Source organism: Tamandua tetradactyla, chromosome X (assembly GCF_023851605.1).
Source record: "Tamandua tetradactyla isolate mTamTet1 chromosome X, mTamTet1.pri, whole genome shotgun sequence".
Taxonomy (NCBI): domain Eukaryota; kingdom Metazoa; phylum Chordata; class Mammalia; order Pilosa; family Myrmecophagidae; genus Tamandua; species Tamandua tetradactyla.
In genome coordinates, this window is record NC_135353.1 from 64,476,434 (window position 1) to 64,701,037 (window position 224,604).

At 36.5% G+C, this 224,604-nt stretch overlaps 2 protein-coding genes across 3 annotated transcripts; one reads left to right on the forward strand and one right to left on the reverse strand.

The window, feature by feature from the left end:
• Window positions 1-26,567: 26,567 nt before the first annotated feature.
• Window positions 26,568-92,792, reverse strand: DNAAF6 (dynein axonemal assembly factor 6). 2 transcript variants are annotated; one of them, XM_077145819.1, is made up of 8 exons: window positions 92,358-92,792; window positions 91,711-91,982; window positions 67,235-67,405; window positions 63,304-63,376; window positions 51,470-51,575; window positions 48,650-48,746; window positions 31,232-31,317; window positions 26,568-26,764 (listed from the first exon to the last, which is right to left on the reverse strand). In XM_077145819.1, the coding sequence occupies exons 3-8, from the start codon at window positions 67,400-67,402 to the stop codon at window positions 26,635-26,637; spliced, it is 660 nt and encodes a 219-aa protein (XP_077001934.1). In that variant the 5' UTR covers window positions 67,403-67,405; window positions 91,711-91,982; window positions 92,358-92,792; the 3' UTR covers window positions 26,568-26,634. The 2 variants fall into 2 exon arrangements, with proteins under 2 accessions (XP_077001934.1, XP_077001933.1); XM_077145818.1 differs by lacking the exon at window positions 91,711-91,982 and having other exon boundaries at window positions 92,358-92,791.
• Window positions 92,498-221,178, forward strand: NUP62CL (nucleoporin 62 C-terminal like). Its single transcript, XM_077145817.1, is given in 14 exon segments — window positions 92,498-92,777; window positions 109,883-109,956; window positions 110,247-110,529; window positions 111,566-111,630; window positions 111,633-111,935; window positions 158,571-158,672; window positions 159,245-159,343; window positions 166,401-166,557; window positions 177,308-177,458; window positions 177,715-177,764; window positions 184,592-184,726; window positions 186,486-186,597; window positions 194,453-194,519; window positions 220,262-221,178. Coding segments are annotated over 12 exon segments (1,608 nt in total). The 5' UTR covers window positions 92,498-92,777; window positions 109,883-109,956; window positions 110,247-110,257; the 3' UTR covers window positions 220,357-221,178.
• Window positions 221,179-224,604: the final 3,426 nt, after the last annotated feature.

Genomic DNA, 224,604 nt, shown 5'->3' on the forward strand with positions numbered 1-224,604 from the left:
TCCATTGGTCGATATATCTATCTTTATGCCAATACCATGCTGTTTTGACCACTGTGGCTTCATAATATGCCTTAAAGTCAGGCAGCGCGAGACCTCCAGCTTCGTTTTTTTTCCTCAAGATGTTTTTAGCAATTCGGGGCACCCTGCCCTTCCAGATAAATTTGCTTATTGGTTTTTCTATTTCTGAAAAATAAGTTGTTGGGATTTTGATTGGTATTGCATTGAATCTGTAAATCAATTTAGGTAGGATTGACATCTTAACTATATTTAGTCTTCCAATCCATGAACACGGTGTGCCCTTCCATCTATTTAGGTCTTCTGTGATTTCTTTTAACAGTTTTTTGGAGTTTTCTTTATATAGGTTTTTTGTCTCTTTAGTTAAATTTATTCCTAGGTATTTTATTCTTTTAGTTGCAATTGTAAATGGGATTCGTTTCTTGATTTCCCCCTCCGCTTGTTCATTACTAGTGTATAGAAATGCTACAGATTTTTGAATGTTGATCTTGTAACCTGCTACTTTGCTGTACTCATTTATTAGCTCTAGTAGTTTTGTTGTGGATTTTTCTGGGTTTTCGACATATAGTATCATATCGTCTGCAAACAGTGATAGTTTTACTTCTTCCTTTCCAATTTTGATGCCTTGTATTTCTTTTTCTTGTCTAATTGCTCTGGCTAGAGCCTCCAACACAATGTTGAATAATAGTTGTGATAGTGGACATCCTTGTCTTGTTCCTGATCTTAGGGGGAAAGTTTTCAATTTTTCCCCATTGAGGATGATATTAGCTGTGGGTTTTTCATATATTCCCTCTATCATTTTAAGGAAGTTCCCTTGTATTCCTATCTTTTGAAGTGTTTTCATCAGGAAAGGATGTTGAATCTTGTCAAATGCCTTCTCTGCATCAATTGAGATGATCATGTGATTTTTCTGCTTTGATTTGTTGATATTGTGTATTACATTAATTGATTTTCTTATGTTGAACCATCCTTGCATACCTGGATGAATCCTACTTGGTCATGATGTATAATTCTTTTACTGTGTTGTTGGATATGATTTGCTAGAATTTTATTGAGGTTTTTTGCATCTATATTCATTAGAGAGATTGGTCTGTAGTTTTCTTTTTTTGTAATATCTTTGCCTGGTTTTGGTATGAGGGTGATGTTGGCTTCATAGAATGAATTAGGTAGTTTTCCCTCCACTTCGATTTTTTTGAAGAGTTTGAAGAGAGTTAGTACTAATTCTTTCTGGAACGTTTGATAGAATTCACATGTGAAGCCGTCTGGTCCTGGACTTTTCTTTTTAGGAAGCTTTTGAATGACTAATTCAATTTCTTTACTTGTGATTGGTTTGTTGAGGTCATCTATTTCTTCTTGAGTCAAAGTTGGTTGTTCATGTCTTTCCAGGAACCCGTCCATTTCCTCTAAATTGTTGTATTTATTAGCGTAAAGTTGTTCATAGTATCCTGTTATTACCTCCTTTATTTCTGTGAGGTCAGTAGTTATGTCTCCTCTTCCATTTCTGATCTTATTTGTTTGCATCCCCTCTCTTCTTCTTTTTGTCAATCTTGCTAAGGGCCCATCAATCTTATTGATTTTCTCATAGAACCAACTTCTGGTCTTATTGATTTTCTCTATTGTTTTCATGTTTTCAATTTCATTTATTTGTGCTCTAATCTTTGTTATTTCTTTCCTTTTGCTTGCTTTGGGGTTAGTTTGCTGTTCTTTCTCCAGTTCTTCCAAGTGGACAGTTAATTCCTGCATTTTTGCCTTTTCTTCTTTCCTGATATAGGCATTTAGGGCAATAAATTTCCCTCTTAGCACTGCCTTTGCTGCGTCCCATAAGTTTTGATATGTTGTGTTCTCATTTTCATTCGCCTCGAGGTATTTACTAATTTCTCTTGCAATTTCTTCTTTGACCCACTCGTTGTTTAAGAGTGTGTTGTTGAGTCTCCACGTATTTGTGAATTTTATGGCACTCCATCTATTATTGATTTCCAACTTCATTCCTTTATGATCCGAGAAAGTGTTGTGTATGATTTCAATCTTTTTAAATTTGTTAAGACTTGCTTTGTGACCCAGCGTATGGTCTATCTTTGAGAATGATCCATGAGCACTTGAGAAAAAGGTGTATCCTGCTGTTGTGGGATGTAATGTCCTATAAATGTCTGTTAAGTCTAGCTCATTTATAGTAATATTCAGATTCTCTATTTCTTTATTGATCCTCTGTGTAGATATTCTGTTCATTGATGAGAGTGGTGAATTGAAGTCTCCAACTATTATGGTATATGCGTCTATTTCGCTTTTCAGTGTTTGCAGTGTATTCCTCACGTATTTTGGGGCATTCTGGTTTGGTGCGTAAATATTTATGATTGTTATGTCTTCTTGTTTAATTGTTCCTTTTATTAGTATATAGTGTCCTTCTTTGTCTCTTTTAACTGTCTTACATTTGAAGTCTAATTTGTTGGATATTAGTATAGCCACTCCTACTCTTTTCTGGTTGTTATTTGCATCAAATATCTTTTCTCAACCTTTCACTTTCAACCTATGTTTATCTTTAGGTGTAAGATGTGTTTCCTGTAGACACCATATGGAAGAATCCTGTTTTTTAATCCATTCTGCCAGTCTATGTCTTTTGATTGGGGAATTCAGTCCATTAACATTTAGTGTTATTACTGTTTGGATAATATTTTCCTCTACCATTTTGCCTTTTGTATTATATATATCATATCTGACTTTCCTTCTTTCTACACTCTTCTCCATACCTCTCTCTTCTGTCTTTTCATATCTGACTGTAGTGCTCCCTTTAGTATTTCTTGCAGAGCTGGTCTCTTGGTCACAAATTCTCTCAGTGACTTTTTGTCTGAGAATGTTTTAATTTCTCCCTCATTTTTGAAGGATAATTTTGCTGGTTATAGGAGTCTTGGTTGGCAGTTTTTCTCTTTTAGTAATTTAAATATATCATCCCACTGTCTTCTAGCTTCCATGGTTTCTGCTGAGAAATGTACACATAGTCTTATTGGGTTTCCCTTGTATGTGATGGATTGTTTTTCTCTTGCTGCTTTCAAGATCCTCTCTTTCTCTTTGACCTCTGACATTCTAACTAGTAAGTATCTTGGAGAACGCCTATTTGGGTCTAATCTCTTTGGGGTGCGCTGCACTTCTTGGATCTGTAATTTTAGGTCTTTCAAAAGAGTTGGGAAATTTTCAGTGATAATTTCTTCCATTAGTTTTTCTCCTCCTTTTCCCTTCTCTTCTCCTTCTGGGACACCCACAACACGTATATTTGTGCACTTCATATTGTCCTTGAGTTCCCTGATACCCTGTTCAAATTTTTCCATTCTTTTCCCGATAGTTTCTGTTTCTTTTTGGAATTCAGATGTTCCATCCTCCAAATCACTAATTCTATCTTCTGTCTCTTTAAATCTATCATTGTAGGTATCCATTGTTTTTTCCATCTTTTCCACTTTATCCTTCAGTTCCATAAGTTCTGTGATTTGTTTTTTCAGTTTTTCTATTTCTTCTTTTTGTTCAGCCCATGTCTTCTTCATGTCCTCCCTCAATTTATCAATTTCGCTTTTGAAGAGGTGTTCCATTTCTGTTCGTATATTCAGCATTAGTTGTCTCAGCTCCTGTATCTCATTTTAACTGTTGGTTTTTTCCTTTGACTGGGCCATATTTTCAGTTTTCTGAGCGTGATCCGTTGTCTTCTGCTGGTGTCTGGGCATTTAGTCAGATTTCCCTGGGTGTTGGACCCAACAGGTTGAAAGATTTTTCTGTGAAATTTCTGGGTTCTGTTTTTCTTATCCTGCCCAGTAGGTGGCGCTCGTGGCACATGTTTGTCTGTGGATCCCACCAGTAAATGGTGCTGTGGGTCCTTTAACTTTAGAAAACTCTCCCCATGGGGGAGATTCACCAGCCGAAGCGGCTTGGAAGAGTGCTAGCTGGCCCACGGGTCTGAACGCGGGGAGGGTCGCTGGCCACCACAACCCGTGAGAGTGCCTGTCCGAATTTTCTAGTCAGCCTGGGGAGCCAAGCGTGGCGGGAGGGCGCCAGCTGTCATGGCCCGGGAGAGTGCACCGTTCCCAGCCGGACCGGGGAGTCACGTGTTTGGAAGGGACCCCCCCCCTGGTAACCTTTCTCCACGGTGTGGGGATTTCCAATGCAATTCTCTCAGTTGGTCCGGGGGACCGCGCGTGGTGGGGTCGCCAGTCGCTGCGGCTTGAGTGGACCGCCTGCCCAATTGTCCCAGCTGGCCCGGGAAGGAGGAAGGGAGGGACTCCGGCCGCTTGCCGCCCCGCCTGGGAAAGCCCGCGCCCCTCGGCAATCTCACCAGAGCGGGTTCTCTCAGCCAGTCAGCTGTTCCAGGATGGGGTACGCTGTCTTTTTGATCTCTGTCATGGCTCCGGGAGCTGTTCTGTATTGTTTCTACTCCCCTAGTAGCTGTTCTGGAGGAAGAACTAAGATCCGCACGTCTTACTAAGCCGCCATCTTCTCTGGAAGTCCTGGATTGGCTTTTAATAAAAGGGGATTTATTTTATTAGTTCTTCAGAGGAAAGGCAGCTAACTTTCATCTGAGGTTCTTTCTTATGTGGGAAGGCACAGGACTATCTCTGCTGGCCTTCTCTTCAGGCCTCTGGCTTCCAACAACTTTCCCTGGGGTGATTTCTTTCTGCACCTCCAAAGGCCTGGGCTGAGCTGCAAGTGCTGAGATGAGATATGCTGAACTTCTTGGGCTGTGCTATGCTGAGCTCTCTCATTTAAGCACCAGCCAATTAAATTAACCATCATTCATTGCAGCAGGTATGCATCCTAGCTGACTGCAGATGTAATGAGCAACAGATGAGGTTCACGTACCATTGGCTCATGTCCACAGCAACAGAACTAGGCACCTTCACCTGGCCAAGTTGACACCTGAATCTAACCACCACACCTTGTAATTCTGTATAGCTTAATGTAATACCAGGATACCTCATACCTTGAGGATGTGAAGGAAAACTATATGCACACACACACACACACACACACATTTATGGAAGTATTAAACTTTCCCATCTGGGAAACTCCAGATACATTTTCAACCACTGGGAACTCCCAAGAAAATAGGCCAAGCCCTTGACTTTGAGGTTTTCCCTTAGGAAACTTATTTCTGTAGGGGAGAAGCTAAGACTACCTTTAATGAGGCTTAAGAGTTGCATCCAGTTAACCTCTTATGTTGCTCAGATGTGCCCTCTTTCTATGCCCAACACTGCAAGGAAAATAATTATCCTCTCCCCTATGTGGGATATGGCATTCAGGGGTTAAAGTCTCCCTGACAACATGGGATATGGCTCCGAGGGATGAGTCTGGCCCTGGTACTTTAGGATCAACAATGCCTTCCAGACCAAAAGGGGGAAAAGAAGCGTAATAAAATAAGGCATCATTGGCCAAGAGAGATCAAATGGAGTCAAAAGGGAAGTCTGGAGGCTACTTTTAGGCAAGCTTCAGTTAGATAGTACTAATTGCCATGGTTTGCCAAACCCCAATGAACATCACTTCTGGTGACTCTTAAGAGCATCTAGGGCTCGAATTGAGACTCTACAAAGGTTTCAGGCACTAAGCTTGCTTTCCTGGAACCTGTAATTCCTGGAGAGTTCCTAGGTCAAATAAATATTGAAATCCAGAGGGTTCAACCTTTCAAGGATTATCAATTATCCTTTAATGTCAACACCCCTTCTCAATATGAAAAAGTCAGAACAGCTAGTGCCCAAACATCCTTACAGATTGAGAGAAGGTGCAAATGAGGAGGAGAAAACAGAAAATAGGACCTAACAAACATGGCTGCTGAATAACTATATTAAAATTCCTTCTAGCTGCCACTGTTTTAGAGCAACTAGAAGGAAAAATCTGAGATGATGGAAACATAGCTCATGACAAACTCTGGGATCTGTTCTGTAACTGCTTGTTGAAATGTGCTTTGAAAATTATTGCTTTTTCCTTTCTTTGCTTTGTATATATGTACTAATTTACAATTTAAAAAAAGAATGGCTGCTCTTAAACAAACAGGAAACTACAAATGTTGACCAGGATGTGGAGAAATAGGGACACTTATGAACTGCTGGTGGAAATATATAATGGTATAGCCGCTATGGAAAACAGTTTGGTGGTTCCTTAGGAAACTAAATATTGAATTGCCCTAAGATCTGGCAATAGTACTACTTGGTATATACCCAGAGGAGCTGAAAGCAGTGACCCAAACATGCATTTGCACACCAATGTTCATCACAGTATTATTCACAATCACCAAAAGATGGAAACAATCTAACTGCCCATTAACAGATGAGTGTATTGAGAAAATGGAGTGTATATATATATATGATGGAATATTATGCAGCTTAAGATGAAATGATGTCCTGAAGCATGTGACAAGATGGAGGAGCCTTGAGGACATATTGCTGAGTGAAATAAGTCAGACACAAAAGGATAGATACTGTATGGTTCCACTTTTATGACTATGGTAAAGGTAAAATCAGAGGCTTATAATATAGAATATAGGGGGCCTAGAGATACATGGAAGCTAGAGATGGGTAAATGGTTAGCTAATGAGGTTGAACACAAATGTAAGGGAATAGATAGAAGTGAAGGTAGTTCACTAGCGGGTCTATAAGTAATATTATCATATTGAAGGTGAACATGATTAAAAAGGGTTATATAGACACATGTGTCCCACTGATTAACACTACAAATATAAATAAGTTCTTGAGTGAACTACTGCAAAGGTATGAATTTTGTATAAAGAGTGTGGGCATTTGGGGTATAGGGGAAATCTGCTATTGCATGCTATGGGCTATGTTTAACAGGAAAATATCAAAAGTACCACAGCAACACCAGGGGTAAATAATTGGGGGAGGGACAAGAGTTAAGGGGAGTTTTGAATTTTCTATTTGGTGAGGGTGTTTTTAGTGGTTATCTTTCTTTATTATCTTATTTTATTTTTAGATAATGAAATTATCTAAAATTGAGAGTTGATGGACTGTTGACTTTGGACATCATACATGATGCCCAATGAATGAGGTGGCTGAAGGATGCACTGACTGAGAAGTAGATTGGTGAATGATGGTGTATACATACAATCGAACATTGTGCTGCTACAAAAAGGAACGAAGTTGCGAGGCATGCAACATTGTGAATGAACCTGTGGGATATTTGATGAGGCAAAATAAACCAGAAACAAAAGAGCAAAATTGTATGGTCTCATGTAGCAAATACTTATAAAAAAACAGGGACCTAGATTTTAAGCTCTTATAGCAGTCACATTTAGTCTGGAGTGGTAATTGTTATTTCTGGATTTTGGGAGGCTGCCTTATATATGTATAACCTGGTATTTAGAGATAAGGACAAAACCGATCAGGTCAGGATTAAGGTAATTCAGAATACAGGGGTAAGGAAGAATTGTCTATATTTTAGAACTTCATCTACTCTTTGAGAACAAAGGAAGAAACTTTTATTTTGTCCAGAACCTAAATTTTTTGTGACATAATCTAAATCAACTTGTCTGGATAGCTCATTTGAACAATTGAAACACGGGGAGCCCAGAATGAAAATGAGGACCTTTAATCCTGTATAGCTTAATGTAATGCCTGGATAAATCCCAGAGTATATTAAGCAGATAAACAAAAAGTATTGGCAAAGTCCCTTGAAGGATGGGAGAAAAAATAGGGAACTATTAAACTTTACCACCAGGGAAACCCCAGATACTGTGTCAAACATTAGGGACACCCAAATCAATAGGCCAAGCCCTTGATCTTGAGGTTTGCTCTTGTGAAGCTTATGTATGTAGTGGAGAAGTTTAGCCTTCCAATAAGTATGCCTAAGAGATCCTTCTGGAGGACCTCTTTTGTTGCTCAGATGTGGCATCTCTCTCTCTCTCTCTCTCTCTCTCTCTCTAACTCTGCAAGTGAAATCATTGCCTTCCCCCCATGTGGGTCATGACATCCAGGGGTGAAAGTCTCCCTGGTGTGTGAGAGTTGACTCCCAGGGATGAGCCTAGCCCTGGCACTGTGGGATCAACAATGCCATCCTAACCAAAAGGAGAGAAAGAAGTGAAACAAATAAGGTATCTGGCTGAGAGAGTTCGAATGGTGTCGAGAAGCTACTCTGGAGGTCACTCTTATGCAAGCTTCAGTTAGACGTTGCTACCTATCATAGCTTGCAAGCCCCAACCAAAACCCATTTGTGCCAATCCTAAAGAATACCTAGGGCATTATATAAGATTCTGCAAAGGTTCTGTGCACTAGGGTAACTTTCCAGAAACCTATAACCTCTAAATGGGTCCCTGGACCAGATAAAACCTGAAATGCAGAGGGGCGAGCCTCTCCAGGAAATCAACTAGTTGCATTCCCCTATCCCACAGTACCAACAGCCCCTTCCAATGAAAAAGTTAGAATTGCCATAACTCAAATACCCCTAAAGAGTGGGAGAAAGATCAAAGGTGATGGTGGAGTTATACAGAGAAGATAAGATTTAACAGATGAGTATGATTGTTGAGTCATTATATTGATATTTGTTTTCATCTCCAGTATCTTAGAGCAGCTAGGAGTAAAAACCTAAAATTGTGGAATTGTAACCCATACCAAACTCTGAAATCTGTTCAACTAATTGTTGTGCTGTGCTTTGAAATTTGTTGCTTTTTTGTATATGTTATTTTTCACAAAAAAGAAAAAAAATCAATTGTGATGATAAATGCACAGCTATATGATGATATTGTGAACCACTGACTGAACACTTTGGATGATTACATGGTATGTGAATATATAATATATATCAACAAAAATAGAAAAATACTATATATATGGCAAAAACAAAAACAAACATCAAACAAAAAACAAACACGAAAGTCAGGGAAAGCCCAAAAGAAAAGGAAAGAAAAAAGAAAAGATTCTTGACCCCAGAGTTCTCCAATGTGCCGTTTTATCCTTACAATGGTATTTAATCTATTTGACTCCTCCAAATGTCCTATACATCAGCACTGACTTTTTTGCCATTAATGTCTTCACTTAAATACCTACATCTTTTCACTTATCTACAAAGTGCTACTGTGTGTGGTGTGCATTACTCACAGTGTTTCTTGGTTATCTTCTCTCCTCACCTCAAACACTTATTCTTACCCATAGTGTTTCCTATTGGCCAACCACTTGCCTTTTTATAAATCTGGTGACAAAAGTGAAACAAAACAGTGTCAAAGACTCTGGCCCAGGACCTTGCACTGCAGGTCTACCTCTATATGATCTAGCAGTCTTGCTTAGTCTTCTAGGGGTGGCCTTCCTTCAGCCCTACCACTGTTCCCTTCTTCAGGAAGGTAGTCTAGAAAAGTCTTGCATTTCAGTCATTTTAGAAAATGCTGGTTAAGAGCAAAAACTTTGGAATTAGACAGTCCTAGGTTTGCATCAAGGGTTTGTCATTTATTAGCTGTGTTCTTAGGCTACTGAGTCTGTTTCTTCATCTGTAAAATGGGGATAACTGTGTCTATCTACTAAGCTATTGTGAGAATTAAATGAGACAATGCATGTAAAATGTCTAGCATACAATGTGTCCATTCATTATTAGTCCATTACTCTTAGTCTTTCTGCCCTTAGACCTCACAGCATGTCCAGCTTTGCATTTACAAGTTTTTTTGTGTGTGTGTGTGTATTTAAGACCAGAACCCATTTCTTTCAGTCTTTTACCTCCCAGTGCCCTGTATGCTTTTGTTTCTGAGTACCTTTATAAAGCCAAAACAGATGACAGTGGACAGAGTAGTGGAAGGATGTGGTTAACTGGCCAAAAATTTCTGAAGGTCTGGTCCCACGTTTATTGGAGTTGTAACCCTGGACTCCCTTGAAGTCTTTTTTTGTCTTCTCAGCCCTTGGGTAGGCTTAATAGTATCTCACTGGGGCTACCATAGATGTGGGGCAATTATCAAGGAGCTTTTCCTTTATCCAATAATGCAACATTCCTCAGACCCTAGGGATCAACTGATCTCTCCTATAGGAGTCAGAAATATGGTTGCTTTACTTAGATAATTCTAGATGGATTGGGGGGATAATACTTCCCCTGCAACCTAAGTTAAAATCTTTCAAAGCCAGTTGGAATGAGTAAGCAATACCAACAACATTATCACAAGCTATTTTTCTACACAAGAGGTAATACAGGATTTTCTTAAAGTATGGTATTTGGATCAGCAGCTTGAGAATCACCAGTAAGTTTGTTAGAAATGCAAAATCCTGGACTCCACCCAAGACTTTCTAAAGCAGAATCTCTGGACTTGGACCCAATAATCTGTGGTTAATAATCCTTCCAGGTGACCCTGATGCCCACTAAAATTTGAGCGTGTCTGGCGTAGTAATTAGGGGCACAGACTCTGGAGTCAGATAGCTTGGGTTTAACTCCCTGCTCTACCACTTACTAGCTATGTGAACTTGGGCAATCTACTTAAACTCCTGTGCTTCATTTTTCTTGACAGCAATATAGAAATAATACTTCTGCTTGAAACTCCCTACATTTTTGCCTCAGTGACATTAACTTTACTGGTTATCATATAACACACTCACCCCTCGATCTCTTGGTTCTCTCTCCTCTCCTTGACCTCTAAGTGTTAGAGGGCTCCAGGGATCAGTTCATGCACCTCTACCTTGTTTCTATTTCATTCTTTCCCTAGATAATTTCATTCAATCCCAAGGCTTTGAATATTATCTATGTGCTGTTGACCCTGAAATTAGAATCTCCAACTCTGGCATCATTCCAGAATTTGAGATATGCATACTTAACTATTTGACACTGCAATTTGGAATTTTATTAGGCACCTCAACATTAATATGTCTAAAACTGAACTCTTGGCTGCTGACACTCCCTACAAGCCCCTTCTCCCTGAGTCTTCCCCATTTTAGTAAATGATCCCACCATTCATCTAATTTTGGAAACCTGGAAATACCCTTGAGTCCTCTTTCCTATTACACCCTCCATTCAGCCCATCACTAAAACCTGCTGGGCCTAACTCCAAAATGAATACAGAATTGTCTGTCTTTCCATCTCTGCTCCCTCCCACCCTGTTCCAAGCCACCACCATCTTTCACATTGTCTACTTGCAATGGTCTCTTAACTGATTTCTCTGCTTCTACTCTTGTTCTATTATGGTCTGTTCTCCAAAAGCAACAGGGAAATCTTTAAAAGTGTAAATCTTATCACTTCTCTCCTCTTCTTAAAACCTTCCAATAGCCTCTCTACACATTTAGACTAAAATCCAAGCCCCTAACCCAGGCCCACAAGGTCTCTGTGACCTAAGCCCTACCTGTCTCTCCAATCCGCTCTTGCAACACTCTTAGTGGTTGCTCAAGACACTCCTTTCACACCAGCCTCATCTGTATTTCTTCAAAATGCAAACGTCCTTCCTGTCTTAGGGCTCATATACTAATTAGTCCCTTCACCTGTAAAATTTCTCCCCCAGGTATGTATTCAGAAGGTTTTTATCATTTAGATGTCACCTCCTCATAGAGCTGTTCCCTTACAAACCAATCAAAAGTAGACCATCCATCTCAGCCACATCATCGTGCTTTTATTGTTTTCATAGCACCTAACAAAGTACCTGCCATTATATATTTGTTTGTGTTTATTAAAAAATTATTTTATGTATATATAATATAAAATTTCTCATTTTACCATTTTTAAGTTGTACACTTCAGTGGTATTAATTGCATTTACAATGTTGTGCCACCATCACCACCACCAATTACCAGACTTTTTTATCACCCTAAACAGAAACTCTGTACCCGTTAAACAATAAATTCTTTCCTTCCACCAGCCCCTAGTAACCTCTAATTTACTTTCTGTTTCAATGAATTTGCTTGTTTTAGATATTTCATTTTAGTAGAATCATACAATATTTGCCCTTTTGTGTCTGGCTTATTTCACTCTGCATGTTATTCATCCATGTTGTGGCATGTATAGAAATTATTTCCTTTTTGTGGCTGAATAATATTCAACTATATGTTGCTTGTGTGTTTATTATGTCTTTATGCACTAGAATGCTAAATTCAGTGAGAGCCGGGACCTTGTCTATCTTGCTCAGGGTTATATTCCAGTGCCTAGCATTATACTGACACATAATCAGCCCTCAATAAGTATTTGCTGAATTAATAAATCTTCTCAAATAGTTAGTAGAAACAGCTCTTAAAAATGGGTACTTCATCTTCAAGCTGAAACATGTCAGATGTGTTCCTACATACATGCCTATATTCACATCTAACTTTAGCTTCTTTTGCTCTGAGCACCTTATGGCATATAGAAAGGCACTCAATAAATGCTCATGGAAAGAATAAATGAAGGATTGAACTTCTGTGTACCTCTTTTCTGTCTCTCCTAGCACATAGACACAAGCAACAGTGATGATTTCGATATTTGATTAGCTGTTACATTGCCATAAAGGTACTGCCCTGTGCTAGTCAGGGTCAGGTGTCAACTTGGCTAGGTGAAGGTGCCTAGTTCTATTGCTGTGGATATGAGCCAATGGCATGTGAACCTCATCTGTTGCTGATTACATCTGCAGTTGGCTAGGAGGTATGCCTGCTGCATTGAATGATGTTTGATTTGATTGGCTGGAAGCTTAAATGAGAGAGTGCAATGTAGCACAGCCTAAGCAGCTCAGCATACTCATCTCAGCCCAGGCCTTTGGAGATGCAGAAAGGAATCACCCTGGGGAAAGTTGTTGGAACCTAGAGGCCTGTAAAAAAGACCAGCAGAGATTGCCCTAAGCCTTCCTGTGTAAGAAAGAACCTCAGTTGAAAGTTAGCTGCCTTTTCCTCTGAAGAACTATACTAACTAAATAAATCCTCTTCTATTAAAAGCCAATATATCTTGGGTGTTTTGCATTCCGGCTGCTAGCAAACTAGAACATGCCCTCCAAATGAAGAAAGAGGACTGCCTATATGTAATAATGGAAGAAGTTAACAGTTACAGCAGTTAGAAAATCCAGTGTCAGAGTGATAAAAGACAGTGCCTGCTGCAGGCTGGCAGTAGAGGGAATCAGTGGGAAGTGGAGGAGATGGAGTGTTTTGGCCATTGCTATGGTTCTCAAACTTCAGTATTCTTAAGAAATTCTTTGATACAGTAGGTCTGGGGTAGGGTAACCAACCATCCCAAATTGTTTTGGACTTTCCTGGGTTTAGTAGTAAAAGTCCCATATCCTGGGAAAGCTGCTCAGTTCCAAGCAAACCTGGATTATTTGTTACACTAGTTCTGAGGTGAATTGTTTTAATTCTGGTGCAGTTGGTCCCCAGGCCTCACTGTGAGACATATTGCAACATGGATAGAGGACTTGGGGGCAGCATCTTATCTCACCAACTCTGACCCCCACTCTGATCCCAAATAATATGTTTGGCTCAGCTGCCACTGTTCTCTTTCCAACTTTAGCTAAAAGGAATACTTTAAGGCTTCAATTGATTTAAAAAAATTGAAAATGCAGGGCTAAGTGATTAAACCTCTTATGAAGGAAAAATACTTAAATGCCTAAATTGCCTGAGTACTTTAAAAATAGGGAGAAATGGCCAAAATTGTGTCATCACAAAAAAGTTCTAAAATACTCAACTAAAAGGAATTACTCAGAATTTGAATGGCATAGTGTCATTTCTTCCCAGTTTGCTGACATCTTCACTTCAATGGTTATGGACAGAGTTGTTAAGTGATCTATGAAATGTTAACCTTTCTATCATTGCTTTAGATGTTGTCACTGGAATAAATTTGAATTCAGTCAATGAAAGGTGTCAAAGGATACCACTTGTTCTTTCCTCAATCATCTCTAATTTTTTCAAAGATTTTCTGCTGTTGCCACTGCAGCTTGAAATCCATTCCACTTTCTTCACCTCAGTTTTCATAGTTGAACTGTGTACAATTAAGTATACAATCTTTAGTTTCAAATAAGCCAGAGAGAAGAGAGCCAACTGCCTAAGTAAAGGCGTGGTTTCAACGTAGATGCTATTTATGGTTTTAATCAGGTTAACAACAATGATAACAAGAAGACCACTGATTTTCACACATAGCTTTTATATCACCAGAGCATCTGCATGTGAAGGTTTGGTAATTTAAGAGAAGGTTTTTAAAAAAGATGTGATGACTACAATATAGGTGGGTGGGGAAAGAAAATGTGGAGCCTGATAACTTGAAGGTAATGGTCTGGCAAGCCTGGCAGCTTTGAAGATATGGATTATCTAGGGCATGGAGCATTGTATACAACAAAGATACAAAATGGGGCAACCTTCCCAACCATATGTTTAATAAGCCCCATCAGGTGACTGAAGCAGGTGGTCCTTGGACCACAGTTTCACAAGCTACAGCATATGTGGGTGGGTAAGTGATCAGTACAAGTTTTGGTAAGGGGGAATTTGAGTGAGAAAACAAGTATTTGGGAGCCTAGCACAGTACCTAGTAAGTGCTCTAAAAAATGTGTTGCGTTATTGATTGATGGGAGAAAATGAAGTGTTCAATGGATATTTTTTATTAAATAAATTCATATGTTGTTGCCTCGCCTCTTTTTGAAATGCATTTTTCCTCCATATCTTGGGAAATCCTGCCCCATCTCAAAGTCTGGCATAAATACACCCTCCTCTTTGAAGTCTTCCCAGATTTGATGTCCCCTCCCCCAAAAGTTGCGATCTCTGCCATGACTATAGGAGGTTAAAGAGAGGTATCAGCGCTGGAAATGTCAGGAAGGGTAAAAGTGTTGCATTTTGAGTTTATGCACTGGAATTGAGGTTGCTGCAAGGGAAGGAGGGTCAATAAACATCAAAGTAGGTGAGGCCAAGTCCTCCTGCTTGGTCAGAAAAATGAATCCAAACTTTAAGTTGGAGGGAAACTGGTATACCAATTGAAAAGGTAACCTGGACCTAGCCCCCGATTGGTCTCACTGGCAAATTCAAACCATATAGCAACCTACCTCTTTACCTTTTGTTAATGTCCTTGCCTCCTTTAGAACATCCTTTCTTGGCCTGTGGAAATCCTGCCCCATTCTTCAAGGCCCAGCTTAGATTAAAGTCTCTTCTATGGAAACTTCTCTGATTTCATGTCTGCCATCTCCAACAGGAATATAAGCCCTCTCCTATTGCAGTAGGGCACCAGAACTGGGGTGCCTGGCATTGTTGGGGATGCAAGACAAAAGATATGGGATAGCATTGGAATAAAAGATGTAAGTTTTGTATTAAGTTTTTGCAGCTATATTTGTTCATTTGCATGGAGGTTGCAATAACAAAGTAACCACCCAATCCTCTGATTGTAAGAGCTAAGACAATAAGGCAGGGTAAGAGGGGTAAGGACAGAGGTTGGCAGAGATACCTAAGAAGAAATGGTAGAACTACTAATTGGCAGAGTTAGGATTTGAACCCAGGTTCTGAAAGCCCATGCAATTAACCTCTATATCAGTTCTTCCAGACTTCAGTATGCATTAGAATTACCTTGGAAACTAGTTAAAATACAGAATCTTGGGTCCTACATCTGAGCATTTGATCCAATAGATGGGCCTCAGGAATTGATGTTTTAATAAACTCCCCAACTGATCTTGAACCCAGTGGTCCAAGGACCACATTCTGAGAAACTTCTCTATTTCCTTGATGCCAAACCTATACCCATCTTCATTATTCATGATTAGCAATGTGATAAAGCACTTTATTTCAGAAACTTAGTAACTTAAACTCAAGTATTCCTCTCTCTAATTACAATAACATGTCCTATTTTTACCACTCTGTATTTCAGAGAAAATTTTTCATCCTTATACTCATCATGACATCATGTTCCTTGACTTTACCTCATTCTGGCTCTTTTTGTGTGCCTCTTTTTTGTAGGCATGCAATCACTTAGACCCCATGTTTGCTCTCTTAGTTTGCCAGGATCCTATGACAAATACCCCATAATGGGTTGGCTTAAGCAGTAAACCTTTATTGGCTCAGAGTTTTGAGGTTAGAAGAAGTCCAAAATGAAGATATTGGCAAGGCTTTCTTTCTCCTGGAGTCTGTATGTTCTGGTGCTGGCTGCTGGCTATGCTTGGTGTTCCTTGACTTGTAACACTGCCTTTTGTCACATATCAATATCCTCTGCTTTCTGGCCTCTGTTACTTCTAGCTCTCCTTACAAGACCTTCAGAAATATGGATTCAGACCTACTCTGATTAAGTTGGCCACACCTTAATTAAAAACAAAATCTCCAAAAGGTCCTATTTACAATGGGTTTACATCCACAGGAACACAGATAATTTTTTTTTTTTTTTGCATGGGCAGGCACTGGGAATCAAACCTGGGTCTCTGGCATGGCAGGCAAGAACTCTGCCTGCTGAGCCACTGTGGCCAGGCCCAGATTAATATTAAGAACATATTTTGGCTGGGGTATATAACTCAATCTACCACAGTTGGCATGATAAAATATGCAAATATTCTTTTTAAAAATATTTTTACTGATAAATTTCAACATACAAACATTCCATACATGGTATACAATCAATGGCTCACAATATCATCACATAGTTGTGCATTCATCACCATGATCATTTTTCAGAACACTTGCATCACTCAAGAAAAAGAAATAAAAAGAAAAAATAAAAAACTCATACATACCATATCCAATTAGAAGTACCAAGTAGGATAAATAAAAATAAATCTATATCAACATATTATAGTCAAATTGAAGGACATTAAAGATAAAGAGAAAAATCTTAAAAACTGCCAGAGAGAAAAGACAGATTATCTACAAAGGAACGATAATGAGATAAACAATAAACTTTTAAATTACAATATAAACTAGAACACAGGGAAATAATATCTTCAAGGTTCTGAGGGCAAATAACTGTCAACCTAGATTTATGAATCAAGCCAATCATTCAAGAGTAATGGTAATGAAATTTCCAGAAATGAATGGAATCAAGAACCATTGCTGAAAGCACTACTAAAGCAAATACTTTAGAAGGAAGTATTGATGTACAAAAAAAGAATGGCTAACAAAGATATTTATGAACAAATGGGTAAATCTACAAGCATTGACTGAATAAAATAATACTGATGATGGTAAATTTGTGTGTAAAAAACAAAGTGGGAGGGACATAGTTGTGTTAAAACTTTCTAAGTCCTTGAATTATTTTATAAGATGGTAGAACTATTGAGTAACTTTAATCAATTTAAAACCAGAAACAATATAAAAACTTCAAAACTAGTAGGGGAAGAAAATGTTTAAAAAAATTGATCAATGGGGAGAATAAAGGCAGAAAAGGAAGAAAAAGTAGCAGAAAAAAGGCAGAATAAAAGAGAAATTCCATAATAAGATTATATAAATGAATCTAAATGTCTCATCTATTGCAATAAATTATTGGACTAAAACTTGTGCATTTAAAAACAGAATCTCGGCTGGGTTTCAAAATTCAAAATTTATCCATATGCTGTTCATGAAAATCATATCTAAAACATAAGAGCATGGAAAATGATGGAAAAAGATATTCCAGGCAAACACTATAATTGATGTAGTAAGGTCAATATTAAACACAACTTATTTTAAAGTAAAATATATTAGAGATAAAGAGCTTTACAACATACTGATAAAAGGAATAACTCATGAGGAATACGTAAGAATTTTAAATTTGTCTGTATTTAAAAATATAGCCTCAACATATATGAAGTACCATTGGGAGAGGATTATAAGGAGAAACTGATTAATCTATAATCAGCAATAAATTTTAATATGGCTTTCTCAGTGTTGATAAAACATGACCAAAATGAACAAAAATAGACCAAAAAAATGAACAAGGATATAGAATAGTTGTATAACACAATTAGAAAACTTGAATTAATTAACATGAGGAATTCTATACCCATAAATTACAGAATACACATTCTTTTCAAATCACATTATTAGGGATTGAATCATGTACACCACAAAAGGCCCAACACCTGTCCTGTGCATGTGAAACCATTTGCAAATAGGACATTTTTTTTTTTTTTTTGGAAAAGTCAATTATCACATTTATTTGGAAGGGTAAGAGGCCCCAAATAGCCAAAAACATCTTGAAAAAAATGAATGAAGTTAGAGAACTCACAGCATGGCATTGATACAAGGATAGATATACCAAGCAATGGAATCAGATTGAGAGCTCAGAAATAGACCTTCATAACTACAGCCAATTGATTTTTTTCTTTTTAATATTTTATTGAGAAATCTTCACACACATATAGTCCATACATGGCATACAATCAGTGGTTCATAATATCATCACATAGTTTTGCATTCATCACCATGATCATTTTTAGAACATTTGCATCACTCCAGAAAAAGAAATAAAAAGACAAAAGAACAAACTCATATACCTATATCCCTTACCCCTCCCTCTCATTGACCACCAGTATTTTAATCTACCCAATATATTTTAGTGCTTATCTCCCCTATTATTTACTTTTTATTCATATTTTAACCTTTTTCATTGTATAATAAAACATACATACAAAGCAAAGACAGAAAAAAGGAATAGTTTTCAAAGCACTCTTCAACAAGTAGTTACAGGACAGATCCCAGAGTTTATCATGGGCTACCATACGATCCTCTCAGATTTTTCCTTCTGGTTGCTCCAGAATATAGGAGGCTAGAAGGAATAAATACTTTTTTATCATCACAATCTACTTTTTTTCTTTTTTGTGAAAAATAACATATATACAAAAAAGCAACAAATTTCAAAGCACAGCACCATAATTAGTTGTAGAACAGATTTCAGAGTTTGGCATGGGTTACAATTCCACAATTTTAGGTTTTTACTTCTAGCTGTTCTAAGATACTGGAGACTAAAAGAGATATCAATTTAATGATTTAGCAATCATATTCATTTGTTAAATCCTATCTTCTCTGTATAACTCCACCATCATCTTTGATCTTTCTATCCCTTTCTTTAGGGGTATTTGGGCTATGGTCATTCTAACTTCTTCATGTTAGAAATGGCTGTCAATAATATGGGGTAAGGAGATGGATGTAAATAGGAACTTTGAAGATGTTATTAGCTTATGTCATGGTTAGGTTCATGTGTCAACTTGGCCAAGTGGTGATACCTGTTTGTCTGGTTGGGAAGGTGCTGGCCTGTCTGTTGTGATTAGGACATTTCATAGAATTAAATCATGATCATGTCAGCTACATCCACAGCTGATTACATTTGTAATCAGCCAAATGGGAGTGTCTTCTGCAATGAGTAATGCTTAATCTGATCACTGGAAGCATTTTAAGGAGGATTCAGAAGAGACAGGCCCTTCCTGTTTTGGCTGGTGAGCCTCTCCTGTGGAGTTTGTCCAGACCCTCCATTGAAATCATCAGCTTCACAACCTGCCCTGCGGATTTTGGACACTGTGTTCCCGCAGTCATGTGAGACACTTTTATAAATTTTATATTTGTGAGTGTTCCCTGTTGATTCTGTTTCTCTAGAGAACCCTAACAAATATATCTTGGTAGCAGAAGTGGGGTGATTATGTCCTCAGGGCAAACCATTACAGGGTTATCTAGAGAAGATTCAGCATGACCTAACATTTCAACCTCACCCGTGACATCACCATCAATCCATATGTCACCATCCCATTTTTCAGGGTCCCACTCCTTTCCAATCAATGCCCTCACTTTATCGGCAGACACCACACAACACTGAGATTTCAGTTTACTTTATAAAGTTGCTACTCTAACAATAAGATTCTGAGTCTGATTTTCAGAGATATCAAGTTTACGGCTACAGGAAATAAGATTTTCCTTCAGGATACTCACAGAAAAGCCTACATCTGTCAGACGGAGTTTAAGTTTCTTGTTTGAAGCCTTAAGCCCATCCCTTTCACTCCTTAATGTAGCCAGTGTATCTAACAACAACCAGCGAACATCTCTATACCTCTTATTTCCACAAAACTCTGTAAAGGTGTCAAAAACATTATCCCCCAGAGCCTGGCTTCGTACAAGTGAAGCATTAGGAGAATTGAATGGTGATATTTTGACTACCTCTTTTGCCAGCTCACTCCATGGATTGGGAGTGTCATTCTGATTGTGGAAATCAGAGTCCCTACTGCCTTTGAGTCCAGTCAGAGTAGAAAACCATTCATGAAAACCCATTTTTAAGATTCTGTTTCTTAAGAACCACTTTGGAGCAAAACCTTATCATCTGCTGCAGATAACTACTCTCCTTTTGAGAAACAGCTTTTGGCCTGCTACTGGGCCTTAGTAGAGACTGAACGCTTAACCATGGGCCACCAATTTACCATGAGACCTGAGTTGCCTATCATGAGCTGGGTGTTGTCTGACCCACCAAGCCAGAAAGTTGGGCGTGTGCAGCAGCACTCTATTGTAAAATGGAAATGGTATATACGAGATAGGGCCAAGGCAGGTCCTGAAGGCACAAGTAAGTTACATGAAGAAGTGACCCAAATGCCCATGGTCTCCATTCCTGCCACATTACCTTCTCTTTCCCAGACAAGAGCTATGGCCTTTTGGGGAGTTCTTTACAGTGAAATGACTGAGGAAGAGAAAACTCGGGCCTGGTTTACAGATGGCTCAGCATGATATGCAGGTTCCACCTGAAAGTGGACAGCTGCAGCACTACAACCCCTTTCTTGGGTGCCCTTGAAGGAGAATGGTGAGGGGAAATCCTCCCAGTGGGCAGAACTTTGAGCAGTGCACCTGGTTGTTCATTTTGCTTGGAAGGGAAACTGGCCAGAGGTACTTTTGTATACTGACTCATGGGCTGTTGCTAATGGTTTGGCTGGATGGTCAGGGACTTGGAAAGACCATAATTGGAAAATTGGTGACAAAGAGGTCTGGGGAAGAAGTATGTGGATAGACCTTTCTGAGTGGGCTAAAAACATGAACATATTTGTGTCCCATGTGAATGTGCACCAGAGGGTGACTTCAGCAGAGGAAGGTTTTAATAATCAAGTGGATAAGATGATCCATTCTGTCAGCCTCTTTCCCTAGCAACTCCTGCCATTGCTCAATGGGCTCATGAACAAAGTGGTCATGGTGGTAGGGATGGAGGTTATGCGTGGGTTCAGCAACATGGACTTCCACTCACTAAGGCTGACTTGGTTACAGCCACTTCTGAGTGCCCAATCTGTCAGCAGCAGAGACCTACACTTAGCCCCCAATATGGCACCATTCCCCGAGGTGACCAGCCAGCTGCATGGTGGTAGGTTGATTACATTGGACCACTCCCTTCATGGAAGGGGCAGTGATTTGTTCTAACTGGAATAGACCCATACTCTGGATATGGGTTTGCTTTCCCTACACGCAATGCTTCTGCCAAGACTACCATCTGTGGGCTTACAGAATGCCTTATCCATCATCATGGTATTCCACACAGCATTGCTTCTGATCAAGGAACACACTTCACAGCAAATGAAGTGCAGAAATGGGCACACGCTCATGGAATTCTCTGGTCTTACCATGTTCCCCATCATCCAGAAGCAGCTGGATTGATAGAACGGTGGAATGGCCTTTTGAAAACTCAATTATGGTGCCAACTAGGTGGCAATACCTTGAAAGGTTGGGGTAATGTTCTCCAGGAAGCTGTATATGTTCTGAATCAGCATCCACTGTATGGTGCTGTTTCTCCCATAGCCAGGATCCATGGGTCCAGGAACCAAGGGGTGGAAATGGGAGTGGTACCACTCACTATTACCCTTAGTGATCCACTAGGAAAATTTTTGCTTCCTGTCTCTGCAACCCTGAGCTCTGTTGGTCTACAGGTTTTAGTTCCAAAATGAGGAGTGCTTCCACCAGGAGAAACAACAATGATTCCATTGAACTGGAATCTAAGACTGCCACCTGTTCAGTTAGGGCTACTCATGCCCCTGGATCAACAAGCCAAGAAGGGGATTACATTATTGGCTGGGGTGATTGACCTTGCCTATCAGGGGGAAATAGGACTGCAACTACACAATGGAGGTAAAGAAGAGTTTTCCTGGAATATAGGAGATGTCCTAGGGCGTCTTTTAGTACTATCATGCCCTGTGATTAAAATCAATGGAAAACTGCAACAACCCAATCCAAGCAGGACTACCAAAGGCTCTGAAACTTCAGGAATGAAGGTTTGGGTCACTGCACCAGGCAAAGAACCATGGCCAGCTGAAGTGCTTGCTCAGGGTAAAGGAAACATGGAATGGGTAGTGGAAGAAGGTAGTGATAAATATGAAATACGACCACATGATCAGTTACAGATATGAGGACTGTAATGCTGTTTTGTTCATGTTATATTATTTAAGTTGTAAGATATCAAGTTTAAGAATGAATGTTGCCCAAGCATTTGTGCCCTATTCTGGAGAGATTTAACGTGTTTCCAGTTATATGCAGGACACTTGAGTATTGTTAGGTGAGAAAAAAATATGTCTTTTATTGTTTTCTATTTAGAAATTAGGTATAGTTTAAGGTGGTATGTATAGCTGCCAAGTTGACAAGGGGTGGACTGACATGGTTAGTTTCATGTGTCAACTTGGCCAAGTGGTGGTACCTGTTTGTCTGGTTGGGCAAGTGCTGGCCTGTCTGTTGCGATGAGGACATTTCATAGAATTAAATCATGATCACGTCAGCTATAAAGGGGAGTGTCTTCTGCAATGAATAATGCTTAATCTGATCACTGGAATCCTTTTAAGGAGGATTCAGAAGAGACAGGCCCTTCCTGTTTCAGCTGGTGAGCCTCTCTGGTGGAGTTCCTCCAGACCCTGCATTGGAATCGTAGGCTTCACAGCCTGCCCTGCGGATTTTGGACTCTGGGTTCCTGCAGTCACATGAGACACTTTTATAAATTTTATATTTGTGAGTGTTCCCTGTTGATTCTGTTTCTCTAGAGAACCCTAACTAATACAGTTTAGGTGTGCCCAAACTGAGTGAAGATGATCCTTAATCCAATATGGCTGAAATCCTTATAAGCAAAGGAAATGGGACACAGAATGAAAAGCTACAGGGAGGAGCCAGAGGCTGGAAGTCAACGGAACCTGGGAAGAGAAAGGAGAAGACGCTATAGTGTGTTTTGCCTTGAGGTGGAAAAGCCAAGGAACCTTAAAGATTGCTGGCCAGCCAGTAGATACTGACGCTGGAAAGAAGACGGTCTTCCAGTCTCTGAAACTGTGAGCCACAAATCCCTGTTGTTAAGCCAACCCATTGTATGCTATTTGTTTAGTAGCTAAGAAACTAAAACACACGTGGATCATTTATCATACTCTTTTACCACAGGCAATTAAATTGGAATTAAGAAACAAAAAATAATAAAAAGAACACATTTGGAAACTAAAAAAAAGTAGGGTATAAAATCAGTTTCTGCAATATCATTCCATTTGGGGAAAAATAATATCTATATTATGCATTGGAAAAAACAGCTGGAAAAAGACACTAAAATGTAAACAGTGGCTATTGATAGTTAATTGGCTAACAGGTGTTTTTCGTTCTGTTTTGTTTTATTTTTAAAGACTTTTCTATATTGTTAAAATTTCTTTCTTGTGGTATTTGCTGGTTTGAAACTGTGGTGTACCCCTGAAAAGCCATGTTTTTCAGTACTGATTTAATATTGTAGGGTGGGATCTTTTTGATTAAGTAGTTTTCATGGAAATGTGACCAACCCAGTTGTGGGTGGGACCTTTTGATTAGGTGGCTTCTATTAGGTAGTCTTCACCCATTCAAGGTGGGTCTTAATCTACTTACTGAAGTTCTTTAAGTTTTTTCATTTTTGGAAAAAGCTTCAGAGCTGATACAGACAGAGACATTTGGCAATGCAGAAAGAACATGCCCCCGAGGAAGTTATTTGAACCAAAAGCCAAAAGACCAGCAGACGACAGCTATGTGCTTTCACATGTGACAGACATTGGCCTTTCTTGAGTCAAGGTATCTCTATCTTGATGCCTTAGTTTGAATTTTTTTATGGACTTAGAACTATAAACTTGTATCTTAATAAATCCCCTTTATAAAAGCCTACTCATTTCTGGTACATTGCATTCTGGCAGCATTAGCAGACTATTTTTTCTAATTAGAAAACTGTTTTTTATTTTTTCTAACTAGTAAAAAACACAATGAACTTCAATTTGGCTAACATGTAAAAGAATAATAACTTTCCTAGGTTATTGTAATAGCCTCCCAACTGTTCTCTCCATTTCCATTTTTTCCTTCTAATACATTTTCCTCTAAGAAGCAAGGACTTGGAAAAAATCTGAATTCCTTACCTTGGACTGTAAGATTCTACATGACATTACTCCAGCCTACATTTACAACCTTATCCTGTCACTCTCCCCTATGCTCACTCTATGCCAGCCACACTGGCATTCACTTCCTTGAACCCTCCAAGCTCTTTGCATGCTGGGTTTTACATTTGCTTTCTCTTGCACCTAGAAACCTGACTGGTCCCTTCTCCCCACACCTTTCTTGCCTGGCTAAATCTTAGGCATCCTTTGTGTTTCAGCTGGAATGTTAAATCTATAGACTAAGTTTCGTTCCTCTGATATTCTCAAATCACCCATTCTCTTTCTTCATGGTTATAACAACTTGACTACGTATTTCTGTGCTTGTTGGTTATTGTTTAACTCACTTGTTAAACTATCCACTCCATGAGTGTAGGAACCAACATCTGATTTGCTCATTGCTATATTCCCAGCACCTAACAGAGAGATAGATATGTTGTATGTGCGCACTGGATATTTATTCAATGAATGCATGAATAAGTGAATGAATGAACAAATGAATCCCCCAAAAAGCTACTGGAGATTTATGGAACAGACAAATGAGGTAACGAAGTTCCTGATGTAAAAGTGTATGTAGGCTAATGATCTGCCATAATTGTGGTTTTAATGTCCTGTCCTCCTGGTAATGCCTAAGATTCACTGAAAAATGCTCACAAGATAAATTCCCCTTTGTATTCTTTTTTCTATATTTGTTTTAGTGGAGTATTCCTCTTTAAAGGAAGGAAGTCCTACGAATTAGCTGAAAAACAAAACCACGACAACAAAAAAGACAGTGTAGTTGTTACTTCTGAGGCCAAAGACCGTGAAGTGGAATGATTTGTAGATGGGTATAAATCTCATTTCATTGCTCTTGAAGTTCTGTTGTGTTATATAAATTATACAGAACCACATAAACAAAGCCCAATTCAAGTTGGCTAGATATGCTCTATCTTTACTTCCAGGGATGACTTGTACACATTTAGTCAGCTTGAGTAATAATGGTCTTTGTAATTAAGGCCAGTACATAGGAAAAAGAGATACATTTTTCCACTTACTCACTTTTGCTCTCTAGAGAAGGAAAATATTGGTTACTGCTGAGGCTTGCCCCAGAGTTTACACTCTAGGGTAGAATCTAAAATTCTTAAAATAAAACCTTAAAAAACAAACTCAATCCATAAAGACAGCAAAGTAGCACGATCTTTTGAGCTTATAACATCATGGTTTTAATTACACTTCATTCTGAAATAAACTAGCTTCCTTTCAATTAATCCCATCCGCAACTCAACTCCACAGAAGAAAGTCATGGTGGTAATTTAAAATTTAAATTTTCTCCAAGAGCTTAATGTTTTTACACAGCCATTTCTTCCAAAATCTCAGTCTTTTCCTTCTATGTGATCTGTTCACAGACTAGATACTTGGTTGATATCTTACATAATTCACTCTAGAAAACATCTGCTTGAGTATTTATTCCTTTAATATTTCACAAAGAAGTCATAGACATCTTTTAGCTGTTCATCTCTGCAAAATTTACTCTTGGGTAACTCCATGGGTTCTACAATGATGTGTGAAGCCAAATCACACAAGCTTTAAAATATGGATTATTCCTAAACAATTCTGAAATAAAGTCATGTAATATAGTACATATGAGGCAGGGGGCATTGGCACAATTCACACAAATAGGTATGTGTAATTAAGAACGATAGGAAATGAGAAAGAACAGGATTTGCAAATGCACCACCCTTTTTAAATATTCTTTTTAAATGTCAAGGATTTCAGTTGGCTAAAAAGAAATATAGTACCCAAAAAATGCATTGTTAATCATTATCAGTGCACATAAAGAAAAATAGTTTTAATGTAAATATATCCAAGCATTGAGAGCAGGACTGGAGGCAGCCAAATAATCCTGTATGTGAGAGTATTTCTTATTCAAGTAAAATATGTGGTTAGTATGATATATCAAACTCTTTACAATTTGTTACCTGTATATTCTAGAACAACAGTGATAGAGAACATTATCATTTGATCAAATCAATGAAAAGGGAACCAAATAAATTGTTCTGAAGATAATAATGGTCAGTGCCTATGCCACTGATTGTATCATAGGGTAATTAATTGGCTTTTGTTCTTCAGAATACTGAAATAAATGGCCCAATCACTTCACAGTCATATTTCAATTATTTAATTATAATATAGTAATTTAATTGGTTAACCTGTAAGTATTCTATCCTGATCTCACTCTAAAAAGGGAGTAGCCCATTATTATGAGAAAACAATCTTTCTTAGCAGAGTAATAGAAAGGACTATAAATTATCAGAATATTACTAGAATTGAATTTAGACCCTGTCCAAAATATGCCAGAATAATTGAGATTTTTTGAAAACACTGACAGTTAAAAAAATTTTATTTTTACCAGTGACATTTTACCTCTTTAACTCCTTAGTCATGCAGTTTCAAAAAAAATTAAGAAAATCCAACTCTCTTTTCAAAGCTACAGTGACTTCAAGAGTCTCAGTCTCTATGACATAAAAAGCTTTAGCACTGCTGCATTCCACAGGATGGGGAAGGGTTACCAACAGCTTCCTATAAACACAAAACAAAAACCTGGAATCAGCTTCATAATGAGACATCAAGAACATATTGCTTTGAATAAAGCAATAGAAAGCAAAGTGAATACCGTTAGAAGCACCAAAAAAAATCCCACAACATTTAGACAGCATAAGTATTGTATCAAAAATACACCTGATGACACAAATATACCAGGTTTTTTGCCTTCAAAATCCAAGCAGTTCTTTTGAATTCTCCCCCTCCTTTCTTCTGAATTGACTGAATTTTGCATTATATAAACATAGTCTTATTCTGTGTTTATGGGCATCAAAGTAGAGCAATTGCAATTATAAGTTGATTGGACAGATCTGTTATCAGTCATGCTTATGTGTAGCTGGAATGTGGCTGGCTGATACAAATCTGAAAATTGGAATGGTTCTATATAATATCTCCGCTAATACAACTTTAGTTTGGATCTTTACTACAGGTCTAGTTGTTGAAACTCAGGCCTGGAATGATTTCACTATCAGATCAATAAAAGTGCTTCTTGTCACTTGCAACTGTTTCTTTCTACTATACATTGACAAAAATTCCCTGTAATAGATTGCTGGGCTTATTTTGCAGTTTATGGCTCAGTTGCTGGGTAGTTGTATGCTTAAGATGCATTGCTGGGGATGAGATATCCATAATTCTGTCATAGTGGTATGAATTTGAATTATGTGTGGGGTCGGCACATACTGGTATCTGAAGAAAAATACATTAAACACTTGTGCCCTCTCATTCTCTGTAGAGAAGGCCTGAATATCTATAGAAAAATTGTACAGAAAAGGAAAGCTCTTTTAGAAGGTATAAGATACAAATCAGAAAAAGAATACAATATTTTTAGGGGTGTACTTGAATAGAGAACTAGTATTTGAAAACAACGTCTTGAAAATCAATTCCCTCTTTAACTCATTTGCAAAGACCTAAAGTTCAGGAGACTGGGTTCATTGAAAGTATTTGTTACACATTTCTGGAACCTAAAAGAAATTTTTCGAGGTCCTTGTACCATTCCAGATATTTGGGGTAGTAGAAACTACTCCCTCCACCTAAAGTAATGAAATAGCAAGTATTCTTAATGCAGCCTGTAACATTTGGCATCTCAAAAAAATGTGGGTGCAAAAAAAATGTTAGAATCCCTCTTTTTAAAGCTGTTTATAATATAGGTTGTGCTAAGAGTTAGATCTGTTTTATTTCTTATTCTATAAATGAGAATACATTCACTTTAAAAAGAAAGCAAAGCTTAGTAGTGGTAGCTTCACTGCACTAAAAGACAACTGTAAATCAGCTGAGGAAGGAGTTCCAATGATAATGTGCATTTCTCTGTCCAGAGAGAAATAAATTCAAAAGAGACAGTTAGTGGCTAATGGAATGATCCATCTATCCCTGCATTTCTGTCTAGTCCTTAGTAGTATGACTTCACATACTAAAATTTTGAACAGGAATTGTGCAACCTCTTTAGGCTTTTAGGAGAAGGGAATCATTTTTGTCTAGTCTATTTTACTGTCTGATATCTGAACAGAGATTTACATTTAAACAAAATAAAAATCTACACAAATTTAGCCATGTAAATTCATTGAAGGACAGGACGATAACTTATCTTGGTGTTCTCTCAATGTCTAGCAGAAGACTTTATACATGTTTTTTGAGTAAAACAAGTGAATATGAAGGAAGTGTCCAGGTCATCACAAAATGACATTTGAATAATGTCACTGTAGATTAGTACTATAAAATATGAATAAACATTTAAACCCAATTCCTCTACCTTTACATTGATAGAGTTACAGTTTAGGCATTGACCAAATGTTCATCCTGTGTTAATATTCATTGGAAATTATTTAAATGTAAACATATGAAAATAAAAACAAAAAATGATCTACACAGTGAACTCCAGTTTAGAGACTTAAAGACTTACATTTATATGAGAGAGTTTAAGCTGGTGTTCCTTATAAGAGATTTAAGGAAAGGACAACTTGTTTTATGCATATTCACATAATGTAGTTTTTATTTTATGGGGTCAATAAATATTTTGATTTACATATACGGATTAAAACCAGTTGTTTTTAAAACCTTTTTAAGGTTTCCTGTTGGAGACATGAACTATTTTTGAAGAAAGTGCAAAATAGCTGTTGAGTTGCAATTCACTATTCCATCTAGAAAACTTTTTTTAGGTATTAGTTTCTACAGACATCAGTCATCTTTCAATTATTTGAATTAAAGGAGCATAGTAGAGGCGTGTGTAATCTAAAGCAACACTCAAACAAAAAAAACCTTGTATTTGTCTTCAGAATGTGTTTTTACTTTCACATTCAAGAAACACATTTATGATATTCTTAGAATTTATTTAAAAAATAACGAAAACTTATGTGAAGACAAAAGTCAGGAGATTCTGGGAAATTAACTGATTTTCTCCATCTTTCTTCCTTTCCACCTATTCCATGTAGGGAATCTACAGTTGGGGGACAAATTAATTCAGTCAACTGTTTTATTTCTTTTGGTTATATAATGTTAAATATCAGCATTTTATTGACAGTTCTAATACAATTGACTGGTTTGATATGACGAGTCAATTCAGTTAAAATAATTTCACCTGTTCTGCCTTGTAGATACATGAATAGAATGTCCTCTTTAAATTATTTCTTGGAGTGGAGAGGTAAATAAGAGTAAATATTGTATTAAAGAATATCAAATTTAGGAATTACAGAAATTAGATGTAAATATCAATAAACTTAAGAAATAAGACACATTTCTGGTAATAGAATTTCAAATAGCATGGCTCCAAGGATGCCCAAATGTTTACAAAAAGTTATAAAAACCTTAATTCTATCTTCTGTCTTTTTGTTTTCCATTTTAATTAATGAATTTTTTTAAGAGCCCATACACCTCTACACTGAATCTTTAATATATAGGTATGGTATGATTCAAATGACCTAATGTAGCCCACGTTCTATGTGATAAGGTATCTTTGTATGAGTCAACTAGTCTTTTCTGATAGATAGCTGGAAAGACAGCAGAGGAAGAGCAGCTGCATAAAGATTGATGGAGACAGTGAGAACTGCTGGAGAAATGGAAATTAACTCCATGGTGTGTACATATGTGTGTGTTTTTAACAAATGTGCAAATACCATGGAGAGATTAACTGTTCTTTTAGCCAACTATATTTTTGAAGGTTGTGCAGAATAATTAAATGTATGTATAATATGCAAAAAAAGGTACAATACTCCTCGAAGTGAAAGGTAGGAATAGTGAATGTAATTTTTATAACACATGATAATTTCTGTGGGGATACATTTTTTAATTGTGTAAATAATGAGAAAATGTTTGATATATAAATATTCATCTGTGGATCATTTTAGGTTAAATGCATCTACTATAGAAGTCATATAAGCTATATACAATGGGTTGTTCAAACTCAGCAGTCTTTTGTAGAAGGGATGTACATTTTATTTTCTTGAAGTCCTAAGATCAACAAGGGAGAAATAGAGGTACTGATAATTGAAGGAAGGTAATATGCCAGCAGCTGCCTGCTTTCCCTACCCAGTTTGAAATACACATGAATTAAAAAGAAAGGACCAGTGCAATCAACCAATCTATGCTCATTGCTATCTCCAGATGAAAAGTGAACAAAACAGTCATATATTTAGATATTTTGTCTAACACATACCAGGTTCCATCTATTTCCTCTTTATAGAGTTAGTTGTAAGATACAGGATGGATTTTATCCATATTTCAAGGTAAGCATTTAATATATGAATTTTACTGTATTTGTTATGTTTTGGGAACATGATTTGAAACAATGTAATAACAAAAGTATACTGAAAATATCAAAATATAAAATATTTAACTGAAGTTTTCCATGATCATCTGTATTATTTCCAAATGTATACACACAATCTGAGGACCTAGTGATAAATTAGCTGTTAGAAATTTTGTTAGATAATTGATAAGGCTTTTTGTTGAGGAAACAAAGGCTTTTTTTCAGAAGAACACAACCAAATGTAAACTCACAGCCTGATACTATCCAAAAACTTGAAAGATATTGCTTTTCTTATGCTATCACTGTACAGAAAACCACATGCAAGACATACAATTAAAGGGTTTTTCACCTCTAGCCATTTTTTTCTGACAGATAAACTGCATCTAAATGTCAAGGATTGTGTTTTGACGGTATCAACCCATTCCACACATCTGGATACAAACTAGAAAAATATTTTGGCATTTCCAGATATATTGATATATTATTTACTATACATATGTATAGTATGTGTGTATGTATGTTAATATTATGTATATCAAATACCTGAATGATTATTTGACTTCTTCTACTTTCTTCTTTGTGCTTTGGAACATAAAAAGACAGACTTTATGGGTGATACAAAATAACTATGTATAGTTTTAAAAAGAATATTGACTAAGTACTCATTAATGTTATAATAAACTATTTCAGTCCTAAATTTTACTCACTTATCAGGTGTGCGAAGATCAAGGATTGTTTCCTGGATGTCAATTTTAATTTCAGAAGGGCTTGTATTTGGTAGTTTAATTTTAATCTGAAAGAGAAAATGAAAAGAAAAATAGTATTGTCTTAGTGTACAGAATTCATTTGAAAAGTGTAAGAACATACAAAGAAAGAAGAATTAATATTTATGAAGTGCCAACATGTTCCAGGCTAAATCCTTTCCTCATAACAATCCTAAGAATCAAGTATTATTACCCCAATTTTACATATGGAGAAACTGAGGTAGAGAAGTTTAGTGTGGGTTGGTGATGCCATCTTGTAATTTCCTGGTATAAACTCCCACACCACATTTTCTAGGAAGGAGTAAGAGTTAGCAAAGTTGTTAACATAACAAAACAGAAATAATAATATGAACTTACTCCAAAGGACCATTTATTAGTTTAGTAAGATATCATTTGAAATGTCTCATCTCAATTACTATACGCCCTAGCAATTCCATTCCTGGCTATATACCCAAAATAATTATAAGCAGATGTTCAAACAAAGCTTGTACAAAACGTATTTGTTTTATAAATAGCAGAACTATTCACAATAGCCAAAATAAGGAAACTACCCATGTATTCTCAACTGAAGAATGGTTCAACAATGTGGTCTATCCATACAATGGAATATTATTCAGCCACAAAAAGGAATGAAATATTGTTACATGCTACAACAGAGATGAATCTTGAAAGCATTATGCTAAGTGAAAAAGCCAGATACAAAAGGATATTATAGAATTGAATTTGTATGAAACATCCAAAATAGGCCGAATCCATAGAGACAGAAAGCAGATTAGCAGTTGCCAGGGGCTGAGAAGAGGGGATTTGGGAAGTGACTACTAACTGGAAACAGGGTTATTTCTTCTGGGGTGATGAAAATGTTCTGGAACTAGAGAGTGATGATGGTTGCCCAACATATGAATGTACTAAATATCACTAATGGTAAATTTTATGTTTTGTTCATTTTATCACAATTAAAAAAAATCTCATCTCTCGTTCCAATTTAATTCATTCTCTTTTGAAGGAAATTGACAAGATAAAATTAAGATGACATGGCATATGTTTCCAAAAACAAACAAGTATAAAATACCCTAAGTTTAAGGTAAATTTCTAAGCCTACCCCAAAAGGAGTTCGAAGATTTGACATATTGGACATCTATTGATTTCAGATTAGAATGGCAAGGATGAAAGCAACAGGTTATGAGGAAAATAAATATCAAATAGGTAATGGGACTAGTTAGAATTATTTGTAAGAAGTTGCAAGTAAGCAACAGTATTTTTGAAATATAAAGTATGTGGAACAATATTTTAGTTCATTGAATCTGTATATAAACAAATATTTGTAAATCACACTTGAGAGGTGTAACCATCTAAATATATCCTATCATGAATATTTTCATTAAACAAAGAATTATCTAATTTATATTTTGAAAATTCATATCCTCATAATTGGAGATGCTTTTTATAAGAGAAATTAGAACATTTCTCAAAGAGGCAGTTCTAGGCACTCTACCTCAAAGTAAATGTGCGTTCCATTGGACAAAGAAAGCCCCATTTTAACTAAATAACATTCTGGTCTGCTAGATGAGTTGAGATGTCCTTTATTCACAAGAAGACTCATACCATCTTAATCAAGGGATACAAATTTTTGTTTCTTTCATCTGAAATGTTTCGATCTTTCAAGGTAAAGAATTTTTTTCCACAGGGTTGAAATAACATTTGAGGAAGGAGTAATGAATTATGATTTATGTGAAACTTAGCTAAAACTTTTGGGTAGATCTTTGAAGTGGTTATTAAAATCATTTGCAAATCTAGTGAAGATTTCAAATCTAATTCAGAAACAACTGATTTTACTTCTTGGGGAAATTAAAATTGTATACTAAAATGGTTTCAGAGGAGGGACTGGAGAAGGGACAAATTAAGTGGCATACATTAATACTGCACAAGATAGAAGGTTCAATGAGGACTCATAAGAGAAAATCACTCCTGAAACATAAATCAGGCTTCTTCAGAAATACTTTCAATGAATATTTGTAAAATAGACAGGGCTATTAAATGACCTCGAACTTATTATACCCAGGATTTAACTTGTCCAAAAGTAGTAATACAAGATGTCATTGACCAAATGATTAAAGGGAGTGAGGTACCTCTCTTTACATAGGATGCAAATTAAATTCACTTCACATAAAAAATTATTTAATAAGTAAACTAAGGAAAATGCTAAAAATTTTTATGGGAATCTTTCAGCTATTCGGGAGTTCAACATTTGGAGTCAATCTTGGGGTATGAATTCTGGTTCTATCACTTATTAGTAAATCATTGTTGCATAATGAATTACCCTCCAAATAATGGCTCAAAACAACAATAATCATGATGATTCTGGCTTAGAATCTATCATGAAGGAATAGTCAAGATATCATCTTACTATGAATAAATGGATCTGATTAGGACTAAGGTAAATAAGAATACAGGGTAAAGGATAATACTGTCTGTATTTTAAAATCTCAACCTCTGTGGGAGAACAAAGGAAGAGATGTTTATTCAGTCCAAAATTTAAATTTTTTGTAGCACCCTATCTAATTTAACCCATCTGTTCAGTTTATTTAAAAAAAACCAGTTGCATGGAGCCTAGAATAGGGAATTAGACCTTATTATTCTGGATGGGTTAATGTAATATCCAATACATTCCACAGTATGGTGGGCAGAAAATAACATATTTAAAAAGTCACTTTGAGGGACTGGGGAAAAAGGTGAAACTATTAAACTACCTCACCTGGGGAACTCCTGATATTCTCTTAGCCCCAATTTAGTAAGCCAAACCCTCAATCTTGGGAACTTGCCCTCATGAAACATTTCTGCAATGGTGAAGCTAGGCCTGTATGTAATTATGCCTAAGAGTCACTCTCAGACAACCTCTTTTGTTGCTTATATGTGGCCTCTCTCTTTAAGCCAACTCTGAAAATAAACTCACTACCCTCCCCCTCTACTTGGGACATGACTCCCAGGGGTGTAAGTCTCCCTGGCAATGTTGGACATGACTCCCAGGGATGAGCTTGGCCCTGGCATCATGGGATTGAGCATGACCAAAAGGGGTAAAAATACAACAAAATGAAGTTTCAGAGGCTAAGAGATTTCAAGTAGAGTCAAGAGGTCATTTCTGGAGGTTACTTTTATGCAAGCTTTAGCCAGATATTTCAAACTACCACAGTATGCCATTCCCCAACCAACAGAATTTCTGAAAACCCTAGGGAAGAGCCCTGGCTCTATGTAAGTCTCTATAAAAGTTTTTCAAGGTAAGTTTATTTTCTCAGAATCTTGAGGCCTCCAGATTGAGCCTAAGGTAGATAAGTCCTGAAACACAGAGGTACCAGTTTCTCCAAAAACAACAACCAAGTTCATCCCTCTACCGCAGATGGTTAACACCCCTTTTCAGTATGAAGAAGTTAAAATGGTTATTTCCAGACATCCCTGAAAATTGAGAGAAATATCAAATGAGAGGAAGGAGGTGAAACTGAGAAATTAAGATTTAACAAATGACTGTAACTACTAACTTATTATACAGATATTTCTTTTTAGAGCTAGTGTTTTAGGATAGCCAAAAGGAAATACCTGAAGTTGTTGAACTGTAATCCAGCAGCCTTAATCTTTGATAATGATTATATAAGTATTTCGCAAAAAAAATGTCAGCTGCCTGTATTTGTATAGATCTACTTCTGGATGTTTTGTTTTGTTTCATTTGTAGTTTTACATATATTTTTGAACTATCTCTGTTAATACTATACTGTCTTAGTTAACCTATTCTTATTGTAAGGCTTAAAATTGGGTAGATTACAATATTAGTGGTCAATAAGAAGGAGGGGTAAGGGGAATGGGATGTATGGGATTTTTTCTTTCATCTTTTCATTTCTTCTTCTGGAGTAATGCAAATGTTCTAAAAATTATCATGGTGACAAATATGAGATGACATTGTGAACCACTGACTATATACTTTGGACGGACTGTATGATATATGAAGATATCTCAATAAAAATACATAATTTTTTTTTTTAAAAAAAGATATCATCTTGGGCTGCAGGCTTGACTGGGGCAAGAGGATCTTTATCCAAGATGGCTCATTCACATGGCTGTTGGCAGTAGGCCTCAGTTCTTCAGCTCCATAGGGTGGCTTGAGTGTCTTCATGACACAGCCATTGTCTTCTCTCCAGGATGAATGATCCATAAGAACAAGGCAGAAGTGACATCTTTTTTTTTTTACCTAGCTCATAAATCACACTCATATCTGTAATATATAATTGGTTACACAGGTCAGGCCTATTCATTGTAGGAGGGGACCACAGAAAGGGGAGAATATCAGGAGGTGAGAATCACTGGAGGCCATCTTAGAGGTTGGTTATCCCAGGACCCATCACTAACTATAGATCAAATGCCTGTCATCTGGCTTGTAAATAGAAATGTGATAGGGAATGTCCATTAATCTAAGGTTTATGAAATCCCTGTTTTCCACTTTCGTCTTGTCCTTAGGCAAATAGCCAAAACTACTTGGTTAGTCTCTGTCTGGGAATTCACTTTGGGGTTTTCCTGGAGAAAGATAAAGGAAGGAAAATTGTTTCCAAATTGTTTTCATTGCCCTGTGTTTATTCTCCTATGTGTTGTGAAGGCCTGGCTTAATATATCAAAGTGTATTATTGTGGGATTGTCATTTTGAGTTTTAAACCTCCTCTTTCCTTTCTTGTTCTTATGACAGATTTATAAGACAAGATGGTTACTGAAGAGAGCATATTCCTATAATCTATCTGTAAGTAATTAATACAAGCTCTCTAAATCCTCAGATAAATGTCTATGATCATATTACCAGATGTTTGAGAACTGACATGAGAAGTCCAAATAACATCCTGCATGGATACTTTGTGGCTACCACAAGAGAAGAATAAGTGAAACATATCTTATATGTAATTTGGTCAGTCTACACTATTTACTGAAATTGCCATGAAGCTTACGATATACAGAAGTTTGGGCTGACACTTTGAAGGATATTCTTATTTAATTCTTTTTATTTTAATCATCAGATATAATAATATATATATATATAGGTTTTTTTACAATCTAGGCCCCTGTTTTCTTATAAGCATTTTCTAAAGGTGACCAAACCATTGTTGTTCTTTTGTTTCTGGCTTATTTTGTTTCACTAAATGTCCCACATGTTCATTTACATGTAAAAATACTGTTCTTTGACAGAAATATAGTAACCACACCCAGTATGTATGATTCTTAGGGAAGAAGTTGAGACTATTTGAATTTCCATTTGAAACTTGACAGCATTAGGGAATTTTGATTAACAGAGAAAGTGGAAGTAATTCTCTCTGAATTGCTTCAATGATTTAATTTCCCATTATTTAACTATGGAAACACATGTGAGATTTTTTTTTCCATGGCTGCCATGAGCAATGAAAATGTCTCATGAGCAGTGAAAATCTGTGGGAAAATGAAAAACATAGATAATGGATCCCTACATTGACATTATATATTTACCTCTGAAGAATAAAAATATAGAGGTATGTATTCTACAGAGAGAGGGTACAAAACCAGTAGATCTTTTTAAATTGATGGATAAATTTTCTATAATGTTACAATTTTGAAACATTCCACTGCTATATTTCCATGACTGTTTTATAAGATCACATAAGTATGACTTCCCTCCTTTCAGAGGAGTCAAGGATAAGCTCAGCTCATTGTGGAGTAACAACATTCATCCACAGGCCTCCATATCTCCACTGGCACCTCCAACTCCAAACATTCACAGCCTCACCACCACTAGTTTTAAGATTACCAGAACTAAATTCATTATATTTTTATCTCTATCAATAATCACAAAAAGCCTCAGACTCCCAAGTCATTCCTTATCACCCTCTAATTCCCAAATGATTCTTCATATTTCCTATTCTGTCTCCATTTCTTACCCCTTATTAACTCCTGAAACCCTTCCATTAGGCCCTCTCATTTCAAAGGACATCATCCCTTATACCCTAAGCCTCTTTGAATATTCTCTTCAGCTTCTTAGTCTAACTGAAATCTGATCCAGATTTCATCAAGGGAGATACTGTTTTGCCTACAGTCTCCTCAGTTGTTACCTGTTTTTTCTCCGACCTCCTCCTTCATATAACTGGGCCTGATCCTTCCATTCATCCTTTTTTTTTTAAACCTCACATCCTCACACTTTACCCACTCATTGCAATCATCTACCAATCATGGGTCATTAATTCTTGTGAGGTTTGGGGGCTTTATGGACCCCAGAAAATCATGTTCTTAAAGCTCATCCATTCCTGTGGGTGTAGACCTATTGTGGGTAAGACCTTTTGATTAGGTTATTTCAGTTGATGCATGCCCCAAGTGGGTCTTAATCCTCTTACTGGAGTCCTTTATAAGAGGATAGAAGACACAGAGAAAAGTCTCAGAGAAGCTGAGAGGGAAAAAGCCAAAGAAGCTGGGAGAGAAAAGCAAGAGCAGCTCAGAGAGAAAAAGACACAGAAGCTTAGAAAGAAAGCTACAGATGGAGCAATGAGAAGCTAAAAGCAACAAAATCCAGGAGAAAAGGGAGAGACCAGAAGACATCGTCATGTGCCTGGCCATATGACACAGGAGTCCACATATCACCTGATGATGACTTGATTTGGAGATTTTCATGGGTTCAGAACAGTAAACTTGCAAGTTAGTAAATCCCCCATTGTAAAAGCCAATCCATTTCTGGTATATTGTTTGTGTCAGCTTTAGCGAACTAAAACACCCTGATTTTTCTAAGATAAGTTCCTGGTTCACTACTGATCTTTCTAACATTAATTCCTGTCTTAAATCTTGGTGACTTAAATATCCCCACTTAGATAATCTTTCCAACATTCTAGTTTCACTTCCTTATCTCCTTCAAATCTTTGATCACATAGTGCCATTTCCCTGACCACACAGTTAAAAATTAACTCCACCATCACTAGTACTCCCTATCACTTTCCCTGCTCTTTGTTCCTTCATAGCATTTATCCATTTCAAATGTACAAATGTATCTATTTATTTTGTTTTATTACCTATCTTTCCCACTAGAAAGCATGCTCTGTGAGGGAAGTGAGTTTTTCTGTTTTGTTTACTATGTTATCCTCAGTGCTTAGAACAATGCCTGTCTTATCATGGACCTAATAAATATTTATTGAATGACTGAATGAATGCAAGGATGGTTCAATATTAAGAACTCTCTTAACATAATTTGTGAAATTGATAAGTCAAAAGTGATAAAATGTGATATTCACAAATGTTAAAAAGGCATCTGATTAAATTCATCATCCATTCTTGTTTAGAACTCTTAATGAAATTAGAACATGGAACCCAAAAGACAAGTATCAGCCTGAACAAGAAAGCACTAGAAGCATTTTAATTAAAGGGAAAAATAAGAAATAATGTCCTGTATCCACGATTGTTATATAACATATTTCTGGAGGTACTAATTTGTACAATTAGACAAGAAAAAAATGAGGTATTGGAAATGAGGAGGTAAAATTATCATTTGAGGGAAGAATAATCTAGGTGGAATGAACATCAAAGAGTCAGGAGATACCTTGACATATTAAATAATCAGAAAGAAGGGCAGATAGATTAGAGCATAGTGAACAAAGAAGAAAATGTGGCATTAGATGCAACTGAAAAAGTAAGTAGGGGCCATATCATATAAGGGCTCAGAGTTAAAATAATGAGTTTGCATTTTGTTCTATGTGCAATAGGAAGCCATTGAAAGGTTCTGAGCAAAGAAGTGACGTGATCTGATTTACTTTAAAAATGGATCTCTGTGGCTATTGGGTAGAAGAAGCTGTAGGGAAGCAAGAGTTTAAGCAGGGAAGAGTTAGGAGGGAATCATAATGGCCCAGGTGAGAGATGATGATGGCTTGGATCAGGGTGATAGCTGTGGTGGTAATGAATTTAAAAAATATTTTTACTGCTTTTTATAAATTAGAGAAGTTGTAAGTTTACAAAAAATCGTTCAGAAAATACAGAGTTCTCATATACTAACCCCAACAGTTTTCCCTATTATTAACACTTTGAATTAGTGTGCTAACTTAGTTACAATTGAATAAACAATATTATTATAATTATATATTAACTATAGTTCATCGTATATATGGTTCACTCTTTACGTTGTATAGTTCTATGGTTTAAAAAAATTATTCTAGTAACATATATGCAACCTAAATTTCCTCCTTTTAACCACACTCAAATATAAAATTCAGTGATATTGATTGCATTCACATTGTGTTATCATCACCGTCAGCCATTATCAGATTATTCCATCACCCCAGAAGGAAATTCTGTAATTAAGCATAGTCTCCATAGTCCTACTCCCACCCAGGCCCTTGGTAACCTGTACTCAAATTTCTGACTTCATGAATTTTCTTGTTCTAAATATTTCACTGATCTCATTGATATGAAATAATTAGAATATATTTTGAAGGCAGAGTTAATCAGACTTGCTGATGGTTGAATGTGAGGCATAAAGGAAAGAAGAAGAGGGATGATTTTGGTTTTTAGCTTGAGCCGAAGAGATCACATTCCTATAATCTGTAAGTAATTGGGAGAGTGAATGTTGTTGCTACTTACTGAGATGAAGAAGATGAATGAGATAGAAGTTTGGGGAAAACAACTGAGAGTTCTGTTTCGGACATGTTAGATTTAACTATTAAACAAGTGTGAGATGCCAACTAAGCAGCAGTTGATGATAAGAATCTGAAGCTCATGAGAAAGGTCAAGACTAGAGAGATAAATGGTATTTAAGGCCATGAAACTAGATGGAAAGAAAATAGTTAGAAAGAAAAGGCACAGGTCATATCTGTAGGGAACTCCGGGCAAAAGAAGAGCCAGAGATTTTGGAAAAAGGAGATAATGAATATCCAGTGGTTTTGGAGTAAAACCAGGGTACATGGAATCACTAAAATAAAGAGAAAAAAGTGATTCAAGGAGGAGAGTCAACAGGGTGAAATGTGACTGAGTGGTTACCCTCGTATCTTCATTCCTTTTTCTAACCAGTATTTCTAAGCCAGGGGGTGGGGGGAGCACTACTGGCATTTTGTGCAGGACAATTCTTCATTGTTCATTACTGTCCTTCTTATTGCAGGATTTAGAGCATTCTTGACCCCTGAGTACTAAATGCCAGTAACATCTTGCAATCATTGTGAAAACCAAAATGCCTCTACCCATTTCTAAAAGTCCCCAAAGTGTCTATCACTGTTTGTTCATCAGCCACCAATGACACAGAGTAGACACTCAACAAATATTACATGAATGAATGAGTGGGTCCTTGTCATCAGTTGAAAAGCATACTAAAGTCTTTTATTCAAAACCAAACATTCCCCTAAATCCTGCCTTTTCCTCAACAACTATCTCCTCTCTTCTCCTTCACTGCTAAACTTCCCCAGAGAACAATCTATATTTGCTGACTTCTCTTTCTCACTTCCTATTCACGTCTCAGTTTTCTTCAATTAGCACTGGCCCACACCATACTCCTGATGGTGCCCTCTTCCAAAGATCACCAAAGACTTGATTAATAAATCTAAGATTTTCTTCTATTTGCTAATACCAATTTACTTCTTTATGGCAGTAGATACTATTATGATTTACCCCCATCTCCAAATGTCCTTAGGTTCCTCTTCCTTTACCCATTCCTCAAATATTTGTGTTTTTCAGGGTTAACGTGTGAATCTGCTTGCATGGACTTAGAAGTTCCTGCCAGTTCCAGTTCAAAGATTCCATATCTTGTGATGAAACTTGCTCAAAATGTTATCGGCAAAATGTAAAATTACTGATTTTTATTACCAAATAATATGTATAAGACAACCTTCACCCTTATTCTACCCCTGACCCTTAGCCCATCTCAATGGCAATTTGTCTCTCTTTATTTCTCTCTCTCATTATGAGGGACCTTTGTTTTCAACCTTATTAATTTTGGTATTGCTTAAAATTTTAAATATATATTACTTTCATAATCAGAAATATATTGTCTATACAATTAGATTAGTTCTTAAGGGTGTATTCATTCCCTACTACCATGATCATTATAAAGGAGTATTGTGATATTACCTATAAATGTATGTATATTACTGAGAGAACTATTAGAAATTTAATTGAAGGTTTACTGTGCTGGCTGGAGCTGATAATAAGAAATCATATTAAAGCTCAAATATCCTACTCCCTGCCACACAGTCTGATATATCACCAATCAAATAAGGTTAGTATAATGAGGAAGCCTACCAAAAAACACAGGTATCTATCCTCTAGAATTTTAAATGGAAAAGAGAATCCATTTTCAAGCAGCCCAATCTGTTCATTAAAAGTAAATGAATATGAAAACAAAAAAAAGAAAAAAGTAAATGAATATGACTATTATAACCTTAAAGGAGAAACCAGGATTTGAGAAGTAGACCATTAAAGAAACAAGTGAATTCTCAGAGAATGAGTAGACACTTTGCTCAGAATGATTGATAGTCCTTTCTGAGATGAATGCTTGTGATAAATATGTGACTCCTGGTCGTGTTTTCCAGCTGGTAACTGACTCATCACCCATCCCTGACACTCACTTCATTCTAAGTGAAATATAAGGGATTTAGTGAGGCACAAGGATGAGCTGATGATAAAATAAAACCACAGACTGAATGGCCTGACTTTTAGCCCACACCAAAATGCCCCGGTATCAATATAGAGCCATCAAAGTAGGATTACCGACATATTATGTATCCATTCTTGTTCAAAACGAGTATCAAATGATCTTTAGGCTTCTAGCCTCTCCACCCCAAGCAAATGATGGGACATTTTATAGCATAACAGTAACCCTAGCTCCATCTGTTTTTGGATTTTAGAGATAATCCACTGTTCAACACCCATAGGTGAAAATAAGAATTTGTTTACCAGCTTCCTCACTGCACCCATTCAGTTTTCTACTACAAATCGTCCTAATTGGAAATATTAAACTTCCCCACCTGGGGAATTCCAGATATTCTCACAAGCTTTGGGGTCTACCAATTTAATAGGCCGAGTCCTCAATCTTGGGGCTTGCCCTTATGAAACTTGTTTCTGCAAAGGAGAAGCTAAGCCTACTTATAATTAACCCTAAAAGTCATCCCCAGAGAACCTTTTTTGTTACTCATATGTGGCTTCTCTCTCTAAACCAACTTGGCAGGTTAACTCACTGCCTTCCCCCCTACATGAGACATAACTCCCAGGGGTATAAAGCTCCCTGGCAATGTGGGACATGACTCCTGGGAATGAGCCTGGACCAGGCATCATGGGATTGAGAAAGCCTTCTTGACCTAAAGGGGAAAGAGAAAGGAAACAAAGTTTCGGTGGCTGAGAGATTTCAAATAGAGTGGAGAGGTCATTCTGGAGGTTATTTTTATGCATTATATAGATACCCTTTTTTAGTTTTTCGTTATTAGAATAGCTAGAAGGAAATACCTGAAACTGTTGAACTGTATTAGTAGCCTTGATTCTTGAAAATGATTGTATAACCATATAGCTTTTACAGTGGGACCATGTGATTGTGAAACCTTGTGGCTGACATTCCCTTTATCCAGTTTATGGACAGATGAGTAAAAAATAAGGACAAAAATAAATAAATAATGGAGGGGGGGGATAAGGGGCATAGACTCTTTTGGATATTCTTTTTAAACTTTTTGTTGTTATTCTTATATGTATTTTTTGGAGTAATGAAATGTTAAAACATTGTGGTGATAAATCACTACTATATGATGATACTGTGAACCACTGATTGTACACTTTGGATGATTATTTGATATGCAAATATATCTTAATAAAATTGCATTGAAAAACAGTCCTATGTGAAAGCCAAACTATTTTCCTGCATTCTTTCTACATACCTAGAATTCCTTTTCCACCTTCCCCAACTGGTATCCCAAAGGTTTAGTACTCAGGTCCTGTTTTCTCAGAGATAAGCCAGTTCCAATTCTCACCTACCCTGTTTCTGACAGTCTTGACTTCCCCATCATCTTTGTATCTCTAAAACAAGGCCACAACCCCAACCTCACTTCACTGATTCAACTCCACTTTGTTTTCAATACCTCACCTGGAAGTAGAGTAGGAATCTACAGTGCCTCTGTTTGAACTCTAAATCTGATTGTTAGCCCTATCCCAAGGGCCACCTATTCTGCCCCCAATATTAAGACCATTCCTGAGGTTTCCTGACATCCCTCTCAATCTTCCTCCCTGCACACTGCTTAAAATCAGAGAGAAAACACCATCAACTCTTCAAATCACCATTTCCAGTCCCTTTCTTCCTCTTGAATTCTACATAGATTTGTATTTCTAACAGCCTACTGGAGAATTTCAATAAAATTTCTTATGGGCGCATCAAACTCAATATAGCCAAAAGTTAACATCTTTCTCTTACATCTTTGTCTTCTTCTGTTTGCATTACACCTCCTTCTCCCCCCAAAACATACACATACTACACAAATAAAACCATCCTTTGATTGTTTACTCTCTCTAAAAGTAAAAGATGATAATTGTCAAAAATATGGAAAATTTGCATGAGCCAAAAAAATAGAAGTATATCTAAGTCTACCATCCAGAGATAAAAACACTTTCTATTCCTAAATCTTGATTGATGCCATCACCTTTCATCTAGAGACCCAAGCTTGAAATTTGATTCCTGTTTCTCTCTTTAAATGTCACATTAGACAAGTTCCTAAGTTCTATTAATGCTATCTCCAAAATGTCTACCAAAGCCATTCTCTTCTCCATCCCCATTGCCACAGTTCAGGCTCTTACTTCTCTCACCTGGACTAGTGCAATTTTTTTTTTAAACAGCAGTCTTCCAAACTCACTCCTAAATCTCACCACAATTACACCAAAATCAATCTTCACACTGCCACTAGCGTTGCTGTTCTGACATACACATCTAATCACTCAATTTATGAGCTTTTCAAAAATTTAAACTTTAATACCCACAAAATAAAGTCCAAATTTCATGATATGACATTGAAGAACTTTTACAACTGGCTCTAAGCCACTTATTCTGTTGTATCTACTATAATTTCACTTCAGTGCATTCCAGGCTCCAAAAACATCACAAATAGTTCTCAAAACATACCATACACTCTCATAGGCTTTGCTTATGCTAGACACTCTGTTTGGAAAGCTTTTCCACTCTTTTCTGCCTGATACACTATCATCTGTCCATCAAACGTCCAGATCAAATGACACTTCTATTGTGAAGTCTCCTTAGACTTCCTTTTCTTTGGTTCATATCACTTTGGAATTTATGCTTAATCTTGACATCAAACTTATTGAGAGAAGGAATTAATTTGGAATCAAATTGCAGATCTGCAACATTTTTACTGTATGAGCTTAAGCAAGTTAGTTAACCTCTCTGTGCTTCAGTAACCCCATTGTAAAGTGGGGATAATAATAGCATTTACTTCATAGGGTTGGTATTGGGATGAATGAGTTACTATGCGTAAAGTTCTTAGACAAATGTCTGGCATATAGTAACCAGTATGTAAATATTTGTTTATGATAATGATAAGTGACAACTTATCAGGAAATCATGAAAAAAAAACATATTCATAGAGAGTAAGTGTAGGAAAATGCCCCATCATGGTACTCTGGCGACCTTGCACATATCCACATAGGCAAGGCTCAACTGTACTCTGATGAGGTCTTAGAAGAGCATGATCCTCCTGGAGCATGGGAAGATAGACAGTCTTGTAAGGAGCTATCTCAAGACTGTTTCTTCTCTACCTCTGTAGTTTTTGAGAGGGATTTTTTCTTCTCTATCTCTCTATTTTGTGAGAGGGACTGTTTTTTCTCTCCCTCTCTATTTTGTGAGAGGCTCCCCATCTTGTGGGATGCTGCCATGAGGCAGTTCTGTTTCAACTCCCTGGATACGGTAAGCATAGGTCTTCCCACTTCTCTCCCCTTGGGTACAGATGCAGGCTATAAAGCTGTTTAGCTTCAGTCTAGGGTTTGCTTTTACAACAGAGTACTTCATTGCTTATATTGCCTGCCATCTGGTCTCTCTGGTTCCATGTTGTCCTATGGGCAAAAGGACATAGAGAGCTGATACCATGCTGCTCTTACTTATGCTTCTGTGTAATTAATAAACTGTATCCAGTTGAGCTCATTGTTTCTTTATTGGATGAATATATGAATGCATGCTAAGCCCACCTAAGCAGTTGCCATCATGCTTAATCTTGACATCAAGCTCACTGAGAGAAGGAGAACTTTTCTATTTTCTTCAACACAGCATATCCATTATCTGGTCCATAATGTTTAGCCCATAGTAAGTGCTCAATAAGTATTTGTTGAATTAAAAAATTAGACCAAGCAATGATACATATGTATTCAAGGACATATGTTCAAGGACATTTATCAAACCTATTACAGTGGGAGACTTATGGGAGGGATAGAGCATGATGAAAGAAAATATAAAATCAAAAAAGACTAGGGCCTTATAAACAAGACAGCGGATTTAAAAAAATGTGTGTGTGTGTGGTGTGTGGGGCAACTAGGAGGAAAAAGCCCTCTAGGCTACGTTACTATCCTTCCATTAATTTATATGAGTTTTTGATATCTTGAAAGCCTTGCCTTAGTATCTCAACAATAATATAAAGAGGAGAGGCTAATCAGCATCTTTCAAATTGTGTTCCAAGGAGCCCAAGTATGATTCCTAGGAACTGCCTCATGGGCAGTAGCACTCTTTTAACCAAGGCAGTGACACTTAAATGTTTACACATTGGACTTTTTCATAAAATTGCAGTTAAGAAACATAACTGCAAAGCACTGGCCTAGCACTGGATTCAAAATGCTATGAGATTAAGGTATGAGAAGTTGGTAGCTACAAAGTCAGGAGTAGGACAGCAAAGGGCCATAATAGGACAGGCACAATTTGGGTAATGGGCTCTTTGGGTTTGCAGTTAGGAGGAAAGAATGGAAGGTTTGCTGAAGACATATATATTCCAAACAAAATTTTGTTTAGGACTGTCGTTTTTATTTAGAACTCACAAATCTTGCTTTTTTATTTGGAGTCTAAGGAAGGTAGATAAAAGGAGTGGTCCTTTATGCATTTTAAACTCTAAATCACTCCTTGAACTTAAATAACCCTTTGTACTTTGCACTCATATTATCTTCCTCAGCTTAAGAAAGGGTTTTCTTCTTAAATTTTCTTGTTAGATTGTTATATGTAGACCACGTGTGAGACCCAAATACCAAAGTTTACCAGTTGTAAGGAACAATTTTCCCCTCACTTACCTGTGTTTCTTATATGCATAACACAATCAATATGTACATTTCATATGGCAGTGTACCTATTTTTCCCCTGAAAGGTTGTTATTAAATAAATTGCACATTTACAACTTCATGGTGTCTTAGATTTTATGAAATACCAAATTATAAAATAGGAATAACATGTTTGTAAATTTGAGGAACTAATATAAGAGATGGGGCCAACAGCCTCTTTAGTCTGAGTCGTACTGTTAGGGTTAAACAATGGCAGTAGATGCCATTATTCGTATGCCTACAGGATAAAATTCAAGCTACAAATCAGGCCTGTTTTGAGAGAAACAGAGAGCTAGCTTCCCAGTACACTTCTTACTCTTTATTCATATTATACTCACCACTTACTCAAATATGCCCGGCTATTTCATAACTGGATAGCTTTCCATATATGCTGACCCTTGCTTGGAATGCTCTTCCCTGTTAGATTCCCTGTCCATCCAAATGGATGATCCCTTTCTGTTTTCTGTCACCATGTGTGTGGTATATGCCTCTAATTATGTACTCATCATAGTGAACTGTGTCTTCTTTACTGCAAATTCCTTGAGGGCAATCAACTGTTTCTTATTTATTTTTCTATCTCTAGTACTTAGGACAGTGCTTAGTATGTAGTAGTATTTGCTAAATATTTAATGAATGAATAAACAAAGTAAAGAAAGAGAAAAAGAACATTGTACATGTGGTAAAGTACCATAGCACTAACAAATGTTTCATTTGCTGCTGCCATTCCAGTGGTGACCATGCCTGAGACTGGGGCACTTAGCCAAACTGTCTGACCTCTTGGTAGACTTATATTAATACTGAGTTTAACTGTCAATAATCAAATGAATTCATTTATGTTATGAATTCATAACATTCATTTATGTTATGCTATGAGTTTTAAATAAACTGTACACTCTTGTCCTGACGTGTGATTTAGTTTCCAAGATCCTTCATTCAGGATACTGTTTTTATTAAGACTAATAAAAATTTGTGCGCGTGAAATGGAAAGACTCACAATAGTTTTATATATTTAGCGTCTAGAATTTCTTCAGAGTTTACAACGATCCGCAACATTAGATCTCAAAAATATAATTTAACAGTAATTTAAGAGGGAGGAATTTGAACATTACAGATAAAACCTTGGAGCTAATTACTTCAAGATTACTTGAAACTTTAGCTCATTAGAGTTGGAAAAAAATCTCCTGAGATACTTAAAGTTACTATTTCCGTTACTTGACTTGATTCAATTGATCTTTTTTGCTAAAAAGAGAAAACCTGAAGTTCATACAAAAGAAAGATTCCATTTACTATCTTCTTAAGGAAAATACATTAAGCACCTCTTATGGACACGTCACTGTTTTATAATGTAGATTATTGTAAAAGAAGGGGGGAATGGTGGCTGATAGACCCTGCACTCAAAAACTGAATTTTCAATACAGAATTAGTTGTGTATGCTATCAAATGAGTTGCATTCCACTGTCTGGCTAGGACCAGATTTTTCAACAAGATTTTTATGAGTATGGAAAAAACAAAAGTAAAGTGGTATTATTGATATTGTTAGCACTGATATTATTATTACATAGAAACACCTACTTGGCAAAGATGCTGTATAACATGCTGTCATGTCATTCAGATAAGGGAGCCAAGTAACTAAATAAATAAAAAAGTCAGATAAAAAAATTAAGAATAAAATCCCTTTTTTTAATCCCCCATAGGCTGAATCATTAAAAGAAAAACAGAAATAAGAGATGACAGAGTCAAGAAAGCAAATATTTTATTTTGATTGTCTGTCAACTCATTCAGTCCACATGGATTGGGCAGTTTTAATAGGATTAGAAATGATTCAGTCTATTAAGTTTATTTGTAAATCTTATCCAATGTGTAAACTTCATTTACTACATGTTTTTAGTGTATGATAAAATTTTATCAATTTTAAACTGTCTATCCCATTATTCCTGTAGTACCTGAAACATAGCAATCACTATTTTTAAAGAGTTACAGCATTTCCTTCAGTATTATATTCACAAAAGTTGGCAAATTCAGCTACAATGGTGATACAGAAAATAGGGAGTGTGGGAGGCTTACCACTAGATCTTCACAACACGCTGTCGATGAGTCCTTTCTTGTCAATCCTAGGAATATATCCTCAGTTCCCACCTGCTGTTTGAATATAATTTCATACCTAAAAAAAGTCAATGATAATAGAGATTGACATGAAAGAGCAATTTTCTGTCACAGAGCTGAAAAGTAGGACCTTATGAGGATATGCTATTACAAAAAAATAAAAGGACTAAACAGAGTGCTTGAAATTTTTCAGGTACATAGTAGACATGTCATAAAGGAATAGAAATCTAGAAACAGGTTTTGTTTATTTCATATATGCTAATTTCATAAAAATAAATCTTAGCTATTTAGAGCCATACAAATAAAATGCATTGAGGAAGTTCTAGTAATATTCTACAAGGTTAAAAGTAAAAGAATAAATGAAAGTCCCTTCTTGGGAAACAATGGCTCAGAAAAATGCTGGGCCCATAAACCAGGATTTGATGAATAGAAAGAAACCCCCCTCTCTTAAGTTTAAGCCACAGAGTAGAGTCAGAAAATTCAGATTTAGTAATGTTTCTGTTACTGACTATGTGACCTTGGGCAAGTCATAAACTCATAGGGCCTCAGCTTCCATATTTGTACAATTTATAGGGGAGACTGGGCAGTGTTTGAACTAAATGATCTCTATGGTCCTTTCTACCTCTACACTCTACAACCAACATATTATTAATACAGCCAGCACATCGATATTAGAGTATTCAGAATTTAGTCCTATAGAATTCTTAGTTCAATAGGAGATTTTTCCAGTATTTCACCTCATAAATATGAATTCATAAGCATTTTCTTTCTCCAAAATTTGGGCCCCTAGGAAGAGAATGGTTTCTATAAGCACCCGGCCATAACTTACCCTTATCTTTTTAGATGGAATGAAGTTAGCAAACATTTACAAACCATTTTTCCCTTTGATTCTTCCCTAAACGAATGAGTGATAAATCTCTGGACAGGAAGACTAGAGTACTAGATTGAACTTCTGACCAATTGCAGATAAGAATGCCCAAGGGATTTCTCTGAGTCTGAACAGAACAATAAGTAACTATTTGAAATGGGGTACTTTTCTCTTAATTGGCTATAACATCTACCAAGTATTTACAAAGGTGACGCCAGCTTAGAAGTGAAGAGAAAGGTATTGATCTATATGCCAGTGACTCCCAAATGGATTTTCTCTACCTCTTGCTCTTATCCTGAGCTCCAGATACAATTTTCCAACTGCCTGTTCTATAGGCTTACCTCAATGTCCCAAAGTTTCCTCAGATTCTACATATACAAAATCGAACACACTGCTTCTCCTCCACCGATATACCCTATCATAGTTAATGGCATTGCTGTTCACCCCATCACCCAAGTTAGCAACCTCAGCATAACCTTTGATGTTTTCTTCTTATTCATTACCTCTAATCAAATACTGAATAATCCTTTTTAGCTCAGGCCTTTATTATTTTTTATTTGGCCACTAATAATTCTTCCTTTGTGAACTGCTTGTTCATGTTCTTTACCCATTTTCCTCTTTACCACTTGAGACATTTTGAAATGTATTTACATCAGATAAAAAAAAGATTGAAAAATCTTATGCAACAATTTTCTTCTTAACATGACTGGGGTTATTATTCATTTAAAATTTCATAGATGTTCTATCTATAGAACATCAAACATCAAGAAGAAAAGTGAAGATTTAGTCACATTTGGAGTTTGCCACGTATGGATATTTGGCATTCATTGGACAATATGACAATATAGATATGTGGGCACTGTATAAACATAACCTGAGATTTACTCTCTTCATTCTCAAGATGCAGATAGAAATGTTGTTTTGAAATATTCTTTGATTTTCTTATGAGGTTTACTTTTTTTTATGTTATTTTGGAACCTGGATAATTTTTCCTCCAGTTAATTATCTGCAGTCTCTCATTGCTTCTATTTTCAGAACTGATGCAGAAGACAGAAGCATAGGGGTTTTCTTAAAGTACTGGGCACAATTTTGTAGTGAGAATTAGAAGTACCAGATTACTTGCCATAGATGTCTTCAAGAATTTATAAATTATATTATAATTTAGTAAATATTGACTTTAGTTTTTAATCTATTCTAAATATTCAATTAAGGTTTTATTTTTAAATACATATATTTAAAGCTTAGTCTATTTAACCATTCATTTTCACTATGTATATAAACATATTTTAAGATTCTAAAAAGTATGAGTTTTTTTTATCGGAGTGAGATTGAAAGTATTTTTATTATAATGATTCTAAATTTCATGCTTACAATACCATGGTACTGAAAAGGATACAAAACAAGATTTGAATCATTTTTATAAAATATACTAAATACTAAATATACTCCTAAAAATATCTAATAAGTCTAGGTAAATAATTGATAATTGGAAGGAAAACATAACCTTTCACTGAAATTCTGGAACATTGAGTAATTAAAAGCAAGTCTTTGACACATAAACATAGTATTGTAATTTAGTTTGTATGAGTGATTATAATTTAGGGGGCTGGTTTTCTCCCACTGTTAGTTCCACATTATACAACTAACTGACATTAAATATAAATTTACAATGGAAATAGCTGCATCTTTTATGTTTTGTTAGATAATAACTGAAAGGCAGGTGTTATGTTTTATTATTTGTTTCTGTTCTAAAGGAAAAGTGTCATCAATTACACATGCCTTCTGTGTGTCACTGTGGTTTTATCTTTTCTGTGGTATAAGTTACTTTATGAATCTTGTCAAAATACAGACTCGTATCAGATAATGCATATAACTTCAACCCCCAAACACATTCCTTGCCTCATTTGACTTACTCTGGTATTTCTCTAACATCCCACATGTCATCATGCTCTGCTCCTTCTGGAACTTCTTCTGGCTTCCAGATGTCTTTGCTATTTTCAACACTGGTTTGAGGGATGACTGTGAAGAAAGGGAAGATAAAAATGAAGCTGTTGCCCATGTTCCACCTCCAAACTTCCCTTCTTTGTACACTGGGATAATTCAGGTAAAACCCCTTTTATTTATAATTACTAGATTGTTGGTCAAAACAAGCTAAATTAGTACTGACTGAATTAAAATTTTTTTCACTACAGAACTAATACAAGTTAATTGTAAAAATTTTAGAGAATCTTTAGACATATAAGCAGAAAGAAGAAAGTAAAACAATCTATAATCTAACTATCTGGAGAGAATCAATGTCAGTATCCTGGTGTATATTTTTCCAGCTTTTTTCTGTACATATATAAGCAAATACATATTACACAGTTTTTAGAAACATAAATAGGATTATTATATAAAAATGATTTTATATAAAAGAACAAAGCAAAGATACAAGCAATCTGATTTAGATAGAAATATCTTATTTTGCATTGTGTTTTATTGTATTGTAGCGCGAAAACCAGGAATGAGGCCACAGGCCTCCAGGAATGTTCCACGAAGTTAGAACAGGCTGAGACTAAGGATCCGCAGTTTCGGGAAGCAGGTTTTATTAGCTCGTGCGCACGAGGGCCCAGCTGAGTCACCTCAAAAGTCTGAGCCCCGAACAAAAGGCAACCTTAGCTTTTATAGACTTTTTGACATGATAAAGACAAGGTACACAATTGGCTGATTTAAGCTGAGAATGGCCCAGAGCTGAACCGTTGAGGGGCCCCCACCCCAGGAATGTCTTCTTTGGCCTACGTGCATCTTTACCAATTCCTGAAGGCTGGGGGAGGGGGTTTCTATACCAGGAAATGTGCCTTATCTCACTTGCCTGCAAGGAGAGGGGGTTTGGGGGTTTTCCACAGAGAGCACAGCTAAACCAGAAAGAGGGCAAGGCCTGCCTGCTACAGTATAAAAATCCTTTGAGACCCCTTCCATGCAAGCATGACATAAATATTTTAAAAATAATATCAAAAAGGAAACTGAAGACAATGGATATAATGATAATTTTTTTACAAATTATTTTCCTCATGTAAACATGAGCTTTAAAGAAAATCTCTATCACTTGTCCTTTATGCGTTACTGAGTATGTGCTTCAGTTTCTATATACTAAATTTAAAAACTTAAAAGTAGATAAGCTTGACTACCAGTTGACTAAGATGGCAGTGTAATATACTCTAAGGCACTGCTCCCCCACAGAATCTGGACAACTAGCAAAAACTTGCTCTTCCTCAAAACTCCCCAAAACAGGTAAAGTGTTGCAGTAACTGGGCAAATGCCAAATCAAGAAAACACAGCTTTAAAAATGGGAGGAGAATCTCACAGCACCTTTACTGACCAATCCCCCACCCCCTCCCTGGCACTGTGTGGAGCTGTCCTGTGCTCCCATTGTGGGTTTCTGGTCCTGTTCCACAGGGAGCAGAGTAAGCCCTATGTGCATACTATAGTGCCTTATGTTGGCACCAGTCTATTGGGTGGTAACCTGGAAGACTGAACAAGGACACTTGTCTCTGGCTTAATGTCCCAGAACTTGTCCTGCAGGCAGAAGCAGCTTGCAGAGAGCTAAAGTAGTGTGAAAAACAATTAAGTCAAAGCAACCAAAGGCAAAAGATTACAGGCTTTAAGACACACAATAGAACTCAGGAAGGGGGGACATTCAGATTCTGTAAACAGGGGAATTCAAAAGGCCATGAGTGAGCACAAGTCAAGGACAAAACAAAGGCTCAGAAAAGATGAGAGGACCCTGCATTTCACTTTTACCTCAGGCTGATCTTCCTGATAAGAAGGCTAAACTCTGAAGGAACACCATCCAATGTAGAGCTAATTTGCAAAGAATGGGAAATACATTTTTTTGGCATTGGTTTGTTTGTTTTATCACCTCCTGGCACTCAAGGAAATCTGCCTTATCACTAGCTGGGTACAAATTTAAGGAATGGAGAACTCAGGGACTAAATCCCAGAGTTAATACTTTAAACTATTAAAATACACAGTGTGCAAAAGAAAATTATAAGACAAAGAAAGAAGAAGGAAATGATAGCACAACCAAAGGAACAAGACAGAAATTCAGAAAAGACCAATGAAGAGGACCAGGCACTGGACATACTGGACACAGACTTAAAACAAATAATCTTTAATATACTCAAGAAGATCAAGGAAAACACAGAGAAAGGACAAAAGGATATTGAGAAAATGATGAATAAACAATGTGATAATCACAATAAAGAGAGAAATTTTTAAAAGGAACAAAACAGATGTACTGGAGTTTAAGACCACAATAACTGAAATGAAAAATTCCTGAGAGGGTTTTAAAGCAGTATGGAGCTGGCAGAAGAAAAAATCTGATTCAGACTGAGGAGCAAAAATACCAAAGAATGAAAAAAAGGAAAGAGAGCCTAAGAGACCTGTGGGACACCAAGAAGCATACCAATACACATATTATAGGAGTTCCAGAAGAAGAAAGAGAGAAAAGGGATGAAGGAATATTCAAAGAAATAGGGGCAAATGACTCCCCCAATTTAATGAAAGACACGAATATACACATTGAAGAATCCCAATGTATCTCAAACAGGCTAAACTCAAAGAGAACAATGCCCAGACACATTATAATAAAATTGTTGAATGCCAAAGAAAAAGATAATTCTGAAAACTACAAGAGAAGAGGAGTATGTCCTGTACAAATGAGTCTCAATAAGATTAAGTACAATTTCTCTTCAGAAACTTTGGTGGCAAGAAGGCAGAGAGATAAAATATTTAAAGTGCTGAAAGAAAACAATTGCCAAGGAAGAATTTTATAACTGTCAAGATTGTATTTGAAAATGAGGGGGAAATTAAGACATTTACAGATAAACAAAAGTGTGTTCATCACCATTAGACCTACACTAAAAGCAATGCTAAAGGAAAGGACACTAGACAGTGTCTTACATAAGAATAAAGAAACAAAGATTTCCAGTAAAGGTAATCATATGGGTAATTATATATGCCAGTACTATGCTATTTTATTTTTTGGTATATGACTCTACTTTTTACTGCTTATGGGTTCTTAAAATGCAATTGCATTTAAAGGAATGATAAATCTATGGTTTGGGGACTGTCATGGTCAAGTTCATTTGTCAACTTGGCCAAGTTGTGGTTCCTGTTTGTCTGATTGGGCAAGTGCTGGCCTGTCTGTTGCAATGAGGACATTTCATAGAATTAAATCATGATCATGTCAACTCCATCAACAGCTGATTCCATTTGTAATCAGCCAAGGGGAGTGTCTTCTGCAATGAGTGATGCTTAATCTAATCACTGGAAGCCTTTTAAGGAGGATTCAGAAGAGACAGGCTCTTTTCCTGCTTCAGCCGGCAAGCCTTTCCTGTGGAGTTCATCCAGAACCTCCATCAGGATCATCAGCTTCACAGCCTGCCCTACCGATTTTGGACTCTACGTTCCATGGTTACATAAGACAGTTTTTTAAATTTTATATTTATGAATATTTTCTGTTGATTCTGTTTCTCTAAAGAACCCTAATTAATACAGGGACATATGATGTATAAAGATATAATTTGTGAAAACATCATGTTGAGTGAAATAATCCAAATAAAAAGGGCAAATATTGTATGATCTCACTGATATGAGATAATTAGAATAAGCAAACTCATAGAATCAGAATCTAGAATATAAGTTATCAGGGATGGGGGAGGGGAGAGAGAATGGTAATTAAAATGTCCAGTGTTCCTATTTGGAATGATAGAAATGTTCTGATAATGATAGGATGATGGTAGCAATACACTGTGAACATAATCAACATTATGTTCATTGAAATATATTGCTGAATGTAGTTGTGGGGGAATTCTTCAGTTGTATATATGGTAACAGAATATAAATTTTAAAACATCCATGGAACTGCACTGCACAGTGAACCCTAAGTTAAACCATGGACTATAGTTAATAGCACAATTATGAAGATATGCTTTCATCAAATGTAACAAAGGTACCAGGCCAATGCAAGGTGTGGCATATGGGAATCCTATATTTTATGCATGATTGTTCTGTAAATTCACAACTTCTCTAATAAATGAATGATATAATTTGTAACAAACATAACAAAAAGATGGGGAGATGGAGGGATATAGAAAAGTGTTTGTGTGTACCATTGAAATTAATTGGTATCAAATGAAATTTGATTATTATAAATTTTGAGTGTTAAAATTAAACCCCATGGCAACCACTAAGAAAATTTATGAAAATATATACAGAAGTAAATGAGTAGGGAATCAAAATGGTTCAATACAAAAATATCAAATAAATATGAAAGCAGTCATTAATGAAAGACTTGAGGGACTTAAAAAGGATATAGGACTTAAAAAGACTAAATAGCTAAATGTTAGAAGAAAGTTCTGCATTACCAGTAGTTACTTTAAATGTAAGTGGATTAAACTCTCCAGTCAAAATGCAGAGATTGGCAGAACAGATAAAAAAGCATGACTCAACTATATGCTATTTAGAAAAGACTCACCTTAAATTCAAAGACATAAGTAGGAGAGTGAAAGGATGGAAAAAATATTCCATGTAAATAGAATGCAAAAGAGAGAAGGCATAGCTATACTAATATACTAAAATATTTAAATAGTAATAATAGTAATAAGTCAAAACTGTTGCTAGGGACAAAGAAGGTCACTATATATAAATAAAAGTTTCAGTCCAACCTGAAGACATAACAATTACAAACATATAAGCACTTAACGCAGAGCCCCAAAACATATGAAGCAAATATTGACAAATTGGAAGGGAGAAATAAACAGTTCTACATTAATAGTAGGAGACTTTAATACACCACTTTCAATAACTGATAGAACATCTAGACAGAAGATCAATAAGGAAGTAGAAGACTTGAACAAAACTATAAACCAACTAGACCTAACAACATACATAGAATCCTTCACCGAAGAACAGCAGAATACATATTCTCCTCTAATACACATGGGTCATTCTCCAGAATAGACCACATTTTAGGTGACAAAAAAATTTCCACACATTTAAACTTTTTAAATCATACAATGTAGCTTCTCTGAACACCATATAATGAAACCATATCAGTAAGAGAAGAAAACCTGGAAAATTCACAAATATTAATTAAACAATTAAAATTAACAACATACTCTTCAACAACCAATGGATCAAAGATGAAATCACAGAGGAAAGTTAGGAAATATCTTGAGACAAATGAAAATGACCACACAACATACCAAGATTTATGGGATTCAGCAAAAGCAGTGCTGAGAAGGAAATTTATGGCTCCAAATGCAGCATTAAAAAAGAAGAAAGATCTCAAATCAGAGCCCTAACCTCAAAACTGAAGGATCTAGAAAAGAAAAGCAAACTAAACCCAAAGTGAGCAGACAGGACAATATTGTAATTAGGCCAATTAATAAGCTTACAATGGCCTCTAAGTGTTCAAGTGAAAGGAAGAGTCACATGTCTCTCACTTTAAATTAAAAGCTAGAAATTATTAGGCTTAGTGAGAAAGGCATATTGAAAAGAGAGATAGGCTGAAAGCTAGATCACTTGCACCAGTTAGCCAAGTTGTGAGTGCAAAGGAAAAGTTTTTGAGGGAAATTAAAAAGTGCTACTCCAGTGAAGACATGAATGATAAGAAGTGAAACAGCCTTATTGCTGATATGGAGGAAGTTTTACTTGTCTGGATAGAAGATCAAACCAGTCACAGCATTTCCTTAAGCAACACCTAATCCAGAGAAAGGCCTTAACTCTCTTTAATTCTATGAAGGCTGAGAAAAGTGAGGAACTTGCAGAACTTAAGTTTGAAGCTAGAAATGGTTGGTTATGTTATGAAGAAAATGTCTTCACAACATAAAAGTAACAAGGTGAAGCAGCAAGTGCTGATGTAGAAGCTGCAGTAAGTTATCCAGAAGATCTAGCTAAGATAATTGACAAAGGTGGCTACACTAAACCACAGATTTTCAGTGTAGAAGAAACAGCCTTCTGCTACAAGGTGCCATGTACATCTTTATTAGCTAGAGAGGAGAAATCAATGTCTGGTTTCAAAGCTTCACAGGACAGGTTGATTCTCTTGTTAAGGGCTAATGAAGCTGGTGATTTTAAGTTGAATCCAACACTCATTTACCATTCTGAAAATACTATAGCCCTTAAGAATTACACTAAATCTATTCTGCCTATGCTTTCATAAATAGAAAAACAAAGCCTGGATGACAGCACATCTATTTACAACATGATTTGTAATGGATTATGAATATTTGAAACCCACTGAAGATATCTATTGCTTGGAAATGCAGATTCATTTCAAAATATTAATGCACCTGGTCACCCAAAAGCCCTGATGGAGATGTGAAAAGAGATTAACTAAATTTTCATGCCTGCTAATACAGCATCCATTCTGCAGCCCATCAATGAGTCATTTCAACTTTCAATTCTTATGATTTAAGACATAAGGCTATAGTTGCCATAGAGAGTGATCTCTCTGATGGATCTGGAAGGTAAATTGAAAACCTTCTGGAAAGGACTCACCATTCTAGACACCATTAAGAATATTCATGATTCATGAGAGGAGGTCAAAATATCAACATTAAGAGGAGTTTGGAAGAAGTTGATTCCATTCCTCATAGATGACGTTGAGGGGTTTAAGACTTGAGTGCAGGAAGTAGCTGCAGAAGTGGTGAAATAGCAAGAGACCTAGAATTAGAAGTGAAACCTGAAGATGTGACTGAATTGCTGCAATCTCATGATAAAACTTTAATGGATGTAGAGTTGCTTCTTATGGATGAGCAAAGAAAGTGGTTTCTTCACATGGAATCTATGCCTGGTTAAGATACTGTGAACATTGTTGAAATGACAACAAAGGACCCAGCTACTTATAGCTGATAATGCAGCAACAGGGTTTGAGAGGATTGGCCACAATTTTGGAAGAAGTTCTTCCAATTTTGGAAGAATTTTGGAAGAATACTCATTTAATTTATAAATAACAACTGTATATCAAAAAAATTAGATAAACTACATGACATGGACAAATTCCTAGAAACACACAAACTACCTACACTGACTCAAGAAGAAAGAGAAATTCTCAATAGACAAATAACAAGTAAAGAGATTCAATCAGTAATCACAAACTCCCAACACTGAAGACCTGTGACCAGATGGCTTCATTGGGGAATTTTACTAGAGAATCCAAGAAGAAATAATGTTAATCCTACTCAAAATCTTCCCCAAAATTGAAGAAATGGAACGCTTCCTAACTCATTCTATGAGGCCAACATTACCCTAATACTAAAGTCAGGTAAAGATACAAGAAAAGAAAACGACAAACCAAAAAGCCTCAATAAAATGAGTGAACAAAATTCAACAGCATTAAAAGAATGATACACCAGATCAAATGGGATTTATCCCACATATGCAAGGGTGGTTCAATATAAGAAAATCAATCAATGTAATAGACCACACTAAAGTGGCTACTATTTTAATGAAAAGGAAAATAACTAGTGTTGGAGTGGAGGTGAAGGAGAAACATTCATTGTTGGTTGAAATAAAATGGTGCAGGGCTGTGGAAGACAGTTTGTTGGTTCCTTAGAAAGTTAAATACAGAATTATCATATAATGCAGAAATCCCACTTCTAAGTATGTACCCAAAAGAACAAAGCAGGGTCTTGAACACATATTTGCACACTGATGTTTATAGCAGCATTAATTACCATTGCCAAAAGATGAAGCAACCTAAGTGTGCATCAACAGATCAGATAAATGGATGAATGGAATGTGGTATATTCATACAATGGACTATTACTCAGTCATAAAAAGGAATGAAATTCTGATATATGTGACAACATGGATGAAACCTGAAGTTATCATGTTGAATGAAATAAAACAGACGCAAAAGAAAAAATATTGTATGATCACAGTGATATGAAATAATTAGAATAAGAAAATTCAGAATCGGAAACTAGAGTGTAAGTTATCAGGGGCTGGGGAAATTAAGGAATGGGGAGTCAATGTTAAGTGGTACAGAGTTTCTGTTTGGGGTGATGAAATGTTTTGGTAATGGATGATGGGGATGGTAGCAAAACATTGTGAATATAATTAACAGTACAGAATTATATATTTGAATGTGGTTAAAAGGGGAAAATTTTAGGTTGTATATCTGTTACTAGAATAAATATTTAAAAACAACAATAGGACTGTAAAACACAAATAGTGAATCCTAATGTAATCTCTGGATTATGGTTAATATTATGATAAAATTATTATATCAATTGTAACAAAAGTGTGACACACTACTGTTAAAGTGTTAATATTAGGCAAAACTGCATGTGGAGGGGCAGGCATATGGGTATTCTATATTTTCTGTTTTTTATGTAAACCAAACCTACAAGTTATTAAATAACATAATTTTTAAATGAAAAAGTAGGTTCCAAAAGGCATGCAAAAACCCAGTTGACATCTGTTCTAACTATTGGGGTAGTCAATGGAGACCCAATATTACATGCAGGACATTATTTTGATTGCTTCTGAACATCCTCAGATATGCACCTGATTATCACATTTTCATTTTTTTAAACTTCTTTTTTATTGTGAAATATAATATAGATACAAAAAGGCAATAATATTCCAAGAGCTTTTTTTTTTTTTTTTTTTTTACATGGGCAGGCATCGGGAATCGAACCCAGGCAGGCGAGCATTTTTGCCTGCTGAGCCACCATGGCCCACCCTCCAAGTACATTTTAACAAGTAGTTATACAACAGATTTTAAAGTTTGGTATGGGTTACAGTTACACGATTTTTTGCTTTTTCTTCTAGTTGCTCCAAGACACTGGAAACCAAAAGAAATATCAATATAATGATTCAGCAGTCATACTCATTTTTAAAATCCTATCTTTTCTGTTATACTCCTTCTTGATTTTTTTCCTTTTTGTGAAAAATAACATACATATAAAAAAGCAACAAATTTCAAAGTACATTGCAACAATAAATTGTAGAACAAATTTCAGAGATTGGTATGGGTTACAATTCCACAATTGTAGGTTTTTACTTCTAGTTGCTCTAAGGTACCGGAGACTAAAAGAATTATCAATATAATGATTCAACAATCATACTCATTTGTTAAACCCTACCTTCTCTGTATAACTCCACCTCCACCTTTGATCTTTCTCCCACTCTTTAGGTGTATTTGATCTATGCCCATTCTAACTTTTCGATGTTAGAAGGGGCTGTCAGTAATATGGGATAGGGGAATGGAATTAGTTGACATTCTGGAAAGGCTGGTCTCTGCATTTCAGGGCTTATCTGGTCCAGGGTCCCATCTGGAGGTTGTGGGTTTCCAGAAAGTTACCCTAGTGCATGGAAACTTTGTAGAATCTTATATAATGCCCTAGTTATTCTTTAGGATTGGCAGGAATGGTTTTGTTGGGGTTTGGCAAGTTATGATAGGTAGTAATGTCTAATAAGAAGCTTGCATAAGAGTGACCTCCAAAGTAGACTCTCGACTCTATTTGAACTCTCTCAGCCACTGATACCTTATTTGTTACACTTCTTTTCCCCCTTTTTGTCAGAATGGCATTGTTGATCCCATGGTGCCAGGGCCAAGCTCATCCCTGGGATTCATATCCCATGCTGCCAGGGATACTTTCATCCTTAGTTGTCATGTCCCACATAAGGGGGAGGGCAATGGTTTCACTTGCAGAGTTGGGCTGAGAGAGAGAGAGAGAGAGAGAGAGAGAGAGAGATGCCACATCTGAGCAACAAAAGATGTCTTCTAGAGGTGACTCTTAGGCATACCTATAGGTAGGCTAAGCTTCTCTGCTACATACATAAGCTTCACGAGAGTAAGCCTCAAGATCGAAGGCTTAGCCTATTGATTTGGGTGTCCCTAATGTTTGACACAGTATAACCCTGTTGGTAAAGTTTAATAGCTCCATATTTTTTCTCCCATCCTTCAAGGGACTTTGCCAATACTTTCTGATTATCTGCTTAATATACTCTGGGATGTATCCAGGCATTACATTAAGCTATACAGGATTAAAGTCTCTCATTCTTATTCTAGGTGATCTGTGTTTGTATTGTTTAAATGCTCTATCCAGACAGGTTGAGTTAGATTATGTGCTACAGAAAATTTAGGTTCTAGACAAAATAAACCTTTCTTCCTTTGGTCTCAAAGAATAGGTGAAATTCTAAAATACAGACAATGTCTTTCTTATCCCTGGTCTGAATTACCTTAATCCTGACCTGGTCGGCTTTGTTCTTATCTCTAAATACCAGATTTACGTATATAAAACAGCACCTCAAAGTCCAGAAATAACAATTACCACTCTGGACTAAATGTGATTGCTATAAGAGCTTAGAATCTAGGCCCCAGTTTTCTTATAAATATTTTCTAAATGAGATCATACAATATTTGCTCTTTTGCTTCTGGCTTATTTTGCCTCACCAAATGTCCCACAGGTCCATACACATCGTTTCATACTTCACAACTTTGTTCCTTTTTGCAGCAGCACAATGTTTGATCATTTGTATACACCATTATTATTGTTAGCCAATCTTCTTCTCAGTCAGTGGATCTTTCAGCCACCTCCACCTACTGGGCCTCATGTATAATGTCCCAAGTCAACAGTCCCCATCAACACTCTCAATTTTAGATAATTTCATTGTACCCAATAGAAAGATAGCCATATCAGGTTTTCATTTTTGCCAGTTCTTTTGAAATGATGTGTTTCTACATATCATGGACTTATATATAACTTTTTACATATTACTCAGAATTTAGAGACTGATAGACCCACAGTATCGGGAATACAGGCAGCACAGAAATTCATCCAAATTAGAACCAGTCCTCCATAGAGTTAATATCTCTAGGGCAGGCAAAGAGACTCTTGGTTATATACAGCAATAATAGATGAAAATTTAAAACCACCCTCAGACCTCATTTCAATTATTATTTTAAACATTTTGCCAGATAAAATCTTTTGTAATTAGCTACATTGATGTATGAACTTCACTTCCTCTCCCTGCTCATCCTCTGGTAACCGTGATAAGACCAACAGAGTTAGAGCCTTTTATATTTTAAAGATGTGTTAAATGTTCATTTCTGGGAAAATGTATAGACCAAAATGCTGGGAAGACACCCAAATAATTTATTTATTTTAGTTTATAGGAACTGTGAATTTATATGCAACCCCACAAACATTTATTTATAAACATTTCAATGTAGGATTAAATTGCATACTTATTTGTGTTCTTCCCCAAAGGAATATTTACTCTGAGAAGGCAGGGATCCCTTCTATTGTGATTTCCATCATAGTTTTATAGACAATCATACTGTCTGTACATGATAAATATTTGTTGACTGAATAATGAATTGTGTGGAATTGCCAGAATATAGAGGGGTAGAAGATGAATAAGTTAAGGATCATGGTAACTAGACCCTAAATAATAAAATATTGTCTAACCACATAAGACTTTCTTGGTCTTCCATCTCAAGAATATATGCCAAAGAATGTGGATGATTCAAGGCAAATTAATTTACAGTACTAGATAAACAACTTACCTGAAACAGAAGGGTAAAAATAGCATCTTTATATGTAAAATGATTGTTCATCATTCTTACAATTATTTCAGCTCATCTTTAATAAGTGCTTCTGTTGATTACTATTATACACCCTATAATTTTTCTACCAATAAAAAGATTTTATTATTTTGAATTATACTACTTTGTTAAGTCCATTACCTTTGGGCTCTTCTGTTTTTGGTGGTCCAATATTCCCAGGTCCCATGGCTCCAACAGTGGATGAACTGTTTGTCTAAGGGAGGAGAAAAAGTCCAACATTTTGTAATTATTATTTGTATAACCCATGACTAGTAACAATTTAAATATGATAAGCTTTCCATCTAAAAATCTCATAGAGCTTTCCTGTTTAATTGCCTTTTGTTATGCAAGAGAGAGACAGACAGATGTCAAGTATTATTTTGCACGTTTCCCTTGTCTTTCCAAAAAATATTTGGTTTAACAGAGCCTTAGGAAGACTTGATCTTTGGTCAGGGTAGATCCCTCAATTCTACCCTAGTGAATCATGAATCTCTGGGGACAGGGAAATGAGCCATATTTATTTTTATGAAGGTTAAAAGCAGCAAGTGTCAGTACAAGAGCATCAATACCATTGGGGTATTAAGAGTGTCTGGTCATAGATGGGGGCTAGAAGTATAGTTTTATGAAAATAAAAACTAACCACTAGAGTCTAAATATTTTGACTCCAAATGACCCACTCAAAGGTCCTAATAACTTCTTTTGCTTATTTCCATCATGGGTATGAAATACTTCCCAGTTCTACCACCTCATGACACTGAACGAGTAGACAACATCCCCTAATTTACAGTACCAAATACATGCTGAACCATTTCAGTCTTCATGCAAGTATATATTTATTTTGTCATCTCCTGACTTTCACCTAAGTCCAACACATATTACACCATGAATGTAGTGGCAACCACCTCATTGATCTCTCTCAGGGGTTCTTCGTTGTTTTGAAAATCCCAGTTTCTTAGTAATCTATCTTGCTGATGCCAGACTCTGCAGGTACAATTCACTCCATTTCTGGCAGTCCATTTTTTTTATCTTTCTGGATTCTGGCATACTAGCTCCCTGTACTCTCCCTTTCTCAGGCCCCTGCTCTTATGACCCAAGGCTTCAGACATGTACAAAATTTATAATGTACTACTTCAGCAAGGGGAGTAGTGTCTGTCCTTGAAAGCTGGTTGAAAACTCACCTGGTCTTTATTATGCTAAACTGTTCCAAAAACTATAAATCAGAAATTAGTCTGTAACATTTCAACAGTGTCTGAGACAATAACTATTCTTTTCCAAAAAGGTACTTTAAAAGTGCTATGTCTGCAGTTAAGGTGTTACAGACATTTTTATGTGAAAATCCCAAGACAGTATTCTGGAAAATTTTTTCTTTTTAATGACTAAGGTCATACAAACATGTAGTACTTTTCTTAAATTATTAATCACCAGAATACTAATAGTCAATCAGGGCAAAGAATTTTTGAGAACATGAGGACCTCTTGTTTTGTCAAGTGCCTTCTTCCACAGAAAATTTAAATCAGTAGAAATAAAACCTTGAACATTCCTGAAAAAAGTGCTATGCTCTCCATATATCAGTATATCAGAACAGACAGGAATTTCAATTTACTAACTTAATGAAACAAAATGATTAAAAATAAGTGAAAAGATGGACCGGGATAATGAGAACATTAAAAGCTACCTGGAAATTATTTTCTTTAAGAATATCATTTGAGTCTTTGCTATGAATCCACATCCATTTATCTGAGCAATTTATCATTGCAATTCATGCCACTTTGCAAAATGGAAGAATTAGAACATCCTCATTACAATGTGTATGAAGAGGGGTGAACCTTATTTCTCACAGGCCTAAAGATCCTCTCAGAGGTTTAAAGGGCAGCAATTGTACTCTTTCCCTGTTCTCCCGGATTCTTAACAATTCGTGGGGGAGATGGTGAGGGGATAGTGTAAATGAACCAATGTGTATGCAATAGTTCTCCTGCTGTTTTCAGACAGTGCATTTTAAAAAACACATCACTCTAATACATGTTAAAAAATGAAAAGCAGTTTCTCTCCTGGAAAATTTAATAGTTCATTAGAAACATTTATTATTCTCCCACAGTTCTGATACTCTAATTCTGTGCCCTCTAATGATATCTGTACTGTGGTATCTGAATGACCAATTATATCAAAATCGCTTATAACTGAGATATACAGAATCATATGTTATTATAGTAATTTTCCTTTATATGCTGTGTAATTCAGTAAAATGATCTTAGTCTCTCTGTTCTCAAAAGCACTTGTCCTTCCCTCTACAGACACCTCTAGATGCAAATAAATGTCTTCCTACATAATAGTCCAAAGGGAACAGGTTTTGTATCAGGGTATATCCTTATCTCTGAATCTGTTCCATTTACAAGTTGCCACTTCCCTTTGTTGAAGACCACTGTTTCTCAAATAGTGAATTTAATATACTTTTTCTATATGGCATAACCCTACCTTTCCCAGGATGTAGCCACCAGAAAATGATCATTTTGCTATTTCAGCTAAGGTTGTTATTCTGTGCCCTATTTGTTGTATATATTCAGTGCTGTTAATAATCTCCTGATTTTCTTTATTTGTTCAGCCTCTCCAAAGACTTTTCCCTGACTGAAACTTCTTGGTTACTGATCATGGCTCCAAGCTGACTCATTTCCCCTCTCCTACAATTTTAATTTCCATTTCATATTGTTGGGGATTGAATCATGTTCCCCACAAAAGACATGTTCAAATCTTAATCTATGTTCTTGTGGATGTGAACCCAATTGTAAATAGGGTAAACAGAGAAAAAATTCAGAAACAGTCAGTAAGAAGAGGTCAGAAGCCAGAAGTCAACAGAAGCAAGAAGAGCAGACACAAACAGGGAGAGATTGCCATATGACAGAGGACTGCCATCACCAGAATGCTAATGACCCTGGCAGAAAAAATGGGCATGCCTGACATCCTGATTTTGGACCTCTAGCCTTTGAAACTGTGGGGTAATAAATGCTTATTGTTTAAGCAGACCTATTTTGCAGCTCTGGCAAACTAAGGCACATGACTTATTTGATTCTGCCCTGATTTTCCAAAGCTCTTCCTGGCGAGTGGAAGCCTAATCCAGTGTCCACCTGAGCCACTGAATTTGCTGCCTATTCAGATTATGTTTGTTTTTCTACCCTAAGGCAAAAAAAATTTTTTTGAGGAGTAGATTGATCTGTATATTCATAAGAGATGGTTTATTCAGGGGAAACTGACTATAATAATGAAAAGTTTCATTAAAATAATTTTACAAAATCAATATATTATGCTGTAACAATGAGATTTCTGCACCCAATTTTGTTTGCTTTTTACATAGGAAGCCTGATAGCTAAGGAAGTGGGAGTAGGAGTATAGACAGCAGAGGGTTACTTGAAATTGTTTTGGTCATTCTGGGATATTGGCGGTAACCCTGGAGTGGCCAAGGGTCAGTTCTAGGAACTCTCCTAGCCAAAGTGAAACTTATCTTGCTGCTGCAAGCTCCTCTGGAGTAACCTGTCCTGACCCCAAATGCTTCTTAACTAGTTCGACTCCATGGTTCTATCTGAGCATGTACCTGGAAGCCTATTTCAGTAGGCTATTGCTAGTTTGTGCCATTATTTGGCTCAAAATATTTTCTGTAAACAAACAAAAAAAATCAGGGGATTGGAATTTGGGGCCCAATTAATACTGCATCATTAAAAATATTCATTTTATAGAAAAAGTGCCTAGGCTTTAAAAGTCCTAACTACAATGTTTTGCAATGGTTGTCAAGCCTGCTTTAGCCATAAATATAAATGACAAACATTTTGAATTGTGGCTATTGCTACCATAGTAACAGAAATATTTTCCTATTCAGTGTTCAGGTGGTTTAGAAAAAAATGTAATTATGTTTGCTGGAAATGTACTAGAGGTTATAATCTCATGCATAATCAGCCATGCAACCTCCTGTGTCAGTATCAAATGACATAGTTCTGCTCCCACAGCAAGGCTGGAACAAGTTGTTCAAATACAATTTCACGACTCTGTGTAAACAGAACTAATTGATCTTTAAATATATGACCACCTGTCCAGAGTTAAAATCATCCTCTTCTTCAGGATAAAGTAGCTTAGAGAGGGCTTGAAGAGCAGAAACTGAAGAAACAGTCTCAACTTCCGTGTTTTCAGATGCCATATTTCTAGTTTCCAGGGTTTCATTTTCCATATTTTCTGATTCTATATTTTCAGATTCCATATTCTGAGGAAGAAGATAATCAGAATGACGCATTTTACTTTTCTGTTTTATTTAAGACATGCTTTTTTTTATTTCAACGTTTGTTCTCTCTATTATTTACTTATTTTTAATCCATATGTTTTATTCATCTGTCCATACCATAGATAAAAGGAGCATCAGACACAAAGTTTTCACAATCACACAGTCACATGATGAAAGCTATATCATTATACACTCATCTTCAAGAAACATGGCTATTGGAACACAGCTCTACATTTTCAGGCACTTCTCTCCAGCCTCTCCAATATACCTTAACTAAAAAGGTGATATCTATATAATGCATAAGAATAACCTCCAGGATAACCTCTTGACTCTGTTTGAAATCTCTCAGTCATTGACAGTTTATTTTGTCTCATTTCTCTCTTCCCCCTTTTGTTCATTTTCTCAATCCCTTGAGGCTGAGTCTGAGCTCATTCTAGGATTTCTGTCCCATGTTGCCAGGAAGGTTTACGCCCCTGGGAGTCATGTCCCACATAGATATGGGGAGGGCAGTGAGTTTGCTTGTCATATTGGCTGAGGGAGAGATGCCACCTCTGAGCAACAAAAGAGGTTCTCTGGGGGTGACTCTTAGGCCTAATTTTAAGTAGGCTTAGCCTATCCTTTGCGGGGATAAGTTTCATATGAACAACCCCCAAGATTGAGGTCTTGGCCTGTTGCTTTGGTTGTCCCCACTGCTTATGAGAATATCAGGAATTCTCCAAATGGGGAAGTTGAATTTTCCCCCTCTCATAAGACATGTTTTTAAAATTGTCATATCTCCCTTATTTCCCTGGGTCACTTCCTTGTCTCTTATTCTTCTTTGAAAATCCTTACAGAATATGTATTTTGCTGTTTCACAGACCTGGAGCAGCAAGTAAAGTCAAACATTCATCCTGCTTTCCTAAATTTCATACTCAATCTATCAACCATTTATTGAACATCTACAATAGTGGTTCTCAGGTTTTAGTGTGCTTAAGAGTCATTGGGAAGTTAGTTAGAAATGCAGATTCAAGAGCCCTATCTCTTTAAGAAAGTGTAACGTCAGTGGCAAATAGATTGTACATCATTACTTGAGTACCTACTTTTTAGATTACCGTCCTGTTTCACATGTGCTGTCTAGGCTGTATATTCCGTTAACGAACTGAAAAGTCTGTTTTTTGGGGGGCTATCCCCAAATGAACTTTATTAATTTGACAATTTTTCCTTAAGCAGGCCTGTATTTTCTGCTTCATTTCAATACTCAATTAACCCCTAATCACACCTAGCAATATACTTTCAATACTTAATTAACCTCTAATCACACCTAGCATTATATATGCATTTGAAAACTCAAAAAGGCTAGTTCACTGGCTTTAGTGAAAGTCCATCATACAAAATAAAATGAATGTTTTTATGATTATAACAATAATACTAAATATGTCTTTTGTGGAAATTTTGGGAAATAATATATGAAAGGTATAAATAAGAAAATCACAACTACCTATAATCTTACGATCTTGATAACAGTCTTTTATAGCTATATTTGGAATAGAAATTCAGGATCTCTAAAATCTTGTAGGTGTCAAATTTTACTGAATAACTTGAATAAAGACTGTAGGATTATGCCTATTGTTAGTGGTATGGGCATAAATATAATAGTGATCTTTGCAATCCTTCTGTTGAAATTTATTAAACATTATGTTATAAAATTAACTCACTGACTGGAAACATTTCTTTTTTCTTTTTGTTTGTATTCCATATAGCGGGGTCACATTTCATTCTTTTTCCATGTGAGTATCCCGTTATTGCAGCACCATTTGTTGAATTTTTTGTTGGTTTCTTTGTTTGTTTGTTTGGGAAGTGCATGGACCAGGAATCAAACCCGCCTGCATGACAGGCAAGAATTCTACCACGGAACTACCCTCACAGCCCCACTGGAAACATTTCTTTAGTTGTTTTATTAAATCATCCACTAACATTTTTGCATTGTGCTTAGAACAAGGCATTCTCAAATTTGTGCTGGTAGTCACTGGTCAAAATCAATTTGTATGCAGATGGTATTTTATAAATCTTCTGTTTTATTATTATGTTTTACTATAATTTTGACTTTCATCTTGAAATAAAAAACTGATCTTAATGTTTATTGGAGATGCTGAAGGTGCTACACAAATGTTAAATTGCCCTGTACATCTAGCCTAGAGTCAATGTATTACTGTGGTATCATAGTAAGGGCTGTGGAGTCACACTGCCTGGATTTGTATCCATCATTTACTTGCTAGCTCTTTGACTTTGGGCACATTACTTAAAATCTCTAGACCTCATTTTCCTTATCTGTAAAGAAGGGATAGTAATAGTGCCTATTTCATAAGGTTGTTAGAAAGATTAAGCAGATCAGTAAATGTAAAAGAGCTTGGAACAGTGCCTGCGACATAGTAAGGCATATATGTTACATATGTTATCTATTCTTATTCTTTTAAAAGTTTGATTTCCCTAGTCATGAACATCACTTCTAATAATGATGTTTAATAAGTTTATGTTAAAACTCATTACATTGGAAACGGTGATAAAAAGGTGATAAAACAATCTTCTCACAGTATGGTCTCGTAGCCTGCTATGGAAATGAATAATTGATATGTATTAAACTAAAGAAAGAGGATCCTGTTTACATTTTTAAGTTCCTCGTTGATTGTGTGTTCATTAAATATTTACTTATCACTAAAAGCAAAAAGTTTATTGAAGCATTTTCTATCTTTACCAGTGAAAAGAAAAATGCATTCATATATCAGATGAAGTGACATAATTAGTATTTCAAGTTGAAATTATAAAAACAATGAGATTTTCAAAAAAGTATAGCAGAAACCTTCATTATGCCAATACTACCTATTTTACAAAATTGTTGTGATGGTATGCATCACAGGTGAAACAATTTGCTAAAAGATGAAAATCTGTATCAAACATCATTATTATATGGCACGTACTGCCAGCACCCACAGATACTGGATCATGAGGCTTGTGAGAGCTCAATGGGGGGCTGGTGAGGGGGGAATAAATTCTAACCAGAAAAGCTAACCCATAAGTGTGTTTAGAAATCCCATATATAGTATCTGAGGTAGCAATCAGAATTGATATTCATGGGGTCTCAGCTGCTTGGCAGGTACATGCAGCAGGCATTTCTGGACGTGAACAGTGTTTAAGGGAAAAAAGCTTTAACAGTCATGATTATAAGGAAGTCTACTTCGGGTGAACTTGGACTCTGGCCTATAGTTAGGGGTACAGAAAGTTGGGTCCAGTTCTTGGGGATTGTAAGGGAGTTGGCAGATAGATGAAGGTTCAGAATAGGGTATGGCTCAAAGTTTCAGCTATAAAAGAAAACAAACCAGGCATGCATCAGAAGCTTACTTATGTCACCTTGGCATCCACAGTGGAGGTTATAAAGAAAGTTTATGTTTCAGTGGGTACATTGGGTATTGGATTTAAGGAAAGCAGATTAATTTTAAATCCCTACCAGCTGGAAGAAATTCTGGCCTGGTTCTCATTAGGTGAGAGGCAGAGCTGTGTGGGCAGTTGGAAGCCATACCTGGAGGCTCTATGCCTTCAAAACTGGAACTGGCACATAGCAGTTGATAAATACTGAATGAAGCATGATTAAATTACATTGATATGAATGTTTGATTTCAAGGTAGTCACCTTGGAGGGTTATATACTGATTTAAATTATGCTATTATTGCTAAAAATATTTTAGAATTTTTCTTTTGGATTTGCCTTCATATGTATCACCAAAAAATTCAGTATCATTATGATATCACTCAGTTTGATTACACATCAGAATCATCTCCAAATGATTTCTAAATATATCTAGAGATCACATCTACTTTCAAAATATGAAGAATGTATAACAGGCCTCAAGAAATTCTAAAAGAGTAGTTTCAAAAGTAATTTGAGGGTGGGCCATGGTGGCTCGGTGGCAGCATTCTCGGCTGGCCATGCTGGAGACCTGGGTTCGATTTCCGCTGCCTGCCCATGCAAAAAAATAAAATAAATAAATAACAAAAAATAAAAGAAAATTAAAAAGAAAAAAGTAATTTGAGCGATAGCAATATCATTAGAATAAGCAGATAGCCTCCCAAAGTCACTACTTTGAAGGAGATGCCATTCCTTGGAATGTATATGTTTGAATATGTTTGTTATACAAATTATTCACAATAATTTATAGTAACACTTTATGTATATGAATCATATTAGTAATTTGACCTTTCAAATTTCAAATTATGTTGGCATAAAGTGGCATAGATTCATACTAGAGCTAAATTTGAGTAGAAATTTGAAATAATAAAATAAGTATATTTAGTAAAAACAATTTTTACCTTATTAAATGTAATAATCTTTAAACACAAAAGAATAAATTATGACAAGTATATTGATATTGAATTCTGAAAAATAAAAGTATCATACATTTGTGAATAATTAAATAATTCATAGTATCAAAAGAGAAAAACATATGAATTTTGGAAGAAAGTTATTCTAAATTGAATGAAACTGAAGATTCTACTAGCACTTTTAGGCATGTAATAAATTAAGAATGATTTATTAAATTTTATGAAAACATTTTTTAAAGTTCATTTCACAGATATTTGAAAAATCATGTAAAGCAAAATAACTTTTTATGACTATAAGGTGTTTGTAGGGCAATCCTTTATTTGTAAATTTGATAAATATTAAATACCTATTGAATCTGGCAACCAAGGGCCTTCTAGATAAAGCCCCATCTTAATTTTCTTTCCTGCCCTCCTATTCTCCTACATGTACTCTTTCATTCTGTTCAAAACTGAACTACTCCATAAACAGAACCCAAACTTTCCTACCTTTGTACCGTGAAATGTAGTATACTCAGATAGTGTGGTATAGTGATTAAAAAAAAGATTCTCAAGCCACACAGTCTAGGATTGAATCTGGTGCAGCCACTTAAATAGACTAAGAATAAATTTAAACTAAAGAAAATTTAAGTAAGCATTTCACCAAAAATAAAATACTTAACTATTTTATTCAAGATTTGGTTATTTAGAAAATATATTTTCTAGGCCTCTTTTTTTAGCTCCTCTCACTACCTTTTTTGCTAGGCCAATGGCAGTGGCAGCATTTTCCAGACAGAGCCTTTGATTTTCCCACATCAACCCCAGTTCTTGGAGCCCTGAAAGATAGAGGTGCGCTTGGGGGATCAATTTCAGTAGTAGCTAAAAGGAGCTAAAGAGACAGACACCCCAGAACCGGCTCATTGCAAGAATATTTGAGCCAGATGGGGACCAAACAATTTCAACCAGGATGGCTCCAGCAATACCAGTAAAATCAGAATCAAGCCAGACTCTGATTGTGAAGCTGGGATCATGTTTTCTATTTTACCTGCTTCCATTCACGGTGTCAATAATAATGGCTATTTGATTTTAACTAATTGGGGGGAAGTCTAGTTTAAATTAGTGAAAACTCTGAATTGTAAACTATTTTAAAAGAAATTATTATTAATTCAAGTATATGTAGTAAATAAATAGCCACCAAGTAGTATCCTTTTGGAACTTGTTTCAGTTAACAGGTAAAAACATATTCCTATATAAAATACGTCTGTTTATAGGTAATGATTTCAAACTATTCGATATCCATTTTTTCTTAAATAATTATGGCATTTTCCTTCAGCTTTATTAATATAATGCTTTATTAGCAATCCTTATATTAAAATTCTTCAGAAAATACTAACGTAAACATCTTTGAATTATGTCTGAATTAAATTATAATACACTGGCTGGCTAATTGTTTTCATATTTTTGACAACTACTCTCTTCAATGATTCCTTGCCTATTATAAATAAATTCAATTTGAGAATGTGCTTTACAATACCAAGAACGGTTCCTTTTTTTTTAGGTCTCCAACTTTCCCTTGTATCACATGTACCAAGTCATGAGACACTGACTTCTAGCATGACAGTTCAAGGTGCTGCACTGACCTGCTCCCAGTAAAACTGGTGAAAAATACAAAATAAAGGACAATGATTTAAAGCCTCTGGAAATGGTCCTAAGGGCAAACAGAAAGTAAAGGAACATCTATTCAAGAAAATCTATGATAATTTTGTAAGAAATGCAAGAGTCTATGGTATTTGAAGCAGAAGACTGCTTCTTCCCTCCCACTTTGGGAAGCCAAAAACATAGTGTTCCCTCTTAGCTTAGTTCCCAGCCAGAGCGCTTCTTCCCAGGAAAAGCAAGATTTTAGCATTTCTCAATCTACTCCCCACTGCTTGTTGCTGAGGCTAAATCCTGGGCAAGTGAAGTTGAGGGCTCCCTTCTTCTGCCAACCCCCCAAATGTGGAGGAGAGCTTTTACTTTGGGTGCAGCATACTGAGAATAATAGGATTCTGATAGCCCTTTCCCTGGTTCATGAGATGGTGGTTCCACACAAGGAGAGGCAAGGGGAGAGGAACTCAGATTATTGTATTCCCCTCCACTGAGCATTTAGCAACTAGAGTGAGATGCCACTCAGAGAGAAGATTGCTATTGTACCCACCTCCAGCTCCAAAGCCCTGGTTCAGAGAATTTGCCAGGGCAGAGCAGCAGGCCATAGAACAGATAACTCCGAATCTTTTCCTGAGGGAATTGACTTCATTTGCAACAAAGCATGGAGAAGTTTAAACCTAAGAGTGCTTTCAAAAACTGTGGAAGTTGTGGTGAAAGAAATTGGGAGGAGATTAACGGATCTAATGGAGATAAAGACAAGAAGAAAAAGAAAAATAATAAGTAGGAGATTTTCTTCCCAGTCCTGCCAATCTGGAACACTTCTCCACACTGGGTCCCATGCAGCTTGAGAGTCACATAGAGGCAGCCTAGCTTGGGTCTCTCCTGCCACAGATGCAGACCACAGAGCCTGATCACAGCAGTAAGTTAGAACCCCAAGCGTATCCAGGGATACAAGTCCACAGACACCCAGGGTGGAACACAAGCCACTGAGGAGTGACACATACAAAACGGCCCCAGGGAAAAAAAGAGAGACCACAGCAGAACTGTCTGAAAGAGGTGCATTCATTCAATTCAGTCTCTGTTTGCTGGACCACCTAAACACAAAATGGGCCTTCCTGGATTAACGCTTTTCTGGATTTATCTCACATGGGTCCCTGGGGCGGGATATCGTAACAGGGAAGAAACCAGAGGCAGCAAAGTCTCCCAGAAAGAAAGAGGGGTTGGACTGAGCTGCTGTAAGACAGGACTGGTTGCAGAATTGTAAAGTGTAACAGAAAGGGGGCACTGAAGAATGGCCATAGCCCAAATACCCCTAAAGAGTGAGAGAAAGATCAAAAGAGAAGGCTGGGTTTAACAAATGAATATGAGTGCTGAATCAGTATATATATATATTTAGTATCCAGTACCTTAGAGCAGCTAGAAATAAAAACCTAAAATTGTGGAATTGTAACTCATATCAAACTGTGAAATATGTGCTACAACAAATTGTTGAAATGTACTTTGAAATTTATTGCTTTTTTGTATATATGTTATTTTTCACAAAAAAGAAAAAATAGAGGAGGAATATAAGAAAAAAGATTGGATTTTAAAAATGAGTATGACTGCTGAATCATTATATTGCTATTTCTTTTGGTCTCCAGTGTCTTGGAGCAGCTAGAAGAAAAAGTGAAAAATTGCAGAACTGTAACCCATACCAAACTTTAAAATCTGTTGCATAACTACTTATTAAAACATACTAGGAAATTTACTGCTTTTTTGTATATATGGTATTTTTCACAATTAAATAAAATGTTAAAAAGCAGGGGCACTGAGTGAGAGAGAGAATTTAAAGAAATTTTAGGAGCTGGGGAGAAGATACTGCAAGAAAATGAGCAGAACAGATCAAAACTGTCAGAGAAGGAACAGAGGAAAGGACGCTTTTTCCAAGAAGTGAAACAATTGCATAAAAAGCACAATATTAGAAATATTAATGCATATCCAGGGCACGAAACAGATGAAGAGCGGAAAAAATTTGAACAATTGAACACAGGCTACTCTAAAGGGCCAGAATAATTTGGACCAAACATCAAACCCAACAGACATACAGAACACTGCACTCCAAAACAACAGGATATACATTCTTCTCAAGTGCCCATGTATCATCCTCTAGGATAGACTAAAGTTGGGTCACAAAACACATCTCAAGAAATTTTAAAAGATTACAATTATACAAAGTATCTTCTCTGACGATAATGGAATGAAACTAGAAATCACTAACAGGCAAAGAAGTGGAAAATTCATAAATATATGGAAGTTAAATAACACACTCAATGAATTAGTCAAAGAAGAAATCACAAGGGAAATCAGTAAATATGATGAGACATTAAAATGATAACACAACATATCAAAACTCATGGGATGCCAGAAACTCAATAAAATTGATGGGTCACTAGCAAGTCTGACAAAGAAAAAAAGAGAGAGGATGCAAATAAACAAAATCAGAAATGGGGGCAGGGGATGTCATTATCATAGACCCTGAAGAAATAAAAGAAATCATAAGAGGATACTATGAACAACTATATGCCAACAAACTAGACAACTGAGATGAAATGAACAAATTCCTGGAAACACACAAACACGCTACAATGACTCAGGAAGAAATAGAAGATCTCAACAAATCAGTCACGTAGAGAGATTCAATCAGTCATCAAAAATCATCCTATAAAGAAAAGCCCAGGACCAGATAGCTTCAGAGGGCAATTTTATCAAACATTCCAAAAAAGAACTAATACCAACCCTGCTCAAACTTTTCCAAACAATTGAGAAAAAAGTAACACTACCCAATTCATTTTACGAAACTAACATCATTTTAATACCAAAACTGTATAATGATGCTACAAAAAAGGAAAACTACAGAACAATCTCCCTAATGAACATAGATACAAAAATTCTCCACAAAATATTATCAAATCGAATCCCATAGCCTATTAAAAGAAATGTACACCACAACTAAGTGGGGTTTATGCCAGCAATGTAAGGATAGTTCAACACAAGAAAATCAGTTAATGTAATACATTAACAAATTGAAAGGGAAAAAATCATATAATCATCTTGATTTATGCTGAAAAAGCATTTGACAAAATTCAGCATCCTTTTCTGATAAAAATACTTCAAAAGGTAGGAATCAATGGTAACTACCTCAACATGATAAAAGGCATATATGAAAAACCAATAGCCAGTATCGTATTCAATATTGAGAGGCTGAAAGCTTTCCTCCTAAGAATGGGAACGTGACAAGGATTCCCTCTGTAACCACTATTATTCAACATTGTACTAGAAATTCTAGCTAGAGCAATCGGGCATGAAAAAGAAATAAAAGGCATCCACGTTGGAAAGGAAAGAAGTAAAACTTACATTATTTGCAGATGATATACTATATCTGGAAAGTCCTGAGAAATCAAAAACAAAGTTACTTGAGCTAGTAAACAAATTCAGCAAGGTGACAGGATATAAAATTAATGTGCAAAAATCAGTAGTTTCTATACATAAGCAATGACCTAACCAAACAGTTAATTAAGGAAAAAAATTCTATTCAAAATAGCAACTAAAGGAATCAAGTATCTAGGAATAAATTTAACTAGGGATGAAAAGGACTTGTACACAGAGAACTACATAACATTGCTAAAAGAAATCAAAGAAGATCTAAATAAGTGGAAAGATGTTCCCTGCTCATGGATGGGAAGGTTAAATATAATTAAGATGTCAATGCTACCCAAATTGATCTACAGATTCAACATAGTACCAATCAGAATTCCAACAATGTACTTTGAAAACTTAGAAAAGCTAGTTACCAAATTCATCTGGAAGGGAAAGAGACCTTGAGTAACTAAAGGCATCCTGAAACAGAAGAATGAAGTGGGGGATTAATACTTTCTGACTTTAAAAACTTATTTTAAGCCACAGTGGTCAAAACAGCATGGTACTGGCACAAAGACAGAAGTATTGACCAATGGAATAAAATCGAGAGTGCTGAAATAGGCCACCAAATCTATGGTAAGCTGATCTTCAAGAAGGCCCCCAAATCCACTGAACTGTGACAAAATAGTCTCTTTAATAAATGGCCATGGGAGAACTGGATATAGATAGCCAGAAGAATGAAAGAGGACCCCTACCTTTACACCCTTTACAAAAATTAACTCAAAGTGGCTCAAATATCTAAATATAAGAACCAGTACCATAAAGCTCCTTGAAGAAAATGTAGGGAAACATTTTCAAGACTTAGTAATAGGAGATAGCTTCCTAAACTTTAAACTCAAAGCACAAGCAACAAAAGAAAAAATAGAGAAACAGGAACTCCTCAAAATCAAATGCTTTTGTGCCTCAAAAGATTTTGTCAAAAAAGTGAAGAGGCAGCCAATTCAATGGGAGAAAATATTTGGAAATCACACATCGGATAAAGTTTTGATATCCTGAATACATAAAGAAATCATACAACTCAATAATCAAAGAACAAGCAATCCAATTAAAAAATAGGCTAAACACATGAACAGACATTTTTCTGAAGAGCAAATACAGATAGCTAAAAAGCACATAAAGAGATGCTCATTCTCATTAGCAATTAAAGAAATGCAAATCAAGACTTGTAGTAGTTAGATTCAGTTGTCAACTTGGCCAGGTGAAGGCAGCTAGTTTAGCTGCTGTGGACACGAGCCAATGGTACATGAACCTCATCTGTTGCTGATTACATCTGCAGTCAGCTAGGAGGCGTGCCTGCTGCGATGAATGATGTTTGACTTAATTGGCTGGTGCTTAAATGAGAGCGCACAACATAGCACAGCCTAAGCAGCTCAGTTTACCTCATCTTAGCACTCACAGCTCAGCTTAGGCCTTTGGAGATGCAGAAAGAAATCACCCCGGGGAAAGTTATTGGAACCCAGAGGCCTGGAGAGGCCAGCAGAGATCACCCTGTGCCTTCCCACATAAGAAAGAACCTCAGTTTAAAGTTAGCTGCCTTTCCTCTGAAGAATTAACAAAATAAATTCCCTTTTATTAAAAGCCAATCCATCTCTGGTGTGTTGCATTCCGGCAGCTAGCAAACCAGAACAAGACTACAGTGAGATACCACCTCACACCTAAAAGAATGGCTGCTATTAAACAAACAGGTAATTACAAGTGTTGGAGAGGAAGTGGATGTGGAGAAATTGGGACTTTTTTTCACTGCTGATGGGAAGGTTTAATGGTACAGCTGCTATGGAAGACAGTCTGGCGGTTCCTCAGAAAACTGAATATTGAGTTGTCCTATGACCCGGTAATACAACTACTCAGTATATAAGCAGAAGAGTTGAAAGCCATGACACAAACAGAGATTTGCACACTGATGTTTATAGCAGCACTATTCACAATTGCCAAAAGGTGGAAACAATCCAAGTGCCCATCAACAGACTAGTGGGTTAACAAAATGTAATATATACATATGATGGAATATTATGCAGCAGTAAGATGAAATGACATCTTGAAGCACATGACAAATGGATGAGCCTTGAGGACATAATGCTGAGTGAAATATGTCTGACATAAAAGGATAGCTACTGTATGATTCCAGTTTTATGACCATGGTAAAGGTAAAATCAGAGGCTTTTAATACAGAATATGGGGGACCTAGAGATACATAGAAGCTTGAGATGGGTGAACAGTTAGCTAATGAAGTTGAACTAACTGTAAGGGAATAGATAAAAGTGAAGGCGGTTCACTAGTGGGTCTGTAAGTAATATTGCTAAATTGAAGGTGAACATGATTGAAAGGGGTTGTATAGACCTATGTGTCCCACTGATTAACACTACAAATATAAACAAGTTCTTGCATGAACTACTGCAAAGGTATGAATCTTTCAAAGAGTATAATTTCGGGATATAGAGGGAAAAATGCTATTGCATGCTATGGGCTATATTTAATAGGAAAACACAAAGAATACTGCAGCATGACCAGGCGTACACAATGTGGGGGGTGGGGACAAGAGTTAGAGGAGTTTTGGATTTTCTGTTTGGTGAGGGTGTTTATTGGCTACCTTTCTCTTGGGAGCAATGAAATTATCTAAAATGGAGAGTACTGATGGACTGCTGACTTTGGACATTATACATGAAGCCCAGTAGATGGAGGTGGCTGAAATATCCATTGACTGAGAAGTAGATTGGTGGATGATGGTGTAAACATATTATTGAACACTGTGCTGCTAGAAAGAGAAACGAAGTTGCGAGGCATGCAACTCACATGTGAATGAACCTGTGGGAGATTTGTCGAGTCAAAATAAGCCAGAAGTAAAAGAGCAAACATTGTATGCTCTCATTTAGAAAATACTTATAAGAAAACGGGGACCTTGATTGTAGGCTCTTATAGCGGTCACATTTAGTCTGGAGTGGTAATTCTTATTTCTGAGTTTTGAGACGCTGTTTTATATATGTATAACCTCGTATTTAGAGATAAGAAGAAAGCCGATCAGTTCGGGATTAAGACAACTCAGAATACAGGTGTAAGGAATACATTGCCTATATTTTAGAACCTCATCTACTCTATGAGACCGATGGAATAAAGGTTTATTTTGTCCAGAACCTAAATTTTCTATGGCACATAATCTACCTCAAACTATATGGATATATCATTTAAACAATCCAAACACAGTGAGCCCAGAATAAGAATGAGAGACTTTAATCCTTATAGCTTAATGTAATGTCTGGATACATCCCAGAGTATATGTTCTAGTTTGCTAGCTGCCGGAATGCAACACACCAGAGATGGATTGGCTTTTAATAAAAGGGGATTTATTTTGTTGGTTCTTCAGAGGAAAGGCAGCTAACTTTCCACTGAGGTTCTTTCTTACGTGGAAGGCACAAGATGGTCTCTGCTGGTCTTCTCTCCAGGCCCCTGGGTTCCAACAACTTTCCCCGGGGTGACTTCTTTCTGCATCTCCAAAGGCTTGGGCTGAGCTGCAAGTGCTGAGATGAGGAATGCCGAGCTGCTTGGCTGTGCTACATTGCGTTCTCTCATTTAAGCACCAGCCAATTAAGTCAAACATCACTCATTGCAGCAGACACGCCTCCTAGCTGACTGCAGATGTAATTAGCAACAGATGAGATTCACGTACCATTGGCTTGTGTCCGCAGCAACAGAACTAGGTATGCTCACCTGACCAAGTTGACAACTGAATCTAACACAGTATATTAAGCTGATAATCAAAAAGTATTAGCAAAGTCCCTTGAGGGATGGGAGAAAAACTATGAAGCTATTAAACTTTACCTTCGGGAAAACCCCTGATACTGTCTAACATTAGGGACACCCAAATCAAGGGCCAAGACCTTGATCTTGAGGCTTGCTCCTGTGAAGCTTATGTATGTAGCAGAGAAGCTTAGGCTACTTATAGGTATGCCTAAGAGTTACTTCTGGAGGACCTCTTTTTTACTTTTTAAATTTTTTTGGGGGGGATGGGTGCACAGTCCAGGAATTGAACCCAGGTCTCCCGCATGAAAGGCAAGCATTCTACCCGTGAACCACCCGTGCACCCTTAACTTTTTGTTAAATTGTGAAACATAACATACATACAAAAAAGCAATAAATTTTCAAGTACATTTTAACAAGTAGTTATAGAACAGATTTTAAAGTTTAGTATGGGTTACAGTTTCAAGATTTTTTGTTTTTTCTTATAGCTGCTCCAAGACACTGGAGACCAACAGAAATATCAATGTAATGATTCAGCAGTCATATGCATTTGTTAAATTCCATATTTCTGTTATACTCCACCTTCTCTTTAAATAACACATATACTTAAAAGCAAAAAATTTTGAAGTACATTCCAAAAATTAGTTGCAGATCAGATTTCAGAGTTTGGTATGGGTTATAATTCCACAGTTTTAGGTTTTTATTTCTAGCTGCTCTTAGGTACTAGAGGCTAAAAGAAATATCAGTATAATGATTCAGCACTCATACTCATCTGTTAAGCCTGACCTTCTCTGTATAATTCCACGATCACCTTTGCTCTTTCTCCCACTCTTTAGTGCTATTTGGGCTATGCCAATTCTAACATTTTCATTTTGGAAGGGGCTGTTGATAATACAGGATAGGGGGATGAAACTAACTGATGTTCTGGAAAGGCTGGCCCCTCTGCATTTCAGGACCTATCTGGTCCAGAGGCCCATCTGGAGATTGTAGGTTCTAGAAAACTACCCTAGTGCAGGGAACCTTTTTAGAATCTTATACAATGCCTAGTAATTCATTAGGATTGGCAAGAATGGTCTTGGTTGGTATTTTTTTTTTTTTTATAATGCCCTAGGTATTCTTTAGGATTGACAGGAATGGTCTTGGTTGGGGTTTGGTAAGATGTGATAGATAACAATGTCTAACTGAAACTTGCATAAGCGTGACCTCCAGTGTAGCCTCTCGAATCTATTTGAACTCTCTCAGCCACCGATACCTTATTTGTTACACTCTTTTTCTTCTTTTGGTCAGGATGGCATTGTTGATCCCACAGTGCCAGGGCAATGCTCATTCCTGGGGGTAATCTCCCATGTAGCGAGGGAAACTTTCATCCCTGGATGTCATGTCCCATGTAGGGGGGAGTGCAATGGTTTCACTTGCAGAGTTGGGCTTAGAACCAATTGATTTTTCACAAGGCTGCCATATCCACTCAATTAGAAAAGAATACTCTCCTCAAGAAATGGTGCTAGGGGAGCTTGTTATCCATATTCAAAAGAATGGAAGACTTCTATCTCAGACAATATGCAAAAATTTACTCAAAATGGATCATAGACCTAAATATAAGAAGCAGGAGTATAAAACTCTTAGAAGAATATATAGGGAAGCATCTTTAAGATCTTGTGTTAGGCAATGATTTCTTAGACTTTACACCCGAACACAAGCAATGAAAGAAAAAATAGATAAATGGGACCTCCTCAAAACGGAATACTTTTGTACTTCAAAGGACTTTGTCAAAAAAGTGAAAAGGCAACCCACTCAATGGGAGAAAATATTTGGAAACCACATATCGGATAATGGTTTAATAATAAAGGCAAATGACTTGAATAGACATTACTCCAAAGAGGGTATACAAATGGGTCTAAAGCACATGAAAAGATGCTCAATGTCACTAGCTATTAGGGAAATGCACATCAAAACTACAATGAAGATGTTTCAACAATAATTGTAGAAGACTTCAATACACCACTGTCCTCTATAGATAGAACAGCCAGACAGAAGATCAACAAGGAAATAGAGAAGTTAAATAACTTGATAAATGAATTAGACCTAACAGACATATATAGGTCAGTGCACCCCAAAGCACAAGGTTATACATTCTTCTCTAGTGCTCATGGAACATTCTCCAGGATAGACAGTATGCTGGGGCACAAAACAGATCTTTATAAATTTAAAAATATTGAAATTATTCCAAGCACTTTCTATGACCACAATGGTATGAAGCTGGATCTCAATAACCACCAAAGAATGAGAACATTCACAAATATATGGAGATTAAATAACACACTCTTAAACAACTAGTGGGTCAAAGAAAAAATTGCTAGAGAAATCAGCAGCTATCTGGAGATGAATGAAAATGAGGATACAACTTATCACAACTTATGGGATGTAGCAAAGGCTATGATGAGAGAGAAATTTATTGCCTCAAATGCCTATATTAAAAAACAAAAAAGGGCAAAAATCGAGGACTTAACCACAAACCTGGAGGAACTTGAGAAAGAATAGCAAACTAACCCCAAAGCAAATAGGAGAAGAGAAATAACAACAATTAAAGTCACTATGGAAGACTGTTTGTGATTCCTTAGGAAACTAAACATTGATTTGCCCTATGACCCTGCAATAGCACAACTTGGTATATACCCAGAAGAGCGGAGAGCAATGACACAAACAGACATTTTCACCCTGATGTTCACAGCAGCATTATTCCCAATCGCCAAAAGCTGGGAAAAAACCAAATACCCATCAAGAGACGAGTGGATCAACAAAATGTGGTATATACATACGATGGAATATTATGCAGCAGTAAGACAAAATGATGTCCTGAAGCACATGACAAGATGGATGAGCCTTGAGGACATAATGCTGAGTGAAATCAGCCAGACACAAAAGGACAGATATTGTATGATTCCACTTTTATGATCAGCATAAAGGTATAATCAGAGATTTATAATACAGAATACAGGGGACTTAGAGATACATAGAACCTAGAGATGAGTGAACCATTAGCTAATGAGGTTGAACTCCAATGTAAGGGAATAGATAGGAGTAAAGGTGGTTCTTTAGTGGGTCTAGAAGTAATATTACTATATTGAAGATGAACAAAATTGAAAGGAGTTGTATAGACCTAAGTGTTCCACTGACTCACACTAGAAATATGAATGAGTTCTTATAAGAATTACTTCAAAGATATGATTCTTGTATTAAGAGTGTTTAAGTCCAGGGTACAGGGGAAAACTTCTATTGCATGCTATGAGCTATGTTCAAAAGGAAACCATCAGCACTAGCACAGCAATAGCAGAGGTAAATAATGGGGTGAGGGACAAGAGTTAAGAAGAGGTTTAGATTTACTATTTGGTGAGGATGTATTTATTGGTTTTCTGTCTCCGGGGAATAATGAAATTATCTAAAATTGAGAATGTTGATTGACTATGGACTTTGGGCCCTCTACACAATGCCCGATGAATGCAGGTGGCTGAAGGATGCACTGATGGAGAAATAGAATGGTGAAAGATGGTGTATACTTATGAAGGAAGGATGTGCTGCTACAAAAAGGAAAAATGTCACAAGGCATGCAACGAGGTGAATGAATGTGTGGGAAATTTGGTGAGACAAATAAGCCAGAAAAAAAAAAATGGTATGGTCACCTTCTAAAATGCTTATAAGAAAACAGGGGCCTAGATTGTAAGCTTTTAGAGCAGACACATTAAGTCTGGGGTGGTGATTATTATTTTTGGATTTTGAGAGGTTGTTTTATATATATAACTTGATATTTAGAGATAAGACTGAAGCTGAGCAGGTTGGGGATCAAGTAATTCAGAACATAGGGGTAAGGAAGACAGTGTCTACATTTTAGAACCACACATACTCTATGAGACTGATGAAAGAAAGGTTTATTTAATCTTGAACTGATTTTTTTGTAGTGCATAATCTAATTCAACCTATCTATATAGCTCATTTGAACAACTGAAACAGAGAGAGCAAAGAATGAGAAAGAGGTCTTTTAATCCAGAGGTCCTTTAATCCTGTATAGATTATTGTAATGCCTGGAAACATCCTAGAATATATTAACCAGATAATCAAAAAGTATTGGCAAAGTCCCCTGATGGAGGGGAGAAAGACTATGGAACTATTAAACCATACTATCAGGGAACCCCCTGATACTGTGTAAAACTTTAGGGACACCCAAATCAATAGGCCATGCCCTTGATCATGAGGCTTACTCCTGTGAAGCTCATGTAGGTAGCACAGAAGCTTAGACTACCTATAGGCATGCCTAAGAGTTACTTCTGGAGGACCTCTGTTGTTTCTCAGATGTGGCCTCAGTCTCTCTAAGCCCAACTCTGCAAGTGAAATCATTGCCCTCCCCACTACGTGGGACATGACATCCAGGATTAAGGGTCTCCCTGGCAACGTGGGAGAGGACTCCCAGGAATGAATCCAGACCTGGCACCGTGGGATCAACAATTACATCCTGAACTAATGGGGGAAAAGAAGTGTAATTAATAAAGTATCAGTGGCAGAGAGAGTTCAAATACAGTCAAGATGTTACTCTGGATGTTGCTCTTATGCAAGCTTCAGGTAGACCTTGCTACCAATCATAACCTGCCAACCCCCAACCAGGACCATTCCAGCCAACCCCAAAGAACACCTATGACAAGATATAAGGTTCTACAAGGGTTCCATGCACTAGAGTAACTTCTTTCCAGAAACCTACAACCTCCAGATGGGTCCCTGGTCCAGGTAAGTCCTGAAACCTAGCCTGGCCTCTCCAGAACATCAGATACTTCCATCTCCCTACCCCATATTAGTTACAGACCCTTACTAATATTAAAAATTTAGAAATGCCTTAGCCCAAACAACCCTAATAAGAGGTATGGAAAGATCTAAGTTGATGGTGGAATTATACATAGAAGATAGGCCTTAACAAATGAATATGAATGCTGAATCATTAAAATAATATCTCTTCTAGTCTACAGTATTTTAGAGCAGCTAGAAGTAAAATCCTAAAATTTTGAAATTGTAACCCATACCAAGGTCTGAAATATTTTCTACAACTAATTGTGTTGCTGTGCTTTGAAATTTATAGCTTTTTTGTATATACGTTATTGCTCACAAAAAAGAATTTTAAAAAGTTAATTGTGATGATAAAAAAAGTATTTAAGCCCTATAGCTTCCTATATTCTGGAGCAACTAGATGGAAAAATATGAGAGGATTGTATGGTAGCCCATGACAATCTCTGGGATCTATCCTGCAACCAGTTTTTGAAGAATGCTTTGAAACTACTGTTTATTTTATTTCTTTGCTTTGTATATATGTTATACTATACAATAAAAAAAGTTAAAAAGAAAACTACAGTGAGATAGTATTTCACTCCCACTGTAATGGCTACTTTTGAAAAAACTGAGAAAGTCAAGTGTTGAAGAGGATATGGAGAAATAGGAACATTCATTCATGATGGTATGAATGTAAAACGATGCAGCTCCTGTGGAAGGCAGTTTGACAGTTCCTTGAAAAAAGCTAAGTATACAATTACCATAAGACCAGCAATCCCTTTACTACGTATATAACTAAAAGAATTGAAGGCAGGGACTCATAGATTTTTGCACACTAATGTTCATAGCAGCATTACTAACAATTGCCAAAAGATGGAAGCAACCCATGTGTCCATCAACTGAGGAATGGATAAACAAAATGTGGTATATGCATACAATGGAACATTATTCAGCATTCAAAAAGAATGAAATTTTGCTTTACATAAGAACATGGAAAACATGGATGAATCTTGAAGAGAATATGTCCAGTGAAATAAGCCAGACACAATAAAACAAGCATTGTAATATTTCAGTGATACAAAATAATTGGAATAAACATAGAGTTAGAATCTAGAATGTAGATTTCCAAGAGTTGGGATGGGTGTAGGGAATGGGGAGTTAATGCTTAATTTGTACAGAATTTCTATTTGGGTTGATTGTAAAGTTTTGGAAATGGATGGTGGTAATGGTAACACAACATTGTGAGCGTAATTACCATCAATGAAACAAATATGTGAAATTGGTTAGAAGAGGACATTTTAGGTCATATATATTACTAGTTTAAAAAATAAAAGATAAAATTTAGTACTGTATATCACAGTGAAGGCTATCGTAAATGATGGATTATAGTTAATGGTACAATTATAAAAATGTTATTTCATGAATTACAACAATGTGCACACTAAGGCATGGGAGTAATAATTAGGGTGGTTGTGCTGGTTTAGAGGATGTTTGAATCCTAGAAAAGCCATGTTTTAATCCTAATCCCATTTTGTAAAGGCAGCCATTTCTTCTAATCCCTATTCAGTATTGTATGTTTGAAACTGTAATTAGATCATCTCCCCGGAGATATGATTTAATCAAGAGTGGCTGTTAAACTGGATTAGGTTGAGGCATGTCTCCACCCATTTGGGTGGGTCTTGATTAATTTCTGGAGTTCTATAAATGAGGAAAGATTTTGGAGAATGAGCGATTCAGAGAGAGCAGAGCAGCACAACACAGCCACAAGAAACAGAGTCCACCAGTCGGTGAACTTTGTAGATGAAGAAGGAAAATGCCTCCCAGGGAGCTTCATAAAGCCGGAAGCCAGGAGAAGAAGCTAGCTAATGACGCTGTGTTCTCCATGTGCCCTTCCAGATGAGAGAGGAACCCTGACCGTGTTCACCATGTGCCTTTCCAGATGAGAGAGAAACTGTGACTGTATTCACCATGTGCCCTTCCACTTGAGAAAGAAACCCTGAACTTCATCGGCCTTCTTGAACCAAGATATCTTTCCCTGGATGCCTAAGATCGGACATTTCTATAGACTTGCTTTAATTGGGAAATTTTCTCGCCCTTAGAACTCTAAACCAGCAACTTATTAAATTCCCCTTTTTAAAAGCCATTGTGTTCTGTTATATTGCATTCTGGCAGCTAGCAAACAAGGACAGGGATATACTGGAAAAAATAGCTCCAATGCAAACTATGTACAATTGGTAATATTACAATTATAATATTTTTTCATCAGTTTTAACAAAGGTACCACACTAATGCAAAGTGCTAATAATGGGGAGTATATGGGAAATCTGCATCTTTTACATGATATTTCTGTAAACCTACAACTTCTCTAACTTAAAATTTTAAAAAGAAGAAAATAAATAGACAAGTTGAGTAGATCTATATATAACAAGTGAAGAACTTGAAGTCATAATGAAAACATTACTCAGACAAAAAAAGCCATAGCACAGATGACTTCATTGTTGAATTTTGCCAGAACTTTAAAGAATTGATACTGATCCTTTACAAACGCTTACAAAAAAATAGAAGTGTAAACACTTGTTAACTCATTCTCTGAGGTCAGTATTACCCGAAACCAGACATAGACATCACAAGGAAAGAAAACTGCAGATGGATATCTCTTATAAATATGGACACAAAAGTCCTCAACAAAATATTTGCCAACTGAATGCCACAACATAGAAAAGAAATTATAAACAGGATTACGGGATTATATATGGAATCCTGTATTTTATGCATGATTTTTTCTGTAAACCCACAACTTCTCTAATAAGGGAGTCAAAGGAAATAAATCATACACCTTAGCCAAGTGGGATATATTCTAGGTGTGCAGGGTTGATTTAACATGCAGAAATCAATTAATGTACAATATCATATTAACAGAATAAAAAACAAAATTCACATGTTCATCTCAATTGGTTCAGAAAAATCATTTGACCAAATCCAACATCCTTTTATAACAATGCTCAACAAACTAGAAATAGAAGGGAACTTCTTCAACCAGACAAAGGCATCTGTGAAAAATTCACAGCTAACATCATACTTAATGGTGAAAAACTACATGCTTTTCCCCTAAGATAAGGAACAAGATAATGATGTCAGTTCTTACCACTTCTGTTTACCATTGAACTGGAGATTATAGCCCGGAAAATTAAGCAAGAAAAAGAAATGAAAAGTGTACAGGCTGGAAAGAAGAAGTAAAACTGTCTCTATTTGTAGATGACATAACCTTGTGTATAGAAATTCCCAAGGAATCTGACTAAAAAGACTATTGTTAATGATGTATAAATTCAGCAAGGTTACAGGATACAACATCAATATACAAAATCTATAAACTTGCAATGAACAATCTGAATACAAAATTAAGGAAACCATTCTACTCAAAATAGCATTAAAAATAATAAATAAGAATAGTGCCTGTTTGAATCTGTTGTGTACCCCTCAAAACCCAAGTTCTTTAATCCTCTTTCAATATTGCTGGGTGGGAGCTTTTAGATTGTTTCCATGGAGATGTGACCCAGCAAATTGTGGGTGGTAACTTTTGATTAGATGGTTTCCATGGAGATCCGTCTCTACCCGTTCAAGATGGGCTTGTGCACTGGAGCCCTTTAAGAGGGAACCATTTTGGTAAAAGCTTTAGAGCCACCAAAATCGACAGAGCCAACAGAATGGACAAAGCCCCAGGGAGGCCGTTGAAGATTCCTGGAGTGAAAGCTAGCAAATGTTGCCATGTGCCTTTCTGCTGAGAGAGAAACTCTGGACATCATCGGCCTTCTTAAACCAAGGTATCTTTCCCTGGATGCCTTAATTTGGACATTTTCATAGCCCTGCCTTAATTTGGGCATTTTCACAGCCTTAGAACTGTAAACTTGCACCTTAATAAATTTCTCTTTTTAAAAACTGTTCCGTTTCTGGTGTATCATATTTCAGCATCTTGCAAACTAGAACAGGAATAAACTTAACAAAAGAAGTGCAGAACTTATGCTCTGAAAACTATAAAACGTTTAAAGAAATTAAGGAAGATCTAAATAAATAGAAAAACATCTGCTGTTCCTGGATCAGAAGGTAACATTAAGATGGCAATACTCCCCAAACTGATCTATAGATTTAATGCAATTCCAATCAGTATCTCAGATGATGTCTATGTACAAACCAACAAATAGATTCTAATATTGACATAAAATTGCAAGGGATCCAGAACCATCAATAAAAAATCCTGGAAAAGAAGAATAAAGCAGGACTATGCACACTTCTTGGTTTCAAAACCTACTACAAAGCAATGGTAATCAAGACAGTATGGAACTGGTACAAGGATGGATATATAGATCAATCCAATAGAATCAAGATTCCAGAATTAAACCCATACATTTATAGTCAATTGATTTTTGACAAGCGTGTGAAGGCCATTCAATGGGAGAAAGAATAGTCAATAGTCTTTTCAATATATAGTGCTGGTACGACTGGATAGCCACATGCAAAAGAATGAATGTGGATCCTTATCTCAGACCATATATATAAAATTAAATCAAAATGGCTCAAAGAATAAAAATTATAAAACACAGAAGAAAACATCATGATCTTGGATTTGGCAAAAGATACTTAGATACCATACCAAACACATGAGAAAAAAAAAAAAAGAATAGATAAATTGCAATTCATCAAGTTTAGAAACTTTTCTGCCTCAAAGGACATCATCAAAAAAGTGAAAAGACAACCCAAAAGATGGGAGAAAATACTTGCAAAACTCATATCTAATAAGCGACTTACATGTAGAATATATAAATATCCATTAGAATTCAATAATAAAAAGTCAAATAATGGGCGGGCTACGGTGGCTCAGCAGGCAAGAACGCTTGCCTGGAATGCCAGAGGAGCCGGGTTCGATTCCCAGTGCCTGCCCATGTATAAAAAAAAGAAAGAAAGTCAAATAACCCTATTTTAAAATAGGTAAAGGATCGGAATGGGCATTTCTCCAAAGGAGACATACAAATAGCCAGCAAGCACATGAAAAGATCGCAACATCACTAGTCATTGGGAAAACACAAATCTGAAACACCAGACATCACTTCACAACCACTAGGATGGCTAAAATTTAAAAGTCAGATAAAAGTATTGGCATGAATGTGGAGAAATTGATACATTCTTGGTGGGTGTAAAATGGTTCAGGCACTTTGAATATTAAACAGACCTAGCAATCCTATTCCTAGGTATAAACCCAAGATAACTTATTACCATACAGAAACTTGTTTATAGTATCATTCATTATTTATAATGGCCAAAATGTGGAAATAATGCAAATGTCTGTCAACGGAACAGTGGGTAAATGAATGTAGTATATCTATACAATGGACTAGTATTCACCCATAAAAAGAAATATAGCACTGATACCTGCTACTTGGATGAATCTTGAAGAAATTATGTTAGGTGAAAGAAGCCAGTCTCAAAAGGCTATATATTATATAATTCCACTCTTATGAAAGTTCAGAATAGGGAAGTCTATAAAAGCAGAAAGTAGATTTTTTTATACTTAGGCTTGGAGGTGGGGGAACAGGCCTAGCGGGAGTGATGGCTAAAGAGTTTCTTACTGAGGTGATGAAAATGTTCTAAAAGTGACTGTGGTATTGGTTGCATAAATCTAAACATACTAAAATCCGTTGAATTATACATTTAAGTGGGCAAATTATGTAGTATGTGAATTATAAATCAATAAAGCTATTAAAATACAACTACCACCACCACAAATGTATCAATTCATAATAAATCATGGGAACTCAAGAGGTTTTGTTATAAATTTAAAGTATATTTAATGGAAGATGTATTTTGAAAGTACTGGAATCCTTCATAAACCTAAAGGTGAAGGAATGTGTCTCTTTTGATTTAATATTTCTTCTGTCCATTATTCTTCATTTTAGTCATTTATTTATATGGAGTCTCTAACATCCAAATATCTTTTGAAATGTGAGATTTTATATAGAAAGGCAAATTCTTAGCTTCTACAGAACTCAGTTATCAAATGCTGTATAGTACATTCCAGCCAAACTTGTCCACTATTTTTCTCCATTGCTCTGTCTCAATCTCATACTCCACCTCCACCTAAAAAGGTGTTTTCCTTCAGCACTTTGAATTTTTCTTCCCCAAATCAACAGGACTGTTTTCCTCATTTCTTCAGGAAACAGTCTCTGTTCTGAATCCTTATCACAACGGAAGCTTTTAGGATAAATAACTCCTACCTCTTTGGTCAAACTGTTCTCTCACCTCAAATTTCATTTTGACACAATTTCTTACCTTTTTTGAAAGGTATAGTCAGATGGCATATAATACTCTCTCAATCAGCCCTTGGTAACAGGTATCTACTTTGTAAGGTATAAGTAGTCTTTGTACACTTCTCTAGGGCCCAGTAAGTGTGGATCTGACCGCTTCCCAATTTTCAACGGTTACGATCAAAGACAGCTGGAGCTCTCGTGCCTCCGAGTTAATGGTCTCAGACGTTCGCAGGACATTGTTTACGTTCTACGTGGCATGGTCCAATTTTTTTCAGCTTGACAGTTTTATGCCCTCTAAAAAATATAGTCCAATCAAGGCATGCTGGTTCAGGATAAATCATGCCTGCATATTTAAACAGAAGGTACAATGGTTGCTCCAACTTGGAGCGCCCATAACTAGCTGAAAGGAAACTTGGCTTTCATTCTCAAATTAGTGATTTTTAATGGAAGGGGAAGAATTAACAAGTGCTTCTAGGACAGAGGTAGATAGGGAACGGATCTCTGTTTCTAGGACAGAGGTAGATAGGGAACGGATCTCTTCTCACAGCAACATGTGGCTTTTGGGGGTATTTCTAGGAGTCAAGTATCTCGAGTTCTCCCTAGTTTCTCTATTAGTCACGGCATCTAAGGACCCCGTCTTTTCCCCTCCTGAGGTTCAAATTTTCTCACCTTCGTCAGTTTTCAAGTCGCTCGCTAGGCTCCGAAAATAGACTGCGGAGGGCTCTGCGTCCCTCTGTTGCCTTAGTAACAACTTTGTCCCACTCCCCACCCCACCCCCGCCTTCAGGTTCCCGCTTGACTTTCCTGACCAATCATAGGAGACTCTCCTTTGAAGCAACACCAGGATTAACCAATACGAGCGCTTTCCAGTAGGGTCAATGGCCGCCTTTTCCAGTTAACTGGGTCGACCCCATTTAAGCCTCGGTTTGGGTTAGCGTCACTCCAGCGGGAACCTGCCCACTGAAGAATCCGGTTTTTTCCGGCTCCGGTAGGCCAGGGTCCGCCTCTCTGGTGGCTACGCGTCTTGGAGGCCTGCCTATTTATTTTGGGGCTGGGAGAGCTAGCGGCAGCGGCAGCCGCTGCCACTGAGGTAAGTTTTCGTTTGTCCGGTAGTCAGCAGGCTTCGCTGTCACTTACGCTTTTCCCTCATGAAAATTCCATATCTGATGACTCTATCTGCGTCCTGTGCTCAGCCACAGGGGTTTAAGAGTAGGGTCGGTGGCCAGGGACGGGGTGGAGAGGGGAGGGATGGGAGGCTGTCTTACTAATGCTCCACAAACGCTCCCCAAAACCCCAAGGAGACATGTGTCGTTCAGCGTGTTGTGTGTGTTGGGGGGGTGGGGTGGGGGTGTGGGGGCTGTGAGGGGGGTGGTATTGAGTTTGTTCTTCTGTGCTCTCGGCTAGCCTATGGGTCCGAAGCCCTGGGGGAAGCACCCAGGCGTTTGCCACGCAGCTCGTGTGAGGCACCTGCTAGAGCTACGCTTTGCTTCAACTCCCGGGAAAATCGCAGGGTCGGGTGCCCTGCTTTTCCCGCCTTGGAGTGGAGAAACGCAGGCGCGCCGCCCGCTTGCCACTGTTTGGGAATCTGTATCTTCACTTTATGCAGAGGTATAGCTGTCACCCTCAGTTTCTCATGAAATCCGTGGTTTGGTTTTAAACAGAGGTGGAGAAATAAGAGATGGCGTAATAAATATTTGGGGGTATTCGGGACTGATTACATGAGATGGATATTAGAGCCCCGTACGTAGTATTTGAGTGTTGAGATAGGATGGTTTTAATGGATGGTTACTTTCGGTTATCCAGGGATTGGAATTTGATTATGAATTAGCTAAACTCTTTCCCTTCTTTTTACTTCCATGTTTTTCTTTTCTTTTCTTAGCTTCCACCCCATCTGATGAAGGTGATAGTGAAGCTAGAGTAATTTGTTCATTCTTCTTGTTATTAGCCACTCTTTTTAAAAAAATGAGGGTATAATATTTAAGTTATTGGCTAAAATAAAGTTATTAGCTTTTTGACTAAATTACCTATACTATGATGCTCTTATTATTATGAATGATCAGAGTTATGTCTTGCACTGTTATTTCTTTAGGTACTTGTGGGGTTTAAGAATCTTACGGTTTTGTTATATGAGTTTATGTCATCTCCTTTTTCTTGCTTGTTAATTTCTGTTCTGCCTTATTGTGCATTATTCAAAGTCCGCAGTGCCCAATCAGTGTTTTTCAAGATGGCTGTGACCCATGGTAAGAAGTAAATTTTATATTGTGACCCAGTGCACATACACATATATAACTGACAATGACAACCGTTTCTCAGAAATGATACTTTCTACATGCAGTGCACTCTGACACTTTCTTTTATATGATTTTTTAAATGTAGATCACAACCCACTAATGTACTGTCCTTTGCAGTGTGAAAAACATCGGCCTTAGACCTTTGGTTTTCAAACTTGAGTGTGCTTAGGAATCATTTGGGGAGGGTTTTTTTTTTTTAAATGCAGATTTCCCTGGCTCACTCCAGGAACTGATTGTGTGGGTCTGTGGTGGGACCTTGGAAGGTGTGTTGATACAACATATATATATAATGTGTTTGGTACAGTGCCAGACACGCAGGTGCTCAATGAATTTAGTTCTCTTTTTGGGGAGATAGAATTGTTTCTTCCAAGTTTGGGGAGATAGAATTGTTTCTTCCAAGTAAGGCAGAGTCCAATGCTAAGCAGGTATTAGGAAGTTTGTCCAGGTTTTAGGAAGTAAGGAGCTAAGGAATGGGTCCAGAACCTGAGATGAATCTCCCAGTACTTGTCATAATAGGCAGATTTCATAAATATGGAAATGTAGGGCCAGGGCACAAGGCTGAGAGAGGCCCAATGACTGATTTACCCAGGGTCATTCTGAGTGAATAGGTAAAAGAGGAGAATAGAACTCGTTTATGTCTAATCTTGTCTATTCTGCCTTAATAGATGTCCTCTACTTCTCAGTGGGTCAGAAGTTGAAACAGGAAAAGAGGTTCATGACTTGCCTATTCCAGAAGCAGAGTCAACTCAATTTCTGGGTTTTGACTGCTACTTTGGTTGTAAAACAATGAAACTTGAGAGATCTAAAAGATAAAAAATACACCCAGAAGTTTCTGTGGATTATAACTATTAAAAAGGGATATGGTTTAACTAATTTTTAAATAATATATAAGTTAATTATTTGAAAGCATTGGATAAATAATTAAAACAGCATTAAAGGAAATTAAAGATGAAAAATTTCACTCTATTCTACAACCATAATATAACTGATATTTCTGTTCCCTTCCTATTTTTATCCCTATATAGCCATATTTTTTATATAATTGTAATCCTTTATGTAATGTTTAAATTATTTTTATTTAATACTGTCTGGGGAATTTTGTTTTCTATGTTGTAATAGCCTTCATGCTTTTCATCATCATCTAGTGAGTTGGCCATAATTTACTTAGCTTAACCAACAACAGAAGACTTATTTCTATTTATTTCATGTTAGAAATAACATTGTAAAGTCTTGAATATTCAAAATCATTTATATAACTTTTGCCTTCCATGACACTCAGTTCAAGACGAAGTCTAAGGGGAAGGCCAGAGATCTAACTGTACCTGAACTGCAAGTTACTTACCCACTAGAATGTGACATTTGACTTTCTAGGTTCATGTGTACTAGAGCAGCAGCAATCAACTGTGGTGTCCTTAATACATACGAGTTATGTTGAATGTATTCTTTTTTTACTAAGTATAGCATTTTAAAAATGATTTACTTAAAAAAATAGATGAATCATAGCAGATTCAAGTGTCATAATAACGCACACACTGATTAGCTTTCTTTAAGTATATCTTTTCCAAAGATTGTATGTGTATTAATTTGTAATTTAAAAATCTTATAAAGGAACCAATTTAGGTGACAGGAAGAATAAAGGCTATAATTGGTCTATATTAGCACCTCTTCCTTTTTCAAAGCATCCATATTTTCTTTCATTCTAAAACATGAAAGTTCCTCTTTTTAAAATTATGAAGTATTTCAAACAGAAAAGTACAGAAAATATTATATGCCATTGTCAATGTCCCCACCAAAGATTTAGCAATATTATTATTTTGCCATACTTTCTTTAGATACTCTTCTTTCAAGAACTACACCATTTACAGATACCTCACTGTACTCCATCCTGGTCTTAATTTCCTTCCCATCCTCTCAAGTTGGTACATATTTTTCCAATCTATGTTAATACAAGAACACTCAAATGTAGCTGGCCATAAATGATTTGTAATATATTGTGTGTCTTTTGCATTTACATAAATGGTTTACTGTACTTACTCATCTGCAACTTTTTAAAAAATCAATACTGTTTTTGACATATATCCATATTGATAAATTTAGATAAAGTTGGTTATTTTTTATTGCCATATATTATTCCATTGCATGATTATACTACCCCACTGTTGTTGTTGGGCATTTATATTGTTTCAAGTATTTTGCTTACCATGTACCATGCTAAACTCATGCAAGTGTGTGAATTTGTCTGGAGTATATACCTAGAAGGGGAATCACTAGATCAAAGTGTATGTGCACTTTTTCAATTTACTAAATTTTGCCAAATTGCTCTCCAAAGTGGTCATACCCATATATACTTCCACCATCAATGTTCAGATCCTAGTTCCAACCTTTCCAAGGTTAGGGTACTTAACCTTCTGGGCCAATTTCCCATCTTTTAAGTGGGGACAATGATAATGTTTACTTCATAGGGTTACTGTGAGGATTAGATGAGTTAATATATAAAGCACTTAGAATAGTACCTGGTAAGTAGCTTTTAAGTGTTGGCTTTATCATTGGTGAGTGGGAGAAAACTGGGTGGGGTGACAAAAGAGCCTATCTGTAGCTATCTTTATTTAGTCCTAGTGAGCCATCCGTAATGGTGTATCTCAATAGTTGTGGTAATTGCAGGTTAAGAACTTGTAAATTGTGAATTGTAGTTGCTTCCATTTAAAAATTAATTTTTATTATAAAAATATTGCATGCTCACTACAAAAATAAGTCAAACAATACTGAAGTATATAAACTAGAAAATGAAATTATTAACACCACGTTAACTTCAACACTCCCCCTGCCAGGACCTGTCATGCTAGATATTAACATGTACAATAAATCTAATTGAAGTAGTGAGAAAGTGGTATAGGAAGAGTCTAGGAGATCAGTAGAGCAGAACAGAGACTGTAGAAACAGATCAAGGCCTATTTATGTAAATTTAAAATATGATAAGGTAGCGTTTCAGTGGAAGAAGGATAGAGATTATTCAATAAGTAGTATTGGGACAACTGGCTGTCATTTTAGAAGTAAAGTAAGAGCCCTATGTTTATGTAGACACAAATTTCAGATGGATCAAAGATATACTTTTAAACTGTAAGAGTATGAAAGAAAACTTAAGTGAATATTTTTATGATTTGGAGGCAGAATAGAACTTGTAAGTATGACTGAAAAACAAAAGCCATAAAGTAGTTTATTAATAGAATTGACTATGTTAAAATGTTGAATTTCTGTTTGGGGCAAATATTAAGATCCCAGACTGGAAGAAAATGTTTGTCACACATGTTAACAGATGGTTAATGTGCATAATGTATAAAGAATTACTAAGAAAATGGACAAGGGCTATGAATATGCATTTCTTAGAGGAACCTGCACAAATGGCCGATAAACACATGAAAAAATGCTCAGTTTCACCAATAAACACAAATGTGATCATTTTTCACCTAACAGATTAGTAAAAATGAAACATTGTCAACATTTATATTTGGTGAGATGTGGGGAATGAAATATTCCTACATGAAAGGGTATGATGTTACAGTAAGTTGGAACAATACTTGTTGGAATTTAGTTTGGTGTTATCTGATGAAAAATTAAATCCTTATACCCTATGACTAGCAGCCCCCACATCAAGGATTTTGTCCTACAGACATTCTGGCACCAGTTTTCAAACAGATACGCACTGTTTGGAGTAGCAAACATTTGGAAGCAGCTGACGGTGGGCAGTAGAGGAAAGGTTAAATGATTATGGAGTAGACATGAAGTAGAATATTACATATCTGTGAAAATATATGAGCTACATCTATATGTAGATGTTTTATAAAGTAAAATGAATCAAGTTGTAGACCAATGTCATGTGAGCCACTTAATAAAATGTCCATATCCTGGATAAAAGTATCAGACACAAGGTTTTCAAATCACAGTCACATTGCAAAAGCTAATATTTGTGCACTTATGTTGTGTAGCATAGGGAAATCTTGGGACAGGTGTGCAATAGACAGAGGATTACCAGTGGTCACTTCTGAGATGCTGGAGTGGCTGGGGTGTTGTGGAGATGACTCTTTAATTCATGTTTTTCTTTGTTGTTGAATTTGCTACTATAAGTATGAATTAATAAAAATTCATAATAAAAAACAATAGTAAAGTTAATTTCTCATTTCTTGGACCTAATCCCTAGAAGTAACCCTTCAAGACATTTTATTAAGTGTGTATGTCTCCATTTTTAACATAAAGGGATTCATACTATAAATATTGATTGGAAAAAATATTGATCTGTACCTTACTTCCCCCTGAATTAGCATATCCTAAGCATTTTTTCATGATTGTACTTATAGATCTACCTTATTTTTTAAAATGGTTGTATAGTATCCTGTTATGTGGAATCCCCATTGACAAACATTTAGACTGTTTTGAGATATTACTTATTTAAAAAAAATTATTCATGAATAATTTTTTAATAATGAATGCAAGGCTAGGATAGAAAATATGAGTAGTGAAGTTACAGCTATATTGCACGTAATTGAGAATGATGTGACTATTTCTTCATGATGGTGTTATACAACATTTACAAATACAAAAATATAAAGCTAACAGAGTAATGATTCAGTTTCTAGTGATACTTTTCAAATAAATTTGTTGAATTTGCAAATTTCGTGCATAATTCTTTCTTTTTAAATATTTTTATTGACAAATCTTCACACAAATACAGTCCGTAGATGGTATACAATCAGTGGTTCTTAATATCATCACATAGTTGTGTATTTATCATCATGATCATTTTTAGAACATTTGTATCACTCCAGAAAAAGAAATAGAAAGAAAAAAGAAAAAACATGCATCCCATCCCCATATACCTCCCTCTCATTGGCCTCTAGCATTTCAATCTATCCAATTTATTTTACCCCTTATCCCCCTATTATTTATTTATTTGTTATCCATATTTTTTTACTCATCTGTTCATACCCCGAATTAAAGGAGCACCAGACACAAGGTTTTCAAATCACACATTCACATTGCAAAAGCTAAATCTTTATACCATTGTCTTCAAGAATCAAGGCTACCGGAACACAGCTCAGAAGTTTCAGGTACTTCCCTCTAGCCACTCCAATACACCATAAACTAAGAAGAGATATCTATATAATGCATAAGAATAACCTTCAGGATAACCTCTTAACTCTGTTTGAAATCTCTCAGCCACTCAAACTTTATTTTGTCTCATTTCTCTCTTCCCCCTTTTGACCAAGAAGACTTTCTCAATCCCATGAAGCTGGGTCCCAGCAAATCCCAGGAATTCTGTTCCACATTGCCAGGGAGATTTACACCCCTCAGAGTCATGTCCCACGTAAGGGGGTGGGCAATGAGTTCACCTGCCGATTTGGCTTAGAGAGAGGCCACATCTGAGTAACAATAGAGAGGCCACATCTGAGGGTGACTGTTAGGCCTAATTTTAAGTAGGCTTAGCCTATCCTTTACAGGAATAAGTTTCATAGCAGTGGACCCCAAGATCGAGGGATCAGCCTATTGATTTGCTTGTCCCCACTGCTTGTGAGAATATCAGAAATTCTTTAAATGAGGAGGTTGAATATTTCTTCCTTTCTTCCCAGTTACTCAATGAGACTTTGCAAATACTTCTTTATTCACTGCCCAAATTACTCTGGGATATATCAGGACATCACACTAACCTGGACAAACCAACAAGATCTCACGCCCTATTCAAGATTCCATGTCCTTATGCTGTTCAACTAAACTAACCATACAGGTTAAGTTAGGTAATATGTTACCCAAAATATAAATTTTGCAGCAAATAAACATCTCTCCCTTTGGTCTCACTTAGAAGTTGAAAACTTTTAAAATATGGGCGATATCATCCTTTCCCCTTTATTCTGATCTATCCCAGTCCTATCCAGATCAGCTTCATTCATATCTCTAGTTGTAGTCTGATCCCTTTTTCAACTTTTTAAACAGTTCCTGTATGGGGTACTGCTGACTTTCATAGCTTCAGAGCTCTAACTCTGAGTCTCGGGTGTCACATAAATACCAGAATTTTCTGGGAATGACCAGGTTATATACAAACAGCTCAGTATCTCAGAATTTAAAAATAAAAGTTACAATTCCTGAATATATGTGACAGCTGTAAGAGCTTATAATCTAGGACCCTCTAAAATAGACCCCAACCTGGTAACCCATGCTCTGGACTTCAGTTCACTGAGTTTTTATATTATAATTAGTTCATATGAGTGAAGCGTGATAATATTTGCCCTTTTGTTTATGACATTTCATTCAACATATGGTCCTTAAGGTTCATTCACCTAGTTGCATGCCTTACAATTTCATTCCTTCTTGCAGCAGTAGTCCCTTGTATGTATATATCACAGTTCCCTTTTCTATTCTTCAGTTGTTGTACTCTTAGGCCACCTCAATTCATTGTAAATCCCAGATATTGCTGCCATAAACACCAGTGTGTGCATAATTCAATAAAATTACAAAAATAACAATTATGCTTATTTTTCAAAAGCAAATATTTTATTGCTTTTTTGTTGTTGAGAGATGGTCTGGAAAAAGTGAAGACATTTTCTTTCTTTTTAAATTAATTTTTAAATTTTTTAAAAAAATATAACAACTAACACAAAAATTCTTAACTTTTGCTCATTCCATTCTACATGTATAATCAGTACAATATAATCACATAGTTGCATATTCATCATGATGATCATTTCTTAGAACATTTGCATCAATTCAGAAAAAGAAATAAAAAAACAAAAAAGTTCATACATACCATACCCCTTACCCCTCCCTTTCATTGATCACTAGCATTTCGATCTAAATTTAACATTTGTTCCCCCTATAATTTATTTTTATTCCATATGCTTTACTCCTCTGTTGATAAGGTAGATAAAGGGAGCATCAGACACAAGGTTTTCACAATCACACAGTCACATTGTGAAAGCTATATCATTATATACTCATCTTCAAGAAACATGGCTATTGGAACACAGCTCTACATTTTCAGGAAGTTTCCTACAGCCTGTCCATTACATCTTGACTAACAAGGTGATATCCATTGAATGTATAAGAATAACCTCTAGGATAACCTCTCAACTCTGTTTGGAATCTCTCAGCCATTGACACTTTATTTTGTCTCATTTCACTCTTCCCCCTTTTGGTCCAGAAGGTTTTCTCAATCCCTTGATGCTGCGTCTCAGCTCATTCTAGGATTTCTGTCCCACGTTGCCAGGGAGGTCCATACCCCTGGTTGTCATGTCCCACGTAGACGGGGAGGGCAGTGAGTTTGCTTGTTGTGTTGGCTGGGGATAGAGAGGCCACATCTGAACAACAAAAGAGGTTCTCTTGGGGGTGATTCTTAGGCCTAATTTTAAGTAGGCTTGACCTATCCTTTGTGGGGTTAAGTTTCATATGAATGAACCTCAAGATTGGGGGCTCAGCCTATAGCTTTGGTTGTCCACACTGCTTGTGAGAATATCAAGAATTCAACTTAGGGAAGTTGAATTTTCCCCCTTTCTCACATTCCCCGAAGGGGACTTTGCAAATACTTTTTTATTTACTGTTCAAATCACTCTGGGATTTATCGGGGCATCACTCTGGACAAACCAACAAAACTTCATGCCCTACTCAAGGTTCCATGTACTTATGGTGTTCAATTAAGCTGTCTACATAAGTTATATTAGGAAATGCACTAGTCAAAATATAAATTTTGTACCAAATAAACATTTTTTGTTTTAGTCTTACATGAAGTTAAAATTTTAAAATATTAATTATCATCTATTTTCAACACCCTGCAGTAATGACATTCCTTTGTTCTTCCTCATGCAAAAACATTTTTTAAATTTGTACATTTAGTCACTATCATTATACACTCTAGGCATTTCTGGATTATACCATCTCAGTCTTTATCGTCTTTCTTTCTGATTTCATTTGTGCCTCCAGCCCTCCTTCCTCTGTCATTCTCACATTCAGCTTCATTCAGTGTTTTAACATAATTGTATTATAGTCAGGTAGTATTGTGCTGTTCATTTCTGAGTTTTTACATTCAGTCCTGTTGCACAATCTGTATCCCTTCAGCTCCAGTCACCCAATATCTTACCCTATTTCTGCCTCCTGATGGTCTCAGTTACCAACGAAATATTCCAAGTTTATTCACTAATGTCAGTTCATATCAGTGAGACTATACAGTATTTGTCCTTTCGTTTCTGGCTAATCTCACTCAGCATATTGTTCTTAAGGTCCATCCATGTTGTTACATACTTCATAACTTTATTCTGTCTTACAACTCCATAATATTCCATTGTATGTATATACCACAGTTTGTTTAGCCACTCAGTGAAGACTTATTTTCAAAGATAAAATTTATTAAATACTAGCCAGATTTATTTTTCCTTGTAAAATGGTAGTTTTGAGGTCTTTGAATGACTACTTTTATTACTCACATGCTTATAAAAGGTTTTTATGAATATCATGCTTCAGAAGTTTCCGGTTTTGTTTCTCTACTTCCCCCCAAATTTTGCCCTCTCTTGCCACCCACCCCCCATCCTATGCTCTCTTCGTTCCTTCCTAGACTCTCCAAGATTCTCCTTCTCTTGAGTCCTTCCTCTTATAGCTCCTGTGATGCCTCTCAGTTTTGTAAAGGCTAAAGTCTTTCACTGAGAATGGGACCTGTTTATTGAAGTAGACATGGCGAAATAGCACTTCTATTTTTGTATTTGGAGATTGGACCTTAATTTGGGGATTTTTTAAAAAGCTTTTTTCATAGCCCTTAAAGTAAGTTTCTGAACCTATGGTTTTGAGAAGTTAGTATGAAGGGAAAAGAAAGAACTTAATGTGAAAGATACTAAGTTATACAGGTTAAGATGTTTAATATAAACTCAAAACCAATGGACCAGTTTCAATTGCCTTATATTTTATTTTTGGTGTAAAATGAAGCAATCACCATTACATGTGTGTGATCCCTCCCTCTTTCCTTCAAGATAGCTGTGCTAATACTTCGCTTCTTCCTTTCCCTTTCTCTTTGAGGACTCAAACAGAATTTAAACATTCGTAACTCAGTTTTTACTTCCAGAGTTGGTAGCCACAACTATCAGCAGATAATAAGGTCCCTACCATGATCTGGGGCTTAGATTTAAACTTTCTTCTTCAGTCCTTTTTCTGGAAGGCTTTATATCTTGTGGAGAAAAGGGTTTTGTCCGTGAATCTGTACTTTTTCTTTGTTTCTCTGCCTGTCTCCTAGTTCGGTAATTGATATAATACAGAACCATATATATTGTTACAGGTTGCTGTTTATAGGAATGGTTTTATAACATGACCGATTGTGTGAATTTTCAGACCAGATCTTTTCCTCATAATCTTGGGAAGGTAGAGCACCTTTGTGAGACTTAGTCGTTGTCCAGTACCACCAAGGTACTTGTTAGAGGGAGTGTTTCCTCTGAGGAAGAATAGTCTCTAGTCTATGTGTCTCCAAGAAGGTAGGAAACTGTAAAATAAATTATGTGGCTGAGCTTGTTATAGCCACCTCTTGATAGTCATTTTTCATGTAATGTAGGTGAACAGTAGCATGAATCATTCAAAAAATCATTTATACTTTGTGACACAGAAGTTCCTAAACATTTATGCTGCCCAGGCTTGAACTCCTCTCATTTGTGGCTTTTGAGATGCAGTAGATATATTTTGCTAATGATGCCTTTCTTAAGCTAATATTACAATGGAAGTATTGTGTCCCAACTTCTTCACTTACTAGTTGTTTGACCTTGGAAAAGTTATTTAGCATCTCAGAGCCTCAGTTTCCTTAACTATAGAGTGAAGATCAAAATACCTTTGGATTTGTTGTAAGTAATTAAGGAATATAAGGCATTTCAGATTCAACAAATACTTCGTTTTGTCTTTTCCTCTTTATATTACATAAGAGAATCACAGACTTGAGTGGTAAAGTGATATGTCCTGAAATGACCTACTGTCATTTATTCTAGATCATATTTCCTACCACCCAGAATATATCTAGTATTGATGAATCGTGGTAGGCTTAGTACACAGAGGAGATCATTTGCATGTTGACAAATGAGATAGACACACAGTAATTTTTTTGAATCATAATTTGAAATCCAATTTATGTTCACTCTCTGGGCCAGCTAAGAGAGTGTTCCATAAATATCCCTGATTTGCTTATCCTTCACTTACAGTAAGGAGAACTCTAGCATTATATTTTGGAAAGCTTTCACATAGCACTCTACATTAAATTAAATTAGATGTGTAGAGAGCCCTTTATAAACTGTGAAATAATGTATAAATACAACTTATTTAAAAAAAAATATTTTGGTTGGTTACTTAGTGAAACTGCCAGAATTTTAGAGGTGAGGAAACAGGCCCCAATGCGTTTAGGTGACAAGCACAATCTGATATGCATCAGAATCCAGTGAATTTTTCTCTTCCTATCCATTGTTCAGGTCTTTTAGTTAGTTCCATTTAGGCTGGACCTGCCCATTTTCAGGAGCCTTTCCAGTGAGCACTGAGATTGATTCCTTTGGGCCTAGAGGATTTGTACAGAAGCCCTTTACTGTCTAGTATTTCTTTCTTTGAACATGTATGCCTGCATTAGGGTGTCTAAGACAGAACTATAAGCTGATCTCAACATAAAAAGCTGTTGTTTTGTCAACTTTAAGCCCTTTTGGGTAAGCAGTGTGGGTAAGGAAAGATCATTTAGAGGATTGATAGAGATTGGCTAGAGGAATTCATCAATGACAGAGATTGGTATTCCTATTCTTAGTCATTAATAGGGAGTATAGACCTTTTTTCCATTTTTAAAAATACGCGAATAGGCTGTGTTCTGCAGTTTGAAAAACACTAGCCTAGATAAAATAATGTGAGGGTGGGAGGGGTATCCAGAGGGAAGCTACAGTGTTTGTTAAAGAACGATAGAGACTACTACTTTGTCAACAAAGCCTAACTTTAGGCTTTGTTAAAAAAAAAATTAAGGTCTGTGTGTTATAAAAAATAATTCAAGGGAAACTCATACAAATTAATGTAAATAGGCTATATAACTTTGAAGCATGGAAAAATAAAGGAAATAAAGAAAAATCCCATTGATCCAAAATATGCAGAAAATGATAAAAGATATATACAACATGACAAATAAGAACACAAAATAAGATAGTAGAATTAAGTCCAATTGTATCTGTAGTCACAATAAATGTAAAAGGTTAAACTCAACTACTAAACTCACTCAAATTGGATTTAAAAATTTTCAGCTAAGTTAATTACAAAAACCACACTTAAAATGACTCAGAAAGTTAAAATCTGCATTGCCAGCTTTACAGTTTAAACTTGTAATTTGAATAAATATTTAATGTTTAAATTGATCTTATATAATCAGATGTCCCTTTTAGTATTATTTTAGAAGCGTTGAGAGTGTTTTGCCTAAAGTACAATTTATTGGGAGAAAACTAGATTTTACTTTTATGAAACTTGTAAGTCTTTCATGAGACATATATTTTTCTTGAATTAAGTTTTGTGTTTCTAGAACAAATAGGCTATCTAAAAAGGTGTTTGAGTTACTTAAAAGAGGCTTCCTTATCCCTTGGCCTAATTATGGGGGGGTGGTTCCTATTATCAAACACAAGTGCACTGAATCTTCAAGGGTCTCCCTTCATGAGAGAAAAAGCACCACATCTGTGCAAGTTTCTGAACACTTCCTGCTTTCAGGCACCAGAGTTGCCTAAACCAGTCAACTTCTTGCCAAAGGAAAACCACTGCTGGGAAGACGATGCTTCCTGGAAGTTGTGATCTCCTGGAACAAATGGGCAGAGGCCTTTACATGGGCGTTTCTGGGGATGAAGCCACAAGCACATGTGCAGTACATGGGGCCACTATATAATGAAATTGATTGTGGACATTTTATAGGAATTTTATGCAGATGTTGGTCCTCAAAAGCTACAAACCAAAATAAAATGTGTTAGGGAAAAATGACATAGAAAGCTTGAAAACACAGGGATGGAAAAAAGATACACTAGGCAGATATCAAACAAAATAAAACTGGTTAGGCAACATTAATGTCAGATAAAATATGGTTTTAGGCAATTTAGTATTAAAAGTGACAGACGTTTCACACCAAGAAAAGGGAAATATCTACCAAGAGACTATGAACTCTGCCCCTAACAACATAGTCTCGAAATACATAAAGCAAAAAGCAATGGAATTATAAGGAGAAACTGACAGTCCATACTAATAATGGGGAACTTTTTTTAACACCTTTGTCAGAAATTGAGCACAATAGATTTAAAAATGAAAAAGGATATGAAAGATTTAAGATCTAAATGAGGTGGCTAGAAATGTTAATTCTAAGTTCTTAGTGACAAACATGGCATTTTTATTCCAGAAAGATGTATTTTTGTTTTATTTTCCAAATTTCTAAAGTAAAAAATTTTTAAAGGTACATTCTTCATTTAATAAGAAGATCCTTAAAATCACTTCCAAAAGAGTAGAAAGTCAACAAATGTGCAAGAGAACAAGAAGAAAATTCCATCTTTTGATGGCTACCAGAAGACTTTCATTTGGCTGTCAATGTGATATTGATGACAATACTTAAATCTGAAAGTATTTGCAATTTCTATTACAATATCAAAACCATGGCTTGATAGCAATGCTCAAGAATTTTTCTATCACCATTTATAATCTCAAGAGAGTGATACCCCTGGAATCATAACAGTAAATACAGCAAGTACTCTTAGTCTGCTCAGAATGCCTTTCTGTGCCTTCTAGAACTGAGTTATTATACTTGAAATCACTATTTGGAGCTCACATTTAAAAATTTTTATGAGGTGTATATGACTTAAAAATAAGCATGTCATACCCATGCACTTTCCAAACAAAGAAAGAAAGAGACAAATAAAAACTCAACAAATGGGGCTGCAATAATGGGATACTCACATGGAAAAAGAATGAAATGTGACCCCGCCATACAGCATAGAAAAAAAATAAGCATGTCATAGCTAATACATTCAGATAAATATTGTCCTTCAGGGTTATTCTTGGGAAGGTGCTTCACTTATACCCAAGAGAGTAACACTACTCAAAAATGCTGTATTTCATCAATTATAAGAGGTACATTTTTTAATATGTTAAGATTTCTGAAATTGAAATGAATCTTAACAGTTGACAGTATCTTAGGATCATTTTTGGCCAGGTGGCAGTTGTAACATAATAGCTGTTCTTGCGTGCAGGTAATAACCAGAATCTCTGTAATCAAAATCAATGGCTTTTTTTTTAACTGCAAATTTAATATTTTATTTGAACCCATACCATCAAGGCCTGAGGCTGCTAGTAAACAGTTGATCCAAACAACTGTGTGATTCTTCCAGAATGTTTGTTTCTGGAAGAGGAGATGCGACACATGCTCATCTGGGTCAGACCCAACCAGTAATAAGAGTTTAACTAAAATAGCTGACAACATAGTGAATGGGAAAGTACAGAATTGCAGAACCATGTGAACCCCCTGGGACCTAAAATATTGGAGGAGCCCACATTTCTTTCAGGCTCTTACTCCATGAACTCCACCTGGCATTCATAGACAACATTGAAAAAAGCCCTATGAAGTGTCCACTGTGCTGCAGACCTCGGGGAGGGGAACAGCAGCCATGCAGGCAGGACAAAATCCACTGGCATCTGTCTCCTCTATCTTAATAAGGGAAGGGAATTAACATTGTTCAGTTTAGAATGTTTGGTGAACATTCATTGCAGCTGGGAGAAGGGAACAGGGGATGAAAAACCCTACTGTTGGGGAGGAGCAGGATTATGTACACACTGCAAACTGCCCCTAAGAGTGGAGCAGAGAGAACTGAGATCACACCTCGAGACCCAGGAACAGGGTGTATGCCTTAGTCAAAACGATAAAAAGCTCAGCCACCACCATTACCACCTCCCACTGCCAAGTTGAAAAGCATCAAATAGCAAGTAACAGTGAAATGTTGCTGGGAGAAGGACAAGAGAGGTATGAGAACATGCAACAAGACTTGGGCATACCACAACAGGAAGACCTAAAGCTCAAAATCAAACCAACATTGCTCTGTAAACCACCACCCCTGCCCCCAAACTAGGCACAAGCTGTTATCTTCGGGAATATAAAGGGTAAGCACAGCAACAACAAATCACAAACCTAGCCCAATTCCTAACTAGATTAATGCAAGCTACTACAATAAAGACCTAACAAAAGGAAAGGTGTACTTATTTCCAGGCAAAAAAATTATCTGTTTTAGTCTCTTCTGTCCTATACATGTCCAATTTTCAACAACAAAAAATTATGAGGCATACAAACACTCAAGAAAAACTGCCCAATCTCAACAGACAGATAAATCATCAGAACCTTACTTACATATGATACAAATAAAAATCAGTGGTTTTTGATAGACAGGGGAGGAAGTGTTGAATCAGAGTTATTGATGTTCCTAAAGTGGGAGTCAAAAGTTGGCTAGCCATATATGTTTGCAAAGCTGGCTTAAGGCACAGCAAAAATAACTTTTGGCTCTCTTATGAGTTCTTTTAAGAAATGCCCTAATGGCACAGAAGATATCAAGACATTTTAGTTTAAAATTGGATTCTGAATGTGAAGTTTAAAGATACTTTGTTAGGTTCTTTTTTCTCAATGCGTGCATTTTTTATTAAAAATCTATGTCTGTGTTAAAAAGAGATCTTTCAAAAAGTATAAAATACAAGTTTTCAGTGTTAAGAAATTGTGACAGGTAGATTTTTTTTTTCCCTGCCCTAGTGGTGCATAAAGTAATGGGGCTCTAAGAGTTGATGAATTTTTTTTTTTGAAATGGTTTATTAGAATTGCCTTTCAGAGCTAGTGTGTCAAAATTAATTTTTTGTTACATTTCTTTTTATTAAGCTTAGCTGGAATAGAATTAAATTAGTTTAAAATATTTTACCCTACCACTTGGGAGATATTATTCCATTGTTTTCTAACATTTATTGTTGCTAACGAAAAGCATGCTGACAATCTTACTGTTACTCCTTTCTAGGTAAATGCTTGTAGGTTTCACAATTTAATCTCTATAAATAATATTCTAGAGTTTCAATATATTGTATGAAAGGAGTGTGTGTTATGAATATTGGTGGGGAGGAATTGCCTGCTTCACTTCATGGTCCTTATAATCTGAGAACTCATTTTTCTTCGGTCTAGTAAACTCATTAATTCTGTGAATATTATTTCCTTCTAGCATTCTTTTTGGATGTATATTGGAGCTTCTTTTTTGTTTTCTCTTTACCTCTTAATTTATCTCTTTTTTCCTATTACTTTATCTGTCTGTGTTCTGGGAGATTTCTTCTGTTCTATCTTCTAATTCACTGATTTTTTTTTTCTCGACAACTGTGCCTAGTCTATTTAAACCTATCTTTTGAGCCTTTTTATTTCTAATACTGATATCCATTTTCTTGGATTTCTTCATTCTTTTTCACATTCACTTGTTTATTTTATGGATGCTGTCCTTTCTTGATCTCCTTGAAATATTAAATCTAAATTTTAATATGCCATTTAGATTGCTTTATTATCTGTAATTCTTTGGATAAGAATTCTCTCATTTTTTTGAGTCTGTTGACAGCCCTTTATGGTATTGAACTTAATTAGATGTTTTTTAATTCTTATCTTTGAATCAGTCCTCTGGGGACTGCTTTTGATCATGTGTAATCTAGGAAGTTACTTCCTCTTCAGTACTGTCATAATTGCCTCTGCCTGAACCCTAAAGGTTTCATCAATTCCTGACCTATTTTATGTAAGCATCATAGTTTGATGATTCCACATCACAAAGGTGATGTAAATTCAAGTCATTTATGCATATCTTCTGTACAGACTTAGAGTTCCCACATCTCCTCATTGTCTTTTTTCCAGAGGCCTCTGCTGCTTGAGGAGCCTGTGGCCTCATATTGTACCCACAATCCAGCATTACATTTCCTGATGTTGAGGTATATGTCTCATTCAAGTCATTCCCTTGGGCTGATCCTCTTCAGCTCTTGCTTGTAGATATTGAATTCCCTCTGTCTGCTACCTGGGAATTTGTCTTTCTTTCTTGAAGATCTTTGCTTTGTATTTCTAAAACTTGTTTTTATTCAGTGATTTTTAACTGGCATTTCTAGGAGTTTGGAGTAAGAGGGAATGATTCTAGTGTGGATTTCATTCACTGGCTTAACTTGGAGGTCTCATTGAAATCTCTAAATTTTTTTTTCCTCCATGCTTCTCTTTTACCCCTTTTTAGGGTTTGGAGTCATGAGCGGGTTTAATTTTGGAGGAGCTGGTACCTCTGCAGGTGGGTTCACTTTTGGCTCTGCAAAGACAACGACCACTTCAACTACGGGTTTTACTTTTTCTACGCCTGTGACAGGAGGGTTTAATTTTGGGACTCCTTCCCAGTCAGTTGCATCTTCTGCCGGCCTGTTTTCGTTCAGTAACCCAGCTCCAACTACACAGACTACAGGATTCAGCTTTGGAACACCATTTGCATCAACTCCTGCCCCAGTGGGAACTGGATTTTCCTTAGGGTAAGAGCAATACAGTTTCTGATTCTTTTAGTAGTTACAAAGGTAATCATCTCTCAAAAACATGCTTTCAATTTAGAACATGGAAAGGGTAAAGAGATTGTATGGCATTTATAAGTCAACTATTTGGAATTATGCCACTCATTGCATTCCCACAATAGTCCTGTTAATTGAAGCCATCTCAGAATTGAGGCACACGGCACACTGAATTATGATTTAGAGTCCCCCTCATTTTATATGAGCCATAGGAGGAGTACTTGCTGAGTTTTAGATCTATATCATCTTAAAATTAGGCTTCTTTCTTATTAAATATCTCTTTCTAGAGAGATCTTTATTGTTCATTGTAATGACCTTGAATATACATCTCATATCTCACATCTCAGAATTTTTAAAGAGGTGCTCTGTTTTTTGCCTTCCTTGGTAAGTCCAGCTGGGCCCAGATGTTTCTTTAAGTAGCACCTGATAGCCTGATGAAAGCTGAGACATTACTTTCTGGAATTCTCCCCTCTTCTATTATAGTTATCTAATAACTTACAATCAAGTGCTAAATAATCTCTCTTAGGAGGGGTAACTTAAATATGGAAGGATTTTTTTTTTGCGTGTGTGAGTCATGAAAAACATCAAAAATTCCTAGGAATTCTATTTAGGGATGCCTCTTGTTTGATTTTGTGATTCAATATCTAAAACACAAACTTACCTTATTTAATAAAGTCTGCCAGACTGCTAGTGTCATGTTGCCTCTACTAAAATCAAAATTTTCTAAACTATTCTTTTCTCATCGAAACATTTTAAAACTTTTTTTTATTTCCTTAGAGTGAATCACATTATGTAACCCTTGTCTGTGATGAGCAAACAGTGATCATAGTCATGTTAATATCTGGCTGTCTTTCCTTCTTCATAAAGGTGAAATAACCTATTGAATGAAATCTAGTGAATTGTTTATATTTAAAATTTAATTTGACAGGAGCTGTGTGTTACTTAGTTGCCATTTAATTTGTCAGAGAACTATTAGATTGATTTTTTTCATTTTTCTATTTAGAATAAATGCACCAAAATTGAACTTGGGCGACACTGCTTTCATGCAACCTACAGTGATTACAGGGGCTGGGATCAGCCCCTTACTAATGCTATAACAAGCAATAGCTCATCAAACCAGGTAACAACATCCACCCCTTTTGCTTTTAGCTCTTTTACCGCCTCTGCTACTCAGTCTGCAACAGCGACAGGGTTCTCATTCATCGGAGGAAGTGCATCTCAGACCGGGAGTACCAGTTTCAATATTGTCTCCATGGGGAATGCAGCTCAACCAACAGCATTTGCAGGATTACCCTTCACTCCAGCTACTCAAGCATCTAGTGGAATTGCTACACAACCAGTTGCTCCCTTCAATCTTGGTGGACAGTCCACGGGTAAGGTTTAAACTCTGCTCTCTAGTGGAGAAGCATAGTATTCAAGATCAATTTTGAGATTTTTATTTGATTGACTCAAATCTAAATGTGGTCACTTTTCTTTTTGGGGATTAGTGGTATTGATGAATATTTTAGAAGTTAAATATAAACTGTTCCTGGTTTTGCACTTTTAGGTTAGAATCCAGAAATGTTTGTTTTTGAAAAAATTGCAACTTTCTGAAAAGTACTAGTCTAGATATATTGGCATTTAATAATAATAGAATTGTACTGAAATGTTTTATGCATTTATTTAATCAATGTTTGGGTTTAGCAAATACATTCTTATCTACAATCTGTTTTTTCCCTCTTTGTAATAATACTTCTGAAATTTATCAGGAGGTGTAATAGAACAGGAAAGTGTATCTTTGGAATAATATAATATTTTAGAGAATATTAAAATATAATGCAGGTTGCCTTGATGATGCCTTGATTTGGGCATTTTCCCAGACTCTAATCCTGAGTGAATAAGCGGGCCATGGTGGCTCAGCAGGCAGAATTCTTGCCTGCCATGCCGGAGACCTGTGTTCAGTTCCCAGTGCCTACCCATGCAAAAAAAAAAGAAAAAGAAACATCTTACATGCCATATGTGGTTAACAGTTTTCAAATAATCAGGATTCAGTAAAAACACATTTAATCTATATTGAACGTTAATGAGAAGACATTTAGGATCTTGCTAAGCTAAAATGCAATTTGTAATGACTTCTGTTTATTGTTGATTCCTTAAATCTTTAGAAATTTGGGAATATGCTTAGTGGGATGTTAATACTTTCTACTTTTTAATACATTTTATTAAATTAGGTATTCATAGTCATGATTTATGAGCTTTTGGAAATAACCAGAAAAGAAAATTTTTAAAAAAATTTAGCTGATATAGGAATAACTTATTTATAATTTGTAGTAGTAATTATGATAACTTTTATATGGCATTGTAGGACATAGGAGATGAAATGTAGCGTTGAAATAATTATGGTGCTAGAATTTTTGGTCACTGCATTAGGGAGTCATCATTTTAATCATGCACAAATGGGTTTTTGAGCTTTCAAATAATGCCTATCTGTTATTAAAAGAAATAACTAGGAAATAAATGTTTGCTAATAATGTAATTTTACTAGCTCTGTGACCTTGGCAAGTTACTTTTAATCTCTTAACTTGTATCTGTAAAATGGAGATAATAGCAGCAACTACTTCATAGGGTTGTTTTGAGGATTAGATACGTTAATAGAGATAAAATGTTTAGAACCTTGCCTGGGATGTTACAGACAATAAATGTTAGCGATTATTATTGCTCTTCTGAAAGTGTTCATTTCCCTGCAGTGTTGCATACTTTGAATGTTATCCCTTTTTTTTAAGCTTTATTAGTTTAACAATGAAAATGGTATCATTATCATCTTTATTTACATTTTCTTAATTACTAGTGAGACTGAATTCTTTTCTAATTATTTATTGATTAATTGTATTTTTCTCTGAGTTTGTGTGTGTTTAAAAGTGCAAAAGAATTGCCTGTTTGTAGTCTTTGCTCAGTTTTCTAATATGGGGTGTTTTAGTTTCCTAGGCTGTTTAAGCAAATACCATGAAATGGGGTGGCTTAAACAATGGGAATGTGTTAGCTTATCATTTTGAGACTAAAAGAAAATCCAAATCAAGTTATCATCAAGGTGAGTCTTTCTCCCCAAAGACGGTGAAAGAGTGTCATTCTGGGGCTGGCTGCCAGCAATCCTTGACTCCTTTTTCACATGGCAAGACACATGGTGGCATCTGGTCTCTCCATTCTCTTTTGGATTTTGTTGATTTCAACTTCTTACTTCCTGTAGCTTTCTCTCTCTCACGTCTGAATTTGTTCCACTTATAAAGGACTCCATTAATAGGAGCGACACCCATCCTGATTGGGCTAGGCCACATACGTCTTAACTGAAGTATCCTCATCAAAAGGTCCTATTTAACAATAGGTTCACATCCATAGGAATATAGTAAATTTAAGAACGTATTTTTCTAGGGTACATACAGCTTGAAACCACCTCATGGTACTTAACTGTTTCTCATTGATATGCAGTTGCAATATCTTAACCCTTTGATGCATGAATATGAAGTATTTTTCTCAATTTGTTTGGATTTTTATTTTTCTTACACTTTTGTAGATATCTAAAAGATTTTCGTTTTTAAATTTTGAGATGATTGTAGATTAACATGCAGTAGTGAAAAATAATGCAGAGATCCCATGTGCCCTTTACTCAATTTCTCCCAGTGGTAACATCTTGCAAACCATAGTACAATATCACAACCAGGATATTGATGTTGATACAGTCAAGATATAGAACATTTCCATCACCAAAAAATTCCATCATTTTGCCCTTTTATAGCCATATCTACTTCTCTCATGTCCCTATACCCTCCTTAATCCCTGGCAATTTACCAATCTTGTCTCCATTATATAGTTTTGTCATTTCAAAAATATTATATAAATGGAATTACACAGCCTGCAATTTTTTTGGATTGGCTTTTTTTTTCCAGTCAGCATAATTCTCTGGAGTTTCATCCACATTGTTGTGTGTATCAATTGTTCATTCTTTTTCATTGCTGAGTAGTATCTCTTGCTATTGTTTAACCATTCACCTGTGGAGGAACATTTGGGTTGTTTCCAGTTTTTTGCTAATACAAATACAACTGTTATGAAGTTTTGTATTTAGGGTTTTGTGAACAGAAATCTTCTTTCTCTGGGATAAATGCCCAGGAGTGCAATTGCTGGGTTGTATGTAGTTGGCAGGTTTTGTTTTATAAGAAACTGCCAGACTAATTTGCCATAGTGGCTGTACCATTGTATATTCCCATTGGCAATGTATGGGAGAACCAGTTTGTCCACATCTTCACCAGCATTTGGTATTATTATTATTTTTTTATCTTCTGATAGATGTGTAGTAAAATCTCATTGGGGTTTTACTTTGTGTTTCCCTAATGGCTAAAACTGTTAGACATCTTTTCATATGCTTATATCCTCTTTGGTAAAATGTCTCTTTGTGTCTTTTTTTTTTTTTTTGCGTGTATGTGTGTCTTTTTTTAATTAGAAGAAAAAGCATCCAAAATAAGGATGCATTAAATAGCTCCTCTTTATTTAAGAATTTGAATAATATCAATAGATAATATTGTTATACAAAAGACAGAAATGCTGTTCAACTGATATATTTTTTCTATTGTTAAAAATAAGTGTTTCTTATTTTTTTCAATGATTATGATGCTGTATTTTTAAATTTTGGTGTCCACGTGTTCATTGCTAGTATATATATAAATGCAGTTGTTTTATGTATATTTCTACCTTGCTAAACTCACTTATTCTCGGAAGTTTTTTGTAGATTTCTTGGGATTTTCCAAGTAGACAAACATGTCTTCTGCAAATTTAGGGACAACTTTATCTCTTCTTTTCTGATATGGAAGCATTTTCTTTTTCTGGCCTTACTTAGTGCAGTGACTAGAACTTCCAGTACTATTATGGTTGAGAGTTATGAAAACAGGTATACTTGCCTTGTCCCTGATCTTAGGTGAAAAGCATTTAATCTTTCCCGTTAAGTATAATGTTAGCTGTTGGGATTTTGTAGATTTTCTTTACCAAGTTGAGGAAGTTCCCTCTATTCCTGTGTTTCCTGAGAGTTTTTTTTATCATGAGTGGATATTGGATTTTGTCATTACCTTTTTCTACATTGATTCACATGATCATGCTATTTTTCTTCTTTATCCTGTTGATATAGTGTATAACCTGGATTCATTTCCAAATATCAAGTGGACTTTGCATCTGTGGAATAAATCCCACTTGGTCATAGTGTATAATTCTTTTTATATATTTAGTGATGAATTCTATTTTCTAATATTCGGTTACATAGTTTTGCATTTATATTCATGAGGACTATTGGTCTGTAGTTTTCTTTTTTTATATATTGTCTTTGCCTCACTTTGGTCAGGGTATAATATTAACTTCATAAAATGAGTTGGGAACTACTTATTTTCTAGTATTTCCTGAAAGAAATTCTTCTTTAAACATTTTGTAGAATTTTCCAGTGAATTCATTTCGGCCTGGAGTCTTTAAATTATGAATATAACTATTAGCTATAGGCCAATTCAGATTATTTATATCATAATGTGAGTGAGTTGTGGTAGTTTGTGTTTTTCAAGGAATTGATCCATTTCATCTAAATTATCAAATTTGTGAGCATAAAGTTTTCATGTCCTTTTTAAAATATATTTTTACTGAGAAATATCCACACATGTACAGTTCAAACATATTATGAAATCAATGGCTCATAATATCATTACATAGTTGTGTATTCTTCACCATGATCATGTTTAGAATATTTGTATCACTCCAGAAAGAGAAATAGAAAGAAAAAAAAGAACTCATCTATCCTATACCCTTTCTTTTCATTTACCCACATTATTTCAATCTACTCAATTTTCCCTTTGTCTCCAATTATTTATTTATTTTTTTATCCTCATTTTTTAACTCATCTGTCCATAACCCTGTATAAAAGGAGCATCAGACACAAGGTTTTCACAATCACACAGTTACGTTGTAAACATTTTATCTTTATACAATCATCTTCAAGAATCAAGGCTACTGGAACACAGCTCTACAGTTTCAGGTACTTCCCCATAAGCTAAAAGGAGTATCTATATAATGCGTAAGAATAACCTCCAGGATAACCTCTTGACTCTGTTTGAAATCTCTCAGCCACTGAGACTTTATTTCTTGTCATTTTGTTGTCTGCAGATTCTGTCATGATATTCCCTGCTTTTTGAAATTTGTGTTTTTTCTCTCTATTTGTAGATCTCTTCATTTGTAAGTCTTGGTAAAGGTTTGTTATTTTTTTTTACTTTTACCAAGAATCAATTCGTTTCAATGAGTTTCTCTATAGCCTTTGTTTGCAGTTTCAGATTTCTGCTTTTAAGTTTACTGTTTTCTTTCTACCTGCTTGAGTTTAATTTGCTCTTTGTTTTTTAGATTCATGGGGCAGGAGCTTAGATAATTGATTTGGGACCTTTTCTCTTTTCTCATGGGTGCATTTAATCCTTTAAATTTTTATGTCAGTACTGCTTTAACTGTGTCCCACAAATTTTGGGGGGGATGGTGCATGGTCTGGGAATTGAACCCAGGTCTCCTGCATGGAAGGCTACCATTCTACCACTGAACCACCCATGCACCCTGTGTTCCACAAATTTTTGTATAATGTATTTTAATTTTCATTCAATTCAATATATTTTTTAAAATTTTCCTTGAGACTTCTTTGACCCATGGGTTGTTTAGTTTCTAAGTATTTGTAGATTTTCCTGTTACCTTTTTGTTACTGATTTCTAGTTTGATTCCGTTGTGGTTGGGGAACACAATCTGTATGATCTCAATTCTTTTAAATTTGCAAGACCTGTTTTATGGCCCATGAAATATCTTGTATATGTTCCATGAGCATTTAAAAAGAATGTTTGTTCTACTGTAATTGGTGAAGTTTCTATAAATGTCGGTTGGTGGTTAGTGTTACTATTGAGTTCTTCTATGTCCTTGCTAATTTTTTGTCTATCTAATTGTTCTATCAATTGTCATGATTATTTTAGAACCTTTACATCACTCCAGACAAAGAAGTAAAAGGAACAAAGAAAAAATTCATACTTCCCATACCCCTTATCCGTCCCTCTCAATCTACCCAATTTTTTTACCCCTTATCCCCCTATTATTTATTTTTTATCCACATATTTTTACTCATCTGTCTATACCCTGAATAAAAGGAGCATGAGACACAAGATTTTCACAATCACATAGTCACATTGTAAAAGTTATATTATATGTTTATTATATATGTTATATATATATTATATATGTTTTTTAAAATTTATTTTTATTATAAACAATGAACAAACACACAAACCTTCTTGATGTACAAGCGTTCTTTTTTTTTAAATTTTTTTTATTAATCAAAAAAAAGAAAAGAAATTAACACAACATTTAGAAATTATTCCATTCTACACATGCACTCAGTAATTCTTAGTATCATCACATAGATGTATGATCATCATTTCTTAGTACATTTGCATCGATTTAGGAAAAGAACTAGCAAAACAGCAGAAAAAGATATAGAATGTTAATATAGAGAAGAGAATTAAAATAATAATACTAATAAAATATATATATATATAAAAAGGAAAAAGAAAAAAACAAAAACAAAAGATACAAACACACAAACAAACAAACAAAAAACCATATTTCAGGTGCAGCTTCATTCAGTGTTCCAACCTAGTTACATTACACTTAGGTATTATTGTGCTGTCCATTTTTGAGTTTTTGTATCTAGTCCTGTTGCACAGTCTGTATCCCTTCAGCTCCAATTACCCATTATCTTACCCTGTTTCTAACTCCTGCTGGTCTCTGTTACCAATGACATATTCCAAGCTGATTCTCGAATGTCGGTTCACATCAGTGGGACCTTACAGTATTTGTCCTTTAGTTTTGGGCTAGACTCACTCAGCATAATGTTCTCTAGGTCCATCCATGTTATTACATGCTTCATAAGTTTACTCTGTCTTAAAGCTGCATAATATTCCATTGTAGGTATACGCCACAGTTTGTTTAGCCACTCGTCTGTTGATGGACATTTTGGCTGTTTCCATCTCTTTGCAATTGTAGATAATGCTGCTATAAACACTGGTGTGCAAATGTCCGTCTGTGTCTTTGCCCTTAAGTCCTTTGAGTAGATACCTAGCAGTGGTATTGCTGGGTCGTAATCTATTCTGCCATTCTATGTCTTTTGATTGGGAAATTCAGTCCATTAACTTTTAGTGTTATTACTGTTTGGATAATATTTTCCTCTACCATTTTGGCTTTTGTATTATATATATCATATCTGATTTTCCTTCTTTCTACACTTTACTCCATACCTCTCTCTTCTGTCTTTTCGTATCTGACTCTAGTGCTCCCTTTAGTATTTCTTGCAGAGCTGGTCTCTTGGTCACAAATTCTCTCAGTGACTTTTTGTCTATAAATGTTTTAATTTCTCCTTCATTTTTGAAGGACAATTTTGCTGGATATAGGAGTCTTGGTTGGCAGTTTTTCTCTTTTAGTGATTTAAATATATCATCCCACTGTCTTCTAGCTTCCATGGTTTCTGCTGAGAAATCTACACATAGTCTTATTGGGTTTCCCTTGTATGTGACAGATTGTTTTTCTCTTGCTGCTTTCAAGATCCTCTCTTTCTCTTTGACCTCTGACATTCTAACTAGTAAATGTCTTGGAGAACGCCTATTTGGGTCTATTCTCTTTGGGGTGCGCTGCACTTCTTGGATCTGTATATTTAGGTCTTTCATAAGAGTTGGGAAATTTTCAGTGAAAATTTCTTCCATTAGTTTTTCTCCTCCTTTTCCCTTCTCTTCTCCTTCTGGGACACCCACAACACGTATATTTGTGCGCTTCATATTGTCATTCAGTTCCCTGATCCCCTGCTCAAGTTTTTCCATTCTTTTCCCTATAGTTTCTGTTTCTTTTTGGAATTCAGATGTTCCATCCTCCAGTTCACTAATTGTAGCTTCTGTCTCTTTAGATCTACCATTGTAGGTATCCATTGTTTTTTCCATTTTTTCTTCTTTGTCCTTCACTCCCACAAGTTCTGTGATTTGTTTTTTCAGATTTTCTATTTCTTCTTTTTGTTCAGCCCATGTCTTCTTCATGTCCTCCCTCATATTATTGATTTGGTTTTTGAAGAGTTTTTCCATTTCTGTTCGTATATTCAGCATTAGTTGTCTCAGCTCCTGTATCTCATTTGAACTATTGGTTTATTCCTTTGATTGGGCCATATCTTCAATTTTCCGAGCATCATCCATTATTTTCTGCTGGTGTCTGGGCATTTGATCAGATTTCCCTGGGTGTGGGACCCAGCTGGTTGAAAGGTTTTTCTGTGGAATCTCTGGGCTCTGTTTTTCTTTTCCTGCCCAGTAGGTGGCGCTCGTGGCAGTCGTTTGTCTGCAGGGCAGTCGGCCCGGGAAACCGCGCGTGGAGGCGGGGGTTGCTGGCCGCGGCTTGGGGGAGTGCCGGTCCAAATTGCCCAGCTGGCCCGAGACGCCAAGCGTGACAGGAGGGCCCCGCTATCCAATGTTCCCAGTCAGACCGGGGAGCCACGTGCGTGGAGGGGACCCCAGTCACCAGCCGCCCCAGCCGGGAAAATGTGCGCCCCTCGGGTATCTCACCGCAGTGGATTCTCCCTGCCCGTTCAGCCGTTCCAGAATGGGGTACACTGTCTTTTTGGTCTCTGTCGTGACTCCGGGAGTTGTTTCGTATTGTTTCTGTTTCTTTAGTTGCTTTTCTGGAGGAGGAACTAAGACCCGCGCGTCTTACTAAGCCGCCATCTTCTCCGGAAGTCCCGGAAATAAAAAACTGTACAAGCGTTCTTGACATACAAGCATTCTTGACATGGTTACAATCAATGACTCACAATATACATAGTTGTGTATTTATCACCATGATGATTTTTTTTTTAACATTTGCATCTCTCCAGTAAAATGAAGAAAAAAGAAAAAATTCATACATGTCATGTGCCTTACCACTCCCTTTCATTGACACTGGTATTTCAATCTACTCAATTTGCTTTAACCTTTGTTCCTCCTATTATTTGTTTATTTCTTATCCATGTTTGTAACTCATCTGTCCATACCATAGATATAAGGAGCATCAGACATAAGGTTTTCACAATCACACAGTCACATAATACACCATAAACTGTAAAGGGGATGTCTATATAATGTGTACAAATAACCTTCAGAATAACCACTTAACTCTGTTTGAAATCTCTCAGCCAATCATTCTTTAGTTTGTCTCATTTCTCTCTTCCCCCTTTGGTCAAGAAGGCTTTCTGAAGCCTATGATGCCAGGTCGCAGCTCATCTCAGGAGTTCTATCACACATTGCCAGGGAGATGTACACCCCTGGGAGTTCTGTCCCATGTTGGAGGGAGGGCAGTGAGTTCACCTGCTGAGTCGGCTTAGAAAATGAGGCCATATCTAAGCAACAAAGGAAGGTCTCTGGGGTGATTGTTAGGGCTAATTTTAAGTAAATGTAGCCTATACTTTACAGGAATAAGTTTCACAGGGGCTATCATGGTCAGGTTCATGTGTCAACTTGGCCAAGTGGTGGTACCTGTTTGTCTGGTTGGACAAGTGCTGGCCTGTCTGTTGCAATGAGGACATTTCATAGAATTAAATCATGATCACGTCAGCCACATCCACAGCTGATTCCATTTGTAATCAGCCAAGGGGAGTGTCCTCTGTAATGAGTGATGCTCAATCTAATCACTGGAGGCCCTTTAAGGAGGATTCAGAAGAGACAGTCTCTCTTCCTCCTTCGGCTGGTGACTCTCTCCTGTGGAGTTTGTCCAGACCCTCCATTGGAATCGCCGGCTTCACAGCCTGCCCTATGGATTTTGGACTCTGCATTCCCGCAGTCACGTGAGACACTTTTATAAATTTTATATTTGCGAGTGTTCCCTGTTGATTCTGTTTCTCTAGAGAACCTTAATGAATACATCTTGGTACCAGGAGTGGTTCTTAAGAAAAAGAATCTTAAAAATGGGTTTTTATGACTGATTTTCTACTCTGACTAGACACAAAGGCACTAAGGACTCTGATTCCCATAATCAGAATGTTCTAGTTTGCTAGCTGCCGGAATGTGATATACCAGAAATGGAATGGCTTTTAAAAGGGGGAATTTAATGAGTTGCTAGTTTACAATTCTAAGACTGAGAAAATGTCCCAGTTAAAACAAGTCTATAGAAATGCCCAATCAAAGGTATCCAGGGAAAGATACCTTGGTTCACGAAGGCCAGTGAAGTTTACAATTTCTCTCTCAAGTGGAAGGGCACATGCTAAACACGGAGTTTCTCTCTCATCTGGAAAGGTGCATGGCGAACACAGTCAGGGTTCCTCTCTCATCTGGAAGGGCACATGGCAAACACAGCGTCATCTGCTAGCTTCTTCTCCTGGCTTCCTGTTTCATGAAGCTTCCCAGGAGGCATTTTCCTTCTTCATCCTCAAAGGTCGCTGGCTTGTGGACTCTCTGCCTCATTGTGCTGCAGCATTCTCTCCTCTCTACGAATCTCCCATTCTCCAAAATGTTTCCTCTTTTATGGGACTCCAGTAAACCAATCAAGACCCACCCAAATGGGTGGAGACATGTCATCACCTAATCCAGTTTAACAACCACCCTTGACTAAATCACATCATCCAAAGAGATGATCTATGTTGAATCTTACAGTTTTAAACATACAGTATTGAATAGGGATTATTCTACTTTATGAAATGGGATTTTGATTAAAACATGGCTTTTCAAACCAGCACACAGAATGACACTCCCAGTCCATGGAGTGAGTTGGCAAAAGAGATAGTCAAAATATCACCATTAGATTCTCCTAATGCTTTGCTTGTACAAAGCCAGGTTCTGGGGAATAATGTTTTTGACACTTTTACAGAGTTTTGTGGAAATTAGAGATACAGAGATGATGGCTGGTTGTTGTTAGATACACTGGGTACATTAAAGAGTGAAAGAGATGGGCTTAAGGCTACAAAAAAGAAGATTAAGCACTATCTGACAGATGTAGAAGTTTCTATGAGTGTCCTGAAGGAAAATCTTATTTCCTGTAGCAGTAGACTTGAGATCTCTGAAAATCAGAATCAGAATCTTATTGTTAGAGTAGCAACTTTACAACATAAACTGAAATCTCAATGTTGCATGGTGTCTGCCATTAAAATGAGGGCATTGATTGGAAAGAAGTGAGACCCTGAAAAATGGGATGGTTACATATGGATTGATAATGATGTCGGGGGTGAGGTTGAAACCCTAGGTCATGCTGAGTCTTCTCTAGATAACCCTGTAATTTTCTGCCCTGAAGACATAGCCACCCCACCTCCACCCTGCCTTGAGGATTTGACCACCCAACCTCCATCTGAAGGGATTAGCCCTAGAGTGATTAATCCTGTCTCACCAGATGAAACTGGAAATGAATGCCCTGAAGCAAATGGCTTGGAAGATATTTCTAATTCTATTCATGACCCACCCCCACCACCCCTCATTCCTTCCGCACATATAACTAGATTAAAGTCCCAACAGGCCCCTAAAGGTGAGGTACAAAGTATCACACATGAGGAGGTACATTATACTCCAAAAGAACTGAGTCAGTTTTCCAATTTATATAGACAGAAATCAGGGGAATACTATGGTAATTAATTTTAAGGGTGTGGGATAATGGTGGGAGGAATATAAGGCTGGATCAGGCCGAATTTATTGATATGGGCCCACCAAGCAGAGATTCTGCATTCAATGTTGTAGCTGGAGGGATTAGAAAAGCCATTAACAGTTTGCTTGGATGATTGCTTGAAACATGGATCAAAAGGTAGCCGATATTACCAGAGGTTGAAATGCCAGAACTGCCCTAGTATAATGTAGATGAAGGAATATAGAGGCTTAGAGAGATGGAATGTTAGAGTGGATTTGTCATGCAAAGCCTGTTCTTTTATACCCCAGGAATGTCCGGAGGATGCACCTTTTACCAGAAGAGTGAGCAATAAATTTGTGAGCCTAGCATCATCATCCCTGAAGAACTCTGTAGTTGCACTTCTCTATAGGTCAGATATTACTATAGGAACTGCTGTCACTGAGCTGGAATCCTTAAACACAATGGGGATGACGGGATCCCGAGTTGGCAGAAGCCAGGTGGCAGCACTTAATCGCCAAAGACAGGGTAGACATGGCTATTATAATAGACAGCAAACTCAAAGGAGGCGTCAAAATTATATGACACGCAGAGATTTGTGGCATTGGCTAGTAAATCATGGGGTACCTAGAAATACAATAGAAGGGCAGTCTACTACATTCTTGTTTGAGCTGTATAAACAAAAGAGTTCTAGGTCAAGTGAACAGACGTCTAACCTCAGTTGCAAAAGCACAGAGTCAGGGGCCCTTAATCAATTTCAAGACTTGAGACAGTTTACATACCCAGAGCCCCATGAATGAAGGGGAGGCCAGGTCCCTTTGGGGGAGAACCCTGTTACACTGCCACAAATTTATACTGTTTATCTTCCTCCAAGGTCCAAGGAGACCGATGGCCTTTCACCAGGGTAACTGTACATTGGGGAAAAGGAAATGATCAGATATTTGGGGGATTATTAGACACTGGTTCAGAAGCAACATTAATTCCAGGGGATCCAGAATATCACTCTGGTCCACAAGTCAGAGTGTAGGCTTATGGAGGCCAGGTGATCAATGGAATTTTAGCTCAGGTCCGTCTCACAGTGGGTCCAGTAGGCCCCTGGACCCATTCTGTAGTTATTTCCCCAGTTCCAGAATGAATAATTGGTATAGACATACTGAGCAACTGGCAGAACCCCCACGTTGGCCCTCTAACAGTGAGGGCTATTATGGTGGGAAAGGCCAAGTGGGAGCCACTAGAACGGCCCTTACCTAGCAAAATATTAAGTCAGAAGGAATACTGGATTCCTGGAGGGATTGCAGAGATTACTGCCACTTAAGGACTTGAAGGATGCAGGGGTGGTGATTCCCACTACATCTCCATTCAACTATCCTGTTTGGCCTGTGCAGAAAACAAACAGGTCTTAGAGGATGACAGTGGATTATTGTAAGCTCAACCAGGTGGTAACTCCAATTGCAGCTGCTGTTCCAGTTGTGGTATCATTGCTTGAGCAAATCAATACATCCCCTGGTACCTGGTATGCAGCTATTGATCTGGCAAATGACCTTTTCTCAATAGCTGTTAGTAAGGATCACCAGAAACAGTTTGCTTTCAGCTGGCAAGGTCAGCAATATACTTTCACTGTCCTACCTCAGGGGTATATAAACTCTCCAGCCCTATTTCATAATCTTGTCTGTGGGGACCTTGATCTGCCTCCCACAAGACATCACACTGGCCCATTATATTGATGATATGTTGATTGGACCTAGTGAGCAAGAAGTAGCAACTACTCTAGACTTACTGGTAAGGCATTTGCGTGTCAGAGGATGTGAGATAAATCCAACAAAAATACAGGGGCCTTCCACCTCAGTGAAATTTCTAGGTGTCCAGTGGTGTGGGGCATGTTGAGATATCCCTTCTAAGGTGAAGGATAAGTAGCTGCATCTGGCTTCTCCTACCACCAAAAAAGAGGCACAACGCCTAGTTGGTGTCTTTGGATTTTGGCCACCATATATTCCTCATTTGGGTGTACTCCTCTGGCCCATTTATCGAGTGACCAGAAAAGCTGCTAGTTTTGAGTGGGAACTTAAACAAGAGGAGGGTCTGAGACAGGTCTAGGCTGCTGTACAAGCTGCTCTGCCACTTGGGCTGTATGATCCAGTAGATCCAATGGTGCTGGATGTGTCAGTGGCAAATAGCGATGCTGTCTGGAGCCTTTGACAGGCCCCTGTTGGAGAATCACAGTGCAGACCCTTAGGATTTTGAAGCAAAACCTTGCCATGTGCTGTAGATAACTACTCTCCTTTTGAGAAATAGCTTTTGGCCTGCTGCTGGGCCTTAATAGAATCTGAACGCTTAACCATGGGTCACCAAGTTACCATGTGTCTTGAGTTGCCTGTCATGAACTGGTTGTTGTCTGGCCCACCAAGCCATAAAGTTGGGCATGCACAGCCACACTCTGTTGTAAAATGGAAGTGGTATAATCAAGATAGGGCCAGAACAGGTTCTGAAAGCACAAGTAAGTTACATGAAGAAGTGGCGCAAATGCCCATGGTCTCCACTCCAGCCACATTACCTTCTCTTTCCCAGACCAGAGCTATGGCCTCCTGGGGAGTTCCTTACAGTGAATTGACTGAGGAAGAGAAAACTTGGGCCTGGTTTACAGATGGTTCAGCGTGATGTGCAGGTACCACCTGAAAGTGGACAACTGCAGCACTACGACCCCTTTCTGGGGTGTCCTTGAAGGACAATGGTGAGGGGAAATCCTCCCAGTGGACAGAACTTCGAGCAGTGCTCCTGGTTGTTCATTTTGCTTGGAAGGAAAACTGGCCAGAGGTGCTTTTGTATACTGACTCATGGGGTGTTACTAATGGTTTGGCTGGATGGTCAAGGACTTGGAAAGACCATAATTGGAAAATTGTGACAAAGAGGTCTGGGGAAGAAGTATGTGGATAGACCTTTCTGAGTAGGTTGAAAACATGAACATATTTGTGTCCCATGTGAATGTGCACCAGAGGGTGACTTCAGCAGAGGAAGGTTTTAATAATCAAGTGGATAAGATGACCCATTCTGTGGATATCAGTGACCTGCTTTCCCCAGCAATTCCTGTCGTTGCCCAGTGGGCTCATTAACAAAGTGGTCATGGTGGTAGGGATGGAGGTTATGCATGGGCTCAACAACATGGACTTCCACTCACCAAGGCTGACTTGGCTACAGCCACTGCTTAATGCCCAATCTGTCAGCAGCAGAGACCCACACTCAGCCCCCAATATGGCACCATTCCCTGAGGTGACCAGCTGGCTACCTGGTGGCAGGTTGATTACTGTGGATCATTCCCTTCATAGAAGGGGCAGCGATTTGTTCTAACTGAAATAGACATACTCTGGATATGGGTTTTCTTTCCCTGCACACAATGCTTCTGCAAAAACTACCATCTGTGGGCTTACAAAATGCCTTATCCATCATCATGGTATTACACATAGCATCACTTCTGATCAAGGAGCACACTTCATAGCAAATGAAGTACGGGAATGGGCACACGCTCATGGAATTCTCTGGTCTTACCATGTTCCCCATCATCCAGAAGCAGCTGGAGTGATAGAACGGTGGAATGGCGTTTTGAAAACTCAATTACGGTGCCAACTAGGTGACAATACCTTGAAAGGCTGGGTTAATGTTCTTCAGGAAGCTGTATATGCTCTGAATCAGCATCCGCTGTATAGTGCTGTTTCTCCCATAGCCAGGATCCATGGGTCCAGGAACCAAGGGGTGGAAATGGGAGTGGCACCACTCATTATTACCCCTAGTGATTCACTAGGAAAATTTTTGCTTCCTGTCCCTGCGACCCTGAGCTCTGCTGGTCTACAGGTTTTAATTCCAAAAGGGGGAGTGTTTCTACCAGGAGAAACAACAATGATTCCATTGAACTGGAATCTAAGACTGCCACCTGGTCACTTTGGGCTACTCATGCCCCTGGATCAACAAGCCAAGAAGGGGATTGCATTATTGTCTGGGGTGATTGACCTTGACTATCAGGGGGAAATTGTACTGCAACTACATAATGGAGGTAAAGAAGGCTTTTCTTGGAATATACGAGATCCCCTAGGGCATCTTTTAGTACTACCATGCCGTGTGATTAAAATCAATGGAAAACTGCAACAGCACAATCCAGGATGGGTCTGAAACTTCAGGTATGAAGGTTTGTGTCACCCCACCAGGAAAAGAACTACAGCCAACTGAAGTGCTTGCTGAGGGTAAAGGGAACATGGAATGGGTAGTGGAAGAAGGTAGTGATAATTATGAACTTCGACCACGTGATCAGTTACAGAAATGAGGACTGTAATGTTGTTTTGTTCCTGCTATACTATTTAAGTTGTAAGATATCAAGTTTAAGAATGCATATTACCCAAGGACTTGCACCCTATTCTGGAGAGATTAAATGTGTTTCCAGTTATGTGCAGAACAGTTGAGTATTGTTAGGTGAAAAAAAAGTATGTTTTAAGGTTTTTTTATTTAGAAATTAGGTATCATTTATGGTGATATATATAGCTGCCAAGTTGAGAAGGGGTGGACTGTCATGGTCTGGTTCATGTTTCAACTTGACCAAGTGGTGGTACTTGTTTGTCTTGTTGGGCAGTTGCTGGCCTGTCTGTTGCAATGAGGATATTTCATAGAATTAAATCATGATCATGTCAGCCACATCCACAGCTGATTCCATTTGTAATCAGCCTCAGCCAAGGAGAGTGTCTTCTGCAATGAGTGATGCTTAATCTAATCATTGGAAGCCTTTTAAGGAGGATTCAGAAGAGGCAGGCTCTCTTCCTGCTTCAGCTGGCAAGCTTCTTATGTGATTTCATCTAGTGCCTCCATCGGAATCGTTGGTTTCACAGCCTGCCCTGCGGATTTTGGACTCTGCATTCCCATGGTCACGTGAGACACTTTTATAAGTTTTATATTTGCGAGTGTTCCCTGTTGATTCTGTTTCTCTAGAGAACCCTAACTAATACAGGGGCAAACACTAAGATCTAGGGCTCAGCCTATTGATTTGGTTGTGCCCACTGCTTTTGAGAATATCAATAATTCTCCAAATGGGGAAGTTGAGTATTTCTTCCTTTCTCCTCAGTCTTCCAAGTGGACTTTGCAAATAGTTCTTTACTCACTGCCCAAATTCCTCTGGGATATATTGGGGCATCACACTAACGTGGAGAAACCAACAAAATCTCTTGCCCTATTCAAGATTCCATGTTCCTGTGGTGTTCCAACTAAACTGACCATGGCAGTTAAATTTGATAATGTACTACCCCAAATATAAATATTACCTGCAGTATTTTTATTGTATCTCTTTATGCATGTTTTCAAATGATTGTTCTAGGTTTTATATTATATATACATTACATCACAGTCTACTGGTGTCATTATTTTACCAGTTTGTGAAGAATAAAATCCTTTGCTCCCTTTATGTCACATTTTGTTAATCCACTCTTCTGTTGATGGGCATTTGGATTGTTTCCATCTTTCATGATTGTGAATAATGCTGCTGTGAATATCGGTATGCAAATGTTTGTTTGGACACATCTTTCAGCTCTTCTGGGTATATACTGAGTAGTGGTATTGCTGGGTGATAGGGTAACTTGATATTTAGATTCCTAAAGAATCACCAAAACTGTCTTCCATAATGGCTGTGCCATTGTATATTACTACCTGCAGTGCATAAGTGTCCCAGTTTCTCAGTATCCTCTCCAACAATTGTAGTTTCCTGTTTGCTTAATAGCATGCATTCTTAAAATTGTGAGGTGGTATCACATGATAGTCTTGATCTGCATTTCCCTTATAACTAATGAAAATGAACACTCTTCATGTGCTTTTTAGTCATCATATTTGTTCTTCAGAAAAATGCCTATTCATGTCTTTAGCTCATTTACTAATTGGATTGTTTTTTGTTGTTGTTGAGTTGAATGATTTCTTTATGTATTCAGGATATCAAACCTTTATCTGACACGTGATTTCCAAATATTTTCTCCCCTTGAGTGGACTGCCTCTTCACCTTTTTGACAAATCCTTTTGAGGCACAAAGGCATTTGATTTTAAGGAGTTCCTATTTATGTATTCTTTCTTTTGTTGCTTGTGATTTAGGTGTAAAGTTTAGGAATCTACCTCCTATTACTAGGTCTTGAAAATGTTTCCCTAACTTTTCTTCTAGGAGCTTTATGTTACTAGTTCTTATATTTAGGTGTTAAATCCAGTTTGAGTTAATTTTTGTATAGGATGTAAGGTGAAGGCCCTCTTTCATTCTTTTGGCTATTATCCAGTTCTCCCATGCCCACTCACCGAAAGGACTATTTTGTCCTAGTTCCATGGATTTGGGGGCTTTGTTGAAGATTAGTAGACCATATATTTTTTGGTGGGTTTCTGCACTCTCAATTAGATTCCATTGGTCAATATTTATATCTTTGTGCCGGTACCATGCTGTTTGACCTCTGTGGCTTTATGATAAGTTTTTACATTAAGAAGTATTAATCCCTTCCACCGCTTCGTTCTTATTTTTTAGAATGCTTTTAGCTGTTCTGGGTCTCTTTCCCTTCCACATGAATTTGGTAACTAGCTTTTCCAAGTCTTCAAAGTAGGTTGTTGGAATTTTGATCGGTACTGCTTTGAATCTGTAGATCAATTTGGGTAGAATTCACATCTTAACTATATGTAACCTTCATATCCATGAGCAGTAATGTCTTTCCACCTATACAGATCTTCTTTGATTTCTTTTAGCAATGTTATGTAGTTTTCTGTGTATAAGTCCTTTCTGTCTCTAGTTAATTGCATTCCTAGATACTTGATTCTTTTAGTTGCTATTTTGAATGGAATTTTTTCTTTAATTGTCTCCTCAGTTAGGTCATTGCTTGTATATAGAAACATTACTGATTTTTGCACATTAATGTTGTAGCCTGCCACCTTGCTAAATGTGTTCATTAGCTCAAGTAACTTTCTGTAGATTTCTCAAGATTTTCCAAGTATGATATTTTTTAATCTGCAATTAATGAAAGTTTTACTTCTTCCTTTCCAATTTGGATGCCTTTTATTTCTTCATTCTGCCCGATTGCTCTAGCTAGAACTTCTAGCACAATTTTGAATAATAGTGGTGACAGAGGGCATCGTTGTCTCATTCCCGATCTTAGCAGGAAAGCTTTCCATCTCTCTCCATTGAGTATGATGCTGGCTTGGGTGTATAATATATGCCATTTATCATATTACAGAAATTACCTTTGATTCCTACCTTTTAAAGTGTTTTTGTAAGAAAAGGATGTTGGAGTTTGTCAATTGCTTTTTCAGCATCAATGGAGATGATCATGTGATGTTTTACTTTTGATTTGTTAATGTGCTGTATTACATTAATTGATTTTCTAGCATTGGACGATCCTTGCATTCTTGGTATAAACCCCACTTGCTCATGGTATATAATACTTTTAATGCTCTGTTTGATTCAATTTGCTAGTATTTTGTTGAGAATTTTTTCACCTGTGTTCATTAGGGAGATTGGCATGTAATTTTTCTTTCTTAGAACATTTTTACCAGGTTTTGTTATTAAAGTGATGTTAGCTTCATAAAATGAGTTTGGTAGTGTTCCTTTTTCCTCAATTTTTGGAAAAGTTTGAGCAGGATTGATGTTAGTTCTTTCTGGAATGTTTGACAGAATTCCCCTTTGATGCCACCTGGCCTGGGCTTTTCTTTGTAGGAAAATTTTTGATGAGCGATTGAATCTCTTTACTTGTGATTGGTTTGCTGAGTTCTTCTGTTTCTTCTTGAGTCAGTGTATATTGTTTGTGTGTTTCGAGGAATTCATCCATTTCATCTAAATTGTCTAGTTTGTACTTCTTGGTATCCTCTTATGATCTTTTTTTTTTTATTTCTTCAGAGACTGTGGTAATGATCCACCCTCTCATTTCTGATTTTGTTTATTTGCATCCTCTGTCTCTTGTTTTGTTTGTCAGCCTTGCTAGTGGCCCATTAATTTCATTAATTTTCTCATAAAACCAACTCTTGGTTTTATTGATTCTTTCTGTTGTTCTTTTGTTCCCCCATTCACTTAAATCTGCCTTAATCTTTGTTATTTCTCTTCTTCTATTTGCTTTTGAGTTACTTTGCTGTTCTTTCTCAAGTTCCTCCAGGCGAGCAGTTAAATCCTCAATTTTTGCTCTTTCTTCTTTTTTAATATAGGCATTTAGGGCAATAAATTTTCCTGTCAGCACATCCTTTGCCACTTCCTGTAAGTTCTGATATGTTGTGTTCTCATTTTTATTCTGCTCCAGATAGTTACTGATTTCTCTAGCATTATCTTCTTTGACCCAGTTGTTGTTTGAGTGTATGTTCTAGTTTGCTGGCTGCCGGAATGCAACACACCAGAGATGGATTAGCTTTTAATAAAAGGGGATTTATTTTGTTAGTTCTTCAGAGGAAAGGCAGCTAAGTTTCCACTGAGGTTCTTTCTTACGTGGGAAGGCACAGGATGGTCTCTGCTGGCCTTCTCTCCAGGCCCCTGGGTTCCAACAACTTTCCCCGGGGTGACATCTTTCTGCATCTCCAAAGGCCTGGGCTGAGCTGCGAGTGCTGAGATGAGGAATGCCAAGCTGCTTAGGCTGTGCTAGGTTGGACTCTCTCATTTAAGCACCAGCCAATTAAGTCAAATGTCATTCATTGCAGCAGGCACGCCTACTAACCGACTGCAGATGTAATTAACGACAGATGAGGTTCATGTACTATTGGCTCATGTCCACAGCAACAGAACCAGGTGCCTTCACCTGGCCAAGTTGACAACTGAATCTAACTGCCACAGTGTATTATTTAATCTCAATATATTTGTGAAATTAATTTCCAGCTTTTTTCCATTTTGATCAGAGAAAGTACTTTGAATAATTTCAACATTTTAAAATTTATAAAGACCTATTTTGTGCCCTAGCATATGATGTATCCTGGAGAATGTTCCATGCGCACTAGAGCAGAATGTATATGCTGTTTTTTTTTTTTTGCAGTGTAATGACCTATATATATCTGTTAGGTCTAATTGATTTATCAAATGTTCAAGTTCTCTGCTTCCTTGATGACCCTCTGTCTTGTTGCTCTTTCTGTAGCGGAGAGTGGTATATTGAAGTCTGCTATGATTATTGTTGAAATGGCTGTTGCTCTCTTCAGTTTGGAGCTTCTTGATTGGGAGCATAAACATTTATGATTTTTATTTCTTCTTGGTGATTTGTCACTTTTATTAATATATAGTGTCCATCTTTATCTCTTAAGATGTCTTTACATTTAAAGTCTCTTTGTGTGATATTAGCATAGCTATTCCTGCTTTCTCTGGTTACAGCTTTCATGGAATATCTCTTTCCATCCTTTCGTTTCGAATCTGTTTGTATCTTTGTGTCTAACATTCTTGTAAGCAGCGTATAGTTGGATTATATTTCTCAATCCATTCTGCCAATCTGTATCTTTTAATTGGTAAACTTAGTCCATTAACATTCAAATTTATTACTGTAAAGGCATTTCTTGAATTTAACATCTTATCACTTGGATTTTATTTCTCAGATCTATATATTCTTTTCTCTCTTTTCTCATTAAGTTACCCTTAATGATACTCCAATTCTGTGCCCTCCTCCAGATGTCCCTCTCCTGTCCTTTTTTGCTTTTTTTAGCCATCAGAACTCCCTTTAGTATTTCTTGTAAGGCATTCTCTTGTTGGCAGATTCTCTCAGCCTTTGATTGTGTGTGAAAATTTTAAACTCTCCCCCAATTTTCAAGAACAATTTGCTGGGTACAGAATTCTTGACTGGAAGTCTTTCTTTTTCAGGATCTTAAATATATTATACCACTGCCTTCTTGCCTCCAGAATGCCAGTTGAGTTGTCCAAACTCAGTCTTATGTGGTTTCCTGTGTATGTGGTAGATTGTTTTTCCTTTGCTGCTTTCACAGTTTTCTGGTTCTCTTTCACATTTGACAGATTGATTAGTATGTGTCTTGGGGAAGGCCTATTTGGATTTTTTCTATTTGGAGTTTGTTGATCTTTGATTAGTGTATTAATATCTTTTATAAAGGTTGAGACATTTTCCCTCATTATATTTTCTGCTAATCTTCTGAGCCCTTTACTCTTCTTCTTCTGGGATACTGATGGTTCTTATATTTGTATGCTTTGTTTTTTTCACCATATCCCTGAGACTGAGTTCAAATTTTTCCATGATTTTTTTGCCATTTTCTATTTTGTGTGTTTGAAATCAGTTGCCTGTCCTCTAGCTCGTTTATTCTTTCTTTTGCCTCTTCAAATCTGTTCTTGTGTGTTTCTAGTATATTTTTGATTTGGAGTACAACATTTTTAATCTCTGTGATAACTGTTATTTTTCTGTTTATTCTTTCAAATTCCTCTTTATGCTCTTCTAAATGTCATTAGCCATCTTATTGATTTAATTTAGTAGTATTAATTTAGTGAACATCTTTGATTAGTTGTTCCAAAGCCTGTATCTCCTCTGGTGTTTTTTTTTTCTTTGTCAGTCTTCCTAGTTGCCCATAAATTTTATTGAATTTCTTAAAGAAGCATCTTTTTGGTTTATTGATTATTTCTATTGTTCTTTTGTTGTCCCATTCACTTAACTCTGTTTTAATCTTTGTTATTTTTCTTCTTCTATTTGCTTTGGGGTTAGTTTGCTGTTTTTTTCTCAAGTTCCTCCAGGTGAGCAGTTCAGTCCTCAATTTTTGCTGCTTCTTGTTTTTTAATATAGGCATTTAAGGCAATAAATTTCCCTCTCCGCACTGCCTTTGCTGCATCTCATAAGTTCTGATACTTTGTATTCTCATTTTCATTCATCTCTAGATAGCTATTGATTTCTCTAGCAATTTCTTCTTTGACCCACTGGTTGTTTAAGAGTGTGTTATTTAATCTCTGCATATTTACGAATGTTCTCATTCTTTGGTGGTTATTGATTTCCAGCTTCATCCCATTGTGATCAGAGAAAATGCTTTGAATAATTTCAGTGTTTTTAAATTTATAAAGACCTGTTTTCTTCTCCAGCATATACTTATCCTGGAGAATGTTCCATGAACACTAGAGAAGAATGCATATCCTTGTGTTTTGAAGTACAGTGACCTATATATGTTTGTTAGTTCTAATTCATTTGTCAAGTTGTTTAACTTCTCTATTTCCTTGTTGATCTTCTGTCTGGCTGTTCTATCTATAGAGGAGAGTGGTGTATTGAAGTCTTCTGCTATTATTGTTGAAACATCTCCAACTCCCTTCAGTTTTACCAATGTCTGTCTCATGTACTTTGGAGCTCCTTGATTGGGAGCATAAACATTTATGATTGTTATATCTTCTTGGTGAATTGACCCTTTAATAGTATATAGTGTCCTTCTTTGTCTCTTATGATGTCTTTACATTTAGAGTCTATTTTATCCAATATTAGTATAGCTACTCCTGCTTTCTTTTGGTTACAGCTTGGAAAGCCTTTTTCTATCCTTTCACTTTCAATCCATTGGTATCCTCATGTCTAAGATGAGTCTCTTGTAAGCAGCATATAGCTGGATTATATTTCTTAATCCATTCTGCCAATCTGTATCTTTTAATTGGTAAGTTTAGTCAGTTAACATTCACTGTTATTACTGAAAAGGCATTTCTTGAATCCACCATCTTATCCTTTTAATTTTATTTGTCAGATCTATATATTCTTTTACCTTTTTCTCTTTTTATACTTTAAGTTACCCTTACTGGTACTCTTCAATTCTGTGCCCTCCTCCAGACCTCCTTCTCCTGTCATTTTGTTTTCAACTGGCAGAACTCCTTTTAGTATTTCTTGTAGGGCTGGTCTCTTGTTGAGAAATCATTTCGTAATGTGTTTGTCTGTGAAATTTTTAATCCCTCTCTCATTTTTGAAGGACAGTTTGGCTGGGTACAGAATTCTTGGCTGGAAGTCTTTCTCTTTCAGGATCTTAACTATATCATACCACTGTCTTCTTGCTTCCATGGTGCCAGTTGAGTAGTCTGAACTCAGTCTTATGTGGTTTCCCTTTTATGTAGTAGATTCTTTTTCTCTTACTGCTTTCAGGATTTTCTCCTTCTCGTCAACATTTGACAGATTGATTAGTATGTGTCTTGGGGAAGGCCTATTTGGATTTATTCTGTTTGGAGTTTGTTGGGCTTCTTTGACTTATATATTTATGCCCTTTATACAGGTTGGGATGTTTTCCCCCATTATATCCTCAACTACTCTTCCTAGCCCTTTACTCCTCTCTTCTCCTTCAGGTACACCAATGATCATTATATTTGTGTACTTTGTTTTTTCTATCATTTCCTTGGGATCCAAATATACATTTTCCCATTTTTTTTTTGCCATTTGCTGTCTTGACTGTTCAAAATTAGTTATCCTGTCCTCTATATTGCTTATTCTTTCTTCTGTCTCTTCAAATCTGCTGTTGTGTGCCTTTAGTATATCTTTTATTTGGTCAATAGAGTCTTTAATCGCTGTGATATGTGCTGTTTTTCTGTTTATTCTTTCAATTTTCTCTTAATGCTCTTCTACTGTCTTCTTGATCTCCTTTATGTCATTAGCCATCCCACTTATTTTATTAAATAAAGTTATATAAATGTCTTTGATTAGTTTTTCCAACATCTGCATCTCCTCAGGTGTTAAATTTGGTCATTAGGCTGGGCTATATCTGTCTGCATTGTGATATACTTAGTGATCTTCTGTTGTTTTCATTACATGTAAATATCTTAATTGATTTACTTTGGGAGTTAATTTCTTTTAGTAGTCTAGAGCCTTGTCCTCCAGTGTTTTAATTTGGTAATTAGTCTGGGCTATATTTGTCTACATCTTGTTTTGATTAGTGATCTTCTGTTGCCTTCAAGGCATGTAAATATCTCAGTAGGGTTACTTGGGAAGTTGATTTCCTTCGGTAGTCTAAAGCTTTGTATTTGGGGGGTGGATGGGGAACAGGATGCGGGGCACACGAGTGCAGTGATTAGTTGCAGCACAGGTATAGACATGGCTTGCGGACACTACACTTCTTGTGAGCATGGGGTGTTGGGTGTGGTGTTTTGGAGGTGCAGTGCAGAGGTTTGGGGGGCGGGTTGCAGCTCAGGCCATTGTTGTAGTGTATGGGGACAGCGGTAGAGTGAGGCAAGAGATGGATGGATGGAGGGGTTCTGTGGATACACTGAGGGGGTGCGCAGGCAGGATGTGTGTAGATGCATGGAGCATGGGTATCATAGCTATCAGGGTGTGGGATACATGGCATAGATGTTGGGCACAGAGAGGGCTGGGCACAGCTGTTTTCTTGTACAGGGGACAGGTCCAAGGTGCCCAGTGATGTGGATGCACGAATTTGTAGGTGTGGGGCACAGATCGTCGGGGTGGCAGGGGATGGATTAAGGGCAGGTGATGTTGGGTAGGCCGGCCCCTGGCATGGGTGCACAGGTGTGGGGGAGTTGATCAGGGGTGCATATGTATCGCAGTGTGGGGTTATGTGACACAGATGTGCAGATAAGCACCTGCCAGGTGTTGGAGCAGAGTGCTTGTGTCAGGGGGTGAGGCAAGGACGTGCACATATGTGGGGCTTTAGGGTCCAGGGGTCAAGAGATTGGTACATGGATGCACCGGTGCCCACAGAGAGGATGTGGCTGTGTATGTGTGTGTGTGGGCCTGAGGGGCAGGGCTGTGGTTTGTGCAGGTCTAGGGGGCGGGACTCTGGTGTACACCTGTGCAGAGCTCAGGGTCAGCGCACCTGGGTTGCACCTGTGTATGCTAGGGGTGAGTGTGGCCCAGAGGCGCAGATCAGTGCTTGCCCAGACCTGAAGGGTGTGGCACTGTTGCACACATGCGTATATCTCAGGGTCTCTGATGCTGATGTATATGTGCACAGAGCTCAGGGGAGGTGGGGTGAGGTGGTACAACTGTATGGGCTGGGGGCGGGTGTGGCCATGATATGAAGGTGATCACCTGCAGCCCAAATGCACAGGCAACTGCCTTCAAGGGGCAGGGTGGGAAGCTGGGGGTTGAGGAGTTGGGTGTGTGGGTGGGTGGGTCTGGTTATGGTGGGATGAGACTTTGCACTTCTGTGAGAGATTTGGGTGGGTCTGGGGCAGGTATGCACGCTTGTGTGGGGTGTGGTGTGGGGTAGGGACATGCATTTGGGTTGGGGCTGGGATACGTGGTGGCTCCTGGAGCACAGTGGGGTGGGCAGTTGACAGGGTTCAGGTGCATGGGGTGTGGGGGGAGTCATGGGTCGCGAGGTGGGGAGGCACGTGTGAGGGTAGCACGTTCAAGGAACATGGCTTTGCTTATTTCCGTGTTCCCATCTCCCTGTCTGTGCACTCCTGAGGGCTCTGGGCTTCAGTTTTGAAAGGGTTGTGTTAGGTTGCCCGCACTAGCTGGATGTTCTCTGAGTCTCAATTCTTCAGTCTTTGCAACCAAGGCTCCCCTATGTGGTGTAGGGTCTTAGGTCACTTACACCCTGGCATCACCATCCCAGTCGCCTTCCTGTCCCTTCTCTAGCTGTTATTTAGAGCAGGTGTGAACTAGAATATCGTATTCCACCATCTTCCCAGAACTCCCTCCTTCAGTCACTTTTTTAGGATATGTCTGTTGGTAGCAAATCCTCTGATTTTCCTTCTTTCAATACCTTGATTTCCCCTTCATTCCTGAGGAATATCTTTGCTGGGTGTAGTATTCTGCTTTGATAAGTTCTTTTCTTTCAGCATTTGAAAAACATTGTGCAACTTCTGTCTGGTTTCCATAGTTTCTGATAAGAAATTCACTGTCATTTAAATAGTTTTCCCCTAAAAGTTAAGTGCTGCTTTTCTCCTGCTGCTTTCAAGACTTTATTTTTTGTCATTATTTTACAGAAGGTTAAAAGTGTTATGTATTTTGGTGTGGATTTCTTCGGGTTTATTCTGTTTGGATTTTGTTCTGCTACTTAACTCTGTAGGTTTCTGTCTCTTGACGAATTTGGTAAGTTTCCAGGCATTTTTCCTCAAGTACATTTTTCAGCCCTGCCTTTTTTTTTTCTGTAATGACAGGAATGTTAGATCTTATGTTAAAGTCCCACAGGACTTTAGGCTCTGTTCTTTTTTTTTTTCCATTTTATTTTATCTTTGTTGTTTAGATTGGATAATTTTCATTATTGTATCATCCTCTTCACTGTTTTCTTTATCCCTTCTATTGTGCTGCTGAATCCTTTTACTGAGACTTCAAATTCCGTTGTATTTTTTTCAGTGCTAAAATTTCCATCTGATTTTTCTTTATAGCTTCAGTTTTTTGCTGAGACTTCTGTTTTCCTGAGACTTTCTGTCATTTTCATTTGATTCAAGTATGCATTTTTTTAAAATCATGGTTGCTTTAAAATCTTTGTCAGGTCATTTTAACACCTCTGTTATCTTGATTTTGCCATCTGCTGATTATCTTTTCTCATTCAGTTTGAGATCTTCCAGGTTTTTGATAGGTTGGATGATTTTGAAACCTGGGCATTTTCATACTATGTTATGAGATTCTGGATCTGATAAAAACCATTTGTTTTAGTTGACTTTATTTGAAAGTACTTTGGTAGGGTTAGAAAGGGCACCATCTTGTTACTGCCAGGGACATGTTTGTGTAGAACTTCAGTTTTCCCACTGAATGGACACTTGAGGAATGGAAGTTTCTAGTTACTACTGGATAGGGGTGAACGTTCTGGACCCTCACATGGTCTCCACTAAAACTGTGATGAGGGATGTTCATTAGCATCTGACAAGAATGAAATATGGGGCCCCCTAATTGACCTTTTCTGGTGCCACTCTGGCAGGGGTATTAGGGCAACTTGTTACACCCTCATAAGGATGGAAGTCTAAACTTCCTGCTGGACATTTTTGCCATGGGTGAGGATGAGGCCACAGTGTTCTTTTGTGTTTGGCTATAGTAGAGTAGTTTTGTCTTAAACATTTATGTCTTGATAGGATGTCCCTTTCCTGCTCCTTTGTCTAGAGAAAGTAAGGTTTTGTTGCTTTTTTTTCTGCCAGTACCCATTGGCATTTTTGGGTTTTCAACTTCTTCAACTCCAAGTCTGGGATAAAAGGCAAAAAAGAAAACCCAGAAAACTCAGCTCAGTGTTGTTCCTCTGGTTTCAATGTCCATAGCTTGCCTACCTTCTTCTTTCCACCTTTCAGAACCTTCTTAGTCAGTTTTACATAAATTGTCCAGGGATTTTAGTTATACCTAGCGGGTGGAATAGGGAAAAGTAGATCTCCATCTATTTGGATATGTAAATCCTTAAGACACTAATTTTTATAACTGTTTAATTTTTCATTCTTCTGGGTTTCATGATCAGGGCTCATTTATATAGGACTTTCCCACCTCAAGATTCTTAATTCATTTTGTTCTCTTACAGCTTATATTTTTAGGAATCTTTTATTTCCTAAGTGACTAGTGAATTGAACCATTGTCTTTTGTTAAATAGCCATTCTTTCCCTATTGATTTAAAATGCTGCTTTCCTCATTGTACCAAATTATTATATATGCTTGGGTCCACTTCTGGACTTCGTATTCTGTTCTTTTGTTCTCTTTTCTTGTCTTAATATTACCATTGTAGTTATTGTAGTCTGCTCTGCTATCTTGTAGAGTGAGACCACCTTCCCCCATTGTGTTACACAAAATCTTGGCTATTTTTATGTCCAACAATTTATTAAGATAGTTGACATTTTCTTATTTAATAATAAAAGAATTAATGCTGATATTGTTATTCTTATAGCATTTGATGAAGGAAATTATGATATTGAACCCTTCCTCTAATGGTTCCAACTTCAGGTGTTTGCCCCCACTCCCTGGGGGTCATTTGGCAATTTCTGGAGACATTTTTGGTCAACCCTTGGGTAAGTCCTACTGACATTTAGTAGGTAGAAGCCGGAAAATTGCTAAACATCCTAAAATGCACATAACAGTCCCCCACAATAAAAATTATCTGGCTCCAAATGTAAATATGCCAAAGTTGGGAAACCCTGATGTAGTCCTGTCTTTAGGAAAATAAGATTTTGTCTCTTAAACCATATCCTGTTAAAAGTAAGACTCTTTAACTTAAAAACAAATCATATTAAGTAGTATTTGCTTCCTTAGTTACCACTGTGATTTAAAGTCAGGCCCCTGAAATTATGCTAGTACCTGAGATAAATGATCATGGTTTTAAAATCTAGGCATAAATCAAGTTCAAATTTAATTAGGACTTTAATACTGAAAAGGTTTCAGTATTATGGCCAGCTACAAAATAAATAATACAATATCAATGGCTTTTCCATGTATAAGCAGTAATACTTTGGAAATATAATGGAGAAAGGTCCCATTACCAGTTTCAACCAAAATATAAAATATCTAAGAATAAACTTTAAACTGTACATAACCTATATGAAAATACCCACAAAAATTTACTGAGGAATATGAAAGAAGACTTGACTAAATTAAGACACCTACTATGTTTCTGAATGTGCAAACTCTATCATATAAAGGTATCATTTACCTCCATATTAATCTACACATTTAATGCAATTTTTGTGAAAGTGTAGTGGGACTCTTTCATGGAAGGAGAGGAGGTAGGTATTTGACAAGATTCTGAGTTTCAAATGGAGAAAAATAAAATGAATTAAACTAGCCATCTTTTTTGTCTTTTAATAAAAATAATTAATGTAGAACATATGAAAATGTATTATAAATTAATTTTCTTCCTGAAAATTTAAAATATTTTATAATATAAAATCTAGTGTTACAATAATCTAAACTCTTTCATGGAACAGGAATAGAATGAAAAGTCAGTTTAACGTTTTAAAGTCCCAAACCAAGCCTGTGTTTATGAAATTGACATTTCAGATCCTCGGGGCAGAGGATAGAATAGTGAATAATTTAATTACAGTAATTGGCTAACTGGGTTCATTAGAGGGAGAGGGAATTAATTTTTTCCTAAAAAGATTAACCAAAAAAAATTCTAGGTGAATTAAAGGTAGGAAATGAAACCTTAAAGATATTTTAAAGGCATAGGTAAGTATGAAAATAAATAAACAATCTTGGCTTATGGACAAGATTATTTATATTTATTTTCTAACTAAGTAATGTAATCACATAGTTTAAAAATAAGTCTATAAATAGTTACACTCTGAAAAGTCTCTCTCAAATCCATGTCCCTCATCCATCCTGTATTCACCCCTCTTAACACACACACAGATTCACTAATTTTTAATTTATCTGTTCTTCCAGAATTTCTTCATGGATTTGCTAATTTATCTGTTCTTCCAGAATTTCTTCATGGATTTGCTAATTTATCTGTTCTTCCAGAATTTCTTCATGGATTTGCTAATTTATTTGTTCTTCCAGAATTTCTTCATGGATTTGCTAGCAAATAAAAAAAATATACATTATGCCTTACACCTTTTCTTTTTGCTTTGCCTTATACCTTTTTTTTTTGCTTTTTTTAACATAAAAAATAGTATATTCTGCCCACTATCATATACCTTGCTTTTTAGCAATATATTTTAGAGTTCTTTTCGTATCAATCAATATATAGAGATCTTACTCAGTATTTTTGTATCTACATACAATTCCATTGTCTTTGGATGTGCTATCATTTATTTTGTTCCTTGTTGATTGGCATTTGGGTTGTTTTCTCTTACACTAATACAAAAAACTATGCAATGGATATTCTTCATGTCATTTACAGGAATGCAAGTCTATCTGTGTGCTAGTTCAAAGTATTGCTAGTTCAAAAGATAGCTATATTTCTAATTTCTAGAACATTGACCACTTGCTTTCCATAGGGGTTTTACTAATTTACACTCCCACTAGCAATATGTGAGGCTGTCTATTTCTTCACAGTCTTCTTAACAGAGCATGTTATCAATTTTTGGATTTCTATCCATGTGTTAGGTGAAATATGATCTCAGTGTAAGTGTAAAGTGTTTTCTTTTACAGGTGATGTTTGAACACTGTTCTAGTTTGCTAAAGCTTCCAGAATGCAATATACCAGGTATAGATTGGCGTTCGTAAAGGGGGCTTATTAAATTACAAGTTACAATTCTAAGGCATCAACAAGAGGGTGTCTTCACTCAAGAAAGGCCGATAACATCCTGAGTTTCTCTGTGACATGGGAAGGCACATAGCGACATCGGCTGAACTTCTCTCTGGGTTTCTGGTTTCACATGGCTCTCTCAGCATCTGAGATGCTAGGGTGTCCTCCTGCATCTTCAAACATCTGTGTCTAGGTACCTAGTTCTTTTCTCAGTTACTGTTTGTGTGGAATATCTTTTTCCCACCTTTCACTTTGAACCTACTTGTGCCTTTTGATCTACAATTAGTTTCAAGCATATTGTTGGATCATAATTTTTTCATCCATTCTGCCAATCTGAGTCTTTTGATTGGGGCATTTAATCCATTAACACTCACTGTTATTACTGTAAAGGTAGGAATTAACTTTAACCATTTTGTCCTTTGGTTTTTATATGTCATATCTTATTTTTGTCTCTCTTTTACGCTTTTAGATATCCTTACTGATAATCTTCATTTCTACTCTCTCCCCCCAAGGGCCTCTCGCTCCTGTCTTTTCCTTTCAGTCTGCAGAACTCCCTTTAGTATTTCTTGTTGATGAAATCTCTCATTTATTTACCTGTGAATATTTTAATCTCTCCATCATTTTTTAATTCATTCAGATATATTTTAGGATCTGTTCTCATGTTTCAAAAACAACATATAGATTTTGCTGGAATTTGATTATTTTGGACATATACAATAATTTGGGAAAAATCACATTGTTATGTCCTATAATAGAGATTTTAAATTATAAAGATAGAAGTCTTGTGAATTTTGTGAGGGTTATCTTTAGGCATTTCTTCTTTTTACTTTTTTTTTTAGTTTTCTTGCTTTTGTAATTTATGTGTGGTTTTCTAGTACACTTTCTACAGCTTGTTGCTAATGTTAATACATGCTATTGACTTTTTTTATTTAGGAAAACAAACAATACACTTAGAACCACCAAAAATGGATATCTTAGTTAGCTTAACCATAGGCATATTTAAATAAAGTGTCCATATAATCATTATAAAACCTGTGTTTGTGCAGTAAGTTTCATACATGAATTTAAAATTAAGGCAACAAGGAAAAAATCTACAAATTCAGATACAAAGTTCTTAAATTCTAAATATTAAACACTAACTTACATATCATTTGATCAGCTGTCAAAACTGTGAATGTTCTCAAAATATCAAGTAGAAAGTTCATACAAATATCTGCATTGCTATGTAATGACCTATGTTACTAAATATTTTCCTGATTTCAGGAAAACAGGAAGATACAAATATTTTTACAATTAACATATAAAAATGTTAACCACTTAAAATTGATATCTTATTTAGCTTATCCATAGGCAGCCCTCATTTTTTAAGAATAGTTTTGCTGGATAAAGAATTCTTGGCTGGAAGTTTTTCTTTTTCAGTACCTTAAATATATATCATGCCACTACCTTCTTATTTCCATGGTTTTTGATGAGAAATCAGTCTTAGTCTTATGGCGGCTCCCTTGTATGTGACAATTCACTTCTCTCTTGCTGTTTTCAGTATTCTCTCTTTACCTTTGGCATTTGATATTCTGTTTAAGAAGTGTCTTGTAGTAGGTGTATTAGTGTTTATTCTATTTGGGGGATGCATAGTGCTTCTTGGGCATGTTTATTTCTTTCTTTCATAAAAGTTGGGAAATTTTCAGCCATTATTTCCTCAAATATTCTTTGTGCCTCTATTACCTTTTCATCTCCTTCTTGGACACTCATGATATATATATTTGTGCACTTCGTGCTATTATTAAAATCCCTGAGACCCTGCTCAATTTTCTTCATTCTTTTTTCTATGTGATCTTTCTGTAGGATTTGATTTTCCTGTCTTACAGTTAGTTGTTTCTTTCTTCTGCCTGTTCAAATTTGCCATTGTATGCCACAAGTGTATTTTTCTTAAAATATTTTTATTGATAAATCTTAGCATACAAACATTCCATACATGGTTTACAATCAATGGCTCACATAATTGTGCACCATGATCGCTTTTTTTTAAAGCAAAACTATACTATTTATAGAGAAGTATATGTGGTAAAAACTATAAAAGGATACACTGGGAAGATATACACCAAATTGATGATAATATTTGTCTCAGGGGAGAAGGGAATGGAATTAGAAAAACAAATGGGATTTTATCTGCAATGGTCTATTTATTTTATGTCTATATCTATCTATCTAATCATCTATCTTCCTATCTATCCAAACTCTTAAGGAAAAAGGAAAACATTCAAACCCTAAGCCAAAACATTCTTTTATGATTGATTCTTCTTAGATGCATTACTCAACATGACAACTGTTATTGTCAAGACAACAGGCAAGCCTGTTCTTCAAACAAGGGCATCATCCCAAATAGATACCCTGAAGCTCCCTTCTATGGTATAAGAGAATTGGTAGGTTAGAGTCCACAGCAGCACATCTCTTTGTTTAACCTTCAGACCTCAGCTGCCTGGAAGACATTGTGGTTTTTTTTTTTTTTAAAGGAGAAAAGTCAATTCTGCCTTTTACTTCATAACTGACTAGTTCGTTTCACTTTGGGGTACCCAAGCTCCAAAAATTTAAGTGTTTGTTTAAAAATTAAAATTCAAACAATTGCCTGGTGTTTTTTTTTTTTTAACATTATATCTTTATACAACCGTCTTCAAGAATCTAGGCTACTGGAACACAGCTAAACAATTTCAGGTACTTCCCTCCACTTCAAAATACCATAAACTAAAAAGGAATATCTATATAATACATAAGAATAACCTCCAGGAGAACCTCACAACTCTGTTTGAAATTCTCAGCCACTCAAACTTTATTTTGTCTCATTTCTCTCTTCCCCCTTTTGGTCAAGAAAGCTTCCTCAATCTCTTGATTCTGGGTCCCAGCTTATCCCAGGCTCTGTGTCCCATGTTGCCAGGGAGATTTACACCCCTGGAAGTCATGTCCCATATAGGAGGGAGGGCAGTGAGTTCACCTGCCAAGTTGGCTTAGAGAGAGAAGCCACATCTGAGCAATGAAAGAGGTTCTCTGGGGGTGACACTTATGCATAATTAGAAGTAGGCTTAGGCTATCCTTTGCAGGAGTAAGTTTCATAGGGACGAACCCCATGATCAAGGATGCAGCCTGTTGATTTGCTTGTCCCCACTGCTTGCAGGAATATCAGGAATTCTCCAGATGGGGATGTTGAATATTTCCTTATTTCTCCTCATTACCCCAAGGGGACTTCTCAAATACTTCTTTATTCACTGCCCAAATCACTCTGGGATTTATCGGGACATTACTCTAACCTGGACAAACCAACATGATCTCACATCCTATTCAAGATTCTGTGTATTTATGATGTTCAATTAAACCAACCATACAAGTTAAATTAGGAAATACTCTACCCAAAATATTGCACCAAATAAACATCTCTCCCTTTAGTCTCATTAAAAGTTCAAGTTTTAAAATGTGGACGATATCAGCCTTTGCCCAGTCTTCTGATATCCCTTAGTCCTATCCAGATCAGCTTCATTCATATTTCTACTTGATGTCTGATCGCTTTTTCAAAATTTTAACCAGTTCCTGTTTGGGGTACTGCTGACTTTCATAGCTTCAGAACTCCAACTCTGAGTCTCAGGTGTCACATAGATACCCGAAGTTTCTGAGAAAGACCATGTTAAATACAGACAGCCCCATATCTCAGGATTAACAGTTATGGTTCCTGAATATATGTGATGGCTGTAAGAGCTTACAATATAGGACCCTTTACAATAAGCCCCAACCTGATACCAATATTCTCGACTTTACTTCACTGAATGTTTTTTAACTTTTTTTATTAATTAAAAAAAATTAACAAAACATTAAGATATCATTCCATTCTACATATACAATCAGTAATTCTTAATATCATCACATAGTTGCATATTCATCATTTCTTAGAACATTTGCATCGATTTAGAAAAAGAAATAAAAAGACAACAGAAAAAGAAATAAAACGATAACAGAGAAAAAAAAAGATTATACATACCATAACCCTTACCCCTCGCTTTCATTTACCACTAGCATTTCAAACTAAATTTATGTTAACATTTGTTCCCCCTATTATTTATTTTTATTCCATATGTTCTACTCTTCTGTTGATATAGTAGCTAAAAGGAGCATCAGACACAAGTTTTTCACATTCACAGAGTCTCATTGTGAAAGCTATATCATTGTTCAATCATCATCAAGAAACATGGCTATTGGAAAACAGCTCTACATTTTCAGGCAGTTCCCTCCAGCCTCTCCACTACATCTTGAACAACAAGGTGATATCTACTTAATGCATAAGAATAACCTCCAGGATAACCTCTCGACTCTGTTTGGAATCTCTCAGCCATTGACACTTTGTCTCAGTTCACTCTTCCCCCTTTGGTCGAGAAGGTTCTCTCAATCCCTTGATGTTAATTCTCAGCTCATTCTAGGGTTTTTCTTAGTCCTTTGATGCTGAGTCTCAGCTCATTCCAGGATCTCTGTCCCATGTTGCCAGGAAGGTCCACATCCCTGGGAGTCATGTCCCACGCAGAGAGGGGGAGGGTGGTGAGAATGCTCATCATATTGGCTGGAGAGAGAGGCCACATCTGAGCAACAAAAGAGACTCTCTTGGGAGTGACTCTTAGGCCTAAATTTTAAGTAGACTTGACCTATCCTTGGTGGGGTTAAGTTTCATGTGAACAAACCCCAAGCCTGGGGGGTCAGCCTATAGCTTTGGTTGTCCACACTGCTTGTGAGAATATCAAGAATTCAACTTGGGGAAGTTGAATTTCTCCCCACTCTCACCATTCCCCGAAGGGGGCTTGCAAATACTTTTCCACTCACTGATCAAATCACTCTGGGATTCATGGGGGCATCACTCTGGACAAACTAACAAAATCTCATGTCCTTCCTGAGATTCCAAGTACTTATGACATTCAATCAAACTATCTACATGAGTTATATTAGGAAATGCTCTAGTCAGAATATAAATTTTATAACAAATAAACATTTTTTGCTTTAGTCTCACACATAAGGTGACATTTTAAAGTATTAATTATCATCTATTTTCAGCACCTTGCAATAATGACATTTCCTTTGTTCTTCCTCATGCAAAAATATTTTTAAAATTTGTACATTGTACATTTCACTATTATTATACACTCTAGGCATTCCTAGATTATACCATCTCGATCTTTACCATCTATCTTTCTTTCTGATTTCATTTATGTCCCCAGCCCTCCTCCCTCTATCATTCTCACATGCAGCGTCATTCAGTGTTTTAACATAATTACATTACAGTTAGGTAGTATTGTGCTGTCCATTTCTGAGTTTTTATATTCAGTCCTGTTGCACAATCTGTATCCCTTCAGCTCTAATTACCCAATATCGCACCCTATTTCTATCTCCTGATGATCTCTGTTACCAAGGAAATATTCCAAGTTTATTCACTAATGTCAGTTCATATTCTTCCTCATGCAAAAACATTTAATTTGTACATGTGATCACCATCAGTGTACACTCTAGGCATTCCTAAATTATACCATCTCAGTCTTTATCCTTGGTCTTTCCTTCTGTTTTCATATGTGCCCCCTGCCCTTCTCCCTCTATCATAATCACATTCAGCTTCATCAGTGTACTTGTATTACTATGCTGCAATCAGGTAGTTTTGTGCTGCTCATTTCTGAATTTTTATAGTCAGTCCTGTTGCACAGTCTGTATTCTTTCAGTATCAATTGCCCAATCTCTACCCAGTTTTTCTCTCCTAATAACCTGTGTTCTTAAGTTCAACTTCAAAGTCCACTCATTAATGCTAGTTTATATTAGCAAGACCCATGGAGTATTTGTCCTTTTGTTTCTGGCTAATTTCACTCAGCAATTAATGTCCTCAAAGTTCATCTATGTTGTTACATGCTTCATGACTTTATTCATCCCATCATATGTATATACCACAGCTTGTTTAGTCACTCATCCATTGAGGGACGTTTGGGCTGTCTCCATCTCTTGACAATTGTAAATAATGCTGCTATAAACATTGGTGTGAAAATGTTCATTTGTGTCCTTGCCCTCATGTCCTCTGAATAGATACCTAACAATGGGATTGCTGAATCATATGGCAATTCTATACTTAGCTTCCTGAGGAACTGCCAAACTGCCTTCCAGAGTGGGTGTACCATTTTACATTCCCACCAACAGTGGATAAGTGTGCCTTTCTCCACATCCTCTCCTCCAGCACTTGCCATTTTCTGTTTTTTTTTTTTTATAATGGCCATTCTAGTGGGTGTGAGATGATATGTCATTGTGGTTTTCATTTGTATTTCCCTAATAGCCAGTGAAGTTGAACATCTTCTCATGTGTCTTTTAGCCATTTGTACTTCCTCTTCTGAGAAGTGTCTGTTCATGTCTTTTGCCCGTTTTTAAATTGTGTTGTTTGTCCTTTTGCTGTTGGTTGAAGAATCTCTTTATATATTCTGAATTCTAAACGCTTATCTGATATGTGATTTTTAAATATTGTCTCCCATTATGTAGGCTGCCTTTTTACTTTCTTGACAAAGTTCTTTGACAAAGTGTTGAATTTTGAGGAGTTCCCATTTGTCTATTTCTTTCTTCAATGCTTGTGCTTTGGGTGTAAGATCTGGGAAACTGTCTCCTATTACAAATTTTATAAAATATTTCCCTACATTTTCTTCTAAAAGTTCTATTGTATTAGCTCTAATGTTTAGGTCTTTGCTCCATCTTGAGTGAATTTTTGTATAAGTTGTGAGATATGGATCCTCTCTCATTCTTTTACATATGGATATCTAGTTCTCCAAGCACCATTTATTGAAGAGGCTGCTGTGTCCTAGGTGAGTTCGCTTAACTGCCTTATCAAATATCAATTGTCTGTAGATGAGAGGTTCTATATCTGAACACTCTATTTGATTCCGTCGGTCAGTATATCTATCTTTATGCCAGGACTGTGCTGTTTTGACCACTGTAACTTCATAATATTCTTTAAAGTCAAGTAATGTGAGACCTACCATTTAATTTTTCTTTCTCAAGATATTCTTAGTTATTCGAGGCACCCTGTCCTTCCAGATAAATTTGGTTATTGGTTTTTCTCTTTCTGAAAAGTAAGTTTTTGGGTTTTAATTGATATTGCATTGAATCTATAAATGGGTAAAATTAACATCTTAACTATGTTTAGTTTTCCAGTCCATGAACATGGTATGCCCTTCCATTTATTTAGGTCTTCCTTGATTTCTTTTAGCAAGTTCTTGTAGTTTTCTTGTGGTAATTTCTTTTAACAATTTCTTATAATATAAGTCTTTTGTATCCTTAGTTAAATTTATTCCTGAATATTTGATTCTTTTGGTTGCTATTTTAAATGGAATTTTTTTCTTGATATCCTCCTCAGATTAGATTGCTCTAGTAGTATAGAAACACTACTGATTTTGGAACTTTGATCTTGTACCCTGCCACTTTGCAGTACTCCTTTATTAGTTCTGGTAGCTTTGCTGCAGATTTTTCCAGATTTTTGACATATGGTATATCATCGGCAAACAGAGAGTTTTAATTCTTGTTTTCCAATTTATATGCCTTTTATTTCTTTTTCTTGCCTAACTGCTCTGGCTAGAACTTCCAGCACAGTGTTGAATAACGGTGGTGACAGTGGGCACACTTGTACTATTCCTGATCTTAGGGGGAAGCTTTCAGTCTTTCCCCATTGAGGATGATGTTAGATGTGGGATTTTTATATATTCCCTTTATCATGTTGCAGAAATTCCCTTCTATTCCTATCCTTTGAATTGTTTTCATCAAGAAACGATGTTGAATTTTGTCAAATGCCTTTTCTCCATCAATCGAGATGATCATGTGTTTTGTCTGCTTTGGTTTGTTGATATGGTGTATTACATTAATTGAATTTCTTATGTTGAACCATCTTTTCATACCTGGAATAAATCCCACTTGGTCATGGTGTATTATTAATTTAATGTGCTGCTGGATCCGATTTGCAAGTATTTTGTTGAGGATTTTTGCATCTATATTCATTAGAGAGATTGATCTGTAATTTTCTTTTTTTTGTAGTATCTTTGGCTTTGGTGTGAGGGTGATGTTGGCTTCATAGATTGAGTTATGCAGCTTTCCCTCTTCTTCAATTTTTTGAATTTGAGCAAGATTGGTACTAATTTTTTTCCTTGAATGTTTGATAGAATTCACATGTGAAGTTATCTGTTCTGGATTTTACTTTTTAGGGAGCTTCCTAATGACTGATTCAGTCTCTTATAATTGTTTTATTGAGGTCATCTGTTTCTTCTCGAGTCAATGTTGATTATTCATGTCTTTCTAGGAAATTGTCCATTTTATCTATGTTGTCTAGTTTATTAGTATATAGTTGCTCATAGTATCCTCTCATTACCTCCTTTATTCCCACAGGGTCAGTGGTTATATCTCCTCTTCCATTTCTGATTTTATTTATTTGCATCCTCTCTCTTTTTCTTTTTGTCAACCTAGCTTAAGGGACCATCAATTTTATTGATTTTCTCAAAGAACCATCTTCTAGTTTTGTGGAATTTCTTGATTGTTTTCATGTTCTCAATTTCATTTATTTCTCCTCTAATGTTCGTTATTTCTTTCCTTTTGTTTGCTTTGGGGTTAGTTTGCTATTCTTTCTCTAGTTCTTCCACATGAACAGTTAATTCCTAGACTTTTGCTCTTTCTTCTTTTTTAATAAATTGCCTCTAAGGCAATAAATTTTCCTCTTAGCTTTGCTGCATCCCATAAACTTTGATATGTTGTGTTGTCATTTTCATTTGCCTCAAAATATTTACTAATTTCTCTTTTAATTTCTTCCTTGACTCACTGGTTTTTTAAGAGTGTGTGGCTTAGCCTCCATATATTAGTGAGTTTTCTGGCCCTTTACCTGTTAATGATTTCCAACTTCATTCCATTATGATCCAAGAAAGTGTTTTGAATGATTTCAATCTTTTTAGAATTTATTGAGACTTGCTTTGTGACCCAGCATATGGTCTATCCTTGAGAATGATTCATGAGCACTTGAGAAAAATGTGTATTCTGCTATTGTAGGGTATAATGTTCTGTAAATATCTGTTGTCTATTTCATTTATTGTATTGTTCAAATTCTCTTTTTCTTTATTGATCCATTGTCTAAATGTCTTCTCCATTGATAAGAGTAAGGAATTGAAATCTGCAGCTATTATGGTAGAGGTGTCTGTTTCTCCCTTCAGAGTTGTCAGTGTTTACCTCATGTATTTTGAAGCATTCTGGCTTGGTGTATAAATATTTATGGTTGTTATGTCTTCTTGTTGAATTGTTCCTTTTAATAAGACATACTGTCCTTCTTTGTCTCTTTTAATTGGTTTACATTTGAAATCTGATTTGTCAGATATTAGTATAGCTACTCCTGCTCTTTTCTGATTGTTGTTTGCATGAAATAGCTTTTCAAACCTTTCACTTTAAGCCTATCTTTGTCCTTAGGTCTAAAATCAGTCTCCTGTAGACAGCATGTAGATGGGTACTGTTTTTTAATCCATTCTTCCAGTCTATGTCTTTTGACAGGGAGCTTAATCCATTAACATTTACTGTTATTACTATAAAGGCACTACTTTCTTCTACCATTTTGCCTTTTGGGCTTTAAATGTCGTATCTAATATTGTTTTCTCTTTTTTACCTTTACTAATAGTCTTCATTTCTACACTCACCTCCAGACCTCTCTCTCCTGTCTTTTCCTATCTGTCTATAGTGCTGCCATTAGTATTTCTTGCAGAGCCTGGATTCTTGGTCACAAATTCTCTGTGATTGTTTGTCTGAAAATGTTTTAATCTCCCCCTCATTTTTGAAGGACAGTTTTGGTAAGTATAGAATTCTTGGTTAGCAGTTTTTCTCTTTCAGAATCTTAAATATATCATACCACTGTCTTCTTACCTCCATGGTTTCCACTGAGAAATCCACACATAATCTTCTTAGGCTTCCTTTGTATGTGATGGATTGCTTTTGTCTTGCTGCTTTCAAAATTCTCTCTTTCTCTTTGACATCTGGCAGTCTAATTAATAAGTGTCTTGGAGTATGTCTATTTGGATCTATTCTGTTTGGAGTATGCTGCATTTCTTGGATCTGTAATTTTATATCTTTCATAAGAGATGGGAAATTTTCAGTGATAATTTCCTCCATTAGTTTTTCTCCTCCTTTTGCCTTCTCGTCTTCTCGGACACCCACAACACGTATATTCGTGTATTTCATGTTATCATTTAATTCCCTGATATCCTGCTCATATTTTTCCATTCTTTTCCCTATATTTTCTTTTGTGTGTCTGATTTCAGATATCCAGTCCTCTAGTTCACTAATCCTTTCTTTTGTCTCTTCAAATCTACTGTTGTAGGTTTCCATTGTTTTTTCATCTCTTCTGTTGTGCCTTTTGTTTCCGTAAGTTCTGTGATTTGCTTTTTCAAACTTTCTTTTCTTTTTACATCCTTCCTCAACTCATTGATTTGATTTTTGATGAGATTTTTCATTTCTGTTTGAACGTTCTGAATTTGTAATTTCAACTCCTGTATCTCATTTGAATTGTTGGTTTGTTCCTTTGACTGGGTCATATCTTTGATTTTCCTAGTATGACTCATTACCTTTTTGCTGGCATCAAGGCATTTGATTTCTTTAATTAGCTTATTCTGGAGGCTGTTTTCACTCTTTACCTAGGATTTTCTTGCTAGATGGCTTTGTTCTCTGTCTGTTCTTTAACATTCAGTTCAACTTATTCTAGACTTCTAACGTAGGTTCTGTTTAACTGATTAGAATTTTTGAGTTCTTGTTTGTCTGTTTCTTGACCTGCCTATATGGAGCCTTTTATTTTTTTTGAGGAGGGTCTCCTCAGATATGATAGACCTCAGTCAGATTTTCGCAGACTGGACTGGCCCACGTCTCAGGAGGAGAGAGTAGCCTGCATCAGTTTTCCCCAAGGGTGAGAACCCGCAGGTTGTCAGACTTTCCTATGGAGCCTCTAGATTCTGTGCTTTTCCTATCCTGCCCAGCATGTGGCACTCGTCTACCTAAGGCTTCCCACCAGCATAAATTGATGTGTTGCCTTTAATTTCAGCAGATTCTACCTGCCGGGTCCATGGTTGAGGCAGATGTGAGGTTGTAGGTTGATTGTAATTGCTTCAGTTTTCCAGTCCCTGGGGCCTGAATTCCTTGAAGGAGGGATTCCACTTGAGCTGGGCGGCATTTTTCTCTTGGGGAAGATACACCCTTTAAGGAATTAACTCCTTTCACCTGACTAGTTGCTGTGTCTCTCGGACAAGCTTAATTCCGCCTTTGCCTGGAGCAGTGCTGGAACCTGAGAAGGCTTCCACGTGTATCTAATGAACTGTTAAATAGTAGAAACAAAGCAGAAAAAAATCCTATTTGGAGCAGGACCCCAGCTCTTCAGGTTTGTCAATCAAGAGCTTAAGTTGGTACATGGCTTTATGTATCTCTAGGCTCTGTGTGCCCCCTTTTCTTGGGGTCCAGCCCTCTTGCAGTATTTCGTACTGTCTGAATCAAAAAGCCTCGTCTGTTTTTTCCATCAGCCCCACCCCCTCTCTTCCAGGGCAAAAACTCCTGTACCTTTAGCCCTTATTCTAGGTTTATCAGTGCTGGGGACCTATTTTCAGTCATCAGAATTTGTTATTTAATTCTGCATGTGGAGGTTGGTTAAGCTAAGCCCTTGCTGCTAGTAAAGTCTGTTTCGTTTCCCCTCTGGGAACCAGCATGCTGCATCTGTGGGAGAGGGTGCTAGCCTCGCTGGCTTGGGGGACTTACAGTTTTGTGTGGGGTCTCAGCTGATCCAGCTTGTCAAGGTTTATGCTGTGTGTCCGGTCACTGATGCAGCCACAGCAGTTTTTCCATACAGTTCCTGGCTATTTACTAGCTCCTCTAGAGGCTGAACTAAAGCCATACCTCACTAAGCTGCCATCTTGCCCTACCTCCCACAAGTATATTTTTCATCTCTTCTATTTTGCCTTTCATTCTCATAATTTCTATTATATTTGTGTTAATACTTTTGTTCTAGTTTGCTAGCTGCCAGAATAAAATATACCAGAAACAGAATGGCTTTTAAAAAGGATAATTTACTAAGTTGCTAGTTTATAGTTCTAAGGCTGAGAAAATGTCCCAATTAAAACAAGTCTATAGAAATGTCCAATCTAAGACATCCAGGGAAAGATACCTTGGTTCAAGAAGGCTGATGAAGTTCAGGGTTTCTCTCTCAAGTGAGAAGGGCACATGGTGAGCACAATCAGGGCTTCTCTCTCAGCTTGAAGGGCACATGTTGAACATGGCGTCATCTGCTAGCTTTCTCTCCTGGCTTCTGGTTTCATGAAGCTCCCCGGGAGACGTTTTCCTTCTTCGTCTCCAAAGGTTGCTGGCTCGTGGACTCTCTGCTTCATGGTGCTGCAGCATTCTCTGCTCTCTCCAAATCTCTTTCATTCTCCAAAATGTCTTTTATAGGACTCCAGAAACTTATGAAGACCCACCCAAATGGGTGGAGACATGTCATCACCTAATCCAGCTTAACAACCACTCTTGACTAAATCACATCTCCAGGGAGATGCTCTCATTACAGTTTCAAACATACAGTATTGAATAGGGATTGTTCTGCCTTTACTAAATGGGATTTTGATTAAAACATGGCTTTCTAGGGTCCTGTTCTAGTTTGCTAGCTGCCAGAATGCAATATACCAGAAACGGAATGGCTTTTAAAAGGGAGAATTTAATGAGTTGCTGGTTTACAGTTCTAAGGCCGAGAAAATGTCCCAATTATAACAAGTCTATAGAAATAGCCAATCAAAGGCATCCAGGGAAAGATACCTTGGTTCAAGAAGGCCGATGAAGTTCAGGGTTTCTCTGTCAAGTCAAAAGGCACATGGCGAACACAGTCACAGCTTCTCTCTCGGCTGGAAGGGCACATGGCAAGCAAGGCATCATCTGCTAACTTTCTCTCCTGGTTTCCTGTTTCATGAAGCTCCCTGGGAGGCACTTTCCTTGTGGGCTCTCTGCTTCTCTCGGTTATGTCGTTCTTCTCTGCTTTCTCTGAATCTCTCTGAATCTCTCATTCTCCAAAATGTTTCCTCTTTTATAGGACTTCAGAAACTAATCAAGACCCACTCAAACGGGTGGAGACATGTCATCCCCTAATCCAGTTTAACAACCATTCTTAACTAAATCACATCAACCAGGGAGATGATCTCATTACAGTTTCAAAGATACAATATATATATTTGTATATTTGAATAGGGATTATTCTACCTTTAAGAAATGGGATTTATATTAAAACATGGCTTTTCTTAGGGGGCATACTTCCTTTCAAACCAGCACATTCCACCCTCTGGCCCCTAAAAAAGACATGTTTTTCCCATATACAAAATACATTAATTTCATAACAATATCAGAAATCCTTAAACCTATCAGTAGCAATACAATGAAGTACAAAATTAGAGACAGTATAAAATCTCATCAAGTCAGTTACAGGCATGGTCTGTCCTAAGGCAAAATTCTCTCCATTTGCTCTGGACCTTTGAAAACTCATAACAAGTTATTTTCTGCCAACATATAAAGGAGGAACATTCATAGGATACATATACACATTTCCATAGGGAGGAAGGAACACGGGTCACTGAACCCATATGGTTTTGAAAACCTACAGGGCAAAGTCCATTAGATGTCAAAGTCTGAGAGTCATTTATCCTCAGGGCTTTAGAAGGTGGCAGTCCCACCCTTTCTAAATGCCTACGTCTGCCTCTCTCTGAATGCAACCTTGGGGGATATTGGGGAGACCACCTTTCTCTCGGCTCCACCCTCTCCAAGCATCGGGGCCGCACCCGGGCTCTCTGCCATCTCCGGGGCACACGCTCAACCCCTCCATGTGGTGGCAGCCAGGCTCTCCCCAAACCCCAAGGAATGTGCTTCACCTTCTCCAAGGCCTGAGGTGGCATGACTCTTCCACTGCAACGAGGTGGAAGGCCCATCCTCTGCCTTCGGGGCAAACTTACCCTCTCCACATACTTGGGTGGGTCTGCTCTCCTGGCCCGAGGCTTCTTGACTTCAGACCTCAGCCTCCATGGTTTTGCCTCTGAAGTTATTTTTCCTCCAATGTGTCCCTTCTCTGAACCCCTCAGTCCAGACTGGCAGTGGCTCTGTTTATACAGGTCCCACAGCCCTCTCATTGGCTTTCTATGCAGTAGCCTTGGATCATGCCCATCAGACATAAGGAGTTTCCACAAATCTTTCCTGGATAACTCCATGTCCAATCCTGACTTTCTCTGAAATGGCTGGCTAGTTCCACATTTGGTTAAATTCTCACACAGGGCTCTATTCTCTGGGGTCTCCCTTTCTGTAGGCCCAGAATTTTCTGGGACCTCAATTTCTGGTTTCTTTTTACTCAACAGTTCAGTTTTCAGCTTAACTCGCTCCTGTCGCATTTCACTATAAGCTGCAAGGAGAAACCAGGCTGCACCTTCGACATTTTAATTTGGAGATCTCTTCTGCTAAATATCCAGGTTCATGGCTTTTAAAATCTGCCTTCCAGCCAATACCATTAGTCAACTTTGCCAGATTATCTGCCATTTTAAAACAAGGATTGCCTTCCTTCCAGTTTGCAATAACAAGTGCCTCATTTCTGTCTAAGGCCTCATCAGAGGTATCTTCTGAGTCTACATTTCTACCAATAGTCTTTCCAAAGCATTCTAGGCCTTCTCTATCAAGCTTCTCACAACTCTTCCAGAATCTTCCCCTTATCCAATTAAAAAGCCATTCCAACATGTTTGGTATTTGCAAACTGCAGCAGCAGAACCCCACTCTCTGGTACCAAAATCTGTTCTAGTTTGCTAGCTGCCAGAATGCAACACACCAGAAACGGATTGGCTTTTAATAAAAGGGGATTTATTTTGTTGGTTCTTCAGAGGAAAGGCAGCTAACTTTCCACTGAGGTTCTTTCTTATGTGGAAGGCACAGGATGGTCTCTGCTGGTCTTCTCTCCAGGCCCCTGGGTTCCAACAACTTTCCCCAGGGTGACTTCTTTCTGCATCTCCAAGGGCCTGGGCTGAGCTGCGAGTGCTGAGATGAGGAATGTGCTACGTTGCAATCTCTCATTTAAGCACCAGCCAATTAAGTCAAACATCACTCATTGCAGCAGACACGCCTCCTAGCTGACTGCAGATAGGCAACAGATGAGGTTCACGTACCACTGGCTTATGTCCGCAGCAACAAGACTAGGTATGCTCACCTGGCCAAGTTGACAACTGAATCTAACTAACACAGGTCCATACATCCTTTCAAACCAACACGACTTTCTGATTCTTTTTATGCTCACCCAATGTCTTAAGATCCTTTATTCCTTTGGCCATGTTTTCCTTCATGTCCTTGAAGTGATTTAGGAAATTTATTTGAACGTCTTTGATTAGTTGTTCCAAATTCTGTATCTTCTCCAAAACATTAATTTGTTCCTTTGTCTGGGCCATATCTTCCTGTTTCTTAGTGTGGCTTGTAATTTTTTGCTGATGTGCAGACATCTGATTATCTTGATGAGTTTATTCTGTAGGTCAGTTTCTGACTCTTGCCTATGATTTTATTGTTTACTGACTTTGTGTCAAGGCTCTTCTTTGACACTTGGTACAACTTATTCTAGATTTTTAAAATTGCCCTTGTTTAACTGATCAGATTTTTTTAGCCCTTCTTCATCTGATTCTTCACCCAATAATTTGGTACAATTATTTGTGCAATTGTGTCACTCCTGAGATAAAGCTTTTTCCTCTCTTACTTCTCTGGGAATCTTGATTGGTTCTGTTTGTTTTGTTTTGTATTTCCACATATATTTTACACTCCTTTCATTGCCTCTGCTGCTTTTGCCTGGAGCACAAATTCTGGGAGGAGCATCACCAGGAGAGGACTTTTACAATCCATCATTTCTCTATCAAAATGAAGTCAGGGACCCATAAAGGGGTCACAGACCAACTCCAAGAAACCAGTTCTTTAATGCGATTTCTGAGCGTCTTCGTCCGTCTCTTTCCCTCTCTTCCCTGGATGCTATACAGTGCTTCCCTGGCCTCAAGAGCTCCAGAACAGTTGTTTCACACTTTTCCTGCCTGTCTACTAGCTGTTTTGGGAGAGGAGTGGGTCCTAGACCTGCACCATCTTCCCCAAATTTTTGTACTATTTTTTAGTCTGGCTTGTACTATGATATTTATTAGGTTTTCGGATACCCAATTTTATTTGCTTTGTTTTCGTTTCTGCATAATAATGAACTTTGTTATAATGGTATTTTACTTAGAAATATATTTTAGTCATATTTTTTTTCTGTTTGTTTCTTTTACATTTAGTTTTGAATCCAGCATTTACTGCTCCCACCACTAGTTCAAGCACCATGTTGTTTACCTCAATACCAAATGCCTCTACCTCCACTGCTGCTACTGGGTTTTCATGTAAGTTACTTATTCCACAGGAAATACTGTTGTTTCCCATCATGTCACTTAACTCAGTTTTCCAATATAACCTATGGATCTTCTGTATCTCATAAATTATAATTATGTTTGAACCCACCTATAACAGCTGATATCAGTAGTAAGCTTAATTGTCATGGCTTGTTTGTGAAATTTTGTTAATGTAGTTATTACACCTCAGTGTGATAACTTTAAGGATATAGTTCAATAGCATTGTGTTTTGAAACAACCTTTTGAAGCTAATAGGAAGAGTTGGGGAATTTTGCCAAGTATACCTGAAGAAAAGAAGTCTTATTATCCATTTAAATAACATAGTGTGGAAAGAAACATTAGTAATTTGATGTAGTATAATCTTCTGTATAGTCCTGGCCTGTGGTCCCTACATTTGAGCTATTAGAAATGGTTGCCTTTTCAGGACATTTCATATAAATGTATTGACCATGGTGTTTTGAAGTTTATCTGAAACTGTCTAAAGGGCTACTTAGATGCTATATATATTTATAACTGATTTTTGGTTAAAAGTGTTATAGATAATATTATGTTTTTCTCTGTAGTTGGTGCCCCAACAACTTCGGCTGCAGCGTTTGGTGGTTTAAGTTTGGGATTTGGATTGAAATTCCCCGGAGCAGGTGGAGCAGCTTCTAATATATCTAGTAAGATTTTAGAATTATTGGGGTGTGTTGGGATGCTCTTTGTAAATGTATTGTGTAACGAGCAACAAGTAAGTGGTACTTCTATAACTTCTATGTCTCTGTAAGTGGGTTTTGATCATCTCATCAGAGTATACAAAAGGAATAGCAATATAGATAATTGCCAAAGAATAGAATGAGATAGCAACTATTGATATTACTTTGACATGACTAGAGTTGAAGTTGTTATACAATTCTTGTCAGCCTTTAAAATGAAGAATTTTTGTGGAAATAGCTATTTATCATAGTGCTTAAATTGATCTAATATGTCAATTAATAGAGATTTTTTTCCTCTAAAAGTCAATTTGTTTTATACTACCTGATTGTAACACAGTAATATAAGAACACCTAATGAAACTGAATGTGAGAATGATAGAGGGAGGAAGGCTGGGGGCACATGTGAAACCAGAAGGTTAAATAAATGTTAAAGACTGAGATGGTATATCTAGGAATGCCTAGAGTGTACAATGATAGTGACTAAATGTAAAAATTAAAAATGTTTTTGCATGAGTAAGAACAAAGGAATGTCAGTATTGCAGGGTGTTGAAATAGAGGGTCATTCATATTTTAAAACTTCAGCTTCTGTGTAAGACTAAAGCAAAAAATGTTTATTTGGTACAAAATTTATATTTTGACTAGTACATTTCCTACTTTAACTTATATGGACAGTTTAACTGAACACCATTAAGTACATGGAACCTTGAATAGGGCGTGAGATTTTGTTGGTTTGTCCAGTGTGGTGCTCTGATAAATCCCAGAGTTATTTGAACAGTGAATAAAGAAGTATTTGCAAAGTCCCCTTGGGGGAATGGCAAAAAAGGGGGAAAATTCAAGTTCCCCATTTGGAGAATTCCTGATATTCTTGCAAGCAGTAGGAACAACCAAATCAATAGGCCGAACCCTCAATCTTGGGGTTTGTTCATATGAAATTTATTCCCACAAGGGATAGGCTAAGCCTAGTTAAAATTAGGTCTAAGAGTCACCACTGGAGAATCTCTTTTGTTGCTCAGAGTTGGTCTATCTCTCTGTCAGCCAACAGAGCAAACAGACTCACTGCCCTCCCTCTGTCTGCATGGAACATGACTCCCAGGGGTATAAACCTCCCTGGCAATGTGGGACAGAAATCTTAGAATGAGCTGGGACTCAGCATCAAGGGATTGAGAAAACCTTCTCGACCAAAAGGGGGAAATGAGAAATTAAAACTGAAAGATTTCAAACAGAGTCAAGAGGTTATCCTGGAGGTTGTTCTTATGTATTATATAGATATCCCCTTTTTTAGTTTGGGGTGTATTGGAGTGGCTAGAGTAAAGTGCCTGAAACTGTAGAGCTGTGTTCCAGTAGCCATGTTTCTTTAGAATGATTGTATAATCACATAGGATGATTGTATAATGATATAGCTTTCACAATGTGACCGTGTGATTGTGAAAACCTTGTGTCTGATGTTCCTTTTATCTAGGGTATGGACAGATGAGTAAAAAGTATGGATAAAAATTAAATAAATAATAGAAGGAACAAACATTAAAATAAATTGAGTAGATTGAAATACTAGTGATCAATGAAAGGGAGTGGTAAGGGGTATAGGAAAAAAATAGGGGGAAAAAGGTTAAAATATGTTTGGTAGATGGAAATACTAGTGGTCAATGAGAGGGAGGGGTAAGGGTTGTGGTATGTATGAGTTTTTTCTTTTTTCTCTTTATTTATTTTTCTGGAGTGATGCAAATATTCTAAGGAATGATCATGGTGATGAATATACAGCTATGTGATGATATTGTGAGCCATTAATTGTACACCAAGTATGGAACGTTCATATGTTAAGAATATTCGTGTTTGTGTGTTGTTTTGTTTTGTCAATAAAAATATATTTTTTAAAAAGTCGGTTGTTTTAACTCGTATTTTCTATTTAAGGCTGACCCTCTTATAAAACTGCTGTCAGGAGTTTCCCAAAACCTATCCTAAATTTTTTCCTGCCAATTAAGCCGGTTTGGTTGTAGGTTGAAGAAATTTTGCTGTATAATTTGGGTTTAGTTGCTACTTATACTTGACAGGTAAGTCAGGTTCCATTTTAGGGAAGTCTTATTTCTTTTTACTTTTAAAAGTTTACTTAGGTGAAATGAATCTTTTTCAGACCTAGAAGAAACTAAAACCAAGGCCTTTTAAGATTAAAATAATTAATTATTCCTAAGCAGAGATTTGTACAACCTATTCATGTATTCTTCTGTATGACCAACTCTTTCTAGATTTTCTCTTTTGTATAAGGTTAACTAGTCAGCCTATAACAGTTGTTGAGGGTATGTCTTGAGAACTTCATGAGTTACCATAATTGTAAAGAATATAATATAAAATTTCATCCATAAAATACAGAAATAAGGACCTATTCTTTCAGTCACAGGTTGAGTCCTTGAAATATGAATAGACACGTTCTTTCTTGACTCTGCCAAACCTACCACTTACTAACTAAGTCCCCAATTCCTTCCTGCAAACTGATATCCTCACTACTAGGCCATCTTTTATCACCTGTTCCATCCTTTGTTACCTTATGTATTTATCTCTCTCTCCATCAGATAGGTCTCAACTTGACACCCCCAACCCAGGGTTGTTTTTACCTCCACTCTGCTTTCCCTCTCCCTAAAGAGACGTATTTGCTCAGATACATCATCACATAAACTAGGCTTGCAGTGCAGTTTTATAATGTCTGCATCTGCAAATTTACAGAATTTGCATTACTCTCTGTTCTAGCTATAAACAGCAAGTTTTAGGAGAAGTTTGCTTTTTATCAATCTCATCTTTTATATGAGTCTGAGAAGGTTATGATGTCCCAACATGGAATCAGGGACATGATCAGAAAATTGGATAGCATGATCTTTTAAAGGATATTTTCATTATTTTATTTATATAATGATTTTTAAGTACTAAGAATTAGATTTATGTAAATGTAATTCCAAATTTAGTATACAGTTATTCTCTATTATTTATAGAACTGTGTTTCCCTTTACTACACCAATAATGTAGTAGAGTTGCCTCTGTATTACATGATTGGACCAAAGAATTAACTTGCAAAATCAAACTGTGATAGAACCTTCTCTCTCAATCTATTACAGTCTTTGATATTAATTGAAATATTGCTATTTGAATATTATCTCCTATGTCAGAGCTAATTTATACCTTTTAACAAATAGCATAAAAGACAAGACAAATAATAAATGTTGGATTAAAACAATGTTAAAATAATCATACCATTCTTTATGAGACTCAAGATTCATTTTTTTGGCTGGCAGGTATTAATTTCCTGACAGCATCACTCAGCATCTTTGGGGAGGTATATTGTTTGGTTGTTTAACTGTTTCTTAAGTGGTGGTGATGTTTTTTTGTTTTTTGTTAAAAAACATTTTTAAAACATACATACAAGAATAAAAAAAAAAACAAAAATAAAACATAGATACATATCACTCCCACTACAGAGATCAGTTTGGTGGTTAGCTTTTCAGACTTTTTCCAAACATACGTTAAATTTATTTGTTTTACAAAAATAATTAATATTTTTGTAAATATTACAAATATTTACAAATAGGATAATGTTATATGTACATTAAAGTTCTAGAACTTTCTCTTTTCCTGTAAGTATGCATCTTTCGACATCTAGCCATATCAGAAAATATAGATTACATTTGAAAAATATCATCTTTGCATGAAGTAAACTCCTTTATGAGAAGGACTGTTTTTAAAAAAAATCTGACTTTTTAATGTTTTTCTGTCTAGAATGTAGGTAGTAGCTCAGTGTTTGAATAAATGAATCAATCAAAGGGTGGGGACCTTTTGATAGTGTCATCATTTTAAGCATTTTTGGGGAAGGATTTCCTTTTAGATAATATTTTTATTCTCAGATGAAGTATATAATGACATATGGCTATAAAGAATGCCGTAGTGGATTAAATATGAATCACTTCAGTGTTCTGTTAGTGACCCCAGGGAAATTTTGTGATTGGGCATGATCCTTTTTGGCACTGATTTTACCCTCGCAAAAACTACCACAAAGAATAGGAACTTATTGTAAGGATCCTTGTGTCCAAAAGGGGAAATGGAATCTTGTGGAAATCTAATACAGACATTATAATAACATTGAACTTTAAGAAGATTGAAACTTGAGATGGTCTAAAGGCAGTTTTTACAACCTCTTGAATCTATTATCACATATGCATAATTCAGCTACTCTCCCTTTATCTGCTTTTTCTCTTTTTTTGTTCTTCCTTCCCACAACCTATTGCCTCCATTATCTCTTTTTCTGCCTTACTGTTTTAACTTATTCTTAATTTTGACCTGATCATAGCCCTTTAATTCTAATTCTTGTCTATCTTCTGTCAGCCCTTTCAACTCCCTCTGCCTTCAGTCTAATTCTTTCTACGTTTTTGGAAATAGTTCCATATTTCTGCCTAGAGTCTGATTCAATAAAGTAAGAGATATCTATGAATAGAAGAGAATTGAGCAATAAACGTAGGGAAAGAAGAATTTGAGCTAGGCCATGAAGTATTTTAGGATTACATCTATAGAGAGTAGGACATTCTAATAGAAAAAGACACATAGGACAGAAATATAGATAGGAAATAAAACTCTGAGAGGCTTTTAAGATGTGTATCTGGTATTGACTAGGAAAGAGAGAAAGGCACTCTCTACTACTGATAGGGATGTAAATTGGCACATTCTTTTTGGTAGGGCAATTTGGCAAGATATATTAAAATTTAAAGAGTGCTGACTCTTTAATCTAGCAATTTCATTTCTAGGAATTAATTACAGTCAAAGTCATATAAGTATGATAACAAATAGATGTGCAAAAAGTTTGTGAAACTAGTGTTTATGGCGGCAGTGTTTGCAGTTTGCAATGGCTAGAAGTGGCCTAAGGGTACATCGACTGCAGAATAGAAGGGGGATCTGTGGTGTATACATACAACAGACTACTGGATGGCTGCAAGAAGGAATGATGTTGTGAGGCATGCAACTAGGTGAATGAACCTTCAGGACAGTATGTTGAATGAAATGGCAGAAACAAAAAGACAAATATTTTCATGCCTCACTTATATGGATTAACTATAATATTCAAACTCAGAGAATATCAAGTTGAAAGCATTGGTTATCAGGTTGAGGCCTATTGTAAAGTTTCCTAGATTGTAAACCCTAGAGCGGTCACATCTATTTCAGAGTTGTAAATGTTATTTCTAAATTCTGAGATGCTGAACTATATTGTGTATAAGCTGGTCATTCCCTGGAACTTTGGCTATTTGTGTGATACCTGAGACTCAGAGTTTGAGCCCTGAATACCCATACAGCGATTGTTTAAAAGATTGACAAAGTGATCAGACTTTGACTAGAGGTATGAATGAAGCTGATCTGGATAGGACTAAGGTAAACCAGAATATAGGTAAAGGATGTTATTGACTATTTTAAAACTTCAATTTCTGTGTGAGACCAAAGGAAGGGATGTTTATTGGGTGCAAAATTTATATTTTTGGTAGCACATTATCTAATTTAACTTGTCTGATCAATTTACTTGAACACCATAATTACGTGGAATCTTGAATATGGTGTGAGATCTTGTTGGTTTGTACAGGTTAGTGTGATGCCCTGATATATCCTAGAGTAATTGGAGCAGAGAATAAAGATACATTTGCAAAGTCCCCTTGGGGGACTGGGGAGAAAGGAGGAAATATTCAACTTCCCAGCTGGAGAATTCCTGATATTCTTGCAAGCAGTGGGGACAACCAATTCAACGGGCTGAGCCCTCGATCTTGGGGCTTGCCCCAATGAAACTTACTCCTGCAGAGGAGAAGCTAAGCCAATTTATGATTATGCCTAAGCATCACCCCCTGGGAACCTCTTTTGTTGTTCAGATGTGGCCTCTCCCTAAGCCGACTCGGCAGGTGAACTCACTGCCCTTCTCTCTAAGTGGGACATGACTCCTAGGGGTGTAAATCTCCCTGGCAACATGAGACATAACTCCCAGGGATGAATTGGGATCCAGCATCATAGGATTGAGAAAGCCTTCTTGACCAAAAGTGAGGGGAGAGAAATGAGATAAAATCAGGTTTCAGTAGCTGAGAGATTTAAAACAGAGTCGAGAGGTTATCCTGGAGGTTATTCTTATGTATTTTATAGATATCCTTTTTAGTTTATGGTGTATTGGAGTGGCTGGAGGGAAGTACCTGAAACTGTTGAACTGTGTTCCAGCAGCTTGATTCTTGATGACATTTGTACAACTATATAGCTTTTACAATATAACTTTGTGATTGTGAAAACCTTGTGTCTGATGCTCCTTTATCCAGGGTATGGACAGATGAGAAAAAATAAGGACAAAAAATAAATAAATAATGGGGGGTGGGGATAAGGAGTGAAAAAATTGGGTAGATTACAATACTAGTGGTCAATGAGAGGAAGGGGAAAGTGGTATGGGATGTATATTTTTTTCTTTTGTTTTTCTGTTTCTTTTTCTGAAATGATGCAAATGTTCTAAAAACAGCCATGATGATGAATATACAACTATGTGATAATATTGTGAGCCTTTGATTTTATACATTGGATGGACTGTGTGGTGCATGAACATATCTCAATAAAAATATATATTAAAAAGATAGACTCCTAAGAGGACTTTATGCCTAGGAGCTAAACTAAAAAACAAACAAATAAAAAGTTTGTGGAAGATTACAGTTATTCTTTCCTTGAATGTGTAGTAAAACTTAGCAGTGAAGCCATCTGTACCTGGAGGATTTTTATGGGAAAATTATGGGGATTGATTTAATTTCTTTAACAATATTAGGCCTGTTTAAGTCATAAGCTTTATTTTTCTATGAATTTATCCAGGATTTTTTTTAGTAGGATTAATTCCAGATGCCTAGCCTTCCATATATCACTTCGTATTAGACCAACCTTGAGTTCAAATCCACAACTATTTTGAGTTCAAATTCACATTTTAAAAAGGCCTCTCTTTTTTAACCTTAACTGATAAGAGACTAACACTAAACATTTTATTTTACAGCTGCAACTTCCACCACTACAACCACCACTGTCACTACCACCACCACTACTACAATCACCAGTGGTTTTACCTTCAATCTAAAACCATTGACATCAACTGGGATCAATGACACCGTTCCAGCCAGTGTTAATTCTGTACCTTCTACTTCGACGGTTAAGTAAGTCTATTCACTTGAAAATTTGCAGGAGTTCCATTTGATTTATTGTGTACAGGGCATGATCTCCTTGTATAACTTTAGATTTGTATTTCAGAGTTAGATAAATGATTTAGAAGCAAACAGTTGGAAAAAGGATTTCTGTAGCTTAGGAAATTGAGCAACCAACAGCACACCTTTGCCCTCTGAGCATCATTATAATATAATTATTACTATTACTAATAATTGCTACCATTTATTATGGAGTGACTATATGGTTAGCAACATGACTTAGACTTTACAAACATTATGTCATTTAATACTCACAGTAACCTAATGTAGTAGGCACTATTTTTGTTCCCATATTATAGATGAGAAAACTGGGTGCATAGGAAAATTTATAACCTGCCCATGGTCACATGTTTGATAATGGTTGAGCCACAATTAAAATTCAGGCAGTCAAGTTCTAGAGCCTGTTTTCTCACATACTATACTATGTTATTTTCAAACATTTGTGTCTTTTTATTAAACTTTTTATTTTGAGATAATTGTAGATTCATATGTAGTTGTAAGAAATAATACAAAAACATCCTGGGTACTTTTTACCTAATTTCCCCCAGTGATGAAATTTTGCAGTACTATAATGCAATATCACAATGAAGATATTGACACATTGATATGGTCAAGGTATAGAACAGTTCCATCATCAGGAAGATCCTTTCTGTTGTCCTTTTAGAGCCACACCCAACTTTCTACCCTTCCAACACCTTTCTATGACTACTGGTAACAATCTCTTCATTTCTCCCCGACCTATTTTCCTTATCCCTGAGAACAACTAAGCTCTTCTCTTTTTTTTTAAATAATTTTCACATTTTAGGAGTGTTGCATAAATGTGACCTTCTGGGACTGGTTTCTTCACTCATCAGAATTCCTTGAGATCCATTCAAGTTGTTGAGTACATTAATAGTCAGTTCTTTTCTATTTCTTAAATATATTTCATGGTATTATGGATGTGGCATGGTTTGTTTAACAATTCACCAGTTGAAGGATAGCTGGGTTGTTTCCAAGTTTTTGGCTATTATAAATAAAGCTGCTGTGAACAATCATGTGCAGGTTTTTGGAGAACATAAGTCTCATTTCTCTGGGATAAATGCCTGGAGTGCAATTGCTGGATAGTATGATATTTCATGCTAAATGTACTACAGTAGGTTTTAACCTTTTACATACCTACTAGCACCAGCAGTGCATGAGAGATCCAGTCTGTCCACATTTTCATCATAATTTGATGTTTTCACTATTTTTAAATGTTCTGATAGGTGGAGTGATATCTCATTGTAGTATTAATTTGCATTTCATTTATATGGTATTGAAAATCTTTTCATGTGTTTATTTTCCATCAGTGTATCTCTGCAGTGAAATATCTATTTATGTCTTTTGCCTATTTTCTAATTGTAATTTGTTTTCTTTTTAATTGTTGAGTTTTCTAAGTTTGTTTTATATTCTAGATACAAGTTCTCTGTTAGATATATGGTTTATGAAAATTTTCTCCAACTCTGCAGCTTGTCTTTTCATCCACTAACAGAGCTTTTCACTGAATAAAAGTTTTTAATCAATGAGGTCTAATTTATCACTTTACCCTTTAATGGATCATGCATTTGATTTTTCCTAAAAGTTTTATAGTCTTATGCTTTACATTTAAGCTCCTGATTGATTTCAAGTTAATTTTTACATGCGATGTGACATTTAAGTTAAAGTTCATTTCTTTTTGCCTTCTTTCAAGTACCAATTGTTGAAAAGGCTATCTGCCTTCACTGAATTGCTTTTGCACCTTTGTCAAGAATCACTTGGACATATTTGTGACAAACGCTTTTTCTGTCTAAATTGATATAATTATATAAGATTCTTTCTTCTTTAGCTTGTTGATATGATAGATTATATTGATTTATTTTCAAATGTTGAATCAGCCTTGTATATGTGCAATAAATCGCACTTGGTCATGGTGAATAACTTTTTAAATACAGTTTTTCATTTAGTTTGTTAGTATTTTGTTGAGGAATTTTGTATCTAAGTTCATGAGAGATGTTGGTCTCTAAGTTTTCTAGTTTTTTTCCCCATCTTTGGCTTTGGTTTTGGTATCAGGGTAATACTAGCTGTATAAAATGAACTGGGGAGTACTCCCTTCTCCTGTTTTCTTAAAAAGAATGTTTAAAATTTGTGTTAATTCTTCTTTAAATGTTTGTTAGAATTCTTCAGTGAAGACTTTTGCGCCTGGATATTTCTTCTTGGGAGCTTTTTAAATACAATTCAATTTCTTAAATAGTCCTAGGACTATTATGGTTGTCTATTTCATCTTTAATGAGTTTTTGTAGCATGTGTTTTTTTGAGAAATTGTTCTTTTTTGAATTGTTTTTTTTTTTGTTGTTGTTGAGAAGCTTAGTTCTTCTAAGTTGCCAAATTTATGACTGTGAAGTTGTTCATGATATTCTCTTACTGTCCTTTGATGGTTTTAGGGGTAATCCTCTTTCGTTCTTAATATTTATGGTGATTTGTGTCTTTCTTTTGTTAACATTATCGATTGTTTTCCAGAGAACTAGTTTTTGTTTTATTGATTTTTCTCCATTGTTTTTCTGTTTTCAGTTCATTGATATATACTGTATTTCCTTCTTTCAGGTAGTTTTGGGTTCACTTTATTCTTCTTTTTCCAGTTTCTTGAGGTAAAAACTTAGATTATTGATTTAAGGCCTTTGCTCTTTTATAATATAAGCATTTAGTGCTATAACTATCCCTCTCAGTACTGCTTTAGCTGTGTCCCATATGTTTTATGTTGTATTTTCATTTTCATTCATATCTTTATATGTTTAAAATTTCCTTTGAAAATTCCCCTTTGACCCATGGATTATTTGGAAGTATGTTGTTTAATTTACATGTGCTTACAGATTTTCTTTTCTTTGTGTTATTGATATCTAGTTTTATTTCATTATGTATGAAATGAAATAATGTTTCAGAACATACTCTGTATGGTTTCAGTTCTTTTAAATTTGTTCAGTTTTTTTGTGTGTGTGATTCAGGGTATGGTGTATCTTGGTGAATATTCTTATGGGTGCTATAAAATTGTGTTTTCTGGTTTTGGGTAAAGTGTTTCTCTCTCTCTCTCTCTCTCTCTCTCTCTCTATATATATATATATATATATATATATATATATATATATATATATATATAAACTGGATCCTGTTGTTTCATTGTGCTTTCAAATTCTCTATCCTTGCCTCTTTTCTGTCTAATAGTTCCAACAGTAATGGAGGGTGGCTTATTGAAGTCTCTAGAATTATAGATTTCTCCCTTCGCCTCTATCAGTTTTTGCTTCAAGTATTTGGAGGCACTGTTCTTTGATACCTACATATTTAGGATTGTTAGTCTTTCTATTGCCTTTATTCCCTTAAAATTTTGTAATAGTCCTCTCTGTCTCTGGTAATTTTCTTTGCTCTGAAGTCTACTTTATCTGATATTAATATAGTCATTTCTTTTTTAAATTAATGTTGCATGGTGTATCATTTTCTGTCTTTTTACTTTAGTCCAATCTATGTTCTTGTATTTGAAGTGAGCTACTTATAGACAGCATATTGTTGAATCATGTTTTTTATCCACTTTGTCAATCTCTGTAATTTAATAAGCCCATTTGTATTTAAGGTTATTATTGATATCTTAGTACTTAGGCCCACCATTTTTTATTTGTGTTTTTTTGTTGTTGTTGCCTTTTTTGTTTGTTTGTTTTTCTTTTTCTCTTTTCTTACCTTCTTGTGTGTTTTTTGAACATTTTTTTAGGGTTCTATCTTTTTTGATTCTGTGATTCCAGTTGGTGTTGCATTTTAAGTAATTATGTCATTTCTCACTAGCAGCTTTCAAGATTTTTGCTTTGTCTAATTTTTAGAAAATTGTGATGTATGTTAGCATGGAATTCATTGGAATATTATGTTTGGATCTGCTCAGCTTCTTGAATATTTGGGGTTATATCTTTTGACAAATTTGGGAAGTTTTCAACCTTTATTTTTTCAAATACCTGTTCAGTCCCATTCACTCTTTCCTCTCCTTCTGGGTCTCTGATGATATGAATGTTAGCACTTTTGTTATTGTCTTCCATGTCCTTCAGACTCTTCATTTTTTTCTGCCTATTTTCTCTCTGTTCTGTGAATTCTATTGATTTGTCCTCAAGTACACTGATTCTGTCCTCTGTCATCTCCACTCTAGTGTGGAACCCATCAAGTCAGTTTTTAATTTGGGTTATTATATTTTTCAGTTCTATGATTTTTATTTGGTTCTTTTTTATAATTTCTGTTTCTTTGCTGAGATTCCCATTTTTTTAATTTTAAAATAATATTCATAATTGCTTGTTGAAGCATTTTTTGATAGCTTCTTTAAAATCCTTTAAAAATAATTCCAGCATCTGATACTTCTCAATATTAGCATCTGCCGATTCTTTTTCTCTCTTTCAAGTTGTGTTTTCCCTTGTTTTTAGTGTGATGGGTAATTTTCAATATCCTGTGTGTTTTACGTTACATTTAGAAGAGTCTGGGTTGAATTTGATCTTTTCTCAGCAGGAAGTCCCTGCTGAGGTGTAGTATAATAGCTGGTTGGTTTGTATGTTAAGCTTCCACTGGACACCGCCCACACCACCCCAGCAGAAATTTAACTTTGACTCACACAGTTCATCTCTCACCTCAGCCCTGCTGACTCATTCCTCATGAATGTGGGGCAGTGAGTTACATGACTTCATTGCCCCTAGGTGGAGGTGTAAGCCCATCTACCACCTGGGCTCCAGTGCAGGCAGAAGTAGAGGACTCACAATGCTCAGTTGAGGCAGGGTAGACGCTAACGCTTAGCTCCCTGCTGCGCCCCACTAAAATCATGGAAGGGAGGAAGTGTGATGTCAACTACTCTACCTCATACCACTTCATTCAACCTTATTGGATGCTGGGCGAGTATGAAGATTTAGCTCCCCCCACTGGGTCAGGAGTGCAGACTATCCCTTCTTTACTTCACTTCATTCAATCTTGTTTTTGCCAGTGGGTATGGAGGTTAAGCTCCCTAGTGGGCCTTGCTGAAACCTGAAGCAAAAGTGGATCCCTTACTAGCCCTGACTTGCATTGTTCAGTCTTAATAATGCCAGGTGGGGAAAGAGGTTCAGCTGTCCTCTGGGCTTTATTGACAAATGGATGCAAGGGTTTGAAGCCTAGTGGCAGCTAGCTGTGATTCACTCTGCTTCATTCACTCTCACTGCTGGTGGCCAGAGCTTTAGAATCAGCTTGTTGCTGGGCCCCACTGATACTACCCTGGTAGGGGAATTGCTTCCTGCCTCTACATGGTGGGAAATCAAAGACCACTCTCTGCTTAGCCTTGCTAACACTACGCCATTAGGGTTAGCAGAGCATTGCCTGATTCCACCAAGGATGGGGTAGAGAATTAGTTGCACATTCCATCTATTGGACACTATTTAGATGGGAATGGATCATTTCTGTCTTCTTCTGCCTGACAAGGGATGGAAGATCTCCTTTCTGTATGGTTTGTGACACACCTGCTATAGGAATTAGAGCACCAACCTGCTTCCACTAGATAGGGGATAGAAGATTAGCTCACTGCTTGGTGCCACCCATACCACTTGGCAGGGGAATTGGAGTGTACCACCTGCTTAGTCGGCGGTGGAGTGGAAGCGTCACTTCCCACTCAGTCCTCCTAAAACCACAGTAAGGGAGAGAGTGTGTGGTTTTTCTGTTGGTGTTTGGCTAAATTAGGGTGGATATTGTAAAAAAAATATTTTGTCTTTGATAGGTCACTTTTTTCCCAGTCCTTTTGGTTAGGGGGGAAACAGTCTTTTCTTAGAGATACTTTTGTCTGATATTTGTATTTTTACTTTGATGTTTACTGCCTGCTGGTGATTTCTGTTTGGATATATCTGCAATACCCTGTCTGGGACATATGGGAGCAATAAAGATACCCAGGTAACTCACCACTGTGTAGTCCCTTAAGTTCCAAGTTCCCTAGGCAGTCTGCCTTCTTCTTTCCTTCTTTCAGAGTCTTTTTTTAAAACTTTTTTTATTCTTTAGTATAACATATATACAGAGCAAATAAATAAAAAAGCAATAGTTTTCAAGACACTCTTCAGCAAGTGGGTACAGGACATATCCCAGATTTTATCATGGGCTATAGTACGATCCTCTCATAATTTTCCTTCTAGCTGCTTCAGAATATAGGAAGCTAGAGGGCTTAAATATTTTTTTATCCTCGCAATCGACTTTTTTCCTTCTTTTTTTTGTGAACAATAACACATATACAAAAAAGCTATAAATTTCTAAGCACATCACCACAATTAGTTGTAGAACATATTTCAGATTTTGACATCGGTTACGATTTCACAATTTTAGGTTTTTACTTCTAGCTGCTCTAAATTACTGAAGACGAAAACAGATACCAATTTAATGATTCAGCATTCATATTCTTTGTTAAGTCCTGTCTTCTATGTATAATTCTACCATCACCTTTGATCTTTCCATACCTATCCTTAGGGTTGTTTGGGCTATGGCAATTCTAAATTTTAGATATTGGAAGGGTCTGTCACTAATATGGGCTAGGGAGATAAAACTATCTGATGTTATTGAGAGGCTGGGATAGGTTTCAGGATTTATCTGGACCAGGGACCCATCTAGAGGTTGTAGATTTCTGGAAGGTTACTGTAGTGCCTGGAACCTTTGTGGAATCTTATATATTGCCCTAAGTGTTCTTTAGGATTGGCTGGAATGGTCCTGGTTGGGGGTTCACAGGTTATGATAGGTAGCAAGGTCTACCTGAAGCTTGCATAAGAGCAACTTCCAGAGTAGCCTTTTGACTCTATTTGAATTCTCTCTGCCACTGATACTTTATTAATTATGCTTCTTTTCCCCCTTTTGGTCAGGATGTAATCGTTGATTCAACAGTGCCAGGTCTAGATTCATCCCTGGGAGTCATCTTCCATGTTGCCAGGGAGACTTTCACCCCTGGATGTCATGTCCCACATAGTGGGGAAGGCAATGATTTCACCTGCAGAGTTGGCCTTAGAGAGACTGAAGCCACATTTGAGCAACAACAGAGGTCCTCCAGAAGTAACTCTTAGGCATGCCTATAGGTAGTCTAAGCTTCTCCGCTACCTACATAAGCTTCACAAGGTTAAGCCTCATGATCGAGGAATGGACTATTGATTTGGGTGTCCCTAAAGTTTCACACAGTATCAGGAGTTCCCTGATAGTAAGGTTTAATAGTTCCATATTCTTTCTCCCCTCCCTAAGGGGATTTTGCCAATACTTTTTTATTATCTGCTTAATATACTCTAGGATGTTTCTAGGCATTACAATAATCTATACAGGATTAAAGAACCTCTTTCTTATTCTGTGCTTCCTGTGTTTCAGTTGTTCAAATGAGCTATACAGATAGATTGAATTAGATTATGCACTACAGAAAATTTCAGTTCCAGATCAAATAAACCTTTCTTCCATTGGTCTCAAAGAGTATGTGTGGTTCTAAAATATAGACAGTCTTTCTTACCCCTATGTTCTGAATTACTTTAACCCCAACCTGTTTGGCTTTGTTCTTATCTCTAAATATCAGGTTATATATATATGTATAAAACAGCCTGTCAAAATCCAGAAATAATAATCACCACTCCAGACTTAATGTACCTGCTCTAAAATCTTACAATCTGGCCCCTGTTTTCTTACAAGCATTTTCTAAAGGTGACCATACCGTTGTTTTTTTGTTGTTGTTGTTTGTTTCAGGCTTATTTTGTCTCACCAAATGCCCCACATGTTCATTCATATCGTTGCATGCCTCACAACATTGTTCCTTTTTATAGAAGCACAACCTTCGTTCATAAGTATACACCATTGTTCGCCAAACTACTTCTCTGTCAGTGCATGCTTCAGCCACCTGTATTCATCGGGCATCATGTAGGAGGCCCAGAGTCCGCAGTCCATCAACATTCTCAATTTTAGATAATTTCATTATTCCCAAGAAACAGAAAACCAATAACCACACCCTCACCAAATAGGAAATCTAAACCTCCTCTTAACTCTTGTCCCTCCCCCCATTATTTACCTCTGCTGTTGCAGTGGTAGTGCTGATGGTTTCCTTTTGAACATAGTCCATAGCATGCAATAGCAGTTTCCTCCCTGTACCCTGGACTTGAACACTGTTTATACAAGAATTATATCTTTGGAGTAATTCTTATGAGAACTCATTCATATTTCTATTGTGAATCAGCAGGACACGTAGGTCTATACCATCCCTTTCAATCTTGTTCATCTTCAATATGTTAATATTACTTCTAGACCCACTAGAGAATCACCTTCGCTCCTATCTATTCCCTCACATTGGAGTTTAACCTCATTAGATAACGGTTCACCCATCTCTAGCTTCTATGTATCTCAAAGTCCCCTATGTTCTTTATTGTAAGCCTCAGAGTCTTTTTAAAAAAATATTTTTATTGACAAATCTTCACACACCTATAGTCCATACATGGTGTAAGATCAGTGGCTCACAATATCATCACATAGTTGTGTATTCATCACCATGATCATTTTGAGAACATTTGCATCCCTCCAGAAAAAGAAATAAAAGGAAAAAAAAAGCTCATACATTCCATACCCCTTACCTCTCCCTCTCATTGACCACTATTTCAATCTACCCAATTTATTTTACTCCTATCTCCCCTGTTATTTATTTTTTATCCATATTTTTTACTCATCTATCCATGTCCTGGATGAAGGAGCATCAGATATAAGGTTTTCACAATCACACAGTCACACTGTAAAAGCTATATCATACATTCCTCTTCAAGAATCAAGGCTACTGTAACGCACTCAGCAGCTTCAGGTACTTCCCTCCAGCCACTCCAATACACCATAAACTGCAAAGGGATATCTATATAATGCATAAGAATAACCTCCAGGATAACCTCTGAACTCTGTTTGAAGTCTCTCAGCCACTCAAACTTTATTTTGTCTCATTTCTTTCTTCCCCCTTTTGGTCAAGAAGGCTTTCTCAGTCCCATGATTTCAGCTCATCCCGGGAGTCCAGTCCCACATGTAGGGAGATTTACACCCCGGGAGTCTTGTCCCACATAATGGGGAGGGCAGTGAATTCGCCTGCTGAGTTGGCTTAGAGAGATGCCACGTCTCAGCAACTAAAGAGGTTTTCTGGGGGGTGACTCTTAGGCATAATTATAAGTAGGATTAGCCTGTCCTTTGCAGGAATAAGTTTCATAGGGGCACACTCCAAGGTTGAGGGCTCAGTCTATTGATTTGGTTGTGCCCACTGCTTGTGAGAATATCAGGAATTCCCCAAATGGGGACGCTTGCAAGAATAGCAGTAATTCTCTTTTCTCCCCAGTTCCCCAAGGGAGTTTGCAAATACTTCATTATTCACTGTCCAGATTTCTCTGGGATATGCTGGGGAATCACACTAACCTGGACAAACCACCAAGATTGAACTCCCTACTCAAGATTCCATGAATTTATAGTGTCCAACTAAATCTTTCAGAGTCTTTTAAAGCTTGATTTTTTAGTGAGATAAGAGAAGAAAGGAGATATATGCATTCACAATTGTTTTCTTTCTTTCTTTTTTTTTTTTTTGTATGCTGTATGGCAGGGTCACATTTCATTAGTTTTCCATATGAGGATCCTGTTATTGCAGCACTATTTGTTGAATTTTAGTTTGTTTGTTTTTGGTTTGTTTTTGAGGAAGAACATGGACTGGTAATCGAACCCAGGTCTCCCACATGGCAGGCGCAATCCTACCACTGAACTACCCTTGCACCCCCCACACTGTTTATAATTACATAATTGTAGTTCCTTGTGCTCTTTGTTTGTTATGTGAATTCAGGTTACTGTCTGGTGTCATTTGCCTTCAGCCTGAAGAACTCCCTTTAGTATTTCTTATAAGGCAGGTTTGCTAGCAACAAAGCATATTATCTTTTCTTTATCTGGGGATATCTTTATTTCAGCTTCATATTTGAAAGCTAGCTTTACTAAATATTAGATTATTGGTTGACAATCTTTTTCTTAAACTTTGAATATGTCAGCCTACTATCTTCTGGCCTCTGGTTTCTGAGAAGAAGTGAGCTGATAATATTATTGATGTGTCATTTTTCTTGTGTGCTTTCAAGACATGGAGCTTTCTTTGTCTTTCTCTTTCTTTATTTTTACATTGATGTCTCTTGGAGTGGATCTTTTTGTGTTTTGTCCTATTAGTTCATTGAGATTCTTGAATATAGAGATTAAAGTGTTCCATCAAATTTTGGAAGTTTTCTGAAGTCAAGGAGCATGAAGAATTCAGGTAACCTTCTTCTGTAGAGATACCCTAACCCTTGACTGGGAGATGGGAGGAGAGAGATTCCTTTCCCCTTAGTCACACACTGGTCAGATTGGAGCTTCTATCATGCCAAGCTGAGGGAGGGGTGGAGTAAGGGAGTAGGTTGTGGCATAGGCTTTCTCTGTTCTTGTATAGATTTAGTTGATTTTCTTGCATTAACGTTTCTTCACTTAGCATGTTATGGTAGGATAATGTCTAGAGACTTTGAATGGTTGGGTTTTTTAAAAATAAATTTCTCTATTTTTGGTTGTTTTGCACGGGAGCAGGTCTGAGAAACTCCTCATGTGCCTTTTTCTTTTCAAAATTCTCCTGAGTTGTTGGTTTTTAAATAAAAATAAGATGATACTATACACAGGTGACTGCATCCTTTTCTTTTTACAGTGTAATCGCAACTCCTGTGATGACATATGGTCAACTGGAGGGTCTGATAAACAAATGGAGCCTTGAGCTAGAAGATCAAGAGAAACACTTTCTTCACCAGGCCACCCAGGTCAATGCTTGGGATCAAACATTGATTGAGAATGGTGAAAAGGTAAGAAAATATTCTTGTTATTATTAATCTTCGTGCATTGTAGAAGTATTCTCAGATGAGCCTAAGCAAATAGACCTGTGTTTATTTTTCCATTTCAGTACTGGAAATTAACCTAAAACATATTTTCCTTTGGTAATAATTGCCCTGAATTAGGAAATATTTCATATTTGAAGTATATTTTAGAAAATTTTTATTGCTGTAACTTAAAATATAAAATTCAAATAATTACTTATTGTATTCTTATTTCTCTTTATAGATTACTACTTTACATGGAGAGGTGGAAAAAGTGAAATTGGATCAGAAAAGGTAGAAGCTCTTAAGAGTTGTTAGATTGAAAGATTAAAGATCTATCTCTTTGTACAGCTTTTCTTCCATGTTATAGTTTATTGACATTGATTTTTTTTTTTTTGGCTTTTTTTTTTTATTAATTAAAAAAGAATTAACAAAACAATTAGAAATCATTCCAATCTACATGTACAATCAGTAATTCTTAATAACATCACATAGTTGCATATTCATCATTTCTTAGTACATTTGCATCGATTTAGAAAAAGAAATAAAAAGACAACAGAATAAGAATTAAAACAATAATACAAAGAAAAAAAAACAAAAAAAACAAAAACAAAAAACCTATACCTCACATGCAGCTTCATTCAGTGTTTTAACATAATTGCATTACAATTGGGTAGTATTGTGCTGTCCATTTCTGAGTTTTTATATCCAGTCCCGTTGTACAGTCTGTATCCCTTCATCTCCAATTATCCCTTCTCTTTTTTTTTTTTTTTAATTAACGGAAAAAAAGAAATTAACCCAACATTTAGAGATCATACCATTCTACACATGCAATCATTAATTCTTAACATCATCACATAGATGCATGATCATCATTTCTTAGTACATTTGCATTGGTTTAGAAGAACTAGCAACATAACCGAAAAAGATATAGAATGTTAATATAGAGAAAAAAATAAAAGTAATAATAGTAAAATCAAAACAAAACAAAACAAAACAAAACAAAAACCTATAGCTCAGATGCAGCTTCATTCAGTGTTTTAACATGATTACTTTACAATTAGGTATTATCGTGCTGTCCATTTTTGAGTTTTTGTATCTAGTCCTGTTGCACAGTCTGTATCCCTTCAGCTTCAATTACCCATTGTCTTACCCTGTTTCTAAGTCCTGCTGAACTCTGTTACCAATGACATATTTCAAGTTTATTCTCGAATGTCCGTTCACATCAGTGGGACCATACAGTATTTGTCCTTTAGTTTTTGGCTGGATTCACTCAGCATAATATTCTCTAGGTCCATCCATGTTATTACATGGTTCATAAGTTTATCTTGTCTTAAAGCTGCATAATATTCCATCGTATGTATATACCACAGTTTGTTTAGCCACTCTTCTGTTGATGGAGATTTTGACTGTTTCCATCTCTTTGCAATTGTAAATAATGCTGCTATAAACATTGGTGTGCAAATGTCCGTTTGTGTCTTTGCCCTTAAGTCCTTTGAGTAGATACCTAGCAATGGTATTGCTGGGTCGTATGGCAATTCTATATTCAGCTTTTTGAGGAACCGCCAAACTGCCTTCCACAGTGGTTGCACCCTTTGACATTCCCACCAACAGTGGATAAGTGTGCCTCTTTCTCTGCATCCTCTCCAGCACTTGTCATTTTCTGTTTTGTTGATAATGGCCATTCTGGTGGGTGTGAGATGATATCTCATTGTGGTTTTTTTTTTTTTTTTTTTTTTTTAAAGGAAAGACAGAGAGAAGGAAGGAAGGATAGAAGGAAGGAAGGAAGGAAGAAAGGGAAACATCTTTTAAACATTTTCTTGTTTTATTGTATTTTGTTTCTCCGTTTTTGTTACATGGGCTGGGGCCGGGAATCGAACCGAGGTCCTCCGGCATAGCAGGCAAGCACTTTGCCCGCTGAGCCACCGCGGCCCGCCCTCATTGTGGTTTTGATTTGCATTTCTCTAATGGCCAGGGACATTGAGCATCTCTTCATGTGCCTCTTGGCCATCCGTATTTCCTCTTCTGAGAGGTGTCTGTTCAAGTCTTTTTCCCATTTTGTAATTGGGTTGGCTGTCTTTTTGTTGTTGAGATGAACAATCTCTTTATAAATTCTGGATACTAGACCTTTATCTGATATATCATTTCCAAATATTGTCTCCCATTGTGAAGGCTGTCTTTCTACTTTCTTGATGAAGTTCTTTGATGCACAAAAGTGTTTAATTTTGAGGAGCTCCCATTTATTTATTTCCTTCTTCAGTGCTCTTGCTTTAGGTTTAAGGTCCATAAAACCGCCTCCAGTTGTAAGATCCATAAGATATCTCCCAACATTTTCCTCTAACTGTTTTATGGTCTTAGACCTAATGTTTAGATCTTTGATCCATTTTGAGTTAACTTTTGTATAGGGTGTGAGAGATGGGTCTTCTTTCATTCTTTTGCATATGGATATCCAGTTCTCTAGGCACCATTTATTGAAGAGACTGCTCTGTCCCAGGTGAGTTGGCTTGACTGCCTTATCAAAGATCAAATGTCCATAGATGAGAGGGTCTATATCTGAGCACTCTATTCGATTCCATTGGTCGATATATCTATCTTTATGCCAATACCATGCTGTTTTGACCACTGTGGCTTCATAATATGCCTTAAAGTCAGGCAGCGCGAGACCTCCAGCTTCGTTTTTTTTCCTCAAGATGTTTTTAGCAATTCGGGGCACCCTGCCCTTCCAGATAAATTTGCTTATTGGTTTTTCTATTTCTGAAAAATAAGTTGTTGGGATCTTGATTGGTATTGCATTGAATCTGTAAATCAATTTAGGTAGGATTGACATCTTAACTATATTTAGTCTTCCAATCCATGAACACGGTATGCCCTTCCATCTATTTAGGTCTTCTGTGATTTCTTTTAGCAGTTTTTTGTAGTTTTCTTTATATAGGTTTTTTGTCTCTTTAGTTAAATTTATTCCTAGGTATTTTATTCTTTTAGTTGCAATTGTAAATGGGATTCGTTTCTTGATTTCCCCCTCAGCTTGTTCATTACTAGTGTATAGAAATGCTACAGATTTTTGAATGTTGATCTTATAACCTGCTACTTTGCTGTACTCATTTATTAGCTCTAGTAGTTTTGTTGTGGATTTTTCCGGGTTTTCGACGTATAGTATCATATCATCTGCAAACAGTGATAGTTTTACTTCTTCCTTTCCAATTTTGATGCCTTGTATTTCTTTTTCTTGTCTAATTGCTCTGGCTAGAACCTCCAACACAATGTTGAATAATAGTGGTGATAGTGGACATCCTTGTCTTGTTCCTGATCTTAGGGGGAAAGTTTTCAATTTTTCCCCATTGAGGATGATATTAGCTGTGGGTTTTTCATATATTCCCTCTATCATTTTAAGGAAGTTCCCTTGTATTCCTATCTTTTGAAGTGTTTTCAACAGGAAAGGATGTTGAATCTTGTCGAATGCCTTCTCTGCATCAATTGAGATGATCATGTGATTTTTCTGCTTTGATTTGTTGATATGGTGTATTACATTAATTGATTTTCTTATGTTGAACCATCCTTGCATACCTGGGATGAATCCTACTTGGTCATGATGTATAATTCTTTTAATGTGTTGTTGGATACGATTTGCTAGAATTTTATTGAGGATTTTTGCATCTGTATTCATTAGAGAGATTGGTCTGTAGTTTTCTTTTTTTGTAATATCTTTGCCTGGTTTTGGTATGAGGGTGATGTTGGCTTCATAGAATGAATTAGGTAGTTTTCCCTCCACTTCGATTTTTTTGAAGAGTTTGAAGAGAATTGGTACTAATTCTTTCTGGAACGTTTGGTAGAATTCACATGTGAAGCCATCTGGTCCTGGACTTTTCTTTTTAGGAAGCTTTTGAATGACTAATTCAATTTCTTTACTTGTGATTGGTTTGTTGAGGTCATCTATGTCTTCTTGAGTCAAAGTTGGTTGTTCATGTCTTTCCAGGAACCCCTCCATTTCATCTAAATTGTTGTATTTATTTGCGTAAAGTTGTTCATAGTATCCTGTTATTACCTCCTTTATTTCTGTGAGGTCAGTAGTTATGTCTCCTCTCCCATTTCTGATCTTATTTATTTGCATCCTCTCTCTTCTTCTTTTTGTCAATCTTGCTAAGGGCCCATCAATCTTATTGATTTTCTCATAGAACCAACTTCTGGTCTTATTGATTTTCTCTACTGTTTTCATGTTTTCAATTTCATTTATTTGTGCTCTAATCTTTGTTATTTCTTTCCTTTTGCTTGCTTTGGGGTTAGCTTGCTGTTCTTTCTCCAGTTCTTCCAAATGGATAGTTAATTCCTGAATTTTTGCCTTTTCTTCTTTTCTGATATAGGCATTTAGAGCAATAAATTTCCCTCTTAGCACTGCCTTTGCTGCGTCCCATAAGTTTTGATATGTTGTGTTTTCATTTTCATTCGCCTCGAGGTATTTGCTAATTTCTCTTGCAATTTCTTCTTTGACCCAGTCGTTGTTTAGGAGTGTGTTGTTGAGCCTCCACGTATTTGTGAATTTTCTGGCACTCTGCCTATTATTGATTTCCAACATCATTCCTTTATGGTCCGAGAAAGTGTTGTGTAAGATTTCAATCTTTTTAAATTTGTTAAGACTTGCTTTGTGACCCAGCATATGGTCTATCTTTGAGAATGATCCATGAGCACTTGAGAAAAAGGTGTATCCTGCTGTTGTGGGATGTAATGTCCTATAAATGTCTATTAAGTCTAGTTCATTTATAGTAATATTCAGATTCTCTATTTCTTTGTTGATCCTCTGTCTAGATGTTCTGTCCCTTGATGAGAGTGGTGAGTTGAAGTCTCCAACTATTATGGTATATGAGTCTATTTCCCTTTTCAGTGTTTGCAGTATATTCCTCACGTATTTTGGGGCATTCTGATTCGGTGCGTAAATATTTATGATTGTTATGTCTTCTTGTTTAATTGTTCCTTTTATTAGTATATAGTGTCCTTCTTTGTCTCTTTTAACTGTTTTACATTTGAAGTCTAATTTGTTGGATATTAGTATAGCCACTCCTGCTCTTTTCTGGTTGTTATTTGCATGAAATATCTTTTCCCAACCTTTCACTTTCAACCTATGTTTATCTTTGGGTCTAAGATGTGTTTCCTGTAGACAGCATATAGAAGGATCCTGTTTTTTAATCCATTCTGCCAATCTATGTCTTTTGATTGGGGAATTCAGTCCATTGACATTTAGTGTTATTACTGTTTGGATAATATTTTCCTCTAACAATTTGCCTTTTGTATTATATATATCATATCTGATTTTCCTTCTTTCTACACTCTTTTCCATATCTCTCTCTTCTGTCTTTTTGTATCTGACTCTAGTGCTCCCTTTAGTATTTCTTGCAGAGCTGGTCTCTTGGTCACAAATTCTTTCAGTGACTTTTTGTCTGAGAATGTTTTAATTTCTCCCTCATTTTTGAAGGATAATTTTGCTGGATATAGGAGTCTTGGTTGGCAGTTTTTCTCTTTTAGTAATTTAAATATATCATCCCACTGTCTTCTAGCTTCCATGGTTTCTGCTGAGAAATCTACACATAGTCTTATTGGGTTTCCCTTGTATGTAATGGATTGTTTTTCTCTTGCTGCTTTCAAGATCCTCTCTTTCTCTTTGACCTCTGACATTCTAACTAGTAAGTGTCTTGGAGAACGCCTATTTGGGTCTAATCTCTTTGGGGTGTGCTGCACTTCTTGGATCTGTAATTTTAGGTCTTTCATAAGAGTTGGGAAATTTTCAGTGATAATTTCTTCCATTAGTTTTTCTCCTCCTTTTCCCTTCTCTTCTCCTTCTGGGACACCCACAACACGTATATTTGTGCGGTTCATATTGTCCTTGAGTTCCCTGATACCCTGTTCAAATTTTTCCATTCTTTTCCCTATAGTTTCTGTTTCTTTTTGGAATTCAGATGTTTCATCCTCCAAATCACTAATTCTATCTTCTGTCTCTTTAAATCTATCATTGTAGCTATCCATTATTTTTTCTATGTTTGCTACTTTATCCTTCACTTCCATAAGTTCTGCGATTTGTTTTTTCAGTTTTTCTATTTCTTCTTTATGTTCAGCCCATGTCCTCTTCATGTCCTCCCTCAATTTATCGATTTCATTTTTGAAGAGGTTTTCCATTTCTGTTCGTATATTCAGCATTAGTTGTCTCAGCTCTTGTGTCTCATTTGAGCTATTGGTTTGTTCCTTTGACTGAGCCATATTCTCAATCTTTTGAGCGTGGACAGTTATCTTCTGCTGCTGGCGTCTGGGCATTTATTCAGATTTCTCTTGGTGTTGGACCCAGCAAGGTTGTAATATTTTTCTGTGAAATCTCTGGGTTCTGTTTTTCTTATCCTGCCCAGTAGGTGGCGCTCGTGGCACACGTTTGTCTGCGGGTCCCACCAGTAAAAGGTGCTGTGGGACCTTAAACTTTGGAAAACTCTCGCTGTCCTGGGGGTTCGCTAGCCGAAGCGGCTTGAGCCGGCCTGCGGTCCAAACGCAGTGAGGGTTGCTGGTCGCCGCAGCCAGGGAAAGAGCCCGTCCGAATTTCCTAGTCGGCCCTGGGCAACAAGCGTGGCGGGAGGGCGCCAGCGGCAGCGGCCCGCCGGAGAGAGTGCACGTTCCCCGGGAGTCACGGGTTTGGAAGGGGCCTCCCCCACCCGTCACCGTTCTCCGCGGCCTGGGGGTTTCCGATCCAATTCTCTCAGTTGGTCCGGGGGCTGCGCGTGGTGTGGGCGCCAGTCGCCTTGGTTTCAGGGGACCACCTCTCCAATTCTCCCAGCCGGCCCGGGAAGGGGGAAGGGAGTAACTCCGGCCGCTTGCCACCCCGCCCGGTAAGGCCTGCGCGCCTCGGCGATCTCACCCGAGCTGCTTCTCTCAGCCAGCCAGCCGTTCCAGGATGGGGTACGCTGTCTTTTTTATCTCTGTTGTGGCTTAGGGCGCTTTCTGTATCGTTTCTACTCCCCTAGTAGGTGTCCTGGAGAAGAAACTACGATCCGCGCGTCTTACTAAGCCGCCATCTTCCAGGAAGTCATTGACATTGATTTTATCACTCCAAGTTCTTTTCATCTTGTGTTTTGTTGGCTTGATTAAATCAGGTTGGAACAAGAATTGGATTTTATCCTGTCACAGCAGAAGGAACTCGAAGATCTGTTGACCCCTTTAGAAGAGTCTGTGAAGGACCAGAGTGGGTCTGTCTATCTACAGCATGCAGATGAGGAACGTGAGAGAACGTGAGTAACTGAATGAAGATAGATTAATGGGGCACAATTTAGCTATTATGATTGCCTTCCAGAATGAGGGGAGAAATTAAATTGGAAAACAGGGAATAAAAATTAGTAGAAAAGGATATAATCTTATGTTGACATCTGCTTGTTTGAATATTATCTGTTTATTTTTTTCTGGATGCTTGAAAATGAAGTGATTATTCTGACAGTTTTTTTAAATGTTTTTTTCCACATGTTTATTCATCTCAAGCTTATACATAGCCACTGCAAATTTTTTTCTTAAATTAAAAATACAGATTTTATGTATATGGGGTCATGGTATTGTAGGATATTTATGATCTATTTATATTGACTCTTTTAGATCTAATGTTCATGCCATTGTTTTAATGACAAATCATTTGCTATTTTAAGGGCATTTTGTTAATCTAGGGGCAAACTGCATAGCTTTCATAAATGGAATGATTTTTGCAATGAGGTTATTCTTATGCATTATATAGATATCCCTTTTCAGTTTATGGTGTATTGGAGTGGCTGGAGGGAAGTACCTGAAGCTGCTGGGTGCGTTGGACCTGGGTGGCACTGACCTGGGTGGCCTGGTGAAGAAAGTGTTTCTCTTGATCTTCTAGCTCAAGGCTCCATTTGTTTATCAGATCCTCCAGTTGACCATATGTCACCACAGGAGTTGCGATTATACTGTAAAAAGAAAAGGATGCAGTCACCTGTGTATAGTATCATCTTATTTTTATTTAAAAACCAACAACTCAGGAGAATTTTGAAAAGAAATTCTCAAGATCCATTTTATTTGGGTAATAGATTTTACCTTCAGTTGATACTGCCAGTGTTCCCTCAGTAACTTTCTCTCTCCATAATTGAGATTTGGTAATCAGGCCAAATTATGAAATGTTATTTGATTGTGCTACATGAACTTCATTGAGACTAAATCTGACACTTTTTATCAATGGTTTATTAGTGAATTAAGATTGACCTTATTTTTGAAAGGCTTGCAGGTTAACTTTTTTGTAGGGGCATTAAATGTTTTAAGTACAGCTAATCTACTGATTCCAATTCTGTTTTCTGCCTTTGTGAATTCTTTAAGTTGCTTTCTATGAATTCTATCTTTGTTCTGAAACAGATGTTATACTTTTGACAATGTGATCCTAATGGTAGTTTGAAGATATCTTTGAAACATTTGTTCCTTTCCATTTGCTCTTTTATAATCAGATTTTTGTTGTGATGGAATCTTCACCAGAATCGTTAACACTTGGCAGCTGATTTGGGATAGAAAAGGAAGTAAATAATTTTGAATAGAAAGATAGTAAATAATTATTAATAAATTTAATTCAGCCCTCTAACTTTTATAGATATTAAGGTTGAAAAAACCTTCAGTCATTTTAGTTCTCATGAGCATATTGATTAACTAGATTTAATGCGTGCGTGTGTGTGTGTGTGTGTGTGTGTGTGTGTGTGTGTGTGTGTGTAAATAGTTCCTTTGCTTCAGAGTTCCCTGGAACATTAACCAGAGGGTACATAGCTGACTGTAAAAATGGCAAGATGGATAAAAGCCTTCACCTAATAGATCCTTTATAGAATATGGTGATAATAAGGTATAGATCCTGCAGCCATAAAAATGTACCATTGATCATAACTAAGACAAGTTAAGGGAATTGGAGAAAATCCAATTGGCAATGTTATCTTTGTATATCAATAACAGTACATGGTGGAGAACACATTTCTTGTAATCCCTTTATTTTACCTGCCTTTTCAGTTACAAATTATCAGAAAATATAGATGCTCAACTGAAACGTATGGCCCAAGATCTCAAGGACATTATTGAGCACCTGAATACATTTGGAAATCCTGCTGACACTACTGACCCGGTGGGTTTTACTGCTGTATCTATTTAGGCTACTAAGATTTAGTATGAAATTAGCATCCTGTAGTTCCTTTAGCTAGTCACACTCTCCTGCTCCTGTCCTCTATAGTGTTCCTTACTTGCCTCTAGAGATGCAAAGATCTTGAGTGAGTTTAGTGGCTCAGGAAATATAACTTTTTTTCGTTATTCCCAGGAGGGTGAAAGATAAATCTTTCCTCCTGAAATTTTCAGGTTTTTCTCCATGTTCTTCACATACCTAAATATGTCCCTACGCTTATTTCTTATCTTCACTTACTTATTAGCTTATTTATGCTTCCTTTCACATATTTATCTGCATACTTGAAAATGTATGTATTTTTAAGTCTATTAGGCATATCAAGGTGGTCCTTAATTTGTAATAGGCTATATCTTAAAAGTTTGATGAGTCAACTATTTGAGACCTAAAATTATTTTTCTATAGAAATATTGTTAAATATGTTTTTTAGATTTCTATTTTACCCACAGAATTCCACTTTACCATAATGTAAATGTATTATGTCAAGAGAAAATACAGTCAAATCTCCAATTAGAGTTGAAATGCTATGAATTAATTTGGTGGTAAGAAAGGATTGTTCTTTTCCTTTTCCTATACTCTAGTTAAAGGGCATTTTTCTTCTATTTTTCCCTCATTGTTTTAGAAGCTAAATAGAGTCTCCTTTATTCCCCATTCCCACTCCATGGCAGTAATTGTAAGAGGAAAACTCCATTGTGGCAACGAGTTATCCTTAAGGAGTGCTCATAGTTGAATGGTCATTTCTTAGTGACTACCTGCCTTTGTATTTGAGTTTGTGCTTTCTATCAATTGATTATAGTTAGGAGTGGGTCCATGATCTGGGTATGTGAGGATAGATGGTGATTATTCTTTAGTAAGTTGCTTGTCCAATTATATACACACAATTCTTTACATATACATTACTAGCTTTTTTAATTATTAAAAGACAGCATGGTGTAGTTGTAAAACAATTGGAATTTTGTTTAAATGATTTAATCTCTGGGTCTTGGCTCCTTCTTTTACAAAATGACAGAGGTGAACAAAATGATCTTTAAGTCCTACTATCTATAAAAATAATTCTCTACTTTGAGTGACTCTCAAGTTGAACAAAGCGAAATATAAATTAATTTGGGATTATCTATGTTGCCATCTCCCTGTATTCATGCAGATCATCAAGAGTTGACAGAATATAGATTTTCTTTTTAATAAAATATTAGGTCACCATTGTGATTCCAAAACTCAAAATTGTTTTGTTATAATAGAATTCTTAGGCATAAATAGATATATACACATTTAGACATGAGGCAGTGCTGATGTCTAGTCTTTGTGTTGAACTAATATAAGAGAAGTATTCTAAATACAGAAAGTAAAAGGAAACTGTTATCCTTTCCTTATCGTTTTTTTCTACTTAGTCCTCGGTTGTTTTATTTTATTTTAGTAGTGGGGAGTGAATGGTCTTTTTTCCTGGCAGGAGTAATTGAGATGTTTAAGATGAATGAGTTAAAGGGCCATCACTGCTTGATGACAGGACAAAACAAATACAAAGAAATCAGCTATAATTGCTCTAAACTCATATGGTATAAATCATTGGGTAGGAACAAGAGAAAATATTTGCTGAACAATATTATTCTTGTAGATAATTTATTATAAGCAGATCAACAAAGCTCCACAACTATGGGCCATATGTCAGGGTAGAAAAATAGCAGTTGCTTTACCCATGTTCCTGGAAATGGAAATATTTTTTTCTTTTTTGAGTAGGGACAATGTAAGATAGTCTAATAATTATCTAAAATATTTATATCACACAAGTGTATATTTTACTATCATACTGTTCAGTCAGGTTTTCTTAAACAAACCCATTCATTCCTACTATAAATTTTGTGTGTTTTATTAAAACACACTAAATTTGTTGTTTTCATTACATACTGTACTTTTAAGTGCACTAAAATTTTCATTTCCTATTTTCAGCACTATCCTAGAATTTGATAGAAGATCTGTTAAAAATGTTCTGAACAATTCTTAAATGCTTAGTATTTTTTCTTACAAAGGTAATTAATACATAGTCAATGTAGAAAAATTTAAAAATAAGGAAATCTGTAAAGAAAATTAAATCATGTATATTGCCATTATCCTGCTAATATATTGGTGTATTTTTCTAGTATTTTTGCTATGCTGATAAACATACTTCTTTTTTTAAAATATTTTTTAATTGAAATATCTTCACACTCACACACAGTCAATCCACAGTATATAATCAGTGGCTCACAGTATCATCACATAGTTCTTTATACATCAGCATGATCATTTTTGAAATATTTCCTTCACTCCAGAAAAAGAAATAAAAAGAAAGAAGAAAAAATTCTTATATCCCATACTCCTTACCCCTCCCTCTCATTGACCATCAATCTACCCAATTTTTTTTTTACTCCTTATCCCCTTATTAATTTATTTTTGCCTTTATTTTTTATGCATCTGTCCATACCCTGGATAAAAGGAGCATCAGACACAAGGTTTTCACAATCATACAGCCCATTGTAAAATCAATATAGTTATATAATCATCTTTAAGAATTATGGCCACTGGAAAACCATTCAACAGTTTCAGATACTTCCCTTTAACCCTCCAGTATACCAAAAACTAGAAAGGGATCTCTATATAATGTATAAGAATGACCTGCCAGCTCTGTTGGAAATCTATCAGCCATTGAAACTTCATTTTGTCTCATGTCTCTCTTCCCTCTTTGGTCAAGCAACCTTTCTCAGTCCCATGATGCCTGATCCAGGCTCATCCCAGGACTCATGTCCGACTTTGCCAGGGAGATTTACACCCCTGGGAGTCAGGTCCAATGTAGGGAGAAGGGCAGTGAGTTCATCTGCCAAGTTGGCTTAGAGATAGAAGCCACATCTGAGCAACAAAAGAGGTTCTCTGGGGGTGACTCTTAGGCATAATTATCAGTAGCTTAACTTCTCCTTTGCAGAAGTAAGTTTCATAGGGGCGAACCCCAAGATCAAGGGGTCAGCCTATTGAGTTGGTTGTCCCCACTGCTTGCGAGAATATCAAGAATTCCCCAGATAGGAAAGTTGAATATTTCCTCCTGTTCCCCAGTCCCCCAAGGGGAATTTGCAAATACCTTTTTATTCTTTGCCCCAATTACTCTGGAATATATCAGGGCATCACACTAACCTGTACAAACCAACAAGATCTCCCATACCCTATTAAAGATTCCATTAACTATGGTGTTCAGATAAACTGGCCAGGCATGTTAAATTAGATTATGTGCTGCCCAAAATATAAATCTGGCACCAAATAAACATCTCTTCTTTGGTCTCACACAGAAGTTCAAGTTTTAAAATATGGACCTTATCATCCTTTACCTTGTATTCTGATTTACCTTAGTCCCACCCAGATTAGCTTGATTTATGTCTCTAGTTGAAGTCTGATCACTTTTTCAACTTTTTTAACTGTTTTAAGCAGCACTGATAACAAACTTATATAGAGTTTTATATCCTGTCTTCATTTATATTTTTTTCGTGATCTTTTCCCAAAATTCTTGTTTGTCATTATTTGAAAACATTAGATTTAATGGCTGTATAAAATTCATCAGAGATTACCATAATATAGTTAATAATAATAATTTTTTTTTTTGCATAAGCAAAAAAAGATTCAGTTGTCAACTTGGCCAGGTGAGCATACCTAGTCTTGTTGCTGAGGACATAAGCCAATGGTGCGTGAACCTCATCTGTTGCCAATTACATCTGCAGTCAGCTAGGAGGCGTGTCTGCTGCAATGAGTGATGTCTGACTTAATTGGCTGGTGCTTAAATGAGAGATTGCAACGTAGCACTGCTAAGCAGCTCGGCATTCCTCATCTCAGCACTCGCAGCTCGGCCCAGGCCCTTGGAGATGCAGAAAGAAGTCACCCCGGGGAAAGTTGTTGGAACCCAGGGGCCTGGAGAGAAGACCAGCAGAGACCATCCTGTGCCTTCCACGTAAGAGAGAACCTCAGTGGAAAGTTAGCTGCCTTTCCTCTGAAGAACCAACAAAATAAATCCCCTTTTATTAAAAGCCAGTCCGTCTCTGGTGTGTTGCATTCCGGCAGCTAGCAAACTAGAACAAGCAGGCACCGGGAAGTGAACCCAGGTCTCAGGTATGGGAGGCAAGAACTCTGCCTGCTGAGCCACCGTGGCCTGCCCTTAGTTATTCTTTTGATGGCACTAGTGTTTCCAAATTTTGACAATATAAAATAGCACTGCAATTGCCATTGTGGTTAGCTTTGAGTATTTCCTCTGAATAGATTCCTAAAAGGACCATATACTGAGTCAAAAGTTGTACTCTTAAGTTTACTTAACTCTAGATATGTATCGTAACACTTTACACAGTGAAGGATTGAATCCATTTTTATATCCACTGGCTTTCTATGAATGTTCCTATTTTCCCTACCCACTTGACAACTAGGCATTACCATTTTGAAAATTTGTGGATTTGATTGACAAAAGGTAATATTAAAATATTTATATGAATTTATTGTCTTGTGAAATGTCTCCTAATATTCTTATTTTTGTATGGTGATAGTAAATTTCTTTGAATTGAAGGACTCTAATTCCTGACAGTAAAAAAAGTAATTAGAATGAACTAAACATAAATGAAATGAGCAATGAAAATATGAAGTAGCATTTAAAAGGATGCTATGAACAACTTTATGCTAATAAATTAGGCAACATGGATGAAATGGACAACTTGCTAGAAAGGCATGAGCAACCAACATTGACTCGAGAAGATGACCTCAGCAAACCAATCACAACTAAAGAAATTGAATCAGTCATTAAGAAGCTCCCCCCAAAAAGGCCTAGGACCAGATGGCTTCACATGTGAATTCTACCAAGCAGTCAAGGAAGAATTAGTACCAATCTTTCTCAAACTCCTCAAAAAAATTGAAGAGGATGGAAAGCTACGTAACTCATTCTATGAAGCCAACATCACCCTCATACCATAGCCAGACAAAGATATTACAAGAAAAGAAAATTACAGACCAATCTCTCTAATGAATATAGATGAAAAAATCCTCAACACAATTCTTACAAATCAAATCCAGCAGTACATTAAAATAATTATATACCATGACCAAGTGGGATTTATTCCAATGTATGCAAGGATAGTTCAACATAAGAAAATAACTTAATGTAATACACCATATTAACAAATCAAAGAAGAAAAACCACATGATCATCTCAGTATATGCACAAAAGGCTTTTGACAAAATTCAACATCTTTTCTTGCTGAAAACACTTCAAAGGATAGGAATAGAAGGGAACTTCCTCAACATGATAAACGATATATATGAATAACCCACAGCTAACATCATCTTCAATAGGAAAGACTGAAAGCTTTTCCCCTAAAATCATGAACAAGACAAGGATGTACACTGTCACCATTGTTATTCAACATTGTATTGGAAGTTCTAGCCAGAGCAATTAGACAAGAAAAAGAAATACAAAGCATCAAAATTGGAAAGGAAGAAGTAAAACTCTCACTGTTTGCACATGATATACTGTATGTCAAAAACTCTGAAAAATCCACAGCAAAACTACTAGAGCTAATTAATGAGTACAGCAAAGTGGCAGGTTACAAGATAAACACTCAAAAATCTGTAGTGTTTCTATACACTAATAATGAGCAATCTGAGGAAGAAATCAAGGGAAAAAATTCCATTTACAATTGCAACCAAAAGAACAAAATATTTAAGAATAAGTTTAACTAAGGATACAGAACACCTATACAAAGAAAACTACAAGAAATTGCTAAAAGAAACCACAGAAGACCTAAATAAATGGAAGGGCATACCGTGTTCATGGATTGGAAAACAAAATATAGTTAAGATGTCATATCTACCTAAACTGATTTATAGATTCAATGCAATACCAATTTAAATCCTCAAAACTTACTTTCCAGAAATACAAAAACCAATAACCAAATTTATTTGGAAGGGTAGGGAGCCCTGAATAGCTGAAAATATCTTGAGAAAGAAAAATGAAGTTGGAGTTCTCACACTACCTGACTTTAAAGCATATTATGAAGTTATAGTGGTCAAAAGAGCATGGTACTGGCATAAAGATAGGTATACTGACAAATGGAATCAAATAGAGTGTTCAGATATATACCCTCTCATCTATAGACAATTGATCCTTGATAAGGCAGTCAAGCCAACTCACCTGGGACAGAACAGTCTCTTCAATAATGGGTGCTTGGAGAACTGGATATCCACATGCAAGAGAATGAAAGAGGATCCACATCTCAAACCCTATACAAAAATTAACTCAAAATGGATCAAAGACCTAAACAGCAGAGCTAAGACCATAAAACTTTTAGAAGAAAATGTAGGGAAATATCTTATAAAATTTGTAATAGGAGACAGTTCCCCAGATCTTACACCTAAAGCACAAGCATTGAAGAAAGAAATAGATAAATGGGAACTCCTCAAAATTAAACATTTTGTGCACAAAGATCCTTGTCAAGAAAGTAAAAAGGCAGCCTACACAATGGGGGGCAATATTTGGAAATGGCATATCAGATAAGGGTCTAGTATCCAGAATATATAAAGAGATTGTTCAACTCAACAACAAAAAGACAAATAATCCAATTAAAAAATGGGCAAAAGGCATGAACAGACACTTCTTAGAAGAGGAAATACAAATGGGTTTAAAGGCACATGTGAAGATGCTCAACTTTCCTGGCTATTGGAGAAATGCAAATTAAAATCACAACGAGATATCATCTCACACCCACCAGAATGGCCATTATCAAAAATAAATAAATAAAACAAAAACAGAAAATGACAAGTGCTGGAGAGGATGTGGAGAAAGAGGCACACTTATCCACTGTTGGTGGGAATGTAAAATTGTACAACCGCTGTGGGAGAGAGTTTGACGGTTCCTCAGGAAGCTAAGTATAGAATTGCCATATGATCCAGCAGTACCATTCATAGGACATGAGGGTAAGGACACAAATGGACATTTGCACACCAGTGTTTATAGCAGCATTATTTACACTTGCCAAGAAATGGAAGCAGCCCAAATGTCTATCGACAGATGAGTGGCTAAACAAGCTGTGGTATATATACATATGACATGATATTAAACAGCTGTAAGACAGAATAAAGTCATGAAGCGTGTAGCAATGCAGATGGACCTTGAGGATATTATGCTGAGTGAAATTAGCCAGAAGCAAAAGGACAAATACTCTATGGTCTTAACTGATATAAACTAACATTAATGAGTGAACTTAGAAAATTTCAGTTAAGAACAAAGGTTATCAGGAGATTGAAATAAGGTAGAGATCGGGTAATTGGAGCTGAAGGAATACAGATTGTGCAATAGGACTGATTGTAAAAATTCAGAAATGGATAGCACAGTATTACCTGATTGTAGCATAATAATATAAGTACACTGAATGACACTGAGTATGAGAATGATAGAGAGAGGAGGGCTGGGGCACATATGAAACCAGAAGGAAAGATAGACGATAAAGACTGAGATGGTATAATCTAGAAATGCCTTGAGTGTATAATAATAGTGACTAAATGTACAAGTTTAAAAAATATTTTTGCATGAGGAAGAACAAAGGAATGTCAGTATTGCAGGGTATTGAATATAGATGGTCATTCATATTTTAAAACTTCAAAAAAAAGCCATTAATATTTAGTACATTCTCAGTCTATTTCTTGACTAGAATAAATGAAATGTTACTTCCCAATTTCAACGTCTCATGTTTTTTTTTTGAACATGAGACCTCAGAATAATCAGAATCTGAATATTCTTGTGTTTGTGTTTTAGCTCCAGCAGATCTGCAAAATTCTGAATGCTCATATGGACTCTCTGCAGTGGATTGATCAAAATTCAGGTGGGAGTTTATTTGTATATTGAGCTAAAAATATTGCAAGTAGAGAGCATGCCGTTCATCAGGTTTTGTACTTCCTGACCATACTCATAAATGAGTTCATTTGTAAGGGTATTGATCAACTCATGGTATGTTTACATTAGTCCTGAAGAAGTGTAATGCTTATTTTTGTAAAACAAAGCACCCAAAGGATAATAATGAGTATACCTTTTTATATAGTTTTCACTTTTGGGCCATATAAATGTTTTATATTCTCAAAAATTTAAATCAAGCCAAAAAGGATGGGAGATAAGAGAAATCATAAAACTTAATACAAACTGGAACCAAATGAACCTGTATAACAAATTTATAACATTAATCACACAGATCAGGTAACTTTTAGACACAGCACTCTTGACAGTCCATCCTTATTAGGATATAGCTTAAGGATACAAAGAACCACAAAGAAATTTTTAACTTTCTTATTAGATTTATTGTTAGTTTCAAAATTACAATACCAGGATAGTTCAGTGGTATAATTCTCACCTGTCATGTGGGAGACCTGGGTTCAATTCTCGGTCCATGCACTTCCCTAAAAAGAAACGAGCAAGCAAAACAAACAAACAGAAATTCAACACATGGTGCTGCAGTAATGGGATACTGACATGGAAAAATAATGAAATGTGACCCTTCCATACAGCGTAAAAAATTTACAATACCACTATTACTGCTATTTTGTTTATGTCGTAACATAAAGCAAAGAAGTAAGTATATTAATGATAATATAAACCATTGCTTCTATTGAAACATTGAATGTTAAGAGATGCAGCTTATTGTTCCTTAACATAAAAGAATTTTATGTTTGTATTATAAATTTGAATTGCAAATATTAGTATGAATTCCTATTCCCTTGTTCTGTGCACAAGAAGGTCCTAGAAGCAATGACAGGCACCCCAGTAGTGATGAGCACACCCAGCATGCAGGTCTTGATTTCTACACTCCATTACCTGTAAAAGCAACCAAAGCTTCTTGGAGAAATGTCTGATCTCAGGTGTCAGGCAGGGAAAGTACAGGGTGAACCAGGGACTTTTGTGCCAGAAATTCAGTGTTGTTCAAAGACTAATGAAGTTGTATCAAGACACAAGACCTTGTTTGAAGAGGTTTCCACTGAACAAATTACTACAGTTCGAGCATCCAAAACAAAAATGAAAGTAATAGATTATAATATATTGACAGGAAAAAATACAAAATCCATTAGTCCACAGTGATACTCCCCTCCCCCAACAAAAAATAAAGAGGTAGAGAAATGGGAGGTACAGGAAAAAGTTTACAGAAACATGCCACCTAATAATTGTAGAAGAAATGATAGAATTAGAAAGCTACCATTACATTTTTCTTAAAGCAGAATACTTTTACTAAAAGAATTGATTTTGAAAACCTTGACTTTGAAATCCATGCCTCATTTATAAAATGTTTCAGTCGTCAGTCATTTTTCTAGCTGAAAACATAAGCTAACATTAAATGGAACGAAATACAGACTGCAAGTTACTGAATTAATTTTTTAAAAATTGTTTTATTGAAGTATAACATATTTAAAATTAAGCTACTTTAAGTATACAATTCAATTATGAAAGTCACCATTTTGCAGCCCTGGTGTAGTAATTGATTCAAGGAAAGGCCATCAATGAATGCTGAAACCACTGAGTTGAAGATTGTTGTGGAACAGAATATTATCTCAAAACCATCACCCTACAGATTACTTAACAATTACAAAGTAGAAAATGTGCCTTTACAGCACATCTATATGGCAAGCAGCACTTTAGTCAAGTGGTCAAAGTTGGTATCATCAATAGTGGGGTAACTTGACATTATGTGTCCCTAATTTGATGTGATATGAAGTATAAAGCATCACTTAGGTAGTAATCTTACCAAAATATTTTGATGCTGGACAGCTCTGGGAGTTCTCAGAGAAATTCAGACCTCAACCAAGTCTGGCACACTGAGTGTTTTTTTTTTTTTTTTAATATATTTAATGAGAAATCTCCATTCACTTACAGGCCCACCATATTGAACAGTCAGTGACTCACAATATCATCACATAGTTGTGTATTCCTAACCATGATCATTTTTAGAACATTTGCATCACTCCAGAAAAAGAAATAGAAAGTAAAAAAAAAAGAACTCATACGTCCCATACTACTTACCCCTCCCTCTCATTGACCACTAGTATTTCAATCTACCCATTTTTTACCTTTTATTTCTCCCTATTATTTATTTATTTTTATCCTTATTTTTTTATTCATCTGTCCATACCATGGATAAAAGGAGCATCAGCCACAGGGTTTTCACAATCACACAGCCACATTGTAAAAACTGTTGTTTTTACAGTCTTTTTCAAGAATCAAGGCTACTGGAATACAGTTCAACAGTTTCAGGTACTTCACTCTAGCCACTCCAATATACCATAAACTAAAAAGGGTCAAATTATATTTATATTATATTCCTATATAATACATAGGAATAACCTCCAGGATAACCTCTTGACTCTGTTTGAAATCTATCAGCCACTGAAACTTTATTTTTTCTCATTTCTCTCTTCCCCATTTTGATCCAAGCAGGCTTTCTCATTCCTGTGATGCTAGGTCCCAGCTCATCGCCAGGAGTCAGGTCCTGTGTTGCCAGGGATATTTACACTCCTGAGAGCGATATCCCATGTAGAGGGGAGGCAGTGAGTTCACCTGCCTAGTTGGCTTAGAGAGAGAGGCCACATCTGAGCAACAAAAGAGATTTTCTGGGGTTGACTCTTAGGTATAATTATCAGTAGGCTTAGCTTCTCCTTTGCAGGAATAAGCTTCATGGGGGTGAACCCCAAGATCAAGGACTCAGCCTATTGAATTGGTTGTCCCCACTGCTTGCGAGAATATCAGGAATTCCACATATGGGGAAATGGAATATTTCCTCCTTTCCCCAGTCCCCCAAGGGGGCTTTGCAAATACATTTTTATTCTCTGCTCCAATTACTCTGGGATATATTGGGACATCACACTAACCTATACAGACCAACAAGATATCGCATCCTAATCAGAATTCCATGTAATTATGGTGTTCAGGTAAACTGACTATACAAGTTAGATTATGTGCTACCCAAAATATAAATTTTGCACCAAATAAACATCTGTACCTTTGGTCTTGCACAAAGGCTGAAGTTTGAAAATATGGGCCATATCACCCTTTACCCATATTATGAGTTGCCTTAGTCCTATCCGCATCAGCTTCATTCATATCTCTAGATGAAGTCTGATCACTTTTTTTTAAGTTGCTGAATGGGGTAATGCTAACATTCATAGCGTCAGTGCTCTAACTCTGAGTCTTAGGTGTCACATAAATGCCTGAAGTTTAATGGAACAACCAGGTTATTTACAAATAGCTCACACTGAGGGTTCTTTTTTTTTTTGCATGGGCAGGCGCCAGGAATCGAACCCAGGTCTCCAGCATGGCAGGTGAGAACTCTGCCTGCGGAGCCACCATGGTCTGCCCTACACTGAGGGTTCTTGACTCAGTTGCAGGAAAGAACCCAAAGACTAGTCAGTGTGTATAGCCAAAGAATCCCAAAACTAGCTAGTTTGTACAGCTCAAACTTTAATTCACAGTGAAGATGAGCATGGACATTCTCCAAAGGAGGAGAAGCAGTCTGAGGTTGGGATCCTTGCATTATAAGGACTTGTACAGGTCCTTCCCCCTTTGGCTATGCCAATAAGGGATCGTGTGTGGAACCATCACCGTCCACCCCTAGTCAACTTAGCAGCTATATACATCACTTTGAAACATATTAATTTCCAAATAGAACACAATACAGACATATATTTCACTTAACAATACTCTATTGTTCTGTATACATCCAGAAATGCACTACATCTCTCTAGAATAGGGTGCAATTCCTTGAGTAAAATTCACTCTTATATTTCATATCCTATGACTTAAATACTATAACATGAACAATACAACTTATGTCATATGACAGGACGAAAACAAGATATTTGCTTATGTAGAAATGCAAACATAACAAAACAGGGAGGAAACAGTCATACAATCACAGTCCTTGTTTCTGTAACTGGTCACATGGTCGTGGTTCATATTTATCACTGTCTTCTACTACCCATTCCATGTTCATTTTACCCTCTGCAAGCACTTCAGATGGCTGTGGTTCTTTGCCATATGGGGTGACCCAGACCTTCATTCCTGAAATTTCTGGGCCATTGGTTGTCCTGCCTGGATTGGGTTTTTGCAGTTTTCCATTGACTTGAATCACAGGGCATGGTAGTACTAAGAGACACCTTAGGGGATCTCCTGTATTCCAGGAAAACTGTTCTTTACCTCCATTGTATAGTTGCAGTCTTATTTCCCCTTGATAGTCAGGATCAGTCACCCCAAACAGAACAGTAATCCCCTTTTGTGCCTGTTGATCCAGTGACATGAGAAGCCCAAAGTGGTGAGGTGTCAGTTCTAACTTTCATTTCAATGCAGTCATTGTTGTGTCTCCTGGTAGGAGTACTCCTCCTTTAGGAGCTAAGACCTGTAGACCAGCAGAGCTTAAGGTTTCAGTTACAGGAAGCAAAAATTTTTCTAGTGGATTGCTAGAAGTGATAGTGTTCTAGTTTGCAAGCTGCCAGAATGCAATATACCAGAAATGAAATGGCTTTTAAAAAGGGGAATTTAATAAGTTGCTAGTTTACAGTTCTAAGACTGAAAATGTCCAAATTAAAGAAAAGATATAGAAATGTCCAATCTAAGGCATCCAGGGAGGCTGGATGGTTCCAGATGGCTGATGAAGTTCAGGGTTTCTCTCTCAACTGGAAAGGCACATGGCAAACATGGTGATAACTGCTAGCTTTCTCTCTAGGCTTTTTGCTTCATGAAGCTCCCCCAGGGGCGTTTTCCTTCTCTGGCTGCGTGGGCTTGTAGATCTGTGCCTCTGTCATGGCTCTGTTGCTCTCTCCAAAATGCTTCCTCTTTTTTTTTTTCTGTGGCATGGGCAGGCTCCGGGAATCAAACCTGGGTCTCCAGCATGGCAGCTGAGAACTCTGCCACTAGCCACCGTTGCCCATCCCAAAATGCTTCCTCTTTTAAAGCATTCCAGTAAACTAATCAAGACCCACCTGGAATGGGTAGTGTCACATATCCCTCTCATCAAAGGTTAATACCCACAACAATACCCGTAACACCATAATTACATGGAATTCTGATTAGGATGCGAGATCTTGTTGGTCTGTATAGGTTAGTGTGATGTCCCAATATATCCCCACATCTCTGCGGAAATAATCTAATCAAGTTTCCAATCTACAGTACTGAATAGGGATTAAAAGAAACGGCTGCCTCCACTAGATGGATCAGGATTAAAACATGTCTTTTCTAGGGTACATAATCCTTTCAAACCAGCACAGATACTGAGTGGTGTCACTCCTGTTTCCACCCCTTGATTCCTGGTCCCGTGAATCCTGACTTTGGGAGAAACAGCGCCATACAGTGGAGGCTGATTCAGAGTATACACAGCCTCCTGGAGGAGATTTCCCCAGCCCTGCAAGGTATTGCCACCTAGTTGGTACCTTAATTGGCTTTTCAAAAGACCATTCCAATGTTCTATCAACCCAGCTGCCTCTGGATGATGGGGAACATGGTAAATCCAGAGAATTCCTGAGCATGTGCCCATTCCCATACATCATTTGCTGTGAAGTGGGTTCCTTGTGCTGTGTGGAATATCATGAAGGTAGATAAGGCATTCTGTAGGTCCACAGATGGTAGTTTTTGCAGAAGAATTGCATACAGGGAAGGTAAACCCATATCCGGAGTATGTGTCTATTCTAGTTAGAACAAATCATTGCCCCTTCCATAATGGAAATGGTCCAATGTAATCAACCTGTCATTAGGTAGCAGGCTGATTACCTCTGGGAATGGTGCCATATCAGGGACTGAGTATGGGTCTCTGCTGCTATTAGATTGGAACAGTGGTGACTGTAGCCAGGTTGGCCTTGGTGATTGGAAGTCAGTATTGCTGAGCCCATGCATAACCTGCATCCCTACCACCATGCCCACTTTGTTCATTAGCCCATTGGGTATTGGCAGGACTGGCTGAGGAAAGAGGATGATTTGTATCCACAGGACGAGTAATATTATGCACTTGATTATTAAAACCTTGCTCTGCTGAAGTCATAATCTGGTGGGTTCATATGGGATGAAAATATCTTCATGTTCGTTTTTTGCCCACTCAGAAAGGTCTATCCATAGACCTCTTCCCCAGACCTCTGTCACCAATTTTCTAATTATGCTTCTTCCAAGTCCCTGGCCATATAGCCAAACCATTAGCAACAGGCCATGAGTCAGTATACAAATGCACCTCTGGCAAATTCCCCTTCCAAGCAAAGTTAAAAACCAGGTGCACTACTCGAGGTTCCACCCACTGGAAGGCTATCCCTTCACCACTGTCTGTTTTTTTTTTTTTCATTACTCTTTATTTTTATTTATCTTTGAAGTATTCCATTAAAACAATTTTTTAATTAATTTTTAAATTTTTGAAAAAATATTACACGTAAGAAACACAAACATTCTTAACATATCATTCCTCTCTACATATATAATCAGTAATTCACAATATCATCACATAGTTGCATATTCATCATCATGATCATTTCTTAGAACATTTGCATCAATTCAGAAAAAGAAATAAAAAGACAACATAAAAATAAAACAAAAACAGAAAAAAATTATACATACCATACCCCTTACCCCTCCCTTTCATTGATCACTAGCATTTCAAACTAAATTTATATTAACATTTGTTCCCCCTATTATTTATTTTTATTCCATATGTTCTACTCATCTGTTGACAAGGTAGATAAAAGGAGCATCAGACAAAAGGTTTTCACAATCACACAGTCACATTGTGAAAGCTATATCATTATACAATCATCATCAAGAAACATGGGTACTGGAACACAGCTCTACAGATTCAGGTATTTCCCTCTAGCTGCTCAAATACACCATAAACTGAAAAAAGGGTATCTATATAATGCATAAGAATAACCTCCAGGAAAGAATATGGAACTATTAAACATTACCATCAGGGAATCCCCTGATACTGTGTCAAACTTTAGGGACGCCCAAATCAATAGGCCATGCCCTCGATCCTGAGGCTTACTCTTGTAAAGCTTATGTAGGTAGCGAAGAAGCTTAGACTACCTATAGGCATGCCTAAGAGTTACTTCTGGAGGACCTCTTTTGTTGCTCAGATGTGGCCTCAGTCTCTCTAAACCCAACTCTGCAAGTGAAATCATTGCTCTCCGCCCTATGTGGAAAATGACATCCAGAGGTAAAAGTCTCCCTGGTGACATGAGAGATGACTCCCAGGGATGAATCTGTACCTGGCACTGTGGGATCAACAATTCCATTCTTACCAAAACAGGGAAAACAAATGTGATTAGTAAAGTATCAGTGGCAGAGAGAGTTCAAATAGAGTCGAGAGGCTACTCTGGAAGTTGCTCTTATGCAAGCTTCAAGTAGATCTTGCTACCTATCATAACCTGTGAAACCCCAGGCAGGACCATTCCAGCCAATCCTAAAAGGGTTCCATGCACTAGAGTAACTTGCCAGAAACCTGCAACCTCCAGATAGGTCCCTGGTCCAGATAAGTCCTGAAATCTAGAGGGCCCAGCCTCTCCCTAACATCAGATAGTTCCATTTCCCTATCCCATATTAGTAGCAGACCCTTCCAATATCAAAAATTTAGAATTGCCATATCCCAAACACCCCTAAAGAGAGGGATGGAAAGATCAAAGGTGATGGTGGAGTTATACAGAGAAGATAGAATTTAACAAATGAATATGAATGCTGAATCATTAAATTGATATCTCTTTTAGTCTCCAGTATGTTAGAGGAGCTAGAAGTAAAAACCTAAAATTGTGGGAATTGTAACCCATGTCAAACCCTGAAATATGTTCTATAACTAATTGTGGTGCTGTCCTTTGAAGTTTATTGCTTTTTTGTATGCATTTTTTTTCACAAAAAAAGAAGGAAAAAGTCAATTGTGATGATAAAAATATATATAAGCCTTCTAGCCTCCTATATTTTAGAGCAGCTAGAAGGAAAAAAGTCTCAGAGGATCATATGGTAGCCCATGACAAACTCTGGGATCTGTCCTGTAACTACTTGTTGGAGAGTATTTTGAAAACTATTGTTTTATTTCTTTGCTTTGTATATATGTTATACTATATAATAAAAAGATTAAAAAATAAAAATAAAAAAATATATATATATCATAGAGAAAAAGAAAAGGGGGAACACAAACAAACAAAAAACTACATAAAATTATGCAATTAATTATACTCAACTTCAAATACTATTATTAATCCATGCAAGATGGTTAGCATGATTCCCAAAGGTAAGTATTTCCTCAAAGGTACAAGTAAGCTGGTAATTAGGCCCTGTTGAATAAGTAGTTTCTGGAGACAGTTAACTAAGAAATAAAAGCTTCATTTACTTAAAAAAAAAAAAAAAGAATAACCTCTTGACTCTGTTTGAAATCTCTCAGCCACTGACACTTTATTTTGTCTCATCTCTCTTCCTCCTTTTGGTCAAGAAGGTTTTCTCAATCCCTTGATGCTGGGTACCAACTCATCCCAGGATTTCTGTCCCACATTGCCAGGGAGATTTACACTCCTAGGAGTCATATCCCATGTAGAGGGGAAGGGCAGTGAGTTTGCTTGCCCTGTTGGCTTAGAGAGAAAGGACATATCTGAGCAAAAAAACAAGTTCTCTGGGGGTGACTCTTAGGCCTAATTTTAAGTAGGCTTAGCCTATCCTTTGCAGGGATAAGTTTCATAGGGGCAAATCCCCAGATCGAGGGCTCGGCTTATTGATGGCCTATTGATTTGGTTGTCCCCACTGCTTCCAAGAATATCAGAAAGTCTCCAAATGAGAATGTTAATATCTCCCCCTTTCTCCCCATTCCCCGAAGTGGACTTTGCAAGTATTTCTTTATTCACTGTCCAAATCACTCTGGGATTTATCAGGGTATCACACTAACCTGGACAAACCAACAAAATCTCATACCCTATTCAAGATTCTGTGTACTTATGATGCTCACTTAAACTGACCATAGAAGTTAAATTAGGAAATGCACTAGCCAAAATATAAATTTTGCACCAAATAAACATTTCCCCCTTTAGTCTCACTCAGGAGTTGAAGTTTTAAAATATAGATGCTATCATCCTTTACCCAGTCTTCTGATATACCTTAGTCCTATCCAGATCACCTTCATTCATATCTCTACTCAATGTCTGATCATTTTTTCAACTTTTTAAACATTTCCAGTATGGGGTACTGCTGACTTTCATAGTCAGAGCTCTAACTCTGAGTCTCAGGTATCAAATAAGTACTTGAAGTTTCTGGGAAAGACCATGTTATATACAAACATCTCATTTACTGAGAATTTAGAATTAACAGTTATACCTCCTGAATATATATGATTGCTGTAAGAACTTACTAGTTATGACCCTTTACAATATACCCCAACCTGATAACCCATGCTCTCAACTTTAGTTCACCGAATTTTCATATTATAGTTAGTCCAGATGACGGAGCCCTGCTAATATTTGTATTTTTTGTTCCTGACATTTCATCCAACATACAGCTCTTAAAGTTCATTCATCTATTTGCATGCCTCATAACTTCATTCCTCCTTATGGCTTTTCAGTAGACCATTGTATATATACACCATAGATTCCCCTTCCATTCCTCATTCGTTGTACCCTTAGGCCACCTCCATTCATTGTGGATTATGAGCACTGCCACCAGAGACACCAGTGTGCAATTGACCATTGGTGTCCCCACACTCATCTCCTCCAGGTTTATACTGAGCCATGGAGTTTCAGGATCATATGGCAACCCTACCCCTAGCTTCCTGTGGAACCTTCACACTCTCCTCCAAGGGGTGCATCTCTCATTTCCCTACCAACAGTGAACAAGTACATCTCTTTCTCCACATCTTCTCTAGCACTTGTTTCTCTCCGTTCATTTTTAAATAGTTTTATTCACACATCTTACAATCCAGTCTAAGTGTATAGACATGCCTTCGCCACCATACTCTACCTGAAGACATTTCCTTTTCTTCCTTAAAGAATCTATACCCCTTTCCCAGTCCCCCCACCTGTTGACATTGAGTTTTGGCATAATAGCCTTTGTTACATTCCTTGGAAGCAGATTGCAGTGTTACTGTTGACTACAGACCCTAGCTTGTGTTGATTGTGCTTTTCCCCATGTACCATCTATTTTCAACATCCTGCAATACTGACATTCCTTTGTTCTTCTTCAGGCAAAAACATTTTTTAATTTGTACATTTCATCACCATCATTATACATTCTAGGCCTTCCTAAATTATACCATCTCAGTCTTTATTGTCTATCTTTCCTTCTGGTATCATATGTGCCCCCGGCCCTTCTCCCTCTGGGGGAAATCATTTCTATAGAATTTGCCCAAATATGGAATATAATGAGACCTCAGTAATTGAAACAAATGGTAGTTAGTTAGAAAATCAGAGTTACTGACCATTGGTATTAAAATACAGTAGATTTTCTTATCTGGCATCCCAGATTCCTCTTTCTCTGTTTAATAGAGGTCATTCAAACATGAACTTCTTCAGCTTCTTTCCCATCCATAAATACCAATATCATCACCCATCTTAACTTTCTTCTCCCTTTCTAAACTGTTTTTGAATCATCAGAGAGAAATTAAATTCTATAATTCCTCAGTATTCAATTTTATATATCTAATAGGGGAGAGGTTTCAGAGGTTTCTGAGTCACATAAATATGGGTTAAAGTCAAGGCATTACCACTTAATGATTGTGTGACCTTAAGAGTTGCTTAATCTCTTTGAGTCTCTAACCTCATTTTAAAAATGAAGTGTAATACGTATCTTGTAGGTTTTTTTAAGGATTAAAAGAAGGAATATATAACTTTCCTTGAACAGTTATATGTACCTGGCCCAGAACTGATTATCAGAGTTTACAATGTATATGAGAGAAAGAGATACATCCATGTACACATATATACATGTAAGAGGTGTCATGTGGTTCAAAAAGTATATATTAGACTAGGTCTAGAGAAGACAGTTCCAGGTAGATTATCACTGAAAACCACTTACCTAGAAAAGCTGTAAGGACATCTGGGCTGTGAGATAATGTCAGTGGCTCGAAAACACTAAGGAATGAGATTGATGTTTGATTTGGTTATTTTCCTATCTGCTGTATATTTTTCTACAATGAGTAATGCTTCTTGGGTGGAGTTGAGGGGTGTCAAGATATAATTAGGGCTATAAAATTATAGTAATTTTTCTCTTGGCTGGAATACTCTGTCATAAATGAAATCTCAAGTTTCTCAGACCCAGTGTTTTCATACTAATAAAATTAAGGTTGTTAGCACTGGAAAGGACTTGTTTTATATAAATGAAAAAACTGTGGCCCAGAGAGGGTTAAGAACACACAGCTAATCAGTGGCAGAGCTAGGACCAGAATCCAGAACTAATTATCTAATTATCCTACCTGTTTGGTTTTAAAGCAATTCTAATGTAGGCATCACTGGATATAAAAACAAATATCAATTGTGTACTGAACAGTACAAGGAAAGGATTTTTAAAGTATGATGATAGTACTTTGGGATGTAAGTTCTAGGTGTTTTGGTGAGGTTCTCAGTCAAAATGGGATTATAGAGTAAAATGATACAGAGTAATGAGTACTAGGAGTTACTTTTACTGCTAAAAATTCGATTGAGCTAGTGAAGGGATAAGAATCTTGTATAGGTTCTCAACTGAAACAAGGGAATCTATGATGGGAAGAAGTCTGGTAATTCTTGATGATAATGTGGGCTCATTTTTGCCATTCCTACCCCAGGAACATTTCATTTTCACTTCAGGAAACGATATGGTCCAATAATGGAGACGTGACAGGGTTCAATTATGCTGTTTAAGGGAAGTTTTTGTTTTGTTTCGTTTTGTTTTTTAATAGTAAATAGGATCGTGTCTGCTGAAATGGTCTGTGGACTGAAAAGTTTTAGGGTTAAACTCAATGACTGCATTTAGTCACCTCTGAAAAATAGTTATAGAAAAACTAATACGTGTGTTATTTTGCCAATAGAAATATGGTGATTTTCTTCCTTATGATAAATCTTTAACTTGTATAGTTTTCTGATTTTTAAGTCAAAATCTTTATGTTAAAAATTTTCTCAAAAATGTTTTTATGATTTAATATCTTTAACGTTAGTACAGATTTTTTTTCCATTACAAAACATAGCAGCTGTCAGACTAATAGAATCACTCGTTTAACAAAAACATCCAGGTCTTTAGAAGTGATGTGGCAGTTAAATATTATACTTTACATATGTTTAAAAAAATTATTCTGTCCAGTCAACTTTTCAGTACCCCTCAGTAAGTTATTGAGAACCAGGCCCTTTTCTTCTTATAACCTATGGAGAACCAGAAATGATGAGACTGTACAGAGAGGGGTCAGATAAGATAGTTAAGTATTGAATCAGGGAGTGTCCGAACATGTGTCGGTATTAACCAGCTTTGAAATTTGATATTCATCCATTGTTCAACATTGTCTATGCCTCTTTCCCTTCTTATGAGTGTAGCTAATTGAGAATTAATTTTAACTACAGTCAAATACCAGTTCCGTCTATTTTTTTCTCTTTGTAAAACTTTACAGCATTATTTTGAGGTTGGCTTGATGGTAATGCTGCAATCATACATCTGTCTTTTGAGTTGGCAGTCACTGAAACTGCTGCAACTCCAGCTCTTCTGGGACCACTTATGACAGAAATGGCAATCCATCTGAGCCAGTTTGTTATTCATTTTAAATATATGAAGCTACTTCTCTTTAGGTGTATTGTGGGGACAAGGAGAATAATTTTTTGTTTCTTCATATAGTAAACCGTGTCATATCCATTAATATTTATCGAACACCAGAACAAAGGAATAGACAGTGGAAAATCTGATACTTTTCATTATATAAAAGTTCAATGAGTATTTTCATGGAATTTTACTTCTTTTAAGAAATGTCTCAAAGCTTCAAGTCTAAAATATTTTCATCTGTAATCATTGCAGCCTCTTATGTGTTAGAACCCCATAACTGTTTTATAGATTCTCACAGCATTTAGACTGCTATTTAGGACAGAAAGAGAAGAATCCTTAAAGCAACTAAAGATGCTGTAAGGATATTTCCAAAATGAAGTTTCAACAGTACTGGTCAGAATGTCTATGAACACGTTATTTTTGTGACATAAAACTTTCTCAGTCTTCTAGTGTGATGTAATTAACTCTTCAAAAAAATGCCTTCAGGATCATTTTAGAGATTAGCTTTGTGTGATATGTCATAATCATACTGCATTGCTACCCAATGTTAATATTTATCCCCCAAACATGAGGGCGTTTTTAAGGTTAGATTTTTAAGATACTTTGGTCCATATAAGAAGTGATTTTTTAAAATATATTTTTATTAATTACTTTCAGCTCTCATATCTGAAGAGTATCAAATGTTGAGATGCTAAAAGATGCCTTTGAATTCCAATTAAAGGGTCGTGTTCCTCTTTTGTCTTCTAAAATAGAATCTGATGTAGTGATTAAGTTTGTTTCTTTTCCGCTTCTATTTTGTAATTTCTTTGAGAAATCTGTGTGACATTGGTTAATTGGTGAGGTGATCTCTTGTGTTCTGGGGTATACTGCTCCACTTCAGGTACTTGAGAAACAAATGCTTTTGATCTGCATAAATGTGGCAGCAACACAAAGATGCCTCTGTGAGGCTCACTTGAAGGGTCTTTTAAGCATATTAAAGACGTGTGCCCACTTACCTCTTCCCATTGCAGTTAACTGAAAGGATATTTTATATCCTTCCATTCTTTAATGAGCTGCCTGCTCCTCTCTGCTCCCCTTTATAGGCAAAATATATATTGTCACAACCTTGTCCCTTGATTCTAAAGAATTTCTTTTAGATTAATTTAGGGAACTAGGATTAGAAGAATTGAGTAAGTCTTCAGCTCCTATTGGGAAAGATATGTCATGGTTAACATTTTCAGAACTTCACCTCCCAAACGTCCTTTTCTATATGTAAATCCAGATTTGAAATACACTGAATACATGTGCAAAATTAAGTTTCTCTCTAATCCTACTTATGTACATTTTGTGCCCAAGTGAATTTCCTTAAGCTGGCGCGTCTCCCCAGATAAATTATATGTAACATGTTTTCAGTCACTCCCAAATAGCAGAATTTATATTGCTTGTGAGAAAGACAGATATTTCTCCACAGCAGTTTTCTTCTTGTTAGTGACTAAAAACCGTAAATTCACTGGAGCCTTGCTATAATGCCATTTTTGGGCTCATACTCTGTGTCCACCACATAGATAAACCTCTTCAGTTGGGGTTCAGTGTCTGAAGGAAATAGTGTTGTTCTATGGTGCCAGTTATTAGCTCAGCATCGTACTTTTTATTTAAAACTTTCACAACCTCTCCCTCTCTCCCCTCACTCCAAGTGGGAAATAAACTTTTATTTTTAAGCTCCTAAGATCTCAAGGTTTCTTTTTAACAGCAGCCTAACTTAACTAATTGTGAGGAAGATACTATAGTAACTAAAAACATGTGGCATTGCCTGATTAGGCAGGCATCAAACAATGAGGAAACAATTGGAGATTGAAAAGATGGTCAGCCACATCAGACAGAAAGGACTATAGCTTTCCATAAATTGGGAATCATGTTATGTGCCTACTGAACTGGCACTTCTAGGGGAAGGGGTTAGTCTATTTTTCCTAATTGAAATTTTTTTGAGGTAATTGTAGATGGATATGTAGTTGTAAGACATAATATAGGGATCCTGTTTACCCTTTACATAGTTTTTCCAAATAGTAACACCTTGCAAAACCATAGTGCAATATTACAGCAAATATTGACATTGATCTAATCCACCCATCTTGTTCAGGTTTCCCCAATTTTAGTTGTACTCTGTATGTAGTGTGTGTGTGTGTATTTAGTTCTATTTAATGTTATCATCTGTATAGGTTCATATTTCTACCACTATAGTCATGATACAGAACAATTCCACCAGCGCAAGGATCCCTCGTGTTGCCCTTTAATAGCCACAACTTCCTTTCTCTGACCCATTTCCTCCACCACTGTTCCTAACTCCTGGCAACCAATAAGCTATTCTCCACTCCTAAAATCTTACCGTTTTGAAAATATTGTATAAATGGAATCATGGAGCATATAACCTTTTGGGATGGGCTTTTTTGTTTGTTTTTGCTCAGCGTAATTCTCTGGAGATTCATCTAAGTTGTTAGGCTGCATGTATCAATAGTTTGTTCCTTTTTATTGCTGAGTAGTATTCCATGATAAGTATGGCTTCAGTTTGTTTAAGCGTTTACCCATTGAAGGACATCTGGGCTGTGCCCAGTTTTTCTCTGCTATGAATAATGCTGCTGTGAACATTCATGTACACATTGCTATGTGAATATAAGTTTTAATTTCTCTGGGATAAATGCCCAGGAGTGTAATTGCTGGGTGGTATGGTAGTTTCAGATTTTATAAGAAACTGCCAAACTGTTTTCCAGATTGGCTATGCCATTTTATGTGCCCACCAACAATGTATGAGTGACACAGTTTGCATCCTTGCCAAGATTTTGTGTTTTCACCATATCTTTTTTTTTGCATGGGCTGGCACTGGAAATCGAACCCAGGTCTCCACCATGGCAGGCGAGAACTCTGCCTGCTGAGCCACCATGGCCTGCCCTCACTATTTTTGATTTTAGCCATTCTAATAAGAGTGTAGTGCTATTTCACTGTGGTATTAATTTGCATTTCAATTATGGCTAATTATGTTGAACATCTTTTCATGTGCTTATCTGCCCGCAGTATATCCTTTTTGGTAAAATGTCTGTTCATGTCTTTTGCCCATTTTGCCACTGCCAAATTGGATTGTCTTTTTTTTTTAATGTTGAATTTTGAGTTTTTTATATTTTCCAGACACTACCTTTTTGTTAACTATGTGGTTTGCAGATATTTTCTCCCAGTCTGTAGCTTGTCTCTTCATCCTCTTAACAGGGCTGCTCACAGAACAAAAGTTTTTAATTTTGATAAAGTCCAATTTTTATCAGTTTTTCCTTTTATGGATTGTGCTTTTATTGTCAAGTCTAGGAACTCTTTGCTTGGCTCTATATCCCAAAGGTTTTCTCCCATGTTTATTTATAATAAATTTATAGTTTTACACTTTACATTTAAGTCTGTGATCCAATTTGTGTTAATTTTTGTATCATGTGTGAGGCTTAGATCACAGAGTATTTTGTTTCTGCTCTCTCTTTTTTTTTCCTATGTTTATTTGATTTCTCCATCATTATTAGTTGCTCCTCCATTGAATTACTTTTATACCTTTGTCAAAAATCAGTTCAGCATGTTTATGGGGGCTATTTCTGGGGTCCTTATTCTCTTTCATGGATCTACATTTCTCTCCTTTCTTCAAAAAACACTGTCTTCATTACTGTAGCTGTACAGTAAGACTTAACATTGGGTAGAGTGATTTATCCCACTTTATTTTTCTTTGTCAAGATTGTTTTTGCTGTTCTATAGTTCTTTGACTTTCAATAAAAATTTGCTTAGATGTGATAGGAATTGCATTAAACCTATAGAACAATTTGAGGAGAATTGACATCTTTACTATGTTGAATCTTCAAGTCTATGTACATGATCTTTCAATTTTAGATCTTATTTGATTTATTTCCTCAGCATTTGTAATTTTCAGCACCCAAATCTTGTACAGATTTTGTTCCCTACATGTATTTCATTTTCTTTGTAGCTATGGTACATGGTATTGTGCTTTTAAATTTTTGTTTCTACATTTCATTGTTTAGTATATAAAAAAAGTAGTTAATTTTTGTGTGTTGATCTTGTATTCTGTAACTTTACTGAACTCACAAACCAGTTCTGAGAGGGAATCTGTTAGATTCCTTGGGATCTTCAACATAGACAGTTATGTCATTGTTATGCAAATCTGATTGCTATTTCTTTTTCTTGCCTTATTTCACTAGCTGAAACTTCCAGTTCTATATTGAACAAGAATGGGAAGAGAAGATCATAGGGAGAAAACCCTTAGTATTTCACCTTAACTATGATGTTAGCTATTGGATTTTTGTATGTGCTGTTTATCAAGCTGAGACAATTCTACTCATTTCTAAGTTGCTGAGAAGTTTTATCATGATTGGGTGTTGTATTTTTTGAGGAGCTTTTTCTACATCAATTGATATAATCATATGATTTTCCTTTTTCAACTTGCTGATATTGTGGATTATATTGATACTTTTTAAAATGTTGAACCAGCCTTGCATATTTGAATAAATTCCACTTGGTAATGGCTTATAATCCCTTTTATACATTGTTGAATTCAGTTTGCTATTATTTTGATGAAAACTTTTTAAACCAAGTTCAAGAGATACTGTACTATAGTTACTTTTTTTGTTCTGACTTTACAAGGTAATACTGGCATCATAAAATGAGCAGAAGTTTCTTCTACTTACTTTGGATTTATTTTCTCTTCTTTTTCTAATTTCTTAAGACAAGAATTTAGATTATTGATTTGAGAACTCTCCTTGTTTCGAATAATGTTCTTATTTAAGACCTTTCTGATCATTAGCAATTTTTTAACCTCAGTTGTCATCTCTAATGATCAGTTACACCTGTGGTTCTTTTATTATCCATTACAAAGTTCCACTTTAAGAAGAAGTCCCCTCTTCCGTTTGCTGATTTTGTGAAATTGGTGTTAATCTTTAGCTTTTTGGTAGAACTATAAAATAGTAAAAACAATCTTGACAAAGAAGAAACAATCGCAGCCTGGAGATTTCTTTTTTTTGAGAGCTTTTAAATTGCAAATACAATTTTTTAAATGATTCTAGGACTCTTCAGGTTATCTATTTTATCTTGGGTGAGTTTTCATGGTTTCTGATTTTCTAGAAATTGGTCCATTTCTTCTAAGTTGTTGAATTCATAAGCATGAAATTGTTTATAGAATTCCCTTTTTATCCTTTTTATGGCTGCAAGATCTGTACTGATGCACCTTATTTCAATTCTGATATTGGTGACTTGTGTCTTTTTTTTCTTTTTGTCTATCTTGCTAGCAGTTTAAAACTACTTATTAGGGGGTACAAGGGTAGTTCAATGGTAGAATTCTTACCTGCCATGCAGGAGACCTAGCCTGTACACTTGCCCCCCCCCCAAAAAAAAAAATTCAGCAAATGGTGCTGCAATAACAAAATAGACACATGGAAAAAGAATAAAATGTGACCCCAACTATACAGCATACAAAAAAACCTACTTAATTTTTCAATGATCCAACTTTCTACATCATTGATTTTCTTTATGGTGTTCCTGTTTTCAATTTCATTGAGAGCTACTGTTTATTATTTCCTACCTTCTGCTTACTTTGGATTTATTTTCTCTTCTTTTTCTAATTTCTTAAGGCAGGAATTTAGATTATTGATTTGAGAGCTCTCCTTGTTTCAAGTAATGTTCTCATTTAAGACCTTTCTGATCATTAGCAATTTTTTAACCTCAGTTGTCATCTGTAATGATCAGTTACACCAGTGGTTCTTTTATTATCCATTATAAAGCTCTACTTTAACAAATATCTCCACAAAGATACCCTAAAGGCAACTAATCTCATTATCTTCATTCTCTCCTGGGCCTCCCAGAGCTATAGCTTTCTCCTTTTCTTTCTTTCTACTAACAATTACTACTATTTATTCAGGGATCTAATGCAGCCTTTTTCTTTTTCTTCATAAATAAATGATTGTACATTTAAATAGTTCTTGAATCTTTTCCTTTAAGTCCATTCCCACTGCCACTGTACTATTTCAGGCTTTATTCATGTCTGACTTTTGAAAGTAAATTAGTTTTATAAGGTTTATGAAAAACATCAGCCTCTCCACAGGAACTTTCACTTATTTGTGCTTTTGTTGTTGTTTTGTTTTGCTGTTTATTTCCATTACCTCTAAATACCATTCATAATGTCACTTCTTCGCTTTTCTGTTTTCTGCTTTTTTACTGAGTTTACAAAATGGGAGGCAAGGATTTTTCTTTTTCATACCATCATCATCATATATATAATGCAATCACACTCCCCTTCTTGTCCCAGTATAATTATGTAATTATATCTTAATTTTTGCATAGATCAATATTTCATATTTGAATTATTATTACATAAATGTTATTCACAGCCTGGCCATATAAATTAATATTATTCTTTCTTTTACATGCTTTTTTTTCCCCCTCTGAAAACATCTTTATTTTACTGTCGTATTTAATTGATAATGTTGGATATTGAATTCTGTCTTGGAAATAATTTTCCCTTCAAATTTTGAAGACATTCCATTGTTTCCAACTTTGAGAGCCATTCTGATTTCTGAACCTTTGTGTGACCTTTTCAATTTCATGTTTTATTTTTTTCTGTGTAAGATTTTAGGATTTTCTTCCCAAAAATACTGAAATTTCAGATGATGTACTTTGGTGTAGGTCTCTTTCATTTATTGAGCTGAATATTTGGTGAGTCCTTTCACCCTAGAAACTTATGTTTTCAGCTCTGGGAAATTTTCTTGAATTAAGTTTGTGCCATGTTCTTCTCTAAGTTTTTCTGTATTCTTTGTGGAAATCCTGGTTAATTTCTTCTGCCTAGAGTACCCCACCTCATCATTGTCTGCTTGGTAGCTGCTCCCATGTCAAGACCTAATTTAATTTCGGGTGTATATGTGACACCTGAGACTCAGAGTCAGAGCTATGAAGCAATGAAAGTCAGCAGTACCCCATACTGGAACTGTTTAAAAAGTTGAAAAAGTGATCAGACATCGAGTAGAGATATGGATGAAGCTGATCTGGATAGGACTGAGGAATATCAGAAGACTGGGTAAAGGACAATATCATCCACTTTTAAAACTCAACTTCTGTGTGAGACTAGAGGGAGAAATGTTTATTTGGTGCAAAATTTATATTTTGGCTAGTGCATTTCCTAATTTAACTTGTATAGTCAGTTTAGTGAAATGCCATAAGTACATGGAGTCTTGAATAGGGTATGAGATTTTGTTTGTTTGTCCAGGTTAGTGTGATATGCCGAGAAATCCCAGAGTGATTTGGGCAGGGAATAAAGAAGTATTTGCAAAGTCCCCTTGGGAGAATGGGGAGAAAGGAAGAAATATTCATTTCCCCATGTGGAGAATTTCTGATATTCTCACAAGCAATGGAGACAAGCAAATCAAGAGGTTGAACCCTCAATCTTGGTGTTCATACCTATGAAACTTATTCCTGCAAAGGATAGGCTAAGCCTACTTAAAATTATGCCTAAAAGTCACCCCTAGAGAACCTCTTTTGTTGCTCAGATGTGGCCTCTGTCTCTAAGCCAACTCAACAGGTGAACTCACTGCCCTCCCCTGCTACGTGGGACATGACTCCCAGGGGTGTAAATCTCCCTGGCAATGCAGGACAGAAAGCCTGAGATGAGCCCGGACCCAGCATCAAAAGATTAAGAAAGACTTCTTGACCAAAAATGGGAGGAGAGAAATGAGACAAAATAAAGTTTCAGTGACTGAGAGATTTCAGAGTCAGGAGTTTATTCTTATGCATTATATAGCTATCCCTTTTAGTTTATGGTGTATTGGAGTGGCTAAAGGGAAGTACCTGAAACTGTTGAGCTGTGTTTCAGTAGCCTAGATTCTTGAAGATGATTGTGTAAAAGATACAATGTTTACAATGTAACTGTGTGATTGTGAAAACCTCATGTCCAGGGTATAACAGATAAGTAAAAAATATGGATAAAAAATAAATAAATAATAGGGGGGACAAAGGGTAAAATAAATTGGGTAGATGGAAACACTAGTGGTCAATGAAAGGAAGGGGTAAGATGTATGGTTTATATATGAATTTTTTCTTTTCTCTTTTTGTTTCTTTTTCTGGAGTGATGCAAATGTTCTAAAAAATGATCATGGTAATGAATACACAACTATGTGATGATATTGTCAGCCATTGATTGTACACCACATATAAAATGTATGTATGTGAAGATTTCTTAATTAAAAAAAGAAAAATAAAAGATCTATTTCAGAGCCATCTCTTCTATGAAGCTTTCCTTAACTGACCATTTTAATAGAGTTTGTTATCCCCTTCTTGGTATCCATACTGTGTTCTACACACTGTATTCAAGCATTTATGATATAATATTGCAGTTATTTATTTACAGGTTTGTCTACTTGACTGGAATTTGAAATCCTTGGTGATAGAGATTATGTGTTAAATTATTTCTGTCTACAGAATTTCGCAATGCCTGGCATGAACTTGAGGTTCAATATACAGTCTTAACTTACTTGTCCCTGCCACTTAATTTACACAGAACTCTATATTCAGCTTTTTCATGCAGATACAAAGCTGACATAGAGGAGTACATGAACATTTTTCCATGTCATCAAATATTGTACATTTTAACGGTTGTTAAATATTCCAGTATATGGATATTCCATAGTTTAATTAAGATCCCATTTGTTAGGTACTGGTTGATGTCTCCAACTTTTTGTTATTTTAAATGTAAATGCTGCAGTGAACATGGATGTAGCTAAACTTTAGATTACATCTCTTGCTATTAGACATAGATAAAGTTCTTAGATGTTAAAATGCTGAATCAAAAATATCTATTTTTAAAACTTTCAATTTGCACCCAGTTCTACTACTATCATCATCATCATTCCCTGCCAGAATTTACGGGTGAAAATGTTTCCTTTGGTTATTAATGAAGTTCAGTTTTAAAAATTATATATTTGTAAACAATTTGTATTTCATTTTATAAATTTCTATGTGGCCTGACTGGTGCCCTCCCCCCCCAAATATATGTCCATGTCCTAACTTCAGAACCTGTCAATGTCACATTATTTGGAAAAAGGGTCTCTGCAGATATACTTAAGTTAAGGATGATATGATATTATCCTGGATTATCTGGGTGGGCCCTAACTCCCAATGGCATGTATCCTTATGAGAGATACAAAGAAGAAGGCAGTGTGAAGTGGATCCAGAGATTTGGACTGATGTGGCCACAAGTCAAGGAATGCTGACGGCCACCAGAAGCTGGAAGAGACAAGAAGCATTCTTCCCTAGAGCCTCCAGAGGTAGTGTAGCCCTGCTGACATCTTGGTTTCAGACTTCTGGTCTCCAGATCTGTGAGAGAATAAATTTGCCTTGTTTTAAGCCACCTGTCTGTGGTAATTTGTTATAGCAGCCTCAGGAAATGAATGTAGTTGCCTATTTTTATTTATTGACCATTTTTCTGCCAGATTATTTTTATCTCTTATACTTTCAGTTGTTTTTCTAGGAGGAAAATAAGAGGTACACTAGCAATGTTTCTGAACTATATGTTTTTTACAATGAATTTAACATTATCTGAGAATATATGTATAACTTAAAGTTTAAAAAATAATTTATATTACAGTAGAAAGCTGTGTTTGGGTTAATGACTACCTAAATCCTTCATTTTCATAACTTTTCATCAAAGCCTTTGACACTTTGCCTGAAATATTTGCAAGCACATTAAGTTAAAGAAAATATCTGGATCCAAAACAGAATAGGGCTGGCTGGAAACTGTTTTACTAGAATCTTTTTTTGGGGGGGTAGGGAATTCATTTTTAAAAATACATTTTAAACACACAGATATAACATCTTAACCAATAGCTGTTTAGCTAAAGCTAAAGAGTTGTGCAACCATAGCACAATCCAGTTTTTGAATATTTCCATTACCCTGGAAATTTTCCTCTTGCCTGTTCCCTCCCCAAGCTCTAGGTAAACACTAATCTAATTATTATTTTTATAGATTTTCCTTTGATGGAGATTTTATGTGAATGGAATCTCATTACATGTGGCCTTTTGTGTCTGGCTTCTTTCCCTTAGTATATCGTTTTCAAAGTTCATCCATGTTATATAACATAACAATATTTCCTTACTTTTTATTGCTGTGTCACATTCCATTGAATTGGACATACCTCATTTTTTTTATCCATTCATCAGGTGATGAACATTTGCTTTTTTAAAGCAGCTTCATTGAGATATAATTCATATACCATAAAATTCAGCCATTTAATGTATCAATTAATTGTTTTTTTAGCATGTTCACAGATATGCACAGCATTCATCACAATTTTAGAACATTTTCTTCACCTCAAAAAGAAACTTGGCTACCACTCCACTTATCCCTACACAACCCTCCCCCAAACCTAAGCAACCATTAGTATTTTCTGTTTTTATAGATTTTCCTGTTCTGGACTTTTATATGAAAAGAATCATAGAATATTTGGTATTTTGTGACTAGCTTATCTCACTTAGCATAATGTTTTAGGGATCATACATGATGTGCAGCCTGTATTGGTACTTCAAGACATTTGATTTTTTCAAATACAGTATTAGCTCTTATGTATAGGTCGATGATCCACCTTGAATTGATGTTTGTGTATGGCTTGAGGTAGCAGTTCAGGTTAATTTGCTTGTGGATTTCCAGTGGTCTCAGCACCATTTCTTAAAAAGACTATACCAGGGTGGGCCACGGTGGCTCAGCAGGTAAGAATGCTTGCCTGCCAAGCCCGAGGACCCGGGTTCGATTCCCAGTGCCTGCCCATGTTAAAAAAAAAAAAAAAAGACTATACCCAACTGAATTACCTTGGCTCCTTTGTCAAAAATGAATTGATCATATAAATTAAAAGCTTTATTTCTGTTCCATTATATATATATATGTATACTCTTATACCAATACCATACTGTCTTGACTGCTACAGTTTTGAACTAAGTTAAAATTGGTTAATGTTAAGTCACTTAACTTGTTCTTACTTTTCAAGATTGTTTTGTCTGTTCTGGGTCCTCTGCCTGTCCATATAAACTTTAGATTGAGCTTGTCTATTTCTATAAAAATAGCCTGCTGGAATTTTTTTTTTATGCTGTATGGCAGGGTCACATTTCATTATTTTTCTATGTGAGTATCGCATATTACAGCACCATTTGTTGAATTTTTGTTTGTTTGTTTTGCTTGTTTGTTTGATTTTTGGAAAGTGCACAGACCAGAAATTGAACCTGGGTCTCTGCTGGAATTTTAATAGGCATTACATTGAGTCTGTAGATCAACCTGTGGAGAATTTCTGTCTTAACTATATTGAGTCTTCCAATCCATGAACATGGAGTATCTCTCCATTATTTAGATCTTTATTTTCTCTTACCAATGTTTCATAGTTTTCAGTATGCAATCTTATACTACATTTGTTAAATTTCTTCCTAAATGTTTTAATTCTCTTTGATGCCATTGTGAATAAAATTGTTTTCCTGATTTAATTTTCAGACTGTTAGGTACAATTATTTTTTTAATGTCAAATTTGGCATGACATTTTTCCCCCAAGTTTTGACTATTAAAAGAATTTTACTTCTAGTGTAATATGTACTTCAAGAGGCCTGCAAGAACTAATTAGTGACACTTAACATGAAACCAGAACTCTGGGCATGAAATGCCTAGGTTTTTGCCTTCAAAGAATGAAAGTCCTTAGACCTAGGAATTTAATTTGAAGGCATGATCAGATGTTTGTAATAAAGCCCTCATTAATAATGCTGACTTGTGTTTCTCCACATTTTATATATTTTTTATTTTTTATAAATGTGCCCCTTTTGCATTTAATATGTATCAATCAGCAAATTAGTGGATTGTGCTTGTGTTGACACTACTGGCCCCAAGTTAATGGTTTTTGGTAGTGCTCTTTTGTGCTTCTATCACATTTTTTAAAATGTGATTTAGGAATAGAAATTATACCCCATAGTTAGTTATTGCAACATAAAGGAGATTTATTTTGCTCGGATCAACATACTCTCTTTTGCTGACCCTTTAGTAGGCAACAGCCATCATTCAAAGCATTTGTCCTTAAACCATAATCTTGCTGAATACCTATATATTATAAGCTAGGATGAGGTATTATACTTCAAAAACTGAATAACACTTTTCCAATTGGCTAGTGAAAATAAAAGGATGTTGTTTTAAATTTTAGGTTTTGTCCTGTAGAATTTTCTTATGTCTTGGGCACTAGTTACTGCTTATTTTGTGGTGAGCATTACTAGACAATAAAACAAATGAACATTTTTTATTTGTTAAAATATCAGATTATCATGCTTACTTCAACAGCTTGTTTTTACTAGCAGAAAGTAACTATCTTATGTGGTAAATTAGTGGTATTTTGTGGTGCTTTGCCCCTGAGCAAATTTAGGAGCCACCAGTTCAATAAAGAAATCATTTGAAGTGAACAGAAACATGAATACACTCGGTGTACAAATTTGCTCATAGGTAGCTAAGACCCCCCCAAAATCTATACCCTCAGTTTAATGAACACCCAATGGTATTTTCAGGCTATACTGATTAAAAAATAGTTAACACTTCTCTCCAACAAAGTATAATTGTCAAGTAGATTGTTATTTACCTGAAAGTTAGGGAGTACAGAGAAGAATATTCTTGTCTGCTGTTTTTCATGGATTCCAAACAGATAAATGAATGTTTTTATCTTCTATAGTTTCTAAAACTTAAAGCTATTAAAATTGGTATGTAAAATTTTATAAACCATATATTTAAAGGAGAATGTAAGTTATCATGTTCCTGAATGTTTTGACCTCAGATTAATAATTGCATGACTTTTTCCCCTATAGGTTTGCTGCAAAGGAAGGTGGAAGAGGTAACACAGGTTTTTGAGGATCGTCGTCGCAAGGAGCAAGAACGCAATGTCAGAATTGCTTTTGACTAAATGACATCTTCAGCATGTTGTTTTTGGATTATTCATTACCTAAAAGTTCTGAGGATGTTAAGTAGAGTAGTATTTACAGTTCCTATCTAATCTGTGCTTATAATAAAGTGTATGTGGTTTTTATTTTCCATTCAAATAACTGTGCTGTTGAGAATTATACTGTGGTTTGGCTTTTAGTACTAGCAAATCAAAACTATATTAGCCTCTTTGTCTGTATTAGATGTTGACTTGTATGTGTAATCAGCATCTTAATCTCCTCATTCCACATACTACCACGAACACACATTATCCTTCTCACTCCAACTAGATCATGAAGAAATGTTTGCCTAAATGTAAATGCCAACCAGTTGTTAGTGGGTGCCTATTCTCTTCAGTGTATAGTGCTAAATATGATACAGTCTCTCTCCTCAAAGGAATTCACTGTCTAGTTTGGTATATAATTAATGACTATGTATAAAAATAACGTAGACAAAGCAAGAAAGTATGTTATGGATTAATGATCTCATACTATAGAAATTCAGAGAAGGGAAGAAAAGTTAGGGACCTGAATTAGGTTATTTTAAAAAGACTAGGTCCAGGCAATTCAGTTACTTTTAATATATAGATATCCTGGTATTTTATTTGGTTTTAGCATATGATTTATAGTTGTTTGTTTTTGTGTTCTTGGTTGTTTATCTGTTTTTAAAGAAAAAGTCTTATCAGCTTAGAGCAGTCTAGTCTCTTGTGATTCATCTAAGTCGTAAAAATGGTGTGATGTTCTAAAAAATAAAACTATAACTGCAAAATAAACTACTTAAATGTTTTTGAGTGACTAGAATTTAGTTGTCTATAATTCCTGAACTGAATTTCTGTTGTCTTAACTGCACTTGACCATTCTGAGTAGTACACATTACAGGAAAAAATGTCTTTGAAATGAATGTTAACTTATTTTCATTACTTTGTCAGTAGACTAAATGTCAGAAATTACATGACCTCTTTTTTCCTATCCAAACTTGACAAATAAGCAGCTTCTTATCTGGTAAGTTTTTATCACCACTCAAAATTATAAAATGTAAAAACAATCCAGAGACCATTTGATAATGTGGGTGATTTCTTTTGCTGAAAACAGCTTTTGAGTACAATCTTGAGTGAACGATCTCTAATTTAACAAGTCCAGTATTATTATTATTATACCTTAGATAAAGGCATTTTTCCAAGTTGTTTTTAGAGATCTACCTCTTGTAAAGAAGCCTGTGAACAAGTTAAGTTCTACATTCAGTGATGAGAATAGTGTATTAGAGGAAACATTGGTTCTAGTCTCATCCCTGCCCAATTAAATGGGCAAATAATTTCATCATGGGCATCATCTTTTGTCTATAAATTAGAGAGTTGGACTATATTAGGGTTTTCCCAAACGTTTTGTGAGAAAAAAACTAGTTTTTATTTCTCTGAAGTTTTGAGATTCCTTTATGTCTTTTCTACTATTAGAGTGCTTACTGTAAAGTTCCCCCATAGTATAAAGGAAGAGGAGGCTACATACTGTGCTCGACTGTCCCATTGTCTACACTGAGAGTTATAGTGCCTTTTCCAATACATAAAAGAGGCCAGAGAATGGCAACTGGTTACCAGATCAATCCAGTAACTGATAGATCTCAGTATACTGTCTGGAATCTAGAGTTTTGGACTAAATCATCTCTAAGTTTCCTTCTCACTCTGGTTCTGAGAGTCTAAAAGACATGACATTGTTGAACAAATGTTCATTAAAAGGTTAGAAATAACCTACTTTGGCCAGGAGTTTCAAGGCAACATTTATGCTAAGCACTGGAGTCTTGAGCTCCTCCAAAACATTGTTAAATACCAGCTAAAATATTACCTGAAGGAGAATCCTTAGATTTATGATGTCTACACTTTCCCTATGCTCATCTCATTTTAATTTTTGTCCTTTGAAAAAGATGCTATATTCTCTCTATATCAAAGTTAATGCCATCTCTATTGGGGAACTTAAAAGATATGCACAATTGTTTCTTCTTAATATTGGATGGATGGTATGCCTCTTTAAGAAAAGATTTTTGGTTTTAGTATCTTCTTCCTTATCTATACATTATAATTGCTTCATAATGTATTCATCGAAAGTGTGCTGAGAACAGAGCACCTAAAAAGACAAATTCTGAAATTCTGTCTATGCTAAGCAGGAGCTTCTGGCTTAATTAAACTAAACTTGTTTATTTGTCAGAAAGACAAATGAGACATAGTTGTCAGTTTGTCATACATTCTTCTAGGGGTGAAATTGTGAAATTACCTCATGGTAAGATCTCTGAGCCCGTGTTTAACATCTAGAGCTCCCAATGCTTTTTATGCACTGTCTGACATCCTTTTTTAGTTGGAGAGGGGGATGATGCAGGAAATGGAATAGCTATTATTACTTGGTTAATAAGTTTGACAGGGTTAGAAATAGCCTGGTTTTCCTTCAAGAGCAATTTTCTCAATGTTTTGCCCCTGGATAATTACCACTTGGACCAGCTACAGCTATACACAGGTATGTAGAGTATTTTTATGACCTTGCTTCCCAATTGCAAATCTACAGCTATGTGAATATGTCTTTTTAGCCATTCATTGTCCACTCATCCCACCTAGTGAATTCATAATGCACTGTGTATCATTTCACTAACAATAGACTGTATGTTTCCGAAGCATTACTAGGCTGTATTCTCACTAACTGCAGTAGTTGAAATTCAAATCCAACTGCATGGTCCCCAAAGCCATGATCTCTTTTTGTCATTGCTGTTTCTTTTTTCTTTTTCTTTATTTTTGTCTCTTTGTTATGTAAGAAGTTTCCCTTTAATTAAAACAAAACAAAACTATTGACTAGGTAATATGGTCATGTGATTCAGAATTCAAAGGATGCCAAAAGATACACAGTGAAGAGATTTTCTCCTACCCTGGATCCTCAGCCATCCTGTTCCCCTATCTGGAGGGTCAGCTATCACTTGTTTGTATGTTCTTCCAGGGATTTTATGCTATACAAGCAAATGAATACATATATATTCTCCTCTTTTTTATAGAAATGATAGTATATTATGCACACTGTTCTGCACTTTCTATTGCACTATATATAGTTTGGAAATTGTTCAATAGAGGTACATACACAACTTTGTCATCTTTGTAACTGCTGGATAGTTAAAATATCCATCCATATGGATATTTAAATTGATTCCAATTTTTAATGCAAACACTGTTGCAGTGAATAACTATGCATCTATATATAATATATAATTTTGCACATTGTGGGATAAATTCCTAGAAACCAAATTGCTGATTTAGAGGGACTATGCATTCATGATTTCGATAGTAGCATGGGTTGCCCTCCATAGAGGCTGTTCCAATTTATATTCCTACCAGCAATGTATTGAGAGTGCTTGTTTCCCCACAATCACAACAAAATGTGTTGTCAGACTTTTGGATCTTCATGAATTTGATACACGAAAAATGTTATTTTAGTGTACTTTTAAAATATAAACTTTTTAAAAGTTTCAATTTACAGAAAAGTTGCAACATAATTCAGAGAGTTCTGTATACCTCCACTTAGCTTTCCTGATTAACATCCTACATTTAGCCTGAGGAACCAGTGTTGACACATTACTAAGTAGCTTATTAAGATTTCTTTAATTTTTACAATCAGATGGTCACAAGATGAAAGTTGTATAGTGTGTGTGCTGGTTTGAAAAGATGTATGTCCCCTAGAAAAGTCGTGTTTTAATCTAAATCTCATTTCACATAAAGGCAGAATAATCCCTATTCAATGCTGTATGTTTGAAAGTGTGATCAGATCATCTCCGTGGACGATGCGATTTAGTCAAGAGTGGTTCCTAAACTGGATTAGGTGATGACATGTCTCCACCCATTTGGGTGGGTCTTGAGAAGTTTCTGGAGTCCTATAAAAGAGGAAACACTTTGGAGAATGGGAGATTCAGAGAGAGCAGAATGACATAGCCATGAGAAGCGGAGTCTACTAGCCAGTGACCTTTGGAGATGACGAAGCAAAACACCTCCCGGGGTGCTTCATGAAACAGGAAGCCAGGAGAAGAAGCTAGCAGATGACACCATGCTTGCCATGTGCCCTTCCAGATGAGAGAGGAACCCTGACTGTGTTCACCATGTGCCTTTCCAGATGAAAGAGAAACTGTGACTGTGTTCGCCATGTGCCCTTCCACTTGAGAGAGAAGCCCTGAACTTCATCGGCCTTCTTGAACCAAGGTATCTTTCCCTGGA

Coding starts and splice junctions, on each gene's coding strand:
- DNAAF6 (XM_077145819.1), bottom strand. CDS start 67,402: ATGGAATCTGAAAATATAGAATCAGAAAATATGGAAAATGAAACCCTG. Junction 63,377..67,234: donor ATGATTTTAACTCTGGACAG/GTGGTCATATAT, acceptor CTCCTCCCTTAG/ACAAACAGTTCATCCACTGT. Junction 48,747..51,469: donor GATGTTAGAGAAATACCAGA/GTAAGTCAAATG, acceptor GACTTTTTTTAG/GTATGAAATTATATTCAAAC.